The sequence below is a fragment of the Pinus tabuliformis genome, chromosome 4_1, assembly GCF_031772625.1.
Source record: "Pinus tabuliformis cultivar Carrire ecotype Pingquan chromosome 4_1, CPIR1, whole genome shotgun sequence".
In the NCBI taxonomy this organism is placed as follows: domain Eukaryota; kingdom Viridiplantae; phylum Streptophyta; class Pinopsida; order Pinales; family Pinaceae; genus Pinus; species Pinus tabuliformis.
Genome location: NC_142303.1, coordinates 440,587,414 through 440,875,771, shown reverse-complemented (window position 1 = coordinate 440,875,771; position 288,358 = coordinate 440,587,414). Strand labels below are relative to the sequence as shown.

Genomic DNA, 288,358 nt, shown 5'->3' with positions numbered 1-288,358 from the left:
AAACAAGTGAAAGAAAAAAAGTTGTATAAGCATCAAAAGAAGTGTTATGACAATAAAAATAAATATTCCGGTTTGATAATTGATGGTATGGACCAAAAGAAAACACTTCTGCCACCTTTTTCCCACACAACAAAAAATTTACATGAAGAAAATTTTATTTAGTTTCACTTGGTTGGCTGTATGGATTTTAATGGGAAGATGTTGGCAATGTTTTACTTCACAGCTCCAAATATTCATAATGATGTGAATATTAGCATAAACATAATCCACGATGTGATTTCTCCTTGGTCTAGTATTCTTCCTGAAGTTTTCTATCTATAATTAGACAACACAAGTTGTCAAAACAAAATAAAGTTCTTTTTGGATATATAAACGTGCTTGCTGAACTAGGAATTTTTGAAAAGGTAAAGTTTGGTTTCCTTCTTGTTTGGCACACTCATGACCATATTGATCATATGATTAGTCGTTTTCCAGTAACATTGATGATGAAGGATGTTGGGAGCCTACCATCATTAATTGAATGTATTAACAAATCATACATTCCAAAGCCTATTTTTCATGTGTTGGAAGAAACTATTGACATGCGAAGGTTTATCCTGGGATCGCATGGTGAGGAGAAATGCATTGAACAACTTAATGACATTAGCTTCCAGCATCAATTTAGTATCAAAAAAATTGATGGCAAAACACTTATATGGGGCAAGAAGTATTCAACTATTACAGAATTGGGGTTGTTATCAGGTTTAGCAATTTTGAAGTTCATTCCAGTTCATCAAATATTTGCATCACAGATAATATTATTAAAATCAGTTGTTGAACTCCATAATGCACGAAGGCATAAGAGAGAGATAAATTATTTTGAATGCTTGGAAGAAACAAAAAGATGTAGTAGAGACACATATGAGTACTTTTATGTTGTTGATTCAGTTTGGTGGGAATATTTTTTCAATGATCAAAGTGATATCATTTCAAGATCAGGAAATGAAGATACACTTTTGAAGACTGCATTTACTTGGCTACAAAATATGCCAAATGAACAGGAGGAAATACACATTGTTGAACACCAACAATCTCAAGGCATTATTAATTCTCAACAGGTAGAGGAAAGAGAAATATATATTGGTTCTAGAAGATCAAGTGTACAACATGAAGCCATGGAAGACCTTTACAAGGGTTATTTGTAGGATGTTAATGAGGGTTGCATGATAGCAGTAGTAGAATATGGATATCCACTTGGCTATCCATTTTGGGTTACGAAAGTTATAAAGGTCATTAAAGAAAATGAATATATTACAACCATTGAAGTACATTCATATGCGACAAATACCCACCCATTCAATGGTGTGCATAAGCCAAAGATGGTAGTTGATAAACAAATTGGCAGAAAGAGAAAAAGAAAGGGTACAAATATAAATCGTCACTACACATACCTCTTAAAATTGTTGGATGTTGACATACTTGTCTATGACTTTAATTTAACTAAGGGAGGAACTCTTTGCTTCAAGGCCATAGATATTTTCAAGAAGTTACTACCAGAAGAAACATTGTTGAGATGGGAGTCCATTGAACCTAGTCGTAGATCTAGAAGACTTTTCAAAGTTGAAATGGTAGGAATGCATGTTAACTCAGATGGGGATATAGTTGAAGAAAGAGAAGAATATGGGTCATCTTCATCTACATCCATACATTCATCTAAAGATGTAGATCAGGGAAAATTTTAAGAACCACCCTAAATTTATATGTATAATAAATGGGTGAATCCATATGATACATAGGAAAAATGGGAGGCGATTGTATCACTAATATAATACGTATATATATATATATATATATATATATATATATATATATATATATTTGGAGAAACTCTCACCAGATTATATTATCTTGTAAAGTCATGGCGAATCTTTCATTGAATTATAAAATCTTGTAAGATCTTGGAAAATCTTTCACTGAATAATAAAACATTGTGAAGTCTTGGCGAATGTTTTGTTAAAGTATGAAACCATATATGATAATAATAAAAAATATTCATTAAACTGTAATATATTAACATACATGTTTGGAAAAAAGAAACATAATTTTCACTTCCTACAAACAATGTTGCAAGTTTTAGTGGCCATGTTTGTCATGGTAGGAGAGATTAATGGAAGATTGTAACTCCTAATTTCAAAGGCTAAATTTACTTTTTTTACCTTCTCCCTTAAAATAAGGTCGGCTAACCTCCATACCTAATTTTTTTTTAAAATAAATTTGAGTAAATTTGTAACAATGTACTATGATACAAAATATTCACCCAATAAAAATATAAAACCCCTTAATTTAGCCCAAGGGCGAAAATTCGCCCCTAAAAGTTTCCATGAGTAGATTCTCATGGTGTGCAAGAACCTATGGATGATTTTGAATAAATGTCAAAGACGTTTTATGTAAATGATGTTTGAATGCTAACTTGAAATAAATTTTTTGACTTCCATAAGATCTTACATGAAGTTATGAGACATTTCTATGTTTGTTGGATTATATGCTTCAATTATGAAGAATTCATATATCTAGAAATGTTTGCATGGCAACTTGAAATAAATATTTTGACTTCCATATGATCTTACATGAAGTTATGAGCCATTTCTATGTTTGTTGGATTATATGTTTTAATTAAAAGGAATTCATATCTTTAGAGATGTTTGCATGGTAACTTAAAATAAATATTTTTACTTCCATATGGTCTTACATGAAGTTATAGGTCATTTCTATGTTTGTTGGATGATATGTTTTAATAGAATTCATCTCTTTAGAATATCCACAATGCAATCAAGGGGGCTTCACTAGGGGAGCAATATCATATGATGTGGGTTCATATTAGGGGATATATATTGAAGAAAAAATGACATAATATATTGGGGGATAAAGGGTTTTCGTATTGGTAAATATTAAAAATGGAGCTTAAAGTTAGTGACAAAATATAAAGGGGTATAAAAAACGTTAATGAAAGAATAGATACCTACAATATCTAGTGAATACGTGTTGAATGCAATAATGGATTACAAAACAAAATGTATTTGATATTCAATCTGCTAAAGTTGATATTTTGATTAAAAGAAAAGAAATATTAGAAATTAATGTTGATTTTTTAAATTATACAATGATATTGCCATGATATTATTTATTTTTATCATTTGGTATAACATAGTTTTAAAAATGTTGAAATTTTAATGCCTCATTAAAAGGGACACTTCGTTTTGATGGTTGATTTTTAGGTTTTTGTTGCAATAGGATAAGTTGTCTTAGGCTAAAATTTGAAAAGAGCTATAGTTTTAGCCTTTGAAATAAAAATTACTCTTGGAATAATGAATATTTCATTTACTTGTACATTTTTAAAAATTGTTTTATTCATATAATTTTTCCATAATTTCATGATTGAAATATGATAAAAGATTAAGGTTTTTAATTCCATTGCGAAAAATTTGTCAAAATCTTAAGGTTTTTCTAAGTTATGATATTTTATCTTTAATGCTATTGTTGAAAACAATTACAATTTCAGGGCTTTTTAGAGTCAAGATATATTATCTTTCAGCATGGATGGAAATTGTTGGAATTATCAAGTTTTGAGACATTATATTTTATCTTTAACATCATGTTTGAGTATTGTTGGAATTTTACATTTTTTCAAAGTCCTGATATTTTATATCTAATTCCATTCTTAAAAAGTGTCAAAATTGTAATCCGAATTTTCTTTTGTTCCAGCATCAACATTTATTTTTTTGAGGGTGTTTCTTTCATCCATTTTGCACAAAAAATTGTTTTTACTTTCATTTAAAAAAAAAAAAATGTTGAAAATTTACCCTAAAAAAAATCGTTGTCCCATAAACAATTTTTGTTTTTGGGTTGTTTTTTCATGTTTTTTTGGGGTTTTCGGGCTATAGTACCCATTTTGAGGTAATAGTTCCCATTTTATCGGCAACAATGTTTTAAATATTGGAAACCTAATATGTATTCACTTATATATAAAAGTTGGATGAGTTTTGTGACATGTGTATGCATATCTAAGATTCTAGGATAGTCATATTTGACCTCCAAGGCTCATTTTCGAATTTCCTCTTCAAAATCTTGAATATTTGAGGAAGATTTGAGATTATTGGTCAAGCATAATTCATGGAGAAGAATCATGGAAATTTCAATAAGCGTCTCCTATCAAATCTATGAGAGATTTGTGAAAGCATATGAAGCGATGTGAATTTCTAGATGTCAACACATGGTTGTAACCACATGAGATATTTGTGGATCTAGGAGATATTTAGGAATCTACAATTATGAGTTAGTTATCTTACTTTTTGTATAAATACGAGTGCCTAATCCTCTCAAAAGGTGTGAAAATTTTGGGAGCTATGCTCATGCTTCAATGTAGAGTTTTGGTTGTTAAGTATTGGCGGTATGCTTATGATTGATGTAATGAATAACATTGTTGTTCGATTTAATATGGTTGGTGCTTGATCAATAACTTTCTCAAGTTTCCACCTCTAATGCACTTTAGAATGACCGCCTAATGAGTATGAGATGCATTTAAATGCTTCATTTTTTTAAGACAGATTAGGTTCTTTTATTATTCATTTTAAGTATTTTAATTAAATGCATTGTTTACATTATTTTATGCTCATTCCATTTGTGTTCTTTTGCAAGTCAAACATTATTTCTTTCATGTCATAGATTCATTGTTTTTTCAATTTGTTTGATTTTAGATTCATAGATAGTCATCAATGATTCTAATTTGACAATGCATATATTAGTAATTCCAATTGATCTCTCACTACTTTCAAGATAAATTTCCTTTAAATTTCATAGATTAATAATTCAATGATTTCTTAGTATAGGATTTGCTACTTTCTAGATTAAATTTAGTTTCAAGTCTTTACTTTCGAGTAATTAGAATACATTTATTTTCATGTTGATAAAGATATATTTACTTTCATGTCATTAGAATAGATTTATTTTCATGTCAATAGAGTAAGTTTACTTTCATGTCAATTGTCATTTCAATTTCATATATTAAAATATTTCTTTCCAAGTTCTGAATTTTAGGCTTTTGAAAAAGAAAGTGTGTTCATCATCTTACACATTTTTCATGAATAGGTTTTATTTCAGTCTTGTAATATCTCTCAATAGAGTAGAATTTCCTTTTTGAAATTGAAAGTTGATTCCTAGCATATATTGTGTAAGTATACTTCGCAAGTTCACGAACCCCAGGTTTGACAAGTAATTTAACTAACAATTAAATTACCCAACATTTTTAGTGTCATTTCTCGAGAGGTGTACATAGGGGCTAACTTTCAATCTAGAATTCTTTTTTATATTCAATATCATTTTTTTTAGTTCCATTCATTTTTAAATGCATAGTTAAAATTCATGTTAAAAATAATTTAGATGCATAAATTTCATTCAATTTTGTACTATAAATATTCTGACACTAATCCATTTATGGAAAGGAGATCTAGAATGATGATCAAACATTTCTTGGAGAGAAAGGACTACATTGAAAACGGGTTTCAAACAGTTACTACGCCACAACATTTGTCCATTATTTAATAAATCCTCACACCAAATCCAAATGTGTGAATCGTCTCTCATATCCTAATGGGCATTGAGGTATATTTTTCAAATTTGGATGTGAGCATACCAGATATCTTGATCCGTAAATGGATTCATTGGAAATACTCATGTACTTGAAGAAAACGCCTTTCTTTTTCAAAACAGTGTAGGATAGGATAGGAAAATAAAACCAAACTCCGTAAAGTTTTTGAGTTTTTGAAATTTTCATTTGACATTTGATTTTATTTATTTTCTTGAATTTGTAATTTTTGGTGTAGTAAGAGCCATATCATTCACTAACCATTGGAAGGAATATCTACAATAAAATGGATTTTTTTGAAGAAGGAGAACGAGTGAAATTTAGAGACCTCAAATTTGAGGTCTAAGATCAATGGTTCTTACTTTAATTCCAAATTTCAATTGCATAAATATTTGACAAAATTTTTGAGGATGCTCTTTTCTTGCGCCTTATGTGATCTAGAAAATCAGAATGGAAAATTGGATAATTTATCTTTGAAATTTAACAATAAAAAATTGACTAGGAGATCTAAATTTACCATCGAATCTTAAAATAAAATAAAAATTGATCTCAAATGGTTAATATTTTTGAATTTAAATAAAGTTTTTATGGCTTTATTTCACAAATTGGAATTTTCGTCTATTGGTAAGTCTTTGGAATTTGTAAAATAGATGTCACGAGTTCGAATCCAATGAAGGCCAATAATTTGTTAAATATTTGAAAATCTTGACAACCCTTAACTAGGCAACAATTTCACTGCCACATGGCAACATTGGATTGGTCCACATGCCAAAAAAATATTGGTTAATTTTGCACAGTCATCGCCTGACTGTCTGTCACATTAGCATATCCAGTCAACAGTCCACATCACTCTTCCAAATCAGCCTACCAAGTGAACATCTGCATCAACATCATATTACGAGGTGGTACCTTCTAGAGCTACCACATGGCACCCATGCACCCCATTTTTATTGTTTTTCTAAAACTTAAAATAGCCATAACTTTCTCATACAAGGTTTGTTAGAGGAGATTCAATTATCGTTGGAAATATCTCTATGAGAACTACGCGATGAGATAGGTTTCATTAACATCCGAGACAATGAAAAAAAAAATCATTTTTTATGGATTTTTCAGCAACTAGACTTGTAAAACATCATCATATCATTAATAATGTTTATAATATGAATTTTATTTAACCTAGCTTTTGAATCACTAAAATTGGGAACCAAGCTAAGAAATTATCAACAAAATACTAACATGTAGTCTAAGATGCATTGCTTCCCAATAAGTAAAAGTGCATTTCATTTTATTTTATCTTCCTTGAATTTGTATTATTGGCACTATTTATGAATTTGTTGCATATATATTGTACGAAGAGAGATTGATCACCCCTCTCCTTCAATAATCTTACGTTTTATTGTAGATTAGTGCTAAGATTTTGTAGGTTCCAGGATTATCAAAGAATATTAATCTATGCACAAGTGGTTTCCAAAAACCCATTTCCTTTTTCAAGAGAACATGAAGAAGTTAAGTCCATGTTATAAGAACATTGATCATGTCATTTCTACTCATTCACTTTCCCCTTTCCCTAAACTTACAGTTCATCCATGAATTTTCATCTTCCTAGAGCATTACTTGAAAATCATTTTCCATTGCAAGTTGCACACTCTCCTGCCTCACTTACATTTCATCCCTAACCAATGAGTAAAATCATTCAACTCACTTATAATGATGAGTTACCTTGTTGTTGTTTTCTCTTTAAAAAATAAAACCTGCTTCATAAATGCAAATATTTCATATATGGTCCTAAAAATCATTAATTTATGCTCATGGTAGATGATGATCGATTCATTAAAGCCCTCCTTCTAGCAAGTCTTGACACATCGACTTCAACACATTATCTGGGTTTGAGACTAGAGTTATTTTTAGTACCTTGAGGCTTGTATGCCTTAATGGAAAGTTCTCTAACCAATGAACATTGGGAATAAATCAAGATCCCATGTTTTTCAGATCTTCTAGGTGACTCAACATTAATTCATTTATTCGTACCTAGTAAGATGCACTTTGGCATCTTGACTCTCTTTGATATTAATGGTGAGTAGTCTCATGTTAGTTGACGACATTCATTAATGGTCGATAATCCAACAATTTCATTCTATGTTCGACAATAGTAAAAATTATTCACATAGATAAGAAGTATGCCATGATGTAATGAAGACTATATGATTCCAATAGTTTCCAATAATGTTCCAATAAATCGAGACTCAATTTTAGAGTTCAGTATTAATTCAAGCAATAAGAAGACAAAAAGATTCCAATTTCATATTTCATCCACTATTCATACAACCAAGTGATGAAGAAGTAGATCTAATTCTTTTGCTTCACATTCCATGATGTAGCAGTAGCAACCAAGATCTCGCACATGCAAAGCTTTTTGACTTTTTAGGTAAGTGAAGGTATGTTGATTTCTAATCTTTAATCATTAATTCCATGAATGCTAAAAGACAAGTGTTTCGAAAATTTCCCATGTGACAGTTATTTCCCCATTTTCAAAAGACAAAAACACATTTAGTTGGAGGGGGGATATTCATTACCAGTTTTCATTTCCATATTCCATAACCTCATACATTCTTGACCAACATGCTTCTCCTAACTGAATGTTGTTGCTATTTTTCTTTCTCTAAATATAGATATGTTTTGTAAAAGGTTCAAATCATGAGCAAGGATTGATTAATATGTATATGAATAGGCCTTCATTTTGAATACATTCTTATGTATTCTTTGTTGCAACAAGAAGAAGAATAAAAGAAAAGTGTTGTCACAAAAGAACAAACACTTGAAATAGTTATGGTTTCCACACAAGAACCAATCATAAGAGTTGTCACTTAGATATCTTTTAGATAAAGAAGACTTTTCAAAAGATGCAAGTCTTGAAGAGTATCTCAAAGTCACAAAATGACTTAATCTTCTACCTCATAAAAGGCTACAATCCATGATAATCAATGCAAAGTTGCATGAGGACATGCAACACCTTTAGTTGGGGGGAATGTTGGGGCTCCAAAATGTCATGCATTTTACCCTCTTTTCTTCCACTTTACTTTAGAATTTGCAGCTCCATAACCATGCACTAAGACCATCTTCATAATTAATATGGGTTTGAACACATTACTTTCCAATACATTTATTTTGGTATTTTAAGTGAATTGATGGTTAAATATTAAAAACATAACATGTATTCACTTATATATAAAAGTTGGATGAGTTTCGTAACATGTGTAGGAATATTTAAAGATTCCAGGACAATCATATTTTTGCCTCCAAGACTCAAATACGAATTTCATCTTCAAACTCCTGAATATTTGAGGAAGATTTGAGAGCATTGGTCAAGCATAATTCATAGAGAATAATTACGGAAGTTTTCATAAGTGTCTCCGATCAAGGCTAGGAGAGATTTGTGAAAGGATATGAAAAGACGCGACGTTCTAGATGTCAACACATGGTTGTAACCACATGAGAGATTTGTGGATCTAGGAGAGATTTTTGGATCTACATTTATGAGTTAGTTATCTTACTTTTTGTATAAATAGGAGTGCCTACTCCTCTCAAGAGGTTTGAAAAGTTTGGAAGCTATGCTCATGCTTCAATGTAGAGTTTTGGATGTTAAGGGTTGGCACTATGCTTATGATTGATGTAATAAATGCCATTGTCATTAAATTTAATATAGTTGGTGTTTGATCAACAATTTTTTCAACTTTCCACCTCTTACACACTTTAGAATGTCCAACTAATGAGTATGAGATGCACTTAAATGTTTTATTCTTTTAAGATTGATTAGTTTCTTTCATTCTTCATTTTAAGTCTTTTAATTAGATGCATAATTTACATTCTTTTATGCTCATTCCATGTGTTGTTTTGCAGGTCAAGCATTATTGATTTCATGTCAAATATTCATTATTTTTTCATTTTTTTTTATTTCTAGATTCATATATAGTCATGAATGATTCTAATTTGACAATGCACACATTATTAATTTCAATTAATCTCTTACTGATTTCAGAATAGGTTCCCATTAAATTTCATAGATTAAGAATTCAATGCTTTCTTAGTATAGGATTTGTTGTTTTCTAGATTAAATTTACTTTCAAGTATCTAGTTTCTAGTCATTAGAATGGATTTACTTTCCTATTGATAAATATAGATTTACTTTCATGTCATTAGAATATATTTATTTTCATGTCAATAGAGTAAGTTTACTTTCATGTTAATTGTCATTTCAATTTCATATATTAAAAGATTTCTTTCCAAGTTCTAAATTTGAGGCTTTTGAAAAAGAAAGTGTGTGCATAGTGATCTTAGACATTTTTACTGAATATGTTTTATTTCGGTCTTTCTCTCAACATAGTAGAATTTCCTTTTTGAAATTGAAAGTTTATACCTATCATATATTGTGCAAGTATACTTCGCAAGTTCACGAACTTTGGGTTTGATAATTTAACTAACAATTAAATTACCCAACAAGCATTATACGACATTTTATTTGTGGCTCAAGCCTTTAAGCTTAGCTGTGAGTGGTCCCTTCTAGCCAAAAGTATAAAAAAATAAAAATTACTTCCCTTAGGGTTTATACTCTATCACACCTTTCTTTAGGTTATACTTTACTACATATCCATTACATTTATATTATGTATAATAGTTAAGGATTAGTTTACAGTGGTTAATTTTCTTTTTCTTTCTACTGTATAGTTGAACGTTAATAATTTATGTTGGTCTTTTTATTCCCGTAGGTGGTACTAGGATTTTCCCTTGGAGAACATATGTAGGTATCTCACCTTCCTTCATACCATGTTAATTTGGGTAAAGATATTAGAGTGTATAAAATTTATTTGGATATTTACTTTTTCTTTTACTGACAGGGCCTATATTGGCTTGTCATAGGTATGCTGTAACCCTAACTCAGCTTCTCATCATACCTAGTTTATTTCTCTCCTCGAAAGTAAGAGACCATAACTCCTACTTTGGCCTTCTCTACTACAGGTTGGATGCACTGAGTGTTTTGGTTGGGGCTAAGTATTTCCATCTTGAATATTCAGATTCCCTTTTCTGAGGTTTATGTGATTTATTTCTGAGCATTTAGGGGAATGCATAAACAATGATCTAATTTGTTTGTTTAGTCTATTTTATGAACCTCTGTATCTTTGATAGCTTGTGATCTAGTTGTTGAAACTTTCTCCAGAAATTGTATTCATACATTTTACTATTAATACAATGGATTTAGTCTATTTGGGACACATACTAGTTTCATATGCTGTATTTTCTTGTGTACCTCATCTTGTGACTAAATTACAATTTGTCCTTATATTACCAAGAGTATTGTAGCTCTTACAATTTTAAAATTTTCTTTTACATATTATGGTTTCCTTTTAGCTCATTAATTGTTGTTTTGGAGTTTATTATCCCAATGTAGTTTTCCTATTATCATGTATGAAAATTCCCATGTATGAACATAGTTTTTTTTTATTTGTTTTAAGTTGTGTATCTATATTTTTCAAAGGTGATTTATCCCTTTGGTTTTGGGATAAGTTGATCCATCACTCACTTAATTCAAATATTATTGTATGCTACATCAAAATATATCACTATAGCTCATTAAATGATGTAGGATATGATTATTGTATGATATTGGTCTTGGCATAAGCTTTCTTTCTCATTTCTATAAATTCCACCTAAAATGAAACATAGATATTTAACTCCTAGGGTTTTCCCTTAGTCACAATTGAAACTCCATATATATGTGTGTGGGTGTGTGTGTGTGGTATTTACCCTTAGTTAATTTTAAATGTGTGTTGATTTTCTCTATATATGTAATAAGATAGAATGATTCATTTCCTTCCCTAGTGAAGTTATGACCTTATAATTCTAGTATGCATAAGATGGTCTTCTAACAATAAAAACAAATTTGTGCATTTCACAATACCTTTACTTGGGAATAATCGTAATCTACATTTTTGTATTTATTACTTATGCTATAAGATTATGCCATAATGTAACAAGGTAACATAAATGTATGACCTTCCCTTATATGGAACCTTAAAATTATATCCTTAACAATGAGTTGCATTCCTAGATAGGCATGTTCCTGAATAGGTGTTAACAAGTATATAATACTAGGTCTACTTTCTAAGTTTTCATTCAATGTTTCCTTTAGCTCTTAAACTACTTGTATATCATATTCATTTAGTATAGAATTACACTACCATTTTATCATATTAATATAACATATTATATCAAAATATTTGTATATCATGTTGAATTAACATGTCCTGCTCGACACACAAGAATATTTATTGTCTAAGGTTTAATTTCATCTTTATTAATATACCATAGCAACATTATCACTAATTTTTCTCATCCACCTATTATTCTTGATGATTAAACTACATTCCTTTCATTGGCCTACTTCATGACTAACCTACATGGCATTCATTGATTAGTATATAAAATTTTATAATTAAATGACTACTTCTTGAGTTAAACATTCATAATAGATAGAGCATCAAATCCTCTTATTTCATAGCCATTACACTTATCTAGATATTTACTCACTCTCTCTTTTAAATATTAGAGTGCTCAATATCTGACCACTTTCACTATAATTTTTCCCATAAGTCAGTATAAACAACCATTGACATGATAGTCATTAACAATTAAGTTCCATCAATTGAACAATAAGTAGTTTTCATAGTCAACAATCTTTCACCGAAATCAACACAATTATCCACCGAGTAAGAGGGTCTGCGCCTCTCTTAAATGCATTTAATGACTTATATAACCAACAATAATTCTTTGGGAATGTTATAGGAAATAGAACATTCCTCCCAACCAATGAGTCACACTTCAAACAACTCCCCATGAGCTCAGATTTCTTGCTTCCTAATTCGTTTTTTCAAAGGAAAAACACTCCCAACCTATTATCACAGTTGTATATATTTTTTTCTTCCTAGCATATTTTTCCTTGTCGCATCATATTTTTAAGGTTTGCCCACCTTTTATACTATAACTAGTTACATTTTTTTTAAGTAGGAAAAACACTTTCCTTTTCCATCATAACAACGCCTTTCTCTCCCATTGTGCGTATCCTTAACTTTTTACCAAACTTAGCATTTTCTCTAGCTAATCTTATATTTCCACTCAACATAATTTCTCTGCACACTTATGATGTTTCCCTATTGAAAATATTTCTCTTGGGAATTTCGAGAGAATTTGAGAAGTTTAACATTTGTACTTGAACGCTAAACAATTCCTAGGATAACAAGAAGTCCATGTTACCATCGTTCTATTTCTCATAACATTTCAAAAATAAAAACATTTATTCATCATAAAATTTATTGACATAATTAGTCAACGTAAGTCATGGCCCCACATCCATCATTTCCAAACGATATTTACAAGTAGATATAAAATAACCATGTCTGCTACAATAGTTGCACCAGCGATATCCGATGGTCTTTGTAGGTTTTAACCGTGTAAAAAAATTACATGCAAACAAATTCTTAAAACATAATATATACAATGGCGAGAACATAAAACAAATACGCAGAAAATTTCCCCTATATCCCAAAATCGGGACTACCAAATTGATTTTCCATTATTTTCGTTTTAATATTATTACATATATATACACATCTTGGCATTTATAAACCCCAATCCATTAACCTTGGATTAAAACATAACCATAGTTCCCTTGACTAGATCGTCTACAAAATACCATTTGCAGAAAACCATCATGCCTTAAGCCATGTGCAGAACCCATGCACAAAACCATGGGTAGGTTCTGCCACCATCTTTGGGTCCACATTTATATAAAAAAAGGGCTACCGCCCCCCTGTTATGACTATTGCAACGAACAGGGGTGCTTCCCACCCCCCACACGTGTAACTAGGCATAGAAATAATGTAACACACACCCAACAGTCTTGATGATCCCCAATGATAAAATATTAGAAATACTCAAGGGTACAATCAACAAATTGACTACCCTTCTGGATGTCATTTTTTTTTGTTTCTCCTTTGTGGTTCAAGCTGGTAGAACATACATGGTTTTAACTTATATTATGTCAGTTTGGATTTGATGTCATTTTCCCCTAACAAGGAATTTGTGCCACATAAGAATAGATCTTCATGTCAAAAGGCAACATGTAACCCACCTCCCTTTTTTGGAGGGTAGTTATGTTTATTTGTTATTGATGATTTGTAATGTTTTTCTAATCGAGATTTGTTGAATGGTTGCAGGTATTCCAAGCAACATTCATGTAATTACCAGTTTGTCTTAGTTTTTTTTTCCAAATCTTATATTTTCTTTTGATTTTCTCCAAAGAATGATGTTCTGTCAAAATTTCCTCTGAGCCATAATTCTTGACCTCTACTGCTACATTTCTCTGTGTGGACCATAACCATTTCAAGGTTTACCACTCTTTTAAAATTTCCCCTTGAAACACCTCATGTAAAAAATTGATTTACTATTTATATTCATTTCCCTTGTTTTTGTAATACCCCTTCGTTCTTATGTTAATGTCTTTCTATTTTTAGAAAGGACTAATTTTATATTTGATGGTTGAAAATCCATTTTGGATGAGAAATGAATGTGAACAATAAATTTACTGTGATGTAATAAATAGTTTTTACTAATAATTAAAATTTGGTGATTACTTCGAAAAGAAATGTCAGAGTTAAGAGATTTTGCCAAGACTGGAAATCACTATTGGTGGATAAGCTCAAGATAATTTTTCCCTTAAATGCCTCCTAAAAATCCCTATGAGGCAAAAGAAATGATTTAATATGATGGGAAAGAACCATCTATTAAATCTCTTAGTTGGAGGAAGATACTAAATATGTGTGGAATAAGGCATCGCGGGAGAGAAAAGAAGGCTTTAAAGAAAGATAAAAAGCACATTAAAAAAAAAAAGCCTAGGCAAGTGGGTTGGTAGAGAGAAAATGGGTTGCCGCTAAAATATGCTAGGGAAGGAGATGTATAAAATACATTACGTAGTAATCAAAGAGGTTGTTGATTCCATTGGCAATCACATCTCATCTTGGGGGAACTGGTGGATTCAATTCATGGTCGGAAGGAAATTGTGTTTTCCCAAGTAAATTTCCAGTAGCAGGTATGGTTAGGAAATATGGTTACACTCAGTGTTTTGTTTTAGTTGATTGTGAAAATTAATTATTCGAACATATTCATGCAAGTGGCATAATGAATACACTGTAGTCATTGACCAGATTGAATTCTTAACTATACAATATGCCTTAGTTTTTGGCTTGGAGGAAGTTCATCTAGATAGTTTTTGTATATCTTACTTGTACTTATTATTAGAAAAACAAATATATAGTTGACTATGAATATCTATGTGTATGGAATTGCATCTAAATTTGTTCCAGATTCTTATGATGACTATGGTGATGGAAGATAGATACGCTGAATATATATATATATATATATGTTAACGGTTTCATTATATCCTCTTCTCCTTGCAAAGATGAGAAGGGGAAAATGGTGCACTTATTATTGGGAGAGGTTATTCTTCCTTCTGTTTTCTTTTTGTATACAGTACAATCGATTGCACCCTATTGTATAAATTAATTTAAAACAAGTTACTGCACATTAGTACAGGAAAGGTAATCATCAAAAACTAGATTCGAAAGGGTAAACATATGTTCAAGTAATTGACGGTAAACCTAATGATAGACCTCAACTACCATTTTGCACCAGAGCGGAGGTGGCTATACTCATAGAGGCCATCAGATTTTGAACAAAGGGAAACACAAATAAACTAGTACAATAATAAATTATCCGATTAATATGACTTCAAATAATGATGGAGAAAATTAATCGCAAAGAACAATTGCTTAGCAAATAAACCCATATTGTCAAAAATGGTATGTCAAATAAAATATTTTTATGGGAAAATCGTAAGAAAAAATCTTTAAAAAATAGCATTTTTTATGAATTTTATGTTAAAAAATAATAGTAATCAAAAGTTTTAAAAGGAAAAAATTAAAAATTTAACAATATTCTTAATGAAAATTCGATATTAAAATCAATCATAATTAATTAGAATTATTTTTATTTTATTGTAATCCTAAATCCAAAATATATTTAATAATTTGAAGAAACATTAATATTTACATTAACATTATTAAATTAAAATTTTCAATAATATTCCTAATATAATTATAATTTAATAAAATTATATTTAAATTAAAATGGATTAGAATTAATTAAATTTGAATTTAAATTTATATATTTTTAATCTTAAATTCTATCAATTCCATCCAAAAATTGGATTAAATACTTGTATTATAGAAATTTTAATAACATTCTTAATTAAATTCTAGAATAATAAAATTAAATTAAAATCAATCTAAAAAAAAAAATCAATTGTTCTAATAAAATTATTAATTATTAATTAACTAATGCTAAAATTATTGATAATATTCCTAATAAAAGTATAATTGAATCAAACCAATTATAATTAAAATTATTTTTCAATCTTTAATTCAACTATATATTTCTAAGAATTCTCATCCTATTATAAAATTAATTAGAAATAAAAAGAAAGATTCTTAGATTAAATATTAATATTATAAAAAATTTAATAAAATTCTATATTATAATTAAATAAAATTAATATCATTTATAATTGATATCATTTCAATCTTAAATTAAAATTCGATTATTCTTATAAAATTACTAACCATAATAATTATAAAGTTTTATTAATTATTAATTAATCTGACCTAAGGCATGTCAGCTACCATCATTCCCATTCTATCACCATCTTACACCTCTATTTATTCATTCCGTCGAGATTTAGCTTATATATTTTTTGATCCATCCTCATAATGAGACACGGTGGATGGCTCGAAACATCGATACAAATAATTATGGATGTGATAATCCCAAAAGAAAACTCTACACATAATACAATTTGCATAAGCCTCAAAACAATAATAGTATAATTGTCATTTAAAAAAATAAAAATATAAAAATAAATTAAATTATATGTAAATTTTAAAAATTGTTATATATATATATATATATATATAACTTTAAAATTATTAAAAATATGTTATTAAATACAAATTAAAAATATATATATTCAAATAGTTTTTATCAAATTTTTAAAAATTATTATTATATATAAAATTTTAAATTGTTATAATGTGTAAATTATATATATATGTTTATATATAGATTATAATATTTAAATTGTATAATTTTTATTAAATAAAAAAAGTATATAATAAATATAAATATATATATATATATATATATATATATATATTTTTTTTTTTTTTTTTTTACCCCTTGACCCACCTCGGTGATTGCCTAATTCGGTGAATCGACCTATGGCCCTTTGGCTGCTAGGCGAGGGCATGGACGGGCGGGGGAAGCAATGCGTGGAATTGGTTTGCGGCCCTTAGGTCACTAGTCAGGGCCTAGGTGGGATGTGGGGCGGGGGGGGCGCATGCAGCACCCGCCCGCTAACGACCAAAGGGATGTAGGCCGATTCCGGGAATCGGTCGATTTCGAGAATCAGCCTGCAGCCCTGTGGCTGCTCGCGAGTGGCCTGAGTGGGAAGGGGGATGCTACATGCATCAATTTATTAAAAAAAATCAATTTATAAAAAAAAATCAATTTATTAAAAATATATAATTAAATTAAAAATAAAAGAATCAATTTAGATTAAAAAACCTATTATTTTTAAATGCTAAATTATATATATATATATAGATATAGTAAATATATATTTTTTTTTAAATTTATTAATATAGTGTACACAAAAAAATCAATTTAAATTTTTCTTTTAAAATTTATTAATATAATGTTCAAAAAAAATCAATTTATATATATATATATATATTTTTTTTTTTTTTTTTTTTTCTAAACAAAAAGTAATATAAGCAATTTAAAAAAAAAAAAATCAATTTTATCTTTTGCTTGTTTGGAAATAAATAAATAAATAACAGTAAGTGGATTTCCTTTTTCTAATTAAATAGATTTTTTTTTCCATGGAAGAATTGCAATGCTCCCCGAATGAAAAATAAAATAAAAAATAAAAAAAATAAAAAAATAAAAAAAGAATAAAATAAAAATTAACGTCCGTTTTTCATTTGAAAGGCCTAAAAAAAAAATTCTCCTAAAAATACTACAAATTTGAGTTTTTTTTTTTTGTCTTCTTTGCTTTAAAAAAAAAAAAAAAAAAATGTCGTTTTTTTCCGTAAAACAACAAATTTTCCCCAAAATCCTCTTAAAATAGTCAAAATAGAAAGAAAACTAACCTTTCAAATGCAAAAAACTCTCATTGAATGTGTTATCAATGACAATACAGCTCCTCCGCAAAATTGTTCCAAACTTTTAACAAGACCCGAAAGACTTGACATGATGTGACGAATAGAAACAATGAATGTTATTTTATAGCGATGATTGTAGGATTTTTTTAGCATTTCTCGAATGTGGGATTAATCTTAAAATTAAAAAAAATAAATTTATATTTAATATTATAGGCTTAGTTTAGTTTTCATTCACTGTGGGATAAAAAATAATTTAGTTACATAGTAATGTTAAAAATTTTAAATAGAAAAAATATTTTCGTTTCAAAGAAATGCATTAAACAAAAAATTTTGTCGATGTTTTGAATAGAAGCTAGGGTAAAAATTTGCAAGACCAAAAATTTAGTACTATGTTTTGAAGTAAATTTTAGAGGAAAATATTCCAAAACGAAATTTTTGGAGGGAAAATTTTCGGCAAAAATTCTTGGGGGGAAACTTTGGAGGGAAAATTTTGGGGGGGGAGGAGGGGGCGACTTTAGAGGGAAATTTTCAATCTCTAAGCTATAAATTGTCATTGGGAGAGAGTGCATTTGTATCATTCGACATCTTCTAGTTGAAGGTCATGGATTCTTTTGATAGCGAAGTTTTTCTTTATTTAGCATTGACATCTTCATCATGCAACAACTCTATTCATTTTGTTGAATTTAATAAGAATTATTTTACTCTGAATAGAGAGAAAAAATTTCCACTTGGTCTTAATGCTAAGGATGATGAGAGAAACATTGATGAAGGGAAGTAAAAAGAAATTCCTGTAAATAGAGAGTCAATTTTTCCGTTTAGTCCTAATCCAAAGGATTATGAGAGCACCACTGGAGAAGGATAGGATGAAGAATTTTCAGTAAATAGAGAGTCAAATTTTTCACTTATTCTGAATCCTAAGGATTATGAGAGCACCACTGATCAAGGGGGCGTGAAGAATTTCCAAGGTCAAATTTTCCACATAGTCCTAATCGTAAGGATTGTGAGAGGACCACTGATGAAAGGTGGTTGAAGAATTCTGAGAGTCATAGTTTCCACATAGTCCTAATCCTAAGGATTATGAGAGCACCACTAATGAAGGGGGGGATGAAGAATTCCATAGTCAAATTTTCCATGTAGTCCTAATCCTAAGGAGTATGAGAGCACCACTGAGGAAGGGGAGGGCGAGGATGAACAATTTCCAATAAATAGAGATTCAAAGTTTCAGCATAGTCCTAATCCTAAGGATTATAATAGCACCATCGACGAAGGGGAGGATGAAGAATTTCCGTTGAATATAAATTCAAATTTTCCACTTCTTCCTAATCCCAATGATTATGAGAGCACCACTAATGAAGGGGGGATTAAGAATTTCTTGCAAATGATAATTTGACTATGAATAGAGAGTCATATTTTCCAATTAGTCATAATCCTAAGGATTATGCGAGCACTAGTTATGAAGGGGAGGATGAAGAGTTTCTTGCAAATGATAATTTTAGGGGCACTTATGTTAATTATGAATTTTCCCTAAGTGAGTGTTTCAAAGGCACTCATGGTGATGATGAATTAAATCCTCCAAAGGAGGATTTCAAAAGAAAGGATGAATATGGTGAAGAATTTTGTCTGAGTCGGGATTTCAAAAGCACAAATGTTGGTAGTGAATACTTTCCTTCAGGTGAGGATGGTACTGAATATTTTCCAAGAAATCATGGTGTTGAATTTTTTAACTATGTTCATAATGATCATAGTAATTATAATATTCCTCTCAATGATGATGAAAATGCTTCTACATAGAATAATGAAATTATGGAGACATTACAAGAAAATATTGTATCTAGGAGTACGAGTAGACCTTTTCATATCAATCCAAAATATTCAGTTATGCAATGTTTAGGAAAAAATATCTCACAAGTAGAAGTTCTATCGATGATCTGATTTCAAGTGAATGTTTTCGAAAGGATTGCTGGAAACATATGGATTTGAAGTTTGCTTTGGGGAAAAGGAAGAGATATTTTTCAATGAATAAAAGCATGCAAAAATATTTTTAGTGGGTTGCATGTAATCTACACTAACAAGTTATGATTATCATATTGGTAATGTATTGATTTGTAGAAAGGATTTCAAAATGTTGCATTCAATTGGTAATTTTAATTTGTCAAGAATCCAAGAAAGACAAGAAAAAGATCCTACATATTACTGAGAAGTATGTAATAAAATAAAGGTTGGACCATCAACAATTACTACAATGCCATGAATGAAAGAATTCTTTTCAAAGCATGGATAGTTTATGTAAAATAAATACACAATACATATTCAAGATAATTTCTTAAGAAGAGAAATCTACAACTTATACAGAGAATATGTGTTACGAAACCAGCGCACAAAAAGATAGAAAAGATATATCAACACCTTAGAAATAAGCCTCTTCGAGGGGGGAACCTCCTTTAAATTACACAAATGAACAATTCTTAGATGATACAAATGACAAGACCTCATTTCTATATATAGGGGTCTAAGGGGTCATAATATAATCAGAGCCGACATAACAATAATAATATAAGGGCACAATAATAACAATATGGGGACTAAATGGGCACAACAATATAATAAGGGGGTTGTACTAATAACAATAAGGGGTTACACTAGTAGTATAGGGACCTAACATGCCCCTCTCCTTCAAAAAGTGTTGTCCTCAACGCTTGAGTAGTTCTTGATGCTTCTGTATAAATTCTTGTCCTCCCATGTGGAATCTTCAGCGGGTAAGTTCTTCCACTTGATGAGATACTCTGAAATTGATCTATTTTGTAGCTTTCGATTTCTCGGTTCTGTGACTGCTTCAGGTTCCAGTATTATTTTTCCTCCCTTTTCAAGTTCTCACAATACTGTTTGAACTAGGATCTTCTGCAACTTTTGAATGAGTTCCCACTCCTTTGGGCATATGATATATGTAAGGCCCGATGTTTGGAGGAAAACTTCATGGAATCAAATGAATAGCATGATCATGATAACGAATAGGTGGGAGGCCTTTGGGAGTCTCAAATACCTTGGAAAGATTGTCCAAAATGTTTTGGATATTTGGAGAAATACATGATTTCAATGTGGGATCCTCTAGTGAACATAATTGTGCAATTACACCCCATTGTTCTTTATTTAGAAGCTTTGTCATGTTGTTAGAGTTGATTTTCATTCCAGGTTTTCGTTCGATACCCCTCAATTCAACTTCCTTTCCTTCCCAAAAAAATTTCAAGAAAAGTTCTTGAAAATTAAAAGCTATCATACCCAAAGATTATAGCCATTGGACTCCTAGTAAAACATTAGCACCATCCATTGGAATGGAAAGCATTGGGCTATTCAATACATATTATCCCATGGATAGCTTGATATTATGGCACTTTCTAGAGAAATTTATGGTTCCTCCACTTGCAACCATCACTTAACACTCCGGTGTTGGATATAGGAAGCAATTCAATTCCCTGGCTATCTTACAGTCAATAAAATTATGGGTACTACCCGAATCAATCAACACTCTTACCTTTTTTTTCTTGATATGTCCTTCTATCTTGATAGTTTGAGGAGTGGTAATTTCTTCCAATGCATTACAAGATAAGGTCAGATTGATTTCTTGAGACTCGATGTGATCTTTCAATTCTTGAACATTTTTCTTTTTGATATTTCCTTCTATATTCATAGTTTGAGGAGTGGTAATTTCGTCCAATGCATTACAAGATATGGTCGGATTCATTTTTTCTTTCTCAATGTGATCTTTCACTTCTTGAACCTTTTTCGCCTTGATATGTCCTTCTATCTTGAGAGTTAGGAGTGGTAATTCTTTCCAATGCTTTACAAGATATGGTCGGATTCATTTCTTCTTTCTCTGGGGTTGGTTCTTGGTGTATATACTCTTCTTTTGACATTTCTTGATCCTTTTCTTCCTCCTCTCCACAATCAATGTAAAATAATTTCTTCTCAGCACACTTACGACCTTTAATGTATTTGTTATCACAATTGTAACAAAGTCCTTTTTCTCTTTTTTCTTCCAATTGTTGTGATGTTTCTCTAAAGAAGGTGTTGCTCTTTGTATCCTCATAATGTACTATCGTTTCCTCCATGAAAATTGACCACGTAACAAGTTGTTTATGAGAGCAAAGCCCTTTATACCATAAAAATTGATCCAGTTCTAAATATGAAGCTGCAATACATACCTTTTGTAACAGTGGTACACCATGTAGATCAAAATATTGCTCCATCTGTAGTTTCCAATTTACTGGATCCTTTCCATCAAACTTCCTCATATCTCCTTTTCTTGATTTAAGGAGCTCGATCTTGAAATGACTGTAACTCTGTACTTTCAGATCTCAAAGTTCTGAAATTGTCTCTATAGCAGCCCTCTGATTCCTCTGTCTAACCCCGCAAGTCTAATCAGAATTTGACTCTCCAAGAAAGAGTTATGCCCAATCTCATACGATGACCTGATTATATAATGTTTCTGTAGAGCAAACTTGTACGATGTGCCACGTGTCACTATTTTGACTTTTCGCTTTGAAAAATATAAACAAGAAACTACAATCCATCCTCTTTTTGCAACTTCTTACGAAATTTGAATCTGATGCTCAGCGAGATAGTTATGACAATTTTCCCAAGGTCACTTGTTTAAGATGTAATTTGGGAGTCTGCAAAAACCCTAATTGCCTTAGATCATATATTCAATAATATAGCGAGACAAGACCTGAAATTCAGACCTGAGTTTTAGACTGGTTTCTTCTCAAATGTGTTTTTTTTAGCTTCTGAAACTTTGTAGCAAACAAGTTATAGCGAAACTTCCACGATGACCTATTTTAGATGAAATTCTGGAGCTTGCAAAAACCTTAACTTACTCAGATCATATCACCGAGAATATAGCGAGAGAAGATCTGAAATTTGGACCCGAGGTTCAGAAAGATTTTCTCTCAAATGGGTTTTTTTTTAATCTTTTGAAACGTCGCAGAAAAAATGTTAGAGCGCAAATTCCACGATGACCTGTTTGGAGTAGGGAAACCCTAGAATCCAAAGCTCTGATACCAAATGTTATGAAACCAGCTCACATAAGGATAGAGAGGATAGATCAATGCCTTAGAAATAAGACTGTTCGAGGGGGCAACCTCCTTTACATTACAGAAATGAATAATTCTTAGATGATACAAATGACAAGACCTCCTTTCTATATATAGGAATCTAAGGGGTCATAATATAATCAGAGCGAACATAACAATAATAATGTAAGGGCACAATAATAACAATAATGGGCTTCTATGGGGCACAATAATAACAATATGGGGACTACATGGGCACAAAAATATAATAAGGGGGTTGTACTAATAACAATAAGGGTTACACCAGTAGTATATGGACCTAACAATATGCAGAAGGTGCTGAAGGAGATGGTAATTTTATCACATATTCATATTTTACAAGGATATCGAAGAACGGATTCAACAATGTTCATATTCCTAAGAAGACAAGGATGGGGGTTTGCAGTACATGTGCTTCTCTTAAATAATAAATGGATAAATATCAAGGGGAAGAAAGAGGTATTCATTCATAACATTATTTTTAAAAGTTGGATAGTTATCAACTATGAAAATATATTTATTAATAGATTTCTTTTATTTTATGTGAAAATTCCATTGACAAAGCACTTCAAGAGCATCACAATCAGCAAACAAGTGAAAGAAAAAAAGTTGTATAAGCATCAAAAGAAGTGTTATGACAATAAAAATAAATATTCCGGTTTGATAATTGATGGTATGGACCAAAAGAAAACACTTCTGCCACCTTTTTCCCACACACCAAAAAATTTACATGAAGAAAATTTTATTTAGTTTCACTTGGTTGGCTGTATGGATTTTAATGGGAAGATGTTGGCAATGTTTTACTTCACAGCTCCAAATATTCATAATGATGTGAATATTAGCATAACCATAATCCACGATGTGATTTCTCATTGGTCTGGTATTCTTCCTGAAGTTTTCTATCTGTAATTAGACAACACAAGTTGTCAAAACAAAATAAAGTTCTTTTTGGATATATAAACATGCTTGTTGAATTAGGAAGTTTTGAAAAGGTAAAGTTTGGTTTCCTTCTTGTTCGGCACACTCATGACCATATTGATCATATGATTAGTCGTTTTCCAGTAACATTGATGATGAAGGATGTTGGGAGCCTACCATCATTAATTGAATGTATTAACAAATCATACATTCCAAAGCCTATTTTTCATGTGTTGGAAGAAACTATTGACATGCGAAAGTTTATCCTGGGATCGCATGGTGAGGAGAAATGCATTGAACAACTTAATGACATTAGCTTCCAGCATCAATTTAGTATCAAAAAAATTGATGGCAAAACACTTATATGGGGCAAGAAGTATTCAACTATTACAGAATTGGGGTTGTTATCAGGTTTAGCAATTTTGAAGTTCATTCCAGTTCATCAAATATTTGCATCAAAGATAATATTATTAAAATCAGTTGTTGAACTCCATAATGCACGAAGGCATAAGAGAGAGATAAATTATTTTGAATGCTTGGAAGAAACAAAAAGATGTAGTAGAGACACATATGAGTACTTTTATGTTGTTGATTCAGTTTGGTGGGAATATTTTTTCAATGATCAAAGTGATATCATTTCAAGATCAGGAAATGAAGATACACTTTTAAAGACTGCATTTATTTGGCTACAAAATATGCCAAATGAACAGGAGGAAATACACATTGTTGAACACCAACAATCTCAAGGCATTATTAATTCTCAACAGGTAGAGGAAAGAGAAATATATATTGGTTCTAGAAGATCAAGTGTACAACATGAAGCCATGGAAGACCTTTACAAGGGTTATTTGTAGGATGTTAATGAGGGTTGCATGATAGCAGTATTAGAATATGGATATCCACTTGGCTATCCATTTTGGGTTACGAAGGTTATAAAGGTCATTAAAGAAAATGAATATATTACAACCATTGAAGTACATTCATATGCGACAAATACCCACCCATTCAATGGTGTGTACAAGCCAAAGATGGTAGTTGATAAACAAATTGGCAGAAAGAGAAAAAGAAAGGGTACAAATATAAATCGTCACTGCACATACCTCTTAAAATTGTTGGATGTTGACATACTTGTCTATGACTTTAATTTAACAAAGGAAGGAACTCTTTGCTTCAAGGCCATAGATATTTTCAAGAAGTTACTACCAGAAGAAACATTGTTGAGATGGGAGTCCATTGAACCTAGTCGTAGATCTAGAAGACTTTTCAAAGCTGAAATGGTAGGAATGCATGTTAACTCAGATGGGGATATAGTTGAAGAAAGAGAAGAATATGGGTCATCTTCATCTACATCCATACATTCATCTAAAGATGTAGATCAGGGAAAATTTTAAGAACCACCCTAAATTTATATGTATAATAAATGGGTGAATCCTTATGATACATAGGAAAAATGGGAGGCGATTGTATCACTAATATAATACGTATATATCTATATATATATATATTTGGAGAATCTCTCACCAGATTATATTATCTTGTAAAGTCATGGCGAATCTTTCATTGAATTATAAAATCTTGTAAGATCTTGGAAAATCTTTCACTGAATAATAAAACATTGTGAAGTCTTGGTGAATGTTTTGTTAAAGTATGAAACCATATATGATAATAATAAAAAATATTCATTAAACTGTAATATACTAACATACATGTTTGGAAAAAAGAAACATAATTTTCACTTCCTACAAACAATGTTGCAAGTTTTAGTGGCCATGTTTGTCATGGTAGGAGAGATTAATGGAAGATTGTAACTCCTAATTTCAAGGGCTAAATTTACTTTTTTTACCCTCTCCCTTAAAATAAGGTCGGCTAACCTCCATACCTAATTTTTTTTTAAAATAAATTTGAGTAAATTTGTAACAATGTACTATGATACAAAATATTCACCCAATAAAAATATAAAACCCCTTAATTTAGCCCAAGGGCGAAAATTCGCCCCTAAAATTTTCCATGAGTAGATTCTCATGGTGTGCAAGAACCTATGGATGATTTTGAATAAATGTCAAAGACGTTTTATGTAAATGATGTTTGAATGCTAACTTGAAATAAATTTTTTGACTTCCATAAGATCTTACATGAAGTTATGAGCCATTTCTATGTTTGTTGGATTATATGCTTCAATTATGAAGAATTCATATATCTAGAGATGTTTGCATGGCAACTTGAAATAAATATTTTGACTTCCATATGATCTTACATGAAGTTATGAGCCATTTCTATGTTTGTTGGATTATATGTTTTAATTAAAAGGAATTCATATCTTTAGAGATGTTTGCATGGTAACTTAAAATAAATATTTTTACTTCCATATGGTCTTACATGAAGTTATAGGTCATTTCTATGTTTGTTGGATGATATGTTTTAATAGAATTCATCTCTTTAGAATATCCACAATGCAATCAAGGGGGCTTCACTAGGGGAGCAATATCATATGATGTGGGTTCATATTAGGGGATATATATTGAAAAAAAAATGACATAATATATTGGGGGATAAAGGGTTTTCGTATTGGTAAATATTAAAAATGGAGCTTAAAGTTAGTGAGAAAATATAAAGGGGTATAAAAAACGTTAATGAAAAAATAGATACCTACAATATCTAGTGAATCCCTGCTGAATGCAATAATGGATTACAAAAACAAAATGTATTTGATATTCAATCTGCTAAAGTTGATATTTTGATTAAAAGAAAAGAAATATTAGAAATTAATGTTGATTTTTTAAATTATACAATGATATTCCCATGATATTATTTATTTTTGTCATTTGGTATAACATAGTTTTAAAAATGTTGAAATTTTAATGCCTCATTAAAAGGGACACTTCGTTTTGATGGTTGATTTTTAGGTTTTTGTTGCAATAGGATAAGTTGTCTTAGGCTAAAATTTGAAAAGAGCTATAGTTTTAGCCTTTGAAATAAAAATTACTCTTGGAATAATGAATATTTCATTTACTTGTACATTTTTAAAAATTGTTTTATTCATATAATTTTTCCATAATTTCATGATTGAAATATGATAAAAGATTAAGGTTTTTAATTCCATTGCGAAAAATTTGTCAAAATCTTAAGGTTTTTCTAAGTTATGATATTTTATCTTTAATGCTATTGTTGAAAACAATTACAATTTCAGGGCTTTTTAGAGTCAAGATATATTATCTTTCAGCATGGATGGAAATTGTTGGAATTATCAAGTTTTGAGACATGATATTTTATCTTTAACATCATGTTTGAGAATTGTTGGAATTTTACATTTTTTCAAAGTCCTGATATTTTATATCTAATTCCATTCTTAAAAAGTGTCAAAATTGTAATCCGAATTTTCTTTTGTTCCAGCATCAACACTTATTTTTTTGAGGGTGTTTCTTTCATCCATTTTGCACAAAAAATGGTTTTTACTTCCATTTAAAAAAAAAAATGTTGAAAATTTACCCTAAAAAAAATCGTTCTCCCATAAACAATTTTTGTTTTTGGGTTGTTTTTTCATGTTTTTTTGGGGTTTTCGGGCTATAGTACCCATTTTGAGGTAATAGTTCCCATTTTATCGGCAACAATGTTTTAAATATTGGAAACCTAATATGTATTCACTTATATATAAAAGTTGGATGAGTTTTGTGACATGTGTATGCATATCTAAGATTCTAGGATAGTCATATTTGACCTCCAAGGCTCAAATTCGAATTTCCTCTTCAAAATCTTGAATATTTGAGGAAGATTTGAGATTATTGGTCAAGCATAATTCATGGAGAAGAATCATGGAAATTTCAATAAGCGTCTCCTATCAAATCTATGAGAGATTTGTGAAAGCATATGAAGGGATGTGAATTTCTAGATGTCAACACATGGTTGTAACCACATGAGATATTTGTGGATCTAGGGGATATTTGGGAATCTACAGTTATGAGTTAGTTATCTTACTTTTTTTATAAATAGGAGTGCCTAATCCTCTCAAAAGGTGTGAAAATTTTGGGAGCTACGCTCATGCTTCAATGTAGAGTTTTGGTTGTTAAGTATTGGCGGTATGCTTATGATTGATGTAATGAATAACATTGTTGTTCAATTTAATATGGTTGGTGTTTGATCAATAACTTTCTCAAGTTTCCACCTCTAATGCACTTTAGAATGACCGCCTAATGAGTATGAGATGCATTTAAATGCTTCATTTTTTTAAGACAGATTAGGTTCTTTTATTATTCATTTTAAGTATTTTAATTAGATGCATTGTTTACATTATTTTATGCTCATTCCATTTGTGTTCTTTTGCAGGTCAAACATTATTTCTTTCATGTCATAGATTCATTGTTTTTTCAATTTGTTTGATTTTAGATTCATAGATAGTCATCAATGATTCTAATTTGACAATGCATATATTAGTAATTCCAATTGATCTCTCACTACTTTCAAGATAAATTTCCTTTAAATTTCATAGATTAATAATTCAATGATTTCTTAGTATAGGATTTGCTACTTTCTAGATTAAATTTAGTTTCAAGTCTTTACTTTCGAGTAATTAGAATACATTTATTTTCATGTTGATAAAGATATATTTACTTTCATGTCATTAGAATAGATTTATTTTCATGTCAATAGAGTAAGTTTACTTTCATGTCAATTGTCATTTCAATTTCATATATTAAAATATTTATTTCCAAGTTCTGAATTTTAGGCTTTTGAAAAAGAAAGTGTGTTCATCATCTTAGACGTTTTTCATGAATAGGTTTTATTTCAGTCTTGTAATATCTCTCAATAGAGTAGAATTTCCTTTTTGAAATTGAAAGTTGATTCCTAGCATATATTTTGTTAGTATACTTCGCAAATTCACGAACCCCAGGTTTGACAATTTAATGACAAGTAATTTAACTAACAATTAAATTACCCAACATTTTTAGTGTCATTTCTCAAGAGGTGTACATAGGGGCTAACTTTCAATCTAGAATTCTTTTTTATATTCAATATCATTTTTTTTAGTTCCATTCATTTTTAAATGCATAGTTAAAATTCATGTTAAAAATAATTTAGATGCATAAATTTCATTCAATTTTGTACTATAAATATTCTGACACTAATCCATTTATGGAAAGGAGATCTAGAATGATGATCAAACATTTCTTGGAGAGAAAGGACTACATTGAAAACGGGTTTCAAACAGTTACTACGCCACAACATTTGTCCATTCTTTAACAAATCCTCACACCAAATCCAAATGTGTGAATCGTCTCTCATATCCTAATGGGCATTGAGGTATATTTTTCAAATTTGGATGTGAGCATACTAGATATCTTGATCCGTAAGTGGATTCATTGGAAATACTCATGTACTTGAAGAAAACGCCTTTCTTTTTCAAAATAGTGTAGGATAGGATAGGAAAATAAAACCAAACTCCGTAAAGTTTTTGAGTTTTTGAAATTTTCATTTGACATTTGATTTTATTTATTTTCTTGAATTTGTAATTTTTGGTGTAGTAAGAGCCATATCATTCACTAACCATTGGAAGGAATATCTACAATAAAATGGATTTTTTTGAAGAAGGAGAACGAGTGAAATTTAGAGACCTCAAATTTGAGGTCTAAGATCAATGGTTCTTACTTTAATTCCAAATTTCAATTGTATAAATATTTGACAAAAATTTTGAGGATGCTCTTTTCTTGCGCCTTATGTGATCTAGAAAATCAGAATGGAAAATTGGATAATTTATCTTTGAAATTTAACAATAAAAAATTGACTAGGAGATCTAAATTTACCATTGAATCTTAAAATAAAATAAAAATTGATCTCAAATGGTTAATATTTTTTAATTTAAATAAAGTTTTTATGGCTTTATTTCACAAATTGGAATTTTCGTCTATTGGTAAGTCTTTGGAATTTGTAAAATAGATGTCACGAGTTCGAATCCAATGAAGGCCAATAATTTGTTAAATATTTGAAAATCTTGACAACCCTTAACTAGGCAACAATTTCACTGCCACATGGCAACATTGGATTGGTCCACGTGCCAAAAAAATATTGGTTAATTTTGCACAGTCATCGCCTGACTGTCTGTCACATTAGCATATCCAGTCAACAGTCCACATCACTCTTCCACATCAGCCTACCAAGTGAACATCTGCATCAACATCATATTACGAGGTGGTACCTTCTAGAGCTACCACATGACACCCATGCACCCCATTTTTATTGTTTTGCTAAAACTTAAAATAGCCATAACTTTCTCATACAAGGTCTGTTAGAGGAGATTCAATTATCGTTGGAAATATCTCTATGGGAACTACGCGATGAGATAGGTTTCATTAACATCCAAGACAACAAAAAAAAAAAAAAATCATTTTTTATGGATTTTTCAGCAACTAGACTTGTAAAACATCATCATATCATTAAAAATGTTTATAATATGAATTTTCTTTAACCTAGCTTTTGAATCACTAAAATTGGGAACCAAGCTAAGAAATTATCAGCAAAATACTAACATGTAGTCTAAGATGCATTGCTTCCCAATAAGTAAAAGTGCATTTCATTTTATTTTATCTTCCTTGAATTTGTATTATTGGCACTATTTATGAATTTGTTGCATATAGATTGTACGAAGAGAGATTGATCACCCCTCTCCTTCAATAATCTTACGTTTTATTGTAGATTAGTGCTAAGATTTTGTAGGTTCCAGGATTATCAAAGAATATTAATCTATGCACAAGTGGTTTCCAAAAACCCATTTCCTTTTTCAAGAGAACATGAAGAAGTTAAGTCCATGTTATAAGAACATTGATCATGTCATTTCTACTCATTCACTTTCCCCTTTCCCTAAACTTACAGTTCATCCATGAATTTTCATCTTCCTAGAGCATTACTTGAAAATCATTTTCCATTGCAAGTTGCACACTCTCCTGCCTCACTTACATTTCATCCCTAACCAATGAGTAAAATCATTCAACTCACTTACAATGATGAGTTACCTTGTTGTTGTTTTCTCTTTAAAAAATAAAACCTGCTTCATAAATGCAAATATTTCATATATGGTCCTAAAAATCATTAATTTATGCTCATGGTAGATGATGATCGATTCATTAAGGCCCTCCTTCTAGCAAGTCTTGACACATCGACTTCAACACATTATCTGGGTTTGAGACTAGAGTTATTTTTAGTACCTTGAGGTTTGTATGCCTTAATGGAAAGTTCTCTAACCAATGAACATTGGGAATAAATCAAGATCCCATGTTTTTCAGATCTTCTAGGTGACTCAACATTAATTCATTTATTCGTACCTAGTAAGATGCACTTTGGCATCTTGACTCTCTTTGATATTAATGGTGAGTAGTCTCATGTTAGTTGACGACATTCATTAATGGTCGATAATCCAACAATTTCATTCTATGTTCGACAATAGTAAAAATTATTCACATAGATAAGAAGTATGCCATGATGTAATGAAGACTATATGATTCCAATAGTTTCCAATAATGTTCCAATAAATTGAGACTCAATTTTAGAGTTCAGTATTAATTCAAGCAATAAGAAGACACAAAGATTCCAATTTCATATTTCATCCACTATTCATACAACCAAGTGATGAAGAAGTAGATCTAATTCTTTTGCTTCACATTCCATGATGTAGCAGTAGCAACCAAGATCTCACACATGCAAAGCTTTTTGACTTTTTAGGTAAGTGAAGGTATGTTGATTTCTAATCTTTAATCATTAATTCCATGAATGCTAAAAGACATGTGTTTCGAAAATTTCCCATGTGACATTTATTTCCCCATTTTCAAAAGACAAAAACACATTTAGTTGGAGGGGGGATATTCATTACCAGTTTTCATTTCCATATTCCATAACCTCATACATTCTTGACCAACATGCTTCTCCTAACTGAATGTTGTTGCTATTTTTCTTTCTCTAAATATAGATATTTTTTGTAAAAGATTCAAATCATGAGCAAGGATTCATTAATATGTATATGAATAGGCCTTCATTTTGAATACATTCTTATGTATTCTTTGTTGCAGCAAGAAGAAGAATAAAAGAAAAGTGTTGTCACAAAAGAACAAACACTTGAAATAGTTATGGTTTCCACACAAGAACCAATAATAAGAGTTGTCACTTAGATACCTTTTAGATAAAGAAGACTTTTCAAAAGATGCAAGTCTTGAAGAGTATCTCAAAGTCACAAAATGACTTAATCTTCTACTTGATAAAAGGCTACAATCCATGATAATCAATGCAAAGTTGTATGAGGAAATGCAACACCTTTAGTTGGGGGGAATGTTGGGGCTCCAAAATGTCATTCATTTTACCCTCTTTTCTTCCACTTTACTTTAGAATTTGCAGCTCCATAACCATGCACTAAGACCATCTTCATAATTAATATGGGTTTGAACACATTACTTTCCAATACATCTTTTTTGGTATTTTAAGTGAATTGATGGATAAATATTAAAAACATAACATGTATTCACTTATATATAAAAGTTGGATGAGTTTCGTAACATGTGTAGGAATATTTAAAGATTCCAGGACAATCATATTTTTGCCTCCGAGACTCAAATACGAATTTCATCTTCAAACTCCTGAATATTTGAGGAAGATTTGAGAGCATTGGTCAAGCATAATTCATAGATAATAATTACGGAAGTTTTCATAAGTGTCTGCTATCAAGGCTAGGAGAGATTTGTGAAAGGATATGAAAAGACGCGACGCTGTAGATGTCAACACATGGTTGTAACCACATGAGAGATTTGTGGATCTAGGAGAGATTTTTGGATCTACATTTATGAGTTAGTTATCTTACTTTTTGTATAAATAGGAGTGCCTACTCCTCTCAAGAGGTTTGAAAAGTTTGGAAGCTATGCTCATGCTTCAATGTAGAGTTTTGGATGTTAAGGGTTGGCACTATGCTTATGATTGATGTAATAAATGCCATTGTCATTAAATTTAATATAGTTGGTGTTTGATCAACAATTTTTTCAACTTTCCACCTCTTACACACTTTAGAATGTCCAACTAATGAGTATGAGATGCACTTAAATGTTTCATTCTTTTAAGATTGATTAGTTTCTTTCATGCTTCATTTTAAGTCTTTTAATTAGATGCATAATTTACATTCTTTTATGCTCATTCCATGTGTTGTTTTGCAGGTCAAGCATTATTGATTTCATGTCAAATATTCATTATTTTTTCATTTTTTTTTTTTCTAGATTCATATATAGTCATGAATGATTCTAATTTGACAATGCACACATTATTAATTTCAATTAATCTCTTACTGCTTTCAGAATAGGTTCCCATTAAATTTCATAGATTAAGAATTCAATGCTTTCTTAGTATAGGATTTGTTGTTTTCTAGATTAAATTTACTTTCAAGTATCTAGTTTCTAGCCATTAGAATAGATTTACTTTCCTATTGATAGATATAGATTTACTTTCATGTCATTAGAATATATTTATTTTCATGTCAATAGAGTAAGTTTACTTTCATGTTAATTGTCATTTCAATTTCATATATTAAAAGATTTCTTTCCAAGTTCTGAATTTGAGGCTTTTGAAAAAGAAAGTGTGTGCATACTGATCTTAGACATTTTTAATGAATATGTTTTATTTCGGTCTTGTAATTTCTCTCAACATAGTAGAATTTCCTTTTTGAAATTGAAAGTTTATACCTAGCATATATTGTGCAAGTATACTTCGCAAGTTCACGAACTTTGGGTTTGATAATTTAACTAACAATTAAATTACCCAACAAGCATTATATGACATTTTATTTGTGGCTCAAGCCTTTAAGCTTAGCCGTGAGTGGTCCCTTCTAGCCAAAAGTAAAAAAAAAAAAATATTACTTCCCTTAGGGTTTATACTCTATCACACCTTTCTTTAGGTTATACTTTACTACATATCCATTACATTTATATTATGTATAATAGTTAAGGATTAGTTTACAGTGGTTAATTTTCTTTTTCTTTCTATTGTATAGTTGAACGTTAATAATTTATGTTGGTCTTTTTATTCCCGTAGGTGGTACTAGGATTTTCCCTTGGAGAACATATGTAGGTATCTCACCTTCCTTCATACCATGTTAATTTGGGTAAAGATATTAGAGTGTATAAAATTTATTTGGATATTTACTTTTTCTTTTACTGACAGGGCCTATATTGGCTTGTCATAGGTATGTTGTAACCCTAACTCAGCTTCTCATCATACCTAGTTTATTTCTCTCCTCGAAAGTAAGAGACCATAACTCCTACTTTGGCCTTCTCTACTACAGGTTGGATGCACTGAGTGTTTTGGTTGGGGCTAAGTATTTCCATCTTGAATATTCAGATTCCCTTTTCTGAGGTTTATGTGATTTAATTCCGAGCATTTAGGGGAATGCATAAACAATGATCTAATTTGTTTGTTTAGTCTATTTTATGAACCTCTGTATCTTTGATAGCTTGTGATCTAGTTGTTGAAACTTTCTCCAGAAATTGTATTCATACATTTTACTATTAATACAATGGATTTGGTGTATTTGGGACACATACTAGTTTCATATGCTGTATTTTCTTTTGTACCTCATCTTGTGACTAAATTACAATTTGTCCTTATATTACCAAGAGTATCGTAGCTCTTACAATTTTAAAATTTTCTTTTACATATTATGGTTTCCTTTTAGCTCATTAATTGTTGTTTTGGAGTTTATTATCCCAATGTAGTTTTCCTATTATCATGTATGAAAATTCCCATGTATGAACATAGTTTTTTTTTTTTGTTTCAAGTTGTGTATCTATATTTTTCAAAGGTGATTTATCCCTTTGGTTTTGGGATAAGTTGATCCATCACTCACTTAATTCAAATATTATTGTATGCTACATCAAAATATATCACTATAGCGCATTAAATGATGTAGGATATGATTATTGTATGATATTGGTCTTGGCATAAGCTTTCTACCTCATTTCTATAAATTCCACCTAAAATGAAACATAGATATTTAACTCCTAGGGTTTTCCCTTAGTCACAATTGAAACTCCATATATATGTGTGTGGGTGTGTGTGTGTGGTATTTACCCTTAGTTAATTTTAAATGTGTGTTGATTTTCTCTATATATGTAATAAGATAGAATGATTCATTTCCTTCCCTAGTGAAGTTATGACCTTATAATTCTAGTATGCATAAGATGGTCTTCTAACAATAAAAACAAATTTGTGCATTTCACAATACCTTTACTTGGGAATAATCGTAATCTACATTTTTGTATTTATTACTTACGCTATAAGATTATACCATAATGTAACAAGGTAACATAAATGTATGACCTTCCCTTATATGGAACCTTAAAATTATATCCTTAACAATGAGTTGCATTCCTAGATAGGCATGTTCCTGAATAGGTGTTAACAAGTATATAATACTAGGTCTACTTTCTAAGTTTTCATTCAATGTTTCCTTTAGCTCTTAAACTACTTGTATATCATATTCATTTAGTATAGAATTACACTACCATTTTATCATATTAATATAACATATTATATCAAAATATTTGTATATCATGTTGAATTAACATGTCCTGCTCGACACACAAGCATATTTATTGTCTAAGGTTTAATTTCATCTTTATTAATATACCATAGCAACATTATCACTAATTTTTCTCATCCACCTATTATTCTTGATGATTAAACTACATTCCTTTCATTGGCCTACTTCATGACTAACCTACATGGCATTCATTGATTAGTATATAAACTTTTATAATTAAATGACTACTTCTTGAGTTAAACATTCATAATAGATAGAGCATCAAATCCTCTTATTTCATAGCCATTACACTTATCTAGATATTTACTCACTCTCTCTTTTAAATATTAGAGCAATATCTGACCACTTTCACTATAATTTTTCCCATAAGTCAGTATAAACAACCATTGACATGATAGCCATTAACAATTAAGTTCCATCAATTGAACAATAAGTAGTTTTCATAGACAACAATCTTTCACCGAAATCAACACAATTATCCACCGAGTAAGAGGGTTTGTGCCTCTCTTAAATGCATTTAATGACTTATATAACCAACAATAATTCTTTGGGAATGTTATAGAAATAGAACATTCCTCCCAACCAATGAGTCACACTTCAAACAACTCCCCATGAGCTCAGATTTCTTGCTTCCTAATTCGTTTTTTTAAAGGAAAAACACTCCCAACCTATTATCACAGTTGTATATATTTTTTTCTTCCTAGCATATTTTTCCTTGTGGCATCATATTTTTAAGGTTTGCCCACCTTTTATACTATAACTAGTTACATTTTTTTTAAGTAGGAAAAACACTTTCCTTTTCCATCATAACAACGCCTTTCTCTCCCATTGTGCGTATCCTTAACTTTTTACCAAACGTAGCATTTTCTCTAGCTAATCTTATATTTCCACTCAACATAATGTCTCTGCACACTTATGATGTTTCCCTATTGAAAATATTTCTCTTGGGAATTTCGAGAGAATTTGAGAAGTTTAACATTTGTACTTGAACACTAAACAATTCCTAGGATAACAAGAAGTCCATGTTACCATCGTTCTATTTCTCATAACATTTCAAAATAAAAACATTGTTCATCATAAAATTTATTGACATAATTAGTCAACGTAAGTCATGGCCCCACATCCAGCATTTCCAAACGATATTTACAAGTAGATATAAAATAACCATGTCTGCTACAATAGTTGCACCAGCGATATCCGATGGTCTTTGTAGGTTTTAACCGTGTAAAAAAATTACATGCAAACAAATTCTTAAAACATAATATATACAATGGCGAGAACATAAAACAAATACACAAAAATTTCCCCTATATCCCAAAATCGGGACTACCAAATTGATTTTCCATTATTTCCGTTTTAATATTATTACATATATATACACATCTTGGCATTCATAAACCCCAATCCATTAACCTTGGATTAAAACATAACCATAGTTCCCTTGACTAGATCGTCTACAAAATACCATGGGCAGAAAACCATCATGCCTTAAACCATGTGCAGAACCCATGCACAAAACCATGGGTAGGTTTCGCCACCATCTTTGGGTCCACATTTATATAAAAAAAAGGGCTACCGCCCCCCTGTTATGACTATTGCAACGAACAGGGGTGCTTCCCACCCCCCACATGTGTAACTAGGCACGGAAATAATGTAACACACACCCAACAGTCTTGATGATCCCCAATGATAAAATATTAGAAATACTCAAGGGTACAATCAACAAATTGACTACCCTTCTGGATGTCATTTTTTTTTGTTTCTCCTTTGTGGTTCAAGCTGGTAGAACATACATGGTTTTAACTTATATTATGTCGGTTTGGATTTGATGTCATTTTCCCCTAACAAGGAATTTGTGCCACATAAGAATAGATCTTCATGTCAAAAGGCAACATGTAACCCACCTCCCTTTTTTGGAGGGTAGTTATGTTGATTTGTTATTGATGATTTGTAATGTTTTTCTAATCGAGATTTGTTGAATGGTTGCAGGTATTCCAAGCAACATTCATGTAATTACCAATTTGTCTTAGTTTTTTTTTTTCCAAATCTTATATTTTCTTTTGATTTTCTCCAAAGAATGATGTTCTGTCAAAATTTCCTCTGAGCCATAATTCTTGACCTCTACTGCTACATTTCTCTGTGTGGACCATAACCATTTCAAGGTTTACCACTCTTTTAAAATTTCCCCTTGAAACACCTCATGTAAAAAATTGATTTACTTTTTATATTCATTTCCCTTGTTTTTGTAATACCCCTTCGTTCTTATGTTAATGTCTTTCTATTTTTAGAAAGGACTAATTTTATATTTGATGGTTGAAAATCCATTTTGGATGAGAAATGAATGTGAACAATAAATTTACTGTGATGTAATAAATAGTTTTTACTAATAATTAAAATTTGGTGATTACTTCGAAAAGAAATGTCAGAGTTAAGAGATTTTGCCAAGACTGGAAATCACTATTGGTGGATAAGCTCAAGATAATTTTTCCCTTAAATGCCTCCTAAAAATCCCTATGAGGCAAAAAGAAATGATTTAATATGATGGGAAAGAACCATCTTTTAAATCTCTTAGTTGGAGGAAGATACTAAATATGTGTGGAATAAGGCGTCGCGGGAGAGAAAAGAAGGCTTTAAAGAAAGATAAAAAGTACATTAAAAAAAAAAAGCCTAGGCAAGTGGGTTGGTAGAGAGAAAATGGGTTGCCGCTAAAATATGCTAGGGAAGGAGATGTATAAAATACATTACGTAGTAATCAAAGAGGTTGTTGATTCCATTGGCAATCACATCTCATCTTGGGGGAACTGGTGGATTCAATTCATGGTCGGAAGGAAATTGTGTTTTCCCAAGTAAATTTCCAGTAGCATGTATGGTTAGGAAATATGGTTACACTCAGTGTTTTGTTTTAGTTGATTGTGCAAATTAATTATTCGAACATATTCATGCAAGTGGCATAATGAATACACTGTAGTCATTGACCAGTTTGAATTCTTAACTATACTATATGCCTTAGTTTTTGGCTTGGAGGAAGTTCATCTAGATAGTTTTTGTATATCTTACTTGTACTTATTATTAGAAAAACAAATATATAGTTGACTATGAATATCTATGTGTATGGAATTGCATCTAAATTTGTTCCAGATTCTTATGATGACTATGGTGATGGAAGATAGATACGCTGTATATATATATATATATATATATATATATATATGTTAACGGTTTCATTATATCCTCTTCTCCTTGCAAAGACGAGAAGGGGCAAATGGTGCACTTATTATTGGCAAAGGTTATTCTTCCTTCTGTTTTCTTTCTATATACAGTACAATCAATTGCACCCTATTGTATAAATTAATTTAAAACAAGTTACTGCACGTTAGTACAAGAAAGGTAATCATCAAAAACTAGATTCGAAAGGGTAAACATATGTTCAAGTAATTGACGGTAAACCTAATGATAGACTGATAATCAACTACCATTTTGCACCAGAGCGGAGGTGGCTATACTCATAGAGGCCATCAGATTTTGAACAAAGGGAAACACAAATAAACTAGTACAATAATAAATTATCTGATTAATATGACTTCAAATAATGATGGAGAAAATTAATCGCAAAGAACAATTGCTTAGCAAATAAACCCATATTATTAGTTGAGGAAAATTCTTATAATAGAAATTGGTATTGTACAAACTAAGCTGAAGCAGATAACCAAAAAGAATGGGAATCAAACATGGGTAAATAGGTGATAACTTATAACTCGAAAATGAACTCAGATAAGAACAAATATAGTGTGGACTTTAACTTTAAAAGAAAAGAAAGACCCTTTATTGTGTGAATTAATGAAGAAGAGACTTGGTGAACTCTTTTTTCCTTGACACAGAACACACATAGGTAAGCGAACACATGAACTGAAGTAACAGAAAATGCAACAAAAAGACAAAACCTGTCTCTCACATTAATATAATCACATACACAAAATGGAAAATAATATGCAACCATTCCTATAACAAACACCAATTCCAAAAAAGAATTATATCCCACTTATGAAGGGTTGAAATATAACAAAAACAAATACAATTTGAGGATAACTTACTAAATAGCAGGTTTTGGTAATCAAACACAATTGATACATATCAACTATAGTGGTACACCAGAGGCCGCACAGATAGGGTGCCCATCAAATTGGCGATCCCCTCTAAATTTTTTTGCTTTCCTTTTACTCTAAGAAAAAAAAGTATTTTACATCAAATAACCAACACAAAAAATTTGATTTTAGTTGACCCCTGAACCATAACCATATAACAAGGAATCCAGTAAGAATATGTGGAACACCAATCTGTAGGCACAGTGGAAAGATGTTAGGGGTCAAAGTTGTTTGATTTATGAAATAGTCAGTCATGACAATTATGTACCTGTAGCCATGAACTATAACAATTATGTGAGCCATGGAAACTATTGGAATATGGTAATAGGGAAAATAAAAGTGTTGCTTTAACGAAATAAATAGTCAAATAAAGAAATATATATATATATATATATATGTATGTATGTATGTATGTATGTATGTATGTATGTATGTATGTATGTATGTATGTATGTATGTATGCCTAGGATCGAAATAGGATCATACCTATAGTCCGAAGCACCTGGGCACCCTGTACCTGCATAATTCCTAAAGCATCAGAAGTATAGAGAAAACAATTACATATACATGTGCCATAAAAGAGGTACAAATCAACATTAAACCATATACTCAAAACTTGTAAGAAAGCACTTTCTCCAGAGGTTTGGAACCTTGAACCAAATATATAACTTGGGATCAAAATGGCGTTGATCTTATGGCCCTATTAGAAATGTTTTGGCCAACCCTCGACCTAATTACAATAATAAGAGTAGTTCATACCAATTTCTATGTCATCTAACATAAGTAGGAGGGACTCTGGAGGGTAAAGACTAGTTTAACCAACTAGAAGGGGTATAAAAATACCCTAAGGAGAATAAGTAGAAAAGGAGAATTTAAAAGGGTTACTCAGAGTGGAGGAAGGTTGTTACCTATAACGCGGAACCAAGGATTTGGCCATGGGAATTTTGGAGTGACACTGCACATAAAATTAACACATACTAAGAAAATTAGTTCAATGGAGTTAGGTGATTACCAAGCCAGTTAATGAACACATTAGTGAGAAAGTATCTATTAATAGAGGAAAAGGTGAAACTACTTGCTCGAAATTCATTTATGGTGACCCTAAAGAAGTTATAGAGGTACTGTCCAGACATGCCGAGGGTTTTTTATCATTGAACTTTGCAGAATGACCAAAGGTAGTAGAGGAATAACACAGTGCACAAACACATTAAGAGGGAGAGATTAACCGTAGGAAATTTAACCTCTTTACATGCATCCACGCCTGGGTAGCACCTCTCTCTAGAGTAGTGTAATCCACTTTGTATGATAGAATCTTGAATCCTTGGCCTTCAGGTAGCAAATATGGAAAATAGATCGAATTCCCACATCAATAAATTAACGCTAAAAGCAAACCACCAGCACATATAATGCATTGTGATAGGGAGCATAAGAACTAAGTTACCTTGAGGAAATTGTGAGTGTATTCTATGAGAAATTACTTTGTGGGAATAAACACAACCAACATCACTACGTAGAACATGAATACTGCCTGGCACAATGTATAATGGGATCTCAATCAATAAAACCAACCTATATTTGCAAAAACTCTAATCAATGAAAGAAAAAAACAATGTCCCTAACCTGCACCCACCCATTGCATTTGGGGCACACGCATGTAAATCTGGAAGAGCCACAAAATCTGACTAGAAAACATAATTGTTAGCATGCCATTTTATCCAATCACAATGCTTCATGGGCTCGAAATCACTAATCAGTGAAAAACCCATCCCACAACAAAGGTAAGCGACCTAAATGTTAGGTTAGGGTTTGGAGGAAAAATTTTCCAACATTGGATGAGAGAGGCCAAGTTGTCCATTTTTTGTGTGAACTATGTACTAGAGGTCATGTGAAGGGCACATGGTCTTGAAGGATGTGGCATTCCATGATTTTCTCATGAACTCTTAGAACTACCACCTACCCAACCTTCTTGGTTTCCAATTAAAGTTGTTACTAGTATCACAAGACAAGTAATAATAATTTGAAAGGAAAGTCGATTTCAAATCATGTATTGACTAGATCATAGTAAATATGGCCGTACATATCTTAGGAACCTCCCATGCGCACATGAGTTATTAATAATGTTATGAATTAGTATTGATCTTAAGTTCTCTAAGCTAAGTCCTTATAAGGATATAAATATAGCCATCAAACATCATAGACTTGGTGAAAGATCTCAGATGTGATTATTAGATTAGCAAGGCTTAAGCCTTGGAACTGATGTTGCCACTTAGGTACGTTAATTTGGAAAAAAAAAAAAAAAAGTCATAGGTAGAAAATAAGTAAATATATATTAAAAATATATATATATGAAAACCAAGTTTGTGACAGTTCTTAACAAGAGGGTTTCTCTTTTTCACTTAGAATTTTCTCAGAGTATTTGATATGGGTTAAGCTGAGGGTTTCGAAGTTATACCATTTTGGGATTTTTAGGTGCAAACCCTTCCCAAGGTCAAGAAAAAAACCTATCGACTCCATATCGTCTCTTATCATGGTCGTCGAAGCTTTCCTTGAACAATTTGTCCCGTTTTTCTCTAGTTTTCTCCATTATAAACGTATGTCGGTGTTATCAAGGATTATCACGCTCTATTCTTAGTTACTAGTGTGGTATTGTTATTATTTGGGTCTCAAAATATGAATTTTTTATTTCAAAGGGTTTTATAGGTTTATGGAATTACTTGCTTACAAGATTTCATAGGAAGAAGAATCTACTCAGGTTACCCTTGACGATTCAACGTCAAGATTTCCATGAGAAGAGATCATTTAACATTAGGTAATAGTAGCATTCCTTTTTGTTTACTCATAGCTTGCCTTACTCTTCATTTTGTTTATATAATTGGCGAGAAAGGGTTAGATTCTAGGGGTCTTCTCCTTGTCTTGATTTATGTTCTTATAATATTTATTGTAAAATTCATTCCAACTAGTATTTGTAGTCACTACGATTGAGGAAAGCGTTCAAGGTAAAATTTATAACCAAATACCTTAAAATGAATTACAAGTTTATTGTAGAAATTAAATGTGACATGCTAACAGAAAAATTATTCCTCTGTTTGTTTCAAGTTAGGACTTCAAACCCTATCTCTAGTTAACTCATCACTACCTAACCTTATATGTATAAAAAATACTTCCTAGGTACAATCCCCCCCCCCATTTTCCCTCTCTTTTGCATGGTTTACTTTTGACATAAATGTTGTGACTATTGCGTTACAACCATGGCTAATCTATTTATAGCCATTTCACTACAATTTTGCATACTCAACCTTGATTATGAAAGTATTATTTACCCTAAGTTTCTAATATTCAACTTTGGTGATGTAATTAGTATTTAGTCCAAGTTTTTGATACTTAGTATGGAAGACTATTTGTATTTAACCAATTTTTGAGTTTGCTCAAGCAATTATCTTCAAGATTTGCTTAATAGAAAACATTGTATTTTTTTTCTTTTAGGCTTTATAAACCCTGAGTTTTCATATATGGAGAATGTACATGGTTTCCCACAAGTAATCTAAATATAATTGTTTCTATTATATTTATCTTAGATTTTATAATTCGTTCATCATTGGCTTGTTCTCACATGACTACTTAGCCTTAAGTATGTATATTTGTTTCTAAAATTAATTACTTCTTTATCCTTATTAACACTCAATAATTTCCTTATGTTGATCGACTCAGTCAAAATTATTACCTTCATATCTTCTAGCTGAGATGTAAATAGGTAAGTGGATATAAGACATCTATGCATACAGGTTCTATAATTGATTGGTTAAGTGGGTAGCACAAGCATTAAAAGTATAATATAGGGCTATCCGTATAGACCAAATTATAGGCATGCTATTTCCATTCAATCCAAAAAATTCCATTCCTTCAATGTTTACAATATTCCAACAAACAAAAATACTTGACTAGAATACATACAGATTTAGAATTTGTTGATAACATGATATTACCATTAGGAATTTCTAACTTTCATTTAGCACATATTCATGATTATATTTTCTCCATTTACCATATCATAATAGTGAAACAATGGTATGTGAATATATACATTCTTCAGTTCTCATAAGAAGTCAAACCTAGGTTAGGTAGCAAGTTTAATTGGTCCAATCTATTAGGATAAGGATAAGCTTGTACTTTTAGGCTAGATTTAATGTTTCTCAGGATTTTAGGATATTGAACCTCTTCTAGTTCTTCATTCAAAACTTCCCCATTTAAGATCTTCTACTACTTGAGAAGTTATTTTATTTAGGGTATGTCGTTTCCTAATATGAATATCATGACAATCGATGGAATCGATAGAGTAAGTGGGGTAAGTAGAAAGCCCAACAAATTTTTCTAGTTAAGTTGTCTTACCATAATTAAGGTGAGGAGTTGGTTGTGTAGGAAGTTTAGGTAGAGGACGAGTGGATCTGGATGACTGCATTTTTGGAGAAGGGAGAAGTGGCATAGGCAGTTGAGGTGAGGCCTACTTAGGGCATCTAAAGGATGTACTCCTCCACCCATCCTACTAATGTTAACATGGAGGGGGATCCATCCATGGTTGAGTAGGGAAACACCACTAGAAATAATATTATTGTATTGAAGGGTTAGGGTAGCATAAATTATAATATTTCTATTGGTCTATAATGATAACTTAAGGTTTGGGCTACCATGGACATTTCTAGGTGATGAAACACAATTATTTTGGTTCATAATCCTCCTAGTACACAACTTTAATTATTGGAAGAGATGCACAACTGCTTGTTGCATGCTATTAATTTCATATTACGCAAGCCTCAATTTGATCCAATGGGTAATCTTATAATGGGTGCTTTCTCCTACCCTTTGGACAAATGATTACTAAAGATACCTCTATCCCTTCCTTCTTCTGATTCATTTGTAAGTTGTCCAACTAAGAAATAAAGTAGCTAAGTATATCAATTTGAAGTCTTTCAACATGATCCCATTTCTTTTTGGTGACTCCAATGCATGTAGTCTTGCTGACTGTTTCTAATATATGTTTCAGTCTTCTTCTAGTTGTTAATTTTCCTTCAGAATATCTTTGATGTAATAAAAATATATTAGCATAAGACTATATAGATACATCTCCTCAACCCATCAAGTTTAGTAGTTCAATACAATCATAATGGATCCCATGTAACAATAAGACACATAGTGTGCCTAGAAACAAATATCCTTCTCTTGCCCACTGTGTATTGTACTTAAAATGTTCAACATAATATTTTAGGATTTCGTTCGCGTTCTTAGTCATTTGGAATACCTCCTTTGTCAGTTCCTTGTCTTTGCAATAATATCATACTTATCCAATAAATGTTTATTCATTTGTGCCCAAGTGCTACTGCTATCTTCGACAAGGTCCATAAATTAGGATAATGAAACGTTTTTATGGGTGGAAAGAAAGAGTTTTCATTTCTAGGCAACTAATAAATAGTCATAACCTCTGCAAAGTACATAAAACTAAAAAACAAAGGTGTCTGGATCTTCCTTGGACAAGCCATGAAACTTGGACAAGGCTAAATCAGGAATTTTCTTCATCTTAGTTTCCTCATCTAACACTTAAACAATTCCTTAATAGTGACTTCACGTGCCATATTTTTGTAAAAAGTGTCTTTTTCCTTTGAAGTTGCCTTGGAAGAGCGAGGAAAGAACAATTCTCTAGAATGAAGTTGCTTGTTTTGCTAGTCTTCATACAATAAGTATTTTTTTGATGGAGGGGATGGTGTTGGCATAGTATTAGGCTCATGAGAAGAATGCTTTTGCTTCCTTTTGGCAAGAGGGCTAGCTATAGGAGTTATTAAGTGACGCTGAGTCTACCCTTTCTCCTATTGTGATTGTCTTGCACTAATAATTTTTTGGGGTGTTTTAGCTAAGCTAACAAATATAGATTACTAATATCTACTCCTGTACATGGGAAATTAAATATAAATAAATAACAACACAACCGACATACATATAACACAAAGTTTCTTGAGAAAAATATACAAAGTGAATGAAATTAGGAAACAAACAACTATTGTATTATTAGCAGTCCCTGATAATGACACCAAAAATGATGATCCTATAATTTAATTGCTAATTACTTAGTGGATAATTGAGAATCTATACATTTAATTATCAATCCAATGTTAATATGGAACCTGCAAAGTTTCGTGCATTATATATGGTAATACACTATGTTTAGTGACAATGTTATTGTAATACTATTTAATTATGAAATTTTTGAATGTTAACATTATTTTAAAAGGCACCAAACTAAACTTTGCAGCAACTGAAAGGCTCACACTACCAGGAAATTAAATAGCACACTCACACGTGTAGGAATTGAAAGACTAACTGTAATATTTTTGTTGAAAGGTAAACTAGTTATAATATTTTTGTTGAAAGGTGAATCAGTCCTCTCTATAAAGTAATTACATATACATAAAATAAATCACTATTCTAGAAAATAAACACAAAATAAAGAATTAGGAGACTTGATCATGTTGACTCATCATTCACAGACCCTACAATTGAAATGATCATGAATTTATAAAATACTACAATACAAGAGATCTACTCAACATCTTGAATCAAGAATCTAGAAAACAAAATGAATCTCTACTCGAATCAATCAACACATAACAATAGAAGGAAATGTGAATAACATAACAATTTAAAGAAATATATTAATTAGAAAATTGAGTAAATATTAGTGAGTTGCAGTCAAACAAAATAATTATTTAACTAGTTACATCAACATGAATAAACCGAAAACAACGTAGATATCCAAATGAACTAATTTGTAATTGAAATTCTAAACTATGGTAGCTAAAATATAAGAAGTACTTGAATAAGGAGGAGGGCCTAACTCCTTAGGTGAGGAATTGATCAGACTCGCAATAGCGTGCCTATTAACAATGCATATCGGACAAAGAACATGAATGGAATAAGAAAAATAGACCTTTTGTATTAATGGTAGTCAAAATACAAAGTCAATCATATCATCTCCCATGGCTTGAGTAGAATAAGTGTATTTATACAATATCTTGGCTTCTTAGTTTAATGAAGAAACCAAGGGACATCTATGGGAATCTTAGATTTTCACACTACAACTTCTTCATTACAATTGTATGATTAAAAGATGGAACTCTAACTCACTCAACCAATAAAACACGCAAGAAATTGAGTTGAAAATGGGTACAATCAATTATTCTTGCTGAATGGACTGAATTCCTTTATCCTTTCCTTCATTGGGTGGAAAGTGGTTGATTCTCTTGCTATGCAACCATGAGAGGTAGCAGTGCGTTTGGTTGTTGGCCTATGCTAAGCTATTACAATTGAAGAGTCGCAACATCGTGGATAAGGAGTTGGAGAATTCACATCCATTGGTCGGTGTGCCAAGGTAAATCATCATCGATACTCAATACATGTTACAACATGATGTATTATAATATAGTTACTCCAATTATGTTGGAATTTAATAGTAATACAATTTTATCTCTAAAAATTAACTTAATTCAAAATAATAAATTCAACAACTAATAGCTAAAATATTTAGTTAATTTACAAGATATATCAGAGTGGTGATGGAGGCAGGAGTTAGGGCTCCTAAGGAGCGGAGGCGATGAGGTTGAAACGACAGATGGAGACATTATGGATTTTGCATGGCAAGTTGAAGATGAATTGTACTCCAAGTTATAAGGGGTTGCAACTATAGGCAGAGAAATTTTGACTTCAAGGATGCAAATCCTGCTCAGATCCATTAGGGCTGAAAACATCACTCAAAGTTCAAAATTCCATGAATTATTTGCAAGGAGAAACATTGGAAACTTCAATTAGAGGCACATGATCTAAATTGAACATAAAATGACTGCAAAACGTATGTTCATATGTGGGGTTTACGTTGAGGAAGTACTCGTTGATGTCAAGAAGGGAGAGATCTTTTTTCTCATCAAGGATATGGAGGAGTAGTCACTTGCTATCCTACATGGCTCAAATTTACAAGGATATCTCCCTCAGTCACACCAATTTGAGTGTAATTTAAGAAAGGAAGAGTTGGAACCAGGGGATTTCCAGATCTTCATTAATCTAGATGAGAAGTTTTCCCTCTTTTGGATCATGGATTTAGACTCAGTGATAAAGATGAAGTAGTGTATACAAAATAGGTTTGGTATTCTTCCCAACAAACAAAGTTTTCATTTAAAAGAGAATTTTCTTTAGGATTTTCTTAGATGAATCATTACCACATTTGATGGAATTCTACTATAAGCTTAAACCTGAGGCTATGTGGAGGTGCTTGGGGATCCATAAATCCTAGTGGTTCTATTTCCTACAAGGATGTGGTGCAAGAGAAAGGCTCCAATCTAGTGGATTTTCCTTAGTACAACCACAAACCTTACATTATAAAACAAATGAAACAAGTTCCAACCATGGAGGTAAACTTATTAGAGGTAAACCACCTATTTCCTACTCTCCAATATGTTGAGAATTGGGTAGGGAAAATATTAATTCAAAATCTCTTACATGATAACTGCTTGTGTTATCTCTTTACATATTATCTTTGTTGATCATTATTACAGTGTTCAATACATCAAACAACTATAAAAACAATAACATCAATGACACAATAGTTAGGCTCCAAGCCAGGGCTAAAAACCCCTCCTCTTGTGTGGAAAGCCCGCAAACCTCTTCTTATAGATTCTTCACCAAATGAGTACAAAGACCATGAAAAAACTTTGATCTATATTGCCTCTCTCATACCAAGACACAATCATCCTTTTCATCATCACCATGCTATGTCATGTAGCACTAGACCGTGTCTTCATGACTTCAACCAGATTCATCATATAGTAATAAGCATCATCCTCTAGCATTGACATAGTATCTGAGTATCATCATAATTGCACCAATAAGTATGTCTGTCATATAATCATATGAAGAATGCAACACTATACTATGGTATAACCATGAGCTAATGTGACAATCATTTGTTGTGGAAACCATCAATTCTTGTGATCCGAGCTTCTTAGGAAGCCATTGAACTTCTGTGACAATACTTGAGCTCATGTTCCGAGATACAGCCTGAAATATTCGTGTAATATGATCTTAAACTACAGAGGAATGCAAGCTACTATGGTTCCATGGCAGTGAGGGTATATATGCCTATATATATAGTAGTTGATTCATATATTTGCGCTGACATGAGTTAGTGAAATGTTGTATCTCCAATTATGAGACGATGTGAGAAATATATATATATATATATATATATATATATATATATTGAGGCCAACATGTCACTTCTTTATGCATATTTTGAGGCTGAAATGAGGATGAATGCGCTTGTGTTCTGAGAGGACTTCTTCCATGTGTAACATGACTTTATAAATATGACAATGACTCTTATCTATTATGAAAAATCCTAAAGACATCAAGAAGAAGTATTTGACCTATGAATAACACTTCTTGCTCATGAAACCCATCATGCAAGGAATACAATAAATACATTTGTTTCTTCTGTACATAAAATCATAATTACAAGTTATTATGAAGACCGAACCTAGTTACACTTTTTACAACACTCCCTCTTAACTACAGAGGTATTCATAATGATACCAGGTCACACACAATCACTTTGAATAGATATCATAAGAAGATTCGGATTGGTAACTCATCTATTTCTAGAATCATATCAATCCATGATTTTTCACAATGCACGGCCTTGAATAACAACTCCGATCTCCCCGTGAGATCTTGAGCTACAATTTTGGTGAGAACAATGACTATAGACACCATCATCATTGTCACCAGGGTAGATACTCCACCCGAGTGTTCACATAGTATGACCTTCCAGGACTATTCTTATCTTGGGTTTCTAGCCCTCAAAGAATATCGGTCCTCGAGTACTCATTCCAGAATGTTCGATCACTTTCTCCAAGAGTATAGGATGCTAGATGGTTACCCCAATCCTCCATTATGTCTTCTCAGTTGAAGACCAAAATGACGCGTCTACCTCTCCCTCTCAATTAGGCAAGATACATCCATCATGTGTCTACATTTCTCTTCATGGCCTTCATCAAGACTTATGGTTGTTAGTCCTAGTCTAGTGCATGACACATGAAACATAAAAACACAATTGTCACTCCCTCTTAATTAGAAGTGACCCAATCTAAGCTCCCTCTTAAATATGGACTTGCAGTAGCTTCATGGAACATCCAGCTGCTCGGAGTATCTTTCTTCCTTTGATGTCATTCATTTCTTCTTTGTCGTGAATTATTCTTCTTTCAGGACTTCTTCATGAGGAACATACCATCCATCACTTTCATCATTATTTTGAAGAGTGATCCACCAGTCCTCTCATCTAGTCTAGCTTTATGTCATGCTACTATCTTCATACTATATTTCTTCAATGGTCTTTTGTCCTGTTATATGGTCATCAATGGTGGAAGACATATACTTAACTATGGTGGCCCTGCATAAGCTCATCCAGATATTATTCAAAATAAGAAATGAATACTTAAATAAAAATTACCTTTGCGATGGTATTTCATCATGACGTCTTCCAATTTGTATCAGCACCCTACATACATGTTTACACATATCCCAAAGATATTCATTATCAAGGGTCTCAATATTTTTCATATTTCTGTCAGAGTCTTCATATATTTCTGGGAGATTTCCTATTCAAATATTTCTTGTCCTTCTGGATGTTGATTGTGTTTACCATGGTTGCATGTCTCACGATCTCTTCCTTCGTTTCTTCACAAGTTTCTTTCCAAAGAGATTCCAATCAGAGTTCCTTAATTATAGTCAACCACCTCATACTTCATATGAGGACATGTTATGTTCATTTCATCTAGTGTGAACCATGTCTTCTGACATCCTTTCAAAAGAGGAGACACTTTTCCTTTTATCATGCTTCTTAGGATAGAGCATTGAATCCAGTTACATGCAACCATACAACATGACACTATAAAATAACATATAAGTATACATACCTCATTTACTTTTAGGTCATCTAGGCTTCTTTCAACAACTTTCTTGATTGACAAAATATTCAACCCCTTGATCTCCTTCATCTCTTATGTCATCATACCATCATCCCATGAATTCCACAAGTTGGAGTTCTTGATGAAACACTTGGTTCCACTCTAGATCTGGGAATCATCTGATGAGGATTACATCAGATAATCTTGAGGATCTCACATATCCTCATTCAATAGATGTTTCCCTTTTTACTAATGTATGATGAGACTTGTCCTAGGTGACTTCTTCATTTTATCTTTCAATGAGGTCACCAAGAGCTATATTCTTCAAAGTTGACTACCAGAGATTTTGTTCCATTCGTCCTTCATGTTTCCCTATGGTGATGTCATGAGCTCTTGCTTCTAATGTTTTGTCTTCCTTAGACTTCCTTCTTTTAGCTTCCTCCACTTCTTTGGTGAATGGACTTCTTCTCTATCCTTCTTGTTATTTTCCTTTTGAAGCTAATGACAATATTTCCTATAATTTTCATAGCATTGAGTCTTAACTATGTTCTTCTTTTCTTTTGACAAAGTGTCTGAATCCTTTCATTTGATCCTTCAACACTTTTTTCCTCAACTTGTCTACTTCTATCTTGCATAGAAACCATAAATTGTTGAATGAGGTAACCTATCCCGGGAATTTTGTTACCCTTGTGATGATGTCACGAGTTCTTGTTTCTAACCACATCTTATTGTAGACATACACTATGCAGGATCTAGGAGCCATAAAGAGACCTATAGTGAGACAGACTATCTTAGTGATTTCTTACTCTGTCTTACCATGGAATTCCTTTTGTCAGCTCGTACATCCTTTCCAATGATATGAACTTTATTTTCTTGTAATTTTCATAATTCTTCTTCTCACTTCTTTTATGTCTCCAATATTGTTTATGTGAGAGGATCTTAGGAGTTCCTTCCCATGAATTCAAAGGAGACCTTTTTCATTGTTATGTTCAGTGACTTCACTTATCTATGAGGACTATGACAATACTCCTTATTCCATGCAAGGACCTTCAATCACCCAACCATCTTATCGATTTCCTTGCAAAACGAAGTCATTTAACCAAAATTCATTATCAAAATGAAAGATACTTACTTGGAACGTGAAGATGAAATATTCACCTTGATAATGTTGAAAGTGGTTGAAGCAGATGCATTGATGTTTCCTTCGAATGAGATACTTATTAAACTGATAGGAAGTTTTTCTTCTTGCCTTCAAGATACTTTGACTTATACATTTGATCCTTATGATTAACAAATTGTTAACATACTTGAGGTGGCACTGTATTGTTATCACACAAGTGGACTACGAAACCTTGTTGCACTCTATTGAAGTTGCAGCATCGTGTAGAACCATAGAACATCGAGGTCACTTACTATTATCATCACCTCATAGTATCGAGACCTATCACTTAGTATTACTATGATTCTATCAACGGTCACCTTCATTCTAGATCGAGCATTATCCATACAAACTATGATGTTGGTATAGTGAGACCTATTTTTCAGCACTAACCTATTTTTGAGCACTATGTTGTAGATGTTTCGCTTCTATATGCCATCAAGTATGTATCATTAAGCTATGGGAATCTAAGTTGTCAATACTGTACTCTTCATAGAAAGAATTCAACCCAAGGTTGTCGCTATCACTGGTATGTTGAGATCATGCCATTGTGAGATTATTGAGACGACTAGGGTATGACATAGATCAACACTATAAGAGGCATTGAAACTTCTGCCATGTACCCGAGTTCTGAGCAATGTGATATAGCATTGAGATTTCATCTTTTGACTGAGATTACTTATGTGATCTTCTATTGTGGCACCGAGATCGTTTTTGACCCAACAACATAGCACCAAGAACTTCATATATGGATCCAAACCAGTCTCACTATAGTACTTATCCTAAATTGTATTGTTGTAATACCCAACCAAAATTATAGTCCCGTAGCCTTAATCCAAGTTGAGGTACTGTAGTCTAGGTCTGAGATTCTTCTCATAAGCCTATTCAAGACATTTCTTCATTAAAGACTGTGTACCATCAAACTGTGATTCATTTATATATATATATATGATTTTATCTCCATTCATGATTGTAAACCAATCATTGAGTGTCACTGTAACCATAACTTAGAAGCCCTTAGTTTGAATGTAACCATAGCTCTGATACCATGTTGAGAATTGGGTAGGGCAAAGATTAAATCAAATTCTCTTACATGATAACTGCTTGTATTATATATTTACTTATTATCTTTGTTCATCATTATTAGAGTGTTCAATACATCAAACAACTATCAAAACAATAACATTAGTGACACAATAGTTAGGCTCCAAGCTAGTGTTAAAAACTCCTCCTCTTGAGGGGAAAACCTGTAAACCTCTTCTTATAGATTCTTCACCAAATGAGTACAAAGACCATGACAAACCTTTGACCTATATTTCCTCTCTTAGACCAAGACACAATCATCCCTTTCATCGTCACCGTGTTGCATCATGTAGCACCATGTAGCACTAGACAATATCTTCATGACTCCACCGAGATTCATCATATAACACAATCCTTTAGCATTGACACTATATCTGAGTATCATCATAATTGCATGAATAATTATGACTGTCATATAATCATCCGAAGAATGCAACACTATACTATGGTATAACATTGAGTTGTTGTGACAATTATTTGTTGTGGAAACCATCGATTCCTATGATCCAAGCTTCCGAGGAAATCATTGAACTTCTGTGACAATACCCAACCTCATGTTTTGAGATACATTCTAAAATATTCATGTAATATGACCCGAAACTACAAAGGAATGCAAGCTACTGTGGTGTCCTCATAGTGAGGGTATATATGCCTATATATAATAGTTGATCCATATATTTGAGCCGACCTGAGTTAGTGAAATGTTGTATCTCCAATTATGAGACGATGTGCAATATATATATATATATATATATATATATATATATATATATATATATATATATATATATGATATTGAAGCTGACATGTCACTCTTTATGCATATGTTGAGGCCGACATGAGGATGACTGTGCTTGTCTTCGTAGAGGAATTCTTCCAAGTGTAACATGACTTTATAAATATGAAAATGACTCTTATCTATTATGAACAATCTTAAAGACATCAAGAAGTCTTTGACCTAAGAATAACACTTCTTGCTCATGAACTCCATGATGCAAGGAATACAATAAATACATTTGTTTCTTCTTTACATAAAATCATAATTACAAGTTATTATGAAGACCAAACCTAGTTACACTTTCTACAACACAATCTAGGCTTGTGGTCTCTAAATTCAACAAATTCTAGCCTAAAACTGATGCTTTACACCAGTGCAACTTTTCAACATGGACCCCCAACTGTGATATTTGCCTATGCTCCAACGGTTTCTTTATTGTTCAATTCACTTTTTAGGAAGATATGGAGAAAGTATTGAATGATGGGTCTTTGTTTTGGGGAAGATTTGGGCTCTTCATCACCCCTTGGGTCCCAGATTTTGATGCCACAAGAATGGTGGTCTCAACCATGCCGGTATGGGTGATGCTACCAAATCTCCCCCTTCCTTTCTTGCAATACAAGGTTCTAGAGGAAATTGGGAACACCCTAGGGTCATTCAAAAGGATGGACCTCAAAAGAATAGAGAAACACCTCTTTACCTTCCCCAAAGGTTTGCATGAATGCCTAAAGCTGAAATATAAAAACGTTCTGTTGACCCAAATTCTGGATTATCAAAAAACCCATTCAAATGTCGAATATGTGACGAAATATACAGTTATAGAACACATGCTCGTAGGCAAAAAAGATCCCAAAAATGAAAAAGGGGCAGACTTGCAAAACAAAAGGATGGCAACCTTATGATCCCTACCCCTCAAAAGAAAAAGAAGAAGAAACCATGCGGAACCCTCCAAACCAAGCATAAGGGATGCTTCGGTCCAAAATGGAAAGATAACCCATGTGCAAAACGACACAGAATTAAAAGACATTCATGCACTAGAACAAAAAAAAATTGAAGCACACAAAATAATCAACGCGTGGGTACAAAGAGGGTTCATGTTTATAAAAATTAACAATGGTTCCAATAGATCCCGACATAAGAGAATAATAACAAAAAGTCTAATATAAAAATGGCAAAAAACCAAAATGTAAATAATGCTTAAATTACAAATTCTTATCGATTTTTATAGTTTCTTCTTTTGCACATAAGCCCATAGAATTATCTTAATGCATTCAACATCTACGCCAATTGAATAAATTTGAATAAACATTCCCAAAAAAACTAAATGATATAATATATTATATTGTAAAAGATAATGTATTTCAACGTAAAAAAAATTCACTAGCCACACATTCGCTTCTCCTAATTGATATAGGATAAAATTCATAACCTCAAATCTTTATAGTAAGTAATTTTTGTAATAAAATTGAATAAACATTCCCAAAATTATTAAATGATATATAATATATTATATCGTAAAAGATAACGTATTTCAACATACAAAAATTCAATAGCCACTAGCCACACATTCGCTTCTCCTAAATGATATAAGATAAAATATAAAATAAGGGACTCATCATAACCTCAATTTTTTATAATAAATACTTTTTGTTAATATTATGGTAATGGGAAGAAATAAAGAACCATATGTTTTTTAAAAAATTGCCATGTAGAGGAGAACAAATTGTTTATGAATTCTTTTTAATTTGGAAAAGATAAATTGAATTTATGTCTTCTAAAATGATAAGTGAGAGGAAATATTTTATTTATTTATTGAGTCTAGAGGCTCATTTTACAATTTAATATGACTAGAATAAAAAATAATGTTCTGAATATAGAAAAATAAATTTAGTTATAATAAAAAAATAAATAAAAATAAAAAAATTGTGCGAATAAAATGTTTAAATCTTATACTTTTTTAAAATATTTTAACAAGAAATTTAAATAAATTATTTGAAGATCTCTATTGTCGATATCAACTTTAAATATAAAAAAAAATATTGAAATAAAACATTTTAATATTGTATATAAAAAAAATATTCAATGTAAATTATTAATAAAATATTTTAATAAGAATTAATATTGATATATATCTTAAAAAATTCTAGATTTAAAAAAATTTGATCCCCATATTAAGTCTATGTTAATTTTATTTAAAAAACATTTTATTTAAAAGGTAATCTCGTTACATAAACAACCTTGCAAGATATACTCCCAAGTTACATCATATCATAACTCGCAAAATAAGGAGGATGACAACAATCCTTTCCGCTTCTTGACCTACAAACACTAAACGAAAGAATCCTTTCAATTCAGTGATAATAATTGAATTTAGCAAAAAGTGCCAACTAATCCCTTGAATTTGCCAAAGAACAAATCGAAATGGCAATAATGAATGTGAGACACTTCAACTCGGCGAAGCAGTGCGGAAAATTAAAAGGATTTTCTCCTGGGCTTCGTTACAAAAACTCAAACGGCAAGTGCGATTGTTTCGAGTTATTCGAAGTCCCAGCGACAGCCATACGTCTTCGAAGTTCCACAGGCCTGCCGCATCAATCGAGATGTCGACCTCCTCCTCCTCCTGAGAAGTCGGAATTAGCCCGAAGGGCATCTCCTCGTCCACCGACGGGATTTTTTCCAAATTTAGGAACCCATCGGGGTCCGATCTCGCAAACAGAGATTGCCAAAAGGCAAACTCCTCCGATTTCTGCTGCTCGTCGCTCGACAACCCCATTTGGGTTACCATAGATGACTGCAGTCTGCGATGGCTCCACTTCACTATTATTGCCAATGATATGGTGGAGAGAGGACGAAGTCGAAGGGAGTTCGTTCAAGGCATATTTGGTGGCAACAACCCTAATTTGCTGAGGGGAAAGAGTGGCCGAGGATGGAATAGCGGGCACAGAATCAGGGAAGTTGAATTTGGCGTTCGGCCCTCTGAGGCAATACATTGCGGCGTCGAAGGCCCGGGCTGCCTGCTCGGGGGTATTATAGGAACCCAGATATATCTTCTCTCTCGATTTCGGCATCCGAATTTCAGAAGTCCACTTCCCCCATTCTCGTAGTCGGATTCCCTTGAACTGCCGAGATGTTTGTCTGACATCTTCGTTTGGTAGAGCATTCGCAGGGCCATGTTCCTGTGGGGAACCATACTCCATATTTTGCGACGCAGGAAGCGCACAGAGGTTGGGATTGATGAAGGAAACTGATGAAATACAGGGTTGTTGAGTGTGGGGATTGAAATATGTCTCTACATATATATACATCTCTATCTGAGGTCAGCAGTGTCTCAGTAGTTCAAGAAGCTGAAATGGTCTGTGTGTTTTTACGGGCTGAAATGGTCTGTGTTTTTATTCAATTGTGAACGATCTCTAGCATGGGCACTTTCTGGCCGGAAAGGCTTTGCATAATTTCTGGCCAGAAGGATCCGGGAAGCTCAATGGATATTATAGTTTACTCATTTTTAGGGACAAAATTATAGGGGATACAGATTAAATTTGAAGTGATTGACTCTTCCGTTGGGAACCCTTTTTCCGAGAAGAAAACCCTCGGTTCAATCATGCAGGTATGATCACTCGAACCATTTCATTTCAGGGTAAGGTTGCTGCGTTCCAGTAGAGGATGCAAGGATGACAGCTAGATCCATGTAGCCCATTATATGGGCTAACTCTGACGTAATCAATTTTCAAGATACCTTTGTAACCCAGTTATTGTCTGCTTATGCTACTAAATTAGCACGTGTGAGGCCTGTAATTTATCTTTTGCAGCCTTAAATTGGACCGGTGTAAATATTTAAGTTGACCTTCATAAAATTTAATGAGGTGTTTAAAGAGATTAACTTAGATAATTTGCTTGGTTGTAGCATTTATTTCTTGTCACCAGTTTATTTTTGTTCATCCGTTGGACATGACATTGTTATAGATACAAAAAGGAACACACAGAAAAATTGTAGCGGCTTTATTTGAATATGGTTGACATAATTTTTATAAACAAGATTTTCAGTGTGAGAGAGAGAGAGTACCGAATTAGTGTGATGAGTAAAATAATTTTTTTTTTTAAATAACTATTTATGAACTTATTTCTCTCTTATTCAAAAATCAATATAAAATTTAAATCATAAATCATAATCATAGAAAACAAATTACTATCATTAAAATGACTATCATCAAATTTTGACTGGTCACTAAATAATTTTGAAATTTCAAACATGATCCAACACTTTTGACAATACATATCACATGTGGGTGTATTGGATTTTTTCCCCTAACAATCTAATTGTCCCATGTCCTATATACAATGTCCTAAATTTCCAAAACAAAGAGATACCTTCAATGTTAGAGAGAGTAGTGAGTTATTGTGCTTAGTAGAAGATTTTTCGTCTAAAATTGAGTATCTACAAACCTAGCTCAAATTCACAAATCAATATAGAACTTAAGAATTTTGCCAAAAAAAAACATCATTTAGGGCCTTAAAACGGCTCCGGAAGTTCATGACCCGAAAAACTGCCAAAAATAGTAAACTATGCTACAATTAAGGAAACCGAAAAATTGAAAGAAACAATGGTGAGGGTCCAAGTGGAATTGGAGGGTGGCCACTAATATCCACTTCGATCAATCACCTAACTTGGGTTCTAGAGCTGAACAATAAGTAAGTGGAACCTTATACCAAAGAACTGATCCTTAAAGGTATAGTACTCGGCTGGATTCAGAATCCTGAGACCTTGGTACATGATACCTTCAGAGTAAAAAGGGACTATGGCCAAGGAAATGCTCGGGAGGAACAGGACGTGATACTTGTTTCACGGTTGGGAGGTGAAACTTTCTGAATGCACTAAGTACATAGAACATAAAAAAGATAAGCAAACGATGCAATTCTTGATTTACTTTATGTACAATTGTTGTTTTCTGTTTACAATTAGTAAGGAATGAATGTTGGTTCTAGTTAAATGTCTATATCAGAGAATTAATGTATAGACCTATAGCCCTAATAATTGAAGGAAAATGAACAAGAAATATATGCATTGTTTGTATTAAATGGGGAGAAATAAAGGCAGATGAATATGAGTACAATGATTTCTTTCAAAAAGATTATTTCTTGTTGTGTTTTATACAGGTGATTAAACTCGGAATGCAAACTAGAAAACCCACAAGAAAATACAAGTAAAAACTGTAATATTAAATACCAGAATATTTGCATAGAGAACCTAACTATTTACATTGAAACAAGCAAGTTTATGCTAACAGTTATTAGTAAACAAATTTTGGGTATATCCTCCACATCGTTTTAAGAAAGGGAAGGATGTGGTTACTTTCAAGAAAACCCAGCCCAGGTTTTTGAAAGAACATTAATAAGAAAAGAAAACTTGAAGTACACCACACAGGAATTCTCTTGGAGAAGAACCCGTGGAGTTATATTATAAGAAATCATGCTACTATTTTCTTGTCATGGAAGCCATCTTAAGACAATAACTTAATCAATTAGAAAATTCAGGTCTTGTAATTACATAAAAGCTCAAAATGTTGTAATATTTAAAATCTTCCCTAGATACTTAACAAGGAAATACAAGAGGTGGTGCCATCAGTGTTTAGATAAAAAAACACTGTAAACCACTCTAGACCCTTCATCCAACTCGTCTACTATCATGCACATGGTCTTCTTGGTTGCGGCTGAACTGGCAACACACTGATGCATAGTGTCTATGTTGATCTTCAAGTGTGTATTGGTGGTCATGCACATCAAGTCGCTGAAGTACATGTTCAGCTCCAGTTGGACCTGCTTCTTATCTTCGCCTTGGTCAGTGTGCTGAATGGGTTGGATTGCATGTGTGCCCACAATAGCATGTGTGCTGTTGAATCCCTTGCATGCGATCAACAACACTGCTCACCATGTCTACTCCTTGCCAACTGCAGAGATGGATCCTTACCTTGTATGGGCACAGTTTCGTCCATGAGTGCATGTTGCACCCACTAATGTTCTTGTTCCTGCTGCAACTCACTTGTTCGTCTGTGTAGGTTCATGTTCTTCCTTGAGTTGCTGCTTCAATACATGCAACTCCTTCCTTATTCCATTCCCTATCTTCGCGCGATCATCATGTAGCACCGTCACCTCATAGTGTGATTCTCCAAAGTTTCTTTCATCATCTTGATCTTGCAGCTTTGTTCCACCCCTGTGTTTTTAACAACTTTCCTCTTGCATTCATTGCATTTATTGTGTTCGCTGCATTCGGTACGCTGGCTGCAGTTGTTGTTCATGATGCTGCTCATTGTGATGCTTTTGCTTGATCTCCTTGTCTACGAACAACTTGATGTCTTCGTGAGTAGGCAAGCTCATAGACACTTGATTAACTGTATCTCCAGGTGTGCTTTAAATGGTGTCTTTGACTCTGCTCTCTTGGAAACCATTGTACCTACACTGCTAAGAGGCAGATGAGCACTTGCAATACTTGGGGACATGGAAACACTCATGGCAAGCAATTTGTCAGTTGAAAACCAAAATAAACTTTGAGAATTGATTTGCAACAAACATGTGTCACTGATCATGAAGGTTGCACAATTTTGACCGGGGGGGTCAGGAGACCGACTGCCAAGACTACACAAGGTAGAGTCTGGGCTGTTGGGAGAATGATTGAATGTTGGAACTACGCAATGCACATTCTACTCTTGCTGTTGACTGATGGGATCGCACAGTGTGCAATTCTAGATGGGAAGGACTGCTGACCTAGGGACAAATTCACGCAATTTCTTGGGCCAAGCAGCGATTTTTTGCCACAAATGTGCAAAACAGTCCTAAAGGCCAGTTCTGGGCAGGAATGCACAAATTTGGAGAGGAAGGTGAGCCTTCCTTCCCCAGATTGCGCAATGGAGCCTTGGTGAAGGAAGAGTCTGGCCAAGGTTGGCTCGACTCGCCAACGGGCAACTGAAAGCAACTAAGACAGTAAATTCATGGCGATACTAAGTGATAGTAGAAGTGATTGATAGTGCATGCAAAACATGAATGAAAGATTCAAAAAACATATCAATAGGCATGTATTTGAGGCAGTTCGTTGGGCGAATATTCGTGCAAAACCATTTCATGCATGGGACAACAGTGAGATAGCAATGAAAACTGAAACAGAGCTAGGAGAAGCTAGTGTATGTGTAAACGACAGCAAGCGTTCAAGGAAATCAAGCAAACAATACTACCACAAGCGAAAACACAAAAAGTGACAAAAATACAGCACAAGGCATGGGAAGCGGGCTTACCCCAAAACAGCTGAGCTAAATGTGCTAACTACTCCTAGATGTGATGTGGGATGTTAGAGCTACAAGGTTGATGTGAGGAATGAGTTTTTTAGCTTCTAGTTGATGAGTTTTGATAACATCGAGGTTGTGACACGCATGCCAAAAATCTAGGGGAAGCGACACTTGGTGGGAGGTTTCTCAATGGATCCTTACATGTAACCTCCAATTACTAAACATAGATCCTTGAGACAAGGGATTCCTTTGAATGTTGTCTCTTGCTATTTCGGTAAGAGCAAGTCATGTATGCATGCAAGTTAAGTTTCCTAAGTCCTGGGAGGAACTGGTCAACTGGACTGTTCATGCATGCAATTTCTCAATTGCATTGGAAAAATGCACATTCCTGGCTGGGAGCTAGGCTGAATACCCAAAAGGATTGCACAATTTCTAGGCAGAGCATCTGAGTGGTGTGCACATTTGAGCAAATCCTAGGTTGAGTAGCCCCGCTGGGGAAATTTGCGCAAAACCTATTGGGAGTGTTGGCTGGTAGGATTGCGCAATCCTGGAGCCTAGCGGGTTACCAGAGAGGATTGTGAAATTTATGGAGGGAAGGCTGGCTACCCTCCAGAAATGTGTAATTTTCAAGGGGAAGCGGCTCAGCTTGTAGCTAGACCAAGTCTGGGTGAACAACCTGTGAGATGAATGGATCGACTGTGATCGACAGGCTGCCTTTGTGCAAGGAAAACACTGAAGCTTGAGTATTTGATGAAGCAAGACAAAGTGTTGTGAAGGTTGGAAGGGAGGCTCCAAAATGAGGCTAAGGAAAAATTTTGGAGGGTGGTTGTAGCTGCTACAAGACAATGACAATTAGAGTTGTAAATATTCAGTGAGTGAATGTAGCCATCATTGTGAGTCGAAATTGTGTACAAATGCCTCGATTCTAAGTTATGGGTGACACTATGGAGTTATTTACACTGGATTCCATGACGAAGATCCTTGCGATGGGATGGACAACTGCTACAAAACTCATGACCATTGCATTGGGAAGATCAATTATCTCAACACCAATTCCATGCACTTGCCATAGTTCTGGAAAATCTCATTTCCCAGGTGCCACATGTAGTTTCATGTAATATTGTATGGAAGGAATTACATGTCTCTTTCATTTTAACATGGCATTGTAGTTTTTCTTTATTTAAATTCTGTTTTTGAATGCATAAATGGATTCAACAACTTGGGAATCCTCTTGGACACTTGGATTTTGTAGACTACATAGTTGTTGAAATTAACAGAGAATATGTATTATTGGAGAGAGTTTGTTCACTAGTTGTGCGTGTGTCCTAGTTTAGGATTAGTTCCTACTTTCTAGTAGATAGTTCTAACTCTCATATTCATATGTAAACTTATATATTCTTGATGTTAATTATTAATGAGTAGAGCATTTTGCGTGAGGTAGTCTCCAGGTGTAGCTTTCTCACCTGAGAGTTTCTAAGTTTCAGAATATATTTGTTTTCTTCCGTTTGGTAACATGGTACCAGAGTTTGTGAGATTTGGTGACTGTGTGAGTGCCTAAGTTGTAGAATTATGGCCCCTGGTAGCTCGTACGAAGGAGCCTGGCGAGGAGGCGACGTGCTGAGGAAAAGCATGAAAAATGATTTTTTCTCTAAGGTGAAGATGGAGCTATGTGCATCTGATCTATTTTTTACGCATTGCTCAACTGAGATTAATCTGAGGTACAACACATATCGCAACCTAGTTTACACATTGTTCGGCCTTTCCTTACACCAATTGTGGCTAATGCACCCAGAAAGTTCGACTTTGAGCTCTGATTGTGCATTGTAGTGGTGAGCTGGCGATCTGTCGTCTGATTGCACGCTGTAGTGGTGAGTTGGCAATCTACGTTCTGATTTCTTACTGCAGTGGTGATTTGGCGAACGCCCAGTGGGTATTTGAGATCGTGGCAGTGACATGCGTGAAATAGTTGGCAGATTACTATCTGAAGACATCATTACTTCTGCGGTGGCGCTGAGTTGAGCGAGGGTCGGAGGAAGATCGTGTAGGAGGCCGACATGATTTTTGGTAGGAGACAAAAATCGTGGCAAGGTATTGGATTTTGGATCGTGGAAAGGTATCTGAGATTGTGTGCCATCTGAAACTTGGTTACCCGCTTGGTAGGAGCAGAGGAGAGGCACGCCAACCTTATTGGAATCGCGGGATCGACTGTGGTGTGTGCAATGACTGTTGGTGGTGAGTCTGCCTGTTATGCTCTTAACCTGCAAAATGATACCCAAATACAGAATATGTGAAGAAAAGATACCCAGAACACAGAATAGCAATGATTTTATTATTCAGAGAGTAATGTTCACTTGCCTCTTCGAGGGGGCAACTTCCAATAGAGCTGAGCTCGATTACAAAATAAGACACGATGCTCCTCGCAGGGAGTCTCTATCCTTTATATATGACTCATACATGCAATACCACGGGCCAATACCGTGGGTTTTATTAATACCATCTATCTAATACTACGGCCCATTTGCAACTAACTGTGGTTCTGTCATTAATTGCGGATTAACCACTTACAATTATTAATATGGCTTTATTGACTCTTGACTATGACGTGATCCCATTACATAAATAAGGGGGTTAGGGTGGGACCCTAACATGCCCTCCCCCTTAAGACTAGCCTTGTCCTCAAGGCTGAAGCTGCGGAAACTGCTGAAGAATAGTGGCTAGTTCCCAAGTTGCATCTTTCGGAGAGGTGTCTTTCCATTTGACGAGGACTTCCTTAATCATGCGGCCGCGCAGTTGCTTGTCTCGTGTGTCTAGGACCTGTTCGGGTTGAAGCCAGATGGACCCTTCTTCGTCCAATTCAGGTAGACTGGTCTGAATTCTGCAATTGTTCCCAATCACTTTCTTGAGGCATGAGACATGGAAAACTGGATGGATTTTTGCAGTAGGTGGTAAGGCCAATTTGTACGCCACTTCTCCAATGCGCTGAAGTACTTGATATGGTCCGTAGAATTTGGGAGAGAGTTTCTGACACCCCTTGTCTTTGAGTGATGTTTGCTTATATGGTTGGAGCCGTAAGAATACCTGATCCCCTTCTTGAAATTGGCGCTCTGAGCGATGCTGGTCTACCTGTTGCTTCATGCGGTTTTGAGCTTGATGAAGATTCTCTCGAAGATGGGCGAGCATGGTTGCGCGGTGTTGTAGGAGTTGATCCACCGCTTGTACTTTTGAGCATCCCTTGAGATACGAAGTAGGTGAAGGCGGGAGTTGACCATATACTGCTTCATAGGGAGTCATTTTGGTGGTGGCATGATAGTTGGTGTTATGCCACCATTCAGCCAAAGGTAGCCACTGTACCCAAAGGTGTTGCTTTTCTGAAGTGAAACACCTAAGGTAGGTTTCTAGACATTTGTTGACGGCTTCGGTTTGACCATCTGTTTGCGGATGATAGGAAGTACTGAGTGTTAGTTGAGTGCCTTGTATTCTATGTTTTTAGTATGATATCTATGTTTTGTATATATGATCCAATATGATAATATATAATGTTTTTTTCGCACATGTAAAATAAATAAATAAATTATTGTAGAATAAGTTAACCAATAACTTGAATTATATAACAATTTATTAAATTAGTCTTTACCCATCTAGACTAAAGCATATATCTATATATAGTTTTTAGTTTGTATGCAGTCATTACGATTAATTAATACCTTTTTGTCAACTTCCTTTTTACACACAATTCCATACTAGAATTAAATGAAATCATATTTCCTACACACACAAATTTCCTAATCGTACGAGTCGATTGATATAATTTTGGAAGACAATGTTCTAGATGTTGGGGAATTTCCATTCCTTGGGTAATTCCTGTGTTTATCTTTTTTTAATTTAATTTTGTGTATGTTTTTCTTTCTTCTGAATCTTTTGGCCACATAGACATCATGTTGGTGATTGGATATAAAAGATATGGGTGGTAATATGGTACAACTTCGTCTATCCACATTGGCCATATTGCTAGATGAAATACTTCTTTTGATCCCCTTCTAATTCAGATTGGGAAGCATGCATGCTCTCCCTGATGGTACTATGTTAATTAGGATGGAAAATGTCTATGTTTTGTATATGATCCAATATGATAATATATAATGCTTTTTTTTGTACTTGGAAAATAAACAAATAAAAATCAATAAATCAATAAATAAATTATTATCGAATAACTTAACCAATAACTTGAATTATATAACAATTTATTAAATTAGTCTCTACTCAGATCTAGACAAAAGCATATATGTATATATAGTTTCTAGTTTGTATGCAATCATTACGATTAATTGATACCTTTTTGTCAACTTCCTTTTTACACACAATTCCATACCAAAATTAAATGAAATCATATTTCCTATACACACAAATTTCCTAATTGTATGAGTCGATGGAATACACTTGGGAATTCACACTTTCCACCTGACCATGAAATGCTTCCGTCAGTTCTCCCCTGTGTTGAGATGTGCTTGTTAGTGGAATCGACAACTCCTTTTGATTCCATAATAATGTATTTAATCAATTTACATAATAATAGCATATTTTTCTTAGCTGTGTTCCGCTCTCTGGTTTTGCCAACTCACTTGCCTAGTATTTTTTTCTTTTCTTTTTGAAAATGGTGTTTTTTCCTTTTTCTTTAAAGTCTATCTTTCTCACCCACCCACTTGCCTAGGATTTTTTCTTTTCTTTTTTTGAAAAATGTGTTTTTTTCCTTTTTCTTTAAAGTTTACCTTTCTCACCCGTGGTGCTATATTCCACCCATACTCAACGCTTTTCTTTAGTAAGTAATTTAATGTATCTTTCTCTCTCATCTTATTATCTTATTTATTGCCTCTTAGGTATTTTTAGGAGTCTATTTTTTGGGAATATTTATTTTTGGTCTTATCTGTTAGAGCTTAAATTTACCTCAGGCTGATAAAGGTAGGATCTAGCATAACATCAAACCATGCTTAACCTGGTAGCTAGCCCTACCAAGTCGGGAGAGGGCTCTATCCTGGTCAATCGCAGCAAAATATAGTCAATAGGGATGGAGATGGCTGATTTTAGGCTAGGTATGTATGCCAAAGAGTTTGATTGAATGTAATGATGTTTTGTTGGCTCAAATGGAAAGACAGATTTTGGGTTTGGGGAATGAGGCCCAGTTTTCCTACAAGGATGTGGTGCAAGAGAATTTTCTTTAGGATTTTCTTAGATGAATCATTACCACATTTGATGAAATTCTACTATAAGCTTAAACCTGAGGCTATGTGGATGTGCTTGGGGATCCATAAATCCTTGTGGTTCTATTTCCTACAAGGATGTGGTGTAAGAGAAAGGCTCCAATCTAGTGGATTTTCCTTAGTACAACCACAAACCTTACATTATAAAACAAATGAAACAATGTCCTACCATGGAGTTAAACTTATTAGAGGTAAACCACCTATTTCCTACTCTCCAATATGTTGAGAATTGGGTAGGGAAAATATTAATTCAAAATCTCTTACATGATAACTGCTTGTGTTATCTCTTTACATATTATCTTTGTTGATCATTATTACAGTGTTCAATACATCAAACAACTATAAAAACAATAACATCAATGACACAATAGTTAGGCTTCAAGCCAGGGCTAAAACCCCTCCTCTTGAGTGGAAAGCCCGCAAACCTCTTCTTATAGAATCTTCACCAAATGAGTACAAAGACCATGAAAAAACTTTGACCTATATTCCCTCTCTTATACCAAGATACAATCATCCTTTTCATCATCACCATGTTGTGTCATGTAGCACCATGTAGCACTAGACAGTGTCTTCATGACTTCACCCAGATTCATCATATAGTAATAAGCATCATCCTCTAGCATTGACATAGTATTCGAGTATCATCATAACTGCACCAATAAGTATGTCTGTCATATAATCATATGAAGAATGCAACACTATACTATGGTATAACCATGAGCTAATTTGACAATCATTTGTTGTGGAAAGCATCGATTCTTGTGATCCGAGCTTCTGAGGAAGCCATTGAACTTCTGTGACAATACTTGAGCTCATGTTCTGAGATACAGCCTGAAATATTCGTGTAATATGAGCTTAAACTACAGAGGAATGCAAGCTACTATGGTGCCATGGCAGTGAGGGTATATATGCCTATATATATAGTAGTTGACTCATATATTTGAGCTGACATGAGTTTGTGAAATGTTGTATCTCCAATTATGAGACGATGTGCGAAATATATATATATATATATAAGAATATATGAATATATATATATATATATATATATATATATTCTTATGCATTATCCCTCACATCAGAGAGTGTAAATCAACAAATGGTATTTGGACAACTCTCAAGGATTTGTATGAGATAAAGAATACAAATCTCTTATTATTCCTGAAGAGCGAGGTTCTCTCCATCAAAATGGAGGAGAGTGAATCACTCATTGCATTTATCTCTTGGATCAAGGAGATGAGAAATAAGATAGCCGATATAGCTGAGACAATATCAAACATTGATCTCGTCATGGTTACCATGAATTGTATGAATGATGATTATCATATGTTTATTACAGGACTGAATGCAAGGGAGAAAGCCCCCAATTTCGAAGAATTGACAAAGATCTTGATATAAGAGGAAGTGAGGTGGATGGCTCTGAAACCCCGGACTTTAGATCTTGCATTAATGGCGAAGGAAAATCCTTTCATAGGGATAGCAAGTGTAGGACAGAAAGGTAGAGGTACGCCATAGAGAAAGCCACCTCAAGGTATGTCTTCGACCAGAAATTATTCAAGAATCAATTGTTTTTATTACAGTAAAGATGGTCATATTCCTAGGAATTGTCATAAGAAGAAGGTTGATGAAACTTGACATAGACGAAAAAAGCATGAAAGGCACTTTGCTGATGAAGATCGGAATCGGGACCTCAGATTGTTTGTTTCTGATTCTTCTTTCTTTGCTGAAAATGATGAAGCAGAAACTTGGTTTGTGGATGGAGGAGATTTCACTCACATTACATGTAACAGGCGCTAGTTCGAAAGTTTTAAAGAAACCAACGGTGGTGCTAATATCTACCTTGGTGATGAAAGAGCCTACTAGATCAAAGGACATGGAGAGATTCCTGTGATTTTTCCCCATGGAAAGATCAGGAAAATCCAGAATGTGATGTATGTACCAAGAATTAAATAGAATTTAATATTTGTTTCAATGATTGTAGATCAAAACTTGAAGGTGGAGTTTTTTAAAACCTATTGTGTCATTAAGAATTTGTTGGATAAACAAAAATTGCTTGCATTTGGAATTCGAGTTGCAAGCCTGTACAAGTTGAATGTCACAAGTGTACAACACCACACTTTGACTTCAACAACAATGATAATAGAGAATATTTGACACCAAATATTTGGACACATCAATCTTCCTGATTTAGTGCTTCTACAAAAGCAAGGTATGGTGAATGGACTCCTTGTTTTAAAAAATGCACATATTGACTGTAAAGGATGTGCACTTGGGAAGATGCACAGGGATGAATTTCCCTCAAGTTTAAATAGAAGAAAGAGAGATATCCTAGAATTTGTGCACCCTGTTACATGTGGACCAATGCAGGCAAGATAATTAGGAGGAGCATATTATTTTTTATTATTTGTTGATGATTGCACAATATATACATGGGTATATTTTCTCAGAAAGAAAAGTCATACATTTGAATATTTTAAAGATTTTCGAAGTATGATTGAAAAACAAAAAGGGAAGGACATCAAAATTCTCTACTCAGATCAAGGGGGAGAATAAAAGATGGGAAACCTCGTCAAATATTGCAAGAGCCATGGAATAATTCAACAGTTTACAGTACCCCACACTCCATAGCAGAACGGGGTGGCAAAGATGAAGAACAACACTTTAGTGGAGTGTGTACGCAACATGTTGAAAGTTAAGAACCTATCTAATGGATTTTGGGCAGAGGTTATAAACACTGTAGCTTATTTAAAGAATAGGAGTCAAAACAATGTGTCTTGATCTTAAACTCCATTCGAGGCATTATATGGTTTTAAGCATGTAGTTAGTCATTTAAGAGTATTTGGTTCAAAAGCTTTTTCTCATGTTCCAAAAGGAGGATAGGAAGAAATTGGATTCTAAGGCCATCAAATGAATATTTGTAGGGTATTGTTCTGAGTTTAAAGCATACAAGCTATTTAATCCATCTACTCACAAGGTGTTTGCGAGTAGAGATGTGATATCTCATGAGCAGGTTGATGAAGGAAATAAAGACAAAGGCAATGAGGAGTGGCACATTGCTTTGTTGATGGAGGATAGCAGTGAGGAAATCAAAGACAACCATGTGCAACAGCTACAAAAAGAAGAATCAAGTTACACAGGTACAGTCAGCAAGCCAAGCCCATCAAGGAATGAGCAAGATAGATTCGAGGCAAGTCCACCACGAAGGAGATCCGGTAGGTAGACTCAATTACCAACAATATATAGAGATCATGATCTTATAACTAGTATGTTAAATGTTGTTGAGCCCTAAAATTATAAAGAAGCAATTCAATATGATGAATGGAGCGCATCCATGGAAGAAGAATACGAGTCAATACTTAAAAGCACAACCTTGGATGTAGTTGAATTGTCGGAAGGGAAAGAACGTATAGGTTGCAAGTGGATATATAAACCCAAATTTAAATTAGATGGTAGTGTAGAAAAATACAAAGCTAGGTTGGTAGCTAAAGGTTACTCACAAAGAGAAGGAATTTATTATGAGGAAACCTTTTCTCCAGTAGCCAAGTTGAACACTTTTAGAATGTTGATAGCTTTAGCTACAAAGTATCATTGGAGTCTACACCAACTAGATATCAAGTTTTCTTTTTTAAATGGAGAATTGAAAGAAGAGGCTTATTTAAAACAATCTGAAGGGTTTATCAAACAAGGGCAGGAGCATTTAGGATGGAAATTGAAAAAGGAATTACATGGTTTGAAACAGGCACCCAGGTCATGGTATGAAAACGCTGACTCATTTTTCTTGTAGAATAGTTTTAAGAGAAGCAAAAACACCCAAATCTGTATATTGTGTTTGATGAAAAGGGGAAATTGTTTTGATTTATTTATAGGTAGATGATTTAATGATTTAACACGGGCATTGAAATATTTTATTTATGGTACACAATTAAATTCTTTTTGTCACTAATATTTTTTAAATATTATATTATAATTTCATATTAAAAATTCAATAAATTACACTTTTAAAAAGTAATTATTATTATTATTTTTTTTAATTTCAATTACCTTTTCCTTAACTATGTATCACATTAATATAAAATTATTTTATTTAAAAAAACATTCATATATATATAATATTCTCTTTCCATGTATATATGAAATTGGAATACATTAGTGATATGGAGATTCAAATATCCTATTAAAACTTCACACTTAAATATTTTAAAAATAACACAATTATTAAATAATTTTTTTATTGTTTTCAATTACTTGGTCTCTTCACGTAAAGTTGCCATAAAATTTTATTATTTAATATAAATATCAAAATATAATAACTCTAAACCACATATAATATATATATAGATGATGCACCATATGCCAATTTAAAATTAAACACTAAAATATTAAAATAAAAAAGTAATTTTATACATAAAAATATAGTTATTTTAAGAAGAGACCTATGTAAGTCCATGTGTAAAATGAATGGAAACATGCATTTTCCGAATATGCCTCTGGATGCAATTAACATCATATTAATATTAACCATGGTAGATAATTATTATAAATGCTTTTACTCTGATTTAATGATTCTATTAAGATATAAGTATAGTTAAATATAGTTCTACTTGATTGTAATTAAATATTATTTAATATGCTGGATAATTTTTACTCTATTTAATGATTGTTCACCATATTTAATCATTATTAAATATGGGGGAGGAGATTAAATTATAACTTATGTATAATCGATATATTTTACATGCTTGAACTTTTAAGCTAAAGGTCGGAACCTCTAGAAGAGATCCTTTCCCACCTTTCATTTTATATGTTTTGTTTTGGCATGGCTCTTTGATTTAGCGCATCGTGGATTACTAGTTGTACCACTTCTTGAACATTGTGGCCATCCCAATTCTTCCAAGTTTCAATGGTCACGTGATATTCACATGGTAATTAGTACTATGGCAAGGTGGACGCATCAGAATGTTTCCCTAAGATCCAACGATGGAGCTTTACTTACATAACCCTAACCTATCGTTTTGCCTCCCTCCCTGCCTCATTTGGTCTCTGAATGGTTTTGAAGAGTGCCATGTCAATACTATCTCTCCTTGTTGCAGCTGGACCTTGCACCAGAGTTCCATGGCAGGCAAAAAATCCCCTGACTGTGAAGTTTCCACTAACGCCTGGTAAGGGATTAAATCAAACTTGAAGCCCTTACACACTCCGCCTTTGCGTTTTCTTAGTTATACACCTCCTTTTTCTTCTTACCATTCCAGGTAAAGGGGTATGAAGCTAACGCTGGAATCCGATACCCATAAACCTCCTCTGGACGAAATGTGAGTACACTTTTGGTAATAATCGCTAAGAGAAGGGTTTGGATTCTTTGATTCCAGGTCTTACGGTGCCTCCTGGTGTCATCCTTTACCAGTGCGGAATAGGAGTGAGATTGTCGGGAACGCACTCCTCCCTACAGGCATCAAGGGAAGTAATTTGAGCTGGAAACCCCCTTTTTTTTCTGAATGTTGAGTTGTCTCTCAGTTCGGCCGACAGTTGTGTCTATTTCAGAGATGACCCCTTCTGGAGCGTTTTATTACTTACCCATTGTATCTTTGTGGATTTTTCTTACCACCTTTGATGCACTACTGACCGAAATTGCATAGCCAGGTCACAGGAGTAGGGAAATCGGTTCCACTCCCATACACAGGTATAAGTCCCCATTCCATGTACTATGTCTTTCCTCTTTAAATATAACGTGTTCTATATTTATTTATTTTTCAGTATATCTAAGACGCACGTCTTTTTTTTAATTTTTGTTCTTCGGCTTTTATTCTCCTAGCCTGTCGTCACTCTACTCGGTCTAGTTAATTTATTCACGATTGCTACCCTATCCGGTTAATTTGTTACGAGCACTCGTTTTTATCCCGTCATTTCAAGTTATATTTCTACTGGTAGACTAATCTTTTGTATTTTCTGGTTTTTGCGGGAGAATCTTATCAGCCTTGCTCCTGACAGGTAAACTTCGCCATTCTGATGGTTGTAAATATCCTTACGTTTTTAAGGTTTTATAAGAATATAATGGTTTTTGTTTTGTTTTTTTCTATTTCTACCCTGTAATAGGTAAACCCCTTCTTTCTCTCGCTCAGATTCCCTCGTGGAGAGTTTGGAAAGGAGTCTTTTTCCCTTGTCCCTAACGACCATCATTCTGCAACAGGTAGATGGTTTCTACTTTCCTTGACTATTTGTCATTACAGTTACAATTTGAACCCAAATACTCTATATTTTTTTAGTACGATTAGGTTCCAGGGCTTATCATGCAATGGCGTAACCCTTATTTTCTTAGGCCTCTGGCCTGTCAGTTGTTCAACATATATGAATTGAAATGCATATATTTGGAATGCAATTTTCGAATTGGGTCCTCCAGTAATTTTCTAGAAACCTCTGAAAAGAGCTCCGTTTTTCATTTTATTGAATCCTCTCTTTATTACTTATTTCCATGGATTATATACTTAGTGTATTTTCGTTTTAACAATTTGGCTATGGAAACTATGTTTTTCTTCCTACAATTCACGCTTGGTAATTTAACCTTTGCATACTTCCTAGCGTAGAAACAAAGTTGATAATCATTCTCTTTGTTTTTGTGGTTAAATCGGCTATGTATTTTTATTTAATTGAATAACTATCGTTTTTTTCTTCTAAAATTTGTTGAGACACCATAGCACATAACTGTTATAGAAATTAGAAATCAAATCTTCTTAAGTCAATGCGATATTATATATACATGTATATATGGATTGACTTCCATTTGCAACCGTAGTCTGTAAATTTGATTTTATTTTCTCATATTGTGGTCACAATGTCCCTGGGACATTTCTGTAACCTTCGGTTAGATTGACGATTTGCTGACGCAAATTAATTCTACAGTTTCATTTATTGTCTATTTCTGTTCAACGGTTTATTTCTCAGGCTTCCTTTTTTCTTTTTTACGTTTATTTTTGTAAAATAAACTTTAACATGGTACAATTTTCAAGTAATCCTTGAAAGCTATATGGAGTTTGGTATAGTTTGCGGTTTATACATCAATCTAATAGTGAGCCCAATTAATTATAAGTAAAATTCTCACTATCAACAATCTTAATTGTTGGAATCGTATGTCATACGATATTGGCCCTGTGGCTACTCTAGCTCGAATCAATGATTCCAAAGGCCTTTGTTCAATTTCTTAATTTACTCTGGCTCAATTTAGTAACTAGGAGTCACGCCTGCCTAACTCTGGTTTCTAATTATTTGCTGAATAATGTTTGTCGGATTTATAGATAAAATAATTAATTTACCTGTCAGTTCTTAATTTGCTACCCATTTTTTTCCTTGCACCTGCTACCACAATTAGGACATAGGATCTTCACAAATTTAGTTAAAATTATTTACCCGCTTAGCCGCCATCTTATATTGCAGAATTTATTTATCAGGAAACTAAGACGTTACTGCACGATTTGGAAATCCAAATCTGATAATCACCTCCAATTTTCTACTTAGTACATGGCCACTTGGTTAATTTTCGACATATAACATAATCATAAACGAATAACTTAACCAATAATTGAATCATTATGGAGGAGTATATTTGGGTCTGGTTTTTGGAGTAATGTGTTTAAATACAAATAACTAAAGGATCATGACATTCTATATTGGTATGAGAATGTATTGGTATGAGAAAGAATGTATAGTTACCTTGATGAGCTTCGCAATATGGCTTAGTTTCCAAAAGATTGCTATTTTTTTTCACATCATCTAGCTTGGTTTAGGGGTCGGGTCATAGGATCCTCATAGACGTTGATCATAATCTGGGTTCTGGCATGGAATGCAACATATCCGAGGCATTCATTCGGTGTTTAAATGGGTGTAGTATTTATTCCTGGAATCAAGTTATATCCTCTTGGCGGGGTCTTTATCCTCTCTGGAAAGCTGCTCAAGGGATGAAATTTGATGGGCCAACGGTGCTCGAATGGAAAAGGATTTCTGCCGGCATGAAACCACTGGGTATATGCAGTGGGAAACATCATGGTTGCTAATATATATTATACCTTCTGTGATAGGGAGGCTCAGCATGAGGAAAATCTTGTATTACACGCTTACTGGAAGACCAATATTCCTATCAAAATAATCCTATTTTCCTTGCTAGCCTATCATAACAAAAATCTCACTTGGGAAAACCTGCAAAAGCGACAGTGGCGTGGGCCTAGTATCTGCTCAATTTGCAAAATGGAGAAAGAAAACAACTGTCATATGTTTCTCAAATGCCACCTAACGATCTAGGTATGGGATAAACTAGCCCTTCACTTTGGTTTTCCTCATAAATATTTTGACAATATTGTGGATTGCATGGAATGGTGGACTAAGCATAAGATTTCATGGAGGATCATTCCCTCTCTTTTATTTTGGGCTATATGGAAATGGTAGAGCAAGCATATTTTTGAGAATTCCACTAAAGATTTCATGCTGGCTTTTTAGAGCATTATATTGTGTCACTCCATGTTTCCTTTACATGATATTAATAATAATAAAAAACAATTCAAACGTCTTAATCCTCAGCTGGAGTATCCATTTGGTTTCTTCGATGGTGTGACGCAAATAAACAATTGTGGTTGTGGCTTTTGGATAGCCATATCAAAAGAGTTGGAATACAGGATTCAGAAGAATGCGGGAAGCGGTACAAATACTAGGGTACAAATATGGGGTCTATTATGGTTCACAAACTTCCTCAATATAACTGATATTCATATATTTGGGGATTCTAAGATTATCACTTATCATGTAAATGGATGTGCAAATATCAATCAACCATCACTCCTTGGTTGGTTATGGATAATTGATAATCTTTGGACTCATTTCAATGACTCTACAATTAAGCATATAGGTAGAGAACATAATCAATTAGTTGATGAACTTTCAAAGAAGGGACTTGAAGGAAATCTGGGTGATATGCGCATTGATATAATTTTAGAAGACAATGTTCTAGATGTTGGGGAATTTCCATTCCCTGTGTAATTCTTGTGTTTATCTTTTTTTGATTTAATTTTGTGTATCTTTGTCTTTCTTCTGAATCTGCTGGCCACATAGACATCATGTTGGTGATAGGATATAAAAGATATGGGTGGTAATATGGCACAGCTTTGTCTATACACATTGGCCATATTGTTGGATGAAATACTTCTTTTGATCCCCTTCTAGTTCAGATTGGGAAGCATGCATGCTCTCCCAGATGGTACTATGTTAATTAGGATGGATGATATCTATGTTTTGTATATGATCCAATATGATAATATATAATGTTTTTTTCGCACTTGGAAAATAAATAAATAAATAAATAAATAAATTATTGTAGAATAAGTTAACCAATAACTTGAATTATATAACAATTTATTAAATTAGTCTTTACCCATCTATACTAAAGCATATATGTATATTATGTTTTTAGTTTGTATGCAATCATTACGATTAATTAATACCTTTTTGTCAACTTCCTTTTTACACACAATTCCATACTAGAATTAAATGAAATCATATTTCCTATACACACAAATTTCCTAATCGTACAAGTCGATTGATATAATTTTGGAAGACAATGTTCTAGATGTTGGGGAATTTCCATTCCTTGGGTAATTCCTGTGTTTATCTTTTTTTAATTTAATTTTGTTTATCTTTTTCTTTCTTCTGAATCTGTTGGCCACATAGACATCATGTTGGTGATTGGATATAAAAGATATGGGTGGTAATATGTTATAACTTCGTCTATCCACATTGGCCATATTGCTAGATGAAATACTTCTTTTGATCCCCTTCTAATTCAGATTGGGAAGCATGCATGCTCTCCCTGATGGTACTATGTTAATTAGGATGTAAGATGTCTATGTTTTGTATATGATCCAATATGATAATATATAATGCTTTTTCGTACTTGGAAAATAAACAAATAAAAATCAATAAATCAATAAATAAATTATTGTCGAATAACTTAACCAATAACTTGAATTATATAACAATTTATTAAATTAGTCTCTACTCAGATCTAGACAAAAGCATATATGTATATATAGTTTCTAGTTTGTATGCAATCATTACGATTAATTGATACCTTTTTGTCAACTTCCTTTTTACACAAAATTCCATACCAAAATTAAATGAAATCATATTTCATATACACACAATTTTCCTAATTGTATGAGTCGATGGAATACACTTGGGAATTCACACTTTCCACCTGACCATGAAATGCTTCCGTCAATTCTCCCCTGTGTTGAGATGTGCTTGTTAGTGGAATCGACAACTCCTTTTGATTCCATAATAATGTATTTAATCAATTTACATAATAATAGCAGATTTTTCTTAGCGGTGTTCCGCTCTCTAGTTTTGCCAACTCACTTGCCTAGTATTTTTTTCTTTTCTTTTTGAAAATGGTGTTTCTTCCTTTTTCTTTAAAGTCTATCTTTCTCACCCACCCACTTGCCTAGGATTTTTTCTTTTCTTTTTTGGAAAAATGTGTTTTTTTCCTTTTTCTTTAAAGTTTACCTTTCTCACCCGTGGTGCTATACTCCACCCATACTCAATGCTTTTCTTTAGTAAGTAATTTAATGTATCTTTCTCTCTCATCTTATTATCTTAGTTATTGCCTCTTAGGTATTTTTAGGAGTCTATTTTTGGGAATATTTATTTTGGTCTTATCTGTTAGAGCTTAAATTTACCTCAGGCTGAGAAAGGTAGGATCTAGCGTAACATCAAACCATGATTAACCTGGTAGCTAGCCCTAACAAGTCGGGAGAGGGCTCTATCCTGGTCAATCGCATAAAAATATAGTCAATAGGGTTGGAGATGGTTGATTTTAGGCTAGGTATGTATGCAAAAGAGTTTGATTGAATGTAATGATGTTTTGTTGGCTCAAATGGAAAGACAGATTTTGGGTTTGGGGAATGAGGCTCAGTTTTCCTACAAGGATGTGGTGCACGAGAATTTTCTTAGATGAATCATTACCACATTTGATGAAATTCTACTATAAGCTTAAACTTGAGGCTATGTGGAGGTGCTTGGGGATGCATAAATCCTAGTGGTTCAATTTCCTACAAGGATGTGGTGCAAGAGAAAGGCTCCAATCTAGTGGATTTTCCTTAGTACAACCACAAACCTTACATTATAAAACAAATGAAACAAGTTCCTACCATGGGGGTAAACTTATTAGAGGTAAACCACCTATTTCCTACTCTCCAATATGTTGAGAATTGGGTAGGGAAAACATTAATTCAAAATCTCTTACATGATAACTGCTTGTGTTATCTCTTTACATGTTATCTTTGTTGATCATTATTACAGTGTTCAATACATCAAACAACTATAAAAACAATAACATCAATGACACAATAGTTAGGCTCCAAGCCAGGGCTAAAAACCCCTCCTCTTGAGTGGAAAGCCCGCAAACCTCTTCTAATAGATTCTTCACCAAATGAGTACAAAGACCATGAAAAAACTTTGACCTATATTGCCTCTCTTATACCAAGACACAATCATCCTTTTCATCATCACCATGCTGTGTCATGTAGCACCATGTAGCACTAGACAGTGTCTTCATGACTTCAACCAGATTCATCATATAGTAATAAGCATCATCCTCTAGCATTGACATAGTATCTGAGTATCATCATAACTGCACCAATAAGTATGTCTGTCATATAGTCATATGAAGAATGCAACACTATACTATGGTATAACCATGAGCTAATGTGACAATCATTTGTTGTGGAAACCATCGATTCTTGTGATCTGAGCTTCTGAGGAAGCCATTGAACTTCTGTGACAATACTTGAGCACATGTTCTGAGATATAGCCTGAAATATTCGTGTAATATGACCTTAAACTACAGAGGAATGCAAGCTACTATGGTGCCATGGCAGTGAGGGTATATGCCTATTTCTATAGTAGTTGACTCATATATTTGAGCTGACATGAGTTTGTGAAATGTTGCATCTCCAATTATGAGACGATGTGCGAAATATATATATATATATATATATTGAGGCCAACATGTCACTTCTTTATGCATATTTTGAGGCTGACATGAGGATGAGTGCGCTTGTGCTCTGAGAGGACTTCTTCGACGTGTAACATGACTTTATAAATATGACAATGACTCTTATCTATTATGAAAAATCCTAAAGACATCAAGAAGAAGTATTTGACCTATGAATAGCACTTCTTGCTCATGAAACCCATCATGCAAGGAATACAATAAATACATTTGTTTCTTCTGTACATAAAATCATAATTACAAGTTATTATGAAGATCGAACCTAGTTACACTTTTTACAACGCTCCCTCTTAACTATAGAGGTATTCATAATGATACCAGGTCACACACAATCACTTTGAATAGATATCATAAGAAGATTCGGATTGGTAACTCATCTATTTCTAGCATCATATCAATCCATCATTGTTCATAATGCACAGCCTTGAATAACAACTGTGATCTCCCCGTGAGATCTTGAGCTACAATTTTGGTGAGAACAATGACTATAGACACCATCATCATTGTCACCATGGTACATACTCCACCCGAGTGTTCACATAGTATGACCTTCCAGGACTATTCTTGTCTTGGGTTCCTAGCCCTCAAAGAATATCGGTCCTCTAGTACTGTTTCCAGAATGTTTGATCACATTCTCCAAGAGTATAGGAGAACCATGTCTTCTGACATCCTTTCGAAAGAGGAGACACCTTTCCTTTTATCATGCTTCTTAGGATAGAGCATTGATTCTAGTTACATGCCAACCATACAACATGACACTATAAAATAACATATAAGTATACATACCTCATTTACTTTTAGGTCATCTAGGCTTCTTTCAACAGCTTCCTTGATTGACAAAATATTCAACCCCTTGATCTCCTTCATCTCTTATGTCATCAAACCATCATCCCATGAATTCCACAAGTTGGAGTTCTTGATGAAACACTTGGTTCCACTTTAAATCTGGGAATCATCTGATGTGGATTACATTAGATAATCTTGAGGATCTCACATATCCTCATTCAATAGATGTTTTCCTTTTACTAATGTATGATGAGACTTGTCCTAGGTGACTTCTTCATTTTATCTTTCAATGAGGTCACCAAGAGCTATATTCTTGAAAGTTGACTACCAGAGATTTTGTTCCATTCGTCCTTCATGTTTCCCTATGGTGATGTCATGAGCTCTTGCTTCTAATGTTTTGTCTTCCTTAGACTTCCTTCTTTTAGCTTCCTCCAGTTCTTTGGTGAAATGGACTTCTTCTCTATCCTTCTTGTTATTTTCCTTTCGAAGCTAATGACAATGTTTCCTATAATGTTCATAGCATTGAGTCTTAACTATGTTCTTCTTTTCTTTCGAAAAATTGTTTGAATCCTTTCATTTGATCCTTCAACACTTTTTTCCACAACTTGTCTACTTCTATCTTGCATAGAAACCACAAATTGTTGAATGAGGTAACCTATCCCAAGAATTTTGTTACCCTTGTGATGATGTCACGAGTTCTTGTTTCTAACCACATCTTATTGTAGACATAAACTATGCAGGATCTAGGAGCCATAAAGAGACCTATAGTGAGAGAGACTATCTTAGTGATTTCTTACTCTGTCTTACCATGGAATTACTTTTGTCAGCTCGTCTATCCTTTCCAATGATATGAACTTTCTTTTCTTGTAATTTTCATAATTCTTCTTCTCACTTATTTTATGTCTCCAATATTGTTTATGTGAGAGGATATTAGGAGTTCCTTCCCGTGAATTCAAAGGAGACCTTTTTCATTGTTATGTTCAATGTTATGCTCTTAACCTGCAAAACGATACCCAAATACAGAATATGCGAAGAGAAGATACCCAGAACACAGAACAGCAATGATTTTATTATTCAGAGAGTAATGTTTACTTGCCTCTTCGAGGGGGCAACCTCCGATAGAGCAGAGCTCGATTACAAAATAAGACATGATGCTCCTCGCAGGGAGTCTCTATTCTTTATATATGACTCATACATGCAATACCACGGATCAATACCGTGGGTTTTATTAATACCATCTATCTAATACTATGGCCCATTTGCAACTAACTGTGGTCCCATCATTAATTGCGGGTTAACCACTTACAATTATTAATATGGGCTTTATTGACTCTTGACTATGACGTGATCCCATTACATAAATAAGGGGGTTAGGGTGGGACCCTAACATTCCCTCCCCCTTAAGACTAGCCTTGTCCTCAAGGCTGAAGCTGCGGAAACTGCTGAAGAATAGTGGCTGGTTCCCAAGTTGCATCTTTCGGAGAGGTGTCTTTCCATTTGACGAGGACTTCCTTAATCATGCGGCCGCGCAGTTGCTTATCTCGTGTGTCTAGGACTTGTTCGGGTTGAAGCCAGATGGATCCTTCTTCGTCCAATTCAGGTAGACTGGTCTGAATTCTGCACTTGTTCCCTATCACTTTCTTGAGGCATGAGACATGGAAAACTGGATGGATTTTTGCAGTAGGTGGCAAGGCCAACCTGTAAGCCACTTCTCCAATGCGCTGAAGTACTTGATATGGTCCGTAGAATTTGGGAGATAGTTTCTGACACCCCTTGTCTTTGAGTGATGTTTGCTTATATTGTTGTAGCCGTAAAAAGCCCTGATCTCCTTCTTGAAATTGGCGCTCTGAGCGATGCTGGTCTACCTGTTGCTTCATGCAGTTTTGAGCTTGATGAAGATTCTCTCTAAGATGGGCGAGCATGGTTGCGCGGTGTTGTAGGAGTTGATCCACTGCTTGTACTTTTGAGCACCCCTTGAGATACGAAGTAGGTGAAGGCGGGAGTTGACCATATACTGCTTCATCGGGAGTCATTTTGGTGGTGGCATGATAGTTGGTGTTATACCACCATTCAGCGAAAGGTAACCACTGTACCCAAAGGTGTTGCTTTTCTGAAGTGAAACACCTAAGGTAGGTTTCTAGACATTTGTTGACGGCTTCGGTTTGACCATCCGTTTGCGGATGATATGGAGTACTGAGTTTTAGTTGAGTGCCTTGTATCCTGAAGAGTTCCTGCCAAAAATTACTGGTGAAGATCGGGTCGCGGTCGGACACAATAGAAGTGGGCATGCCATGCAATTTGAAGATCTGATCCATGAAAGATTGAGCGACCAAAGTTGGTGTAAACGGGTGGGGTAGGGCGCAGAAATGAGCATACTTCGACAGTCGGTCCACAACCACCATGATGACTGACTTGTTCCCTGACTTTGGAAGACCTGTAATGAAATCCATAGAAACCTCCGTCCAAATTGATGCCGGAATGGGCAATGGTTGTAATGTGCATGGTGTGTTGACGGTTTCCCCTTTGTGGCGTTGACAGATATCGCATTCTGCTACGAAAATAAGGATGTCCTTTTTCATGCCTGTCCAAAAAAATGGTCTTCTGGTGCGAGCATATGTCCTCTGAAAGCCCGAATGTCCTGCAATGGGAGATGAGTGCAATTCTGCCAAAATGCGACTTTTGAGGGTGGATCTTGGTGATATTATGACTCTGTCCCTGTAGCGAAGAATATCATCCTGCCACGAGTAGCCCTTGGTGGGATTTGGATCTACCTGCAATTGAGAAATGAGTTGGGAGAGCCCGGGGTGTGAAAACCATTCCCTGCGAGCTTCTTCAATCCATTCTGGAATGGGGAGGGAAATCGCTAGCAGAGTACTTTTCTCCTCAAATTGGCGAGATAATGCATCTGCTACACTATTGTCTTTCCCTTTCTTGTAAATGATCTCATAATCATATCCCAGCATTTTGGTGAGCCATTTATTTTGTTGTGGGGAGGATAGGCGTTGCTCCAAAAAATATTTAAGACTGTGATGATCTGTGCGGATTTGGAAATGTCGCCCCAATAAGTAAGGTCGCCAGGTCTCCACTGCATGTAAGATGGCCATCATTTCCTTCTCGTAGGTAGATTGGCCCAGATTCCTCCCACTTAGTTGTTGGCTTGTGAAGGCCAAAGGTCGCCCTTCCTGCATTAAGACCGCCCCAATACCTGTACACGAAGCATCACATTCAATGACAAAAGATTTGGTGAAGTCAGGTAGTGCTAAGACTGGAGTGGAACACATGGCATTTTTAAGAGCTGTAAAGGCCTGTTGTGCTTCCTCATTCCAGAAGAATGAATTTTTCTTTAGGAGTTGGGTGAGGGGCTTCGCTATGCGACCATAGTTGTGGACAAATTTACGATAATACCCTGTGAGACCCAAAAATCCTCTCAAGCTCTTCAAGGTCTTAGGTTGAGGCCATTCCTGCATTGCCTGGATCTTTTTGGGGTCCACCTTGACACCTTCACGCCCCACAATGTGGCCCAAATACTCTTCTGCCATGCCAAACGAACACTTGGACATCTTGACAAATAATTTATGCTTGCGAAGTAGTTGCAAGAGTAGATCTACATGCTGAAGATGTGCGGCCCAAGTGCAACTATAGATGAGGATGTCATCGAAGAAGACAAGGACAAATTTCTTGAGATATGGTTTGAGAATGTGGTTCATAAGGCTCTGAAAAGTAGAGGGGGCATTACAAAGACCAAATGGCATGACCCGGAACTCATAATGGCCTTCATGAGTTCTGAAAGCAGTCTTGGGAATGTCGACTTCCTTCATGCGAATTTGGTGGTAGCCTGAGCGAAGATCCAGATTAGTGAAGAATTGAGCCACATTGAGTTCATCCAGCAAATCGTCAACCACCGGGCTGGGAAATTTATCTTTGACTGTCAACTTATTGAGGGCCCTGAAGTCAGGACATATCCGCCACTCCCCATTTTTCTTGAGCACCATGACCACTGGGGATGAATAAGGACTAACGCTGGGACGAATGACACCTGCTTCCAAAAGTTCCTTGATTATTTTTTCTATTTCATTCTTTTGGGTGAACGGATATTTGTATGGGCGCACATTTGGGGGTTGGGCCCCTGGAACCAAGGTGATGCTATGATCATGTTCCCCTCGCGAGGGTGGAAGCTCATGAGGCTTGTCAAAGACCGGCAGATGGTTATTTAAAATCTGTTGCATCTCAGGATGAATTGGCAGAGGCTTGGTTTCGACTGCCTGGATGGAATTAAATTGAGCTACAACTCCATGATTGCCCTTTTTTAACAATTTTTCCATCCTATGCGAGCTGATGATAGAGGGGGCTCCCGCCTGGAGTCCACGGAGGGTATGTGTGTAGTTGTTCTGCTTAAAACTCATATATAACTCCTGGAAATCCATTGTGATTGGCCCAAGAGTGCGGAGCCATTCAGCGCCGAGGACAATGTCGCAACCCCCCATGTGTATGGCAAACATGTGGGTTTTCAACTGATAATCCCCCATTTGAAGTTTGACATTTTCACAGTGGTCTTCACATTTCATTGTGCCTCCATCTGCAATTTGGACTTGGAAGTTAGACACTGCGCGTACAAAACAATGCACTGCTTCTGCGACTTTTTGATGGATGAGATTATGTGTACTTCCACTATCAATCAAGACTACTACTGGGCGATGTTTAATAAAACCTCTGATTTTGAGAGTTTGAGGGGAAGAAATCCCTGCCAAAGCATGCAACGAAATAACTGGTTCGTTAGAGACATTGTCCTTTTCGTTGTCTTCTTATAGCGGCTCATGTTTCTCAAGTGGTGGATCTTCCTCTGTTGAGCTGTAGTCAGTGGCATCAATTTGAAAAAATTTGGGCTCCTTGCATTTATGACCTGGGGAGTATTTTTCATCATAGTAGTAACATAGGCCTTGCTTTCTTCTTTCGGCCATTTCCGCAGGTGACACCTTTTGGACCTTAAGTGTTTGAGTCGTGTTGTGAGCCTGTGGGGGGCGACCTTTAGCGGAGAAATCTGGGCCACTGTATTGGGCTGCTAATGCACGTTCCACGTTACGAGCTACCTTGCAAGCCTCCGTCCATGTGGGAGGGTGGTGCAGTAGGAATTGGGCTTTGATAGCTTCTTTAAGACCGTTGATAAAACATTCCGTGTAGAACACATCTGAGAGACCCCAAGTGCGGAAGGCTAAGGCTTCAAAAGCTATAATATATTCATCCATTGTACCAGTCTGTCAGAGCTTAGTAAGACGACCCAAAAAAGAAGATTCCTGGTCAAAGCGGTCTTGAAGAGCTTTTGTGAATTTGGTCCAAGTCCTAAAAGGTCCATTGCAACGTTGATGCCATTCCCACCATTGCCACCTTTCATTGTCCAAGTAAATGCTCCCCACCGTAAGCTGAGTCTCATCATCTAAGATGTGATTCAGATTGAAATACTGCTCCATTTGTGCCATCCATGCCGACGGGTGAGAACCGTCAAATTTATGCATATCCAACTTGGGAGGTCGCTGACGGGGTTGTTGGTGGGTGTGCGAGACGTGAGGAGAGTGGCTAAACTCACCCTCATTGTGTCGATTGCCATTATACACCTCCTCGTGGGCTTGCTCCTTGCCCTTCTGGATCATGCCCTCGACCAGGCTACTTAGTCGGTTAAGCTGAACGTGGACGGTTTGCATGGATTCTTCAAGTTTGTCCATCCTTTCATTGGCCATCGCTTGAGCTCTAGTTTCTACCATACACCAACCTGGTATTTTTGAAAGTTGGGACCGCCTAAAAAAATTTTCACTAAGAATTGAATGGTACCACTGTGCTCAGCTCGTCGTCCTGATTCTGATGGGCTAGATCACCAATAAGCGCCCTAGAAGATCTCAAACTCTTTTTTTTTTTTTAAACTCCTAACGGAGTTTTACTCCTTCCTTATCAATATTGCAGTTGCCAATTCCTCAAAATGTCAATGCGGCCAAAAGTCCTGCGAAAATTATACCCCGGTATAGGAACCCTTCACAACGATTCCGATCTAGTGGATCTGAGATATCTGAATGGCGGATCGGATAGCTCTGGGCGGCGGAACAGACTGCTGTTGCTGATTTGATGGATCAGAATGGTTGATTTGCGAACTCGAGACTGCGGGACTGATGTCTGCTGCTGCTGCACCCCTTTGCACAAGCGGATCTGGAAGAGATGATGTGTGATCCCCTGATAGAAAAGGGAACTATGGTCTTGAGGAGTGTCAGGTGCTACAGATCGCAATATACATAAGGGTCTGGCAGTAGTACTCGACCCAATGTTTTAGGGCTCTAACTAAGGAGGATCGACCGTACCCTTAGCCGTACAACCCGACTACCCTGTCGTACGGGCGAGTAATCTCTCTGAGTGTTGTTTTCGGCGTACTGTAGCCGCAAGACGGTTGACGGTTTATCTATGGCGAGGTTTCAAGGGAGCCTAGGGGGCTTCCAATATACCCAGAGGGTACGTGGAAGACAGTCCGTGCGCGGTTCTGTCTAATGCGCTACTACTCGAAGGGGTACCCACAGGGGTTACAAGGGAGTCTAACAGACGTGACCACCTCTTGTATTTCCTGCGTGCATGCCTCCCCAAATCCGCAGGTTTATGCGCTCAACGACAGATCCCGTGGTTTAAAGACGCCGGAACACGTCTCTAGCCAAATTTTTTTTTGCTAAGAAATGGAGATCCCACCGGCCCTGGAAAGTGCTCTGATACCACTTGTTATGCTCTTAACCTGCAAAACGATACCCAAATACAGAATATGCGAAGAGAAGATACCCAGAACACAGAACATCAATGATTTTATTATTTAGAGAGTAATGTTCACTTGCCTCTTCGAGGGGGCAACCTCCGATAGAGCAGAGCTCGATTACAAAATAAGACACGATGCTCCTCGCAGGGAGTCTCTATCCTTTATATATGACTCATACATGCAATACCACAGATCAATACCGTGGGTTTTATTAATACCATCTATCTAATACTACGACCCATTTGCAACTAACTGTGGTCCCGTCATTAATTGCGGGTTAACCACTTACAATTATTAATATGGGCTTTATTGACTCTTGACTATGACGTGATCCCATTACATAAATAAGGGGGTTAGGGTGGGACCCTAACATCCAATGACTTCACTTATCTATGAGGACTATGACAATACTCCTTATTCCATGCAAGGACCTTCAATCACCCAACCATCTTATCGATTTCCTTGCAAAACGAAGTCATTTAACCAAAATTCATTATCAAAATGAAAGATACTTACTTGGAACGTGAAGATGAAATATTCACCTTGATAATGTTGAAAGTGGTTAAAGCAGAGGCATTGATGTTTCCTTCGAATGAGATACTTATTGAAATGATAGGAATTTTTTCTTCTTGCCTTCAAGATACTTTGACTTATACATTTGATCCTTATGACTAACAAATTGTTGAAATACTTGAGGTGGCACTGTATTGTTATCACACAAGTGGACTATGAAACCTTCTTGCACCCTATTGAAGTTGCAGCATCATGTAGAACCATAGAACATCAAGGTCACTTACTATTATCATCACCTCATAGTATCGAGACCTATCACTTAGTATTACTATGATTGTATCAACGGTCACCTTCATTCTGGATCGAGCATTATCCATAAAAACTATGATGTTGGTATAGTGAGACCTATTTTTGAGCACTATGTTGTAGATGTTCCGCTTCTATATGCCATCAAGTATGTATCATTAAGCTATGGGAATCTAAGTTGTCAAGACTGTACTCTTCATAGAAAGGATTCAACCCAAGGTTGTGGCTATCACTGGTATGTTGAGATCATGCCATTGTGAGATTATTGATACGACTATGGTATGACATAGATCGACACTATAAGAGGCACTGAAACTTCTGCCATGTACCCTAGTTCTGAGCAATGTGAGCTAGCATTGAGATTTCATCTTTTGACTGAGATTACTTATGTGATCTTCTATTGTGGCACCGAGATCGTTTTTGACCCAACAACATAGCACCGAGAACTTCATATATGGATCCAAACCAGTCTCATTATAGTACTTATCCTAAATTGTATTGTTGTAATACCCAACCAAAATTATATTCCCGTAGCCTTAATCTTAGTTGAGGTACTGTAGCCTAGGTCTGAGATTCTTCTCGTAAGCCTATACAAGACATTTCTTCATTAATGATTGTGTAGCATCTAACTGTGATTCATTTATATATATATATGATTTTATCTCCATTCATCATTGTAAACCAATCATTGAGTGTCACTGTAACCATAACTTAGAAGCCCTTAGTTTGAATGTAACCATAGCTCTGATACCATGTTGAGAATTGGGTAGGGCAAAGATTAAATCAAATTCTCTTTCATGATAACTGCTTGTATTATATATTTACTTATTATCTTTGTTCATCATTATTAGAGTGTTCAATACATCAAACAACTATCAAAACAATAACATCAGTGACACAATAGTTAGGCTCCAAGCTAGTGTAAAAAACTCCTCTTGAGGGGAAAACCTGCAAACCTCTTCTTATAGATTCTTCACCAAATGAGTACAAAGACCATGACAAACCTTTGACCTATATTTCCTCTCTTAGACCAAGACACAATCATCCCTTTCATCGTCACCGTGTTGCATCATGTAGCACCATGTAGCACTAGACAATATCTTCATGACTCCACCGAGATTCATCATATAGCACAATCCTTTAGCATTGACACTATATCTGAGTATCATCATAATTGCATGAATAAGTATGACTATCATATAATCATCCGAAGAATGCAACACTATACTATGGTATAACATTGAGTTGTCGTGACAATTATTTGTTGTAGAAACCATCGATTCCTATGATCCAAGCTTCTGAGGAAATCATTGAACTTCTGTGACAACACCCGATCTCATGTTTTTAGATACATTCTAAAATATTCATGTAATATGACCCGAAACTACAGAGGAATGAAAGCTACTGTGGTGTCCTCATAGTGAGGGTATCTATGTCTATATATAGTAGTTGATCCATATATTTGAGCCGACATGAGTTAGTGAAATGTTGTATCTCCAATTATGAGACGACATGCAATATATATATATATATATATATATGATATTGACGCTGACATGTCACTCTTTATGCATATGTTGAGGCCGACATGAGGATGACTGTGCTTGTCTTCTTAGAGGAATTCTTCCAAGTGTAACATGACTTTATAAATATGAAAATGACTCTTATCTATTATGAACAATCTTAAAGACATCAAGAAGCCTTTGACCTAGGAATAACACTTCTTTTTCATGAAACCCATGATGCAAGGAATATAATAAATACATTTGTTTCTTCTTTACATAAAATCATAATAACAAGTTATTATGAAGACCAAACCTAGTTACACTTTCTACAACACAATTTAGGGTTGTGATCTCTAGATTCAACAAATTCTAGCCTAAAACTGATGCTTTACACCAGTGCAAGTTTTCAACATGGACCCCCAATTGTGATATTTGCCTATGCTCCAACGGTTTCTTTATTATTCAATTCACTAGTCAGGAAGATATAGAGAAAGTATTGAATGATGGTTCTTGGTTTTGGGGAAGATTTGCGCTCTTCATCACCCTTGGGTCCCAGATTTTGATGCCACAAGAATGGTGGTCTCAACCATCCCTGTATGGGTGATGCTGCGAAATATCCCCCTTCTTTTCTTGCAATACAAGGTTCTAGAGGAAATTGGGAACACCCTAGGGTCATTCAAAAGGATGGACCTCAAAAGAATAGAGAAACACCTCTTTACCTTCCCCAAAGGTTTAAATGAATGCCTAAAGCTGAAACATAAAAATGTTCTGTTGACCCAAATTCTGGATTATCAAAAAACCCATTCAAATGTCGAATATGTGACGAAATAGACACTTATAGAACACATGCTCGTAGGCAAAAAAGATCCCAAAAATGAAAAAGGGGCAGACTTGCAAAACAAAAGGATGGCATCCTTCTGATCCCTACCCCTCAAAAGAAAAAGAAGAAGAAACCATGCTGAACTCTCCAAACCAAGCATAAGGGATGCTTCGGTCCAAAATGGAAAGATAACCCATGTGCAAAACGACACAGAATTAAAAGACATTCATGCACTAGAACAAAAAAAAATTGAGGCACACAAAAGAATCAACGCATGGGTACAAAGAGGGTTCATGTTTATAAAAATTAACAATGGTTCCAATAGATCCCAACAGAAGAGAATAATAACAAAAAGTCTAATATAAAAATGGCAAAAAAACAAAATGTAAATAATGCTTAAATTACAAATTCTTATCCAATTTTTATAGTTTCTTCTTCTGCACATAAGCCCATAGAATTATCTTACTTAATAGCCAATTGAATAAATTTGAATAAACATTCCCCAAAAAAAAACTAAATGATATAATATATTATATTGTAAAAGATAATGTATTTCAACGTAAAAAAATTCACTGGCCACACATTCGCTTCTCCTAATTGATATAGGATAAAATTCATAACCTCAAATTTTTATAGTAAGTAATTTTTGTAATAAAATTGAATAAACATTCCCAAAAACAATTAAATGCTATATAATATATTATATCGTAAAAGATAATGTATTTCAACATAGAAAAATTCAGTGGCTAGTGATGTATTTCAACATAGAAAAATTCAATAGCCACTAGCCACACATTCGCTTCTCCTAAATGATATAGGATAAAATATAAAATAAAGGACTCGATTCATAACCTCAATTTTTTATAATAAATACTTTTTTTTAATATTATGGTAATGGGAAGAAATAAAGAACCATATGTTTTTTAAAAAATTGCCATGTAGAGGAGAAAAAATTGTTTATGAATGTTTTTTAATTTGGAAAAGATAAATTGAATTGATGCCTTCTAACATGATAAGTGAGAGGAAATATTTTATTTATTTATGGAGTCTAGAGGCTCATTTTACAATTTAATATGACTAGAATAAAAAATAATGTTCCGAATAGAAAAATTAATTTGGCTATAATAAAAAAATAAATAGAAATAAAAAAATTGTGCCAATAAAATGTTTAAATCTTATACTTTTTAAAAATATTTTAACAAGAAATTTAAATAAATTATTGGAAGATCTCTATGGTCGATATCAAGTTTATATATAAAAGAAAATATTAAAATAAAACATTTTAATATTGTATATAAAAAATATTCAATGTAAATTATTAATAAAATATTTTAATAAGAATTAATATTAATATATATCTAAAAAAAATTAGATTTAAAAAAAAAACCATCTTAAATCTATGTTAATTTTATTTAAAAAAAAACATTTTATTTAAAAAGTAATCTCGTTACCTAAACAACCTTGCAAGATATACTCCCAAGTTACACAATATCATAACTCGCAAGATAAGGAGGTTGACAACAATCCTTTCTGCCTCTTGACCTACAAACACTAAGACCTATAAACACTAAACGAAAGAATCCTTTCAATTCAGTGATAATAAATTGAATTTAGCAAAAAGTGCGAGAATTTAAGATCATAAGACAGTTGAAAAGAAAAACAGGTTTACTCCGACCAAATAATCCCCTTGAATTTGCCAAAGAACAAATCGAAATGGCAATAATGAATGTGAGACACTTCAACTCGGCGAAGCAGTGCGGAAAATTAAAAGGATTTTCTCCTGGTCTTCGTTACAAAAACTCAAACGGCAAGCGCGATTGTTTCGAGTTATCCGATGTCCCAGCGACAGTCATACGTCTTCGAAGTTCCACAGGCCTGCCGCATCAATCGAGATGTCGACCTCCTCCTCCTCCTGAGAAGTCGGAATTAGTCCCAAGGCCATCTCCTCGTCCATCGACGGGATTTTTTCCAAATTTAGGAACCCATCGGAGTCCGATCTCGCAAACAGAGATTGCCAAAAGGCAAACTCCTCCGATTTCTGCTGCTTGTCGCTCGACAACCCCATTTCGGTTACCATAGATGACTGCGATGGCTCCACTTCACTATTATTGCCGATGCTATGGTGGAGAGAGGACGAAGTCGAAGGGAGTTCGTTCAAGGCATATTTGGCGGCAACAACCCTAATTTGCTGCGGGGAAAGAGTGGCCGTGGACGGAATGGCGGGCACAGAATCAGGGAAGTTGAATTTGGCGTTCGGCCCTCTGAGGCAATACATTGCGGCGTCGAAGGCCCGGGCTGCCTGCTCGGGGGTATTATAGGAACCCAGATATATCTTCTCTCTCGATTTCGGCATCCGAATTTCAGAAATCCACTTCCCCATTCTCGTAGTCGGATTCCTTTAAACTGCCGAGATGTTTGTCTGACATCTTCGTTTGGTAGAGCATTCGCAGGGCCATGTTCCTGTGGGGAACCATACTCCATATTTTTCGACGCAGGAAGCGCACAGAGGTTGGGATTGATGAAGGAAACTGATGAAATACAGGGCTGTTGAGTGTGGGGATTGAAATATGTCAATACATATATATACATCTCTATCTGAGGTCAGCAGTGTCTCAGTAGTGCAAGAAGTTGAAATGGTCGGGCTGAAATGGTTTGTGTTTTTACGCGCTGAAATGGTCTGTGTTTTTATTCAATTGTGAACGATCTCTAGCATGGGCACTTTCTGGCAGGAAAGGCTTTGCAGAATTTCTGGCCAGAAGGATCCAGGTAGCTCAATGGAGATTATAGTTTACTCATTTCGAGGGTCAAAATTATAGGGGATACAGATTAAATTTGAAGTGATGGACTGTTCCGTTGGGATCCCTTTTTCCCAGAAGAAAGCCCTCGGTTCAATCATGCAGGTATGATCACTCGAACCATTTCATTTCAGGGTAAGGTTGCTGCGTTCCAGTAGAGGATGCAAGGATGACAGCTAGATCCATGTAGCCCATTATATGGGCTAAGTCTGACGTAATCAATCTACTTTCAAGATACCTTTGTAACCCTGTTATTGTTTGGCTTATGGTACCAATATTAGCACGTGTCAGACCTGTAATTTAACTTTTGCAGCCTTATATTGGAACGGTGTAAATATTTAAGTTGACATTCATAAAATTTAATGACGTTTTTAAACAGAATTAACTTATATAATTTGTTTAGTTGTAGCATTTATTTCTTGTCACCAGTTTATTTTTGTTGATCCGTTGGACATGACATTGTTAATAGACACAAAAAGGAACACACAGAAAAATTGTAGCGGCTTTATTTGAAAATGGTTGACATATTTTTATAAACAAGTTTTTCAGTGTTATAGGGAGAGAGTACTGAATTAGTGTGATTAACAATTAAGGAAACTAAAAAACTGAAAGAAACAGTGAAGGTCCAAGTGGAATTGGGTGGTGGCCACCAATGTCCACCTAGATCAATCCCTAACTTGGGTGAGCTGAACAAGAAGTCAGTGGAACCTTATACCAAATAACAGATCCTCAAAAGTATAGTACTGGGTTGGATTGAGAATCCTGAGACCCAGGTACATGATACCTTCAGAGTAAAAAGGGACTATGGCCAAGGAAAGGCTTGGGGAGAACAGAACATGATAGCTTGTTTCACAGTTGGAAGGTGAAACTTTCTGAATGCACTAAGTACACAGAACATCAAAAAGATAAGCAAACGGTGCAATTCTTGATTAACTTTATGTACAATTCTTGTTTTTTTGTTTACAATTAGTAAGGAATGAATGTTGGTTTTGGTTAAATGCCTATATCATAGAATTGATATATAGACCTGTAGTCCTAATACTTAAGGAAAACGAACCAGAAATATATACGCATTGTTTGTATTAAATGGGGACAAATAAAGACAAATGAGTATGAGTACAATGTTTTCTTTCAAAAAGATTATTTCTTGTTGTGTTTTATACAGGAGATTAAACTCGGAATGCAAACTAGAAAACTCACAAGAAAATAAAAGTAAAAACTGTAATATTAAATTCTAGAATATTTGCATAGAGAACCTAACTATTTACATTGAAACAAGCGGATTTATTTACTAACAATTATTAGTAAAGAAATGTTGGGTATATCCTCCACATCGTTTTAAGAAAGGGAAGGATGTGGTTACTGCTCAAGAAAATTGAACCTAGTTTTTTGAAAGAACATTAATAACAAAAGAAAACTTGAAGTACACCACACAAGAATTCTCTTGGAGAAGAACCCATGGGGTTATATTATAAGAAATCATGCTACCATCTTAAGACTAACTTAACCAATTAGGAAATTTAGGTCTTGTAATTACATAAAAGCTCAAAATGTTGTAATATTTAAAATCTTCTTTAGATATTTAACATAGAAATACAGGAGGTTGTGCCATCAGCGTTTAGATAAAAAATGACTGTAAACCACTCTAGACCTGAGCCACATATGAAAGTAGGCCAACAGAGGACTGTAATTCGCTCGCTTTTCTCTAGTACATGTATTTCCCTACAGATTTATAATAAATTCATTCTCTATAGATGTATCTTATAGGAAATAAAAGTAGGTTGATAAATTGTGATGGCTACAATGTAAGGGACTGATATGCCTTGTTAAAATTGTTCTATCTAATGCAAATAACCCCTAGAAAAAAGTTTAGCAATAACCAAGTCATATGTCTACACCATAAGTCTACACTTCGACAAATATTCAAGGGTAAATCCAACCTCTGCCATGGTAGAATTTTCAAGGTACGAGATTGTCCTGAAAATTTTGGTTGAGAAGAACCCTGGGAAAATCAGGGCGAGATGTGTTAATATTAATGGAGGCAAAAATATTGTTTTTTTCAAAAAAAAAAAACCAGAATTACGTAGGAAACTAGGTAACTCAACTTACCTACAGGCAAGTGCAATAACAATGTAGAGTTCAAATTTTGTAAGCCATAGCGTTCTAAAAAAGGAACCTGCAAGGACTCAAAAGCAAGCAGTGTTACCTGAAATATTTAGTGGAGCAACCAGAGGAAATAGATTTAGGGTTTTATCGTTAATAAAAAAACCAAAACAACCTGCTTACCTCAAGAAACCCAGAAAAAACAACAATTGGGATAACCATAATGTTTAAGTAACGTCGGCCATGAAACGAATAAAGGTGAGTGCAGCTTAAAGGCTTGCCCCAAAATGGGGGAAAGGAATTCACCTGCACATACAACTAAAAATCCTTACTTCGAATATTTGTCGAAGAAGGAAAAAGAAAACAAAGGCATATAACAGGTGCTAGTAAGACAAACTTTATCGGCATACCTGTAGGAAATAAACTAACAGAGAAATTCAAGGATAGATTCGAACACAATCGCCTTGGTTGTAGAGCTCTCTCTCGCGTAATTGACCCAGCAAATGACTAGGTTGGAGTGGGAATGAAGTTGAGGGTAGTGAGCCTGTCAAGAGTTTGGGGAAAAATGGATCGTTGATAATTCATGTTTGATCACACAGTCGACATAAAACCACCTTCCAGGCATTCCACTGATAGCTGTCGGTGGCGCTCATCATTAGGAGAGCCGCTTTGGTGGAGTCATTGCGTATTGAATTATACTTCACACATTGTGAATTAGACCCACCTTAGACCTCGTTGATCCGCAAATAATTTGTACTGTGAAGAGCCGCTTTGGTGGAGTCATTGCGTATTGAATTATACTTCACACATTGTGAATTAGACCCACCTTAGACCTCGTTGATCCGCAAATAATTTGTACTGTGATGTTAGCGATCATCAAGCCATGACACTTTTTCGACTACCTGGGGGGAAAGGGGTAGGGTCATAGTTAGTCGTATGTTTATCAGTTAATACGATATTGAAATTTTCAGTACAAGTGTATAGTGGAGTTTACATTTTATTAATATAAATTATTGTAAGGGTTTATGAACACCTAATGCAAAAAAAAAAGTTATTCCACTCTAGTAAAGTCTTGTTTTTGATGATGTACATGTTACAAGTGGTATCAGAGCCACGACTATCAACACTATGCCCTAGAAGGGACAACAGTGGTGACAGTGAATCGTGTTGATATGCACATGGGAGAGAAGAAAAGTAAATAAATTGGGATGAGGAGAGGAGTAGAAGATCCATTTCATCCAAGACCAACAGTGGACTCTGGTTTCATGCCCAATCATGAGACAACCTCTCGAAAGTGGGTGCAATTAGGAACATAGAAACAAAATCAGACCAATGCCTTGTTGGAAACTATGCAACAAATGCAAACTGAGATGGTTTGATTGCGAGCCGATAATGAAAGGTTAATGCAAGAAAACGAGTGAATTCTGAAAAGCCTTTCTGATAGACAGAATCATCGAACCGCTAGACCCATCCTAGACCTAAAAACCACCACTGAGGGAGAACAACATCACAGGGAGGAGGAAATTCCTTAAGGGAGACAAACTCGGGGGAATGATGGTAGTAGGGATCATCATGAAGAGGAGTCAGGTAATGTTTTTGACCAAATAAAATGGAAAAAGAAGAAATTAGAACTGCAAGGGGAATTTAGGAAGATAAAACCCCCAATGTTTGATGGAGAGGCTAAGGAAGTCACAGAAGCTTGGATTGTTAATATGCATAAATATTTTCAAGTTTATGAGTATGACAGTAACCTCAAAGCAAGTCTAGCTATTTATTAACTCCAAGGAAAAGTTGCCTTGTGGTGGGAAGAGGTCAAAGTAGTATGGGGAATTGATGAGCAGGTTGTAACTTGGGATGAATTTCAAAAGGAGTTTAAGGATAAATTTTTAACAGATCAATTCTATGATGAAAAGGCGAAAGAATTCCATGATTTAAGATTGGTACAATTAACTATGGACGAGTACATGGTGAAATTCACCTCATTATTGCGTTATGTACCGTACATTCGAGAGGAGAAAGCTAAAGTGCAACACTTCTTGAGTAGCTTGCGAGTCTTTATGAAAGAAATAATAGAGTTTGAGAATCCTAAAATGATCGATGAGGCAATTTGAAAGTCTCGAATGTGCTATCAAAGGGTTAAACAAAAAGGGGACAACCATAAAGTTTGGCCTCAAAAGAAGAGTCGGAAGAATTATCAGAACTCTAAGGGCCCCAATTCGCTCATCTTTGAAATGGTTAGAGAAGCCAAGAAAATAAAATGTGGGGAAGGAGTAAAAAAAAACCAAAGTGGCAAGTAGAAGCCAAAACCACAAAAGCATCTAGCAAACCAGAACTCAGTTAAGGACAGAAGCCTCCCTTGTAGTGTTGGGGATTGCGGGAAACCTCACTATTATAAGAATTGTCCCTAACGTGTCACGACTGAACCAATTAATAATGTAAAAGAAGCATCTACAGTCAAAGAAGTGGCAAGAAGCACGCTAAGAATTAATGCAGCATTGGAGTATCGTCAAGCCGATTATCATCCTACAATGGTGGAGGTGGAAGCTAAAATATCTAATCAAATTGTATCTATTTGTTAGATCCGGGTACAAGTTTAATTTATATCAATCCCAGAATAGTGGAAAAATGTTGTTTGCAAACTTCAAAATTTAAAAATACTTGGTTAGTACATCTAGCCACAAGAACCAAAAGGAGGGTAAATGCTAAAGTACCCAATTGTTCCATTCATATAGGAAACCAACATTTAGTTGTAGAAATGAATGTTTTACCTTTAGGATCATATGATCTTTTGCTTAGGATGGATTGGTTGGAAGGAAATTGGTCTATAGTAAACTGTAAGGAAAAATCTATCATCTATTTGGTTGCAAATGGATCTCGACAAGAAATCCAAGGGATTAGAAAACCCATGAAGTTACGACCCATTACTGCGTCTCAACTGGGAAAATGTATGAGGAAAATCTACATGATTTACTCAGTACAAGTCGGGTATTCTGCTTCTCTGAAAAATACCCTTACCATGGAAAGTATACCCATAGTTCAAGATTATGGTGATGCATTTCCGGAAAATTTACCTTGACTACCCCCAAAACGTGATATTGATTTCACTATCGAATTAATCCATGGAGCATCACGAGTTTCTAGAGCTCCTTATCGAATGTGTGTGCTGGAATTAGCCGAACTTAAGATGAAACTACAGGAATTACTTGATAAAGTTTATATTCGACCTAGTCTGTGGCTGTGGGGAGCACCAATGTTATTTGTAACGAAGAAATATGGTACATTGTGATTGTGCATTGACTATAGACAACTTAATAAACTGACTATTAAGAACAAGTATCCCTTACCTTGAATCGACGATATTTTCGATCAAGTGAAGGGTGCATCTGTATTCTCTAAAATTGACCTATGGTCCGGGTATCATCAAATTCAGGGGAAGGATGAAGACATTTGTAAAACAACCTTTAGAACTTGTTATGGTCATTATGAGTTTGTAGTGTTACCGTTTGGATTAAATAACACACCAACTACATTCATGAGTTTGATGCATGGCATTTTTCATCCTTTCCTCGATAAATTTGTGCTGATTTTCATACATGATATTCTAGTCTATTGAAAAACTCTAGAAGAGCACAAGGAACACCTCTGTATAGTATAGGAGACCTTACGTGATCATCAATTATATACCAAATTTAGTAAATGCAATTTCTATAAGTATTATATTCAATACTTAGGGCACATTATTTCAGTAGAGGGAATAGTCGTGGATCCTGAAAAGATCAAGTCCATTATGGAATGGTTGGTGCCCAAAAACATAGCTGATATATGGTCATTTATGGGACTAGCCGGGTATTATCGCCGGTTTATAGAAGGATTCTCCCGGATTGCATATCCTATCACCTCTCTACATAAAAAGAGAAAAATATTTAAATGGAATAATGCTTGTTAGTAAGGATTTGATCAATTAAAACATTTATTGACCATATCCCCTGTGTTAAAAATTGTTGATCCAAATAAAGAATTTGTGGTTTGTACAAATGCCAGTAAGGAAGGAGTTGGGGTTGTGATGCTTACGAATCATGGAAATTGAAGGGTCGTGAGAAGAGGTACTATGCCTATGATTTGGAATTAACTGCGGTAATCCATGCATTAAAAGTATGGAGACATTACCTTCTCGATACCAAATTTCTATTGTTAACAGATCATAGTAGTTTGACCATCTATTTCAATAAGCCAAATTTAAATGCGTGCTAAGGCAGATGGAGTGCTTTCCTTAGTGAATATGAATTCGAGATTAAACATCTAAAAGGAAAGGAAAATCGAGTATCGGATGCAGTTAGGAGAATAATGCATTGTATTTAAGAAGTGGGATTTAATCATGTAGAGTTTAAATTCTTGGCGCAGATTAAGGAAGATGCTCAGTGTGATACGAAGTATGAATTCCTATGGCAGCACGCTTGTTAAGCAAACAGTTAAGGCAAATTTTTAGATTATAAGATAAATAGAGGCCATATGCTCGTTTTTAGGAATAAAATATATGTCCCCAATCATATTTCTGTTAAGCAGTTGATATTGGATGAATATCACAGAAGCCCATATAATGCTCATCTTGGGTATTAGAAAATGTTTTTTTGTTATCAATAAAGATTTTTTTTGGCCCAGGATGCGTAGAGATATTTTAGAGTATTTCCTGAAATGTATAGAGTGACAACAAGTTAAGGTCGAGCATCAACATCATGTGAGACTTCTTCAACCAATACCCATAACCAAATCAAAGTGGGAGTTATCACCCTCGCTTTTATTACTAGGCTACCCAAGTCGAAGAAGCACAATGATTTGATCACGGTGGTTGTGGACACGCTGAGTAAAACAACTCATTTTATTCCAATACAATCAAATTTTAAGACAGTGAAAATCACATATATTTTTATGAAGGAATTGTTTTGACTTCATGGAATCCCTAAGGTTGTTTTATCGGATAGAGATGTGAAGTTTACATTGACGTTTTGGAAAGCGTTATTCACCATTTTGGGAACTCAAACTCAGTTCAGTACTGCATACCATCCACAATCAGATGGACAAGTTGAACGTGTGAATCAAGTGTTGGAGGATATGCTACGTATGTATGTTATGTAGCATCCGAGAAAATGGGACGAATACTTGTACTTGGTAGAATTTGCGTATAACAAAGGGTATCACGAGTATTTTAAGATGAGCCCCTTTGAAGTCCTTTATGGACGGAAGTGTAGGACACCTACAAACTAGAATAGCTCAGAGAATCGATTTATACTAGGGCTCGATATGTTATAGGAAATGGAGAAAGTTGTAAGAAACGTTAGATAGAATATAAAACCTACACAAGCTAGTCAGAAATCATTCGCAGATTGGAACAGAACATACCGCGACTTTCAAGTGGGAGATCATGTTTATGTGTGGATAAAACCCAAGAGAAGCACCTTGAGATGGACTAGTTGTCCCAAGCTCGCTTATCATTTTTGTGGTCCCTTTCAGATACTGGAAGGAATCGGACCCATGGCATATAGATTAGCCCTACCAGCTCATATAGAAGTTAATAATGTATTTCATGTTTCTTTATCGAAACAATATGTATATGTTAAATAATGAATTCATACAGGTGAGGAATTTTTTCTTTTATGGAGGAGCAATGACCTGTTATAGAGTTTTGTGAACCCAACATTTCGGACTACTAAGTGAGTCCATCATCATGGGATGCGTCAATAGATTTTAAGATATTAGTGATGTATTTAGGCGCTGTATTTCAGAATATAAATATGAGGTATGGAGCTGTATTTCAGAGTATAAATATGAGGTCATTGGCATGATGTGCCGGTGACGTAAAGTGCCTTTCATTTGTTGAAAAATAAGAATGACATTTTTAGTTAAAAAAATTAATTGTCTTTCTCACCTGAATTAACTTTTAATTGAATAATGATTAGGGTGAACCATATCCAGAGTTCCTAGTCGAGCCTCGACATATTGTCGATCATAGAGAAACAATATTGTAGAGACGAGCCATCATCCAAGTTAAAGTGCAATGGAATCACTTCATCCTGAAGGAAGTCACGTGGGAAGATAAGGAATTCATGAGGACAACATATCCAAAGCTATTCTGGGAAGGGTACGAAACACCGAGGATTATGTTTCATTCAAGAGAGAGAAAATGTAACACCCGACACGTGGATAAGTTTTATTATTTATGAACAATTATTTTAATTTTTACATGCTTGGTTAGTAACCTGAATTGTTTTTAAAAATACTTTATATTAGAAATGTAATAAGAGACCATGGGAAGGACCTAAGAATGATAATAATAAAGAAAAATTAAATTAAATTATATTTTATGTCTGACAAATAAAAATCAGTTATGTCCTAATCTTCCTTCTTCTTTCCTAGAGGGGAGGAAAACTCTCAGAGTCAATGGAAAAAGAAAACAAAAAAACCTCTAAAGTGAGGAGGGTGTATTGGAGAAAGAAGGGAAGAAAGAAAAAACCAGTATGGTTCGGGAGATGGGTTGAATCGCCTAACTTGGCTTCTAGAGCTGAACACGAAGTGAGTGGAACCCTATACCAAAGAAATGATCATGAAAGGTATAGTACTCGATTGGATTGGGAATCCCGAGACCAAGGTACAAGATACCTTCAGAGTAAAAAGGGATTGTGGCCAAGGAAAGGCTCAGGGGGAGAGCATAACGTGATAACCTGTTTCACGGTTGGGAGGTGAAACTTTTTGAATGCACTAAGTACACATAACATGAAAAAGATAAGTAAATGTTGCAGTTATTGATTTGGTTTATGTACAATTCTTGTTTTTCGTTTACAATTAGTAAGGAATGAATGTTGGTTTTGGTTAAATGTCTATATCACAGAATTAAATGTTTAAACTTGTGGTCCTGATACTTGAAGGAAAACGAACAAGAAATATATGTATTGCTTGTATTAAATGGGGGCAGTAAATAAAGACATATGAATATGAGTACAATGTTTTCTTTCAAAAATATTATTTCCTACTATGTTTGATATAGGAGATTAAACTCATAATTCAAACCAGAAAACCCACAAGAAAAGAAAAGGAAAAACTGTAATATTAAATTCCAGAATATCTGCATAGAGAACCTAACTATTTACATTGAAACAAGCAGGTGTATGCTAACATTTATTAGTAAAGAAATGTTGGATATATCCTCCACATCATTTAGGAAAGGGAAGGATGTTGTTACTGCTCAAGAAATCCCAGCCCTATTTTTTGAAAGAATATTAATAACAAAAGAAAACTTGAAGTACACCGCACAGGAATTCTATTGGAGGAGAACCCGTGGGGTTATATTATAAGAAATCATGCTACTATTATCTTCTCACGAAAGCCATCTTAAGGCAATATCTTAACCAATTAGGAAATTCAGGTCTTGTAATTACAGAAAAGCTCGAGATGTTGTAATATTTAAAATCTTCTCTAGATATTTAACAGATAAATACAGGAGGTGGTGCCATCAATGTTTACATAAAAAAGGCTGTAAACCACTCTAGACCTGAGCCACATATGAAAGTAGGCCAATGGAAGACCGTAGTTCTCTCCCTTTTCTCTAATAAACTTATTTCCCTACATATGTATAATAAACTTATTCTCTATAGATGTATCTTACAGGAAAACAAAGTAAATTGATAAACTATGGTAGCTATGGCATAAGGGACTGGTATGCCCTGTTAGAATTTTTTTATCTAATGTAAATAACCCCTAGAAAAAATTTGAGCAATAACCAAGTTGAATGTATACACTATAAATCTACACTTTGGAAAAAATTCAAGGGTAAATCCAACCTCTGTCGTGGTATAATTTTCCAAGGTTCCAGACTGTCCTGAGAAATTCACCTAAGAAGAACCTTGGGAAAAGCAGGGCGAGCTGCATTAATATTAATGGAGGCAACAACATCGTTTTTTGTAAAAAAAATAACTAGAATTACGTAGGACACTGGGTAACTCAACTTACCTACAGGAAAGTGCAATGACAGTGTAGAGTTTGAATTTTGTAAGTGATAGCGTTCTCGAAGAGGAACCTGCAAGGAATCCAAAGTAAGCAACGTTACCTTAAATATTTAGTGGAGCAACCGGAGGAAATAGATTTAGGGTTTTATCATTAATTAAAAAAACAAAACGACCTGCTTACATCGAGAAACCCATAAAAACAAAAATCGGGATAGCTGTATTGTTCAAGTAACCTTGGCCATGAAACAAATCAAGGTGAGTGCAGGTTAAAGGTTTTCTCCAAAATGATAGAAAGGAATTCCCCTGCACAGACAACTAGCACTCCCTACTTCAGATATCTTTCGAAGAAGGAAAAAGAAAAGAGGGCCATATAACGGGTGATAGTAAGACAAAATTTATCAGCATACTTGTAGGCAATAAACTGATGGAGAAATTCAAGTATAGAGCTGAACACAGTCGCCCTAGCTACAAAGCTCTGTCTCGCGCAATTGACCCAACAAGTGACTTGGTTGGAGTAGGAACGGAGTTGAGGGTAGTGAGCCTAACAAGAGTTGGGGAAATCTGGATCATTGATTCATGACTGATCGCATGGTAGACATAAAACCACCTGCCAGGCATTCCACTCAAAGCTTGCGGTGGCACTAGTCCATAGGAGAGCCATTGTGGTGGAGTCATTGCATATTAAATTATACTGCACACATTGTGAATTGGACCCACCCTAGACCTCATTAATCCCCAAACAATTTGTACTGTGATGTTAGCGATCATCAAAGCCTTGACACTTGTTTGCCTACCTAGGAGGAAAGAGGTAGGGTCATAGTTAGTCATATACTTACCAATTAATGCGATATTGAAATTGTCAGTACAAGTGTATAGTGGAGTTTACATTTTATTAATATAAATTACTGTAAGACTTTATGAACACCTAATGTCAAAATATGTTTTTATTCCGGGGTAGTAAAGTCTTATTTTTATTGATTTTCATGTTACATTGAGGGAGAGTAGTGAACTATTGTGTTTAGCAGAAGATTATTCGTCAAAATTTAATCACCTATGTCAAATTCACAAATTAATAAAACTTAAAATGACAGTTACAAAAAAAACAACTAACCATCATCAAATCAAATTTTGATGTGAGAGAAAGGATAATTTTGAAATTCTAGGCATGATTGAGCACTTTGCCAAAATCAATATTACATGTGGATGTATTGGATTTTGTCTTCATCAGAAAAAACTTCGTGAGCGATTTAATTGTCCCATATACCATGAACACTCTAAATTTCCAAAAGCCAACTTCACTATTATAGAGGGAGAGTAGTGAGCTATTCTAATTTGTGGAATATTTGTTGGTAACGCAGAGAGAAGGAAACCCAAAATATAACACAAAACATAATATGAGTTGCAGGTCGTCTATTTATCAAACAAACATGATTTTACAATGAATCTGGTAAGGGTACTTATAATTTTTGGACTAGCTACTTGCCTAAAACAACTCAAAATGCACACACATTCTAAATTCAACTTTTCCAAATATAGAGTGAACTCACACTGCTAATATTGGACTTGAATTAACTCACCCGACTCAACTCAACTCGGACTCTAAATATGGACTGCACTCCATGTAGGAGTAATTATTATTTCCAACAATCCCCCTTAATTATGACTCTATGAATCAATAGAACTCAACTACGTCTGTTAGGCTTACAATAAAAAATGGATTAATTATCACTCAAACATGTTTGTTGGTCTATGTCTCAATTAGGCTTACAATGACTGAAAAATTTGACAATTTTGCATCTTCTTTTTCTTTACTTCCATATTCTATATCCTTGAAGTCTTTTCTTGTAATGTTCATAATTCTTCTTCTCACTTCTTTTATGTCTCCAATATTTTTTATATGAGAGGATATTAGGAGTTCCTTCCCATGAATTCAAAGCAGACCTTTTTCATTGATATGTTTAATGACTTCACTTATTTATGAGGACTATGAAAATCCTCCTTATTCCATGCAATGACCTTCAGTCACCCAACCATCTTATCGATTTCCTGGCAAAACGAATTCATTTAACCAAAATTCATTATAAGAATGAAAGATACTTACTTGGAATGTGAATATGAAATATTCACCTTGATAATGTTGAAAGTGGTTGAAGCAAATGCATTGATGTTTCCTTTGAATGAGATACTTTTTGAAATGATAGGAATTTTGTCTTCTTGCCTTCAAGATACTTTGACTTATACATTTGATCCTTATGATTAACAAATTGTTGACATACATGAGGTGGCACTGTAATGTTATCACACAAGTGGACTATGAAACCTTGTAGCATTCTATTGAAGTTGTAGCATCGTGTCGAACCATAGAACATCGAGGTCACTTACTATGATCATCACCTTGTAGTATCGAGACCTATCACTTAGTATTACTATGATTGTATCAACGGTCAACTTCATTCTGGATCGAGCATTATCCATACAAACTATGACGTTGGTATAGTGAGACCTATTTCTGAGCACTATGTTGTAGATGATTCGCTTCTATATGCCATCAAGTATGTGTCATTAAGCTATGGGAATCTAAGTTATCAAGACTGTACTCTTCATAGAAAGGATTCAACCCAAGGTTGTGGCGATCACTGGTATGTTGAGATCATGCCATTGTGAGATTATTGAGATGACTGTGGTATGACATAGACCGACACTATGAGAGGCACTGAAACTTCTGCCACGTACCCGAGTTCTGAGCAATGTGATCTAGCATTGAAATTTCATCTTTTTACTAAGATTACTTATGTGATCTTCTATTGTGGCACTGAGATCATTTTTGACCCAACAACATAGCACCGAGAACTTCATATATGGATCCAAACCAGTCTCACTATAATACTTACCCTAAATTGTATTGTTGTAATACCCAACCGAAATTATAGTCCCGTAGCCTTAATCTGAGTTGAGGTACTGTAGTCTAGGTCTGAGATTCTTCTCGTAAGCATATTCAAGACATTTCTTCATTAGAGATTGTGTACCATCGAACTGCGATATATATATATATATATATATATATATATATATATATATATATATATATATATAGGTGATTTTATCTCCATTCATGATTGTAAACCAATCCTTGAGTGTCACTGTAACCATAACTTAGAAGCCCTTAGTTTGACTGTAACCATAGCTCTGATACCATGTTGAGAATTGGGTAGGGCAAAGATTAATTCAAATTCTCTTACATGATAACTGCTTGTGTTATATATTTACTTATTATCTTTGTTCATCATTATTACAGTGTTCAATACATCAAACAACTATCAAAACAATAACATCAGTGACACAATAGTTAGGCTCCAAGCTAGGGCTAAAAACCCCTCCTCTTGAGGGGAAAACCTGCAAACCTCTTCTTATAGATTCTTCACCAAATGAGTACAAAGACCATGACAAACCTTTGACCTATATTGCCTCTCTTAGACCAAGACACAATCATCCTTTTCATCATCACCATGTTGCATCATGTAGCACCATGTAGCACTAGACAATATCTTCATGACTTCACCGAGATTCATCATATAGCACCATCCTTTAGCATTGACACTATATCTGAGTATCATCATAACTGCACGGATAAGTATGACTATCATATAATCATCCGAAGAATGCAACATTATACTATGGTCTAACATTGAGTTGCTTGACAGCTATTTGTTGTGGAAACCATCGATTCCTATGATCCAAGCTTTTAATGAAATCATTGAACTTCTGTGACAATTCCCAATCTCATGTTCTGAGATACATTCTAAAATATTCATGTAATATGACCTGAAACTACAGAGGAATGCGAGCTACTGTGGTTTCCTCATAGTGAGGGTATATATGCCTATATATAGTAGTTGATCCATATATTTGAGCCGACATGAGTTAGTGAAATGTTGTATCTCCAATTATGAGACGATGTGCAATATATATATATATGATATTGACGCTGACATGTCACTCTTTATGCATATGTTGAGGCTGACATGAGGATCACTGTGCTTGTATTCTTAGAGGAATTCTTCCAAGTGTAACATGACTTTATAAATATGAAAATGACTCTTATCTATTATGAACAATCCTAAAGACATCAAGAAGAAGTCATTGACCTAGGAATAACACTTCTTGCTCATGAAACCCATGATGCAAGGAATACAATAAATACATTTGTTTCTTCTTTACATAAAATCATAATTACAAGTTATTATGAAGACCAAACCTAGTTACACTTTCTACGACACAATCTAGGGTTGTGATCTCTAGATTCAACAAATTCTAACCTAACACTGATGCTTTACACCAGTGAAAATTTTCAACATGGACTCCCAACTGTGATATTTTCCTATGCTCCAACGGTTTCTTTATTGTTCAATTCACTATTCAGGGAGATATGGAGAAAGTATTGAATGATGGGTCTTGGTTTTGGGGAAGATTTGGGCTCTTCATCACCCCTTGGGTCCTAGATTTTGATCCCAGAAGAATGGTGGTCTCAAACTGCTGGTATGGGTGACGCTGCCAAATCTCCCACTTCCTTTCTTGCAATAGAAGGTTCTAGAGGAAATTGGGAACACCCTAGGGTCATTCAAAAGGATGGATCTTGAAAGAATAGAGAAACACCTCTTTACCTTCCCCAAAGTTCTGCATGATTGCCTAAAGCTGAAACATAAAAACGTTCTGTTGACCCATATTCTGGACTATCAAAAAACCCATTCAAATGTCGAATATCTGACCAAATAGACACTTATAGAACACATGCTCGTAGGCAAAAAAGATCCCAAAAATGAAAAAGGGGCAGCCTTGCAAAACAAAAGGATGGCATCCTTCTGATCCCTACCTCTCAAAAGAAAAAGAAGAAGAAACCATGCTGAACCCTCCAAACCAAGCATAAGGGATGCTTCGGTCCAAAATGGAAAGACAACCCATGTGCAAAACGACACAGAATTAAAAGACATTCATGCACTAGAACAACAAAAAATTGAAGCACACAAAAGAATCAACGCGTGGGTACAAAAAGGATTCATGATTATAAAAATTAACAATGATTCCAACAGATCCCAATTGAAGAGAATAATAACAAAAAGTCTAGTATAAAAACGACAAAAAAAAAAAAATGTAAATAGTGCTTAAATTACAAACTCTTATCCAATTTTTATAGTTTCTTCTTTTGCACATAAGCCCACAGAATTATCTTACTTAATGCATTGAACATCTACGCCAATTGATTAAAATTGAATAAGAATTAAAACAAAAAACAAAATGATATAATATATTATATCGTAAAAGATAATGTATTTCAACGTAAAAAATTCAATAGCCACCAACCACATGTTCGCTTCTCCTAAATGATATGGGATAAAATATAAAATAAAGGACTCGATTCATAACCTCAAATTTTTATAATAAGTAATTTTTGTAATAAAATTGAATAAACATTCCCAAAAAAATTAAATGATATATAATATATTATATTGTAAAAGATAATGTATTTCAACATAAAAGGAATTCAATAGCCACTAGCCACACATTCGCTTCTCCTAAATGATATAGGATAAAATATAAAATAAAGGACTCGATTCATAACCTCAATTTTTTATAATAAATTTTTTTGTTAATATTATGGTAATAGGGAGAAATAAAGAACCATATGTTTTTTAAAAAATTGCTACATAGAGGAAAAAAAAATGTTTGTGAATTCTTTTTAATTTGAAAGGTAAATTGAATTTATGTCTTCTAAAATGATAAGTAAGAGGAAATATTTTATTTATTTATTGAGTCGAGAGGCTTATTTTACAAATGAGTATGATTAGAATAAAAAATAATGTTCTAAATAGAAAAAAAAATTGGCTATAGTAAAAAAATGAATAGAAACAAAAAAATTGTGCGAATAAAATGTTTAAATCTTATACTCTTTTAAAATATTTTGACAAGAAATTTTAATAAATTATTTGAAGATTTTTATTGTCGATATCAACTTTATATATAAAAAAAATATTAAAATAAAACATTTTAATATTGTATATAAAAAATATTCAAAATAAATTAATAATAAAATATTTTAATAAGAATTAATATTAATATATATCTTAAAAAAAATTAGATTTAAAAAAAATGATACCCATCTTAAATCTATGTTAATTTTATTTAAAAAGTAATCTCGTTACATAAACAACCTTGCAAGATACACTCCCAAGTTACACAATATCATAACTCGCAAGATAAGGAGGATGACAACAATCCTTTCTGCCTCTTGACCTACAAACACTAAACGAAAGAATCCTTTCAATTCAGTGATAATAAATTGAATTTAGCAAAAAGTGCGAGAATTTAAGATCATAAGACAGTTGAAAAGAAAAACAGGTTTACTCCGACGAAATAATCCCTTGAATTTGCCAAAGAACAAATCGAAATGGCAATAATGAATGTGAGACACTTCAACTCGGCGAAGCAGTGCAGAAAATTAAAAGGATTTATTCGAGTTATTTCGAGTTATTCGAGGTCCCAGCGACAGTCATACGTCTTCGAAGTTCCACAGGCCTGCCGCATCAATCGAGATGTCGACCTCCTCCTCCTCCTGAGGAGTCGGAATTAGTGCCAAGGCCATCTCCTCGTCCATCGACGGGATTTTTTCCAAATTTAGGAACCCATCGGGGTCCGATCTCGCAAACAGAGATTGCCAAAAGGCAAACTCCTCCGATTTCTGCTGCTCGTCGCTCGACAACCCCATTTGGGTTACCATAGATGACTGCGATGGCTCCACTTCACTATTATTGCCGATGCTATGGTGGAGAGAGGACGAAGTCGAAGGGAGTTCGTTCAAGGCATATTTGGCGGCAACAACCTTAATTTGCTGAGGGGAAAGAGTGGCCGAGGACGGAATGGCGGGCACAGAATCAGGGAAGTTGAATTTGGCGTTCGGCCCTCTGAGGCAATACATTGCGGCGTCGAAGGCCCGGGCTGCCTGCTCGGGAGTATTATAGGAACCCAGATATATCTTCTCTCTCGATTTCGGCATCCGAATTTCAGAAACCCACTTCCCCCATTCTCGTAGTCGGATTCCCTTAAACTGCCGAGATGTTTGTCTGACATCTTCGTTTGGTAGAGCATTCGCAGGGCCATGTTCCTGTGGGGAACCATACTCCATATTTTTCGACGCAGGAAGCGCACAGAGGTTGGGATTGATGAAGGAAACTGATGAAATACAGGGCTGTTGAGTGTGGGGATTGAAATATGTCTCTACATATATATACATCTCTATCTGAGATCAGCAGTGTCTCAGTGGTCCAAGAAGCTGAAACGGTCTGTGTTTGACGGGCTGAAATGGTCTGTGTTTTTATTCAATTGTGAACGATCGCTAGCATGGGCACTTTCTGGCCGGAAAGGCTTTGCATAATTTCTGGCCAGAAGGATCCGGGAATCTCAATGGATATTATAGTTTACTCATTTTTAGGGACAAAATTATAGGGGATACAGATTAAATTTGAAGTGATTGACTCTTCCGTTGGGAACCCTTTTTCCGAGAAGAAAACCCTCGGTTCACTCATGCAGGTACGATCACTCGAACCATTTCATTTCAGGGTAAGGTTGCTGCGTTCCAGTAGAGGATGCTCTGACGTAATTAATTTTCAAGATACCTTTGTAACCCAGTTATTGTCTGCTCATGGTACTAATATTAGCACGTGTGATAATATTAGCATGTGTGAGGCCTGTAATTTATCTTTTGCAGCCTTAAATTGGACCGGTGTAAATATTTTAAGTTGACCTTCATAAAATTTAATGAGGTGTTTAAAGAGAATTAACTTAGATAATTTGTTTTGTTGTAGCATTTATCTCTTGTGACCAGTTTATTTTTGTTCATCCGTTGGACATGACATTGTTATAGACACAAAAAGGAACACACAGAAAAATTGTAGCGGCTTTATTTGAATATGGTTGACATATTTTTTATAAACAAGTTTTTCAGTGTTAGAGAGAGAGAGAGTACCGAATTAGTGTGATTAGTAAAATATATATATATTTTTAAATAACTATTTATGAACTTATTTCGCTCTTATTCAAAAATCAATATAAAATTTAAATCATAATCACAGAAAACAAATGACTATCATCAAATTTTGACTTGACACTAAATAATTTTGAAATTTCAAACATGATCCAACACTTTTGACAATACATATCACATGTGGGTGTATTGGATTTTTTCCCCTAACAATTTAACTGTCCCATGTCCCATATACAATGACCTAAATTTCCAAAACAAAGAGATACCTTCAATGTTAGAGAGAGTAGGGAGTTATTGTGCTTAGTAGAAGATTTTTCGTCTAAAAATGAGTATCTACAAACCTATCTCAAATTCACAAATCAATATAGAACTTCAAAATTTTGCCAAAAAAACATCGTTTAGGGCCTCAAAACGGCTCCGGAAGTTACCCGAAAAACTTCCAAAAATAGTAAACTATGCTACAATTAAGGAAACCGAAAAATTGAAAGAAACAATGGTGAGGGTCGAAGTGGAATTGGAGAGTGGCCACCAATATCCACCTCGATCAATCCTCTAACTTGGGTTCTAGAGCTAAACAATAAGTCAGTGGAACCTTATAGCAAAGAACTGATCCTCAAAGGTATAGTACTCGGTTGGATTCAGAATCCTGAGACCTAGGTACATGATACCGTCATAGTAAAAAGGGACTATGGCCAAAGAAATGGTCGGGAGGAACAGGACGTGATACCTGTTTCACTGTTGGGAGGTGAAACTTTTTGAATGCACTAAGTACACAGAACATAAAAAAAAATAAGCAAACGGTGTAATTCTTGATTTACTTTATGTATAATTGTTGTTTTCTGTTTACAATTAGTAAGGAATGAATGTTGGTTCTGGTTAAATGTCTATATCAGAGAATTAATGTATATACCTATAGCCCTAATACTTGAAGGAAAATGAACAAGAAATATATGCATTGTTTGTATTAATTGGGGACAAATAAAGGCAGATGAATATGAGTACAATGATTTCTTTCAAAAAGATTATTTCTTGTTGTGTTTTATACAGGAGATTAAACTCGGAATGCAAACTAGAAAACCCACAAGAAAATACAAGTAAAAACGGTAATATTAAATTCCAGAATATTTGCATAGAGAACCTAACTATTTACATTGAAACAAGCAAGTTTATGCTAACAGTTATTAGTAAAGAGATGTTGGGTATATCCTCCACATCGTTTTAAGAAAGGGAAGGATGTGGTTATTTTCAAGAAAACCCAGCCCAGTTTTTTGAAAGAACATTAATAAGAAAAGAAAACTTGAAGTACACCACATAGGAATTCTCTTGGAGAAGAACTCGTGGAGTTATATTATAAGAAATCATGCTACTATTATCTTGTCATGGAAGCCATCTTAAGACAATAACTTAATCAATTAGAAAATTCAGGGCTTGTAATTACATAAAAGCTCAAAATGTTGTAATATTTAAAATCTTCCCTAGATACTTAACAAAGAAATACAAGAGGTGGTGCCATTAGTGTTTAGATAAAAAAACACTGTAAACCACTCTAGACCTGAGCCACATATGAAATTAGGCCAAGAGAGGACTTTAATTCGTTCCCTTTGCTCTAATAAATGTATTTCCCTACAGATTTATAATAATCTCATTCTCTATAGATGTATCTTACAGGAAATAAAAGTAAGTTTATAAATTGTGATGGCTACAATGTAAGGGACCGGTATAACCTGTTAAAACTGTTCTATCTAATGCAAATAACCCCTAGAAAAAAACTGAGCAATAACCAAGTCGAATGTCTAGACCATAAATCTACACTTCGGCAAATATTCAAGGGCAAATCCAACCTCTGCCATGGTAGAATTTTCCAAGGTATCAAATTGTCCTGAGAAATTCGCTTGAGAAGAACCTTGGGAAAAGAAGGGCGAGCTGTGTTAATATTAATGGAGGCAAAAATACCATTTTTTGTAAAAAGAATAACCAGAATTACGTAGGAAATTGGCTAACTCAACTTACCTACAGGCAACTACAATGACAATGTAGAGTTCAAATTTTGTAAGTCATAGCGTTCTGGAAGAGGAACATACAAGGAATCCAAAGCAAACAGTGTTACCTTAAATATTTAGTGGAGAAACCATAGGAAATAGATTTAGGGTTTTACCATTAATAAAAAAACAAAACAACATGCTTACCTCAAGAAACCCAGGAAAACAACAATTGGTGTTAGGCGCGAGATCCCCTAAGGACAGTTTTGGGGCTAGGAGCCCAGATTTTGGTCCAATTTTGTAATTCCAATGTAAATACTACGCATTTTGTGGGCGTGGAGTGTGTAGTTGTTAAAAGAGTCATAGGGTTGTCTGCCCTTATTTCGATAATGTAATGTCGGATGTAGAAGATCTACCCATCGTCCGCTGACCATGGGATTGTATAAATAGAGCGAAGCTCTAAGTAGTTAAAACAATAAATTGATCAATGGAATCGATGACGAAGAATTGAGTCATATCTGTGGAGTAGAAGTCTAGGTTTGGGTCATACCGTAGGTAGAGGCTCTACAACTGAGTGCGAAGAGGCCTAGTAGTCCAAAACTGAGTGTGCGAACCCCTGCAGTTGAGTGCGCAGGGCAAGTCGAGTCTGTAATCATCTGGAAGTATTAATAAGGAGAAGCTTCTATAATTTATGTGTCTTTATTTCCTGTTTGTCCATTTGTTATATTGAGTATGAATTTCACTTATAATGCTTACGTGATTCGCAAATGTGTATCATTGTCTTGGTTAAGTAAACGCAAGTTAGAATATCTATCTACGCGAAGATAATTAAGATCTGTCAATGAGATAAGTAAGATACTTAGTCCAGTTTTGGAAATAGCGTAGTTCACTGCCCTAGCAGCACGAAAGGACTTCAACCTCTAGTTAGGGCTGCACGAAAGCCGATTGTAACACTTCGCGAAGGTACTGAAGGGTGGAACAGAGCAAGAAGCAACCTGCGCGAAGGCAGGTATAGTTGGAATAAACCGACATCACAACCATATCAATGGTGCGAAACATGGTTCCAACATCCCCCTATACTGCTTCGGGTGAGACTTTAATCCCGCTCCGCCGGCTGATGCTGAAAGGGCCAGTAGTGTATGGATTTGTTTGGCTAACTAACGCTGAACCTGGGTTAGGCCCCCATAAGCCAACAAATGGTTCTGTTGCCGGGACCGGAATCTACATGAGAGATGTGTGATGTCGTATTACTGGAATCCAACTAAGAAGGAAATCGAAGGCTAGTTGGACAGAAGAATTCATGAGTTCGCCGCGCAGGAGAACAAAAGCTCGCAACTGTCAAAAGACCAGTGGTTAGATAGATACCTGTATATGGAGATTCATGAAATATTTTTCACCTCCTTTCCTATTGAGCTATACGAGTGGATCACGAAGCTAGTAGACAGCTAAGGGAGGTGGAAACTTGACGGTACTATTGTGTGGACCTTGGAGCTAGTGTGAAGGTTGGAAGAATCAGAAGATAATATCGCGCGTGCCGTCAATCATTGGCTCGATCGCATTATAGGAGGATTTGTTATTGAGTTCGTGGTCGACACTTCAGTGAGCTATAACGAGGAAGAGCAATGCTTTCTCAAAGGACCACGAGGTAAGTACGTAAAATCTTTGAATACTTGGATTAAAATTTTGTTGTGCGAAAAATGGGTTATGCAGTTACCTTGATGTTCGGGACTATGCGAAATGGAAAGGTTTACAGGAACGAAGGAAATAAGGGTCCAGAAAATAGCCCCTTGATTTCACCTCCACGAGGGGACGAGGAAGAGATCGCGAAGTTATATTCATCTGATAAGGCAAATAATTCCACGAATACCACTTCCTCCCACACCACCACCGGCTTCACCACCATCACCTCCAACTTCACCCATACCAACTCCAAAACCACCGCGATTCAGTATGGAAAACACAGTGAAGTTGCCTATGTTCAAAGGTCTGGGAAATGAGGATCTAGACCAATTCTGGTTCGTTGTAAGGGCTGTATGGGAAGCACAAGGTGTTACAGATGACCATATAAAGAAAGCGACACTGGGTCACGGATATCCAAACAACGCTAAATAGAGAACTTAGCAGGCCTAAATCTGAAGTGCAGTCGATTGTGGGATTCAAAGAGATTACAATACTGCCAGGAGAGACTCCTTGGGAGCTAGATCAGAGGCTGAAATGTACGATTCGCGAAGCCAATATGAATCTGACAGATGGACAGCATCGCGAGTAGTTTGTAGCTTCGCTACTACCACACTTAAGGAATGTGCTATCGCAATAGAAGATAACGACATAGGCAGAGGCCCTGGAGATTTCCATGAGACTACATGAGACCCCGATGCAAGATCCTAACCTAGGGGTTTAGTAGATCCACGTGCAACTGAAGAATCTCTGCCTTGAGATGTGGAGTCTAAAATAGGACAGGACAGTTTGACTAGAAGTGCGCAAAAAAGTGTGGTGCGTGAAATGCAAGAGTCAGGGTCATGACAAAGACCACTGCTCGGTCTTTACAAATTACCTTGCAGGAGGAGGATCAATGCCTTTAAGGCTGAAAGCTCAAGAAGGACCTAGCGTGATGCCTACTTTTTGGTGCGCTATCTGTCAAATAGCCGAAAAACATGCCACGGATAACTGCCACTTGTTATAGAAGTATATGCAAACTTCGCAACAATTGTTCTGCAACTTTTGTAGGTAAGTGGGACATGACGAGCGTGGTTGCAGAAGCTATGAATTGATTATGGATAGAACGCCCACCTACAGGGTATAGGCTGAAATGCGGCCCCTTGACCAGAATGCAAGGATGGTGCGAATAGGATTTTAGGAGCCTGGACGAGGTCGAGGCGGAGGAGCACCTGGTAGAGGTCACAAACAGTTGATTTGCTACAATTGCGAAGGGCCAGGACACTATGCAATGCTCAGCGAAGTGATTGGGACCTACGCATACCAGCAGTTTTATGGGCTTATCAGACGACATGCAAGAAGATGACGGGACAGACACCTTTTAGGCTTGTCTATGGAGTGGAAGCCGTAATGCCTATGGAATACATCATGCCTAGTTTGTGCATAACAATGCTCATAGGTATGACGGATCGCGGAGCCCTGGAGGAGAGGCTTGCGCAGTTGGATGAGCTCGAAGAAGAACGATATTTGGCTAGATTTCACCAGCAGATCCAAAAGCAGCTTTAAAAGGCATGACACGATTGACATATTGAGTTGCACACCTTTAAGGTGAATGACTTGGTGTTGTTGTATGACAGTGATTTTGATAAATTTCTAGGGAAACTCAGAGTGCATTGGCTGGGGCCGTATGTTATTAAGGAGATTATCGATGGTGGCGCGGTATAACTGGTTAAGCTGAATGGAGATCCCTTCCCAAGAAAAGTGAATGGTAGTCGTATGAAGCCACATATAGGTGGCCCAACCATCTGACTAGCTGACAAAAGCACAGTCTTAGCACTCCAGGCTGCTGAAAGGAGGCACGGGACTATAAACTACTCTACCCAGGAACTGCGTGATGTTAGGACTACGCACAGTAGTGAGGTGTCACAGGGTCTGTGACAATGCGAAGATAGTTGCGCTTGCACGCAGGTTGGCCGAAAAGTAATCATTAAAGTCACTATTTATGATTTGATGGTTGGTTTCAGGCCAAATGGAGCGGGCGGCAGGCATTTAAGGTGAACTTTATGGGCTAGATTCTTGAAAATCTGTTGCCAATCTAGCATTAATGGACCGAATGTGGGGGAAACAGTCGAATTCAAATTCAAAAGGCCCTATAAATTACAAGTGGTTGTCTAGTGAACAAAACTTGCCATTTTGAGAACTGAGTTGTTGCGTTATCAACTGTGTATGGACCTTTCGAACTTTGAGGCTTTGAGAGCAAGTTCAGTTTTTGAAACATTACCGAAGGAGATGCAGGACCTCTTGACTAGAATCATGGCAGCGCCCGAAGAAGCCATGGACACGAGAGTAGTGACAGCTGAGGAAGTCACACAGGAAATTGCAGAAGTTCCCAGAGAGCGTTAGAATAATTATTGAGGTCCCTAAATCACCGCGGGCACCGAGACCTAAGAAGGATAAGCAGGCCAAGATACTGGTGCACGTCTTGCGCCGAAATCCACTGAGGACCAAGATCACATTGCAGGAAAAGGGGAAGGCCATTAATATGGAGGCTGATGAGGAGGAATAATTTGAAGAAATCCTAGTGGAGGATGAGGATGAAGATATGGAAGTCGAAACCCAGGGCACAGACCCTATTACCCGATTACCTGAATATGTTCCTCGGCGAAAGGGTAAAGCTAACTTGCCGAAGGATATAGATGAGAGGAAGAGCTCTCTGCAAACTTTGCTGCTCCTAGACGATATTATTTTTGAGGGAGCGCACTTGGGATGGGTTCCTGTGTTGAAATTTGAAGATTTGGACATCACAGATCACGAGAAGTTCCCACATTTAGCGGATGCGCCAAAAGATAGGCACATTGTCTAAAATGATTGAATTAGAGCTGCGCAAATAGCTTAGAGGTGTAGAGAAAATAGGGTTGCTAAACCTGCTCTGGGTGTCGCATTACCACCATGCCCCAGTAACTGTTTTCGTCATCAAGCAGCTGCTCTGCTTGGTGTATGATGGGTTCTTGTGGCTGGAGGAGCCCATCCCCATCACAGACGATCTGGTTCACCTGATTACATGGATACCTTGCTCAGGGGAGGATCTAGCAAACATTTCAGAGGGAAAAGTGGCGAGTTGGCCCTTACGGAGGCCATGAAAAAGAAGTTTAAGTTGGAGAAGAAGAAGCGAGGGTATGCCATCTCTAGCATCAACAACCTTGTAGTCAAGGTCCTGACACAGATATTGTCAGGGAAGATGATGCAAAAGTGTTGTGTGGATGAGGTGCCCGTGCCAGTGGTTGCACTAGCAGCGCAATGTGCAGAAGGGGTCCAGTTCAACTGGGCGAACTATTTATGCAGTGAGTTCCTTGGGAACTGTCGCAAGGCACATGAGTAGGGAAAAACGTTTCATTATGCATGGCTCCTGTTGTCGATAGTACTGGTGGCATGGGAGCTTCCCGAAGATAGCCAGTTCCCTTCGGTCGCGCCGGACCTTCCAGAGGGAGCAAAGTACGCTTCGCTGTGGGTGACCAAGGATGCACAATGGATAAGAGAAAGCAAGATATTTTGGGTGCTAATGGAAAGGAACATCCGGATCGGGATCAATGGTGAGTTGTGGTTATCGCCTACCATCTACAATAGTTTGCAAAGCTTTGTGGAGTTCAAAGCAGACTTCCACCATGTCTTCATGAGGGTGTAGAAGGACCTACGAAGACATGGCATGATTTATCGTATTTGGCGATTGTCGATGTCATATTCACAGTGCTTGAGTCTTGGCCGCCGGAGTGGCGCGCTCCAGCTGACTCCGCGGTGGAAGCAGAGAAGTCCACCGCACAACGGAATAAGGAAGAGACAAAATTTCGGATGGCACAGTTGGCGAAAAAGTGCAGGAAAGAAGAAGCAACGGCTAATGCCTAGGTCGTGCGCTATGTTGCGACGCTGACGAAGCAACAGAAAACAACAGATGAGGAGCACGAAGGACAGAAGTCACCTTTGTTCGAACCAGAGATAGACATAGAACAAGGTGGCACATACCCGTAGATGACATCCACCTAGCTCAAGCATCCGGGACCACGAGAGCAGGTAGGGATGCGAAATAAAACAAGGGCCTCGAAGAGATATTTCGACCCTATCACCCTCACTGAAGGGGATTTTCATGATATTGCCGAAACGGTGAGGGATTTCACAGTGGAGGCCCTCCAACAGTTTCAGGAACAACATCAATTGGTATTGGGGGCTCTCCAGACAAAAATACAGGAGTTGCGGGTGTGCACTTCACAGGCTGGCACAATGTCCACCAGCGTCGCAGTCGGCACTTCAACTGTCGAGGAAATGTTGCGCGTCAGGGTGACCAACATAATAGTGCTACTAGATGGAGAACTCATTACAAAGAATGAGGTCGATAGGCCTATTGTTAGCAGTTTGAAAGGGGTTGGATTAAACATGGTTGCGCTCCCTCGGGAGACGCTCTATATTTTGCAGGATGGAGTCACCACAAAACTTCAGGCCAGAGAGAGGCGCACTCTACAGGTAATGAGCGAGGAGTGCATCAACATTGAGCAGTTGAGCCTATAGCGCAACGAGGTAGTGGAGCAAAACAAATAGATAATGCAGGTTGTGGAGGAAGCCTGCCAAATGGTCCCGAAGTTGGCCATTCAAGCAAAGGAACCAGTGGACGCGTGCGTTTGTAAGTTAGCCACAGGGGTGCGCAATGCAAGAGCAAAAATGGCTAGGGTTCAACTGGAGCTAAACTTTCAGATAACAGAACTACATTTGAAGGCTCAGATTTTAACTCTGCCGAAGGTCAGAGAACAACGTACCACCGTGCTCACAATAACCATGGCGGTAGTTAACAGTGTAGTGACAGACTACATGAAGCTATTCGAATAGTCATTCGAGGTCCTCACCACCCTAGAGGAGGAACCAAATGTGGAACACCTAGAGACAAAGGTGCACAAGCTGCAACAAAAATACGATGAGGTAAAAGGGACTGCGCAGATGGTTTCCCTTACAGAGGCTTGTAAGGATGCAGTAGGAAAAGGCGCTCAAAGAACAGGTGGATGTCTCTCGGCATAAAGAGGCAGTCTTGAAAGCGCACCTATAGCCATGGACTGATGAGGCATATATAATTACAACCTCCACTGAAGCAAATCTCGTGCAACTGCAAGCAACTCAGGAGAGGATTCAAGGCAGCAGTTCAATAGTAGCAGTCACTGAACAACACGTGGAGGAAGTCCAACAAGTAGCCACTTAGTGTGCTGTCAAAGTTGCAGTGATCCAAACAGAGTTGGGAGGTCTTCGCGCTAAGATCTTTGCCCCTGTAGAGTGACTCGAGGGCGAGTCACGATGTTTGTTTTCGGGGCCTGTTGGGTGCGGAATCCCCCAAGGGAAATTTTGGGGATTAGAGCCCACATTTTGGTCCAATTTTGTAATTCCAATGTAAAGACTCCGCATTTTTTGGGCGCGGAGTGCGTAGTTGTTAAAATAGTCATAGGGTTGTCTGCCCTTATTTTGATAATGCAATGTCGGATGTAGAAGATCTACCCATGGTCTGTGGACCATGGGATCATATAAATAGAGGGAAGCTCTAAGTAGTTAAAAAAATAAATCGATCAATGGAATCGATGACGAAGAATTGAGTCATATATGTGGAGTAGAAGTCTGAGTTTGGGTCGTAGCATAGGTAGAGGCTTTGCATCTGAGTGCGCAAAGGCCTAGTAGTCCGCAGTTGACTGCGCAGGCCCCTGCAGCTGAGTCCGTAGGACGAGTAGAGACTGTAACCATCTGGAAGTATTAATAAGGAGAAGTTTCTATCATTTTTGCATCTTTATTTCTTGTTTGTGCATTTGTTATATTGGGTATGAATTTCACTTCTAATGGTTTTGTGATGCGCGAATGTGTATAACTGTATTGTTTAAGTAAATGCAAGTTAGAATATCTATCTACGTGAAGATAATTAAGGTTATTAAATAAGATAAATAAGATACCTAGTCAAGTTTGGGAAATAGCACAGTTGACTACCCGAGCAGCGAGAAAGGACTTCAGCCCCTGGTTAGGGCTGCGCGAAAGTCGATTGTAATACTTCGTGAAGGTACTGAAGGGTGGAACAGAGCGTGAAGCAACCTACGCGGAGGTAGGTATAGTTGGAATAAACCGAGATCAAAACCATCTGAAGGGTGCAAAAACTTGGTTCTAGCATCCACCCATACTGCTTCGGGTGAGACTTCAGTTTGCGCTCTGCGGGTTGATGCTGAAAGGGCCAGTAGTGTAGGGATTTGTTTGGCTAACTAACGTTGAACCTGGGTCAGGCCCCCATAAGCCAACAATTGTGATAATCGTATTGTTCAAGTACCCTCGACCATGAAACAAATAAAGGTGAGTGCAGCTTAAAGGCTTTCCCCAAATGGTGGAAAGGAATTCACCTGCACATACAACTAAAAATCCTTACTTCAAATATTTGTCGAAGAAGGAAGAAGAAAATAGAGGCATATAACAAGTGCTAGTAAGACAAAATTTATCGGCATACTTGTAGGCAATAGACTAATGGAGAAAGTCAAGGATAGATCTGAACACAATCGCCATGGTTGTAGAGCTCTGTCTCGTGCAATTGACCCAAAAAATGACTAGGTTGGAGCGGGAACGAAGTTGAGGGTAGTGAGCCTAACAAGAGTTGGGGAAAAATGGATCATTGATAATTCAGGATTGATCACACAGTAGGCATAAAACCACCTTCCATGCATTGCACTGATAGCTGCCGGTGGCATTCATCAGTAGGAGAGCCATCGCCACTGTGGTGGAGTCATTGCATATTAAATTATACTGCACACATTGTGAATTAGACCCAACCTAGACCTCGTTAATCCCCAAACAATTTGTACTGTGATGTTAGCAATCATCAAGCCATGACACTTGTCTGACTACTTGGGGGGAAAGGGGTAGGGTCATAGTTAGTCGTATACTTATCAATTAATGCGATATTGAAATTGTCAGTAAAAGTGTATAGTGGAGTTTACATTTTGTTAATATAAATTAATGTAAGGGTTTATGAACACCTAATGTCAAAAAAAAATTATTCCACTGTAGTAAAGTCTTGTTTTTTATAATGTACATGTTACAAGTGGTATCAAAGCCATGATTATCAACACTGCGGCCTAGAAGGGACAACAGTAGTGATAGTGGACCATGCTGATATGCACAGGGGAGAGAAGAAAAGCAAACAAATTGGGATGAGGAGAGGAGCAGGAGATCCATTTCATCCAAGACCAATAATAGAATTTGGTTTATGCCTAATCCTGAGACAACCTTTGGAAAGTGGGTGCAATTGGGAGCAGAGCAACAAAATCAGACCAATTCCTTGTTGGAAACTCTACAATAGATGCAAACTAAGATGGTTTGATTGCAAGCCGATAATGAAAGGTTAATGCATGAATAAGAGTGAATTCTGAAAAGCCTTTTTGACATACATAATCATTGAACCGCTAGACCCATCCCAGACCCAAAAACCACAACTGATGGAGAACAAAATCACAGGGAGGAGGAAATTCCTTAAGGGAGTCGAACTCAGGGGAATGATGGTAGTAGGGATCATTATGAAGAGGAGTTAGGTAATGTTTCTGACCAAATAAGACGGAAAAAGAAGAAATTAGAATTGCAAGGGGAATTTAGGATGATAAAACCCCCAATGTTTGATGGAGAGGATAAGGAAGTCACAAAAGCTTGGATTATTAATATGCATAAATATTTTCAAGTTTATGAGTATGAAAATATCATCAAAGAAAGACTAGTTATTTATTAACTCCAGGGAAAAGCCGCCTTGTGGTGGGAAGAGGTCAAAGTACTATGGGGAATTGATGAGCAGGTTGTAACTTGGGATGAATTTCAAAAGCAGTTTAAGGATAAATATTTAATAGAGTGATTCTATGATGACAAGGCAAAAGAATTCCATGATTTAAGATTGCGATAATTAACTATGGATGAGTACGTGGAGAAATTCACATCATTATTACATTATGTATTGTACATTCGAGAGGAGAAAGCTAAAGTGCAGGGCTTTCTGAGTAGCTTGTGAGTCTTTATGAAAGAAAGAATGGAGTTTGAAAATCCTAAAACGATGGATGAGGCAATTCGTAAGCCTTGAATGTGCTATCAATGAGTGAAACAAAAAGGGGACAACCATAAAGTTTGGCCTCAAAATAAGAGTTAGAAGAATTATCAGAGCTCTAAGGGCCCCAAATCTGGTCATCTTTGAAATGGTTAGAGAAGCCAAGAAAATAAAATGTGGGGAAGGAGCCAGGAAAAACCCAGGTGGCAAGCAGAAGCCAAAACCACAGAAGGATCTAGCAAACCAGAACTCAGTTAAGGACAAAAGCCTCTGTTGCAGTGTTGGGGCTGCGGGAAACCCCACTATTATAAGAATAGTCCCCAATGTGTGAGGACTAAACCAATTAATAATGTACAAGAAGCATCTACAGTCAAAGAAGTGGCAAGAAGCATGCCCAGAACTAATGCAGCATTGGAGGATCGTCAGGCCAATTATCATTCTACAATGGTGGAGGTGGAAGCTAAAATATCTAATCAGACTGTATCTATTTTGGTAGATTCGGGTACAAGTTTAATTTATATCTCTCCCTAAATAGTGGAAAAATGTTGTTTGCAAACTTCAAAATTTAAAAATCCTTGTCTAGTGGAGTTAGCCACAAGAACCAAAAGGAGGGTAAATGCTAAAGTACCCAATTGTTCCATTCATATAGGAAACCAACACTTAATTGCATAAATGAATGTTTTACCTTTAGGATCATATGATCTTTTGCATAGGATGGATTGGTTGTAAGGACACTGGTCTATACTAAACTGTAAGGAAAAATCTATCAAGTATCTCATTGAGAATGGATCTCGACAAGAAATCCAAGGGATTAGAAAACCCATGAAGTTACGACCCATTACTGCCTCTCAACTGGGCAAATGTATGACGAAAATTCTACATGATTTACTCAGTACAAGTCGGGTATTCTACTTCTCCGAAAAAGACCCTTACCATGGAAAGTATACCCATAGTTCAAGATTATGCTGATGTATTTCCAGAAAATATACCCAGACTACCCCCAAAAAATGATATTGATTTCACTATCGAATTAATCCCTAGAGTAGCATGAGTTTTTAGAGCTCCTTACCGAATGTGTGTGCCGTAATTAACCGAACTTAAGATGAAACTACAGGAATTACTTGATAAAGGTTATATTTGACCTAGTGTCCTTGTGGAGAGGACGAGTGTTATTTGTAACAAAGAAAGATGGTACACTGTGATTGTGCATTAACTATAGACAACTTAATAAACTGACTATTAAGAAAAAGTATCCCTTAGCTCAAATCGACGATCTTTTCGATCAAGTGAAGGGTGTATCTGTATTTTCCAAAATTGACCTATGGTCCTGGTATCATCAAATTCAGGTGAATGATGAATACATTTGTAAAACAACCTTTAGAACTTGTTATGGTCATTATGAGTTTGTAATGTTACCGTTTGGCTTAAATAACACACCAGCTACATTCTTGAGCTTGGTGCATGGCATTTTTCATCCTTTCTTGGATAAATTTGTGCTGATATTCATACATGATATTCTAGTCTATCCAAAATCTCTAGAAGAGCACAAGGAGCACCTCTGTATAATATTACAGACCTTACGTGATCATGAGTTATATGCCAAACTTAGTAAATACAATTTCTATAAGGATCACATTCAATACTTAGGGCACACTATTTCAGCAGAGGGAATAGTCGTGGATCCTGAAAAGATCAAGTCCATTATGGAATGGTCGGTGCCCAAAAACGTTGCTGATATACGATCATTTATGGGACTAGTAAGGTATTATTGCCGGTTTATAGAAGGATTCTCCCCGATTGCATATCCTATCACCTCTCTACATAAAAGGGGAAAAATATTTAAATGGAATAATGCTTGTCAGTAAGGATTGGATCAATTAAAATATTTGTTGATCATAGCCCCTGTGTTAAAAATTGCTGATCCAAACAAATAATTTGTGGTTTGTACAGATGCCAGTAAGGAAGGAGTTGGGGTTGTGTTAACTCAATATGGTAAAGTAATACTGTATGAATCATGGAAATTGAAGGGTCATGAGTAGAGGTACTCTGCCTATGATCTGGAATTAACTGCGATAATCCATGCATTAAAAGTATGGAGACATTCCCTTCTCGATACCAATTTTCTATTGTTAATAGATCATAGTAGTTTGACCATCTATTTCAATCAACAAAATTTAAATGCATGCTAAGGAAGATGGAGCGCTTTCCTTAGTGAATATGAATTCAAGATTAAACATCTAAAAGGAAAGGAAAATCGAGTAGCGGATGCATTTAGCAGAATTATGCATTTTATTTAAGAAGTGGGATTTAATCAAATAGAGTTTAAATTCTTGGAGCAGATTAAGGAAGATGCTCAGTCTGATACGGAGTATGAATTCCTATGGTAGCATGTTTGTCAAGCCAACAGTTAAGGCAAATTTTTAGATAATAAGATAAATTGAGACCATATGCTCGTTTTTAGGAATAAAATATATGTCCCCAATCAGATTTCTGTTAAGCAGTTGATATTGGATGAATATCACAAAAGCCCATATAATGCTCATCCAGGATATCAGAAAATGTTTTTTGTTATCAATCAAGATTATTTTTGGCCCGGGATGCGTAGAGATATTGCAGAGTATTTCCTGAATTGTATAGAGTGCCAGCAAGTTAAGGTTGAGCATCAACATCATGCGAGACTTCTTCAACCAATACCCATACGCTAATGGAAGTGGGAGGTTATCACCCTCTCTTTTATTACCGGGCTACCCAAGTCGAAGAAGCACAATGATTTGATCATGGTGGTTGTGGATAAGCTGAGTAAAACAACTCATTTGATTCCAATACAATCTACTTTTAAGGCAGTGCAAATCACAGATATTTTTATGAAGGAAGTGTTTCGACTTCATCGAATCCCTAAGGTTGTTATATCATATAGAGATGTGAAGTTTACATCGACGTTTTCGAAAGCGTTATTCACTGGTTTGGGAACTCAAATTCAGTTTAGTGCTGCATACCATCCACAATTGGACGGACAAATTGAACGTGTGAATCAAGTGTTGGAGGATATGCTACGTATGTATGTTATGCAACAGCTGAGAAAATGGGAGGAATACCTACACTTGGTAGAATTTATGTATAACAATGGGTATCACGAGTCTTTTAAGATGAGCTCCTTCGAAGTCCTTTATGGACGTAAGTGTAGGACACCTACAAACTGGAATAGCCCAGAGAATCGATTTATACCAGGGCACGATATGTTAGAGGAAATGGAGAAAATTGTAAGAAACGTTAGACAGAATCTAAAACCTGCACAAGATAGTCAGAAATCATTCGCAGATCTGAAGAGGACATACCGTGAATTTCAAGTGGGAGATCATGTTTATGTGCGGATAAGACCCAAGAGAAGCACCTTGAGATGGACTAGTTGTCCCAAGCTCGCTCCTCGTTTTTGTGGTCCCTTTCAGATACTGGAAAGAATTGGACCCATGGCTTATAGATTAGCCCTACGAGCTCATATATAAGTTCATAATGTATTTCATGTTTCTTTATTGAAACAATATGTATATGACTCTAGGAATGTAATTCATTGGCAGGATGTGCAGGTGACATAAAGTGTCTTTCATTTGTTGAAAAGTAAGAATGTTGTTTTCAGTTAAAAAATTTAATTGTCCCTCTCACCTGAATTAACTTTTAATTGAATAATGATCAGGTTGAACCATATCGAGAGTTCCTGGTCGAGCCTCAACGTATTCTCGATCAGAGAGAAACAATATTGCAGAAACGAGCCAACATCTAGGGTAAAGTGCAATGGAATCACTTCAGCCTGGAGGAAGCCACCTCGGAAGATAAGGAATTCACAAGGACAACATATCCAAAACTATTCCGAGAAGGGTGTGAAACACCAAGGATGATGTTTCATTCAATATGGGGCAAATGTAACACCCCAATACATGGATAAGTTTTATTATTTATGAACAGTTATTTTGATTTTTACTTACTTAGTAACCTGAACTATGTTTAAAAATACATTATATTAGAAATGTAATAAGAGGTCATGGGAAGGACCCAAGAATGATAATAATAATGAAAAAGTAAATTAAATTATATTTTACATCTGACAAATAAAAATCAGTTATGTCCTAGTCTTCCTTCTTCTTTCCTAAAGAGGGGAGGAAAACTCTCAGAGTCAATGGAAAAGAAAACGAAAAACCTCTAAAGTGAGGAGGGTGTATTGGAGAAAGAAGGGAAGAAAGAACAAAACCAGTGTGGTTCAGGACATGGGTAGAATTGCCTAACTTGGGTTCTAGAGATGGACAGGAAGTCAGTGGAACCTTATACCAATGAACTGATCTTGAAAGGTACAATACTGGGTTGGATTGGGAATCCTGAGACCAAGGTACAGGATACCTTCAGAGTAAAAAGGGATTGTGGCCAAGGAAAGGCTCGGGGGAAAACATGACGTGATAGCCTGTTTCACGGTTGGGCGGTGAAACTTTTCAAATGCACTAACTACACATTACATAAAAAAGATAAGTAAAAGTTGCAGTTCTTGATTTGGTTTATGTACAATTCTTGTTTTCCGTTTACAATTAGTAAGGAATGAATGTTGGTTTCGGTTAAATGTCTATATCATAGAATTAAATGTATAGACTTGTGATCCTGATACTTGAAGGAAAGCGAAATATATGTATTGCTTGTATTAAATGGGGGCAGTAAATAAAGACATATGAATATGAGTACAATGTTTTCTGCATAGGGAACCTAGCTATTTACATTGAAACAAGCGTGTCTATGCTAATATTTATTAGTAAAAAAATGTTGGATATATCCTCCACATCATTTTAAGAAAGGGAAGGATGTGGTTACTGCGCAAGAAAACCCAACCCAGTTTTTGAAAGAATATTAATAAGAAAAGAAAACTTGAAGTAAACCGCACATGAATTCTCTTGGAGAAGAACCCGTGGGGTTATATTATAAGAAATAATGCTACTATTATCTTGTCACGGAAGCCATGTTAAGACAATAACTTAACCAATTAAGAAATTCAGGTCTTGTAATTACATAAAAGCTAGAGATGTTGTAAAATTTAAAATCTTCTCAAGATATTTAACAGAGAAACACAGGAGACGGTGCCATGAATGTTTAGATAAAAAAGGTTGTAAACCACTCTATACCTAAGCCACATATGAAAGTAGTCCAATGGAATACTGTAGTTCTCTCCCTTTGCTCTAATAAACTTATTTCCCTACATATGTATAATAAACTCATTCTCTATAGATGTATCTTACATGAAAACAAATTAAGTTGATAAACTATGGTAGCTATAGCATAAGTTACTCATATTACCTATTAGAATTGTTTTATCTAATGCAAATAACCCCTAGAAAAAAATTGGGCAATAACCAAGTCGAATGTCTACACCATAAATCTACACTTCAGCAAAAATTCAAGGGTAAATCCAACCTCTGTTGTGGTAGAATTTTCCAAGGTACCAGACCATCCTGAGAAATTCACCTAAGAAGAACCTTGGGAAAAGCAGGGCGAGCTGCATTAATATTAATGGAGGCAACGATATCATTTTTTGTAAAAAAATAGCCAGAATTACGTAGGACACTGGCTAACTCAACTTACCTACTGAAAAGTGCAATGACAGTGTAGAGTTCGAATTTTGTAAGTGATAGCATTCTGGCATAGGAACCTGCAAGGAATCCAAAGTAAGCAACGTTACCTTAAAGATTTAGTGGAGCAACTAGAGATAATAGATTTAGGGTTTTATCATTAATAAAAAAAACAAAACAACCTGCTTACCTCGAGAAACCCATAAAAGCAACAATTGGGATAACCGTATTGTTCAAGTAACCTCGGCCATGAAACAAATGAAGGTGAGTGAAGCTTAAAGGTTTTCCCCAAAATGATAGAAAGGAATTCACCTACATAGACAACTACCACTCCTTACTTCGGATATTTGTCGAAGAAGGAAAAAGCAAACAGAGCCATATAATGGGTGATAGTAAGACAAAATTTATTGGCATGCCTGTAGGCAATAAACTGATGGAGAAATTCAAAGATAGAGCCGAACACAGCTGCCCTAGCTACAGAGCTTTGTCTCGCGCAATTGTCCCAGCAAATGACTTGGTTGGAGTGGGAACATAGATGAGGGTAGTGAGCCTAACAAGAGTTCGGGAAATATGGATCATTGCTAATTCATCATTGATCACACGGTAGGCATAAAACCACCTGCCAGGCATTCCACTCATAGCTTCCGGTGGCACTCATCCTTAGGAGAGCCACTGTGGTGGAGTCATTGCGTATAAAATTATACTGCACACATAGTGAATTAGACCCACCCTAGACCTCATTAATACCCAAACAATTTGTACCGCGATGTTAGCGATCATCAAGCCCTAAAACTTGTCTGCCTACCTGGTGGGAAGGGGTAGGGTCATAGTTAGTCGTATACTTATCAATTAATGCGATATTGAAATTGTCAGTACAATTGTATAGTGGAGTTTACATTTTATTAATATAAATTATTGAAAGAGTTTATGAACACCTAATGTCAAAATATGTTTTTATTCTGGGGTAGTAAAGTCTTGTTTTTAATGATGTACATGTTACACTGAGGGAGAGTGGTGAGCTATTGTGTTTAGTAGAAGATTATTTGTCAAAAATTAATCACCTATGCCAAATTCACAAATCAATATAAAACTTGAAAAGAAAGTTACAAAAAAAAACAACTAACCATCATCAAATCAAATTTTGATGTGAGAGAAAAGATAATTTTGAAATTCTAGGCATGATTGAGAACTTTGGAAAATCCATAATAGATATGGATGTATTGGATTTTGTCTTCATCAGAAAACAATTCATGAACGATTTAATTGTCCCATATACCATGAACACTGTAAATTTCCAAAAGGCAACTTCACTATTATAGAGGGAGACTTCACTATTATAGAGGGAGAGTAGTGAGCTATTCTCATTTTGGAATATTTGTTGGTAAGGCAGAGAGGAGGAAACCCAAAATATCACACAAAACACAATATGTGTTGCAGGTCTTATATTTATCAAACAAACTTGATTTTACAATGAATATGGTAAGGGGTATTTATATGTTTTGGACTAGCTACTTGCCTAAAATAACTCAGAATGTACACACATTCTAAAATCAACTTTTCCAAATATAGAGTGAACTCAAACTGTTAATATTGGACTTGAATTAACTTACACTGACTCAACTCAACTCAGACTCTAAATATGGACTGCACTCCATGTAGGAGTAATTATTATTTCCAACACTCTCCCTTAATTACGACTTTATGACTCAACAAAACTCAACTACGTCTGTTAGGCTTACAATAAAAAAAGGATTAATTTTCACTCAAACATGTTTGTTAGTGTATGTCTTAGTTAGGCTTACAATGACTCAAAACTTTGACAATTTTGCATCTTCTTTTTCTCTACTTCCAAATTCTATATCCTCAAAGCCGCTTCATTCTTAGTTATGCTTTCTTGTTGCATGTTCCATATTTCTTTACTTGCGGCTGCTGCAATTTTTCTTTGACTTTTCTTGAATTTGTGCTGAAACACAATCTGATATTGTCTTCTGCACCTTTCTCTTCAAATATTCGTTCAACCATGGACTGCTTCTACAACATTGCATCTTCAAATTGTATTCTTTTCTTTGTTTCTTGTGCTTCATATCCCTGACTTTTTTTTTTCCATATTTCTTGATAGCAAAATCTTATCTCTTCTTGAATCCATTCTTGAAAAATTGTTTCAATGCATTCATCTTTGTCTTCGGAAACATCCATATCATTCTTTTCACTTTCATCATCAGGTATTGTTTCTTTTTACCTATACTTAGTGCACACTAATTATCATCATTTACCATTTCATTCAATTCTTTTATTCTAGTTGTTGCTTTAAGACTCGCATCAATTTGTTCAATTGTTTTGTGAATCCATTCTTCAATGAGCTTCAAATATAGATCAAACTTATTAACAACATTGCTTTCAACTTCTGCGCTCGTGCTATTTTGAACACTTTCATATTAAAAAACAATGTTAAAATCATTTTTATTATGCTCTTCATGAAAAAACTTCTACCTCTCCCTTCTTTGATTTTTCACAAACATACGCTGTTGCAAACATGTTGCCTTCCACTTGCCTTATTGAAACAAGTGGGCTTCTCTCACCAAATAACAACATATCAATAAGACATTTATGTTGCATCATGTGCAACATGTCATCACTAGTTATATTATCTTCATCAAAGTTAAGATCAAAATAGTTTTCATCGACTCTATTGTGGGATATCCGAGCATGCTTGTGCTCATTAAAAATTTCAACCTCACCAAATTCATGAGGTGCAGCTGGATGCACCAATGCACATCTCACTTTGTAGCCATCATTCACATGTGTTTCGCCGGAGTGGGATTCTCCATCATCTGCTCCATCCACGTTATAGTGGAGTCCTTGAGCATAATGCTCTTGCTCTACGTCACATAAAAACACTTCAACTTCTCTCTTTGCAATCTTTGTTGCATCTTCTTCATCCATATGCATGCTTGCATAATGTGTTTCAATTTTAGGGTCTTGATGACCATCATCCACTTTTGAGCGGGATTTTCCAAGCTTTGTTATCCTCTCAGAGTCTTACTGATCTATTATCATATTTGCGATTGACTTCTTTGTTTGTGACATAACTTGTTGTTGCATATCACTCCCCCTTGCTACCTTACACATAATCGTTTCATCCATTACTTGTTGAATGAAACTCTTACTTGTTAAATGAAACTCAAAGCTACGACATCAATAAACATAGGAGGTGGTAGTAGATCAAGGTTACACCAATCAAGCGTGATTTCTTCTTTGTCGTATGCTAGACTTCTCAATTCCGTGGCTATATGAACCTCTCTAAACATGCAATAATCTTTGCATCTTCTTTCTTATTCCTTTTCTTAATCTTCTTCAGTGCCTCTTTACGATCCATGCTTGTTGTCTTTCTTCTGTCTTATAGCTATTTTCCTAAATACACGAGGCTATCTTCCATATCGCCCAAAAAAATAAATATGATTTTCAATATGCACCTCTTTAAACAATTTTTTAAAGTGATAGAAAATCCTTTATATTTTTTAATATAAAAAAAATTCCTTCCCAGAAAGAAATCACTTTAAAGATTTCTTAACCTTTTTAAAACTGCAAACCTTCTCCTGCGCCTTACAAACCTTTCTCAAAATATCTTCTGAAAACCTTGATCATGTTATTGTTGACAATATGTAGTTGCCTTCCCATGCGTCTTGGACCTAAACTCTTTTCGTGCTCCAAACAAAAATTGCTTCGAAACACTTCAATTTGTCGAGCTAGCTTGTCTAGACGACGTGTTCTTACTTCTTAATCTACGGTAGTCAACTTGTCCTCGCTTCGATACCAATTTGTTGGTAAGACAGAGAGGAGGAAACCCAAAGTATCACACAAAACACACAACTTTTCCTCACTTCGATACCTATTGATTGATAAGGCAGAAAAAAAAAAAACCCAAAATATCACACAAAACACAATATGAGTCTATTGATCACACAAACTTGATTTTACAATCAACATGGTGAGGCGTATATGGGCATTTATACCTTTTCGACTCGCTAATAGCTTAAAATAACTCTACACACTCTAAATTCTAGTTTTCGAAATATAAAATGAAATCAAAGTGGTTAAATTAGAAGTAATTATTATTTCCAACAAGATTCTGTCTAAAAACTACCTACAAACCAACCTTAGATTCACAAATCAATATAAAATTTAAAATCTCAGCAAAAAATATTACATCTTCGTGTAATCAAATACTTATACCATCATCGTACCTCTCCTACTTACTAGCAGACCATGTCCTCTGTAAAATACAAAAGAACACATTCGTAAAAGCATATACTACTGCCATGGTCCACTCCTACCAGCAGACCATGCGCTCCCTGAAATGAATTTGAGCGGTATTGATGTATCAAACTTCAGACTCATTGAGAAGCGACACCACTGCCCCACGTACAATGCCTGACGTAAAATTCCAAAAAAATCACATTCGTACGATCATATATGGCCATCATCGTACCACTCCTGCCAGGAGACCATGTGCAGCTCGCTCCCTGAAATAAAAGACCCTCTTTCCCGGTTCCCTCACGGCTCACGAACATCACGCAGCCCAAAATAATGGGTGAAGTTCAAATTACAATATGTCCCTTTTCTCTCACGCTCACGAAGATCACACAGCCCAAAATAATAGGTGAAGTTACGCAGCCCAAAATAATGGGTGAAGTTCAAATTACAATATGTCCCTTTTCTCACGCTCACGAAGATCACACAGCCCAAAATAATAGGTGAAGTTAGAGTGGGCTAAATCTAGGAGAGTCAGTTAACTGTTAAGTGGTTGAGTTTGAGATAAGTTATATTTGGTGAAAAGTTAAATTTAGAGTGTATGCGAAACTATTTTAAGCCAGTAAAGCTAGTTAAATTTAGAGAGTATACATGTAAAATTATTTTAGGTTAGTTAAATTTAGAGAGTATACATGTAAAATTATTTTAGGTGAGTTTTTAGTCAGAAAAGATTTAAATACCCTTCACTGTTTCGAAATTCATTCTAATCAAATAGAATAAAATTTGTGTAATCAATAGAAAAAAATATAATTTTTGTATTTTTGTCAAATTTAATTATTGCTTCAGATTTGAAATTCTGACGATGCTCCGACGGTTGGAAATTCAAATTATAATTAAAGAAAATAGATAATGCATGCGTGTTTCTTTGCAATTTATGTAGGACAAGTTGCAAGGGCAAGTGCTATTTCCACGACTATTGATCTATTAATGCCCTCCTTAAGAACCGTGACAGTGACGACAGTCTTGGGAGACGATTTCTGACATTGGGTAATGTCCATCACTCACATTTCAACGGGATGTTTGGGTCTGTTTTCCGGTATAGTCATGATACATATCATGATAGATAGGCATACCATGCATGACGCTGTTAATCCACACCATAGCACGCCATGTTTCAAATCAAGCCATTCATCCACGCAACGCCTAACGAGCCATCTATAGAGTATTTAATGCCCGGGGATATGTACGCAGCTTAACGCGATAACACCGGAGCGGGGAGTTTTGGCATTAAATAATATTTGGGCTTTCGCGTGTTATCGGGCTAAGCTGCGTACATATCCCCGGGCATTAAATGCTCTATAGATGGCTGGTTAGGCGTTGCCATTCATCCACGCCATAGCACACCGTGTTTTCAAGTTAAGCGCGAGACAGTGAAATTTTGAAATATAGCGCCCTGTTCGATCCACCAATTACGCAGAATCTGTATCGTGCCTCAGTGAAGTCTCTCTTAACGCACGCAATGTACAGGAAAAGGAGAAGAAGCGGTCGGCCATAGTCGTCGCTCTGTTTTACAATGTCAGTCCTCCTCAAGTTGCACACCCAGCGGATCAATCTCACGTGGTCCATTTGCTGAAGCATTCCAGGGGCATGAGAGCCGTGGGGAATACGACCCACAAGAAATCGATGAGTGGAAGGTTGCTCTCTTCACGCTGTCCAATCTCTCTAGGTGGTCTAAACACGCAGACCACTGGCCAGCAGTTATTGGTATCATGAGATTCTACTTTGCTGCTGCTGTTTATCAGAGTTCTGGTGCTTTGCTAGGGCTTTCTTAGCATTGGTTAGGAGCAAACTATGAATAGGGATACTAGAGAACAAACTAGCTAGAGATTCTTACAGCGTGCTAATGGCAGAGTCTGGCACTGGCACTGGCAAAGCCCGAAGAAGGATGTCTAAGCTTCCCCCAAAACGCGGAAACATCAAAAGGGAGATATTTTCTTCCATTGGCGCAACAATTCACGCGTCGCTCAAAAAGGTGGTAACAATTTTGGCCAAAAGCGTTCATTATGCTTGCAATTTCGGCTGCTGCACTGAAAAGATCTATCCAAGGAATTAATACTGGGGCGGTGAGGATATGAATTACAGTGAACATTTCAAAAATTTTGTAAATATATACAGGTTATCAATTGTTTTTTAATGTTCTTCTTATCTGTTGTGTTGCTATTAAGTTCTTCAGACAGGGCATTGCCATGGAAACAACTCAGGTTCAAGAGATTCAAATCAGTGTAGAGTTTTTGTTTGAGTGAAGTTGTTTGTCTTCCCAAAAACGGTTGCCCTTTGTTACCAAAGAGCTGTAATAATATCAGTGGTATTAAAGTAAGCTAATCTGGTAGCAAATAGTTTTGATTTTCAGATAATTGGTTGGAATTCAACTTAATTTTTAGGCATGGTTAGAATTGAATCTTCATGATTCAAGTCTCAGGTTGGAACTTTACCCAGAATGCCGCACTCTGAGCTGACCCAGATTCTCAAAAAATTGATCAAAGTTCAACTTTATTGGATCGCAGCATTCTGGCAGAGGACGGAAGATTGCTACCTGGTACTTTATCTCTTTAATGTTTTTTCAACTTTCTCGGATCGCAGAATTATGGCAGGGGACGGAAGATTGCTACCTGATACTTTACCTCTTTAAAGATTATGTTGATGTTTTCCCTCCAAAAATTTGTGGGAGGTGCTAAAAAGTGCCATTGTTTTCAAGGTGACTGTGTTACAGCCATGCTTGATTTCTTTTCAAAGAAAATGAAAAATGGTTACTGTTTGTCATACATAAATTTCTGTATAAGTGGATTGATTATTTTTAATATTTGATTCACGGTAATCACTATGTAATGTGAATATTCATGAGGGTAGTCCAAGTGTCAAAGGGGAATGTCAAGGGTCACTCCACCCTTTTCTATATATATAACCTCATAACTCATAGTACAAGCTTTTGGGAGCCAATATTTTGGCTAGGCATTGCTTAGAGGAGGCTTGGAGAGTATTGTGACAAGCCTTAGCTTCTCTACATCGTAGAGCGAGTACATATCTATGGAGGAGCAGACGGTATTGACTGTAATGTTCCACTATTGGGTCTAGTGGCTTTCAATGGTGTATGTATGGATGGAACTTTCACTTAATACATGTAGCAAAGGCAACACGTTTTCATGCATATGCTGTTATTGTAGTTCAACTATTCTGGTTACTTTAGCAATGTATGTTATTTACCTTACGCATTTGTGTATGAACTATTTTTTATGCAATTGTATGAATCTTGTTTGTTTGGATCACCTTCTCTCCTAGTTGCATAAGATGGACTCTACTCTTGTTCCAATCCACTAGATTAGGGGTGACAGAGGATTGTTATCCAATAAAACGATTCTCTAGTAATAGAAAAAAATTGCATAGGTCTAAAAATTCTTTTATAGCTATGCTAACCTTTATTCAAACATATGCACCTTCTCCTTCAAGTGTCGATTCTCCTCTTTAATCTCTGCATTGATGGCCAGTGTATCTTCCAATCCCTCTCTCTTCCACATTGACTTTGCTTTCTCCTTGAGTACTAACAGCTTTATCAAGGTTAAAGATTCAAATAATTTCATTGGTATGACTTGTGAATGTGGTACTTATGGCCCTCACACCTCACCAACTTGGATCTTCTACAAAAATTAAATTTTGTGCCTATTTAAGGGGTTAGGTAGAAATTTTTGCATGAATTCCAAGGCTCCTATTCTCTTTGCATGAATGACATGGCATAGCATATATAGAAACTTGTATTCTAGTTTTTCTTCGAGCTCTTAGTTTTGTGACTATAATATTAATATGGACTCCCAACCAAATCAACATTGGTGCTAGATGCATGATGTACAAACCAATAGACAAATTCTATCATCAATGAAAATAAATAGTGCAACTCATCAAAATTCAGTTGGATTGTTTGCAATTTTATTTACTAACTAAGATTAGTTTCTTCTAACATCTATTCTTTGATTTGGTTTCAATTATGTGTTCATTCCTAATACCTCAAGGTTGAGTTCATCAACTACATAACTCTAAATAAATTCACCACAAGCATAGTAATACTACCATGCATATAAAGTCAACTAACATGATACTACTATGATTTTTGTTCCCACAACAATATGGTTATCATTAACTAGATGATAAATAGTAATGATTAACATGGCTCAATATAGTACTGTTGATTTAAAGGTTAAAACATGGCTCAATCTAACATTTTTAATGTCAATGATCAAATGAATGAACCACCATGGCTATTGTGAAATTAGACAACAAAATTCAAATTAAGTTCTCTTCCAATTGAAACTCATAACTATATTTAATTTAAGTACATAAAGACGGTGAAAACCATTCCCATTGCCACTCTATCAAAAACATAAAGATAACTAGGCATTTATTTAGAAGTGGAAAATAAGTCTCAAAACATATTTTTGAAAGTATAAAATAATCATAAAATCAATGTTTACCTTAAAGAAGAAGTGTAGTTTGATGATTAAAAACATATATTCTAAAAGCATACATATAGATATAATTATGTGAATTTTAATTGGCTTAATGTTACTAACAGATATTTTAGTTTTTTTGTGTGTGGTAGAAATCAAGTGATACAATTTTAGACAAAATTTTAATTTGTTGTTGATTAAAATAAGTTTCCAAATACATAAATAATTTTGTGTGGTAGAAATCAAGTGATACAATTTTAGACAAGATTTTAATTTGTTGTTGATTAAAATAAGATTCCAAATACATAAATAAATTCAAACCGATGGAAAAATCTTTAAGCCATTCCTATTATACAAATAAAAAAATATCAAATTACTAAATCTCTATCAAATTTTATACATATTACAATACTCAAATATTCTAAAAAAATTCTCTATCAATTTTCATGCTAAATTGGTAAAAAATTGCTAAACTGATAAAATAAACACAATCATACCAAACCTGTAGAAAAATACCAGACTCATAAAAAAACACAATCATACCAAATCTGTAGAAAAATACCAAACTGATAAAAAAAACACAATCATAAATTAAAATACACTGTGACAATCTGCAACCATTTGTATGTCTTGGATTTAAATATATAACTATATGTAACTATGGCTGTGATAAAAAAACCACAATCATAGATTAAAATATACCGTGACAATTTGCAACCATTGGTATGTCTTGGACTTAAATATATAAGTATATGCAACTATTACTCTGATGTCATTTTTTGTATGGTATTTTTTTCCCAATACTAAAAAAGATATATTATATTATATAATTAAATTTCAGAATATACACCATATTTTCTAAGTATTCCATCATACAAATCATCTTATATTATATAATTAAATTTCAGCATATACACAACATTTGCCAAATATTCCATCATACAAATCATCTGGGTATGCATATCCAACATCCCATCCAAATAATGTCACATCAAACATATTACAGAAATAATGTCACAGTCCATAAACCCAGACCTGTTCTAGAATAAACATGAAAATTTGTTTTAGAATAAAGATAAAAAGACAGATAATTACAACAAAATTAAACAGATGCCTATTAAACAAATTTGGGCTCATAACATAGATCGTGACAACAGTAGAACCAGAAATCTCAATGGCACTAAATGAACCACTCAAACAGATTTCTCAGTCGACACTCAAACAGATTGCTCAATTGAGATGAGAAGACTTGAGGGAAATCTTCGACGAGATTTGTTTTTGCTCATATCAACAAAAATAAGTTGCTCAACAAAAATGGACTTATAGTCCTCTGAATATTTGTATAGTGCATCTAACAGAGTATATTATTCTAAAGTACACGAGTTCTAACAATATGTTACAAAATTATCTCAATCACCTAAATTGAAATCATGAATCGTTCCTTGGGATCACAAATTTGGAAAAATGATGTTCTCAGTCCAACGATTCTTCTCTGTTTTCTACCATCTGGCTTGATCGATTGTCTGATGAGCATTATCTCTAGGCAGGCAGGCGTTTTGGTTTGTTTCTGTTAGATCGATTGTTTGATGATCATTATCTCTACGCAGGCAGGTGTTTTGGGCTGCAATGTTGGGAATTTCTGATAATTCCAGAACAAAATGAACAGAGAATAATGCTCTGTTTTTTTTTTTTTAACACAGGAAACAGAGTTTTTCACACACACAAAAGGAAACTTGTATTCATTAACAAGACTGCTGTTACAAAATTCTTCCTCTAACAGAGGGATTACCACAAGACAAAAAACTTCACTCTGTCTCTCCTGAAAAATTAACACTGTTGTGTGTAAATTTTTCTTACTCTTTACTTTTGCGCTGTTGCGTATTACATTGCATCACTTGAACAAAAAATGAGCCAAGATATCCTCTACAAAAAAAACACATACTACAACCACATAAACCCCAAATATTTATAAATACAAGTCCCACTTTAATTGCGACAAATTCAAGAAGCGTGCATTAACTTTGACGAAGAGAATCCCATCTACATTTTTTTCGATATGCTACTTCGAAACTTTTCGACCAAATCCCTATCCATATCTTACACGCAATTACTATTAAGGCGATGACAGAAGACAGCCCATAAGCTTGTTGTACCACGGCTCCGTTATTCTGGAGATGCTCTGAATCTCTCTTCCATATGAAGATAACGATGAACGGGCTGTGACTGCGGTATCTTTGCCATGGATGCTCTTATTTGCTGCCTCCTTCGAACAGAGGAAGAATGTGCGGGAACCCAAGTCCTCGACCTTATCACCTGGATTTAAACATTTACCAACCGCAGTAAAAATTTATTAAATTACTTCACCAATATCGCACGACCTCTTTTACTGAAATTTATGCGTTGGGGAAAGGTAGTTTTGGAAAACCTCTCGGGGCACATGTCAGCTGATGAGTGTGATCGCTGCCCCCCCGAGAATTACCACTGTTCCGTAAAAGCGGTGCGGGGAACGCTATGACGGTTTTCCGGAAAAAAAGAACTGTTTGCAGTCGTTTGATGGCAGATTTCAGCAAGCGCTGCAGTTGAAAATAACATTTCAACACTCCCCTTTAATTTCAACTGCTGGGTTATCAGTCATACCTAGACATTTCCTCAAAAACTCAAAACTTTTCTGCCCCAATGGTTTGGTCAGAATATCTGCAACCTGCTCCTGAGTTCTGCAGTGTTCTAAAACAATTTCTCCATTGTTTACCAATTCCCTGATGTAATGAAACTTTGTGTCAATGTGTTTCGTTCTCTTATGAAACACAGAATTCTTGGATAATGCAATAGCTGAGCTATTGTCACAAAAAATCACAGTTCCTTTTGCTTGCTCTTGGCATAAACTCCTTAACATCCTTCTCATCCAAATTGCTTGACACGCTGTTGCTGTAGCTGCCACATATTCTACCTCTGTTGTAGACAATGCTACAATAGGCTGTTTTTTAGAAGCCCATGAAATGGCTCTTGAACCCATGTGAAAAACATAACCGAATGTGCTTTTCCGATCATCTACACTTCCAGCCCAATCACTATCAGTGTATCCAATTAAATCTGAACATTCTGAAGCAGTATATAAAATGCCAAACCTTTTAGTACCTTTAACATACCTCAAAATCTTTTTTGCTGCCTGCCAATGTGCTTCTTTTGGCCTCTCCATGAATCTGGAAATTAAACTAATAGCATGCATTATATCCGGCCTAGTTGCAGTCAAATACATGAGGCTGCCAACTATGCTCTTGTACAAACTAGGATCAAAATCCTTGCTGTTGTCCTCTTTGCTGAGTTTTAATCCCATCACTGTGGGAGTGATTGCTGCTTTGCTCTCCTGCATATTAAATCTTTCCAACACTTCAGTAACATATTTCTCTTGTGAGATAAAAATCCCATTTCCATTTTGTTCTACTTATATTCCTAAGAAGTATCTCAGCAAACCCATGTCAGTCATTTCAAATTCTTCTTTCATGACTGTTTTGAAATTTTCAATAAGGTAATCATCATTACCTGTGAAAATAACATCATCAACATATAACACAACAATTAGTATTCTACCATCATTTTCTTTGATGTAGAGGGTGGGTTCTCCCTCACACTTTTCAAATCTATTTTCCAGTATATAGGAATTTATCCTACTGTACCACGCTCTTGGTGCTTGCTTCAGCTCATAAAGAGCTTTCTTCAATCTGCACACTTTGTGCTCTTGGCCTTTCTTTTCATAGCCTAGAGGTTGTTCAATGTAAACCTCTTCCATTAACACTCCATTTAGGAATGCTGACTTCACGTCCATTTGGTAAACTTTCAACTTGTTTTGTGCTGCTATGGATAGCACTGCTCTCACGGTTTCCATTCTAGCAACCGATGCGAAAGTTTCCTCATAGTCTCACCCATGTTGTTGCTTATATCCTTTGACAACAAGTCTCGCCTTGTGTCTTTCTATTTTGCCTTCAACATTACTCTTGGTCTTGTAGACCCATTTAACTCAAATGACTTCTTTTCCTTTTGGTAGTTCAACTAAATCCCATGTTTTGTTTCTTTCTATGGCATTGATCTCCTCATCCATAGCTTCTATCTATTTCCTATCCTTAATTGCTTCTTCGAAATGAACAGGGTCATCAACATGACAATATAAAACAAACAAAGAGTTCATACCTTCATTTGCTGCCTCTTGTTCATAAATGTCACTTAAATTTCTAAACTTCTTACCTCTTTCATTTTGTGTACAAGTGCTTGAAGAAGCATTTGAATTTCCTCCTTGTGGTGTGCTTGGAGAAGCACTTTCATTTCTCCTCAAGGGTTCCTCTTGCTGCCTTTGTGTTGGTGCTGCTGTCTGGGGATGTATTTCAGCCATCTCCTCATCATCTTCATCATGTGACAGAGTTTTTAACATTCACTGTTTTCTCTATGCTTCCATCCCAAGCTTCCTCCTCAATGAACTGAACATCTCTACGCACAATAAGCTCTTGGTGGATGGGTTATACAACCTATAAGCTTTGGATTCTTCACTGTATCCAATGGAAATACATTTCTCCCCTTTGCTGTCCAACTTCTTCCTTAGTTGATCTGGAATGTGTGCATAAGCCACACATCCAAAACTTTCATGTGGGTGACTCCTCGCTTTGTCCCACTCCATGCTTCTTCCGACACTCTGTTCATGACTGCTTTTGTAGGGCATCTATTCAAAATGTACGCTACACAATGTACATCTTCAGCCCAATAATCATTTGGCAAATGCTTTGCCTTTAACATACTCCTCGCCATATCCATGATTTTTCTATTCTTCCTTTCGACAATTCCATTTTGCTGCGGAGTGTACCTAGTGGTAAACTACTTATGAATTCCATTTTCTCTACAAAAACGTAGAAATTCTTTGGAGATATACTCACCTCCTCTATCAGTTCTTAAAACTTTGATATGCAGCCCACTTTGGTTTTCTACAAGTGCTTTGAAATTACAAAATCTTTCAAACGCTTCACTTTTGTTCTTCAGGAAATAAACCCAAGTTTTTCTAGTAAAATCATCAATAAATGTTAGTATATAGTGGTTGCTTGCAAGTGATGGAGTTTGCATTGGTCCACATAAATCTGAGTGGACAATCTCTAAGGGTGCTTTTGCCCTTATGCTTTTCGCAAGATGGAAAACTTTCTCTGTGTTGTTTCCCCAATATACAACCTTCACAAAGGCTGTCTGGTTTCTCTATCAATGGTAATCCTCTTACCATTCTTTTTCTATTCAACAAGTTAATACCTCCAAAGTTGAGATGTTCAAATCTCACGTGCCACAACTAATTTTCATATTTTGGTTCACTTTGGAAAGCCTCTTGTGTCACTGCTGCTATTTCATCTCCATTTTTTAAATCTGCTTTCATTCTGAGAGGGAACATCATGTTCCTTGTCATCTTCACTTCAACAATACATTGTTTGCTAGGTGTTTTATCCATGATGGTGCATATATCATTCACAAAGAAAACATTGTACCCCTTTTGAATAAGTTGTCCAATAATTATGAGGTTACATTTCATTCCAGGAACATAATAAATATCTGATATGGTTTTGCTTTTCACCTTTCCTTGTTAAGACATTTACTTCTCATTTTCCCATAACAGAAACTTTACTATCAGTCCCTAGTGTGACTTGTGACTTCACACTCTGATCTAACATAGAAAATAGGGCTATGTTTCCTGTCATATGGTTACTGCAATCGGAGTCTAGAAACTATACATCTTCACTCTTTGTTTCAGCCATATTACAGGCTAAAAACAAATTATCTTGGCTGATATTTTCTCTAGTGAAATTTGCACTAGTTCGATTATTCCTATCATGCTGCTTCTTCCTACATTCATTTGCATAATGCCCATATTTTTTACAATAGTGACATTGGACATTGGGTTTATCATACCTTTGTCCTTGAGCATGATGTTGTCCACTTTGTTGGCTGCTAAATTGGCCTTAGTTCTGATTTGGATTGCTGCCTCTTCCTTGAGCATTTGCTGGACTGTTTCTTCCACCTCTGTTTTGGCTTTTGTTTCTTCCTCTCTTGTTTCCTCTGCCTTGACCTCTTCCTCTTCCAAAGAACATCTGGGTCTTAAAAGCATGCTCTAGAGATGAGTTTTCATTTCTACTCAATCTCTGCTCATGTGTTATCAGTGATGCATGTAGTTCATCAACTGAGAAGTTTGTGAGATCCTTTGTTTCTTCTATAGTGGTGACAATCACATCAAACCTTGAGGGTAGGATCCTCAATAGTTTCTCCACAATCCTCATTTCTTCAAGAATCTCTCCATGAGACCTTATCTGTGTGACCAGACCAATCACATGTGTGAAGAATGAGTCAATATTATTTGACTCATTCATGCAGAGAGTCTCAAAGTCTCTCCTCAGCAACTATAGTTGTGCTGTCTTCACTTTTTCCATGCCTTAATAGACTATTTTGAGAGTTTGTCATGCTTCTTTGGATCTCTTCGCTGCTGCTATCCTTGGAAACACACACTCATGCACTGCTTGATACAAAAAGTAGAGGGCTTTAGAATCCTTTTTCTTATTGCTCTTCAAACAGATCTTTCTCTGCCTGAGTTAAATTATTAAACTCATTTTCATTTGCTGGTTCTTCAAAACCATCCTCAACAAATTCCCATAAGTCTTGGGAAGTAAGTAAAGCTTTCATAGTTATTGCCCAATAGTCATAGTCTTTCCCATTAAATTGTGGAAGTTGAGTATTACAAATACCCATGCTAGTGCTGGCTCCATCCATTCTTGCACTCTTAACTATGCTTCAAAATACTTGACTGCGTATTTAAATAACTGATTGTCCTCAACAGTAACACAAAAACTGACTTGAGAAATACCTTGGATTCTTTCTTGACTGAGTCTTCACTTTGCTGGAGAAACTTCTACAACAAGAAATCCTTCCTTCAGCTTCTTTGACACCTTCAAAGAGCCTGGACAAGCTTTGATACCATGTTGGGAATTTCTGATAATTCCAGAACAAAATGAACAGAGAATAATGCTCTGTTTTTTTTTAGTTTTAACACAGGAAACAGAATTTTTCACACACACAAAAGGAAACTTGTATTCATTAACAAGACTGTTGTTACAAAATTCTTCCTCTAACAGAGGGATTACCACAAGACAAAAAATTTCACTCTGTCTCTCCTGAAAAATTAACACTGCTGTGTGTAAATTTTTCTTACTCTTTACTTTTGCGCTGCTGCGTATTACATTGCATCACTTGAACAAAAAATGAGCCAAGATATCCTCTACAAAAAAAACACATATTACAACCACATAAACCCCAAATATTTATAAATACAAGTCCCACTTTAATTGCGACAAATTCAAGAAGCGTGCATTAACTTTGACAAAGAGAATCCCATCTACATTTTTTTCAATATGCTACTTCGAAACTTTTCGACCAAATCCCTATCCATATCTTACACGCAATTACTATTAAGGCGATGACAGAAGACAACCCATAAGCTTGTTGTACCACGGCTCCGTTATTCTGGAGATGCTCTGAATCTCTCTTCCATATGAAGATAACGATGAACGGGCTGTGACTGCGGTATCTCCGCCATGGACGCTCTTATTCACTGCCTCCTTGGAACATAGGAAGAATGTGCGGGAACCCATGTCTTCGACCTTATCACCTGGATTTAAACATTTACCAACCGCAGTAAATATTCATTAATTACTTCACCAATATCGCACGGCCTCTTTTACTGAAATTTACGTGCCGGGGAAAGGTAGTTTTGGCAAACCGCTCAGGGCACGTGTCAGCTGATGAGTGTGATCGCTGCCCCCTCGAGAATTACAACTGTTCCATAAAAGCGGTGCGGGGAATGCCATGATGGTTTTCCGGGAAAAAAAGAACTGTTTGCAGTCGCTGTTTGATGGCGGATTCCGGTAAGCGCTGCAGTTGAAAATAACATTTCAACATGCAATGCTTTGCCTGTAATTACAAAGAAGCGCAGTCATGGTTTTGATAGGACTGTGTTCTGGCATAGACAACAGTATGCAGTCCTTTCATGGCCGTTTTATCTAAGCCATTACTGTGAGGCACTTCCTCTGCAACGTCCCCTGAAGTCCTTGCTGCAATCATCTGACCGCAGCGAAGTGCCATTTAACAATAAAATTTATACAGAGTGCGAATACCTTTAGATAAATCAACAGGTACTGACGCTATGTTAAGCTCCAGAATTCTTCTGCCAAGGGTTGTGTCCGCGCTCCTATTAGAATTGGGTTTGGAGAATCCCAAACTGAGCACCAAAAGCCTGAAAACTCCCCCCATTTGCTTTTGTCTCTTACCTAAACTCTCATAATCTCTGAGGATCCAAGGCTGCAAAGAAAAATTTACGAGTCATGCAGTGGAAACTAACGTAAAACCCATTAATGTCAGCAAGAAGATTGCAGAGTAAAGGGAAAAAATAGAAGAAGAAGTTGAAGGGATTACAAATTCCATAAGAGTATAGGATGCTGAAAGACTGAAATTTCAAAATTCAAGCGCGCCTAATTACAAATTCAAAATGAATGATGCATGGATGGCGCCAATGGTTTGACATGGACACAGGATGATGGCAACGCATATCTCCATATGATCACATCATGCATATCTCTGTCACTATTAACCAGAAAGTGTTTGCCTGAAATTAAATAGATGTCAGAGTGTGGTCCGGGTATTAATGTATCAATAATCGTGGAAATATCTCTTGCCGAATTTCATGCGCTTAAGAAAATAGTTGGCGATGTCAGTATGACCATTGGTATAACTTGTGATTCGATACATTGCCAATAATTGTGTAGTGGAAATGGATAACCCATGGGATATCTAACGTAAGAGAACATGGATCTTATTATCATCGTAGCATCCTGTACTGAAACGAGGAAAACTTAGCCCATGCCCCAAAATGCATGGATGCATGGATTTAGTAGTAGTTGTCATCCCTGCACCCATGGATGCACTTTGAAGTGTCAAATATTGTTCAAAATTCCCCATAACCACCATCGATTTTCCTCCTACCAAACTGTTGTCAGAATCATCAAACTCGTTTTCAAATTTCGACCCTGCGCGCATCCTCTACTGAAACGCGGCGAACCTTTTCCATAACTTGAATATAAATAGATCTAGTTGTCATCCATGCACCCTCTACTCGAATGCGGCAAATTCCCATGCAAAACTTCTTGACTAAAGCTTCAACTGAGGAGTTTTCTTAAGGAAAAGGAGTTCTTGACGGAAAAGCCTACGACTTCAGGTTTAATCTGTATGGCCTATAGTTGTTGCCCTCAAAACAAGCAATTAACAACCTCCATTTTGTTTCCTGTATCCTTAAGCTCAGAAATTGCGCAAGCTGCTTCCACACAGAAAGTACGTATGCCCCATATCATTAACACACCGAAAAAAACACATGGACTCTTTCAGTTGCTCACCTTACAGTCGTAGTCGTGTATATATGGGGGTATATTTCATTCCTCCACACTCAATTCAAGAGCTTCCCATTGTATAACATCACTTCAACAATCCCCAAACTCTCTGACGGCCTTCACTATCACCAAACATGGAGAAACCTTGCGGGGAACACATGATAAAATTGAAAATCCATATTATTTTTAGCATAAGTCAATAATATAAAATTAACTTGTATTTCTTTTATTTTTCATATATATAAACATAACTTTAAAGTGAATTTAAATGTATGTTTTTTACTATTTTTATGTTTTTTATTTAGAAAAACAAATTGAAAACATTATTAATTTTACTATATTAAAAAAATTACTATAAATATTTATTTTCAAAAAAATTATAAGTTGATTTTATGTTATTGACTTGAAGTAAAAGTAAAATGGATTTTCAATTTTACTCGGCACACATATATGTATTGAAAGACTTAGAGGGGATAATAATCATTATTATTAGTATTATAGTAATTTAAACCATTATTGGAAATGTGCGTTTTCAACTACCTCCAACATTCAATTACATCAATATTCAATTACATAGTGAACTCATAAATATCATATATATGGACACAAATATTTTACTTAAAAATCTATAAATGGAGAAAATAGCCATCCTTCAAATCATCCTTATCTTTAATCTTTGGTTACATAAATTCACTGACACCAACTAGTGGGAATCACCCACTCTCTTACAAAGCTTTGCACGCACCCACTAGCCAAAAGCACCCACTTTGTTGCATTGTTTTGTTGGCACCTGCTGACCTGTAATGTTTTCCGACACCTAACGATAGGAAGCACCCACTGCCTCACAATGTTTTGTTGGCACTTACTAGTACGAAGCACCCACTCCCTTTGTAATTTTTTGTTCATACCTACCAACAAAAAGCACCCACTCCCTTAACAATGTTTGTTAGCAACCACCAGCTCAAAAGCATCTACTCCCTCAAATCAATTTTGTTAGCACCAACAAGTTGGAGGAACCAACCCCAAAATTAGTGTGGAGCTTCCTTTCATCTTGTTTTCAAACTAGATATGCTCCCTTTAATCAAATCAATTTTAAATAGATTTTACCTTGTTTTGATCTTTGCAACTTTCTCTTTGTTCAACAACGCTCTAATTATGACATCAACAACACATCATCAATATCAAACTCAACACCAAAGCTAGAAAATAGAGAGTTCAACAATTCAAACCCTAATTGCCAACCAATAGCTCTAATCTTCAACAAACAATTTCATTAGTCTCATCCTTGCAACATGAACCTTTATGAACATTTTTTATCAATGTAGAGTTTGACATCAGCGACATAACAATTTTCTAAATCATCATACTTAGTAGATAATCAAACGTCACTAGCTTACTCAACAAGCAACAAATTTAGAAATCATCAATACCAATATATTCGTTAGTGGGTATTTATGACATATCCCTATAACAGAAAACCTTAAACTATTGTGAAACATGAAAACAATCAATTTTTGATAGCAAAATACATTGATCACTGCACTATACATTAGTACACAATCTCAAACCTTGCATTACCTTAACTCTTAGTAGTAGACTTGAATGAACATTATACAACTTAGCTCATATAACCTTGTCGCAAATGTAGGATTTTGAGTACAATGATTAGACCCGTTCCAGTGCCTATTATCATCATACATTTGCAACAATAGTAAACCATTTTTTGATTTCAAGCAAGAGTTCTTTATACTTTGTTAACAACCACGCACTCATTTTTTCATCAGTAACAACAACACATTATCACCATCAAGCTCAAAAACAAATTATATGATCATGAAAATCGTCAATATTAGAAATGATACCTTAGGCTCATAAGTATCATGTAGCACAAACCCTAGATGGTTATGCTATAGGACAAGCCTAGAAGTAATGACATGAGACTTCGATCGATTAGAAAATTTAACAATTTTGGCCTAAACACAGGTGTAACCTTAGTATTTATCGTGTGAGAGGATAATTAATGAACAACACAATAATTTAAACTCTATATGAATTCAAGCAAACTCAACCAATCTTCAATGGTGTTTGAACTCTTCACAAATCTATTCTCAGAATACACTCCACAACACTACTTAACTTTAAATTTATGTTATCAACAGGGTATAGTTACACTATTACTTCCAAAACAAATATTCTAACAGGACGAACAACTAGGGTTTTTAAATAACTATAAATCCCTTGTTATCTTCCTAATGGAATAATTTCGGCAACACATGGTCCTAAGCAATGATTCAGAATGAGAAATGATTCAAAATGGAAAAATGTAGATCGAGCAACAGTATTTATTTTCATTCATTTACAAAGACAAGGACCACATGTATCCAAATCAAATGACAAAAATAATGCATTTCAACACCAGAAACAAAGACCCCTACAATTTCACATTTCATAAAAGTGTTACACATCATTTTGACGCATTAGGAAAATGATCGTCTGTTTGGACCTTTCTCTATCCATCAAAGTTTTTCAAAGTAGCCCCCTGCAAGGCTAGAACCCAAAGAATCCCAAAAAGAATGAAATTCTGGGTTCTCAAGGCTCAAAAACCTATTTTTGGATTCTTGCATAGTTCCTTAGTCCATTTTCTCACATACGCAAAATAAACCATTAGAATATGCACAAAAGTGTGCTCTGTCTTACACTATGGCCTACACACATGACTCAAGTAAGTAAAAAATAAAAAGTAAAGTATAGAAGCTTTGCTAGTCAAATCTTTCCCAACTAACAGCCTCAAATGGATGCCTAGTCAAGCCTCATCCCTTCCATCATGGAGCTACTTCCCTCTCTTTGTGGATCCCCTATCCCACCATTTTTGGATCTCATCCCTTAGGGAGATGATTTGAAAAATTCTCCTCTTGACCTATAAATCAAAACAGGATAGAGGATTGAGGAGAATCATTGAAGGCAGGCTTATGCTACATAAATAAGGCTAGAAGGATTTTCATCCAAGGATAAGGTTGGAGATTGTAGGAAGAGGTGTGTAACATGAAGGCTTTGAGATTGTAAGTTTGTTCTCCCTTTTATTTAATAAAAAGAAATTTTTCTTTCCTAATGATGTCTATTATGATATCATTTGTAATATTATTTGATCAAGTTATGGTTGGTTATTGATTCAATTTATGGTACATGCTGATTTAAGTATTTCATTTATCTTTCATTCTATATACTATATGATTTGATCATTTGTGTGTTTTTTCTCTATGCAAATCTCCTTCAAAACATCATGGAGAAGCTATGGAAAGTGCTGGAACGATCTCTAAAGCATTGAGGAGAAGCCAACTATGGAAGGAATTAAAGGACTTAGATATTCATTTTGTTAAACTTGTACGTGGTCCCTAGCATATTACTTGTTTCAATCAATCATAATCTAAGGAAAGGTCGTAGTTATTTTCTTGTTTGTTAATATATTTCATTTTAGAATTAGGGAGATTTGTCTTGTCTACAAGAGGGATTAGTATTCCTAGGGTTCGTTAAAAATACTCTGAAGGACTCATCTAAAGGATGAGCTGACATGAAAAGCACATGTTATCCTCCTCAATATTTCCGAAAATAAAGAGGTATTGTCCAGTAATGGTGGAGGGAATTGGGAAAGAGAATTTGTTTATATTGCAAAGGGCGGTATGTCGCTCTTGAACATGATACTTCATCACTCTTGTGTCTGGGTTGGGAAATCCATTTTCCTCTCAATTGACCACACCTTATTGAAAGTCTTTAGATCGGTTTTGGATTTTATGTTTGAGTCGAATGATGGCAAGTCAAAATGTCATCTCACTAATATGTTTAAGAGAATTCCAACCTAAATCAAAATTACTTTGGTATTCATAGCCTTTAATCATGTCGACCATCCTAGAGTCAGTCCTAGATTACTCCAAAACGGTTGTTCTTCAACACTTGACATGAGTTTTGTGTCATAGGGCCTCCTACGATCGATCGCTTCCTATCGACTTCAACTTACTATCCAGAATGTTCATCTAGAAACCTTCAGTACCTTAGAGCCTACATGCCTTAATGGCAGGTTTCTCACCTTCGAAGATATGTTCTCAACATTGACCTTCGATTGAATGATTCTATGAGTGTTCGACTTCAGGACATATTTTCACACTTCATAGATTGTACTGGAAGTAACTTGAGAGAAATTATCATTATTGGTGGTTTCTCTCGCGCCTATTAACAATTCACATCATTGATTAGTAATCATTTCTACCATGTTCGACTATGAGACATTCACTCACATGGCTAGATTCGTACTACGCATCGAAAGATGGAGATAAAGACCCTGGATCTAGTTTCATCAATCCACGCTGTGTGGAGTCATTAAATATTCATGATTGTAAACATAGATCTATTGATGGCTGTGTCCATACTATGTCATTTATTGACATGGATCTTTAGATGTACTTTCATACTAGTTATTTGAGACATTTATGCTCTCAGTATGGGAATGTCTACCTTAGCGATGATTTTATATTGCATTGTAACATTTGATTGATTGTTTAAGGTCTTTGATTGCAATTTCTAACCTGAACCTTGCCATGATAATGTGCTTCTGTCATCAAACATTTTTTCTGACTTTTCAATTTAGGGGGCAATTTGTTACATGTCATTATGTCACAGTAGGAAAATGAGCACCAGCTTGGATCTTTTTCTATCCATAAAAGTGTTCCAAAGCATACCCCTACAAGGCTAGAACCCAAACAATCCCAAAGAGAATGAAATACCTGGATCTCAAGGCTCAAAAACCTATTTTTGGCTTCCTGTGTAGTTCTCTAGTCCATTTATGCGCATACACAGAATATACCATTAGAATCTATGCAAAAAATTGCTCTATCTTACACTATGTCCTATGCACATCACTAAACGTAAGTAAAAAACAAAAAGTAAAGTCTAGAAGTTTTGTTAGTCGAATCTTTCCCAACTAATAGTTGTGAATGGATGCCTACTCAATCTTGATCCCTCCCATCATGCAGCTACTTCCCTCTCTTTGTGGAACCATTGTCCCACCATTTGTGGATCTCATCCCTTAAGAAGATGATCCCAAACCTCCTCCTCTTGACCTATAAATCAAATACATGCTAGAGGATTGAGGAGGACCATTGAAGGTAGGCTTATGTTGTAGAAATAAGGCTAGAAGTCTTTTCATCCAAGGAGAAGGTTGGATATTGTGGGAAGAGGCTTGTAACATCAAGGCTTTGAGGTTATAAGTTTGTTCTCTCTTTTATTTAATAAAAAGAAACTATTCTTTCCTATTCATGTCTATTCTGATATCATTTTTGAGATTCTTTTATCATTGACATAGGTTATGATTGGTTATTGATTCAATTTATGATATATGTCGAGTTAAGTATTTCATTTATCTTTCATTCTATATACTAGATGCTTTGATCCTTTGTGTGTTTCTATATATGCAGATCTCCTTCGAAACATCATGGAGAAGTTGTGGAAAATGTTGGAACAGTCTCTAAAGAATTGAGGAGAAGCCAATAGTGGAAGGCACTAAAGGACTTCGAAGGGAATTTCGTTAAATAGTAAGTGATCCCTCCCATATTACTTGTTTCAATAAATCATAAGCTAAGGAAATGTAGCAGTTATTTTCTTGTTTGTTACTAATTTTCATTTGAGATTTAGGGAGATCTGTCTTGTCCACAAGAGGGATTAGTCCGCCTAACAAGAAGACACCAAATGATTCACTACGATATGATATTCGTCAATGTACACACATACCATACAATTGCTTCACAATTTATGGTTAAAACATTATGCTAGACGTCATACCACATACATTAATCAAAAAATGTAGATAAGAGATCTACCAATACACCAATTGAATTCTCATACACATATTTGGGCAGAAAATCATACATTATGTAACAAATCCAATGCTTAGCAATCACTACAACTAGAGGATAAATGTTTGTTTGATTCAAGCAAAGATAATATACATACTGTTACTTTGAACAATATATATTCGTTGATCCGGAGAACTCATTTGATCCACCGTTTCATGACATGGGGGACTACATATAATTCCATAGATATTTCATAATATGCCATGATCTAAGCTTGCTATATATTCAACCATGAAACCAAGTTTTCGATCCCTAAATATAAAAAAATAACCTCATCTTGGCCCTGCATTTTATCTTTTGGATTTTTCATTACTACGCCAAAATCACACATCATATCACAAAATACTTGTTCAATACATGATTCCTCACTTTTATCGATTCACGCCAAGCACACTATACCATTAAACCAATTATGTAATTACTTACAGATGCTAGATCATATCATATCACACCATAGCTTTTAGAAATCACACTTGCTCACCACATGCCCAACTTCCATGCTCCATCGCCTTGAATACTGATCACCAGATTGATACACATTAGATGGATAAAACTACACAACCCTGATTGATGCTTTAATTGTGATTTTGATATATTAATTATAGGATTTAAGATGTTGACTTAATCAAGACTGATGAGAGTTAACGTGGAGTTTCACCATGGGAAATTCGATGGTAATTAAGCTGACATGAAACCAAGGGGGAATACCATAGAAAAAGCCATGCTTTTTAAGGCATTAGATGAGGAAAAACGTTTTCAATGCTTGCTAGCATTTAGGCATACTATAAACAGGCAGATTGTGTAACTTATGCAATGTGTAAAAGACTACTTAGTGTAATTACACGGACTAGACAAAAATAGCTAGCATAAATGTTAGTATCAACAAAATATTCAAAATCATCATTAGTAACATCTCTTTGATATCTTCCATGTATCTTAAACTGTCAAACAACGTTGGAAACATATCATATCCATCATTCTTGATGCCAATCACTTTCATAGATGATCCACCAGAAAAGCATCAATAAATAACTACCAATACACTGCATCAAAGCACAATATCAAGTCCTAACCAAAACCATGAACCATGCCACAATTGACATCAATTGCAACACAACAATGCCAACAATCTCTCATTTGGCATTGATGGCGACTCATCACCAGACTTGTGGTTGATGTCTCTCTCCCCTTTGACATCAATGGAAAAGGGAAACATGTTTCTCTATATACCAAACTCATCATAAATGAAACACGTGATTGTTTCTATCAGCTACAATACACCTATAAACCAATAATTATAAATGATAGTTCTTGTAGCTAACTCTTGCGGTTCCTGCAAATCAATGTGATATCAATGCCAAACAATGCCAAACAATTGTCCTTGTATTTGTTGATCCATTATTTTTCTATAGACATATAATATACTCCCCCTAAATATATACCTAGTTCTTGACATCAAGTGGTTGTCCATGCTAGTTGTCATTTGTTGTTTTGGATCCTTCTCAAAATGGCTTACTGGTCTTCCCCTTTTGTCAGGACTCCTTTTAAGAAGAGTTATGCAATATACAAGAGGCTTTTATTTCCTTCTTTATTGATAAATCAACTCTTCCTAAAGCATATTTATGATGCCTTATTTTGTTGATTGTGTGGCTCCTCCTGAGCTTATGCACTATCCTTTCATGTTGATCTCCTTACTTCTACCTTTTTTTCTTTTCATGAGAGCCTTTTCTGTGGACGTGTCTTCGATTTTAGGCCTTTGCACACATACCACCTTTCTATTGCAATTTCATCTTCAATAATTAGTACCTTGATATGTAGTTTTATGCTCCCCCCAAGACCATGTTGACTTTGTTATTTCTTCTACATGTCTCCTTGTGAATATAACAATTAATAATCAACTACAATTAGGTTTCATTACTTCTATTCAAAATATGAAGATGAGATTACTTCCAATCTCTTATTTCTTCATGTCCTTCCCTTCAATACATATACATATTCCGACATTATAATTCCTCTTTCTATTACTTTACTTGTTGCTTCTTTTCTTATGTTGCTTCATTTTTAATTAAATGTGACTTCATTTCATCTATCAACCATTTGAATCACACTCAAAATGTTGTGCTTTAACCTTTCAACTAGTAAGACATTGACAACATTTGTATTTCTATCATTAAGGTTGTCATTACATTTTCCTATCACCTTGGTTGGTGCATTATTTCAAAGAATAACGGTGCCACCTTTGGTTTTCTTTAAAGATATAAATATGTTCTTCTCTCCTATTATATGATGGTAACACCCATTGTTCATGTACTAATAATAATCTTTCTCTAGTGTACATAATAATAGGTCACACTTCACTTTTTTCTCTCCCTTTTACTTCCATACTTTGGTATGTTGACTCCTTATATAGGCATCTTGTTCTATATTTTTGTTCAACCTTCTCTATATAGGTTATTTCTTTTGTTTTGATTTCCTTAAGGAACTGAATAACTTGTACAATATTTGGCCATATGTCCAAGATGATTGGATATCTAACATCCTATCTGACCAAAGAAGGGGGGGAATCAATAATCTTGTCAAGAACCATTACACACATATGATTTATGACTTATGTTCCTTTCACTTCCATATGATTTAAAGTCTATTTCCTTGTGGCCAAATATATCACATGAAAAATAATAGTCATGAAAGAAGCTTGTATACCTAGGAACATATGGTTTATTTAAAGGATTTTCCTTTCCTTATCTACTTGTTTGGGTGATATTTATCTTATGATGCTCATTCTGATTTGCATTCAAATCTTCCTGCTTCTACAATCAACTACATTATTATAGTAACACAACATAATTCATTAATGGAGAAAAGGAATTATTATTCCTCCTTTGGATGCTTGCATTTTTTCCACACTCATCTCTGAAAACAAATGGTCTTCTAGACAAAGTCACATTCTTTGGTTGTTGGTTCTACTGCTTGCTTCCTTTATTACTTCCTTTTTGTATATTTATGTTGCTTTCTTCTTTAACAAGTTCTTTAGATGCTACTTTATTGTCTTCTAGATTGCGTGAACAAGAATTTCAGCTAGATTCTCCTTTAACTATTTCATGAAAGCCAAGACCTGATTTAATGGAAGGGGGCCTTTGGCTACCATGAAGATTATCAAATCTCTTAACCTTTTCTTTCACTCTTAGGTTCAACTGATAGGGACAATGATTTATTATTCTAGCATTAGTGTTCGAAACAATTTTCATCTCCCCCAAGGCTTTGTTAATGCCTTTTATTTCTAATACTAATTCAGGAAATAGGTCCTCATACTCTCTAAGTAAATCAAAAATTTATTTCGTAGTCTACTCATCCCAATAGTCACTAATAGTTTCTAGCTTGGGCTTATCCTTAGAGCCAATATTATACTTCCACAACTTTGAAGACTTCATATATGGGGCATCTTTCAAAGGATCATCTTTAATGATTCCTTCCCTGATATTCTTTAAAATATAAGTTCCTTAATTATTCTAAATCATCATATTTAGGTTACCTATTTATTTTGATGTAAGAAACCACTTGAAATCCCAACTCATATATGATCCCGTAATTAGCAAGCAGCTTCCTAGTAAGGAAAAAAAATGAGCTTAGTTTCCTTCAGGACTTCAAAATTTTGTACATCTTCATCTAAGAAATTGAAATCACTATAAAATTGAGACACCAATACATCCCAGTCTATTGTCTGTCCCTTTTTTTCTTCCTTCAAGTACCATGCTTGAGGGAGTTTTCCAAAAGTGTGGATGAATTAATGTACCCATAGCTCAACAAGAAATTTGGATTTCTTCCAAACAATAATATAAGTTTGAAAATTCCTCTGCAAACTGGTATGACCTTCAAAAATAGGAATTGTATTCATTCCCTTCTCAAGTGCAGTGAATCAACATAACATAACAAGTTTACCTAAATCCCAATATTGGAACCAATTGCAGTGAACTCCCCACCATTGAGTGAGAGTATCTTATAAGGCAGCATTCATTAAAAGAATTTTTTGACTTTCTTCAATATTTAGTTCAACTTCTTTGATAAAATCAACTACAAAACCAAAAAAATTACAAACAGGGTAGTATCTTACCTCGTTACCTATCCATCGAGTATGGTGGATAGTTATGCGTTGCCTAGAATATAACTTATGATCTCCCTACTACCACTCCTCCAACGCAACATCATATATTACTTTTGAATTTTGAACACTTCTCCAACTAACATGTCCATCAATTGTGGCATTAATATAATCATCCTTTTTTCCTACAGCTAATGTATATAACTGAACAACAAGATTTGAATCCTCTACATCATCATTAGAATCACTAAATTTAAAACCTTGATTTGGATCTAAGGTTTGAATTACTCTAGTCACATTAACTTCAAAATTCATGGTTTCTCTTTTTAGATAAATTATATCGTAATTTTTAAATGCCCAGTTAACTCCCAATAATGTAGGATAGGTATCTGTATCTCCAATAATATATATCACTTCAAAATCTCCATATGTCTTCACATTAGCCACATATACTTCTGCATATTCTAATCGGCCAATAGGTGAGATACAAAAATATTTAGCCATGTGAAAATATAGAGGAGAGAAAATCAAGTTGGTCTTCCACATAGCCTCCTGTGTTTTCTTTGGAAAAATGTTAACATCAAACCCTAAATCTAACATAGTACCTTTGATATGGTATCTATCAATCTAGGAATCAATCAAGGAATCAATCATGAAATCCATACCAGTCCTTCTTTTGTTTCACCTACCTCTCTTATTGTGGCATTCTGGTAAACTAACAAAAACTAGGCATTCAAACAACTCCTCATCCTTGAGAAAGCCTCTTAATTTATTTCATAGTCGACTAGATAATTTTTCATAATTTACCATGCCATAATAGGATGCACCACATCCTAAAAGGATTGGGGATATCTTGTTGTCTCTTGTCCTGAACTATGGTTTTGGGACTGCAAGAAGAAATTGATTGTTTAAAAATTTCCGCAATATCACTCTAATACCCCTTCTGTTGATAAGGGATATATTTCTGTTTAGGAGATATAGCTTTAATGATAGTATGTTTTTTAGGTATATATTTATTAGTGTCAATCCTCTTACCTCATCTATTGATAACATTAGTATTTGGCTACCAAATTAGATCTGGTTCTCTAGGTTTTGCATCGATTAAATTGGTTCCCATTTTCCTGTTACGCTCCTTCCATTGAGTAATCAACTCTCGGTAGTCTTGCATTGCATGGGATTTCACCTAGAAATGTGAGCACCAAGGCATTCTTCACAATGGATAGCCTCGAGATACATGGAATTCTTCATCAAAGTTATAACACCTCACTAGAACTCTTCTCTTAATCCTTCCTCCTCTATATCCTCCACCTCCTTTTCCATGAGTAGCCTCTTCCACATGTAAGGTCGTGTGTTCCAACCGATAAGCTAGAGAATCCAAGTCTCTATATTGATCTGTGTAATACGCGGGGGACCAAGAAAAATTAGAAAAGTTAGAATTTGGCACATTGGAGTACTTTTGTAAAATATGACACAATTGATGAGAGTATTCACAAGGGCGAAAAAATTCACTAAATTCATTAGAAGGTATACTTTCTAGTTAGGGAACATGTGATACTGAGTATGTCCTAGATGATGATCGACTGATCAAAATTGCACAACACTTCTTTTAGTCCCTATCTATGGTAGAGGGGGACCAAATGGAGTATTTGAGGTACCTTCACCTTCCAACCACAAACATTGAGTAACATTATGCCCCCAGTATGAAAAACTCTACATTAGACTTGCGATCGACTAGGGATGGTAGTGTTCATTTCCTTGAGCCTTTCTGTTAGATCAAAAATCTGATGTTGCAAAACAAGTATAGAAGGGTCACTAGAAGTAGTACCTACTCTAAAGTTGTTAGGATATCCCACCATTGCTTCAATCTTCATAGCTTGTTGCAATGCATCCGGTATAGTATCAAATTTATGTTGTGTTAGAGGGATCCTTGTCAATGGAAACAATGCTTTGATAAAAAATTCCTCTTGATGGTATGGATGAATCAAATAAGTTAGCTGCCCAACGGTTGTGGTTGGAATTGGCCTCCTAGAGACAACCCCCAGGTTAGACAAAACTAGTTCCTAGGACATCCTAGATGACTGCTTGCAGATTTGTAAGACTTGACACACACACTCAATATTTAATATGTCACAGAAAAACAATGATTCAGAACCCTCCTCCAGAAGAAGCATATAACCATCAAATGAAAAATTAACTCGCAAAAAAATCAACGCAACTATACGACGACCTTCATCACCTGGGTTTGTAGCTTAATAAACCATTGTAGTATATGGAATAGAAGAATTAAACTTAGAAGGAAATTCAATACACAAGGCTTATCTTTAAGAATCCTATGCAGTAAAAATCAGAATGAAATGGATGAAGCAAAGATGAAGAATGGGGTGAAAAGATACATAGTATGCACTTTAAGGATTTGATTTCCATGTCCATACAGGCGTTATACATCAATATTTGACTTCAACAAATCCATACATTCATGAGAAAAACATCCAACACTACTTACGATATAATCTGAGAAGAAAATGAAACACATATGAAGGAAACATAGCCATAACACATACTATAAACTCAGGTGAGCCAAAATCGCCAAAATCTTGTATTAATTTTCAATAAAGCAATGATACAGCAACATTGGACAACACTTCTCTATTGGAAAGAAAAAATTTCACAAATTTATGAACCCCCTTAGAATATCTTCTCATTGTCTTTATAGGGCCTCTTGAAGAGAATCCATTACAAAAAATATTCCTTCTTGATTTTGTTACAGAGATTGATCATGTCAAAATTAAGCATTCTTCGTAGCATAGTTGTTTGGAACAAAAAAATAACTGACTCGGAAATTAAATATTTACATAGAATTAAAAGTAAAAGTGTCATGATTTGAACACTCTACAATATCTTCATTCTTGTTGAGAAGGAGGTGGAGGAGCTGCATCATGGGGTCGATGATCTGGAGTGTGGGTGGATTAATGAATTGATGACACCTCTGCCACAATACCGGATTTGAGAGAGGATACTAGAAGAAAAACTGATGTGAGTTCTTCAAATTGGTTAGGTATGAATAGTCCAACATAGCCCTTAGTAGAATTTTTATCAATCCAAGCAATTGGAAGTCTTTCTTGAGATAATTGACCATTTTTCTACCCTTTAGAGTGGAAGTCTTCTCATGGGAGGAGTCTACTCTACTTTTGGCCTCTACTAGTCATTGTTTGTATTGATCCCAAGGGCTTAGCTCACTGAGTTCCCAATAGTTAGGCAACCCTGCTCTTATCAGCGCTTCAAACTTCTAATTGAAAGCATCTACCTTCCTTGCCACTACCCCCAAGCATTCTTTAGCTTTGACTCTAGCTTCCTCCTTTCAGATCACCTTAGTGATCTCCATGATGACCCCCACCTTGTCTACCACCTCAATAGGCCTCAACTCACTAAGTGGCCTCTCATTCACGAACCTGATGAACTTTTGGGCAATCTGGGAATCCTTTACCCCATCCTCCTTGGCTGATATGATGGGGTATTCAAAGTATTTAACTCTTATTTTATGCTTATGCATCATATTTATGAATTCCCCTTTCTTCTCAATTTCCTTAATGATATCATCCCACACTAGTTGCTTAGCCTGTAGTAGTGACATGTGCCCTTTCAAATTACCCTTCAACTCTGAAATTTGTTGTTTATCTTCCTGTAGCTCCTTGCTAAGGATCTCAGAATTAGTCTTGTTGACCTCTACTTGTTTCTCCTCTTGGGCTAAGTTTCTTGGGGCAGCTTCTAGATCTCTATGTACCTTTTTTAGTTCCCCTTCTAAAATTTGAGGTTTAGTAAGGGTCTTGGTTAGTTGTTTAGTAGTGTTTTTGGGATCCTTAGGGATGATGACTGTGCATATGTGTGAGTCAATATTCTGTTGTAGCTCATCTATCTGTTACTTGAGGGATTCGACCTCATTTTTCCTATCAATGATCTCATTGGCCAAGATATTCTTTATGCATCTATCTGTGCTAGCTCCTTGGACTGGACATGTTCACTACCTGGCAATTTTATCTTATGCCTTAGTTCTTGAATCTCTGCTTGAGAACCCTTGAGCAGAGTCTCGATAACTTATTTGTCCTTAGGATTTACCCCAAGATTCACCACTAGCTCCTTGAACTTTTCATTCTATATGTGAAGAGCACGAGAGTTGGATTTTTCTTGCTTCATCCTGTGTGTAGCTTTCTATAGTAGTGTTTTTTCCTTGCTAATGGTCAAGGCATTCATATTCAGCTCGTTGTATAGCATTTCCCCAACCTGCCTATGGAAATTGATTTTATGTTGGATTGAAATAATTTCCATATCCAAAGACACATCCATAGTTTTTAATTTTGAACCTGAGGTAAAGGACTAAGCTCAAGGATGCGGCAAGGAGGATCTCATTTGGTTCCTCCCCAAATCCATTGCAACTAGCAACCTTGCGTGATAGGGGGTTGAATGAGATTCCACCTGTTGTTGCATATCCTGTCTCACTTTCTTATTGCTTTCATGGCCTTGAATGTAGACCATTTTGATCATGTGAATGATGTGCTAGATATTTCACCTAAAACAACTACCTGTGAAGAAGATGAGGAAGTGGAATGTGATAGATCTTCCAATGAGATATGAAAGCACGGTTGGTCTAGACCTTTCTGTATTAGGCTTGTTTCAAACTCTTCTTCTTCTGCCTCATAAGTTATATCCTTTTTAGATGAGGAGGCCCCTAGCATTTCGGTATCTACAATCTGACCCACGAGCCTCTTTTGTGCTTTGCCTTTATCAGTTAAAGTGTCAATCTCCATCTCTGTGTCAAGAGGCCATGATTCAGTGTTAGCTTTCCATTCTACCTCAGGTTTAGACTCATGCAAATAAGTCGAAGCCTTTATCTTTTCTCTCCTTTGAGCAATGACACAATGAGTGTCATAGTGCCGGATCTCTCTTAGGTCAAATGTCATCTCCTTGAGCAAGGCCTCAACGGTCCTGAAGGCCTTCCTCACGTTAACAACAAAAGGTACCACAGACATTCCCAATTTGAATAGATGCCCCTTCTTTACAGGGACAAAGTGAAGTTGGTATGTATCTAGACTATGCCTAATAAATTATAAAGCAAATATTCTCATGGTTATGATAATAGGTAGGTGGTAAGGGGGAGTACACACCCATAGATTCTAGTCTCTATGTTCTTTTCAAAAAAATAATAGTTCCTTAACTTAGTGTCCTTGTTGAGATAATGGAGTTCTTTCTATTAGGGGAGAAATTTTGGAGGAGGTACACCATGAATGATCCTATAGGCAATGGCCATATAGGTGGAGATGAATTTTGAATAGTTATGAGAATTTGGCCCTTTCCTAACAACCACATCCCAATCAAAAATTGTGTTCTTCTTCTTGTCCCTAGATACCAAGTTTAGGCCCAGACATTCTAATTCTTCAACATGAGAGTATAGAAAAAGATAAAACAACAAGGATTAGTATATGAAGTATTAAGTGGTGGAGAAGTGATGCATCTGGAACCTGATGGCTTCAACCAAGTGAGCTAGGATGTGAATCACACGGCTAGGCTACAACATTTTCTTTAGGAAGCCCAAGGTGGATTTATTGGCTATGGTGGCATCTTCTTTTCCCAGAAGATGATTAATAATGGACAAGATAGGTTGAACGAGCTCTACATAGAGGGTGAGGGGGAAACTCTCAGCAACAGCCAAGGTATCTAGCCTAGGGGCTAGGATCATTTGCAAAAAGGGTTAGTGCTTAGTGGTTGGGAGAGTATAGTAATAATACATCAAGGTGGTGACAGTGAACTGCATTAATTCCGAGGGAGGAGGGTACATCAGTGCTCTCTGAATCAGTGTTGGGGTGATTTCTAGGATTTTGACCCCTTGGGAGGAAATGAAGTAATATTTTTTGTCAAAATAGGCCACTGCTAGCCTGGAGACGAAGTCTAGGAAGTATTGCACAAAGGGTGAAATTTGGTAGTACAAACCCGAGTCCACCACTCGGAAAGGGTCTTCCCCCCTGACATACTGGTCAAATATGTCAGCTCGGAGGATGGCCAGGTCATAGGAGGAGGTCGAGTCAACGATTTTCACTTCCATGTCCATTACGATGTCAAGGCTCCATAAGGGCTTAGGCTTGCCGATTTATGGAGCCTTTGGGGCTTTGGAGGACCTCGAGGCTATCATTTCCTTTATTTTTAAATTATTATATTGTGAAAAACATGGAGTACAAGTGAGCAGGTTACCTGGTCACCATAGAGGAGAACAAAAATGACATTGGGACAAGCTGTCAGGATGATGTGGTGTGAAAATGACATTCTGATCAGGTTACAGGTGAAAGCAGCACTGGGAAGCAACAAGGAAAATTTAGGGTGACATCATGATGATGTAACAAAGGGTGGACACACGCCTTGATAGGATTCAATGATGGTGGTTGAGGTGGAGAAAAGGAGAGGGGAGGACATAGGTTACCATTACAAACTTTAAATTTCACTTTTCTTGTGAATTATAGTGTCATCAGGTGAAAACCCGCCAGCAAGCTTGGTCCTCACCTTGTTCAGGAGGTTGAACAGTGGTAGGACGGGCATCTATTCAACCCTCCTGAAATTAATCTTGTCTTTGGATCATAAGTTGACTATTCAAGTCTGAATGGGAGAGGAGGTTTATTTTCCAAGCATACTGCCCCTCCAAATTGCCTCTGGAAAGCAACAAAGCAGAGATGAGTGACAATATGCACAGAAGTTATGCACTCCTTAACGTGAATTTATTCCAAGGTCTCGAGGTTTGAGAAGAGCTTTAAGAGGCTAACCCTCGCCACCACGTGTCACTGGGGGGAGTGAGGGAGAAGGATGACTTTTGGGCTTCTGAGAACTTGTCTTTTACCTTTGATTTGTAGTCTGTTCCCTTTCGTTCTTATATTTGAGCTCTTCTTAGGTCGCCCCCTTCTTCGAAATGAAAAATGATTCCTTGCCTTGTAAAATTAGGGCCTCTTAAGGATTAATGCAAGGAGGTGTAGAGTAGGTTACAACACCAACAACATCTTTAAACATTTTCATACATTCCCATGAATCTCTCCTTCTCATTGGTTAATATCGCACAAGTCATCCATTTCTCGGACAAATGAAATGTTAATTTCTTAACGAATTCCTCCCTAACTATATCCAAAGTGGGATTTTGTACTATCTCCTACCATTTGACAAACCATCGAAGGGCTCTATTTCTCAATGTGTTCAAGGATTCATTCACCAAAAAATCTTCAAGAGTCTTCCTAGATCTCCAAGTGGCTTCACACAGATACCAATGTTGTTTTGTGTTGTCATTTCCTCAACCTGAAAACTCAAGATACTAAGTGAATGATCCAACTATGTTCCTAGCCATTGTAGTATGACTAGTAATAACTAAAATAAATCCCCTCGGACAAGGTTGCTAACAATTTGTGAAATGATATTGACTACTTCTATCGAAAATTCCATCTGAATACACCTTATGAGATATGGATTTTTAAATTCTTAATTAACTTGGAGAAGAAACTCACAAGGTTTTGATAGAGCACAAGGGGAAGTGCAGGGAGAGAGCCTTCCATGTTGCAACATTGTAGATTACTATTTGGAGGGGAAAATTCATCCTCAAAAAGTCATCCGCATAAAGCAATCTCCTCATATGCGGGAGTACTTGGATCATACATCATAATCCTCATATTTGTTGTCTCTAGCTTCCAGACCTCATCTGATGGCTGAATGCATGAAGATGGGCTACACTTTTGGGCCAAATATGGCAATGAAATTTCAAAATTTTACTCTTATTGATTTGAATCCCTAGAAATTCAATAAGCATTATGAATTTTGATTCAGAGTAAAAATAAATTTTGTGGAGAGTTATGTTGTTCTCATAATGATATTTTTCACAAAAAAATTTAGTGTCATATAATTTGTCAATTATCCATTAAATGAAATGCTTGTCCCTGCAAATTTTCGCGCATCTTAAGACATATGCATGTTTCACGTAGTATAACTTAGTCTAAAATGTATAATTTTTAAAATACACATATATATGAGTATGATCTACAAAGGGAGAACTAAGTTTTTCATATTTTTTTTTCTTTTATGTAAAATTATATATAGATATATATTTTTCAAAGTTGGCGAAGTAATATTTGAATTACATTTCGTAGACACATGTTTGCGTAACACTTTTTTTAAATATTTAAATCAATTAAAGAACCATGAGTACCGTTTTGAAGAGCACTTGAAAATGAAGATAGTGGTATTTAAAAAAAAAATCGTTGTTTATATTTTATGCTATTGATTTTTCATTCAGCCACCTTCGAATTGTCCAAAAAAAAAATTCAAGCGCAATGTTTAAAAGAAAATAGATGAAAAATATCATATGAATTCATAAATTTCAAAATCATATCCCACTTGATAGAGGATTCCCTCATGAATCCAACATGTTCAACTCTTCCACCTAAGGATAAGTACTTCCTTAAGTTTGTTATGCTACAAAATGGTGTTGTGGAGAAATCTGTGGAGGGGAGATAAAACACTATTTTTTAGGCTCTTAGTAGCTCGACCGAACACTTAAAATAACCGATCAAGTGTTTAAGGTAAAAATCCAAATAGATTGATCGAGGGTTTAAGAAACCCTTGGTCGATCCCTTAACACACTTGAATAGTGGCTTGATCGAGCCACCTTTTTTAATTCCGTGCACAAGATGTATTAGAGGGAAATTTAAAAAAAATGGTTCGATAGAGCCCCTAACCTCAAGTTACATTGGAGCTTCATTGAGGTTTTCTTAATGCGCAATCGAGCAATATTTAAGCCCTTAAATATCTCACTCCAATGCTTAAATATTGCTCGATCGAGCACTTAAAAAGAATCGATCAAGCTACTTTTTATCAGCAACAATGCACCCTCACTCGCCAAAAAGTGCAACCTAGCTCCATGCATAGACCCTAATTCCTAACGGGACTGGTTATTCCTACTCTAATTTCCTAACTCATCTCTTCCATCTCCCTCTCTTGTACTATAACTCAATTCTTCTCCCACTTCCTCATTCCACAACTTTGTGCTACATATCTTGATGCAGGAGCATCTAGCACCCTTAGTCAAAGGGAAGAATCCAAAGCGGAGCGGAAGAGGAGAACGTGGACCAGGGGAGTAAAACAAGGAAAAATCTATTTTAAAATAGATTTAAAGATGGAAAAAATTGGATAAAAGTCTCGAGGAGACTTATCAATATGCATTCTTCCACATATGCATGCATTATGGAGCTTTAGGGCTTTTTAGGAGAAAATTAAGGAGGGGATGTGATCGGATCCTTCATAGTGATCCGATCTAACACTTACTATATATATGAACCTACGCGTTCAACAGAGGGAGGTAGAGAGTGATATAGATAGAGATAGTGAATTAGAGTGTTTACAGTGTAGCCAGAGGAAATCCCGTTCTAAGGCTGTGACACCATAGTTCTGTAATCTTATGCATATAATAAATAGATTGTGTATTCTGTGGGGTTTCGCATATCTGTGTAATATGTCTCTTTTAACTCTGTTTGTATATGCATGAAGGGTTTAAATCCCAATTTGTGAATGCATGCATGTGATCGACCATCAACCACTGTAGGGTCGACGACGATCTATTGATTGTGAGATATTGTTTGTACGAGTGTTTGCAGACTGTGGTAGAATTGCGTTTAACACAGAAATCCCCAAACAAGCAATCGAGACTAAGTTAAAGAGGAAACGGGCAAGAATACCCAGGGTCATTTGATCTTAAAGATCAATGGTCTAGATCCTTTATCGCATTGGCAGAGGCCTTAGGGTGTTATCAAAACCCAACCATCATTGTAGAGTGATCAACAATAAGCGATAGATCCTGGACCGTTAGATCGGAAACCAGATCGATGGCCTAGATGCGATCGACGATCGCATGTCGGAGAGGGTTAAGAGCAGGGCAGAGCGATGGCTGATACGCTGATGGTGATATCACCGATAACCTAAACGACGATTAGAGATATGTTGATCAGAGGTGTTGACTTTGGAACAGCACTGCGGTGCATAAGAAGACGGACGTGCCGATTTTATAATTGTCGATTTATGATATTTGAAATCTGGCATATATTTGCGGGGCAGGGTTTTCATGGTTTTTCCCATGTATTGCATGTATTTCCGATAGATGTGAAAAGGCCGATAGTGTGGTGGATCCAATTTTAATGTAAGTCCATGGTTTTAAGGCTTAAAAGCCTAAAGAACAATTCTGATAGGCTTTGTGGGCCATAACCCAGAGGCCTCAGAATTGATTATTTAAAGGAAAGGGCTTTTGGGTTACCCCCAAAATTTCATTCCATCATTTGGTATCAGAGCCGAAGAAGATTCTGCGTGCAAAGAAAGGATTCCAAAGAGAAATAAGAAGGAGAAGGAGGTACAGTTGATAAAGCTGGAGAGTTTGTGGTCTTACTGTCGTGCAGAGAATGGCAGCGGAAGGTGAGACGACTTGCAGCAAACCTAGAGCATGGAGTGCTCATATGGTTCTAAAGGAGAGAACCTGAAGGATGCCAAAAGACTAAGCTCAGGAGAAAGCATGGTGAGGTATCATGTAGCAGAAGGAGACTATTACTGGAGAGGTTTGGTTGCAGCTCATAGAAGACCATGAAGGCAGTTCCACTGAAGAATGCAGTGGGTAGAATTGCTAAAGAGAAGGAGAAGCATATGACCAAGAGGTCATAAACCTTTGTGCCTCGGGAGTCTGATGCAGGAGCATCCAGTACCCTTAGTCAAAGGGAGGAATCCAAGGCGGAGTGAAAGAGGAGAATGTGGACCAGGGGAGTAAAATAGGGAAAAATTTGTTTTAAAATAGATTTAAAGATGGAAAAAGTTGGATAAAAGTCTCGAGGAGGCTTATCAATATGTATTCTGCCACATATGCATGCATTATTGAGCTTTAGGGATTTTTAGGAGCAAATCAAGGAGGGGATGTGATCAGATCCTTCATAGTGATCCGATCTAACACTTATTATATATATGAACCTACACGTTCAACAGAGGGAGGTAGAGAGTGATATAGATAGAGATTGTGAATTAGAGTGTTTATAATGTAGCTAGAGGAGAACCCGTTATAAGGTTGCGATGCCTTAGTTCTGTAATCTTATGCATATAATAAATAGATTGTGTATTCTGTGGGGTTTCGCATATCTGTGTAATATGTCTCTTTTAACTTTGTTTGTATATGTGTGAAGGGTTTAAATCCAAATTTGTGAATACATACATGTGATCAACCATCGACCATTGTAGGGTCGATGGCGATCTATTGATTGTGAGATATTGTTTGTACGAGTGTTTCCAGACTATGGCAGAATTGCATTTAACGCAGAAATCCCCCAAACAGGAAATCGGGACTAAGTTAAAGAGGAAACAAGCAAGAATACCCAGGGTCGTTAGATCTTAAAGATCAACAGTCCAGATCCTTTATCGCATTGGCGAAGGCCTTAGGGTGTTATCGAAACCCAACCATCATCGTAGAGCGATCAGCGATAAGCCATTGATCCTGGACCATCGGATTGAAAACTAGATCAACGGCCCAGATGCCATCGGAGATCGCATGTCGGAGAGGGTTAAGAGCAGGGAAGGGCGATGGCCAATACGCCAATGGTGATATTTCCAATAACCTAATCGACGATCGGAGATTTGTTGATCAGAGGTGTGTTATCGGGAAAACTAGTGTCTATGCAGAGCTACTAGTCCCACTAAGGCTGGTAGCTACCTTAGAAACAAACAAACTAAAAACTACTTTTATTTTCCTTTATGAGAAATAGATAAGAGGGGAATAAGGAGACCAACCTTTGTCTTGTGTTTGGCTCCCTGCTTGATTCCTCTCCCTTCTGATAGGTCTTCGCCACTCGCTTCCTCGTCTACCCAGCTTAAAAGAGCACCTATAGAATCAAAGCAGCATAACACTATCCAAGAACATAGATCTATTATCATAAACAATATAAGACCAGATATATATTGACCACACAAATTCATATAACATTAATCATACAAGAATGTGGAGGAAAACTTGAATAGCTTTATTGATAATCAAGAAAGAGCAAAGAGGATTACAACCAATTGTTCTGACCCAGCATCATCCTCTCAGCAAGAAAGCCCTTCTTCACCTCATGAAAAGCTTAGATCACCCAACACTATGATATTGCACCAAGAAACCAACAACACTTCCTTACAAGATACAAAATTCCAGCCTCTGGATCTCTGGGATGAGGGATCCATATATAGATGTTTGAAAGGGGGGTGAGTCAGCTTCTGAGATTTGATTAGTGTCCTCTCTCTGATAGTTCTTGATTCCACTTGGAGATTGACGATCTCTTACTCATCCCTGGGCGAATGCAGAGAGGCAAGTGTCACAGGAGAAGTTTCTGGAAGATTCCATGCTCCTCCACCTTGCGGATTGACCCCGCCATTTGTCCACTCTTGCCCATCGCACCCCATAGAAGGGCTTTTCAACATGCATCGCACCTAATGTGTGTATTCAGGTGGGATGCAATGCACTTTGACCACGGAGCAAGTGAAATGGTCCAGTTTTGACCAGTTCTGAGTAGTTTTTCATGGAGAAATTCTGGGAGATGCTGTAATCAGTTGACCTTGTTCTTCTAGGGGTTGGAACAACACCTTTAGGGACTTAGGAGCCCTTGGTTTATGGACATTTATGATTGGGGTTGCAGTGCCCAAAAATGTCTATAGCACAATTCACGTGGTGTGAATAAGGGACTTGGCGTCGAACACCAAGCAAAATCTTTCGGTCGAAGGCCATTGATGTAAACCTGTCGCCGGAAGTGAGAAACTTGCCATTGAGGCATGCAAGCTTCAAAGTACTGAAAGGGTTGTTCCTAGATCGACCTCTTGGATAATGAGCTGATGTCGACAAGAAGCGATCCGTCATAGGAGGGCCTTAGTGAATCCCACATCAATGACACGGAACGGAGCAAATGATTTTAATGGAGGTGAAAACGATCTGGTGATATAATGTTCAGGGTGGCGGTCATGAAAGAATGGAGTGTAAATGTATTGCAGTGGGTGAGACACAGGTGAATTCTCTGAGCGACTTCTCTTGAACATATCGGTGACACTGACATGATGGAGCGGTAGCATTAACCCCAAGTATGGATGGTGTGACGGAACCATGGTGATGTGACCAGTGAATGGAACAACCCAACCCGACTCGGATGCGGAGTGAAAGTGTCATGTTCAAGAGCGACTTGCTACCAACAAAGTTTCTTCAAGTTTTCTTCCCAATTTTTCCCCAGTCATTGCTAACCAGTACCTCTTTATTTTTGTCAAGCTTGAGGAGGATAACATATGCTTGTTCTATAATTTTCCCTTCGAGCAAACCCATCGCTATGTTTTAACGAGCCTAGCGATAGTGAAACTTGTTCTTGTCTGTTATGGACAAGTTTGTCGCTATTCGGTTTTAACGAGTTTAACGACAAAGATAACTTGGTCCTTTTCAATTTTAGAGAGTCTGAAAAGGGACGTAAAGGAAACTCCAAAAATCCTTTTTCGTCATCTAATCCCTTAAGTCTGCAAAAGTATAAAATAATACAAAAGGGATGAATTTTCGGTAATTTTAACGAGCCGAACAAAACAAGCGCTCGATCTTTTTGTGTAATAATCCCTTAGGTCCAAAAAGATTAAAATCTAAAAGAGGGATAGCACTTCCGGTCACTTTAACGAGCTGGAGAGGCCAATGGCTCGGAAATCTTTTCATATTTTACGAGTCAGTTGAAAAGAGCTTAAAGGAGACTCATTTTTTGAGGAACGAGTGATAGATTCAGGTAGCAGATGATTCTGGGTAAGGTTTGGAATTTTCCAATCACGACAGTGTCACAAGGATGGCTAATAGGATCACTCTTCACAGCTGTTCCTCAAAAGGGGTAAACAATCAAGTGGAGGTGAATGATCGGCCAATACAGAGTGGAGGTGATGATGAGAACACGACCAAGGCTTCAAAGGCTGATGATAATACATTCACGATGGTTATTTACTGGAAATGGTTCATTTTTTAATGAGCTTAAATGCTGGGGGAACATTTGCTCATTGCTTATGTTTATTTATTAACGAGCTTGAATTCCGCGTTAAAACTGCTCGATCCAGTCATATAATAAGGATGTCTCATCTAAGATGCCAATTTTATGGAGCTTGCGCCTTACAAAGCTTTGCTCCGCATCCTTTCTTTATGCAAGTTAGGAAACGATCAATCCTACGAGTTTAAAGGGTTAGAGGACCTACAAATTTAAAAAAATAAATGGTCGCTCTTCGATTGCATGCCAAAAGGTTTGCATGCCCCCAGGTATAGCGAAAAATTTCCAGGTTACCAAAGATTGTTCTATCTGCGCTACAGGCAAAACACTTCCTCGGCAATGTCTACCGAAATAGACAAAGGTGAGTGGCGCAGACGCCTCCACCCACATAACTTTGACGAGGGAATCTTATTCCAGCCTAATCCCATTTTCCTAGACGGACGGGTGTGTCAGACTAGTCATATATCCTCCGCGGAAACCTACTCTATACCCAAGGTTTTCCTGCCGAAACAGACCAGGGTGCATGCCCCCTGGGTTTCAGTCATATCCTCCGAATCACTCGCGCTCATCAGGAGGACGGACTAGAGATTGATGAGACATTCCTTGCGTGAAAAGACCATTCATGGTTGGTATATGACTATTTGCTATGTGTGAGCCGGGAATGAAAGCTGGTCTACGACCTTGACCACTCTTCCTTTGTGCGGAAAACACATTACTCTAAAGAGTGAGGAGACGACGGCTCCCATGCAATAAATATAGTCTCGTCCAAGGAGTAGATTATAATCCATGGGTCCTTGGACTACCATTACGTTCATGTGAACGGTTTTCCTTCTCAACGTTATTGGCACATTGGGAAGGATCCGTAACGGTCGACTGGTTCCTTTGTCAAAGCCTGTTAGATTTCTCATCTCAAGCAAAAGCGATGGCGAACCAAGCACTTTCCAAGCAGTTGAGGAAAGGATACTCACAGAAGCCCCTTCATCTATGATGGTACCGGCCATGACCATTCTATATATTTGAGCAATGATTCGAAATGGTACACTAGCCGGTAAACGGGGTCTGCCTAGTAGATTCCAGTCAAAGGAAACAACCAGGTTGCTTGGAGGTGGGACCGAATAGACGGCCGGGTATGACTCTGATGAACTTCCTTCCTGCGGTAAAGGAACAGGTAGACTGCCCCCATGTTCATCGGAGTCTGTGCTTACGAAGAGAATTTGAACGGTGTCGTTCTTGTTCTCTTTGGTGACTGTATCATCTGAAGATTGATCCTCTGAAGGCAAGATCGGGTCAACTGCCGCCTCGACCTTTTGACTTTCGTCTGGTGTGGATTCAGATGGTTTATCTTCAATGATAGACGCTTCAGCCGACCACAAGGGCGTGTCAGCCGAATTTTCAACTAGTGACGGACTCGGCAAGAGTTTCTTATATCCAAGAGGAAGTCGTAGCGGTGAAACCAGACGGTCGTCCAAAACTCTTTTAGCTTTGTCTAAGAAGGGACAACGGTGGACGACGTGATCGCCTTCACACAATTTACAAGGAAATTTATATTTTCCTTTTTGTCCAGGGGCTTCACTTTCACTAGTTGACGGTGTACTTCCAACATGATCATCAGAGGTTGATGACACCGGATTGTGCAAACAAGGAGACCAGTCCCTTAAGATCCGAGGGATGCAAGGACAATCTCGATGATAGTGGTCTCCTTTGCAAATGACACATGGTGATTTAGGCCTGGATGGTGCAGTGTGTGGATTTTCGCTAGACGATGCCTGGTCGCCCCTTTTCGCCTTTGGCTCCTTCTTCTTCTTCTCTTTCTTCTTTTTCTCCTTCTTCTTCTCGGTTACTTGATTTTGGGCTTTACTAACTTCATCAAGCGAAGAGGAAGGAGGAGAGGAAGAATTGAACGTAGTAGAGGGTTGGGGGGTGACTCTGGTATCGTTTAGTTGCTGACTTGATTGTTCAGGAATCACGGTGTTCTGAACGACAACAGTTGAGAAGAGCCATACGGGCAAGCCGATTGTCAATCTTGGAAGAGACAATGTGGCCATATGGGGTGCACCAACATCTCTCCAAGAGGAGAAGGGACTAGGATTTCCTCCAAGGGGATCTCCTTGGTTGGTGGACTCCATTTTTCTCAACCTAAGACCAACGTAGGAAAGGTGATGTTTATTCCGTTTACAATAAATTTTAGATGATTTGACACAACTTGTTTTTTCAATTTTTAAGAGTCGAGAAAAAACACAAGATGACTCTAGTCGCCTTCGATTTTTAATGAGCCTGAAGTGACAAGTGCTGAGATGGACCTTTTCCGTTGAGTCTGAAAAGGAACGAAAGGGACTGCTCTGGAAATCTAGACAGAGGGATCACCAAACCAATCGCAAAACTGCAGAATACTTTTTACGGTACGGCAGTCAATCTTCCCGAATGCTGTGTTCAATGCATTGCGATCGATAGGGTGGCAGACACGGCTTCCTATGGATAAAGGATAAAGCCTATTGTGGTCTCCCAAAATAGTGGGAGCATAAGTACGTACTGGCACTTGTCGTCTCAAAGTGGAGGAATCACCCAACCAATAGTGAAAACAACAGTTACCAAGCTTTACGACGTCGGAATACGTCTCTAGCCTGGACTTCTAGATGTTGTGCGTTAGGTTCCAAAGCGTTTTTATATTCATTAAATTTATTTTATACTTGATCTTGCTTAAGAAATTTACCTTTCACGTTCACCGCGTGATGTAGATGTACAATTCCTAACATGCAATCTAAGATGATAAACAGTCGTTTAATCTTCTTTTTGCAATGAAAATCCTAGCTACTAAGGAAAGAGAGATGATTTTCTTTCAACATAGAGTAGAGAGCACACACTATATGCACTGTCCTAAATCAAACCAACAAATAGTCTAAATGCAAATGCACATGCATGTATTTGTTTTCAGCCTTCTTAATGTGTGAATGATAAAAAGAAAGCGAAGCGCAAATCTGAATTATTTTTCAAAGCGACAATTACTAACAAGCTTCTTTTCAAAACAAAATGAGGACAATGACGACACTTTGTTATTTGGAATTGAAAAATTGCTTTCGAAACTTGAAAAACTACCAATCCAAATCAAATACAAGAGTAATAATGTAATCGACTATCAAGAATAATCAGATTCTCTCCTATGACTGAAAACGACACTTGCGACACTTTCAAATCAAGAAACGACAGTTCAATTGCGCTACTTCTTTGTAAAGGAGAACTGAAAATGACTCAAAAATACATAAAAACATGTACAGTTCTTTGCATAATGGAGGCAGAAAAACGGCAAGGAAGGGGGTTTCAAGAGAGGTGTACTGACTACAGGCAGAAAAACTCCTGAATAGAGCTGAAAGGAGTGAACACAGAAGCTAAAATCTAAGAGCAAAAGAGGTCTGATCAGCGCACCTGTAGCACAAGGAAACTAAAATGCAATGCACCTACTACACTCGGGAAGTGCGATGCATTCAGGTTTCAAAGAAGACACAGTGAGATGGACCAGGGATGAGACTTTAGCTAGGTTCTGGGCCACAGTTTGCAGCTCAGTTCAGGGATTTAGGCCGAGCAAGTGGTAATCAGTAAATGAATCACATGGGTAGATCTAAAAAGGTTACTAGAGCCACCACAAGGGCAATTAGAGATCTTGTAAATCAACTGTTTAATTCATAAACAAAACTCGGAGATAGACTAAAGCAACATTGATCTACTTTGCACTTGCATAGAAAATGTAGTTCGAAGGCTAGCTGGCTTGACTTCAGGCTCCGTCTGTAATTTTATAAAGTAAACAAATGTAAATAAACAAACAATCTATTCGATCCCTAGCGGAGTCGCCATTTTGTTATTGGGAAAACTAGTGTCTATGCAGAGCTGCTAGTCCCACTAAGGCTGGTAGCTACCTTAGAGACAAACAAACTAAAAAATACTTTTATTTTCCTTTATGAGAAATAGATAAGAGGGGAATAAGGAGACCAACCTTTGTCTTGCGCTTGGCTCCCTGCTTGATTCCTCTCCCTTCTGATGGGTTTTCGCCACTCGCTTCCTCGTCTACCCAGCTTCAAAGAGCACCTGTAGAATCAAAGTAGCATAACACTATCCAAGAACATAGATCTATTCTCATAAACAATATAGGACCAGATATATATTGACCACACAAATGCATATAACATCAATCATACAAGAATGTGGAGGAAAACTTGAATAACTTTATTGATAATCAGGAAAGAGCAAAGAGGATTACAACCAATTGTTCTGACCCAGTATCATCCTCTCAGCAAGAAAGCCCTTCTTCACCTCATGAAAAGCTTAGATCACCCAACACTATGATATTGCACCAAGAAACCAACAACACTTCCTTACAAGATACAAAATTCCAGCCTTTGGATCTCTGGGATGAGGGATCCATATATAGATGTTTGAAAAGGGGGTGAGTCAGCTTCTGAGATTTGATTAGTGTCCTCTCTCTGATAGTTCTTGATTCCACTTGGAGATTGATGATCTCTTACTCATCCCTGGGCGAATGCAGAGAGGCAAGTGTCACAGGAGAAGTTTCTGGAAGATTCCATGCTCCTCCACCTTGCGGATTGACCCTGCCATTTTTCCACTCTCTCCCATCGCACCCCATAGAATGGCTTTTCAACGTGCATCGCACCTAATGTGTGTATTCAGGTGGGATGCAACGCACTTTGACCATGGAGCAAGTGAAATGGTCCAGTTTTGACCAGTTCTGAGTAGTTTTTCATGGAGAACTTCTAGGGGTTGGAACAACACCTTTAGGGAATTAGGAGCCCTTGGTTTATGGACATTTATGATTGGGGTTGCAGTGTCCAAAAATGTCTATAACAAGGTGTCGCCATCAGAATAACGCTACGACGCAGACGAAGATGGACCTGCCGATTTTATAATTGTCAATTTATGATATTTGAAATCTGGCATATATGTGGGGGCGGGGTTTTCATGGTTTTTCCCATCTATTGAGTGTGTTTCCTATAGATGTGAAAAGGCCAATAGTGTGGTGGCTCTGATTTTAATGTAAGTCCATGGTTTTAAGGCTTAAAAGCCTAAAGAATGCTACTGATAGGCTTTGTGGGCAATAATGCACAGGCCTCAGAATTGATTATTTAAAGGAAAGGGATTTTGGGTTACCCCCGAAATCTCATTCCCATCACATCTCTCCTTCTCAATGCTTCTCCTATTTGTTTTGATTCTCTTCATATTCTCCTAAGATCTATCATATTTCACTCCATCCATTCATTAGATAATTGTGCCCTTCTAATTGCTCTAAGACCCCTAACACTTCGACTATCTCCCCTTTCCATTGTAACCTAGTCTTTTATTCTGTAAAATGTCATTCTCTGCTCCCAAATCCCCCCTAATTTAAGGGCTTATGCCACCATGTTGGTTTAAGGGAAGGGAAATAATTTTTCCTCCACCATCAAAACTTTAATCCACGAAGGGATCTCCTTCATTGACCTTCCCTGCAACTCTTATATGAAAACTTCCTTCACCTTTGGGATTGATTGGTGTTTGTATACAACATAATTTATAATATATCCCTCCAAAGTGGTATCGACCCAAAAATCAATAGCTCTAGTTAATTCAGTATCTAATCAAAGCAAAGAAACTATATTTGATTAGGTCCAATTCTAGTAGATAGGCCCAGACTTATGATCTTCTAGAGAGTCCTAGAATTTCCTTAACCAATGATACAATTTTTTAGGAAACTCAACCCAAAAGATTTTATATTGATCACTTGTAGGTTCAACAAAAAGGATCTCGTCATGAACCCAATCAAGGTTCTTTTTCCTTAGTTACGCTTGTTGGAGGATAAGCATGTCACACTTTTCATTCCACCAATATTGGATACTACTCTTTAGTATCCTAGTCCCCATTATCTGGAAACCTTAATCAAAATCGAAGTCCCGACAATGGAACTATTTGTTGGCGAAAATTTATTATAGAGACCCAAGGTTTTACTGCAATGTGCCAAGAAAGGAGTTCATCATAGTTTAGCATGATGTCGACACATTCGATCTTCCGCATGGGAAGAAAGTTTCACCCATGGCATGCCAATACTTTAGCAAGTGTTGGGGTTTTTAGAAAAAACTGAATAAAATTAATATTTACATGTCCCATCATTCATCTACATCATAAACAAAGCTTTCATATATGTATGCAACATTAAACAATTAACATAAAATAAACTTTTAAAATGGGCCCATTTGCATGCATAACATAGGAACTTCCTTGTAAGATATCTCTTTATTATACAAGATGAGAATGAAAGCTCACATTACAATCTCCAATAAATATTTATTTAATATATACAACCATTACATTTAATATTAGCTAATCAATACAATCAAACTCAACAAAGAGAGAATTGTAGGGTGAGACTAAATTTTGGCAGCATCTCGCCCCCTTTTATCTTTTATCTCTCTTTCTCGATTGTCTCATTTTTCCTTTATAGCTTCAACCTATTTATCTGGTCCAACTTAGCTCCTTCTCTTGCTTAATAGATTCAACTTTGATCCCATTGACGAAATCAAAACCACCTTGTGCTTGCTTGATGAATTTTGAGGATCCAACTAACTTCGTTGGTAGTCATTTTTCCCTTTTCACTACTATATTTTGACCAAAATTATCCATTTGACATTCCAAGCTTCTTCTTCTTTCTGTCTCTGCCACCAATTTCTAAACAAAATTTACCAATTCAAAAATGAAGGACCCAACAACCCCTTCCTCCTTTGTTTTATGTTTTTCGCCTTTGGTATTTAGTTTGTTTCCTCTTTTCTCATTCTTGACCCTTACCCTTCTCCTTTTTCCCTCATGTCTAAGCCCTTAATAATTACATCTGATTATCTATTACTAGTTATTAACTACTATTATTAATTGATTTTTGTTCCTAAAAATGTTTGTTCATTTCTTCTTTAACTTTGGTATATTTATTTACTCCTATAATTTATTATATTTACCACTCGTTAATAATATTATTAATTTCATATATATTTATATTAATATTTCCGTGGACATATTATATATCTATTTACTCCTAGTTTTATTACATTGACCAACCCATGAATATTATTATTAACCTTACTATGAAAATAATTATATTAAATTTGATTTTGTTTTCTTTTAATAATGTAGAATTTTTATTTTTAATACTAGTATAAAAAATACTCTATTTAATCCATTGTTTTGATTTTATATTATTTCTCTCCTAACAATTATTTCCTTTGACTTTTGACCTAACCATTTACTTTTCACGATTCCTCCCTATTTATAGGGTAACTATCAAATTCAAATTCAAATTAGATTGCAGGGAAAATTTGACATATAAAATCCAATATTATTTTTTTTAATAAGAGTTATCCATTCCAAAATAAAATTTTGGAATATAGAAATTACCTTTTTTAATTTTTTTATATAGCAATTATTTACACCTAGTTTACTATTTTATAATTTTTGTTAATGTAGGAAATATATATATATATATATATATATATATATATTTTATAAATTTTTCTAATATAGAAATTATTGATTTTTTATTTTAATAAAAATTACCATCTTTTTATTTTTTTTCCTTATAAAAATTACCAATTTTTGCAACTGCAATTTTTTCAAATATAAAATTTTGTTTAATTATTGTTTCATATAAATAAAAAATTTATACAAGTAATTTATCCTCACAATAGCTTTTCCTTTCCACTGGGGCTGAGTAGGTCCAAATTTGTATTCTTTCAAACAATGGACCAGCAATGTTACATAGTTCATTGCTTCGAAAATTACGTCTATGAAAAAGATTCCTCCTAATACAGTATGTCATGTGTAGCCACGAAGATTGTGCACAGTGAACGTTGGAGGTGACAATGCACTTGAACCACCAATCATATCACTGTGATGATTTAAATAATGGTTAAGTTAGACTACTATTAAAATTAGATTTTAAATGTTTTAATTTATTTATAGAAAGTATTTAATTTTGCTGCTATTTTATGAGGAGAAATTATGGCCTTGGTGATGGATCCCCAAACTCTAAAGTTTAGTTGTGTTTATGTTGAATTTAGACAAGTTCAAATTATATGCTACTTATTTGTTGGAAAAATATTGAAATGATGTTAGAATTTAAAAAAAAACATAAACAACCCATTTTTGTGATGTTAATAGTAATCATTTATATGCTTATGTTAAGGTTTACTTGTAGAGTTTAAAGTCCCTTCAGTCAGAAATAGTTGAGAAAGTTACTTAATACCCGAGGAAAGAGAATAAAAAAAAAAAAAATTGCTAAATTGGGCCACCAGCTCGCAAAAATGAAAAAAAGAGAAGAAAAGAGGAGAGGATTCCAGAAAGTGGCCAAAGAGAAATGGCAATAATCTTGAAGAGGAGGAAATTAGGCTGATAGAGAGACCAGAAATAAAAATACAGTTGGAGATAAATGTTGTTAATATGGTATTCTTGAAAGAAGTTATTGTGAGAGGGAGAAAGACAGTAACTTCGTGTTACCAGTGGGAGATAAAGACTGGTGAAAACCCTAAAAGGAGTAGAAGGGATAGCATCTCGGGGTAGCTAAAGACGATATTTGGATTAAGGTCGGGAGGACAATGTAAGCCTTGCATATATTTTTTCTGGAATTTGAGATAAGTTTTGTTCATTTTTCTGATTGTAGATAAAAGAAAATATATAGTTAATTTGGGTGAAATAGTAAACAGATAGGAAGAAGAATTTTCCCTCTTTAGGATCGAAGTGTACACACATTTAATTTATTTCTTTCATTGAAATAATTTTTGGAATAAATCTTTAATTTCTTTTTTTCATTGAAATAAATTGTGAAATAAATCTTTATAAGGATGATGTTACATTTTTTTATTTGATGATGATGATGATGGTTAACGTCCACTGAGACCAAATTGGTCTATCGGACCTATAACTTTCTTAGTTTCTAATTGTATGGCTCCTCGTCTTTCTTGGCGAGATTGATGCTGTAGCTTTCTTTTTTTTCTCTACGGTCTTCCAACTTTCTCTATCTTGCATCTCTTTCATCTCTTCTGGTTCTTGGGACATTGGTGTCTTAGCTTCGCGATCCACTGTGTTCGTCCTTTTGAAGATAGTTGGAGAAGAAGTTTGGTCTAGGAGATCTGCTTCGCTATTAAATGAAGATTTAGTTTGTGCGGTATTCGAGTCCTCATAACTTTTGATGCTTGAGGGGCTGTCGAGTTCACTCTTTTGTTGTTTGGCGGGGCTTTCCCGCTACTTCTCTTGAGAGTTGTTTCTTTCTTGCCCGATTTCTTGTAATTCAGAGTTTTCTTGAGAGTATTTCTCTTTGATGACAGTGTAGTGTTCTTTTTGTGCTCCTTCCCACCATGTAGATCTGTTGTGATTTTTTCTAACAGAATTTTTCTGGGAGGCTTTTTTCGCAATTTTTGGCCAGGTGGCCTGTCTCAAAGCAGGATCGACATCTGAAGAGGACACTTTCATAATCGAGTTTCTGGTTCCACATATAGTCTTTACTTGTTAGGTGTATTTCTGTTGGGAATCCGGCGATGAAGCCCATTTCCACACAGATGCGTGCATAGGTGGTTCTGGCATATTCCTCTATTTCTAGGCACCTGCAGTAAAATTTTCCAATTGCATTTCCAATGGCTTTTAGCGAAGAGAAATTCCAGAGATGCAAGGGTAGGTTTGGCAATCTCACCCAAACTGGTGCTGAGGTTATGACTATTGTTGAGGGATCGAATGATGGGTTCCATGGCCTCATGAATAGCCCTGATTTTTCCCAAAACCAAGGGCCGAAATCTATAATACATTGTCTGCTTTCAGGATTTTCAAAATCTACTATAAAGAAACCCCTAGCACAAGGGTATATATTAATTGCATCAGGAATTAGAGGCTTCCATACCTCCGAGATCCAACTGTGTAGAGCTGTAAGCCGTGGCCAAAAACCATTGAATTGACGGATTAGGGCACTTTTCGAGAACTTCAAAGCCTCATCGAGTGAGGCCTGGACCACCTGGACAGTGGGAGCTAGGGCTTCACTGACGATAGGGGTCGGAGCTTGCCCCCCAGAGGCGAACGGAACTGAGCCAACAGCTATTTTCGCGAAGCTGGGAGCCATCTGGAGAATGCTCTCCTGCTGAGTATAAAAGATTGTTGAAGAGAAGGCCACAGGAGATTGCCGAAGAGAAGTGAAAAGCCGCAGATCTATAAAGAAGAGGCATAGATCTATAAACTGCAAAAGGCCCAATCAATGAGAATAGAAGTGAAGAGCCGCAGATCTATATCACGACTTGGTTACACATTACCATTTATATTATATTTCATAAGAGCTTCAGATCTGGAATTTGGAAAATCTGCAGATCAAAAGCCACAGATCTTCTCATGCAGAGACGACACAAAAGACCGTAGTGCAGATCTGCTCATGCAGAGACGGAAGATCTGCTCTGCAAATGCTTTTTGGAGATCAAAAGCCGCAGATCTGGAGACTATTTATATAAATAAAATTTGTGGCGTGACCTCTAGCTCCTTACTCGAGTCTTCTTATTCTATGAGATTTGATACCTCGTCATTTGAATTTATAGATTGATCGATCACATGCGTTCAAAGCTCTATCTGCCACTGCATCAATTAGTCAACTGCCTTTTCCTGCCCCAAATCTAACCAGATCCGGTTTCTTCACATGTAAATATGTCTGTAATAAAACTCTTCACTGTAGATCTGGGTTCTTCACATGCATATCTAACCAAATCTACGGTGATCTGACATATACATGTAGATTTGTCCAATAGCTAAATTGTACACAATAGCAAGAGCCGTAGATCTGCTTATGCAGAGACGGAAAAAACAGTAAAAATAAAAAATAAAAACACCTCCAATAGCTAATAGCTCACATATCTGGGTTATTCATATGCATATCTAACCAAATCTACGTCGATATACATGCAGATCTATCCAATAACTAAATTTTAAATAGCAGCAAGAGCCGTAGATCTAGAACCGCAGATCTGGAGCCGTAGAGATGGAAGGAACCGCAGATCTGGAGCCACAGAGATGGTAATATCTGGAGCCACAGAGACGGTAATAGCCGCAGAGACAAGCCACAGAGAAACTTTAACAACCGCAAAGATGGTAATAGCTGCAGAGACGGTAATATCTGGAGCCACAAAGACGGTAAATTCCGAGATATAGTCGTAGAGCCGCAGAGAGTTACCAAAAGAAAAGAGTTTCTAGAATAAGTGTAAATGCATGGTTGTAAAATAAGTGTAAAATTATGATATGCAGTTTAATCAAGTGAGGAACTATGACCAGGAAAAGTAAGACCAATGTTTTTCATGGAGGAAAGAAAAAAAAAACTTTAATGAGAGGATAACTTCTTCACGAAAAGGAAAATGTCACAAGAATAAATTAAGGGAAATGTTAGAAATGGATTTGCTTTATAAAGGAATATTTTGTTATCAAATATCCAAATATTCTTAGGTAGAGTAGTCTGTGAAAAAGGAAAAAAGAGATTTCTTAAATTGGTGAGGGTTAGCACCAAATTTTCAAGCAAAACTTATAACCAAGCCATCTAACAAAGTCCCTTGGGTAAAGGGTGAGGAAAACTTGGTAGTCTCTATACAAATTTAGGAATGAAAAAAAATATAATTGTGAGAAATATTTAATCCTCACTTCTTAAATGTATAAATATATGGTTAAAAACATAGAACATATGATATTAATGATATTATACTTTGGGTAGAAGAAAGAACAAAATAATCAATCAAAAAGATTAACTCATTACAATTCAATACATATGCTAGATATGAAACATTATTAACATCTGGATTCATATTGGAACAGTAGCAACCTTAAATATTAAAGAAGTGTATACTTAAAAAAAAGGTTACACATCGATTTTTGTTCTCGGTGTCACAATTTTACTTGGTAGAACATAACCATTAACCTGTACAAATCTCAACCTAATATAGTTTCAATATAAGTTCAAAATAGGTGAACTCGTAACCTTAAAACTTCGTATGAGTGAAATAAAAACCCTAATAGTTTCCTCCTCTACACCAACCTTAAATTTAATGATCTACATTGTAACAATTCATGGTCATGGTGTTTGGCTCGAACACCATTAGCAGAGCTGTAGGGTAAATCATGAAGGAATAGTGAGAATATTTTGGGACCTAGAAATTTGAATTGAAGAGCAAGCATTGGAAGGAGACCCTTTTGTTATTTTCATACCAAAGTAACAATGAATGTTACACACACAGTCCCTAATTCATTAGCAACTATGTTATCGAAATTTGTAAAACGAAGGTAAACCTTTGTAAAGAAGAAAGAAATGAGAGTATCCTAACTTGTAAGGAATTTACCTATGACGATGCTCCAAACTTCTCCACATAATGAGAAAATGAAAACTACCCCATGCATAATACAATGGTCCAATTAGAATAAGGGCCTTGAAATACTATATTGTGGATTAGGAAAATACTGTTGGAAGTAAGTCTATTGAGAAAAAATATGCTCACCGAGACGAAACCCTAGAAAGGTAGCCACGACAGAAACCGGATAACTCCATCATACCCTCTTCTTCTACACCATAACCCTACAATATCGAGGAGAGGGACAATATTAGGAGTTAGAAACCATAAACAAAACAATATAGTTTGGGAGGAAATAAAAACCTTTGTCAAGGAAGCAAACTCTAGAAGAGGAAAAACTACCTGGTAATGATTATGCACTCAAGAAAATGCCTAGACAAGAAGTTCTGCTAAATTGAAACGTTGGGAAGTAACCTCAAGATGGTTTAGAAATTCATAATAGGTGGAATGCAAAAGAGAAGAGCCTCCTCTCCTTCCCTGTGGCATAACAATGAATTTGAAAACCAAGGCTATTCCTCGAATACAGTTACACATGACTTAGGGAAAGTGATGTACACCTGTTGGATAATCTTCCCCAAAGATATAGAGCCAAGATCATTGGTTATATTTCCTTACAATTAATTATTCACCAAATTAATCTATCTTCTTGGCAAAGAAATAATAAACCTGGTTCTAGATAATTCGATTCCTCGAGTTAAAGCATGGAGTTAAAGCATGAGTCGCAAAGATTATCAAGTGACCAATGCATGACTAAGGTATAGTTAGCAAGGTTATGTATGGTGGTTAAGAAAAAACATTGAGAATCTCCAATGTTATCTCACATACACTATAATTGTAATGATAGAGAAACTAAGTATAATCAAAGTGAATTACCCACGACAATATCATTAATGAACTGGACCAACGTGACAACTTGGATATGAACATACCACCGAGAGGGATTTACAAACATAGGTTAAGAGTTTTCATGGAATGTCTCAATTAAAAAAAAAGGTTTAATCGACGATAGTCAGTTATAATCTCATCAAACTTTATTTTATAAGTGAAAACGTATGAGTCAACAAGGGTGAGAGAAGCCGCTATCAACTTCCATAATAAGTGGTGATAACGTTGATAATCCATATACTATAGAAGTAGCAATAAAGAAAACACGAGAACACCTCACGTCACACCAAACATAGGAATATGATAACAATTTCGTACATCAAGGCGACCCACTTCTTTAGTAGTAAGATAGTATGTTGATGTTTTTGTGTTCATGGTATAGTTTTCACGAAAATCATTATTATAGTTACCATCATAATTTTAATTATCTTTTAAAACAAATTATGGTGGTTAGTAGAAAAACTTGGTGATGTAACAAAGATAGTTTAATATTCCACATTCTACATATGTGGAAAATAAGATCAATAGCACCTTATAGTACATTGACGTTCAATATAGAGGACCAATTCCTTTCATGTATTTTATATTTATATATATATATGAAAAGAATGTATATGTGAATCTTTTTTTCATGGCATAGTTTTTTTGAGAACCATTATCATAGTTTTAATCATGATGTTTTATTTAATGATGAAAAAAAATTTGGAAGTGTTAAAGAAGAATTGGTGATGTGACAGTTGGTATCAGCACTATAGCTTTAACTTTGAGGCTTAAGGGTCATTCCTGAGATGAAAGTTTAACACAATTATTGTTGATAATACATTGAATTAAGAGGTAAAAAGAATAGTAAGGGGAAGAGCCCCTGCTAGACCGTTTAGGGAAGGAGAGTAGACCAAGGTATACTTCGGAGAAGAGGTGTCACCTGTTATATCATAATTTCTAGAATTTGTAAAAGATTAAAAAAAAAAAGGTCAGTTGTCAGAGCATCCAGTAACCCCTTCCGAGAAACAAGTTCATAAGTGGAACATGAATAATAAGTAATGATTGTATGAATGTATATATATTTATGATATATATAGTAATCAGAGAGCCAATCCTCTAGGAGGGGGAGAAAAATTTCCTAAGGGAAGTAGTCCCTTAGAGGTTTGGTTTAAATCCTGTATATGGAATGATAATTATCAATGAAGTAATGATAAGTAGATATAGTGGTCCAAAAATAAGTTGTGTGTTAACAAAAGAGAAACTACTAGTAAAAAATACTATGAAAATCTTTTGGTAGTGGTACTGAAGATGGATTATGTAATTATATTCAGCAAGTTCAATAAAATGTCATCAAAACAATAGAGTGTGGATAAATTTATATTATAAATGATTAATTGAGTAAACTACCATGGCCATCATGAGCATGTTTGGTCTTCAAAACTAATAATATTGTGGGAAGGTTAATAATATATTTGCCTAGAAAAGAGATAAAATCTTCGGAGAATTAAAAAATGACTCTTTTGTGACCTCCTTAATTGATAAATGTTAGGAAGTGACTCACTTACATTCTAAACTTTCAGTTCCATAAAATCGGAACAACCTAAAGAGTGATGGCACAAACATGGCCAATAATAGTTTTATTTTTCAGGGGAAGAAGAAGTGTGTGGAAGCAGGTATTTGCATGGTATAGAAGAAATCTCAGCTTAAAGACAACGATAAAATTGTAGAAGTGTTGGTAAGATGGGATAGAATATCATGATAATTTATTGAGATAAAAAACTATATATATATATATATATATATATATATATATATATATATATATATATAGATAGATATTTTGAGTCTCTGCAATCAAAGGTGAGTAATAATATTATGTTGACTATGCTTAGAGAGTGAAAATAAAAGAGGCATATGGAAGTAGTGCTAAATATAAGTAGAGGCGATGCTAGTGGGAATCAACTCAGATATTAACCTAACGAGAACCACATAATGATATATGTAGTAGACTACTTTTAACATGAGATTCATGATACATGTTAATAACCACATTAAAGACTAATAAGTGGTAATGTCTACTTAATAATTTGTTAATGACATTTGAAGCTTTATCTGGAAATTTTAAAATGAAAATCACCTATATAGGAGATGTTAGTTATGAAATTTTTGTCAAATTTACTTTTACAGATTATGGGACCCACATTGAGGGTCATGTGTGAACGTATTATGTACAAAAAAATTCCTTTTTCTTTAATGGTAAGGTGCATATAGCTAGTTGTGTAAATTACAGTGCGAAGAGGGTATTAAAGAGAATTTCACATACCAAACAATTATGGGTAGTTGTGAAGGCCAAGAGGCCCAAAGAGTGAGTTGTTGAGCTTTAAATTCCTTACAGGCTAGAGATAAATGGTTAGAGATAAATGTCATGAGTTTAGATTTGGTTGGAATTACTATGGGAGAGAATTACATTAATTTCCAAACAACAAAAGTGCGAGATAAACACTGGTGGAACCCTCAAATAAAACATAGGACGTTGGGGGAATAGGCAAGACCTTGTTAAGAGGAGTTTTCTATTAGACCAAATGTAATCACTCTCATAGAACTATCCTCAATGTGAAAATAGCTCAATCTGGTTGTAGAAAATAGTTCCCAATGGTTGGAAGGAGCATTCTTCTTCCCGTTGTGGTTCTCATAGAAAAAAAAAATTAACTAATTAGATAAATGATGTGCTAAAGATGAATTTTCTATGTGTTTGTGTAATAAGTTCATGTACATCTTGACAAGAAAAGAGCCTAGTGTTTAAAAAGGAATTACTGGAAGTATATTTCCTTTATTATCTTACCAATCTTGTGAATGTCTCAGCAGAGGCTAAGACAATATGCATTTGATGCGGTTTTTTATCATTTTGAATATTGAAGAGCTAGGTGCTCTCTAAGTACTTGTATAAGTACTATTATAAAAAATATCACTGGACATTACATGAATGATTGATATTTATGACTATTTCATTTGATTGTGAATGATGTGAATAAAAGAAATGTGGTTGTGGTTCTTGTGGTTATATGAAAATTTTGTATCACACATTACAGAGTGCTTGCCATGGAGGTTGATAAACCACCCTAGGAGCTTGTTGTTGGGTTGTTTAACCACTCTTACAGTGTTTTCCACATATGAGAAAACACTTATAGTTAAAAAAAATCAACATAAAGTGACCATGATATCATTAAGCCGATATAGAGATTTGGTTTTTTTTTTTGAATAATAGCTAATTGATGAAAAGTAGAAATTGCATGAAAGAAAAACTATTGAGCTAGATTTATTTAAAAGAATACATGATTCTTTTTATTATTTTATTGAAAGAATAACATGAACTTATATACACAAATTTATGTTGCTATGTTGTTAGGATATAATATGTGTGAGACGTACCAAAACAATAGTCACCATGTTAATGTTTCAAGGGATTCCTTGTCGGTCTACTACATAATCAATCAGGCCCAAATTATTTTCCCAAACAACATTTATTGTACATGTGTGTATGAGTAATATTATATTTTTCTTTGTGTGCATGGCGTTGTGAATTAGACAGTTTAAATAAAAAATGTGTTAACCTAGGATGGAATTAAGTTGATGCCACAGGATGGAGTGTTAGATGGTACATCCACAACTATGAAGAGGAATGTCTAAACCTAGTTTTTGTTAGTTAAAGTTTTCAGTTTGTTGACTATTATAAATCACGAAAAAGTGTCCAAAAATGACAAGGACCACAATAATATATTAACACAATATATGTGAGACAACCATTGTGTATTTGAGTGCGAAAACGGAAAAATCCCATAGTTGGACACAAAAGTACAATAGTGTATAACCTTCATCAACAATATGCAATGCAAGGGGTATAAAGAAAAAAAAAACATGGGGGGTGCAAAATTGAAAAAAATGTTACAATGCAGACTCTCAGTTTTGCGCTAAAAGAGAATAGCAAGGAAACTAAGATGAATATAGCTAAGTCCACTTGGAAAAAATAAGTGGCAATACGATAATCATGAGAATGACAAAAAAGGATATAATGCTAAACTTTACTAATGCATAACTAAGGCATACACAACATCTTAAAATTAAGATAAAAGTATAAATAATGTTATCTATGAGTTAAGACACTAGATGTTATTTTCATAAAAGGAAAGAAAAATAAATGATTCTTAGAATGTTATTATCACTATGTATATGGTGCAAATAGGAATGGTATTTCTATACCTTGAAAACTTATAGTGGAACCACACGGTGGGGCCCATATCAGTTGGGATATCCATTGGACAAGTACACTAAAAAAGGAGAAAAAAAATTGCCATGGTTATTATGTTTACACTAATGTTGCTAACCCTTATTAAAGGTAAACTACCAACCATTGTTGGGTTATATGCATGTGGGTGACCCTATGGATGCACATTGTTGACCCTTGTTGGGTACATACATAACATCTAATCGTTCTCGTCCAACATGGATGAAGGCATACTATAAATGGAAGGTGGAATAAAAAATGAGTCAGTTTTACTCCGGAAATTAAGTCATTCCTAGAAAAATAGAGCGTTATGAAAGCACATTTGGCCTGAAGTGGATACTGAGGAACGAGAAGAAGAAATAAAAAAGATTTCCCAAAATTATTCCAAAGAAGAAAGGAATGTCAAAACACCAAGGACGGTGTTCTTTCATAGGGGGGAAGATGTAACATCCTCAATCATATTACTCTACTGATTTAAATAATTGTTAAATTTGATTGCAATTAAAATTAGAATTAGAATTTTTTAATTTATTTATAGCAAGTATTTAAATTTGTTGCTATTTTATGATGAGAAATGATGACTGGGGTGATGGATCACGAAACTGTAAAGTTTAGTTGTGTTTATGTTGAATTTAGACAAATTTAAATTATATACTACTTATTTGTTCAGAAAATAATTAAATGATATTCATATATAGTATTTTATAATATATATGTTTGTGTGTGTGTGTGTGTGTGATGTCAACAACAATAATTTATATGATTACGATAAGGCATACTTGGAGAGTTCAAAGTACCTTCTGTCACAAACAATTGAGAAAGTTAGTTAAGTCCCAAGGAAAGGGAATAACAAAAGAAAAATAATTTCCTCATTTCGGCCACCAACTCGTAAAAAGGAAAAAAAAAAAGAGGAAAAGAGGACATGATTCTAGAAGATGGTAGGAGAGAAATGACAGTATTCTGGAAGAGGAAGAAATTAGACTACCAAGAGACAAAAAATAAGAATACAACTGGAGATAAATGATGATAATTTGGTACTCTTGAATGAAGTTACTATGAGAGGGAGAAAGACAGTGACTGCTTGGCACCAGTGGGAGATAATGACTAGTGAGGCCCTAGAAAGAGAAGTTTATGCTCTAGAGAAAGAAGAAAAACCCTTGGTCTAGTTAATATTGTTATTATGACTAAAGGGACAACATCTCGGGGGTAGCCAAACAAGATATTTGGATTAAGATCAAGAGGACTGAATAGGCCTTGCATATATTTTTTTTGGAATTTGAGATCAGCTTTGCTAATTTTTGTGGTTTTGGATAAAAGAAATATATAGTTAATTTGACTAAAATAGTAAACAAATCAGAATAAAAATCTACCCTATTTAGGAAAGAAGTGTGGAGACATTTACTTTCTGCCTTTCATTGAAAGAATTTGTGGAATAAATATGGATGATGTTACCTTCTTTTATTTATATAGTTACCAAAGGAAAAGGTTTTATGGAATAAGTGTAAATACATGGTTGTAAAACAAGTGTAAAATTATGATATGCATGTTAACCAAATGAGAACCTATGACCATGAAAGGTAGGAACAATGTTCTTCATGGAGTAATGAAAGACAAAAATTGGGAACGGGAGGAGAACTTCTTCAAGAAAATTTGACTATGTAATCATCCGTTAATAGTGTTATACATATAGGAAAAGGTGAAAAGCATAAATTAGGAGAAAAGTAGGAAATGAAAGTTGTTTTATAAAGGAATATTTTGTCATCAAATATCCAGATCTTCATAGGTAGAGTAGTAACAAGATCTATGAAAAGAGAAAATAAGAAAATTTCTTAAATTGGTTAGGGTTAACACCAAACAATCAGGTAAAACTGAAAACCTTACCATCTAGCACTGTCCCTTAGGTAAAGGGTGAGGAAAACTAGGTAGTCTTTATAGAAATTTAGGAATGAAAAATAAAGATAATTATATGAAATATTTACATTATCTAGGTTCATTGTCATCAATTTCTATAGGAGGAGGGATCAAAGAACCCTTAGTTCTTGAATTTATAGATATATGGTTAAAAACTTAGAACATAGAAGATTAAGCATTATACTTCGAGTAGCAGAAATAACAAGATAATCAATCGAAAAATTTAACTCATTACAAGTCAATACATATGGCATATTTTTCTTTGCATACAATAAGAAGTAAGTATGATATGCTATTAACATTTAGAACCATCTTGGAAAAGTACCAACCTTAAATATTAAAGAAGTGCATACTTAAAAAAAAGTTTAGATATCAAGTTTTTTTTCTTGGTGTCACAGTTTTACTTGATATAAAAAAACCATTAACCTGTACAAATCTCAATCTAATACAATTTGTATACAAATTTGGCCAACTCATAACCTTAACCCTCCATATTAGTGAAATTTAAAACCCTTTAAAGGGTTTTTCTTTGCTAAATCAACCTTAATTTTAATGATCTACATTCTAACCGTTTATGGTCACAATGTTTGGCTTCAACATCATTAGCAGACCTGTAAGGTAAAAAATGAAGGAATAGTGAGAAGATTTTGGCACCTAAAAATTTGAATTGAAGAGCAAACGTTGGAAGGAATCCCTTCTATTATTTGCATACCAGAGTGACTAGGAATCCTTCATATACAGTCTCCAATTTTTTAGCAACTTCACTAGCCAAATTTATAAAGAGGAAGATAAATCTTTGTAAAGAAGAAAGAAATGAGAGTATCCTAACTCATAAGGAATTTACCAATGACAATGCTCCAAATTTCTCCACGATATGTGAAAATGAAAACTAGCTAGTGCATAATACAACAATCAACTTAGAAATAAGGGCCTTGAAAGACTATATGGTGGTTTAGGGAAATATTGTTGGAAGTAAGTAGATTGAGAAAAAATATGCTCATCGAGTCGAAACCCTAGAAAGGTAGTGTTATGAAACCAGCTCATAAAAAGATAGAAAAGATAGATCAACAACTTAAAAATCAGTCTCTTCAAGGGGCTAGATCTTTACATTACACAAATGAACAATTTGTGGATGATACAAATGACAATACCTCCTTTCTATATATAGGAGTCTAAGTGGTCCTAATATAATCAGAGCTTACATAACAATAATATTGTAGGGGCACAACAGTAAAAATAGTGGACTTCTATGGGGCACAAAAATAACAACATGGGGACTACATGGACACAACAATACCATAAGGGGGTTGCACTAATAACAATAAGGGGCTACACTAGTAGTATAGGGACCTAACATGTCCCTCTCCTTAAAAAAGTGTTGTCCTCAATGTTTGAGTAGTTCTGGATGCTTTTGTATAAAATTCTTGTCCTCCCATGTGGAATATTCAACGGGTAAGTTCTTCCACTTGATGAGATAATATGAAATTTATTGATTTCGTAACTGTCGGGTTCTTGTTTCTGTAACTACTTCAGGTTCAAATATGATTTTTCCTTCCTCTTGAATTTCCAACGATATTGTTTGAACTGGGACCTTGTCACCTATAATGTTCTTTAAGCATGAAACATGGAAAACTGGGGGCACTCGGGAAGATACAAGAAGCTCCAATTTGTACACCATAGTACCAATATTTTGCAGCACTTTATAAGGACCATAGTACTTTGGTGATAATTTATTATCCTTCTTAGCTTGCTTGAGTGGCATTTGTTTGTACGGTTGTAGTCGTAAAACTACCCGGTCACCTATGTCAAAACTTCTTTCGCTGTGATGTTCATATGCCTATTGTTTCATTCGATTCTGTGTGAAAGTGAGGTTATCCTTTTTCTTCTTGATATGTCCTTCTATCTTGAGATTTTTAGGAGTGGTAATTCCTGCCAATGCATTACAATAAATGGTTGGATTCATTTCTTCTTTCTCTGGGGTTGGTTCCTAGTGTATATCCTCTTCTTTTGATGTTTCTTGATCCTTTTCTTCCTCCTCTTCACAATTAATGTAAAATAATTTATTCTTAGCACACTTACGACCTTTAGTGTATTTTCTATCACAATTGTAACAAACGTGATTTTCTCCTTTTTCTTCCAATTGTTGTGGTGTCAACCTTGTAGGTTGTGGAAGGCTAGGAGCAACAACACTTCCATCTTTATAATTGTGAGTGGTAGGATTTCTTGTTGCCATAATTTTTTTTTTCATTTTTTCTTTCCAACCTGAATGCCCTCTCCTATCCTTTAAAGTCCCTATGAAGACATCAATCCTCTATTTCTTTGGAATATCATTTACCATTATATTTAATTTTTGGAATTTCTCAATGTGCTCTGCCATTGAACCCTTTTGTTTCAGATTTATCAATTAGCTAAAGAAGGTGTTTCTCTTTGTATCCTCATAATGTGTTATCATTTCCTTCGTTAAAATTGACTAGGTGACAAGTGGTTCATGAGAACAAATCCCTTTATACCATAAAAATTGATTCGGTTATAAATATAAAGATGCAATACGTACCTTTTGTAACAGTTGCACATCATGTAGATCAAAATATTTCTCCATCTATAGTATCCATGTTATGGGATCCTTGCCATCAAACTTCCTCATATCGATCTTTGGAATGTGGTGGGTCTTCAATCCAATGTTAGATTCTATGAAATCATGATTAACATTTATTTTTTTCTCATAATGAATTTCTTCTACTACCTTTTCGTCATTAGGAGGTCTTTCTTGTAGCAGCTTTGTCCCACCTTCCTTCAAACCTCCCATGTTTTTCTTCAAATATTCCATGCCTTTCTTCAAATATGCTTCCATACGATTAATATTAGCTTCCATGGCACATATAAAACTATTTATCTTAGCTTCGATTGCATTCTTCAAATCATCCATCCAATTTTTCATACAAGGTGTTTATATTTTCTTTTTTTAGCAGCTCGATCTTGGATCTTTTGTATCTTCGAAATTTCAAATCTCTAAGGTCTAAAATTTTGACTTGAAGTATCCCTCTGGGTCCTCTTTCCAATGGCACTGGTCTAATCGAAATTGGATTATCCAAGGAAGAGTTATGCCCAATTTCCAAAGATGACCTGATTATATACGTTTTCAGTAGAGTGAAATTGTATGAAGTGACACATGTCACAATTTCAACCTTTGGACTTGAAAACAATACACAACAAAGTACAGTCCGTCCTCTTTTGGTAAATTCTTACGAAATTTCAATCTGGTGATCAAAGAGAAATTTATGATGATTTTACAAAGGTCACCTTTTTGGGATGTAATTCGGCAGCCTGCAGAAACCTTTAATGTCTTGGACCATATCTCCGAAAATATATGGAAACAAGATCTGAAATTCGGGTCCGGGCTTCATCGTGATTTTGGCTCAAATGGGTTTTAATTTTTGAGTCTCAACCTTTGTAGAAACAAAATTAGAGAGAAAATTCCATGATGACATGTTTGGGATGGAATTATAGAGCTTGCAAAAGCTCTAACTTCCACAGATCATATCTCCAAAAATATAGCAAGACAAGATCTGAAATTCCGACCAATGGTTCAGAACGATTTCGGCTCAAATGGGTTTTGTGTTTGAGCTTTTGAAAATTCACATAGAAAAAATTATATTGAAAAATCCACGATGACTTGTTCGGAGCAACGAAACCCTAGAATCCAAAGCTCTAATACCAAGTGTTATGAAACCAGTGCACAAAAAGATAGAAAAGATAGATCAACGACTTAAAAATCAACCTCTTCAAGGGGGAAACCTCCTTTAAATTACACAAATTAACAATTTGTGGATGATACAAATGACAATACCTCCTTTCTATATATAGGAGTCTAAGTGGTCCCCATATAGTAAGAGCCTACATACCAATAATATTATAAGGGCACAAAATAACAATAGTGGGCTATTAAGGGGCACAATAATAACAACATGGGGACTACATGAGCACAACAATACCATAAGGGGGTTGCACTAATAACAATAAGGGGCTAAACTAGTAGTATAGGAGCACAACAGGTAGTCACGTTAGAAACTCGATAGCTCCATCATACCCTCTTCTTCTACATTATAACTTTGCAATACCGAGGAGAGGGACAATATATGGAGTTAGATGCCATAAGCAAACCAATAGAGTTCGGGAGAAAAGGAAAACCTTTCTCAAGAGAACAAACTCTCGAAGAGGAAAAATTACTTGGTGATGATTGTGCGCCCAAGAAAATGCCTCTAGAAGAATACATGAGGCAGCATAGGGTAGCAATAAAGAGAGTAACTATAGGAGGCCGAGTTTAAATACTTGAAGGGCCACGTTCTGTTACCCCCAGTAGACTGAATTCATTATCGTTTCTGGAGGACAAGTCAAACAATTGTTGGCAGGCCGAGATCCACTGAGAAATTATTCTATTCCTAAGAGGGGGCCGAGCTCAGAAGCATAACTCCAAGTTGAAGAGGATGAGTTTCTTGTGCCAAATAGTCATTCCCGAGTCACAGAAATTGCTATAGTCAGATCGTAGGGCTGAGTTGCCTTATCTTCACACAAGGCTGAATTTTATGAAGAAAAAGGGTTGAATCATTAGCTCAGAAGGAGGCCGAAACTGTCAATACAAGGAGAGGCCGAATTGGAATCATCATAAGTATTTGTTATTTATAGAGGCCGAATTGTGGATTCCAAGTTCAATTTGGAGAGGGGGTCATATCATCTCGTTTGCCAAAATGAGATTCTATTTGAACCGAGTTTGGAATATTTGGTAGTTGAATTATTGAGCTACGCCGAGAACTCTTGGAGGACAAATTTGCTGAAGAACATATTCATTGGTTGGACCGAGATTATTTCTTCCTTCAGACCGAGTTATTCTATTTGCTGCCAGTGTTGTGACGTGATCATAATTTTGTTGGCACATAATTGTTGCCATTGTTGCCATATCAGGTGTGTGTGGATTCTCTCACAGGAATTCATAGTGAAATAAATGGTGTTATCAATAGGAAAGTCTTTCCCCCTAATGGAAGTCGATATGAGAATTCCCGCAAAACATTTATATGCTTTTGCTCTGATCCAATCAGGGTCCCATAAAACTGCCAGGCCCCCTGAAAGACCATTTGCCTCCGAAGCAGCCATATGCCAAGTGGGGAACATTTTCCTGAAATAAGAAATAGATACAGGTGTGCTGTGCATGGTTTCTTGGATTAAGATGATTTTGGGCTATTTTGAAATGAAAAGATTCTTAAGGGATAAATTTTTTTGATCATCCCCCAGCCCTCTTATGTTCATAGATATAATGAAAGTCATTGAGAAGGCTTTTCGGCCATACTTGCTCTAAGAGGCCCTTCTTCTGACATATCAATGATAGGTACATCTACTAAGGAAAGATTTCAAACTCCTCTGCCTGGACCATCAATCCTTCCTCTGAAATGTCTGCTACCCCTATTATTTTTCCTTCTCGCCATAATATTTTTTGTAGAGTTTGGGCTTATTTGAGGAGGGGACGGCATTCCCAGTTTATGAATGGTTAGGGGTCTGAGTTCAAGCGATTTCTTGCTAAGGAGTTAGTCCAGGTCGCTACCAATCGAATTTGAAGGGGAAGAAATGGGGGAGTTAAGAGGGGTAGCCGAAACCATATGTTCTTTTCCTTTCTGAGATTGAGTCATTCCCTTTTTTGGTGATGGAGAGGAAGATGAAATAAAAGTGATATGTGAATCCACTTTAAAGTTTTTGTATGGCTGGGGAACCGGGAGAGGATGAGGGATTTCTTTATCAGCAGTAGGTTCCGGGGGGGTGTGCAAAAGTGATTGAAAGTCCTTTTATCAGATGGGGTGATTGATCTTCTCGAACTTTCAGGCAGGACGCATTGACTCTGGGGATATGTTGATGGAGAAAAATTATACTGAGGATTTGATTTCTGACCGAGAGGTGAGAATTTATGATAATCATCTTCAAGATTAAAAACCCCTTGCAATTTGCCAGATTCTGATGGAGATGAGCTAATAGTAGAGGATACCTTCTCCATTCCAGAGTATTGAGATTTTATCCTCTATTTATTTTTTGTTGACTGATATTTTCCCTGATATATTCGGTTCTTTAAAATAGGGCATCGAGGGCAGTTTTTAATAAGGTGTCCTATCTTGTGGCATACTGAACACCTGAAGGGGACTCCCCAGAAATCCAGTCTTTGATTTATTTTTAAGTCCCTCCAGGATATCTCGATGTGGTCAGGGAAACCTCCCCTATAAGCTTTCTCTATGAGAACCCATGCTACTCGTTTGTCTTTTCCCCCAGACATCTTGGATCTACATATACACATCTTCCTATGGCATTTCCGATCTCAGTTAAGGTTTCCTTCGGCCAAAACTCCAGGGAAAGGTCGGGGAGCTTGACCCAAATCAAATTATTTGTAGGAGTATTCTTCAACAGATTATAACCAATATACCATTTGTATAGCACCAGGAAACTCCTTTCGTGTACCCATGGACGAGTATTAATGGCTTCCAGATCGCTAGCACTCAGAAAATGAAAACAATACCATTCCTTCATCAATTTAACTACAATGGGGATGTATCCGATCAGAGGTTTCCATTGAAGCTCTAGCCACTTTCACATCCTAGCATCATCCATCTCTAGAAAGTTCCATCGGCCTACTAGGGCGTATTCCTGTAAACTTTCAATGCGGTCGGTTAGATAAATACTATCTAACTTAATCGTCGCCGGTGGCAGGATGGTTTTGCCAGGTTTTACGTTCTTTTTGTAACAGTTTGAAGGCTCACAGTCTACATATTCTCTCTGAAGGTGTTCACTTCGGTTGCCTTCCCGAGTTGTTTGAGTTTTTTTATGGCCATTGTCGTCCAAGTCATGAGATTGCAGCAAAGGCTGGACAGTCACGTCAGCCAGCGTGGACTGCCAGTCATTTGACAACATGGTGGCACCCTTGCAAGTTTCGGCCTGAATAGCTGCTCAGATCATGGCCTCCGTGGCCGATGCGTTTGACACAAAGTCCATAAAAGTCCACCCCCTGTGTACTGAGAAATCCTAAAAAAGGATTTTCTGGATCGGATAGTAAATCATGCAATAAATATGACTTGACCGCTTCTGAATATATTACCCAGAGCAAATATGACTCAAAGAGGAAAAGTAGGTCTTGCCTGACATGAGTACTGACAGAAAGAAGCCTTGAGAATAAGCAGCTCCCCATCCAAAGAGGGGATCAGATTCCAAAGAAGCCAACTGTCTTCAGGAGTTATGAGGGGGTGACGTATACATGAGGCAGCATAGGGTAGCAATAAAGAGAGTTTCAAAAAATGGCGACTTCTATTGTCCCACAAGGTCTGATTTCATGCCGTCAAGTACCATTTCCTGTACCCTATAAGCTTTGAAACTCAAATCTCTGCAGTACCCGACCCAAAGAATTGGAAAAACGTGAATTGGGAAATGGTTTCCGATCCCGGGGAGGGGAGTATCTATCCCGGAAAACCCAGGAAACAGAAGGCTCGGAAAGATGTTGCAAGTCTCAGGTCTAAAAAAAAAAACAGAGACTAAATTGGCTTTTTGAGATTGTTTCAGGATGAAACATCGGGGCATACAATACAACAGTAGCAAAACTCATACACACACCACCAGGAACCTATCTTGAAGCGTATATCTGAACAAGGTTTGGATATAACAAAGTAATTCTTCAATTTGAAGAAAGATACCCACGACCAACTAGGATTAAATGACCCTGACATATGGTATTGAGGGACAATACTAATGCAAAACCTCAGGGAAAGTGTTTAGACTTTTAACTGAATGCCAATATTCAGACTACAACCTAAAGACAAAAGCCAAAAGTTCCGACTTTTAAATAAAAACGCTAATATTTTCACCTTTGAAATGGCTAAACAAAAAACATATTCCATATCACAACTTAATCTTTAAATTTTTTCCAGATTCCATGAAGAAGAAAACTATCCTTTGATGAGATGTTAAAGTATTCAGAGACTAAGAACTGACCTGTTTAAACGAGCGTTTCTCCGAGCAGAGAGCACCGAGAAGCCGAAACCCACGAAGCCGAAGAGCTAAAAACATCCCCTCGAAGACAGTTCACCTCAAAAGTGGAGTACAAAGGGAACGCGGAGATAACTACAGAGTCCTCACATAGAAAATTGACACAAAAGAAGAATCCCCAATGATGGATGAAAGAGGTAACACTGGACAAGCAGTGTGAAACTGTGGAGGAGGTAGCCGCAGAGACAGAAACACAGTGTTCAAATGAAACCTCCAACCCCAGAGGTCAACATTCTTCCTGTTAATGGAACGCTGGCGAGGGCTGGCATGAGCCAAAACCGGAAAAACTCGCAGGGTCAAAGTAAAAGGGAAGTGATGGCGTTTATGGAGATGACACATTCAAGTATACTAAAAGCGTCACCCTGCTGATAAAGGCATGTATCCCTCATGCACCCGTCCACTCTCGAGAAGATTTTTAGGTTCTTGTGGTGGCTCCAAGCTGTGTTATTGGTTAGATGCAGACAATCGCATACCTGATTCGTTGGTCGTCGATGCTCTCCACTCGGCACTCTGTTGCTTTCTTGGTATTTCCTCATCTAGTGTTGACTAGTTAAAGGTTAAAGAGATATTTCAGAGCTGAAATGTAGTCATTAGGCCAAGTTGAAGACTTTCCTTACCCTAAAACTTGAATAGACTTACTAGAAATTGATAACTCCTTTGTATCCATTTATTTAATTTCTTGATTAGTAATGTGTGTAGGGAAAATATTCAATGCTCTCAACATTTGTGAAAAAGAGGTATTTCTCTTAACTGAGCAGAGGTTGTAGTTTTTAGTTGGTAGAGACTTCAGTTTTTAGTTGGCATTCTGCACTCTATGAAATAGTTTGGAAATTGGTTATCTAATTAGGGAAGTTGACATTCCCAAATTTACTTAAATCGTAAAATGAAGGGCATATAAAATGCAAACATGTTATAAAATTTTTGTTTGGCAGGCGAGAGGGATTTGAAATTCCAGGCCTGCTCCCCACATTACTATTATTCTGTTGTACACACGATATTTCCTCGCAACAAGCTGTCCACACCGGACTTGTACGGTGCAAAGACGTCAAGACACTTTCCAGCAGCATTTGTTATTTTGCTATGAAGTACTTGCAGGCTGGAGCTCGCCTCGATCGCAGTTCAAATTAGCAACGCGGTTTGTCAGATATTATTTTGGCTGTGTGATGTTCGTGAGATTCGTCAGAATAAAAATTCGTATGGGTGGTGCCATGGTCTGTGTTATGGTCTGCCAGTAACAATGGTACGCTGACGGCAGTCTAAGAATTTCGTACGCTGAGGGTTCCTTTCTTCCCGGAAAAAACATAATCCTTACACCAAAACATTTATAATCTCTATTCACTGTTTTAATGACCGCGTCCATGTCCGTTCGATTCCGAATATTAGAGGAATTTGCAATAGAAATGACCGCGTCCATGTCAGTTCGATTCCGAATATTAGAGGAATTTGCAATCGAAATGACCGCGTCCCGTTCGATTCCGAATATTAGAGAAATTTGCAATAGACTTAAGGATACCCCTTCGCCTGACAACTTATGCAAACTTCCTCCCCGCAGAAAATGCACATGCTACATATCGTTCACCGACCGAAAACACATGGCCACTTTCAGATTCTCCGCTTACAGTCCTATCTATATATAGGATTATGTTTCAATCCTTCCGCCCCGTCGCCCCCCCCCCTCCAACTGCCTTCAGCGTCTCCAAATATGGAGAAACCTTCCCCGCGAAAACGTGACGATGAACATGCTCTACCAAACAAAGATGTGGGGCAGACATCTCGGCAGTTTAAGGGAATCCGACTCCGAGAATGGGGGAAGTGGGTATCCGAAATTCGGATGCCGAAATCCAGAGACAAGATATATCTGGGTTCCTACCATACAGCCGAACAGGCCGCGCGGGCCTTCGACGCTGCAATGTATTGCCTGAGAGGGCCCAAAGCTAAATTCAACTTCCCCGAGTCCGTGCCCTCGATTCCTTCGTCGTCTTCTCTTTCTCGTCAGCAAATCCGTGTTGCCGCGGCCAAATATGCCTTGAACGAACTCCCTTCAAGTAAAGACGAGCCCTCCCTCCACCATAAAATCGACAATAACGGAAACCAGGAGCCCTCGCGGTTATGTTCTGCTTCGGAAATGAAGCTGTCGAGCGACGAGCAGCAGAAATCGGAGGAGTTGGCATTTTGGCAATCTCTGTTTGCGAGATCAGATCCCGATGGGTACCTTAATTTGGAAAAAATCCCGTCGGTAGACGAGGCGCTGGGTTTGGAGTTCGTACCAACTTCGCAGGATGATGACGTCGACATCTCTGTTGATACAGAGCTCTGGAACTTCGAAGACGAATAGGATTTCTAGGACGGGGACCGCCACCAAATCCAAAAGCAAACTGTCCTTCTTGCCTTAGGATTTGTGGGGACCAACTTCAACACATAGACATTGTACCACAACCTCCTTACTCTGTAAACCTATCATTATTACCAACAACATGACCCTTGAATTGAGTGGGAAGGATCATTTTAATAAAGATGTAGTTTTTGTTAATGTACAATCATTTCAATAAAAACGTACTTTTTTGGTAACTATTCAGGTTAACTCTGGCTGAAATTTGGCAAATTTTTGGAATGTCAGTGATGCAATTTGTAAAAACCGAGTGTCACATTACTATTTTAAACAATTTAAGTTCACATTTTAACCAAAAAAAAATAAAAATAAAAATATATGACTGGATTCTAGTGAGAAAGTAAGAAACATCTAATATTTCCTTTTACTAAAAATGTTTTACTACAAAAAAAACTTGTAAGTTTTCTCTATTTATATTATATCCGATTTAGGGTGAGTCAATAGGTTGCTATTTTAATTTCTTATTATTGTAGAGGATGTTTTTGCATAAGAGGCCCTTTACACTATTTATATAGGAAAATGGTGTAGTTAGAAGTTCAAATATAATGTTGATTTTTATTTTTTTTTCTAATAAAAAATTAGATTAGATTTATTGTAATTTCCCATTGATATTTTTAAGAAGCAAATTGTTTTTTGAGTATAAAAGTTAAAAAAAAAGTTGGACTTCAAAAAATCTGATTCTTTATGTTTCTTCTAAATATTTATTAGATGTCCAATTAAAATAAATAAATATTAATTTTAATAATATTATTTACATTTATATAAATTTATTACCTTTTTTTTCCCAAAAAAAAATCGTAATCTTTTATTAATTGAAAAATTACATATAGTAGATGTCAATGGCATATGCATAATTGTTTGGCCTTGGCCAGTCAAAGTAACTGTAAAAAATATATAAGTTATGGCCGAAGCCATTCCCAAAAATGTTGTACATATTCACCTCACAGGGTGTTCATCATGTCTAGTATGTAGAATAAAAACATAAATATATACATATAATGATACAGTGTAACTTAAATATATACATATAATGATACTGTGTATCAACTGAAAACTAAACCAAAAATTTAGGGCCTGTCCGCCTTAGGATATGCTCTATCTATGTAGGGCCGGTGATAACACTGATACTGTTCTGCACCATACTGTTCATGAATCATCGAGAGGCTTTGGGGGTGTGTCGTGACCTCCTTGGATAATTTGTCAACAGCCTCGTTACGCTCCCTGTAAATGTGTTGACAGGTGATAGTGTAAAATTGAGTCTTGAATTCCATGATTTCATCCAAAATGTTCCTAAGAGTATGAGCATGACAGTTATTGATGTTATTGAACCAATAAATGATGATTTTGGAGTCTCCGAAAATCTGTAGATTAATGCATGAGTGTGCTAGTGCAAAGTGCAAGAGATGCCTGAGCGTGATCAATTCTGCATAGTTATTGGTTCCCTCTCCCAATCCCAGCTGTATTTTGTAATGGTGTTGTTCAGATAGGAATAGTATGATACCCCCCCCCCCCCCACATCCTTGTGCTTGGGCTGCTCCATCAAAGTATGCCCACGGTATGGAGCGATCAATCGTCTGAGAGGTGTGTGAGCGAATTGTAGTAGAGTGGGGTTCATATGGGATTTCATGGTAGGCTGCGATTACCTTTGTTGTTGTAAGTGGCCAATGTGCCTCTGCTCCTTTGAAGATTATACCATTCCTTGTCATCCAGATGGACCAACAGATAAGGAGAGGCAGACATAGAGTTTTTGTATCTTGATTTGCAGTAGTCCAGTTGTTCCATGCTTCAAGAATCGAAGGACCGTTCCAACTGCCATGATTGGAAAGGAGATGTAATACTTGTTGCCACAACTGTGCACACATTGGGCAGTGGAGAAATAAGTGATCATTTGTCTCCTCCACCTGTTTATAGAGAACGCACCAATGCGGTCCATAGTGAGATCTGCGCATAAGGTTTGCTTTGGTTGGTGTCTTGTTGTTGAGCACATTCCACATAAAGAGTCTAGTTTGAGGAGGCACTTTGAGCTTCCAAATCTTTCGCCACCAGTCCAGAAGAACAAGTGGTTTGCGTTCATTGAGAAGGTTTGGATAGCCAACTTTTGGGGAGTACTTACCATGTTTGGCCGGGGTCCAGATGAGCTCATCGGGGCCCTCCTTAATGCACACATGTGCTTCGTTCAGGGCATTTATATACCCATCCCAGATCTGCTTCCAGTGTTCGGGGATACAGATTTTGAGCAGAAGACCATGCCTGTTCAAAGATGGAGTTGTTCTCCATGTCTGTTATCTGGGCAATCACCTTGATGTTCCTCTGATTTAGAAAGTGGATGAGATCTGGAGGTAACTAATGCATGTTCCCCCCACCAGTCCATGCATCCATGCCTATACGGGCTAGATTGCCATCATTTATTCTCCATGCGAGGCCCGCTCTAATGAAAGGCATAGTGTGTAGTATAGCTTTCCAAACCATAGAAACCCTAGTACGAGGCCAGTCTGGTATACGAATCCATTCCATAAGATGATGTGGCTAGATATATTTGTGGTATGTGACTTCAGTCCATAGGTTCTGTTTAGTGAGAAGGATACATCCCATCTTGGCTGCTAATGCATGAGTGAAGACACAAAGGTCTTTAAGTCTCCAACCTCCCCATTTCTTAGGGAGAGCGATGTGCTTCCATCCTACCCAAGCAAAAGGTTTTCCCTCTTTATAACCATTCCAAAGGAATCTGCAGCAGATCTTCTGAATGTGAGCAAGAATTCCTTTAGGAATCCAGGCTAGCGACATCCAGTAGACAGGGGTAGCCTCCAAGACAGATTTTATGAGGACAAGGTGACCAACTCTTGATAGGAATCTATGGTTCCAATTTGTCAGTCGCTTCTCAATTTTGATCACAAGCCAAATCCAATCCGCTATCCTGTAGCAGTGGGGCTTGATCCAGAACCCCAGGTACTTGAGGCCATCCTCCAGATGATGATGTTGGAAGGGGAAATATTGATGTGCAATTCTGGCTTCTAGGGGGGATGTATTGGAGAGGGTGATGGTAGATTTGGAGTGATTTGCTTCCATGCCGGTAGCCAGGGAAAAAAGGGTGAGGATGTCATGGAAGGTAGATGAGTCCCGATGGCTGCCATTAAGGAATATAAGGACATCATCAACAAAAAGTAGATGTGTGAGATAACATTGTTCACTCATTTTCAGCCCTTGTAGGCGCCCATCCCTCTTGGCTGATGCAATGAGTCTGCTGAGGCCTTCCATTACAATCAGAAAAAGAAGTGGGGAAAGTGGACAGCCTTGCCGAAGGCCTCGCTCAACATGGAAAAAATGAGATGCAGAGCCATTAATGAGGACACTGAAAGATGCCGAGGTAATGCAGCACATGACCCAGTCAGTGAAAGGAGGGGGGAAGCCCAGATGGGTGAGGATCATTTTGATATATAGCCAGCTGACCCTATCAAAAGCTTTAGCTAAGTCAATTTTGAGGATTGCCCCTTTTAGCTTTTTAATTTTGATAGAATGGAGGGCTTCTTGGGCAGTACCAATTGCTTCATGGATTTGTCTGTTCTGAAGGAAAGCAAATTGCTCAGGGGAGATGTGACGAGATAGGATGGGTCTGAGCCTATTTGCAAGAATCTTGGCAATGATTTTGTATAGGCAGTTACAAAGGGAGATGGGATGAAAATCATTGAAGGATGCGGGGGAGTCGGATTTGGGGATCAGGGCAATGAAAGTGGAGTTGATGGCCTCATACATACGCCCGGAAGTCCTACATTCTTCCACCACCCTAAGCAGGTCATGTCCAATGAGTTCAAAAAATGCAAGGTAGAATTCGATTGTCCAGCCATTTGGCCCTGGACTTCTATCTTTTTTGAACCATTTCAATGTTCCTTCTAGCTCTGCCTGAGTGACGGGGGATGTGAGCTTCTCAACCGTATCCATGTCCATAAATCTGGGGAAGTGTCCCGCAATTATGACAATTTTAGCAAGAGTTGCACCAGGGGGTGCCTTGAAGAGGTGTCTGAAATGTGAATTCCCCAGGTGGGAGAGCTGGTTAAAGGTAGATGTCATGCTTCCATCTTCCATGGGCATATTCCAGATAGTATTGGTGACTTTCCTTCCCTTGGCATAGTTTTGGAAGAACTTGGTGTTCTCATCTCCAGCTTGTAACCAAACCGCTCGACTTCGAAGTCGCCAGGTTTCTTCCCATTCCTTCAGAATTTTTGATCTCTGATTTTCCAGATCTATTAGATGAGACTTTGCATCAGCAGATATGAATCCCCTATTCTGGTCATCCAGAAGAGTAGTCAGTGATAGTTCAACTTCAGCAAGGGTATTGTCATCCCTCTTGGATTTTTCCTTGGCCCAGTTAATGGAGAGTCTCTTGAGCACAGAGAGGTTGGAGCAGAATCCTTCTGCCAGAGATCTACCACTAGATGGCAGATTTGTAAGCCAGAAGTCAGTTACCAATTGGATGTAGGATGGGTCCTCAAGCCAGGTGGAGTTGAATTTATACGGTGCCCTTGGTTTTTTAGGGGGACTAGAAATCTCCATATAAATGGGAGAGTGGTCCAATATACCACCAGATCCAACCCATTGTCTGTAATGGGAGAGATTTTATATCAGAGAGTCTTTAATTAGAAATATGTCAGTTTCCTAGCCAATGCAACCTCACCCACTCTCCGGTTCCGCCAGGTGGGGAGAGATTTTATCATAGGAATGTTCGTTAGATGACGTTGTTCAAGTAGCAGCTCCATAGTTTCAGTAAGCAAATCCACCTGTGCATTTGTCCCCCAAGATTCTCTGAAACCTATGGAGAATTTTAGGTCACCACCAATGATGAGGTTATCCGGGGAAGTGATTGATAGGTTAAGGAAGCGGTTCCAAAAGGCCTCTCTGCTATGACATGGCCCATATACATTGATCATGTGAAGATCCATCCCCAGTTCAGATGAAAAAATGTCCATACCTATGAAACCAACACCCCCCCAGGAGGCCTTCAGGTTTATGGTGCGGGGGTTATATCCTAGGGCCAATCCTCCTGATTGCCCTATTACATCAAAGAATTTAAAGATCCAACCAGGCTTCATAGAGCCGAGAGTGAGGGAGGTAAATTCAGTCGCTCCCAAAGTTTCTTGTAAGAAAATGATATCTATAGACTCAGATTCAAAGAGTCTTCTGAGGGCTAGCTTTTTGGGCAAGCTAGCCAGGCCCCTACAATTAAAGGATAGCCACTTCATGGGGGTGGATGAGAATGGGTGTTCATATCTCTAAGAACTCAGTCGAGTGATGATTGTTTGCCCGAGGCCACTTCCACCCCAGCAATTTGGATAGCTTTGGATAAATGTGATTTGTGGCCTCTGCTGGATTTGAGCTGGAGGGGAGAGGGGATCGGGCCTAATCCAGAGTGGGTACGGCAATCCTCAGATAAGGGGAGGCGAGGCCTGAGATTGTAGGGATGGGGCGGATCAGAGGGGAGAGAAGGTGTGAAGGAGGGAGCGGGAGGGGGATCAGGAGGGAAGGATGGGGGAGTGGTCGAGAGGACCGACATGTGAGAGGCAAGGGGGCAGGGGATGGTGGAGTGGGAGAAATCCTGGTCCAATGTAAATGAAGAGTGCACAGTCAATGCAAAACATGTAGGAGAAGAAATAAAAAAAAGAGTTCGGGAAACGAGGAGTAACCGAGGAGCGAGCAGCCTCAGCAACAGCCCGCGATTTGCTCATCAATAGGGAGGGAGGATGAGGAGCATTGGAAGTAGCCTGGTGAGATGGAGATTCATTCTTGTTCATTGTCGCAATAACTAGAGGATTCGACCTAGGGATGGATGTTGTAGTCTTTTCCGCCTCACCTTATGCTTCCATAGGAGAGTCTGAAACCTTGCACACCAATGGGCATTCCTTGTATAAGTGTCCCACTTTGTGACACCTGCGACATCTGAAGGGGACTCCCTCATAATCCAGGATTTGTATCCTGGTGAAATTCCTCCATTGTAGGGTGATTTTCTCCTCCAGTCCTTCTCTCGTATCTAGGTGTACCAGGATGCGGGCTAGAGATCTATTCCTGGTTTGAATGTAGGACTTATCGTAATCCAAGTATGTGCCCAATGCGTTCCCAATGCAGACAAACACATCTTCAGACCAATATTGTAGGGGGAGTCTAGGTAGCCTAACCCATAATGGTCCAGCCCCAATCTGTTCTCTTTCAGGATCGAAGAGCGGGCTCCAACGCTTCAGCATGACCAGGGCCATTTTGATGTGCCAGTATCGAGCAAGGGCCCAGTTGGTGTATTCCTCTTGAAGGAAGTGGAGCACAAACCAGCCGCGGGGTAGAGTCTGTACTTCAGGAAGGTCTTTGAAGATATTGCCCCAGATTTCCTAGACCCAAATGGTGAGACATTCCGCGGGGTAGGCACGGCCTCTAACCCTACCCACTAGAACCTTGCCAGTCATGGTTATAACCTCACCCATGTTTAGGCCTTCTCCAAATTTGAGGGTGAAATATTTACCCAAGGCCTTCACACACTTGACCTTTCTTTTACCAGATCTGGGCACGGTTGGATGGTCCTGCAGAGGGTCTATCGTGCCCTGGTGCTCTTGCTGTAGACTCTATGTAGAGTGTCTTACATTGATGACGGGGTTTCGAAACACCCATATCGTAAAGTCATAGATGTCTCTGCTGCAGAGGAGGAAGGGATGTCGAGCTAAGGGGTATGTTGCACGGGCACGACAGGATGATCTAGCCCAGATGGGGGAGCGATGTGAGGCGAGCGAATAAGGTTACCGGGAGGCGAGGGTTCGAAGGGTGGGGAAGAGGGAGAACATGCTATGAGAAGGTGTAGGGTCACCGGAGAGAGTGAAGGACAGTCTAGATTTGGAGAGTCGATGGAGAGGGTCGCAAAGGGGAGGTTGGATGTGGACGACCCAGGTACGGTAACCACGGGAGGGGAGACGATGCGAAAAGGAGCAGACGGGGCTCGATGAGAGGTTAGGTCCGGCGTACGGTTAGGTCACCTAAAGATAGGTTGGTCGAGGTTAGGGTCACCGGAGTAATCAATATCCTCGAAGTCCATTTCCTCCATGCTACAACAGATTTGGGGTAACCATAATCGGTGAGGACAACAGAGGTTGCAAAGGGTATCCAATGGGTAGGAGGGGGTGACAGCGAAACCTAGGAATGAAGCCTGTGGTTACAGAGGGTAAAAACTGTGATTAACCGTATCCGCAGATCAAAACGGTCGCCATCGCGAAATTTAGTACCTATATATATAAAACATTTTTATTTTTAATTTTGATAAAACTTTTATTATTATTATGATGGTATGTCTTTGTCTTTTTCTGAGATCATGTTTTATAATTTTTTTTATTTTTTTCATATGATATGTATAGCATTAATTATATATATGTTTATTAAATTCTAATTTACAAAATATAATGATTATAAATATGAATTTATATTTTAACTTATATTTTTTCCACAGGAAAAAAAATTAGAATTTTATTAATAATTAAGAAAATTTATATTCTATAAATTGACTAATAAATCCAGCATATTCTTCAAAGTTAACTATTTTTCTAGAAACATTTTCCTAAATTCGTCATATCATCTGTACATATTCATACTCTTCAAACACTAGAAAATAAAATAAAAATTATTAATGAGACTGTCATTCCTTCAGTCCTACTTAAAACTTTAAGAGACAAAAAAATAAAAATAAAACTGTATTCCGCAGAGAGAATGATCCAATCTCCTAGCGGCTAGGAGCGGATGGCCCGGAGCCATTGATCACCTTTGAGACATGCCAAAAACATTTTTTCAAAGTGAGCACCACTTCAAAAGGTTTTTTTTTTTATATATATATATATGGTTTGAAATACTATAGTTATAAATATTAATTTTAATTTATTCTAATATGATATTAATATAATAATTTTATTAATGAAAACAAAGATTTAATAAATTGAATTAATTTATTATTAATTTTCATTGATTAAATATTATACTTAATTATTTTTTTTAATTTAATATTTCATTTGTTAGAAATTGAGAGACGATAGAGATTGCACACACAAAACATACATTTCTATATTTTATGCACCATATTAGTTACAAATATATAGGACATAACAAACTGACTTCGACACATCTAGATCATGATTCCAACTCATAACATAGGAATCAACAACTTCTAGATTGACGCTTAAGAATTCATAGTGACAACTCACAACACATGGAAGAAACGAAACCATTACTTCCAATACACTCCCTTAATGCTTACATGACAAATATAGAAAATAGACATTACAACAATAAATCAATCGTTGTCAAATTTGTCTGATATGGTCATCACTAGCACTCATGTCCACTCTGAAATTTGATGGTCTTTGCTCTTTCCTTCTCCACACTTTCGAGCTTCCCACTTGATCCATTTAAGACATAATCGCTTCATACCATCATTGAAGTGCTTTAAGGAAGTGATGCTTCTCAACCTCCAAGAGCACAACGGGTCAGTATCGATAATGAAGCATCCTATGGAACTACCATCATCTGTTGAATATATGGTCTTCCGCTATATTCACCATTTATCTAGCATACCATTCTAGGAACAAATGTCTTCAGCAGAAAATTCTACAACTTGACCTTGTATAAAATAACTTGTACTCACGCTCCCGGAGCACGACGAGCCACACCAACTTGACCTTATCAAGAACTACCTGTGACTAATGCTCTCAGAGCATGACAGACCACATTAGTCTATTCAATGGTTGGCATGTTCTTTGTGGTTCTACATCATTTTATTTTTTCACAATATAATAGCATACTATAGCTTTAATAAAAATACAAACCACACCACACAATACATATGAAACCCTAAAGAAAGACCTAAAATTCAATGCTAGAAGCTTGTTGAAGGCTCGAAATTCTTTGCCTCGACATTATAAGGGAGACCACCCGATTGGGACATTAGAGTAGCTCCTTTTCCATTTGGAATGGTGGTTCCAACTGGTTAAAATAGGTCTCGTTGCCTTCTCTCTAACTCTACTGGCTTAAAGTATGACTTTCACGTACCAATAGAGAAGAGACATCAAATTAGCTCTCTTGTTGATCAAGCAAGAAAGTGATCTTTAAGCTTATCTAGGGCTCAGCCAAGCCACAACTAAATTTTGCCTCTTTGAGAAGAGGGCTTCTAAGAATTGAATGATTAATCTAAATGCAAACTAATCCTAGAATGCAAGCAATAGGAAAAAAATCATAAACCTATCTCGATTAGGAAGATGTAGATCTAACCCAACCGAGAGCAAAGTAATTAAATGATTGAGATTTCAACACGTCTAGTTTATGATGAATATCTATCGAATGAGATAGTTCAATTAACTGATATTATAACTACCAAACTTGTTGTTTAGAGATCTATTAAAATTTAATGATGAACCAATAACATTAGGAAGTAGTTCTCATAATTCCAATGGAAATTAAATCAGAATTAGATGACATATTTCAGAGTAAATAGTTACTCAGAAATCTAGTTTAAGCATAAGATAAAAAGAGGTAATTAACAACACATCTATGAAACTAATGAACTAGATAGCTAATTCAAAAATATCTTCATTTTCACATTAAACAATATTGCTCAACATGAAAAATTTACGCAGAGATGTCATTAAAAACATGAAATTTGCATTAAAAATAATAGTATTTAAAATACAAACTCATTTAAACATTGTCTCTTGCTCTATTCCTTGAATTGATTTCCAACAATCCTTCTCAAAACATAAACTTTGTTGCTAAAAGTAAGAGCTACATTAGTGAAAACTTTTCCTCTCATACATAGTTCAGAATGGAAAAAGATGAATCCAAATAATTCCCATATCTGAGGTTGATCCTCTCTATCGACAGCCTGAAACTCTCATTACAATAATGATTTAAGAATTTACAAGTTGCAGAAGAGAGAAGTTTGTTGTACATTCTACAAACCACTATTTATACTTTACAAAATGAATTCCAAATAGGAGAGTTGTTGAAGAGTAATTCTACTCCAACAATTTTCATTAGTCCAAATTATTTTTCTTCTATTGTTGAGCAATTCCATTGATTGAAATCTTCTTTTCCTCGTCTCTTCAACTGTTTTCCTACCAAAACCATTTAAAATTCATTTAAAATACAAATTAAAATCAGCATACCAAATATGGAACACAAAATATCTTCAATCAAAACTTAATTAAATAAATAGATAAAAGGAAATATGAGTTTTTCATTGATCCCTGTAAAGTTGTAATTGGTCAAGGAGAACATAGTCGAATGGATATGTATTTAACAGAGGTTATGGACAAATGAAAATGCAGAAAATTAAACTCAGAAAATTAATTTTGTTTAAGAATTCAGAGCTTGATCTTCTGCCAAATTTTAGTCTCGTCAATTGATAAAATCTAGTTATGAAACCACTTTAGAAATATTTTCCATGATTTTATCTATCCAACGAGCAGTCCTGAGTCTCATTTGGCCGAGTAAAACTCAACTTATGAGCTTCCAAAGTTGAAGTGTCAAAATTGCCAGAATTCTCGAAAATTCGCTACCCAAGCTAAAATTAGGAAATTTTAATTAAAATTTAATTTTAAATTAAATTGCAATAACTTCTTAATTAATATTAGTTTAATTGTAATTACAAAATTAAATTAATTACTTACCAATTAATTATGTACCATTGAAATTAATTTTAATTAAAAATTAAAATGAATTTTAAAAAATAATTAAAATTAAAATTATATTATATTATAATTAAATTATATTAAAATTATAATTAAAGTATAGCATCTTATAATATATATTGTAATATAAAATTATATAACAAAAGTCAAACCAAAAAAACATACGTGGACCTGAAATAAGAGGACGAGGGATTTAATGGAAGCGCAGGAGTTATAAGGTGAAGAACTTTATATTAAAAATAAATAGTCATGACATAAAACCAAATATTGGAGGTCGGAGGTGAATACTAATACCGCAAGTTTTAAATGTGCACAAATAAAAGACCTCGATATTTGATATTTTGATATCAAAATATCGAAAAAATTTCATATCGAATTTATTTTAAATATCGGTACTTTTCGAAAATATCGATACTTTTGAAAAGGAAGAGAGGAGGTGAGGTGAAGTGGGGTCCACTTGGAGTGGAACCAAAAATTCTACAAAATGAACTACAACCACTTTGTGATTTTGAGAATTCGGGTTTCATAATTTCTTTTAAAATTAGCAATTGGAATAAACTACCAAGATCTCGAAAGCACATTATTTTAACTTTTCTACAATTTCGCTGGGCGATTTTGTAGGACCATTAGTGAAAAATGAAGAAATTAGTGAACATTGACTAGGAACTAATATTTACAATCAATTACTAATTTATTTACAAAAAATTAAAATAATATTCATTTTGTACATTTTTTAACCTAAGCGTTAAAAATTATCGAACTTTGGATGAGCACTATTTGCAAACCATGAAACCAAATGAGATGAAACAAGTACCAATGGAAAGCTAGAGAAAATTAGAACTTAATGAAGAAATCAAAATAGAAATCCGGCGAGAATGAAAAAATGACAAAATTGTAGGACACTTAACCAAAAGAAAATATAAAAAGGGATTTTAGCAAAAAATTTATGGAAAGGGTCCCCATTATTTGAACTAAATAAGTAAAAAATGGGGGGTGTTGGGTTTTCCCTAAAACAAAGCCCTACATAAAATCATAGCATCAAATTTATCCATTGACTTCGCCCACGCTATCACTTCATGCATCCCGTAGATTCCTATTTGATGCTTAATCGTTTGCGTATACAAATGACTGAATCATCTCCCTGTCTCTGCTCACCATCCCTAGTAATGAAAGATCTAAAAGATGAGTGCCAACCATTTGTGGAAGAATAAAATTGATGGCCTTCCTAGATCATCAAGAACGATGTTATTGGTGTCCATCGATTCCATTTCCCTACAAGTTCTCCAACAGAAAGGACTATGTTTCCGTTCTTCAAATGAAGAAATTCAGACAATTCTCTTAATGTGATCAACAATTCAATTTTGCAAACCTCTCTGTCTTCGAAGATCAAGCACCATTCTTCATTGAACATTTAGATCATGCAGTGGGAAATTAAGCAAGACCTTAGAACCTCGCATCTTATGGAAAGCATCCCCATTATTTTAAGTAAATAAGTGAAAAATGGGGGTTGTTGGGTTTTCCCTACATCAAAGCCCTACACAAAATCATAACATCAAATTTATCCATTGAATTCGCCCATGCTATCACTTCATGCACCTCGTAGATTCCTTTCTGATGCTTAATCCTTTGCGTATACAAATGACTGAATCATCTCCCTATCTCTGCTCACCATCCCTAGTAAGGCAAGATATCAAAGATGAGTGCCAATCATTTGTGGACGAACAAAACTGATGGCCTTCCTAGATTGTCAAGAACGCTACTATTGTTGTCCATCGATTCCATTGCCCTACAAGTTCTCCAATAGAAAGGACTATATTTCTGTTGTTCAAATGAAGCAATCCAGATAATTCTCTCAGTGTGGTCAACACCTCAATTCTGTGAACCTCTTTGTCTTCGAAGATCAAGATCCATTCTTTGTTGAACATTCAGATCGTGGAGTGGGAAATTAAGCAAGGCCTTAGAACCCCGCATATTATAATGACATGGTCATAGGCATACGCCACCTCCTCCATGGTATTGAAGGAATTGAGCCTAATTATAGACTCCTGCAGTGCACGGTCCCTTATCTCCACTGCGATTTTCAAATAAAATTGAGAGTGAAATAGATGGGAGTGCCAATCTATATTTATTTATGGAACTTCAAACACAAATAAAAACATGAGGCTGAAACATTGGGTTCGCGCGCCAATATATACTTATATGATAGTTTATGGGTCAGAATATAATATCATTACATCATCAAACTACTCCACCAGATCTTGAAAGAAATACTGTGGAATTTTTCTTGTTGTTGTGAATGAGGTGAATTAGATGGTTATTTCTTTGGATGTGGAACATAACAAAGAGACATTAATTGCAATGATGATATACTAATTTTATTTTATTTTATTTATTTATTTATTTATTTTTTCTGTAGATCAATATGACTTGAGCAACTAACTCATTACTGCATTTATTCACACTTTGGCTATGTGTCTTTCTATGCTTGAATAAATCTAGATGATGGGTCTTGTTGGCACTGAGGTGAATATTCATGAGAAAGATGGATCAAGTTGATCGAAAATAACATCCATTTATTTTGACAAGAACGAGATTAGATCCACTATGAGAAAATATAGTGATAGATGCACAACGTTCGACTTGATAAAATAGGTATAGGGAAAGTTTTGACAGAATGCCGGAGGGAAGCCAAATAGTAGTTAAACATACCTTCTAGATTTCAATAACCACAGATCTCATAATGAAGGACGAGGCTAAAAAAAAAATTTCTACCCTTAACTTTGCCTCCAAACAAGAAGATCCTGACAACTCACAAAATCGTTGAAAGTTGTAGTTGCACCTCCTCAAGCAATGTATCCCACAGTAAACAAAACACCAATATGAATCTCGCAAGTTTAGCAATCTTACATGCAGATCTATAGATCTTAGAAATCGCCACAATAGAACTCTTAAGTAAAGCATCATACTCCATGAAACAATTTAGATCTACACACTTGCTCACAAAAAAACAAAAAAAAAATTGCACACGAAAAATAAACTCTCACATACCTATACTAATATGTACATCAACATTAAAACTTAGGCTTCTTCACATCTTCTTGGCCCTCCCTTGAGGGATTCAAGCGAATAGCAGCTCAGATACCATGTTAGAAATTGAGAGATGAGAGAGATTGCACACACAAAACACACATTTCAATATTTTGTTGGTCATATTAGTTACAAATATATAGGGCATAACACACCGACTTCAACACATCTAGATCTTGATTCCAACTCATAACATATGAATCAACAACTTCTAGACTAATGCTTGGGAACTCACAATGACAACTCACAACACATAGAAGACATGGAAAAATTACTTGCAATACCATTTTACTAATATTACAAAATTTCATCCATATTATCACTAACAAGAACAATCAAACACTAATAGGTTTATTGCTTGAAGCACCAGAACCTACAGGTGCAGGTGAAGATGTTAAACATGGGATTTGCTACTTGATCTTAGCCACTCAGGTGTCCATTCTCTCCATGTGAAAACACATGTTGTAAAGAAGGAAATATGACATATTGATCAACCTCTCCTTCCATTAAAATTATGCCCATTAAAGTCTTAATTTTATAATATAGGAATAACTGAAAATATTTCTTATGTCAATCCCTAGTATGACTTGGATCTGTAATTAACTACCCAAATTCCTCTAGTAGCTCAGAATATGAAAATACATGCTGATCATTGGAGTTAATTGTCTCTAAGTGTTGCATCTCATCTCTAATTTCTATAAGAATTATTGACTGGAAAGAATTTTCCACCCTCTAACATACTCTTGATCTTGGTTCTGGCATTTAGGGCCTTGTCCACCACCCACTTTCTCTTCTACAAATCTTCAATTGTTTCCTTTGCATCTTAACTGGCCAACGAAAGTATAGTATGATACTAGAAAAGTCACTCACGTGGGTCAATGAATAGATATTAACTCCCAACTAAGAAACATCCTTGGCCTGTCAGCTCATACACTCGCCACCACAAGGTCACATTTTCCCCCTGGCACTTGCTGAAGGAAACTTCCAACCAAAAAAAAAATCAAACCAATATTCCACTGTATACTTGTTGAATTTTATCCATGAGTCAACTAAGAGAGAGAAAAACTCTCTCCAAAACCCACTTGTAAATACACAAAGTTTGTGAAGATTCCTATTGTGAGAAGGGTCACAAACTAGAGGTTAATATGTCTTTATGCTATAAACAATTACAAGAAAACAAATCCTACAAAAGGTGGACCTGAACCTCTTAGTGAAGTATTACCAAATAACTTGGGCTGAGATAGTGACATCATGAGCCCTCTTTGAGACACCACACACGGAACCCTAGACTAAGAGTCAACTAATAGATATAGTAATAGGATTTAAATGCTGAAAAATAAAATTATACTGAGGCCTTTCTACTGTCAACTTTTTCCAACAGTGTTTGCATTCAAACTCCACACAAACACCAAAATAGTAAATGGGATATTGAAATACCCTCCCCCAGGTCTTCAACCTAACTCGCATACAATCCAGTTGTTTCTTTTACAACTAAATAATGAGTCACAAGACAATTTTGCTGAACCAAGTGCAACATATAGCATTCGATGATTCTGAATACTACTAACCCGTAGTGAAATTAATAGCCAAGAAAGAAATAGAGTTACCTTGAGTAGATGTAGATACCCCTTCTAGTGACACATCCTTGCACTTTTCTTCTAGACAATTGCTACAAGAGCCAACTGCAATCTTCTTGCAGTGGAAGGGTGTTGATGAACTAAGGGAGCTCAATAACTGAAGATGCAATTTCAACGAACACCTCCATTTCTCTAGGCACAGTAACCCTACTAAATAGCACATACTCTTCCCTTCTAGTCATTCCTAAATGCCATAAGAAATCCATTGATTTCCTTGAGAGGCAAAGGAACTGGTGTGCCCCCAATTGAGTTGAGCATATAAATTTTCCCCTTAAACATCTGTGACAAGCATAAACTTCACGTCGATGTTTTCGGAACAAGTCCGATTACAATGAAAAATATGTTATCCTCGATACTAAGATTATTAGATATGGTTAAGAAAATATTCTATATGTCTTTTTGAAATATTTTAAAAACAATAAAAATTCCAATTCTTTCTATCATATCACACTTAAGTATATATTTAAATATTTGTATAATAAATAATGAAAATGATAAAATTGATTAATTACTAAGGTACTTATATAAATAAAATGGTTAGTGAATTCCAAATTATTTTATGATACATCTTACATTGTTAAAAAAGAACACATAAAAAATAATTAGATTATAAATTTATAATTATTAGCAATAAAAATAATTAATATATAAATTAAAAATAACTCATTTCATATGAATTTTTTTCATTTCCTATTTTTTCTAATTAATAAAATTAAGTCAAAGGGAATAAAAGACATAACTATTTTGAAGATACATCTCAACCTTTAATTTGTGAATACTACCAAGAATATTCTACAATATATTATGGAGGTTAAATCCCTACCATCCACCTAATAATTATCAATAATTAGAGAAAAATTTTGGAAGTCCTATTCCAAAATAGACATGTCTATCAACATAATAACTATATATAATATACTGTTAGAGTTAATGGAAGGAATATATTGTTCCAATGCATTCTTCCAGAGTATCATAGTTCTGATTTAGTCTTCTAAAAAGTTGTTTGTTTCCAATGTAAGAGTGAATTTTAGCTACATAAGCATCATCATCTTCTAGGTTGTTAAATTTCCATAAAGGAAATCTTTATTCCATTAATCGAATATGATATTACATATATACAGGAAGTGTTGTCTCAAGATAGGGAAACTATCTTGGACACACAGTCAGTTGGTTGAGAGAATATCTCAAGCACACACCAAACTAGGGAAACCACTCCTATAGAATAGGAACAAACTCTTTACATAGAAAGTCACAACTCAGACAAGTGGAATTACATTTTCCAACACTCCCCCTTAATGACTACTTGTCTCGACATCAATCTACAAGATCTACATCTGGTTCAGTCTCGTAATTACACCTTGTACCTTGTTCATGCAATTGTCGATGTCCATATAAAGGAACAACCAACTACCGAAATGCATGGGTTTCCAACCGCTGCAACCACCAATATACTAGGAAGTCCTTCACATACATGGTTCATCCAACCTCTTGATGAACTCCCCCTAAATCTAAAATTTCACCTCAGGGAGTCTAAAACCAATATGACCCACCCTGCAAGTGTATCCATCCCGCATGACACACTCTTCTGGGGTGTTAAAACTCTCTTACAGAGGGAACACATAACAAAGGGTATGCATGCCTCTCTAGGTCTTATAGCAGGTGCATAAAACATTTCAAGAACACAAATAGCCATTACAAAAGAGTATATGACATGTGGATTTGTTCTAATTACAAAATGTGACTCATACAACACCATGAATATGTTCCACAAACTCACACTAATTCATACAAACTCGATTGTCCATCATCCTCCAATTTCTCATGCAGCTCCTCTAATGCCATCTTCACTATCATGTCTTCATTATATCTCATGGGTAATCATTCCTAAAGTTAAATTTGTCTATTGTTGCAATTCCAACAAAGACACAAACTTGTGACAATAGTTGGGCATACTAAATGTCACAACAATACAACATCCAATTCCTTTAATGAAATTTACATGAATGACATTTTTACCTGAAATACATGCATCTTGACAAAATAGAGCTTGGAGTCAAGGCACCATGTGATTTCTCTCGGACTTCATCTTAAATCTCTAATAAATCATTTGATATGCCATCTAGAATATGATCTAGTTCTTCGGTCAAAGCATGGAACCTGTTGGAAATAACACTGAGAGGGGGGGGGGGGGGGTGAATTAGTATTAATAAGTCAATAATATTTCTTTTCACAATCAGATTTGTATATGCTACTTCAGTTAATTAAACTTGCGTATATATGCAATTGTAGTTAAAGAAACTCACATATATCCTACAGACTTATAATTTAGTTAATTCATCAGATGTTGATCTTTAATCTGTGCATCAGAACCATATAATAGTAACCAGGTATAGTAAAACCAGAGCAAACAATCACACACAAGAACACAAGATATAAGGTGGAAACTCAATGTGGGTGAAAACCACCTGCTGCAATTTGTCTCTATCTTCTTTTAATAAGAAACTTCTTTTTACAATATTTATGTATTGGTGCAGTCTTATACCAGTACGCAAGCTTCTACCTGTAGAAGGCTACAACCTTCTCTCATTCTCTAGCTTCTCCTGGAAGGGAGCTACAACCCCCTAGCTCTTGTACTAGCTGATGTGTTTACTAGTACGTAGGTGCTGACCTACAGAAGGCTACAACCTTCTCTTTTCTTCTAGGGACCACGTTTCATAAATTTTCAGACTGGATCCATCAATAACTTCAATCAACCATCAAATATATCTGCATCAACCAATCTCCTTTGCACCAACCAAAACTGAATCAACCAATCACTTTTCTGAATGTTGTAACCAGAACACAGTAACAGTAACCAGAACCCAAACTAGAACCCAGAACACTGCAATAGCAAACAGAAGTAGCTAAAACATATTTTATGAGATGTACGCTACTTCAATGTGTAGAACCTGCGGGTATACACACTTTCCTCAAGACAAACCTGCGTATACGTTGTTTTGAAATGTCGAACCATCATGTATATGCACCCTCGCTGTAATGAACCTGCGTACAGATATGTAAAAGATGATTTAACCTTTACAACTAGTCAAACATTAGTTATACCCAGATCATCAGATTTACAGATGATGACATGCGCCAATTATTCAGATAAAAGATCAAAACCACATAAAGATACTTCTCTTCAAGCTTTAAGATCTTGACCCATCAATAGAACTTATCCTTCTTCAAGTGCTCAGGTTCTTCCTTGATTTAGATCCAGCTATGCACCATAACCCAATGACCAGTATTCTAGATCTTGCTCTTCATTAGATATTCAATACTTGAGTGTCTTTCCCTAAAGATATCCTCCTCCTTTTATAGTCTTAGGCCTTGCTCAATACCATGGTCCAAAACTACTTAGAATCAATACCTTCGACCAAATACTTGGGGTCAACACTTCGAATAAGATACCTTGGACCAACACCATGGGTCAAAATACCATGGTCCAAATACCACAGACCAAAACCAAATTCTCCAACATGTACGCGCCTTTCCTTGCGTGAAAGTGTGTGTATACGCATATGCGCCTTTTGGTTGGCGAATCCGCGTGTATACGCAGCGTGGTCAAGTGGAACCTGCGTATATCACTTTTTCCTTCATTCTGAGAGCCTGAACTGTGATCTGTCATCTGAGTGAGTTGCCATCAAGGACAACACCTGTGTCATAGCACCAAACCTGTGTCATAATGCCAACAATCCCCCCCTTTCAACTTGATGGCAACCCCAAGTCATTCTCCCACTTTGTCATCAAAGGGCAAAGGGTTATGCTCCCCCTGAGTACATGCTGAATTCTTTGATATACTGAAGTGAGTTGTTCATGCTCCCCCTGACTGTAGGAAAGGTCTGCAAAATATGTTCTACAAGAAGAACATGACTCTATACATCACAAATGACCTTCCTATCACCAAAGATTCATACATACATCCATCTCCCAACCAAGTGGGGATATACCAAGATTGACTCATCCACCCAACCAAGTGGGTATATACCAAAAGTTTATACATGATAAAACAATAACATTACATTATCCATCCCAGACATAGTGGGGAAACAAAATAGGTCGTTACATGACCTTGATAATAAAAGATATACATGACATAGAGACAAAGTATCTAAAACAATACTATGATAGTCATCACCAACTATCATCAGCAGCATCTGTCAATCACCATCCAGACCAGCAACCACGATCTCCCTCTGCACATGTTCCACCTGAAACAAAAACAATTGTGAAATTGTACCAAGATCTTCTAAGATAATGCCAACAATGCATTGTTAGAAGTATATGCTCCCCCTGAACCTGTGCCAGATGGTCTTTGTCAGACCCATATCAGACTGTTTTCATCCTGAGTCTGGCTCACTTTTTTTCTTCAAACCAACATATACGTGACTGTATCCACAGAAACCGGCGTATGTACACAGATATGCTTCATGAAACTCGCTTACAACCATTTTCCTCTGAACCAGATAGGTTTCAACAGCAAGATGATGCATCAACTACTCCCAGCTTTTGTCTGAGATATTCAAATGTTTCTCTGGGCAGCGGTTTGGTGAATATATCAGCAACCTTTTCTTTGTAGGGAACATACTCCAATTTGACCTTTTGTTCAAGCACTTGTTCGCAGAGAAAATGATATTTGATAGGTATGTGCTTGGTCTTTGAATGCATGACTGGATTCTTTGAAATACTCATTGCAATTGTATTATCACATAGAATGGATATAGGTGGACTGCATGTGATATGAATGTCTTGCAATGTTTGCATCATTGAAAGGATTTGTGTGCAGCAAGATGCAGTAGCCACATATTCTGCTTCAGCTATAGATAATGCAATTGAACTTTGTTTCTTGCTAAACCAAGATACTAATCTGGAACCCATATAAAATGCACCACCACTAGTGCTTTTTCTGTCATCCACGCTTCCTACCAAATCTGCATCTATATATGCATGAAGTGTAAGATCTGTATCCCTAGGATACCATAAACCAAAATTTTGAGTTCCTCGAAGATATTTGAAGATCCTTTTGACTGCCTGAAGGTGTGCTTCCTTTGGATTTGCTTGAAATCTTCCAACTATTCCTGCTGCGTGCATGATGTCTGGTCGGGTACCTGTTAGATAGAGCAGACTACCAATCATGGATCTGTAGGTTGGTTGATGTACAACGGCTGATTCATCATTTGCGCTGAGGCTGCATCCTGTTACTGTAGGGGTACATACTGGTTTAGACTCTTCCATGCCATATTTCTTCAAGATCTGCTTGAGGTACTTGGTTTGTGACAAAAAAATACCATCTTTATTTTGTTGAACTTGTAAACCAAGAAAATATGTGAGCTCACCAAGTGGGGACATTTGAATTTCTTTCTACATTACCAAAGCAAAGTTTTGACTCATGACTTCTTCATTGCTACCAAAAATGATATCATCAACATACACAACAAGTATTAGCAATTTTATCATTGTCAATTTTTATATATAGATTGCTATTAGCTGAGCCTTTTGAAAAACCTTGTTGATGAAGGTATTTGTCAAGATGATAATACCAGGCCCTTGGAGCTTGTTTTAGACCATAGAGAGCCTTTCTGAGTCTGCATACAAGTTTTGGATCATTTCCAAGGATGAATCCATCTAGTTGCTCAATATATACTTCTTCTTCTAGGTCTCCATTAAGAAAAGTAGATTTCACATCCATTTGATATACTTTGAACTTCTGAAAGCTAGAAAGAGCAAGGAACATTCTTATGGCTTCAAGTCTAGCAACAGGTGCAAAATTTTCTTCAAAGTCTATACCTTCTTGTTGAGCATACCCTTTACAAACAAGTCTGGCCTTGTTTCTAATAACATCTCCATTTTCATTCAGCTTGCTTTTGAAAATCCATTTGGTTCCTATGACATTTTTATCATTAGGTCTGGGAACCAATTCCCAAGTATTATTCTTTTCAATCTGCTCAAGTTCTTCATTCATGGACTTGACCCAACATTCATCTTTGCATGCTTCATTGACATTTTGCGGTTCAACGGTAGAAAGCAAAGCTAGATAGCTTGAAGCTTCTATAATAGTTGTTCTTGTCTACACACCTGCCTCTTTCTGCCTCAAAATTTGAGTCTCTGGATGATTCTTCTGAACATACCTGGATGGAGTATTTTCTTCTACCCTTATCTGTTCTTCTGGTGCCTCAATGGTTTCTTCTTTAGAATTAGTTTGATTTGATGTGGAAGGATAGTCCTCATCTTCTTCATAATCTTCGGTTTTTACCTGCTTTGGATTTTTGCCTACTTCATCAACCACAACATCAATAATTTCAACAATTTTCCCAAGTATTTTATTATAACACTTATATCCTTTACTTCAGGAAGAGTAACCAAGGAGAATGCCTTCATCTGCTCTAGGTTCAAACTTGCCAAGTTTCTCATCAATCCTTTTGATGTAACATTTTCTTCCAAAAACTTTGAAGTATTTTACAGTAGGATTCTTACCATACCAAAGTTCATGTGAAGTTTGAGTGTTGTTTACCTGGACATTTGTTTGTTTAGAATAGTGACGACAACAAATGCAGCTTCACCCCAGAAGGTTGCAGGAGTTCCAGACTCATCTAGCATAGCACAAGCCATTTGTTGAATAGTTCTGTTCATCCTTTCTACCACTCCATTTTGCTGAGGAGCTCTTGTAGTAGAGAATTCCCTTCTTATTCCATGTTCTTCATAGAAGTCGAAGAATTCATCCGAGGTAAATTCCCCTCCATAATCAGACCTGAGGCATTTGATTTTGCGATCTGATTCATTTTCAACCAAGGCTTTGAAGGCTTTGAACTTTTCGAAAGCTTCATCTTTATGCTTTAGAAGTCCTATCCAACACATTCTGGAAAAGTCGTCAATGAACAATATAAAGTATTATTCTCCACGAGGTGACGTTTTCCTAGATGGACCACATAAATTAGTGTGAACAAGTTCAAGAGGCTTACTAGCTGATCCTTCCTTCTCAGGGAAATGTGCTCCGGCTTTCTTACCAAATTGACATGATTTGCATATTGTATTTTCTGGAATGCTGATATCTGGAAGATCACAAATAGCCTTGTATCTGAATTCTTTTCTTATTTGAGGGAAGCTTAGATGCCCCAATCTTCTGTGCCATAGCCAGTGTTCATTGTTTTTGCTTAGGTAGCACTGTTGTTGTCCTCCCTTGAGTATGTACAGGTTGTTTGGAGTTCTTACACCTTTGATCACTGTTTTTCTTGTATCAAGCTCACAAACAATACATCCATTTGATTGAAATACTTCCTTATTTCCTTGATCACACATTTGACTGACACTCAAGATTATCCTTTAGACCATCTACATACATAACATTTCCAGCTTTAACTTTTTCTTTTAAGATAACGAAGCCTTTACCTTTTATGACTGCATGAGTGTCATTACCAAATGAGACCTTCTTTTCCTTTTCTAAGGCATTATATGACTGAAGTTTTTCTTTATCACCTGTCATGTGTTTCGAGCATTCACTATCGATGTACCACTGATTTTCTTGTCCTTCTACATACAAGGCTATACCACATCTTTCTGTTTGTGATTCTTTCTTTCTCCATGTTTTGGGACCCAATGAAGCTTGCTCTTTCTGAGATGTTTGCCGAAAATTACTCATGCATTCAGAATCTTCATGGCCAAAGTTGTTACAGATAGAGCATTCTATTTCATTTTCAAGAACAGAAAAGTTATTGTAGGTCCTTTTCACGATCCCAGTCACATTCCTTTGATTTTGCGCTTCTCTAGTCATGATGGTCTTGTAAGCAACACATTGAGCAGCTTTATGTCCAAAGTTATGACATGAAAAACATTGGCCATTAAAGAAATTCCTTCTATTATCGAATCTACTGACCTGATGATTTCCATTTATATTCATTCTTGAAGCAGATTGAGAATGATTTACTCGAGGTAGGTTGTAGCTTCTGTTCATCCCTGAAGTAGATTGAACCCGATTTACCTGGTGACCTACTTTATGCCTTTGTTGACGATTGTCAACTTGTTCACTTCTCCTTGACGCATCAAGATAGCTTTTGCAGGTTGATGGCTTCTGTGCTTGAGATGATTCTTCTGTATATCCAAGACCTGTCTTTATCAGAGGAGAACGCTGTACTTTGATAATTTCATCTAAAGTTTCTGATCCTTTAGCAAATCTAAGATTGAGAGCTTTTGTTCTCTCAATGTCTTTTCTTAGACCCACAATTTCACATTCTAACTTTTCATTGTGTTTTTCCCTTTCAACAAGTTCGAATGTCAGAGTATCTATAATCATACTCTTTTCTCATAAATAGATTTTAAGTTTAGAAATTTCTTCATAGAGACCATCTTCATCTAAAGCATCCAAGAAATCATCATCTTCAAAAGCCATCAAAAGTATATAATCATTACCATGTTCATCTTCATCACTATTTGATAAACCATCGCTATCTTCATGCATATAGTAGCTCTTCTTACTTACAGTCTATTTTCTATTCCGTTTTGCCAGTTCCTTACCTTTATCTAGCTTATCTTTATGAGTACATTTGGCTGCATAATGACCGACTCTTCCACAAGCAAAGCATTTGAAAGGAAGTTTACCTCTGAATCTTCTAGAACCCCGTTGAAGGTTCTTGACAAAGTTTGATTCTTCCTCTCCTTCTAAAATGTGTCCTGATTCATTGAGCTCTTCTCTTCCCAAAGCCTTGAATGTGGCTTCTCTCATATCTAATGGACCCCCTTTCCTCATTTCAAAATCAATTAGGATTCCGTGCAGCTGTGTCATAGTAATACTCTGAAGATTCTGCTTTTCTTGTGTGGTAGAAACTTTTGATTCAAACTTAGAAGACAGGGATCTCAAAACTTTTTCAACTACAGTAACTTCTTTTATCTCTTCACCCAAGTTTTTCATGCGATTAACAATCTCATCTATACGTAAGAAGTAATTAGCTATACTTTCATCATTGTGCATTTTGAGAGTTTCATATTGAATTATGAGAGATTGTAGTTTTGCACGTTTTACCTGATCGTCTCCTTCATAGCTTAGAACAATCTTGTCCCATATTTCTTTGGTGGTTTTGAGTTGCATAACCTTGACAAATTCTGATTGTGATAGACTCCCCAATAATGTATTGACAGCCTTGGAATTTGTTTCATATTGCTTTTTACCTGCAGTATCTGTAGGAATTGCTGATGGAAATGTGTATCCTCCTTCCACGATTTCCCAAACATCTGTTCCAAGAGATTGAAGATAGGTTGTGGTTCTTACCTTCCAATAGATGAAGTTGCTCCCATCAAAGATTGGTGGTCTAATGGATCCTTCTCTTTCGTAGGTACTCATGATGATAGATCTTCCTTCAAGCGATCAAGCTTCTTCTGAAGGACCTTGCTCTGATACCAATTGTTGGAAATAATACTAAGAGGGGGGGTGTGAATCAATATTAGTAAGTCAATAATATTTCTTTTCACAATCAGATTTGTATACTCTACTTCAGTTAATTAAACTTGCGTATATATGCAACTGTAGTTAAAGAAACTCGTGTATATCCTGCAGACTTACAATTTAGTTAATTCATCAAATGTTGATCTTTAATTAGTGCATCATAACCATATAACAGTAACCAGGTACAATAAAAATAGAGCAGACAATCACACACAAGAACACAAGATATAAGGTGGAAACCCAATGTGGGTGAAAACTACCTGCTGCAATTTGTCTCTATCTTCTTTTAATAAGAAACTTATTTTTACAATATTTCTGTACTAGTGCAGTCTTATACCAGTACACAGGCTTCTACCTGCAGAAGGCTACAACCTTCTCTCGTTCTCCAGCTTCTCCTGGAAGGGAGTTACAACCCCCTAGCTCTTGTACTCGCTGATGTGTTTACTAGTACATAGGTGATGACCTACAGAAGGCTAACACCTTCTCTTTTCTTCCAGGGACCACGTTTCATAAATTTTCAGACTAGATCCATCAATAACTTCAATCAACCATCAAATATATCTGCATCAACCAATCTCCTTTGCACCAACCAAAACTGAATCAACCAATCAGTTTTTTGGATGTTGTAACCAGAACACAATAACAGTAACCAGAACCAAGAACACTACAACAACAAACAGAGGTAGCTAAAACATATTTTATGAGATGTACGCTACTTCAATGTGTAGAACCTGCGGGCATACGCAATTTCCTCGAGACAAATCTGCATATACATTGTTTTGAAATTCCTAACCAGCATGTATATGTGCCCTGGCTGTAATAAACCTGCGTACAGATTTGTAAAAGATGACTTAACCTTTGCAACTATTCAGACATTAGTTATACCCAGATCATCAGATTTACAGATTATGACATGCGCCAATTATTCAGATAAAAGATCAAAACCACATAAAGATACTTCTCTTCAAGCTTTAAGATCTTGACCCATCAATAGAACTTATCCTTCTTCAAGCGCTCAGGTTCTTCCTTGATTTAGATCCAGCTATGCACCATAACCCAATGACTAGTATTCTAGATCTTGCTCTTAATTAGATATTCAATACTTGAGTGTCTTTGCCTAAAGATCTCCTCCTCCTTTTATAGTCTTAGGCCTTGCTCAATACCATGGTCCAACACTACTTAGAATCAATACCTTCGACCAAATACCTAGGGTCAACACTTTGGATAAGATACCTTGGACCAATACCATGGGTCAAAATACCATGGTCCAAATACCACGGACCAAAAGCAAATTCTCCAACATGTACACGGATTTCCTTGCTTGAAAGTGCATGTATACGCATACGCGCCTTTTGGTCGGCGAATCCGCATGTATACGCGGCTTGGTCAAGTGGAACCTGCGTATATCACTTTTTCCTTCATTCTGAAAGCCTAAACTGTGATCTGTCATCTGAGTGATTTTCCATCAAGGACAACACCTGTGTCATAACACCAAGCCTGTGTCATAATGCCAACAAAACCTACAGGAAATTTCTTCACCGTTTGTTGACGGTTTTGGATCCGCCAACAACAGGGGATCACCCCGGTATGAAGTCCCAAATTGACCTCACACCGTTTAGTGTGGGAGTCCCATTCAATACGATGGCTCTGTTGTAATTATCTTAAGGATTTGCCTCAACTCTTGCTTGTCATCAGAAGAGAGTGGTCTGTTTTGCCTTGGAGAAGTGAGGTTCCCGTGCCTGGTGAGTGCTAGTGTACTCGTGTCAATGGTTCTTTCACAGTAAAGGGAGAGGGTGAAAGTGAGTCCCAAGTTGGTTGGGATGCAGTCCCAACTCGGCTAGGAACACACAACACAATAAGACGTGCACAGCTTCCGGAGGATAAGTCCACACGGATGCAGAAATCACAACATACAAGGTAAGATAACACATACAACACTCAACGAATGAGTCTAAAAAAGTACAAAGGTTGTCACAGAAAGCTTCATATGAAAGGTCTGTCTGATCTCCGGGAGAGTAGTCTACACAGACGAGACAACGTTAACAACATATACAACACATTTCCATTAATAGATTATGTATTACAACATGTGAAATAGTTCAGAGGTAGAACATAGGTTAAAGCAACATGCATTAAAAGTGTTAAAGATTAGTCTTACAATAGATACAATACATGTGTGAAAACATGTTGGTCTGTTAATAGGCTTTTGAATTAAGTGAAAGTTCCAAGACACATTGTTACACCATACATCACTAACCCCGAGTGCGGGGCGTTGGGGCCACTACTTACTTCTCAAAGAAAAGATTACAGACTCTCTTGGCTATGTGGGAGGAGCTGAGGTGAAAAGTATTTTGCATATACAAATGAGGTGGTATTTATAGCCAAGGGTGAAAACTGACCCTTGTGGCTGCTCGACTACCCTCATGACTATTTGAATTCCATGAATTTTCGACTTTACATGACTCTTTGTACAACAAGTCGGCCTCTTGGACTTCCACATTACATTACATTGATTGACAACCTAACCCATAGTGGAGATGTGGGCGACATGACTCATGACATGAAAATGCTGGTACATTCATGCTACTACTGGAGTGCATGTCGAGCTACAGTGCTGCTGGGTGATGGATGTCTTCATCGTTTATCACAGTTTCAACTCCGCATGGCAAAGTGCACGAAGTCCTTGATGGTCTTTGGTTCGCTTGATGATGCTCAGGCATGTTGCTCCTTGCTTGCATGTTGGAAGGCTTGATAGGCTCATATTTTCATGAAAGGTGCATGTTCATCCTTTCATCCGTTCACGAGCACATCTTGTATGTTTGCTCATCCTCTGTCCGCAAACATATCTTTGCATGATCATCCATTCACGAGCACATCTCTTCACATGTATCATTCGTTCATTTGTTGGTGAAACTATCCTTCTACATGTGCTCCCTTTGTTCATCCCATTCGTCATCTTGCCATGTTTTTTGGTGTACCTATACCTGCAGTCACTCATGACGAGACGACATCAAATCCAAAACCTCCTAGTCTACCATGACACATGACCATTTCGGATGCAGGTGACCGGAAGAGGTAGCAAGGTTGTGAAGCGGGATTATGGCTCTGGGCACTACTGATGAAAATTGTGTAAGAGTCACTGAGTTATGGAGATGGGCAATCCAAGTCGATAGTGACTGTCTGCGAGGTCTGGCTCGGCTAGAAGGCAAAATTGGGCAAATTTTGGAACGGACGGTCCGAGTTGCAAGAAGGAAAGGTTGGTAGAATGTGTGTGTTTCTAGAACGAGTGGGAAGCAGGGGCTAGAAGGCCAATTTTTCACAATTTATTGGAGGAACAAGTTGGGCTGCAAGGAGGGTCAGCAGGCAGAGATTGTGTAGTTTTTGGGAGGAATTGCCCGGGAGCCTAGCAGCCAAAACCGCACAATTCCCAAAGGGAACTAGCAGTTCGTTGCTGGGGTCACTAGCATCAAAACTATGCAATTCCCAGATGGAACTGGAAGTTGGCTGCTGGGGTCACTAGCAACTGAAACTGCGTAATTCCTGGAGGGAACTGGCAATCTGCTGCTAGGAGCTGCTGGTAGATGAAAATACACTAAAGCTAGGAGGTTGGCCTACTGATAATCCTTGCACAATTTCTGAGCAGAGCGGTCTAGTGGGCAGCAAAATGCCTGCTCATGAAAACTACAAAACTTCTAGGATGAGCAGCTAGTCGACTGATGGGATGACTGACTGGGAAAACTGCGTAATTTCCTGAGGGAGATAAGGATGGGCACTTGGTGTTTATCTAGCCTGTCTACACAATTTCCTCAGTTAGCTGAGCGAGTAAGGTCAATGGCCTCTGCGCAATTTTTGAGGGGAGTCATTCCTGGGGTGACTTCCGGGTCCGACTGTCTGGGTGGTCAATATGAAAGTGGATTGAATTGCTTGAAGGCATCGCAGCTTGAAAGGACTTTCTTTATGCTTATGCGCTGTTTTGGTTGACAGTTGATCGATTCGAAAGCTTCATCTTTATGCTTTAGAAGTCTTATCCAACACATTCGGGAAAAGTCGTCAATGAACAATATAAAGTATTATTCTCCACGAGGTGACGTTTTCCTAGATGGACCACATAAATCAGTGTGAACAAGTTCAAGAGGCTTACTAGCTGATCCTTCCTTCTCAGGGAAATGTGCTCCGGCTTTCTTATCAAATTGACATGATTTGCATATTGTATTTTCTGGAATGCTGATATCTGGAAGATCACAAATAGCCTTGTATCTGAATTCTTTTCTTATTTGAGGGAAGCTTAGATGCCCCAATCTTCTGTGCCATAGCCAGTGTTCATTGTTTTTGCTTAGGTAGCACTGTTGTTGTCCCCCCTTGAGTATGTACAGGTTGTTTGGAGTTCTTACACCTTTGATCACTGTTTTTCTTATATCAAGCTCACAAACAATACATCCATTTGATTGAAATACTTCCTTATTTCCTTGATCACACATTTGACTGACACTCAATAGATTATCCTTTAGACCATCTACATACATAACATTTCCAGCTTTAACTTTTTCTTTTAAGAGAACGAAGCCTTTACCTTTTATAACTGCAGGAGTGTCATTACCAAATGAGACCTTATTTTCCTTTTCTAAGGCATTATATGACTAAAGTTTTTCTTTATCACCTGTCATGTGTTTTGAGCATTCACTATCGATGTACCACTGATTTTCTTGTCCTTCTACATACAAGGCTATACCACATCTTTCTGTTTGTGATTCTTTCTTTCTCCATGTTTTGGGACCCAATGAAGCTTGCTCTTTCTGAGATGTTTGCCGAAAATTACTCATGCATTCAGAATCTTCATGGCCAAAGTTGTTACAGATAGAGCATTCTATTTCATTTTCAAGAACAAAAAAGTTATTGTAGGTCCTTTTCACGATCCCAGTCACATTCCTTTGATTTCGCGCTTCTCTAGTCATGATGGTCTTGTAAGCAACACATTGAGCAGCTTTATGTCCAAAGTTATGACATGAAAAACATTGGCCATTAAAGAAATTCCTTCTATTCTCGAATCTACTGACCTGATGATTTCCATTTATATTCATTCTTGATTTACCCGAGGTAGGTTGTAGCTTCTGTTCATCCCTGAAGTAGATTGAACCCGATTTACCTGGTGACCTGCTTTATGCCTTTGTTGACGATTGTCAACCTGTTCACTTCTCCTTGACGCATCAAGATAGATTTTGGAGGTTGATGGCTTTTGTGCTTGAGATGATTCTTCTGTATATCCAAGACCTGTCTTTATCAGAGGAGAACACTGTACTTTGATAATTTCATCTAAAGTTTCTGATCCTTTAGCAAATCTAAGATTGAGAGCTTTTGTTCTCTCAATGTCTTTTCTTAGACCCACAATTTCACATTCTAACTTTTCATTGTGTTTTTCCCTTTCAGCAAGTTCGAATGTTAGAGTATCTATAATCATACTCTTTTCGCATAAATAGATTTTAAGTTTAGAAATTTCTTCATAGAGACCATCTTCATCTAAAGCATCCAAGAAATCATCATCTTCAAAAGCCATCAAAAGTCTATAATCATTACCATGTTCATCTTCATCACTATTTGATAAACCCTCGCTATCTTCATGCATATAGTAGCTCTTCTTACTTATAGTCTATTTTCTATTCCATTTTGCCAGTTCCTTACCTTTATCTAGCTTATCTTTATGAGTACATTTGGCTGCATAATGACCGACTCTTCCACAAGCAAAGCATTTGAAAGGAAGTTTACCTCTGAATCTTCTAGAACCCGTTGAAGGTTCTTGACAAATTTTGATTCTTCCTCTCCTTCTAAAATGTGTCCTCATTCATTGAGCTCTTCTCTTCCCGAAGCCTTGAATGCGGCTTCTCTCATATCTAATGGACCCCCTTTCCTCATTTCAAAAGCAATTAGGATTCCGTGCAGCTGTGTCATAGTAATACTCTGAAGATTCTGCTTTTCTTCTATGGTAGAAACTTTTGATTCAAACTTAGAAGACAGGGATCTCAAAACTTTTTCAACTACAGTAACTTCTTTTATCTCTTCACCCAAGTTTTTCATGCGATTAACAATCTCATCTATACGTAAGAAGTAATTAGCTATACTTTCATCATTGTGCATTTTGAGAGTTTCATATTGAATTCTGAGAGATTGTAGTTTTGCACGTTTTACCTGATCGTCTCCTTCATAGCTTAGAACAATCTTGTCCCATATTTCTTTTGGCGGTTTTGAGTTGCATAACCTTGACAAATTTTGATTTGATAGACTCCCCAATAATGTATTGACAACCTTGGAATTTGTTTCATATTGCTTTTTACTTGCAGTATCTGTAGGAATTACTGATGGAAATGTGTATCCTCCTTCCACGATTTTCCAAAGATCTGTTCCAAGAGACTGAAGATAGGTTGTGGTTCTTACCTTCCAATAGATGAAGTTGCTCCCATCGAAGATTGGTGGTCTAATGTATCCTTCTCTTTCGTAGGTACTCATGATGATAGATCTTCCTTCAAGCGATCAAGCTTCTTCTGAAGGACCTCGCTCTGATACCAATTGTTGGAAATAATACTAAGAGGGGGGGTGTGAATCAATATTAGTAAGTCAATAATATTTCTTTTCACAATCAAATTTGTATACTCTACTTTAGTTAATTAAACTTGCGTATATATGCAACTGTAGTTAAAGAAACTCGTGTATATCCTGCAGACTTATAATTTAGTTAATTCATCAGATGTTGATCTTTAATATGTGCATCATAACCATATAACAGTAACCAAGTACAGTAAAAATAGAGCAGACAATCACACACAAGAACACAAGATATAAGGTGGAAACCCAATGTGGGTGAAAACCACCTGCTGCAATTTGTCTCTATCTTCTTTTAATAAGAAACTTATTTTTACAATATTTCTGTACTAGTGCAGTCTTATACCAGTACACAGGCTTCTACCTGCAGAAGGCTACAACCTTCTCTCATTCTCCAGCTTCTCCTGGAAGGGAGCTACAACCCCCTAGCTCTTGTACTAGCTGATGTGTTTACTAGTACATAGGAGATGACCTACAGAAGGCTAAAACCTTCTCTTTTCTTCCAGGGACCATGTTCCATAAATTTTCAGACTAGATCCATCAATAACTTCAATCAACCATCAAATATATCTGCATCAACCAATCTCCTTTGCACCAACCAAAACTGAATCAACCAATCACTTTTCTGGATGTTGTAACCAGAACACAATAACAGTAACCAGAACCCAAAACACTGCAACAACAAACAGAGGTAGCTAAAACATATTTTATGAGATGTACTCTACTTCAATGTGTAGAACCTGCGGGCATACGCAATTTCCTCGAGACAAATCTGCATATACGCTGTTTTGAAATGCCTAACCAGTATGTATATGTGCCCTGGTTGTAATAAACCTGCGTACAGATCTGTAAAAGATGACTTAACCTTTACAACTATTCAGACATTAGTTATACCCAAATCATCAGATTTACAGATTATGACATGCGCCAATTATTCAGATAAAAGATCAAAACCACATAAAGATACTTCTCTTCAAGCTTTAAGATCTTGACCCATCAATAGAACTTATCCTTCTTCAAGCGCTCAGGTTCTTCCTTGATTTAGATCCAGCTATGCACCATAACCCAATGACTAGTATTCTAGATATTGCTCTTAATTAGATATTCAATACTTGAGTGTCTTTGCCTAAAGATCTCCTCCTCCTTTTATAGTCTTAGGCCCTGCCAAATACCATGGTCCAAAACTACTTAGAATCAATACCTTCGACCAAATACCTGGGGTCAACACTTTGGATAAGATACCTTGGACCAATACCATGGGTCAAAATACCATGGTCCAAATACCACGGACCAAAACCAAATTCTCCAACATGTACATGGATTTCCTTGCTTGAAAGTTCATGTATACGCATATGCGCCTTTTGGTCGGTGAATCCGCATGTATACGTGGCTTGGTCAAGTGGAACCTGCGTATATCACTTTTTCCTTCATTCTGAAAGCCTAAACTGTGATGTGTCATCTGAGTGAGTTTCCATCAAGGACAACACCTGTGTCATAGCACCAAGCCTGTGTCATAATGCCAACAGAACCTACAGGAAATTTCTTCAACGTCTGTTGACGGTTTTGGATCCGCCAACATCAGGGGATCACCCCGTATGAAGTCCCAAATTGACCTCACACCGTTTAGTGTGGGAGTCCCATTCAATACGATGGCTTTGTTGTAATTATCTTAAGGATTTGCCTCAACTCTTGCTTGTCATCAGAAGAGAGTGGTCTGTTTTGCCTTCGAGAAGTGAGGTTCCCGTGCCTGGTGAGTGCTAGTGTACTCGTGTCAATGGTTCTTTCACAGTAAAGGGAGAGGGTGAAAGTGAGTCCCAAGTTGGTTGGGATGCAGTCCCAACTCGGCTAGGAACACACAACACAATAAGACGTGCACAACTTCCGGAGGATAAGTCCACACGGATGCAGAAATCACAACATACAAGGTAAGATAACACATACAACACTCAACGAATGAGTCTAAAAAAGTACAAAGGTTGTCACAGAAAGCTTCATATGAAAGGTCTGTCTGATCTCCGGGAGAGTAGTCTACACAGACGAGACAACGTTAACAACATATACAACACATTTCCATTAATAGATTATGTATTACAACATGTGAAATAGTTCAGAGGTAGAACATAGGTTAAAGCAACATGCATTAAAAGTGTTAAAGATTAGTCTTACAATAGATACAATACATGTGTGAAAACATGTTGGTCTGTTAGTAGGCTTTTGAATTAAGTGAAAGTTCCAAGACACATTGTTACACCATACATCACTAACCCCGAGTGCGGGGCGTTGGGGCCACTACTTACTTCTCAAAGAAAAGATTACAGACTCTCTTGGCTATGTGGGAGGAGCTGAGGTGAAAAGTATTTTGCATATACAAATGAGGGGGTATTTATAGCCAAGGGTGAAAACTAACCCTTGTGGCTGCTCGACTACCCTCATGACTATTTGAATTCCATGAATTTTCGACTTTACATGACTCTTTGTACAACAAGTGGCCTCTTGGACTTCCAAATTACATTACATTGATTGACAACATAACCCATAGTGGAGATGTGGGCGACATGGCTCATGACATGACAATGCTGGTACATTCGTTCTACTACTGGAGTGCATGTCGAGCTACAGTGTTGTTGGGTAATGGATGTCTTCATCGTGTATCACAGTTTCAACTCCGCATGGCAAAGTGCACAAAGTCCTTGATGGTCTTTGGTTCGCTTGATGATGCTCAGGCATGTTGCTCCTTGCTTGCATGTTGGAAGGCTTGATAGGCTCATATTTTCACGAAAGGTGCATGTTCATCCTTTCATTCGTTCATGAGGACATCTTGTATGTTTGCTCATCCTCTATCCACAAACATATCTTTGCATGATCATCCATTCGCGAGCACATCTCTTCACATGTATCATTCGTTCATTTGTTGGTGAAACTATCCTTATGCATGTGCTCCCTTTGTTCATCCCATTCGTCATCTTGCCATGTTTGTTGGTGTACATATACCTGTAATCACTCATGACGAGACGACATCAAATCCAAAACCTCCTAGTCTACCATGACACATGACCATTTCGGATGTAGGTGACTGGAAGAGGTAGCAAGGTTGTGAAGCAGGATGATGGCTTTGGGCACTACTGATGAAAATTGTGTAAGAGTCACTGAGTTATGGAGATGGGCAATCCAAGTCGACAGTGACTGTCTGCGAGGTCTGGCTCGGCGAGAAGGAAAAATTTCGCAAATTTTGGAATGGACAGTCCGAGTTGGAGGAAGGAAAGGTTGGTAGGATGTATGTGTTTCCAGAACGAGTGGGAAGCAGGGGCTAGAAGGCCAAATTTGCACAATTTATTGGAGGAACAAGTTGAGCTGCAAGGAGGGTCAGCAAGCAGAGATTGTGTAGTTTTTGGGAGGAATTGTCCGAGAGCCTAGCAGCCAAAACCGCACAATTCCCAAAGGGAACTAGCAGTTCATTGCTGGGGTAACTAGCAACCAAAACTATGCAATTCCCAGATGGAACTGGAAGTTGGCTGCTGGGGTCACTAGCAGCTGAAACTGCGTAATTCCTGGAGGGAACTGGCAATCTGCTGCTAGATGAAACAACACTAAAGCTAGGAGGTTGGCCTACTGATCATCCTTGCACAATTTCTGAGCTGAGCGATCTGCTGGGCAGCAAAAGGCCTGCTCATGAAAACTACAAAACTTCTAGTATGAGAAGCTGGTCGACTGATGGGATGACTGACTGGGAAAACTGCATAATTTCCTGAGGGAGATAAGGATGGGCACTTGGTGTTTATCTAGCCTGTCTACACAATTTCCTCAGTTAGCTGAGCGAGTAAGGTCAATGGCCTTTGCGCAATTTTTCAGGGGACTCAGTCCTGGGGTGACTTCCGGGTCCAACTGTCTGGGTGGTCAATATGAAAGTGGATTGAATTACTTGAAGGCATCGCAGCTTGAAAGGACTTTCTTTATGCTTATGCGCTGTTTTGGTTGACAGTTGATCGATTCGATGGCGGGGTGATGGTCTAACTATCATAGGGGAGTCTAGTCGTCAGAACTTCATAAAAAATGACTAAATGTGTGAACGATCGAAAGATGCATAGGTTATCATGTAAACACACACTCACATGACTCAACGACAAAACGACTCAAACCATCAAGACACACATGTTGAACATTACTGAACGACAGTGCAAGTGACAAGCGCGACACTCGCGATTGACCATTCATTGATCGAGACGATGCTTGCTCGACAGTGAATGTGACTCCGTGTGTGAGTGCAATAGATGCCTTCATAATTAACACAACAAGAACATACAAAGCGAAGAATTTGAGCATAACCATAACATAAACGCAAGCATGACTTAGACACCAGCATGTAGATACTTGAATGAAATGAACAAGTAAGGCAGATGCAAGGAGTCACACGAGCTCAGTCATCAAGTGAAACTCTCAAGGGAGGCTCCGAAATTGGGTGCAGGCAAAAATTTTGGGTGGTTGTATCTGCTACAACACTTGGAGACATACTTGTAGAACTCCATCTTCTCTGTTTCAGTGCATTGCTAGCACAGGGCCTTGGTCTTTTGAGGAGTATTGAATTGTTGTGCGGGTTACTTCGGCTTCCCCACTTACCCCATGGACATACATGGTCCACCCTTTGACAAATCAGTCAAACACAATCAAAAGTTCAGCTTGATCTCAGTGTTTCGAATTCTGGAAGGGTAGTTTAGCTCGCGAGTTGAAGATTATCAAAGTATAAGTTTTCATCTCTATTGTCGCTCTGTTGATTGCAGGCCTGGATAGTACCTTGGCGGAGTTACACAGGAACACACACATTGCTCCACTGCCAATGAGCCTGGACAGTACACCAGTGGAGTTGCATGCTTCACCTCTCTGTGTAGGAAACCTTTCTCTTCTTTCACCTTTGTATTTTGTAAGAGGCATGTGCATAGGCACTTATTTATTTTTGGGGAGGAAGAGGGATCCCGACTTATTAAGAGCAAAAATAGGTTGTTCCTTCAGAGTGTTAGGATATTCCAACACATAGGAAATAGTTAAGTATAACTCGGTATAGTGTAGAGTTAGGTAAAGTGTGTTTCTTTACTATGTACATTTGTAACTTACAATCCAACGGTCACAATATGTTCTAGACATGAAGTGATCTGACGGTTCATTCTCTCCTCGGTATTACTGATACTTGATCCGGGGCTTAACACCCGATTTGTCCATGATATCTATTTAAAGAGCATGGGGAGTCGTTTGTAGGGTAACCATTCATGAGAGAATCTTATGCAAATTTTCTTTCTTTTATCAATAAATTGCCTAAAGTGGTCGCATTGGCTCAGGCCGTGGACTGTTTCCCTCTTTGAGGGTTTTGACCACATCAAGAATACTGGTGTATTGATCTATGATCTATTTGTGAGCAGTGTCCATTGGTGTTTTGTCTGAGGAAATTACCCTATAAATTCCTACATGGTATCAAAGCTAATTGAGGGCCGCATCCATTGGTGATCCAAATCGGAAGCTGGTACAACTGCATCTGATTATTGTTTCCTAGATATATTGTTTCTGACTGCTTTCAGGCCGAGAGGACTGCGCTATTGTGTTAGGAGCATATGTTCCAGTGAGGAACCTCTTTTGCTTCACGCGAAAAGGTCTCTAATAGCCCTAGCAATGTCATTTTTAAGATCTGGAGGTATACAGTCTTTATTTGTAGTTTTAGTTATTTATCTCTCTATTTATTTCGGTTTATTTATCTCTCTGTTTTTTATTACCAGATCTATACCTTTCATTTCTGCATATGCTCTTTGTCCTACAAATCTGTGTGATCTGGGCAAATCAGAAACAAAAAGGAAGTATTTTTCTCATACCTAAGCTCTTTTCCGCCGCGCCTTAGTGTGATCTTGGAAAATCAGAAACATTGAGGAAAATATTTAGTTTCCAGCAAATGCTAACTTCAAGCCATAAAGTTTGGTTTTTTTTGTATATCCGTTTTGGGTTTTGTGGTTTTTGTTTTGTAGGCAAAAAGCATTTTTTCAAGTAAGCATGCATCCCAAAGCTTCAATGACTAAAAAAAAAAAAATCCTTTCCTCTTTTCCAAAAATTACTAACCTTTTAAACTAGCTCTCTTGGTCCAAAGTTACTTTATGAAAATAGAGGTCTTGAGTTCAAGTATTTCTTTTTGTTGAGTTACTTTTTCAAAAAACACATGTAACTTATGTTTTAAAGTTACTTTATGTAAAAGTGTTATCACCCATTATAAAAAGTGAGTCACTTATAATTCTAAAGTCTATTTATCTTTTATTTAAGTCACAATTTAGTGGGTAGCTCATAAAGTACCATCATAAAATTGACTTTCACTTATTTATAAAAGTGGGTCACATAAAATCTTTTTTTTTAAGTGAGCTTATTAGATTAAGTTTGGAAAGGGAGGGGATTTTTTTTAAATATAAAATTATCATTCACTTCCACACATTCAGGCATTTTGTCAGCTTCTTCAACAACTTTTCTTCAAAAAACCATAACTTCTTCATCTGGAAGTCGTTTTCAGAGCCGTTTTTTTTTTTAATCGGTCTAATTTTTCGACATCTTTCCATTGGAACACTTAGCTTCAGCATCTTTAGTTTCATTTTCTGTTAACATTGAAAGTTCATGCCAAGTTATTCTTGATAGCATCAACTACTTCCAATGGTGGTCCTACATTTTTGATTTACTTAGAAGTAAAGGTCTTTACAGAATAGCCTCAAGCCAAGAAACTAAACCTAAAGATTAAGATAAGGGAGCCAAATGGGAAAATAGGTAAGATCAAGCACATGGGTTGATAGGGATGTCTATTTCTCCAGACCTTAGATTCCATATCGCAAAACTTGATACCCCTAATGAAGCAATGAACCAACTCACCAAAGTTTTTGAAATTGAAAATGAAATTAGAGCCCATCAACTCGAAAATGAGTTGCTTACGTTGGACCCCAATAATTTTTCTTCCATTGAATATTTTTTGTCCAAGTTCAAGACCCTTAGAATTCTCTTGGAAAGTGTTAGGGTTAAGAAAGAAGATCATAGCCTTATCTATTCCATTCTTACTAAGTTGTGACGAACCTACTCTATGTTTGTTTCCACCTTTCATTCTATTAGAGAAGCATTTATTTCTCAAGGAAAAGACTACAAGTCCCCCTCTTTTGATTCCTTTCGTGATTCTTTAATAAGAGAACAAGAAAAACTCTTCCATCTTGGTCTTCTTAATCTTGGAAACTCTTCTAAGAAAGCCTTAGCCACCTAGCAGCAACCAAATTCAAAGAATCCTAAGAAGCAATATCCTAAAAAGAATGGTCCTAAACCAAACAAGGCTCCTAAGAAATTTCTATCTCAAAATGAAAAATCATTTCAACAAAATGATAAGGCAAATAAAAACAAAGGGAAGAAGATGGATAGACATTGCCACTTTTGTAATCGAGATGGCCATTTAGAATCCAAATGCTTTAAGAAGATGGAAGCCTTGGAAGCAGGAATGAAGAAGCATAACATCCATTTGGAGCACTCTTCAAATTCCACTTCATCTTCAGGAATAACACTTTCTGCATGTGGTTATCACGAATCTTGGTCTAGTTATGCACTAAATGTGTCTTCTTCTTCTCATTATCATGAGTGACTCATTGATTCTGGAGCTTCTTATCACATGGCCAAAAACAAAGCCATGTTTTATTCTTTAAATGATTGTAACACCAAAAATATATATGTTGATGATGATAGATATCTTAGTGTTATAGAGATTGGAACTATTCATCTAGACAATGGCAAAGTGCACGAAGTGTTCGATGCTTTTTGGTTCGCTTGATGATGCTTAGGCATGTTTCTCCTTGCTTGCATGTTGGAAGGCTTGACAGGCTCATTTGTTCACGAAAGGTGCATGTTCATCCGTTCATCCATTTGTGAGCACATCTTGTATGTTTGCTCGTCTGTCTGTCCATGAACATATCTTTGCATGATCATCCATTCGCGAGGACATCTCTTCACATGCATCATTCGTTCATCTATTGGTGAACTTTTTCTTCTGCATGTTCTCCCTTCGTTCATCCCATTTGTAATCTTTCCGTGTTTGTTGGTGTACCTATACATGTAGTCACTCATGACGAGACGACATCAAATCCAAAACCTCCTAGTCTACCATGACACATGATCATTTCAGATGTAGGTGACTAGGAGAGGAAGTAAGGTTATGAAGCGGGATGATGGCTCCGAGCACTGTTGATGAAAACTGTGCAAGAGTCACTGAGTGATGAAGATGGGCAATCCAAGTTGACAGTGACTGTCTACGAGGTCAGGCTTGGCTCAAAGGAAAAATTGCGCAAATTTTGGGAGGGACAATCCAGGCTATAGGAAGGAAAGGTGGGTAGGATCTACACAGTTCCTGGAACGAGTGGGCAGCAGGGGCTGGAAGGCCAAATTTGTGCAATTTTTTGGAGGAATAGGCTGGGCTACAAGGAGGGTCAGCAGGCAGAGATTGCATACTTTTTGGGAGGAACTGCCTAAGAGCCTAGAAGTCAAAACTGCGCAATTCCCAAAGGGAACTAGCAGTTGGCTGCTAGGGTCACTAGCAGCCAAAACTGCGCAATTCCCAAACGAAACTAGCATTTGGCTGTTGGGGTCACTAGCAATAGAAACTGTGCATTTCCTGGAAGGAACAGGCAATCTACTGGTAGGATCTGTTGGCAAAGGAAGCTACACTGAGGTTGGGAGGTTGACCTACTAATCATCTCTGTGCAATTTCTGAGCTGAGCGGACTGCTGAGGCAACAGAAGGTCTAGTCATGACAACTACACAATTTTTGGGATGAGCAGTCGGTCGACTGCTGGGATGACTGACTGAGAAAACTGCAGAATTTTCTGAGGGAGGCAGGGACAGCCACTCAGTGTCTGTCTGAACTGTCTGTGCAATTTCCTCACTCAGCTAAGCGAGTAAGGTCAGTGGCCCCTGCACAATTTTTTAGGGGAGTCAGTCTTGGGGTGACTTTCAAGTCCAACTGTCTGGGTGGTCAATATGAAAGTGGATTGAACTTCTTGCGGGCACCACAACTTGAAAATACTTAGTTGATGGTTTTGTGCTATTTTGGTTGACATTTGGTCGAGTCAATGGTGGGGTGATGGTCTAACTATCAGAGGGGAGTCTCGTCGTCAGAACTTCAGAAAAAATGACTAAGTGTGTGAACGATTGAAAGATGCATAGATGATCATGCAAACACACACTCACATGACTCAATGACGAAACGAATCAAACCATCTAGACATACATGTTCAACATCATCGACCAATGGTGCAAGTGACAAGCACGACACTCGTGATTGACCATTCATTGATCAAGACGACGCTTGCATGACAGTGAATGTGATTTTGTGTGTGAGTGCAATAGATGCCTTCATAGCTAACAGAACAAGCACATATGAAGAGAAGACTGAGCATAACTAGAACATGGTCACAAACATGGCATAGACACTAGCATGCAGAAACTTGAATGAAATGAACAAGCAAGGCGGATGCAAGGACTCACACGAGCTCATGGAGTGAACCCAAGTGTGTGCAATCATCAAGTGAAACTCTTAAGGGAGGCTCCAAAATTGGGTGCAAGCCAAAATTTTGTAGGGTGGTTGTAGCAACTACAACACTATCCAAAACCATGTATAGTTTGTTGCCATCATGGCATAGTTCAAGAAGTATTCTTGCAGAATGGAATGTTTTTTGCAACAAATAAAAGCACTCTACTACGACCCAAGGAAGGGGTCCCACATTCTAACATCCGCGCTCTGCTTCTGCTTCAGAAATACTACATATAATCACACAGATCCATTCACGGCTTCGTAGAACTCCATCTCAGCACTGGTCCCCACACCAATTGACGATCCACTGGTTCTTTTTAACATAACTTGTATCTCTTGGCTGATCACAACAGAAACTAATCCCTCTGTAATGGAACCACACTCACTAATAGTGATGCCCTCAATCTTAAAAAACGCACCACATCAACGAACTCTTGAGTGTGCTCAATAACCCAAAATGTGAAATGAATAGTTGCACCAATAACCCTTCCACTAGGCTGATCCCAAACACTAGAAGCTGGAAGCCTCCTAACAGCTCCACAAGCTCCTGCACATCCTCTGATACCACCGTTCAACCAGTGATCTGCTATAATTTTGGTTAGCCACTGTGATTCACAGGCTTCCACACTAGTTGATGTATTTGCCTCGGCCTCTAAGCCTGTTCGCTTTTTATCATTAAAAGCAGTAAATGACAAAGATAGTGGTAGAGGAAAGTTCATGTCATGTACAAGATGCTCTTTCAAATTCTTGGTGTCCTTTGTGGGAACGATGCAATTATGGAAATAAAATTCTCCTGACTTCATGTCAAGACGCTTCTCCCATCTAGATGGCTGAGGCATTTGAACAACCACGACTGGTGGAGTAGATACATCCACGAATTGTGCAAAAAAAAAAACCTACCGCTCCTCCACGCTAATCAAATCAACGCTAATACTGCAGCCACATGGCAGTTAATGCAAAACATAATCACCTTGAATTCACAGTCGGGATACCTCAGTAAAAACAAATACACTTCACGCCAACAATAGCCACACAGTTCAGACCTGCAGCCACGAAAGGCTGCCTCTACAGAGATGGGAACTCGACCTCGACATCAACCTCCCACGCTTGTTGTTGCAACCTTTCATGCTTCCACTATAAAATGACAGGAACATCACATCTGGGTATTCGGAAGTCTCAAAAGTTGAGTTGTATTCAAAATCAAATTTAGATGCATCCCTATTCACAACATCATAAATTTATGTGCCCAAAATAGTGTTTCCAAATTGTTGATTTCTCCAAATGGAAGGGAAGTGAAACAGTTAACCATCAAACGAATCGGTTAACTATGAGATCAGCATATCATTGCTCTAACGACATGAGGGCGACATGCTGCACACAACAATTCTCTAGCAAGTCACGATCCACTGCACGGCTTCTGCTGCAGTTGACAGATTGGACCCCTACCTCAGATCAGGTCGATCCACCTACATCAACTCGGCCCTCCTCATGTTGCTTTGCAAACTGAGGATCTTCTGGATCTTAGTCATAGTTCCAAAACGCCGTAACTCCACCTCAATCTAATGGTTACCAACGCCACCTTCACATTACTGCTACAATCCACAAGCAACATATCTGAACGTTCCTCCTCTTGATGTAGCTCTTTTGTAAATAGTGATCAGCAAAACAATTGAATAATGGACAAAAATTCACACCCTTTCACTCTACTTATTTCCCTCAGCCCAGGAGGGGCCAGGCCCTCAAGGGCACTGATACCATGTTAAATTTCCATAAACGAAATCTATATTCCATTAATCAAATATGATATTACATATATACGGGAAGTGTTGTCTCAAGATAGGGAAACTATCTTGGGCACACAATCAGTTGGTTGAGAGAATATCTCAACCAGACACCAAACTAGGGAAAGCACTCCTATAGAATAGGAGCACACTCTTTACATAGAAAGTCACAACTGAGACAAGTGGAATTACATTTTCCAACATAGGTTGTTGTTATTATGTAGTCCATTGATCCCATAACTATAAAATGGGACTCTATTAATAAAATATATTAGTGAGATAGTTCAATCATTTATGTGTTTCCTTTGCTTTTCTAATTTGGTACTAGAAAAGGTTCTTCAATTGTAGTTGGCTTCATCATTCTGGAAACAAGAGTAAGAGATTTAGAAAAGGGAGTGCATCAAATTCAGTTTGAATAGCTAGCACATGAAGAGTTAAATTGGGTGATGTTGCATGAGAAGTACCAATGTGTTAGATTCAATGCTCCATGTCCTTCTCGAACAATATGATTTCTATAAATATTAGTTTGGATCATGAGTAGTGCTTCTATAAGTGGCCTCTTTCGATCGTAACATCATATAGATTGCTATTGATAATTGGCGTGGAGTTGAACGCACTTCATGTTGTCATCTCATGGTATCTTCAGACGATGTAGCTCTATGATCACTTGCAGCATCTATGAACATGTTTGGATCATAGGATGTCCACTGGACTTCAATTTTTGGCGCTTTCGATGCTTCTGAGTCCATGGATAGCTAAGCGTAATTTAACAAAGTTCAAGTAGAAAATGCATTAAACCCATACAATACAGTCAATGCTATGACATGATATGTAGTATTTTAATAAGGCAAAATATCAGTGTCACTATATAGTTGAGATCCAAAATCATTTTAGCATCATGGTAGTTTTTTATTTAGATTGTAAATAGTTTTTCTCATGGTTAATTCTTAGGATGTTACAAACTATTTAGATACCATGCAACAAATTTGTAAAAGAATTTTGAGAATTTTCATGATATTCGTGGAGACTCACATGATTCAAATGACTATAGGTTATTTTGATGTTCATATGGTGTTACATTGAGATATACAATGATTTTTCTTCTCATTGGAATAGTTGAGCGTAGGTTGGAAATGATAAGTCGAGGAAGGGACATGTTGTTCAATGTGAGGCTTGGGCTAGCATAAACCTATAACACTGTGAGATTTATTATTATTCCATCAACTAAGTAGATGATGAGCATGCAAAACTATGGACTCAATATTCAATGTTATAAATTTCTTTCTTGCACGACGTGATAAATAAATTCTTCAAGGTCAATTTAGCAAGGGGAAAACATCAAACATTTAGGCACGAGATATTCACCTTAATAGCTAAAATAAGAAGAAGAGTGTGGAATTTGTAATTTGTGGGAACACATAATACCTAATATATCAACATTTTAAAAAATTGTGCTTAATATTTTGGCCACTTGAATTAGATACACTACACAACTCAAACTTTCATTATTGGATTTCCTAAAAAATTGATCTGAAAAATATATGTGAAAAAGAGTCAAAATATAGAATAGTGAGACTACTTGAAATATTTTATCTATAAGCTATTATTATTTTTAATTACTTTATATATATATATATATATATGTGTGTGTGTGGATATATATTCCATTGTAATATTTTATGTATGATCCACATTGAATTTTTTAATCATTACTTATATTTTTTAAATGTTACATTTTGATTTTTATATTAATATTTAAATGCATTACACATAGAGCTTTTGTTCAGAGATTCTTGGATAAATAGTGATCGATTGCTTTAAGTTATTGTAGCCTCACCAATGCTAATCTTACAAAAAAAGATACACAAGTAGCTTTTATTAGTTTTATACATAAATAATTGAGATTTTTCCCTTTAATTGTCTTTTCTTTGAAATATTTTATTTTGGTTCACACACACACACACACACACATATATGCTTTTTGTCTTTAAATACATTTACATTACATTGAGATATTTTATTTATAGCTAGAGTGACAATGAAATATTTTTACCACATTTTTTTATACCAACCAGCATAGATCCATCTTAAATATGGATCTAACATGAGCTGAGAGGGATCCAATTTCTTCACTTGCAATTTTTTTATTTATGAGTATACATTATTAAAATGTTTTGTATAGTTATTTATTTATTTTTATTTAATTTTGGCCTACTTGAGAAAAATTTCAACTTTAATGATGGACTGACAATGTTACCAAATCACACATTGCCTCATGCTAAGATGTTGAATGTGTTTCTAAGCTTAAAAATGGTCATAAAACTAAATTAAAATAAAATATATTAAAATATTTTGACCATAAAATAAATTATGATATATTTAGGCATATGATATTCATAAGCCAGTGTTAAGCCCGTGATATTCTAATAAAACCTCTTTACCAGTTAATAATCTCTATAGAAAAAATATTGTTTCATACTTAATGTACACATATTTAAATAATATATTATTTATTTTTTAAATAATAATCATTTAAAACAAAATTATAACAAAATTATTTTTTATGATTTTAGAATCTTGAAAATATAAATATATAACCAAACAAATGTTTTGACTAGATATACGATGAACCATGTGTTTTTATGGCTATTACTATTTTTAATTTATATAACTTTTCAATTAATAAATAATTACTTATGTGCATATTTACATATTCAAAAAAATAATTAAACAACTATATATATAAAAACAAAGTGGCATAAAGACATCTTAAAACTTAATTTTGTTATTTTGCTATGAAGTACTTGCAGGCTGGAGCTCCCCTCAATCGCAGTTCAAATTGCCAACCCGGTTTGTCAGATATTATCGTTTCAATTGTAGTTGTTTTTAGTGTGATTTTTGGGAAATTTTTATAGTAAGTTTTTCTGTCAAATTTCTCTAAAATCCGTAAGAATTTATTGAAATTACAAGTTTAATGGATTTTCCATGGCGCTGAATGTTGAGATTTTTCTGTTTTAGTCAAAATAGACAAAATCCCAGTGTGTGACAACAATAGAAAATCTGTTGCTGGATTATCTCCAGGTTGTTGGGAGAGATTTAATGCATCCTGAATTTGATGTGAGAAGCAGTTAGATTCTCCTTGCTATAAAATAGGTAGTCATACGGATAGCTGGGTGTGTGTGAGAGAATTTATGTAATCTCCTGTTTTTTGATTAATAAGATTGCCGATGCCTTAGTTGTGTGGACGTAGCCCAGATTGGTTGGGTGAACCATGTTAATTCCTGTGTTTTATGTGCTTGTTGTTTTTGCTGTGTATATGTTTTATGTATTGCTGTGCATCTGATCTCCAACAAGTGGTATCAGAGCATGTTGGAGGCGTCATGTGAGCCTGAGGAAGCTGCGTGAAGCATTGATTTTGTGATGCGTTGCTGGAGCGCACTGTTGTTGGTGCGTGGTGGGAAGCGCTGCTGAGGATTCCTGCGTGGAGTTGGTTGCTGTTGCGTGGAGGCAGTGCGGGTATCATGTAACTATTCTGTCTTTTCTACTCAATGGTATTGTAACCAGAATAAATATAACAGCTGGCAAATAAAATTGCTGTTATATTTGGTCGGATGACATACAAATTGTTTGTTGCATCGTCGGTGATATTCGCCTTTGAGCAAAACAGCGTGGATAGATATTAACACCCGCGTGGAGAAAACGGCGCGGATATACGTTGTCAAACAGCGTGGATTTGTGTATTGGCAAACTGCGGTGGATTAAAACGAACCTGCCGTGGGGTTAACCATGCCATGAACGGACCTGCGTATAAGTCACAGCAGCTTCATATTGCTGGTGCATATGAGATGTATGTTGTAAACAGCGTGGAGTTATCCCTAAACTGAGCAGCGTTGAATTACCTGCACATGCAGAACAACCTTTTGTAACAGCGTTTTCTATCACATGGTGATTCCACCTTACCGGCGTGGATTTGTGTGTTTTTTAAAAAACAAAACTGCGATATATATTTGAAAGCCTGCGCATTCAGTGTTATGTGATCGCTGGTGCGTGGAGACTTTTATGACAGCGCTGGTGTTTTTTTGCTGCGGATCGGAGTTTGTAAACATTGCTGCGTGGACCTGCAGCAAGTTTGAGCTGGTATGTTTGGCGTATTACGCTGACATTTTTTTTTGAAGCGTGTAGGTGGAGTTCGCTGCGTTATTTGTTTTGTTTGGCGCGGGATTTAAGAATACAGTCGCGCCAACCCACTCAAATAGCGTGGAAACGCATTATTTAAGGGCTCCAATGCACCAATTCTCGGGTTAGCGCGAATTTTAAAGGTATAAACGCGCCAATTTGTCATCACTTAAAGCGTTTTTTAATTGGCGCGGTTCAGGTGCTGATTAGCCAGCGCTATTTGTTTTTTACATGGAAATCTGAGCTTGAATGCATAGGGGGTCGTTTTTTTTCAAAAAGGCGGAAATAATCTGAGGCATAGGTATTTATTCAGATTCAAATTTTTTGTTTTTTATTAAATTGAAATTGGAGATTCTTTGTTTTTAGACGTGATGGCCAAAACTCAGAGTGCCCGTTTTGAAATAGAAAAATTTAATGGGAAAAATAATTTCGAGATCTGGAAGGTAAAGATGCACGATCTGCTGGTTCAACAAGGTGTGGCGAAAGCACTGTTGGGGAAAAACAAAAGGCCTCCTTCCATGACGGAGGATGAATGGGATGAGATGGACGATAGAGCTCTGAGCGCAATTCGGTTATGTCTGGCGGACGATGTTCTGTTCAACATTGTGTCAGAGAAAACCGCCGCAGGCCTGTGGTCGAAGCTTGAGAAGCTCTATATGACGAAATCTTTGACAAATCGGATTCTCCTGAAACGACAGCTTTATGGTTTGCGGATGAAAGAAGGTACCTCGATTACTGATCACCTGAATGTTTTTAATACCTTACTGGTGCAATTAGACAGTCTAGATGTGAAATTTGATTCAGAGGATAAGGCAATAACTCTATTGTGTTCATTGCCCGAATCCTGGGATCACTTTGTTACTTCCATAAGCTTTAGTACAACAGACATTCTTGAGTTTGACGATGTTGTTGGAGCCTTATTGGCTGAGGAAACGAGGAAAAGGTCGAATGCAGACACCTCTACATCAGAGGTAATGATGGCCAGAGGTCGCTCAAGAGAGAGACACTCCAGGGGCAAGCATAGCGACTCTCGTTCAAAGTCCAAAGGAAAGAAGACAAAGGTAAAGTGCTGGCATTGTGGCAAGGCTGGACATCTGAAAAAGGATTGCTGGAAGCGAAAGCAGGCTGCTAAAGAAGGCTCTTCGACAGAAAAGAAGGAGGCCAACACCACAGATACGGGTTCAGTATCTGGTTCAGGTATGAGTGATGAGGTATTGTCTGTTAATATGTCAAATCATGATCAACATTGGTTGCTAGATTCCGGTGCATCAAACCACATGTGTATACATAGAGACTGGTTTAAGACATATAGATCAGTGAATGATGGAGTCGTGTACATGGGTAATGATGTCACATCTAATATTGTGGGGATAGGAAGTATACAACTGCAAATGTTTGATGGCACAACCAAATTGTTAACTGATGTGAGACATGTACCAGATCTAAGAAAAAATTTAATTTCATTAGGAGCACTGGATACGAATGGATATAAAACTGTAATTCAAGGTGGAGTTATGAAAATCTATAAAGGTATCTTACTAGTGATGAAGGCTAAGAAGGTAGGAAATCTTTTTCAATTAGAAGGTAGAACTGGGTCAGATCATGTGTCGGTGTCTGAACAGGACAGTAGTTCCATTCGCCTATGGCATCAAAGGTTGGGCCATATGAGCGAACGAGGGTTGAAAATTTTGGCTGACCGCAAGTTACTTCCTAATCTAAGATCTGGAAAGTTAGATTTCTGTAAACATTGCTTGTTTGGAAAACAAAGTAAACAAAAGTTTAAAACAGGCAAACATACTAGTAAAGGGATACTTGATTATATTCATTCAGATGTTTGGGGTCCAGCCCCTACAACGTCGTATGGTGGCTCGTCGTATTTTGTGTCGTTTATTGATGACTTTTCTCGGAAAGTATGGGTCTACATGTTGAAAAAGAAGTCTGATGTTTTTACAGTTTTCAAGCAGTTTAGAGCATTGGTAGAAAACAACACTGGTAGAACTATAAAATGTTTAAGAACTGACAATGGTGGTGAGTTTACTTCCAAGGAGTTTGACAGCTATTGCAAGGATGCAGGGATCGAGAGACATAAGACCACGGTTTATACTCCTCAGCAAAATGGAGTTGCTGAACGCATGAACAGGACTCTTCTAGAGAGAGCAAGGTGTATGCTGAGTAACGCCGGGTTGCAGAAGGAGTTGTGGACGGAAGCGGTGGCAACAACTTGTTATGTGATAAACCGATCTCCATCAACGGCGATAGGCTGCAAGATTCCGCAAGAGGTATGGAAAGGACACCCTTGTGACTATTCTAAACTCAGAGTGTTTGGTTGTGATGCATATGCTCTAGTGCCTAAACATCAGCGAACTAAATTAGATCCGAAATCGAAAAGGTATGTCTTTGTTGGGTATGGTGATGGAACAAAGGGATTTAGATTGTGGGATCCTACTACCCGCAAAATCATCATCAACAGAGATGTAAAGTTTAATGAATCCTCTCTTGTACAGTTAGATGTAGATAATAAATTGAAACAGGATGATGTATCTGATTTTCAGCACATTCAGTTTGACAGCACTTCTGATGATAGTCGTGATGACCATAGTTCAGATTCTAGTCATGAACAGGTTTCAGAGTCAGATTATGAACAGGGTTCAGATGGAGGTCATGAACAGGTCTCAGATGGCGATCATGAAGAAGTTCCTACAGAGGGTAGACAGCCAATTATGGAAGCACCAGAAACATCCTTAAGGAGGTCTACAAGGATCAAACGTCCTCCGAGAAGGTATGATGATTATGTTACTTCAGTTGCTTTGACCGCTAATGATGATGAACCTTTGTGTTATCAGGAAGTTGTGGAAGGTTCAAAGTGTGACAAATGGAAAGCAGCCATGAAGGAAGAAATGATGGCCTTAGGTAAGAATGGCACATGGGATCTGGTTGAACTTCCCAAAGGCAGGAAAACTGTGGGATGTAAGTGGGTGTTCAAGGTGAAACGGGGTGTGAATGATACGGAAGACAGGTACAAAGCGAGGCTGGTTGCAAAAGGGTTTTCTCAGAAAGCTGGCATAGACTTTCATGAGATATTTTCGCCAGTGGTTAAAATTGTTTCAATTAGAATTGTGTTAGCATTAGTGGCTTTGCTTGATTTAGAATTACAGCAACTAGATGTTAAGACTGCTTTTTTACATGGTGATTTAGATGAGGAAATTTATATGGAACAACCGGAAGGGTTTGTTCATCGCAATGAGAAATTTGTCTGCAGGCTCAAGAAGTCATTATATGGCCTGAAGCAGTCGCCTCGGCAGTGGTATAAGAAGTTTGATTCTTTCATGTTGAGTCAGAAATATGTAAGAAGTGAATATGATCATTGTGTTTACTTTAAGTAGTTAAATAATGGCATGTTCATTATCTTAGTGTTGTATGTTGATGATATGCTTTTAGCAAACAAAAGCATTGAAGAAATCAACAGGTTGAAGACTCAGATGGCAAGGACGTTTGATATGAAAGATCTAGGAGCAGCAAGGCAGATTTTGGGCATGGAGATTTTCAGAAACAGGAGTAATGGTAAGCTGTGGCTATCACAACAGAAGTACGTTGAGAAAATACTTTTGAGGTTTGGTATGAATAATGTGAAGCCTGTGTCAGTCCCTTTAGCTTCCCATTTCAAGCTTTCTTCCAGTTTATGTCCTAATACAGATGAAGAAAAGGATTATATGTCTCGAATTCCATATGCCAATATAGTAGGATGTTTGATGTATGCGATGGTGTGTACGCGACCAGATATTTCACATGCAGTTGGGGTTGTCAGCAGGTACATGGCAAATCCGGGTAAAGAGCACTGGTCAGCAGTAAAATGGGTGCTTCGGTATATGAGAGGCACAAGTAGTTATTGTATTACTTACAATAAGAGTAGTGAATCTGTTTGCGGATATGTTGATTCTGATTTTGCAGGTGATTTGGATAAGAGAAGGTCAACTTCAGGGTATGTCTTTACTCTTGCAGGTGGAGCTATTAGTTGGATGTCAAAGCTACAAAATATTGTTGCTTTATCCACTACTGAAGCAGAATACATTGCTGCTTCGCATGCTTGCAAAGAGGCGGTTTGGTTGAAAGGATTGCTTGGTGAGTTTGGTAGGTTACAGGACAACATCAGGTTACTTTGTGATAGTCAAAGTGCAATACATTTGGCTAAGAATCCGGCCTATCATAGTAAATCAAAGCATATTCCAATTAAGTACCATTTTGTAAGATAGGTTATCACTGAAAGGGGCGTTTCTCTTGAAAAGGTGCATACAAAGGAAAACTGTGCAGACATGTTCACGAAACTAGTTTTGTTAGAGAAGCTACGTTGGTGTTTGGCTTCTCTTGGCTTGCAGAAAAGATGAAAATAATAAACAAACAGGGCATCAGGCTAATTGTTGTCAAGGTGGAGATTGTTGAGATTTTTCTGTTTTAGTCAAAATAGGCAAAATCCCAGTGTGTGACAACAATAGAAAATCTGTTGCTGGATTATCTCCAGGTTGTTGGGAGAGATTTAATGCATCCTAAATTTGATGTGAGAAGCAGTTAGATTCTCCTTGCTATAAAATAGGTAGTCATACGGATAGCTGGGTGTGTGTGAGAGAATTGATGTAATCTCCTATTTTTTGATTAATAAGATTGTCGATGCCTTAGTTGTGTGGACGTAGCCCAGATTGGTTGGGTGAACCACATTAATTCCTATGTTTTATGTGCTTGTTGTTTTTGTTGTGTATATGTTTTATGTATTGCTGTGCATCTGATCTCCAACACTGAATCTATATATACAGTCAAAAAATTAGTTTAAATAACACAAATTAAGATTTCACCTCAAATATTTTTACGAAATTCCAACACTGAAAAGTCCAAAAAATTATAAAAAACAACTCCATATTATTTTAACTAAGTTATGTTGGTAAATATCCTCAGAATAAAAATTCATTTGAATGGGGACATGGTATGTGTTATGGTCTGCCAGTAACACTGGTACGATGATGAAGTGCTTACAGGCTGGAGCTCGCCTCGATCGCAGTTCAAATTGGCAACCGGGTTTGTCAGATATTATTTTGGCTGTGTGATGTTCGTGAGATTCGTCGGAACAAAAATTCATTGAATGTCGCCATGGTCTGTGTTATGGTCTGCCCGTAACACTGGTACATTGACGGCAGTCTAAGAATTTCATACCTTGAGGATCAGGGGTTAAATTTGATGGGTTCTTACTCATCATGGAATTTTTTAATGACGGTTTTAGTTTTAAACTGCTTTCGCAGGACTTTTAACATTTACTTTTACCCATCAATAAAAATTTATCCAATTTTATTTTAGAAATGTATCAAAATCATGTTTAACACTTTATCTAACTTTTGATAAATTACCATACTATTTTTATTTTATTTTTTCTAATACTAACCTGATACAAATAATTACATTAAAACAAATCATCATAAATTTATATTCTATTAAAAACTTATAAACAAAAAAATCCACTCACTTTGCCTTAACTCTATATTCCCCTTTTTTTTATCTCTCAAAATTGTTTAGTCCATCTAAAAAAAATTAGTCCATATTATATAGCTTTCCTTCCATTAAACATAAAAAATGAACCAATATAAAAATACAATTTTGAGGAAATTTTAATATGCCATAAAATAATTGTATTTCTTGAGGTTGTTAAACTGTGAGTCTTATCATAATTAGTTTGAATGGCATATCAATAGCAGGAATTAAAAATCAGTAAAAAAAACACTATTTTCCTGGAATTATAAATTTGTTTAAATGCAATTTAAAATCCATGGAATTATAGAAAAAATCTACAAGCTATGAAAATATATTTGTTATTACATTCCCAAAGGTTAGTTTAGTTGGTCGAATTTTTGTTGCTAAATATTTCGCCAATTGAAATGTCAGCCACCCAATACTCGTGAACCACCCTTAAAAAAATATCACTAGTTATTACATTACAGTTACCACATAATAATGTTACCACATAACTGTAGTTATGAAAAACAAAGAGAATTGAAGGCAAACTCTGGACAGGAAGCAAGGTGAGAAATTGTAGCATTATGATGTCCACATGAATATATTAATAGAAATATATGCCCATGGGAATTATAGCAAAATTTCAAGATTCTAAAAACTCTTTTGAAAACACACGCACATTGAAATTTCATGACAAGAAGAAATACTAACAAGATTGGATTGTCATGCATTTATTCGGATTAGCAATGAGACCTGGATTTGACTCTCCTCGAACACGGAACTCAAGCTCCAACATTATTCGGACGTCAAGCTCCAGCAATTTTATAGCACTATTCAGACCTCAAGCTCCAGCAAATTTCCAGCACTATTTGAATTTCGGACCTCAAGCTCCAACAAATTTCCACGGACCGCACTAAATACCAAATCTTGATCAAGGCTCAAGAGTTGTTGAATTTTAATGTTGGTGTTACATCAACATGGATGATGCTAAAGGTAGTTCCACTGCGAGGCTGGTGTAATTTACCAAATGCGGTTGCAAGTTGCAGGTACTAAATCTATATGTCACATAACCAAATGAACGTCCACGCAATGATTCCAAATTCCAATTTCATGGATATGGTTGTGGCGTTGCGGATTCTACTGCCATTCCTAATTTCTTATTGTTCCTCCAAATTGGCGGTGAAGGTCCAGTTATAAGTTAGGACACCTCAAACCATGTATTTGAAGCAAATTCAATGTTGTCAAAAAGTACAAAGGACGCTAAAGTTAGCCTGTGCAGACGAGATTATAGTGGTAATAGTATGATGAGAAAATTTGATTCAATGCTTATTTAAGTTTGATGGTGCAGTGCAACGTCAATTCATTACAAACTTAGTTTTACACACGTCACCATCAATCAACCATGGAAAAAATACAAGATTAATTGGTTGTAACTTGTTAACATCATGCTAAACTAACCCAGCAAATTTGATGGGAAAATAATTTGAAAATAATTTTATCATATTCTATTTAATAAATAGATATAATTAAAATTATTTCAATTCTGAATTTTTATTTAAAAATAAAATTTAATATTAAAATTTTAATAAAAATATGTTATATTGGATTAAAATTTAAAAACCTTTGTATTCTAATTATTCTAACATTTATCGCTGCAACAAAATATAATGCCGCTGATCATTATTCTAACATTTATCGCTGCAACAAAATATAATGCAGCTGATCATAACTAAATTGAAGCATAAACCAAACATTTTATATTAATCCAACGTAGGCTAGTAGCGGGTACGTTTAATAGATGGTGGAAGTTGGGTTGACATCGAGAGTGGAGCAGACTCTATTTAATTTCAAAATTTTTAAAAGCGGAAAAATCCTGTGTGTGCGGTAAGTGAAGGCATGGCATGCCACTATGATCATGATTTTTAAGGGATATTTTTAGTTTTCACGATTTTAAAGTAATTTGATTAAAATTCAATAAATTTTTGTGAATCTTTAAATTAATTCAAATATTCAAGTAGATAATGTCAAATTTAATTAATACGCCACTTAAAATCAAGTACCATCTTAAATATTTTAATTTTAATTTTAAATATCACTCAACTTTTTCCTATGCTTCATATCCCTTCCCAAAATCATGTATATATATATTAATTGAAACTTGTGTTTTTTGTGAGTACCCGTCATTATGACACTTGACACTTTTCTGTGTGGTCGTGTGAATATGCAAATCAATGATCCACTCCGTTTTTCTGTGGTCGTGTGAATATGCAAATCAATGATCCATTTCATATTTGTTTTTTTAATGAGAATAAAGTGATAATTAATACATGGAATAAAAATAAATAAAAAAATAATAATTGATTTTGCGTATAGTGATTAATATGTGTTGAATTGAGGCTCTGTGATCCATATCAAATTTTTGAGAGATTCTTCAGCGTAAATCACATGAAATTTTATTTGTCGATGTGTTTCGAACTAACCAGTGTGGTTCATCGTCAGAACAAGTTGAAGAATCAGATCTAGCTTAAATAGTTAGAACAGAACATCCAACGGCTATATTCCTTGACCAAGCAACAGCGAAATTTGGTTAGTTGGACAGGATTAAGGGCAAGACCTATATTTTAATAATTAAGTTAATTCAAATAAATATCAAATTGTTAGTTAATTATATTCTTATTAAAATCGAGGTTAAATGGACTATAAACGAATATATCATAAAATAAATTAATTAATTTAAATTAATAGTTAGTTAAAAAATTATTAAATAGAGTAATGAACATACATAGTTAGTTATATATATTCTAAAGATAAAGTGACTTATTTTATATATTAAAATAAATTAATTTTAAAATAAAATATCATAAAATAAATTAATTAATTTAAGTTGATAGTTAGTTAAAAAGTTATTAAATAGAGTAATGAATATACATAGTTAGTTATATATATTAAAGAGGAAGAAACTTATTTTATATATTAAAATAAATTAATTATAAAATAAAATCATTTTTAAATTAATAGTTATTGATAGTTATTATAGAAAATTTTAGGGGTTAGAAAGAATATTAATTTTTTATTTTTTATTTATTTTATTTTATTCTTTTAATTTAATTAAAATTTTAATTAAGGGTTAAACTATCATATTATCCTAGATTGATTTCAAGGTATAGAAATTATTAGAGTTTTGAAAGGATTAATATAATAGTGTTATCATAATAATATTTGATAAATTTATTAATAAAGATGTATACTTATAACCTAAATATCCTATATAAAAATCTTACAATAAATAACATAACTTTGAAGAGCGACTAAGAGGAGAGGAGAGGGACCCATAACTAATATAAAATCTCATCAAAGACTAAAGGCCCATGAGAGAAGGAAACGGGATAACAAGCTAAAAAAAGGAGGGAGGGGAGGAAGGGAAAAAGACGACTAGGAAGAGAGCGCTGGGATCCAGGAACTACTGAGATTGTTCAGTGTTTTCTCAATCTCAAAGGCTTCCCTAAAGGGCTTGGTCAAAAAATATACCCGTTGGATGTTCTGCTCTAACTATTTAAGCTAGATCTGATTCTTCAACTTGTCTTGACGATGAACCACACTAGTTGGTTCGAAGCGCGACAAATGAAATTTCATGTTGTCTAAATAAATCACTAAAAAACTATAGCACCAAATATTAATATTAAAATATTAAAGATTGAAGTGAAATAATTATTAGTTTATTATATTTTCTTTATGCCCTATAAATGTCACTCTCCAAACAATTTATAGAATTGGAAGAATTGGAAGTGCCAAAAGTGACTGGAATTTAGGTAAAAAAAATTCAATTTTTTTACCAACAACATTTAAATCATATTTTTAATGATAAAAATAGCACGAAATTTCCATTGCTTCAATACGAAAGAATTATCATTAGACTACAGCAGTTATAAGCTCGGTTCAATGTCCTGTATCCTTCCGACTAATTGTGCAAGCTTCCTCCCCGCAGAAAGTGCACATGCCACATATCGTTCACCCACAAAAAACACATGGCCAATTTCAGTTTCTCCGCTTACGACTAATTGTGCAAGCTTCCTCCCCGCAGAAAGTGCACATGCCACATATCGTTCACCCACAAAAAACACATGGCCAATTTCAGTTTCTCCGCTTACACGCCTGTATATATAGGATTATGTTTCACTCCTCCCCCCACAACTGCCTTCAGCGTCTCCAAATATGGAGAGACCTTCCCCGCGAAAACGTGACAATGAACATGCTCTACCAAACGAAGATGTCGGGCAAACATCTCGGCAGTTTAAAGGAATCCGACTCCGAGAATGGGGGAAGTGGGTATCCGAAATTCGGATGCCGAAATCGAGGGAGAAGATATATCTGGGTTCCTACCATACAGCCGAACAGGCGGCCCGGGCCTTCGACGCCGCAATGTATTGCCTGTGAGGGCCCAAAGCTAAATTCAACTTCCCGGAGTCCGTGCCCTCGATTCCTTGATCGTCTTCTCTTTCTCGTCAGCAAATTCGTGTTGCCGCGGCCAAATATGCCTTCAACGAACTCCCTTCAAGTAAAGACGAGCCCTCCCTCCACCATAAAATCGACAATAATGGAAACGAGGAGCCCTCGCGGTTATGTTCTGCTTCGGAAATGAAGCTGTGGAGCGACGAGCAGGAGAAATCGGAGTTGGCATTTTGGCAATCTCTGTTTGCGAGATCAGATCCCGTTTGGTACCTTAATTTGGAAAAAATCCCGTCCATAGACGAAGCGCTGGGTATCGAGCTCGTACCAACTTCGCAGGATGATGAGGTCGACATCTCTGTTGACACAGAGCTCTGGAACTTCGAAGACGAATAGGGTTTCTAGGACTGGACCGCCACAAAATCCAAATTCAAACTGTCCTTCTTCTTGCCTGGGATTGGGCCACTGGGATTTGTGGGGACCAACTTCAACGCATAGACATTGTACCACAACCTCCTTACTCTGTAAACTTATCATCATTACCAACAATAATATGTAGGATCATTTTAATAAAGATGTAGTTTTCGTTAATGTACAATCATTTCAAGTAAAATGTATTTTTTCGGTTTTTAGTAACTATTCAGGTTAATTTTGGCTGAAATTTGGCAAGAGAATTTTTGGAATGTCAGTGATGCAATTTGTAACACTTTGTAACAACAGTGTCCCATACTTTTTTAAACAATTTAAATACACCTTTTAACCCAAAAAAATATATATGAAGTAAGAAACATCTGATATATTTATAAAAAAAAAAAGACTTGAAGTTATAAAAAAAAATATATGAAGTAAGAAACATCTGATATATTTATACAAAAAAAACTTGAAGTTATAAATTTTCTATATTTATAGTATATGCGATTTAGGGTAAGTCAATATATTGCTATTTTAATTTTTTTATTTTATATATATATATATATATATATATATATATATATATGATGTTTTTGCATCAGAGGCCTTTGGCAGTTTTTATAAAGGAAAATCCTGTAGGTAAAAGTTAAAATATAATGTTGATTTTTTTATTATTAAAATTAGATGAGACTTAATGTAATTTCTTATTGATATTTTTAAGAAATAAATTATTTTTGTCTTTTTAATATAAAGATTAAAAAAATTTCAGACTTCAAAAAGTCTAATTTGCTATTATTCCTATAAATATTTATTAGATTTCGAATTAAAATAAATAAATATTAATTTTTAATAATATTATTTACATTTATATAAATTTAGTACCTACATATAAATGAAAATATTTTTTAATTTTTAATTTTAATAAAATATTTATTATTATTATGGTGGTATGTCTTTGTCTATTTCAGAGATCTTGTTTTATGATTTTTATAATTTATTTTTCTCATTTGATATGTATAACATTAATTATATATATGTTTATTAAATTTTAATTTACAAAATATAGTGATTATAAATAAAAATTTATATTTTTTTCCACACTAAATATAATAAAATTTTATTAATAGTTAACAAAAATTATATTCTATAATCATATTCTTCAAAGTTAACTAATTTTCTAGAAGCTTTTTCATAAATTCTTCCTACATATTCATACCCTTCAAAACATACAAAATAAAACAAAAATTATTAATGAGACTGTCTGTCCTTCAGTCCTACTTAAAACTTTAAAAGATGGAAAATAAAAATAAAACTGTATTCGAGGGGAGAGAATGATCAAATCTCCCTCCCACTTTAAAAGACGGAAAATAAAAATAAAACTATAGTCGGGGGAGAGAATGATCAAATCTCCCTTCGAGGGGCCAGGAGAGGATGGCCCGGAGCGTGGCTATATGATTTAGTCATCGTAATACCATTGATCACCTGGGAGATGTGCCAAAAATATTTTTCCAAAGAAAGCACCACTTTAAAATATTATAGTTATAAATATTAATTTTAATTTATTCTAATATGATAGGAATATAATATTTTATTAATGAAAATAAAAATTTAATAAATTGAATTGATTTATTATCGATTTTTATTGAATAAATATTATATTTTATCATTATTTTTTGTATAATATTTTATTGGTTAGAAATTAAGAGACTATAGAAACTCACTTCAACACATCTAGATTATGATTCCAACTCATAACACAAGGAATCAACAACTTCCAGACTGACACTTGAGAACTCATAGTGACAACTCACAATACATGGAAGACACGGAACCATTACTTCGAATACCCTCCCTTAATGCTTATATGACAAATATAGAAAATAGGCATTACAACAATAAATGAATCGTTGTCAAATTTGTCTGATATGGCCATCACTAGCATTCGTATCCACTCTGAAATCTAACAGTGTTCGCTCTTTTCTTCACCACACTTTCGAGCTTCCCACTTGATCCATTTAAGACATAATCGCTTCATACCATCATTGATGTGCTTTGAGGAATTGGCGCTTCCCAACCTCTAGGAGCGCAACGTGTGAGTCTCGACAATGAAGCATCCTATGGAATTACCATCATTTGTTGAATATATGGTCTTCCGCTATATTCACCGTTTATCTAAGATAACATTATGAGTAAAAAATGTCTTCAGCACACAATTCTACAACTTGACCTTGTATAAGAGAACTTGTACTGACGCTCCGGAGCACGACGGGCCACACCCGCTTACCCTTATTAAGAACTACCTATGCCTAATGCTCCGAGAGCATGACATGTCACATTAGTCTATTCAATGGTTGGCATGTTTTTTGTGGTTCTGCATCATTTGATTTTTTTCACAATATAATAACATACTACAACTTTAATAAAAATTCAAACCACACCACATAATATGTATGAAACCCTAAAAAAGGCCCAAAATTCAATGCTAGAAGCTTGATGAAGGCTTGAAATTCTTTTCATCAACATTATAATGGAGACCACCTAATCAAGACTTTAGAGTAGCTATTTTTCCATTTGGAATGGTGGTTCCAAGTGGTTAAACTAGATCCTATATTACCTTTTCTCTAACTCTGCAGGCTTAAAGTATGACTTTCACTTATCAATAGAGAAGAGACATCATATCAACTTTCTTGCTGATCAAGCAAGAAAGTGATCCTTAAGCTTATCTGGGGCTCAGCCAAGCCAGAACTAAAGTTTGCCTCTTTGATAAGAGGACTTCTAGGAATTGATTGATTAATCTAAATGCAAAATAATCCTAGAATGCAAGCAACAGGAAGGAAATCCTAAACCTATCTCGATTAGGAAGATGTAGATCTAACCCAACCGAGAGCAAAGTAATTAAATGATTGAGATTTCAACATGTCTGGTTTATGATGAATATTTGTCTAATGAAATAGTTCAATTAAGTGATATTATAATTACCAAACATGTTGTTTAGAGATCTGTTAAAATTTAATGATGAACCAATAACATTAGGAAGTAGTTCTCATAATGCCAAAGGAAATTAAATCAGAATTAGATGACATATTTATGAGTAAATAGTTACTCAGAAATCTAGTTTAAGCAAAGAGAAAATGAGGTAATTAACAACAGATCTATAAAGCTAATGAACTAGATAGCTAATTCAAAAATATCTTCATTTTCACATTAAACAATAGTGCTCAACATGAAAAACATTTTTAAAAATAATAGTATTTAAAATACAAACTGATTTAAACATGGTCTCTTGCTCTATTCCTTAATTGATTTCCAACAATCCTTCTCAAAACATAAACTCTGCGGCTAAAAGTAAGAGCTACAGTAGTGTAAACTTTTCCTCTCATACATAGTTCAGAATGGAAAAAGACAAATCCAAATAATTCCCATATCTGAGGTTGATCCTCTCTACCGACAGCCTGAAACTCTTATTACAACAATGATTTAAGAATTTACAAAGTTGCAAAAGAGAGAAGTCCGTTTTACATTCTACAAACCACTATTTATAATTTACAAAATGAATTCCAAATAGGACAGTGGCTGAAAGGTAATTATGCTCCAACAATTTTTATTGGTCCAAATTATTTTTTCTTCTATTGTTGTAGCAATTCCATTGATTTAAATCTTCTTTTCCTCACCTCTTCAACTATTTTCCTACCAAGACCATTTTAAATTCAATTAAAATACAAATTAAAATTAACATACCAAATATGGAACACAAAATATCTTCAATCAAAACTTAAATAAATAAATGGAAATCTAAGTGTTTCAATGATCTCTGTAAAGTTCTAATTGGTCAAGGAGAACATAGTCAAATGGATATGTATTCAACAGAGGTTATGAACAAATGAAAATGCAGAAAATTAAACTCAAAAAATTAATTTTGTTTAAAAATTTAGAGCTTGATCTTCTGCTAAATTTTAGGCTCATTAACTGATAAAATCTGGTTATGAAACCATTTCAAAAATGTTTTCCATGATTTAATCTATCCAACGAGCCGTCCTGGGTAGAATTTTTGGCCAAGTAAAACTCAACTTATGAGCTTTCAAAGATGAAATGTTAAAATTGCCAAAATTCTCGAAAATTCGCTTTCTAAACTAAAATTAGGAAATTTTAATTAAAATTAAATTTTAAATTAAATTAAAATTAATTCTTAATTAATATAAATTTAATTGTAATTACAAATTAAATTAATTACTTACAAATTAATTATACACTATTGAAATTATTTTTAATTAAAAATAAAAATTAATTTAAACAGTTAATTAAAATTAAATTTATATTATATTATCATTAAATTATATTAAAATTATAATTAAAATATAATATCTTATAATATATATTATAATATAAAATTTATATAACAAAAGTTAAACCAAAAAAACATACGTGCACATGAAATAAGAGGAGGAGGGATTTAATGGAAGAGTGGGAGTTATAAGGTGAAGAACTTTATAATAAAATTAAATAGTCATGATATAACATCAAATATAGGAGGTTGGAGGCAAATACTAATACCACAAGTTTTAGAATGCGCACAAACAAAAGACTCTGATATTTTGATATCAAAATATTGGAAAAATTTCATATTGTATTTTTTTAAAATATCAGGACTTTTTAAAAAGATTGAGACTTTTGAAAAGAAAGGGAGGAGGTGAGGTGAAGTGGGGTCCATTTGGAGTGGAACAAAAAATTCTACAAAATGAACTACAACCACTTTGCGATTTTGATAATTTGGGTTTCATAATTTCACTTTAAATTAGGAATTAGAATAAATTACCAAGATCCCGAAAGCACATTATTTTAACTTTTCTACAATTTGGCTTGGCAATTTTGTAGGACCTTTAGTGAAAAATGAAGAAATTAGTGAACATTGACTAGGAATTAATATTTACAATCAATTACTAATTTATTTACAAAAAATTAAAATAATATGCATTTTGTACATTTTTTAACGTAGGTGGCAAAAATTATCAAACTTCAGATGAGCACTATTTGCAAACTATGTAACCAGATGAGATGAAACAAGTACCAATGGAAAGCTAGAGAAAATTAGAACTCAATGAAGAAATCAAAATAGAAATCCGACGAGAATGAAAAAATGACAAAATTGTAGGACACTTAACCAAAAGAAAATATAGAAAGGTGATTTAGCCAAAAATTTATGGAAAGAGTCCCCATTATTTGAAGTAAATAAGTAAAAAATGGGGGCTGTTGTGTTTTCCCTATAACAAATCTCTACATAAAATCATAGCATCAAATTTATCCATCGACTTCACCCACACTATCACTTCATGCATCCCATAGATTCCTATCTGATGCTTAATCTTTTTCGTATACAAATGACTGAATCATCTCCCTGTCTCTACTCACCATCCTTAGTAATGCAAGATCTCAAAGATGAGTGCCAACCATTTGTGGACGAACAAAACTAATGGCCTTCGTAGATCATCAAGAACGATGCTATTGGTGTCCATCGATTCCATTTCCCTACAAGTTCTCCAACAGAAAGGACTATATTTTCACTTTTCAGACAAAGAAATTTAGACAATTTTCTCAATGTGGTCAACAACTCAATTTTGTGAACCTCTCTGTCTTCGAAGATCAAGCTCCATTCTTTGTTGAACATTCAGATTGTGGAGTGGGAAATTAAGCAAGGCCTTAAAACCCCGCCTCTTATGAAAAGGGTCCCCATTATTTTAAGTAAATAAGTCAAAACTGGGGAGTGTTGGGTTTTCTTTACAACAAAGCTCTACATAAAATCATAACATCAAATTTATCCATTGACTTCTCCCACGCTATCACTTCATGCATCCCATATATTCCTATCTGATGCTTAATCCTTTCCGTATACAAATGACTGAATAATCTCCCTGTCTCTGCTCACCATCCCTAGTAATGCATGATCTCAAAGATGAGTGCCAACCATTTGTGAACGAACAAAACTGATGGCCTTCCTAGATCATCAAGGATGCTGCTATTGGTGTCCATCGATTCCATTGCCCTACAAGTTCTCCAACAGAAAGGACTATATTTCTGTTGTTCAGACGATGCAATTTACACAATTTCCTCAATGTGGTCAGCACCTCAATTCTCTGAACCTCTTTGTCTTCGAAGATTAAGCTCCATTCTTTGTTGAACATTCAGATTATGGAGTGGGAAATTAAGCAAGGCCTTAGAACCCTACATATTATAATGACATGGTCATAGGCATGAGCCACCTCCTCCATGGTATTGAAGGCATTGAGCCTAATTCTAGCCTCTTGCAATGCACGGTCCCTTATCCCCACTGCCATTTTCAAATAAAATTGAGACTGAAATAGATAGGAGTTCCAATCTATATTTATTTATGGAACTTCAAACACAAATAAGAACATATGAGGTTGAACAATAGGATTCAAGCGCCAATATATACTTATCTGATAATTTATGGGTCAGAATATAATATCATTACATCATCAAACTGCTCCACCAGATCTTGAAAGAAATACTGTGAGATTTTTCATGTTGTGGTGAATGAGGTGAATTAGATGGTTAGATCTTTGGATGCAGAACATAACAAAGAGACCTTAATTGCAATGATGATATACTAATTTTTTTTCATAGATCAATATGACTTGAGCAACTAACTCGTGTCTGCATTTCTTCACACTTTGGCTCTGTGTCTTTCTATGCTTGAATAAATCTGGATGACAGATCTTGTTGGCACTGAGGTGAATATTCATCAGAAAGATGGATCAAGTCCATATAAATAACATCCATTTATTTTGACAAGAACAAGCATAGATCCACTATGCAAAAATATAGAAATAGATGCACGACGTTCGACTCGATAGAACAGGTGGAGGGAAAGTTTTTACAGAATGCCCGAAGGGAAGCCAAACAGTTGTTAAACATACCTTCTAGATCTCACTAGCTGCAAATCTCCTAATGAAGGATGAAGCTAAGAAAAAAATAAACTCCCCTTAACTTTGCCTCCAAACAAGAAGATCCCGACATCTCACACAGTCTTCGCAGGTTGCAGTTGCACCTCCTCAAGCAACGTATCCCACATTAAACAAAACACCAATATGAATCTCACAAGTTTAGTGATCTTACACGCAGATCTATAGATCTCAGAAACCGCCACAATAGAACTCTTAAGTAAATCATCATACTCCATGAAACAATTTAGATCTACACACTCGCTCACAAAAAAAAAATATCACACACTAAAATTAAACTCTCACATACCTATACTAATATAGACATAAACATTGAAACATAGGATCCTTCACATCTTCTTGGCCCTCCCTTGAGGGAGTCAAGCTGGTAGCAGCACTGATACCATGTTAGAAATTGAGAGACGAGAGAGATTGCACACACAAAACACAGGTTTCAATATTTTGTTGATAATATTAGTTACAAATATATAGGACATAACACACTGACTTCGACACATCTAGATCATGATTCCAACTCATAACATAAGAATCAACAACTTCTAAACTGATTCTTGGGAACTCACAATGACAACTCACAACACATCAAATACATGGAAGAATTACATGCAATACCATTTTAATAATATTACAAAATTTCATCCATATTATCACTAAGAAGAACAATCAAACACTAATAGGTTCAGCGCCTGGAGCACTAGAACCTAGAGGTGCAGGTGAAGATGTTAAACATGGGATGTGCTACTTGATCTTAGCCACTCAGGTGTCCATTCTCTCCATGTGAAAACACATGTTGTAAAGAAGGAAATATGAAATTTTGATCAACCTCTCCTTCCATTAAAATTCTGCCCATTAAAGTCTTAATTGTATAATACAAGAATAACTGAAAATATTTCTTGCGTCAACCCCTAGTATGACTTGGATCTGTAATTAACTTCCCAAATTCCTCTAGTAGCTCAGAATATGAAAATGCATGTTGATAATTGGAGTTAATTGTCTCTAAGTGTTGCATCTCATCTCTAATTTCTATAAGAATTATTGAGTGGAAAGAATTTTCCACCTCTCTAACATGCTCTTGATCCTGGTTTTGGCCTTCAGGGCCTCGTCCACTACCCCCCTTCCCTTCTACAAATCTTCAATTGTTTCCTTGGCATGTTAACTAGCCAACGAAAGTATAGTATGATACTAGAAAAATCATTGATGTGGGTCAATGAATAGATATTAACTGCCAACTAAAAAACATCCTTGGCCTGTCAGCTCATACAATCGGCACCACAAGGTCATGTTTTCCACCTAGCACTCGCTGAAGGAAACTTCCAACCAAAAAAATCAAACCAATATTCCATTGTATACTTGTTGAATTTTATCCATGAGTCAACTAAGAGAGAGAAAAACTCTCTGCAAAACCCACTTGTAAATACACAAAGTTTGTGAAGATTCCTATTGTGAGAAGGGCCACAAGCTAGAGGTCAATCTGTCTTTACGCTATAGACAATTACAAGAAAACAAATCCTACAAATGTTGGGCCTGAACCTATTAGTAAAGCATTACCAAATAACTTGGGCTGAGACAGTGACAGGATGAGCCCTCTTTGAGACACCATGCATGAAACCCTAGACTAAGAGTCAACTAATAGATATAGAAATAGGATTTAAATTTTGAAAAATAAAATTATACATAGGCCTTCCGACTGCCAACTTTTTCCAACAGAATCTTGCATTCAAACTCCACACAAACACCAAATAGTAAATAGGATAGTGAAAGACTCTCCCCTAGGTCTTCAACCTAACTCGGATACAATCCAATTGTTTCTTTTACAACTAAATAATGAGTCACAAGACAATTTTGCTGAACCAAGTGCGACATATAGCATTCGATGATTCTGAATACTACTAACCCGCAGTGAAATTGATAGCCAAGAAAGAATTAGAGTTACCTTGAGTAGATGTAGATACCCCTTCCAGTGACACATCCTTGCACTTTTCTTCTAGTCAATTGCTACAAGAGCCAACTGTAATCTTCTTGCAGCGGAAGGGTGTTGATTAACCAGGGGAGCTCAATAACTGAAGATCCAATTTCAACGAACACTTCCATTTCTCTATGCATAGTAACCCTACTAAATAGCACATACTCTTCATATGATTTTTTTTCATTTCCTATTTTTTCTAATTAATAAAATTAAGTCAAAGGGAAGAAAAGACATAACTATTTTGAAGATACATCTCAAACTTTAATTTGTGAATACTACTAAGAATATTCTAGAATATAATATGGAGATTAAATCCCTACCATCCACCTAATAATTATCAATAATCAGAGTAAAATTTTGGAAGCCCGATTCCAAAATAGACATGTCAAAGGTTTGTGAATACTACTAAGAATATTCTAGAATATAATATAGAAATCTCTACCATCCACCTAATAATTATCAATAATCAGAATAAAATTTTGGAAGCCCAATTCCAAAAGAGACATGTCTATCAACATAATAACTATATATAATATACTATTAGAGTTGATGGGAGGAATATATTGTTCCAATGCATTCTTCCATATTATGATAGTTCTAATCTAGTCTTCTAAATAGTAGTTTGTTTCTAATGTAAGAGTGAATTTTAGCTACATAAGCATCATCATCTTCTAGGTTGTTAAATTTCCATAAAGGAAATCTATATTCCATTAATCAAATATGATATTACATATATACAGGAAGTGTTGTCTCAAGATAGGGAAACTATCTTGGACACACAATCAGTTGGTTGAGAGAATATCTCAACCACACACCAAACTAGGGAAACCACTCCTATAAAATAGGAAAAAACTCTTTACATAGAAAGTCACAACTCAGAAAAGTGGAATTACATTTTCCAACACTCCCCCTTAATGACTACTTGTCTTGATATCAATCTGCAAGATCTACATCTGCTCCAGTCTCATAATTACACCTTGTACCTTGTTCATGCAATTGTCGATGTCCATATAAAGGAACAACCATCTACCACAATGCATGGATTCCCAACCGCTGCAACTGCCAGTCTACTAGGAAGGGCTTCACATGCATGGTTCATCCAACCTCTCGATGAACTCCCCCTAAATCTAAAATTTCACCTCAGGGAGTCTAAAACCAATATGGCTCACCCAAGTGTATCCATCCTGCATGACACACTCTTCTAGGGTGTTTAAACTCTCAACAGAGGGAACACAGAACAAAGGGTATGCATGCCTCTTTGGGTCTTACAGCAGGTGCATAAAACATTTCAAGAACACAAATAACCATTACAAACGAGTATATGACATGTATATTTGTCCTAATTACAATATGTGACTCATACTACACCATGAATCTGTTCCACAAACTCACACTAACTCACACAAACTCGATTGTCCATCATCCTCTAATTTCTCATTCAGCTCCTCTAATGCCATCTTCACTGTCATGTCTTCATTATATCTCATGGTTAATCATTCCTGAAGTTAAATTTGTCTAATGCCATCTTCACTGTCATGTCTTCATTATATCTCATGGTTAATCATTCCTGAAGTTAAAGACACAAAACTCGTGACAATAGTTGGCTAGACTAAATGTCACAACAATACAACATCCAATTCTTTAAACTAGATTTACATGAATGACATTTTTACCTGAAATATATGCATCTTGACAAAATAGAGGTGGGAGTCTAGGCACCATGTGATTTCTCTCAGACTTCATCTTAAATCTATAATAAATCATAGAGTATGCCATCTAGAATATGATCTAGTTCTTTGGTCAAAGCATGGAATCTACAAGAAATTGCTTCACCATCTGTTGACGGTGCTAGATCCACCAACATCAGGGGATCACCCCGGTATGAAGTCCCAAATAGACCTCACACCAGTTGGTGTGGAAGTCCCATTCAGTACGATGATCCAGTTGCCATTATCTTAAGGATTTGCCTCAACTCTTGCTTGTCAGCACATGAGAGTGGTCTACTTTCCCTTCGAGAAGTGAGGTTCGCGTGCCTGGTGAGTGCTAGTGTACTCGTGTCAATGGTTCTTTCACTGTAAAGGGAGAGGGTGAAAGTGAGTCCCAAGTTGGTTGGGATGCAGTACCAACTCGACTAGGAACAAACAACACAACAGGCCATTCACAGCTTCCAGAGGAGCAGTCCACACGAATGCGGTAGTCACAACATACAAGGTAAGATAACACGTACAACACTCAACGAATGAGTTCGAATGAGTTCAACATTTGTCACAGAAAGCTTCATGTGAAAGGTCTATCCGATGTCCAGGAGAGTAGTCTACACGGGTGAGACAACGTTAATAGGATATACAACACATTTCCATTAATAGATTATGTATTATAACAAGTGAAATAGTTCAGATGTAGAACACTAGTTAAAGAAACATGCATTACAAGTGTTAAAGATTAGTCTTACAATAGATACAATACATGTGTGAGAACGTGCTGGCATGTTAGCAGGCTTCTGAATTAAGTGAAAGTTCCAAGACATATTGTTACACCATACATCACTAACCCCGAGTGCGAAGCATTGGAGCCACTACTTACTCCTCAAAGAAAATATTACAGACTCTCTTGGCTATGTAGGAGGAGCTAAGGTGAAAGTCTTTTGCAGGTACAAATGAGGGGGTATTTATAGCCAAGAGTGAAAACTAACCATTGTCGCTGCTCGACTATCCTCATGACTGTTTGACTTCCATGACTTTTTGAATTTACATGACTCTTTGAACAACAAGTGGGTCTCTTGGACTTCCACATTAAATTACAGTGATTGAAAACATAACCCATAATGGAGATGTGGGTGACATGACTCACGACATGATTCGACATGATAGTGTTAGTACATTCGTGCTACTGTTGGAGTGCATGTCGAGCTACAGTGCTGCTGGGTGATGGATGTCTTCATGGTGTTTCACAGCTTCACCTCTGCATGGCAAAGTGCGTGAAGTATTCGATGGTCTTTGGTTCGCTTGATGATGCTTAGGCATGTTTCTCCTTGCTTGCATGTTGGTAGGCTTGACAGGCTCATCGGTTCGTGAAAGTTCCATGTTCGTCCATTTGTGAGCACATCTTGTATGTTTGCTCGTTCGTCCATCTGCGAATATATCTTTGCATGATCATCTGTTCGTGAGAACATCTCTTCGCATGCATCATTCGTTCGTCTGTTGGTGAACCTGTCCTTTTGCATGTGCTCCCTTCGTTCATCCCATTCGCCATCTTTCCATGTTTGTTGGTGTAAATATACCTGCATTCACTCATGACGAGACAATATGAAATCCAAAACCTCCTAGTTTACCACGACACATGATCATTTCAGATGCAGGTGACCGGTAGAGGTAGCAAGGTTGTGAAGCATGATGATGGCTCGAGGCACTGTTGATGAAAACTACACAAGAGTCACTGAGTGATGAATATGGGCAATCTAAGTCGACAGTGACTGTTTACGAGGTCGGCTCGGCTGGAAGAAGAAATTGCGCAAATTTTGGGAGGGACAATCTGAGCTACAGGAAGGCAAGGTAGGCAAGATCTCCATAGTTTCCAGAACGAGCGGTCAACATGGGATGGAAGGAAAACTTTGCACAATTTTCTGAAGGAACAAGTCGGGCTGCAAGGAAGGTTAGCAGGCAGAGACTGTGTAGTTTTTCGGAGGAATTTCCCGGGAGCCTGGTAGCGCAAACTGCGCAATTCCCAAAGGGAACTGGTAATTGACTGTTGGGGTCACTGGTAGCCAAAACTGTGCAATTCCCATAGGGAATTGGTAGTTGTCTGCTGGGGTCACTAGCAGCTGAAATTGCGTAATTCCTGGGGGGAACTGGCAGTCTGCTGCTAGGAGCTACTGGCAGACGGAACTGCACTGAGGCTGGGAGGCCAGATTGCTGGGTCGCAGAAGGCCTACTCATGAAAAGTATGCAATTGCTAGGATTAGCTGTTAGTCGACTGCTGCGATGACTAACTGGGAAAACTGCGCATTTTTCTAAGGGAGACAGGGATTGGCACTTGGTGTCTGTCCGGCTTGTCTGCGCAATTTCCTCAGTCAGCTGAGCGAGTAAGTTCAGTGGTCTCTGCACAATTTTGGAGGGGATTTAGTCCCGGGGTGACTTCCAGGTCTGATTATCCGGGTGGTCAGTATGAAAGTGGATTGAATTGCTTGCGAGCAGCGCAACTTAAAAGGACTTGCCTGATGCTTCTATGTTGTTCTGGTTGACATTCGATCGAGTCGATGGTGGGGTGACGATTTGGCTGTCATAGGGGAGTTTGGTCATCAGAACTTTAGCAATAATGACTAAGTGTGTGAATGATCAAAAGATGCATAGGTGATCATGCAAACACACACTCACATGACTCGACAACGTAATGACTGAAACCATCCAGACACACATGTTCAACATGATTGACTGACGGTGCAAGTGACAAGTGCAACACTTGGGATTGATCGTCCATTGATCGAGATGACACTTGCGCAACATTGAATGTGACTCCATGTGTGAGTGTGCCAGATGCCTTCATAGCGAACACAACAAGCACATACGAAGTGAAGACTTTGAGCATAACCAAAACATGGTTGCAAGCATGACTTAGATACCAGCATGTAGAAAGTTGAATGAAATGAATAAGCAAGGTGGATGTAAGGACTCACATGAGATCACGGTGTGAACTCGAGTGTGTGCAGTCATCAAATGAAACTCTCAAGGGAGGCTCTAAAATTCAGTGCAAGCCAAAATTTTGGAGGGTGGTTGTATCTGCTACAACACTTGGTGACATACTCGAAGAACTCCAACTTCTCTGGTTCAGTTCATTACTAGCACAAGGCCTTGGTCTTTCGGGGAGTATTGAATCGATGTTTGGGTTACCTCGGCTTCCCCATTTACCCCATGGACATACATGGTCCACCCTTTGAAAACTCAGTCAAACACAATCAAAAGTTTAGCTTGATCTCAGTGTTTTGAATTCAGGAAGGGTAGTTTAGCTCGCGAGTTGAAGATTTCAGAGTATAAGTTTTCATCTCTGGTGTTGCTCCACTGTGAGTAGGCCTGGACAGTACCCCGACGGAGTCACGCAAGAATACACACATTTCTCCACTGCTAGCGAGCTTGGACAGTACACCGATGGAGTTGCATGCTTCACCTCTTCGTCTAGGAAGCCTTTCTCTTCTTTCACCTTTGTTTTTTTCAAGAGGAGTGTGTGTAGGCACTTATTTATTTTTGGGGTGGAAGAGGGATCTCGACTTATTTAGAGAATAAGAGGTTGTTCCTTCAGAGAAGCCTGTAAGACCTCTAACATAGGTTTGTTCATTTAGATTTCCCCTTCTCCATTTCTACTAGTTTGATGAGCTTGAACACATAGAGCAGAAGTTTGAGTATAGGCATGGGGCTTCCCAGTGTGGACACAGGTTCATGGTTGCACCAAAACTTCCCTTGCAGATAGTTTGTGTTTTCCATTAAGACTTCATTGGCCGAAGGTTATAACTAAGCGCATAGAAGATGGACACAAGACTGGCCAAGTGCTGTAGTGTCACAAGTCTCTTCAAATTTCAGCCACATACTCTATTCAAAAGCCAAAACGTGGTAGTTGGCAGCACTTATTTTCAGAAACAAAAATAGTAATATACCAAGCAAACAAAACAAATGTAAACAAAAATAGTAAGCAAAGCAAACAAAGCGAAAATAACAACAAGCAAGCAAAGCAACCAAGTTAGCAAGCAAACAATCATGCAAACCAAAAAGCAAAGACAAGAAAAAAAGAAAACACTACTCCAACTCCTACGTTAAATGGTAGGGGTTACGTGAAATGAAATTTCCAATGAAGCCACCGTAGGCGTACCCAACCTGTAATCACAAAGATAAGAGCGATTAAACAGATAAAAAATAGTGTGCAACAGAAAATGAAAAAACTTGAAAAACTTGCACACAAGAGAGAAGGTCTCGCCTGTGGGCAGAAGAATGTGTCACAACCACCCAACACACATGCTTACCTCTTCCGTGACTACCATATTTCAACAAACCTCTGAGGCCTCTTGCAAGTGTGTGCTGTTCTACACCAAGTTTCTCAGCGAATGCGAGGAAGGACTGAAGCTTGTTACCTGCAACATGACTCGCCAAGTAAGATTGTTCCAGCCATTAAGCGATTGGATCATAAAATCCATGATGGATGTTCTTAAAGATTCGTGATCTTGGAGAAAACAAATTCCTGATTCAAGAGAGGGGATCACGATGGGAATCTGATACGGATAGATATATCTGGTCATTCTCATCAGTCATGTCAAGACAGTGAGGGCCTACCATAGCCATCAGTGTAGACCAAAGTGCCTCACTTTCTTGACAAAAGTCTAAGAAGAAAGATGTTACATGGTGAATATCATAGTGCATGAAGCGACTTTCATTGGATGAATGATAAAATACATGACAACTGCCCAAGATAGAAGAGAAATTAGACCAGTCGGTCGAGACGCCAAATTCCCAGTTTGACATGAACAAGGAAACTTTTTGAACAATTGTACGAACTCTCTGAATGAGGGAACCAAGTTTGTTGTGCGCTAGGCATGATAGAACACCCACCTGCAACTGGCGAAAAAGTTCGCAGGCATCATGGTCATCACATAAATGTAGAAAGGATGCCAGCACTGTGAATGTGTGAAACCGGTTGGGGTGTGGCGAAATGAGAGTGACTTGATTCACGCGATAGGTTGTTATGAAACTAGCTCACAAAAAGATAGAAAAGATATATCAATGCCTTAGAATTCAGCCTCTTCGAGGGGGAAACCTCCTTTACATTACACAAATGAACAATTCTTCGATGATTCAAATGACAAAACCTCCTTTCTATATATAGGAGTCTAAGGGTTCACAATATAACCAAGCCAACCTAACAATAATAAGATAAAGACACAAAAATAACAATAGAGGGATTCTATGGGGCACAGTAATAACAATATGGGGACAATAGGGGCACAACAATATTAATAAGGGATACAACTACAATAGTAATGGGGGAATCACTAGTACTATAGGGACCCAACATGCCCCTCTCCTTCAAAAAAGTGTTGTCCTTAATGCTTGAGTAGTTCTAGATGCTTTTGTATAAAATTCTCATCCTCCTATGTGGAATCTTCAGCGGATAAGTTCTTCCACTTGATGAGATACTCCGAAATTGATCGATTTCGTAGCTGTCGAGTTCTTGTTTCTATAAATTCTTCTGGTTCCAATATAATTTTTCCTTCCTCGTCAAGTTCTAGCAATATTGTTTGAACTGGGAGCTTGTCACTTATAACCTTATTTAAACATGAAACATGGAAAATTGGGTGTACTCGAGAAGCTACAGGAAGATCCAATTTGTATGCCATAGTACCAATCTTTTGCAACACCTTGTACGGACCATAATACTTTGGTGATAATTTATTATCCTTTTTAGCTTGCTTGAGGGACATTTGTTTATATGGTTGTAGCCATAGGAATACCCAGTCACCTACATCAAAACTTCTTTCATTGCAATGTTGATCTGCCTGTTGTTTCATTCTATTCTGTGCCAACACGAGGTTATCCTTTATGAGTTGGAGAACTTGTTGTTGATGCTCAATGTGATGTTCCACTGCTTGAACCTTCGAATTTTCTCTTAAATATGATGTGATGGATGGTGGCTGATATCCATAAAGTTCCATAAATGGGGTCATTTTTGTTGCCGCATGGAAGGAAGTGTTATACCACCATTCAGCCAGAGGCAACCATTTGACCCATTGTATCTATTTATCAGATACAAAGGAATGAATATATCCTTCCAAACATTTGTTTACTATCCTAGTTTGCCCATCAGAATCTTGTTGTAACTTTCGAATAAGTGCCCCCACTTCTTCATCATTCTTCAATTCATCCCTTGCTTCATTTATCCAATCTGGTTGGATAATAGAAATGGCGCACAACAATGCTTTCACATCCTCATCCTTTCTTGAGAGTGCATCTGCCACAACATTTTGCTTCCCTTTTTTGCAGATGATTTCAAAGTCATAACCCAACATCTTTGTGACCCATTTTTGTTGCTCTTCAGAGGATAATCTTTGTTCTAAAAAGTATTTAAGGCTATCATGATCCGTTTTTACCTTGAAGTGTCTTCCCATTAGGTAGGGTCACTATTTCTTAAGTGCATGTAGTATTGCCAACATTTCCTTCTCATAAATAGCTTTGTGTAAATACTTTCCCTTGATTGGACGACTTTCGAAAGCAATGGGTATTTCATCTTGCATTAAAACAACAACAATTCCATTTCCTAAAGCATCACATTCCACAATAAAGGTTTTTCTAAAGTTCGGTGTAGCTAAGACCAGTGATTGGCACATTGCCTCTTTAAGATGTTCGAAGGCCTTTGTTGCTTCTGGAGTCCATGAAAATGCATCTTTCTTCAATAATGTTGTTAGAGGTGCTGCTATTCTCCCATAATTCTTAACAAACTTGCGATAATACCCTGTCAACTTGAGAAATCCTAGCAGATGCTTTATGGATGTTGGGATTTTCCATTCCTTAATGGCTTTAATTTTGCTAGGGTCTACCTTAACACCTTCATGAGATACAATATGACCCATATATTCCACCTCTTGTACTCCAAAGAAATAGTTGGAGCTTTTTGCATATAATTGTTTCTCCTCCAATAGTTGTAGCACCCTGTCAACATGTTCAACATGATCCTTCCAAGACTTGTTGTAGATTAGTATATCATCAAAAAATACTAACACAAATTTTCTAAGGAAGGGTTTGAAAATGGAATTCATCAAACCTTGAAATGTAGAAGGTGCATTGGTCAGGCCAAAAGGCATGACCAAAAATTCATAATGACCCTCGTGAGTTCTAAATTCTGTTTTCGGAATGTCTTCAATCTTCAATTTGATTTGATGATATCCTGAATGAAGATCCAACTTGGTGAAGTAAATTGATCCATGCAATTCATCCAGTAATTCATCAATGATAGGAATGGGAAATCTATCATTAATAGTGAGCTTGTTGAGCTCCCTATAATCTGGACACATGCGCCATGATCCATCCTTCTTGTGCACCAATACTGCTGGAGCAAAGAAAGAACTTTGACTAGGTTGAATTATACTAGCCTCTAGCATTTCTGCAACCATACGTTCAATTTCACTCTTTTGGGTATAAGGATATCTGTACGGCCTGATGTTTGGAGGAACACTTCTTGGAGTTAAATGAATAGCATGATCTTGATCATGAATAGGTGGGAGACCTTTGGGAGTCTCAAATACCTTGGAATGATTGTCCAAGACTTTTTGGAGATCTGGAGAAATAGATGATTTTGATGTGGGAACCTCTAGCGAACATAATTGTGCAATTACACCTCGTTGTTCCTTTTTTAGAAGCTTTTTCATACCGTTAGAGCTGATTATCTTTCCCAGTTTCCCTATAATACCCCTTAATTCAACTTCCTTTCCATCTGTAGAAAATTTCATGAAAAGTTCTTGAAAATTAAAAGCTACTGTACCCAAGGATTGTAGCCATTGGACTCCTAGTACAACATCAGCACCTCCCATTGGAATGGAAAGCATTGGGCTATTCAACACATATTCTCCCATGGATAGCTTGATATTATGGCACTTTCTAGAGCAATTTATGGTTCCTCCACTTGCAACCATTACTTGACACTCTGGTGCTGGATATAGGAAGCAATTCAATTCTTTGGCTATCTTACAATGAATAAAATTGTGGGTACTACTTGAATCAATCAACACTATTACCTTTTTCTTCTTGATATGTCCTTCTATCTTGATAGTTTTAGGAGTGGTGATTCGAGCCAATGCATTACAAGATATGGTCAGATTCATTTCTTCTTTATCTAGGGTTTGTTTTTGGAGTATATCCTCTTTTTTTGACATTTCTTGTTCCTTTTATTCCTCCTCTTCCCAATATATGTAGAATAATTTCTTCTCGGCACACTTATGACCTTTAGTGTATTTGCTATCACAACTGTAACATAGCCCTTTTGCTCTTTTATCCTCCAATTTTTGTGGTGTTAACCTTATAGGTTGTGGAAGGCTAGGGGAAACAACACTTCCATCTTTATACTTGTGAGTGGTAGGCTTCCTGGTTGCCATAATTTTTCTTTCCATTTTTCTTGCTAACCTGAATGCCTTCTCCAATGAATCAGGTTCCCAAAGGTGAACGTCATGTTGGATGTTATCCTTTAAAGTCCTTATGAACATATCAATCCTATTCTCCTCTGGAATATTTTTTACCCTTATATTCAATTTTTGGAAGTTCTCAATGTGCTCCATCATTGAACCCTTTTGTTTGAGGTTTATCAATTGGCTAAAAAAAGTGTTGTTTTTCGTATCCTCATAATGTGCTATCATTTCTTCCGTAAAAATTGCCCAAGTCACAATTTGTTTATGAGAGCAAAGCCATTGATACCATACAAACTGGTTTGGTTCCAAATATAAAGTTGCAATGCGTACCTTTTGTGTGTTTTGCACATTATGGAGATCGAAAAATTGCTCCATCTGTAGTATCCATGTTACGAGATCCTTGCCATCAAACTTCCTCATATCGACCTTTGGAACATGGTGGGTCTTTGTTCCAATGTTAGAGTCTATGAAATCATGATTAACATTTCTTTTGTTCTCATCATGAGTTTCCTCTACAACATTTTCACCATTAAGAAGCCTTTCTTGTAGAAACTTTGTCAAACCTTCCTTCAATCCTTCAATGTCTTTCTTCAAATATTCCATGTTGTCATTCTTCAAATCATGATTAACATTCCTTTTGTTCTCATTATGAGTTTCCTGTCCTACATTTCTTCCATTAGGAAGCCCTTCTAGTAACAATGTTTTCATACCATCCATCTTTGCTTCCGTCTTAGCTTCCATGCCGTCCATCTTAGCTTCCATGCCATCCATCTTAGTTTCCATGCCATTCTATTAGCTTCCATGCAATTCATCTTAGCTTCCACACCATTTATCTTAGATTCCAAACCATTTATCTTGGATTCCACACCATTTATCTTAGCTTCTGTTAGCTTTTGTGAGAGTGACATTTGTTACAGTTGGTCTCGTAATTTTGATATATCATGTAGCATTTCTTCCTCTTCTTCATGAGTCATGCTAGAGCTTTTAGGTTGTTTACTAGGTGTTTCCATTTTCTTTCTTCAGGGCATTAATTACTGATAATAATACTTCACTATGCCCTTTGACTTCCTTCAAACTAATTTTTCAAACCAAGCTTATGCAAATATTTAAAAAATACACACCTTTTTTAACTTTGTAGGAGCTCGATATTGAATCTAATGTATCTCTGTAATTTTGGATCATCCAGTTTTGAAATTTCGACCTGCAGTAGCCCTTTGCGTCCTCTTTCCAATGCCACTAGTCTGATCGAATGTAGATTCTCCAAGAAGAAGTTATGCACAATCTCCCAAGATAACTTGATTATATACCTTTTCAGAAGAGCAAACTTGTATGAAGTGCCACGTGTCACTGTTTTGACCTTCGAATCTAAAAAATATACACAGGAAACTAAAGTCTATCCTCTTTCTGTAACTTTTACGAAATTTCAATCTGATGCTCAAAACAAATGTTATGACAATTTTCCCCAGGTCACTTGTTTGGAATGTAATTAGGGAGTCTGCAAAAAGGCCAAATTCCTCAGATCATATCTCCGCAAATATAGCGAGAAAAACTCTGAATTTTGCACTCGAGGTTTAGTGCGATTTCCTCTCAAATGGGTTTTTTTTTCGCTTCTGAAACGTCGTAGAAAAAAATTTATAGTGAAAATTCCACAATGACCTATTTGGAGCAGTGAAACCCTAGAATCCAAAGCTCTGATACCAAATGTTATGAAACCAGCTCACAAAAAGATAGAAAAGATAGATCAACGCCTTAGAATTCAGCCTCTTCAAGGGGGCAACCTCATTTACATTACACAAATGAACAATTCTTCGATGATTCAAATGACAAAACCTCCTTTCTATATATAGGAGTCTAAGTGTTCACAAATAACCAAGCCGACCTAAGAATAATAATACAAAGGCACAAAAGTAACAATAGAGGGATTCTATGGGGCACAGTGATAACAATATGGGGACAATAGGGGCACAACAATATTAATAAGGGATACAACTACAATAGTAATGGGGGAATCACTAGTATTATAGGGACCCAACATAGGTTGTGCGCTCGTCATCACACAGGGAGATTGGTGCTGTGATGAGTGGGCAGATTTGACTTGAAAATTTTCCAAAAAGACCAAGGAGTTAATTATGAGAGAGAACATCAGATAAGTGTGATTCCGGATAGACATGATCAACTTCACTATCCCATGATTGGATGAGGGATGGACACTCCCAACCCGAACTGGATGTAAGAGAGTTGCATGAAGACATACATGTTGTAACAGACTCATGGATTCAATCATTAGTGAAAATTTGAAATTTTGAAATATCATACCCCAAACAGTAAATATTCTTTACACAGGGATCCACGCCGAGTGCAACCATGCAGATAGGAAGATTGTGCATGAGAAATGAGATCTAAGTTGGTTTGTCGGGCTTACTGGAGCTGCAAGGTCCTGACATAACCATCAACGGACGTTGAAGTGCCTCGAATCCCTACATGTCCTGAAACTTTCTAGAATTGAAAATTTTCATTTTGGGATGTGAACCAGATCATGCATGGCTTGAGGATGGCTGTTGTTACAGATTTCAAAACTTCTCTTAAGATGACAGCCATCTCTGTCACAAGCTTCATCAAAATTTTCAGCACACTGACTTGACGATATGTTTTCATGCAACACACATGATGATGATGAGTGGGAAGAGTCTTGTGTGTTGAAACTATTTTCATCATGGACAACCTCATTGCCTTATGTTGATTGAGGAGATAACTCAGAAGATGAAGAAGCAAGAGGATGCAGAGTGTCTTCGATGCATGTTGATATGTTGTGAATGATAGGACACACAGGTAAGTGAGGTGCAGAGGAAGATTCGATATGGATGTCTGCTTTGACTGGTGCACATTCCATATCTGTGTTAGAGTGTACATGAGATGACAACAGATCATATGATGTGCTTGGGTGTTCATCACAACATACAAAAGTGTGGGAGTGATGACATCGCAATACTAGAGGTTGATCGAAGAATTGATTGTGCATGATGCTTCACCAAGATTCATGGATCGAGGATCGATCAAGAATGGAAGCTCAATGTTTTGAGAGGAATTGATTGTGTCTTCACCATCCTGCTCCTTCGCTTGTATGATGAGACTGCCTTGCACATGACTGCAACTTGAGCCAGCAGCTCGAGAATCAAGAGAGTGCGTGCAACTAGCTTGTGAAGTAGATTGCTCAAGAAAGTCATGGTGTGAGGAGTCATGGCATGTAGATGATGGAGGATGGCATAGATGCATATTAGACTTAAGACTAGGGTTAGGAATGGTGATGTCCTCTTGCAAAATGGAGGGATGAGTTTTCACCATAGACTTTCCTAACCATTCTAGAATTTCCTTCGTTGGGGCGAGAGACAGCTGAGCAGATGGATTGGGAACATGCTGCACATATTTCTCATCTTTGCAACCGCTGCGAGGGGGCACCCTCTTCGAGACATGAGGTGTCTCATGATCCAAAAGAGTTGAGGAAGAAGGGAAATCGAGAAGTTCACCATTACGAGAGACATGAACCAAGCATTTAAGCTCTTGACTCACGAAGTCAAGGTCCACAAACTGCTCAGGAATTTCACGACATAGGTGAAGGAAGTGGGTAGAAAAGTCCGTAACTAATTCACCAGGCTTCATTCTTAAATGAGAGATTATTTCATAGATATCTTGGTGGTCACACTCATCGAAGGCTTGATGGAGCTCCATGACGAAAGTGAGAAGGGAATGGATGGAAGCAGGTGGCAAGGTCTGACACCACCGACTAGCACGACCTTCAAGGGTGAGGAATCAGAGTACGTAAACAAGCTCATCACTATCGATTTCATGAGATTCACAGAAATGAAGAAAATCAGAAATGTGCTCGGTTACAGACGTTTTGTCCTCACCGTCAAACTTTAACAAGGACAAGTGATTGAGAAGCTCATCGGGGATTGATAATTGATTAAGGGAGAAATGAGAGAAACACTCGAGGAGCATGAATTGGGTATTATTCATTGGGTAAGAGATTCAACCCATAGGTATGGGCTCAACTTGTCATCTGGCCCTCCTTCTAGTGTCAAAACGTTGACGGTGCTAGATCCGTCAACATCAAGGGATCACCCCAGTATGAAGTCCCAAATAGACTTCACACCATTTAGTGTGGGAGTCCCATCTGGTATGATGGCTTGGTTGCCATTATCTTAAGGGTTTGCCTCAATTCTTGCTTGTCAGCACAGGAGAGTGGCCTGCTTTGCCTTCGAGAAGTGAGGTTTGTGTGCCTAGTGAGTGCTAGTGTACTCGTGTCAATGGTTATTTCACTGTGTAGGGGGAGGTCGAAAGTGAGTCCCAAGTTGGTTAGGAGGTAGTACCAACTCCTCTAGGAACACACAACACAACAGGACGTGCACAACTTCCGTAGGAGCAGTCCACACGGATGCAGCAGTCACAACATACAAGACAAGATAACACGTATAACACTCAATGGATGAGTCCAAACGAGTGCAATGGTTGTCACAAAAAGCTTCATGTGAAAGGTCTGTCTGATGTCTGGGAGAGTAGTCTACATGGGCGAGACAACGCTAACATCATATACAACACATTTCCATTAATCTATTATGTATTACAACAAGTGAAATAGTTCAGAGGTAGAACACATGTTAAAGCAACATGCATTACAAGTGTTAAAGATTAGTCTTACAACAGATATAATACATGTGTGAAAATGTGCTGGCGTGTTAGCAGGCTTCTGAATTAAGTGAAAGTTCCAAGAAACATTGTTACACCATACATCACTAACCCCGAGTGCGGGGCGTTGGAGCCACTACTTACTCCTCAAAGAAAAGATTACAAACTCTCTTAGCTATGTGGGAGGAGATGAGGTGAAAAGTATTTTTCATGTACAAATGAGGGGGTATTTATAGCCAAGGGTGAAAACTAACCCTTATGGTTGCTCGACTACCCTCATGACTGTTTTACTTCGACGACTTTTTGACTTTACATGACTCTCTGTACAACAAGTGGGTCTCTTAGACTTCCACGTTACATTACATTGATTGACAACATAGCCCATAGTGGAGATGTGGGTGACATGACTTGACATGACAGTGCTGGTACATTCGTGTTGTTGTTGGAGTGCATGTCGAGCTACAATGCTGCTGGGTGATGGATGTCTTCATGGTGTATCACAGCTTCAACTCCGCATGGCAAAGTGCGCGAAGTCTTTGATGGTCTTTGGTTTTCTTAATGATGCTTAGGCATGTTTCTCCTTGCTTACATGTTGGAAGGCTGGACAGGCTCATATGTTCACGAAAGGTGCATGTTCGCCCATTTGTCCGTTCGTGAGCACATCTTGTATGTTTGCTCATCTGTTTGTCCATGAACATATCTTTGCATGATCATCCGTTCACAAGCACATCTCTTCGCATGCATCATTCATTCATCCATTGGTGAACCTCTGCTTTTGCATGTGCTCCTTTCGTTCATACCATTCGTCGTTTAGCCATGTTTGTTGGTGTACCTATACATGCAGTCACTCATGAAGAGATGACATCAAATCCAAAACCTCGTAGTCTACCACGACACATGATCATTTCGGATGCAGGTGACCGGGAGAGGTAGCAATGTTATGAAGCGGGATGATGGCTCCAGGAACTGCTGATGAAAACTGTGCAAGAGTCACTGAGTGATCAAGATAGTGGTAGAGGAAAGTTCAATTCATGTACAAGATGCTCTTTCGAATTCTTGGCATCCTTTGCAAGACTGAGGAAATTATGGAAATAAAATTCTCCTGACTTCATGTCAAGGCGCTTCTCCCATCCAAACGGCAGAGGCATCTTAACAACCACGACTAGTGGAGCAAATACAACCATGAATTGTGAAAAAAAACTCTCGCTACTCCACACTAATCAAATCAATGCTGCTACTGCAGCCATGGGGCAGTCAATGCAAAACAACATCACCTTGGATCCACAGCAGGGATACCTCAATAAAAATAAATACACTCCACACCAACAACAACCACATAGTTTAGACCTACAACCACGAAAGGTTGCATGTACAGAGACTAAAACTCGACCTCGACCTCGACCTCTCGTGCTTTTTGTTGCGAACTTTCATGCTTCCACTATAAAATGAGAGGAACATCACATCTAGGTATTCGGAAGTCTCAAAAGTTGAGTTCTATTTGAAACTGAATCTAGATGCTTCCCTATTCACAACCTCATAAATTTCAATGCCCAAAATAGTGTTTCCAAATCGTTTACTTCTCCAAATGAAAGGGAAGCAAAACAGTTAACCAGCAAACCAATCGGTTAACTATGAGATTAGCATATCACCGCTCCAATGGCACGAGGGCGATATGCTACACACCACAATTCTGCAGCAATTCACGATCCACTACTCGGCTTTCGCTACAGTTGACAGATTGGACCCTTACCTCAGATCAGGTTGATCCACCTACGTCAACTCAACCCTCCTGATTCTTCTTTGCCAACTTAGGATTTGTTGGATCTCAGTCACAGAGCCAAAACGCTGCAGCTCCACCTCAATCCACTGGTTACCAATGCTACCTTCACGTTACTGCTACAATCCACGAGCAATAGATCCGAACAATCCTCCTCCTGATGGAGCTCTTGTGTAAACAGTAATCATCAAAACAATTGAATAATGGACAAAAATTCACACCCTTTCACTCTACGTATTTCCCTCGGCGCAGAAAGAACCAAGCCCAGGAAGGGCTAGTCCCTCAGGGGCTCTGATACCATGTTAAATGTCCATAAAGGAAATCTATATTCCATTAATCAAATATGATATTACATATATACAAGAAGTTTTGTCTCAAGATAGGGAAACTATATTGGACACACAATGAGTTGGTTGAGAGAATATCTCAACCACACACCAAACTAACGAAACCACTCCTATAGAATAGGAACATACTCTTTACATAGAAAGTCGGAACTGAGACAAGTGGAATTACATTTTCCAACATAGGTTCTTGTTATTATGTGGTCCATTAATCCCATAACTATAAAATGGGACTCTATTATGACATGTTAAGTGGATGGGATTCTATTAATAAAATATATTAGTGAGATATTTCAATCATTTATGTGTTTCCTTTGTTTTTCTAATTTGGTACTAGAAAAGGTTCTTCAATTGTAGTTGGCTTCATCATTCTCGTAACAAGAGTAAGAGATTTGGAAAAGGGAGTGCATCAAATTCAGTTTGAATAGCTAGCACATGAAGAGTTAAATTGGGTGATGTTGCATGAGAAGTACCAATGTGTTGGATTCAATGCTCCATGTCCTTCTCGAACCATATGAGTTCTGCAAATATTAGTTTGCATCACGAGTAGTGCGTCTATACGTGGCCTCTTTCGATCATAACATCATATAGATTCCTATTGATAACTGACATGGTGTTGAAGGCACTTCATGTTGTCATCTCATGGTATCTTCAGGCGATGTAACTCTATGATCACTTGCAGTACCTGCGAATATGTTTGGATCATAGGATGTCCATTGGACTTCATTTTTTGGCACTTTCGATGCTTCTGAGTCCATGGATAGCTAAGTGTAATTTAACAAAGTTCAAGTAGAAAATGCATTAAACCCATACAATACAGTCGATGCTATGAGATGTTGTGTGGTATTTTAAAAAGACAAAATATCAATGTCACTATATATTTGAGATCCAAAATCATTTTAGCATCATGGTAGTTTTCTTTAGATTGTAAATAGTTTTTCTCATGGTTAATTCTTAGGATGTTAGAACCTATTTAGATACCATGCAACAAATTTGTACAAGCATTTTGAGAATTGAAATGATATTCATGGAGACTCACATGATTCAAATGACTATAGGTTATTCTGATGTTCATATGGTCTTACATTGAGATATACAATGATTTTTCTTCTCATTGGAATAGGTGAGTGCAGGTTGGAAATGATAGGCCATGGAAGAGACATGTTGTTCATTGTGAGGCATGGGCTAGCATAAACTTGTAACACTGTGAGATTTATTATTATTCCATGAATAAAGTAGATGATGAGCATGCAAAACTATGGACTTAATATTCACTATTATAAATTTCTTTCTTGCACGACGTGATAAATAAATTCTTCAAGGTCAATTTAGGAAGGGGAAAACATCAAACATTTAGGCACCGGATATTCACCTTAATGGTTAAAATAAGAAGAAGAGTGTGGAATGTGTAATTTGTGGGAACACATAATACTTAATATATCGACATTTTTAAAACAATGTGCTTAATATTTTGACCACTTGAATTAGATACACTACACAACTTAACTTTCATTATTGGATTTCCTAAAAAAATGATCTGAACAAATATATGTGAAAAGCAATCAAAATATAGAATAGTGCGACTACTTGAAATATTTTATCCTTAAGGTATTATTTTTTTTAATTACTATATATATATTCCATTGTGATTTTTTTAATCATTACTTATATTTTTAAAATGCTACATATTGATTTTTATATTAATATTTAAATGAATTACACATAGAGATTTTGTTCACATAGTCTTGGATAAATAGTGATGGGTTGCGTTAAGTTATTGTAGCCTCACCAATGCTGATCTTACAAAAGAAAGATAGACATCTAGCTTTGATTAGTTTTATACATAAATAATTGAGATTTTTTCCCTATTATCTTTTCTTTGAAATATTTTATTTTGGTGCACATATATACTTTTTTTCTTTATATACATTTACATTACATTGAAATATTTTATTTATAGCTTAGAGTGACCATGAAATATTTTTTTCACATTTTTTTATGCCAACCACCATAGATCCATCTTAAATATGGATCTAACATGAGCTAAGAAGCATCCAATTTCTTACTTGCAAAATTTTTTATGAGCGTAAATTATTTAAATGTTTTGTATAGTTATTTAATTTTTTTTATTTAATTTTGGTCGAATGAGCAAAATTTCAACTTTGATGACAGACTGAATGTTACACATCATACAGACTAACAACTTTACCAAATCACACATTGCCTCATACTAAGATGTTGAATGTGCACACATTGTCTGACACTAAGATGTTGAACGTGTCTCTTAACTTAAAAAAATGTCATAAAACTAAATTACAATAAAATATATTAAAATATTTTGACCATAAAATATGTTGTGGTATTTTTGGGCATCTGTTATTTATAAGTCATAATGTTAGGCCCATGATATTGTAATAAAACTTCTTTACAAGTTAATAATCTCTATAGAAAGAATATTATTGCATACTTAATGTACACATGTTTAAATAATATATTATTTATTTTTAAATAATAATAATTTAAAATAAAATTATAACTAAATTATTTTTTATGATTTTAAAATCTGGAAAATATAAATGTATAACCAAACAAGCGTTTTGACCAAATATATGATGCACCATGTGTTTTTATAGCTATTAATATTTTTAATTTATATGACTTTTCAATTAATAAATAATCACTTATATGCATATTTACATAATTCAAAAAAATAATTAAGCAACTATATATATAAAAACAAAATGGCATAAAGTCATCTTAAAACTTAAATCAAGTTTTTTTTAAAAGTTCTTTTTATCATTTAATAAAAACTTGACGTATCAAATAAGATTCAATAATTAAAAAATTTACACCTAAAAAAAATTGATTCTTTTAATACGAATCTAGTTTTCTTGACAAACAACAAACGTTTATCTAAAAAATCAGTGACATATAGTTTAATAAAACCAATTTAAAACTCTTTGATTTTATTGTTGCCTGCCGGTATGGGCAGCCTGACGCTAGGTATGGTCGCTCTGCAGACTTTTCTGACACTGCAACGCTATCGAACATTCTGGAGAGTTGTTTTGATCTTTAAAAAAAAATTTAGAATGCAATTGTCTATAATGCGATTTTTGGAAGTTTTTCCGATAGGTTTTTCTGGTCAAAATCCGGCAGCAATTTATTGGAATCGCGAGTTTGATAGCTAGTTTCTGCACAATCAAAGCATCCCAGGGGTTTTTCAGAGTGCTGAATCTAAATATGCAGTTAAAAAACCATTTTAATTGCAACAAATCAAAATTTAACCTCAATTTCTTCTCTCTCCATATTACTGTGTTGTACACACGGTATTTACACGCCACAAGCTGTCCACAATAGACTTGTACGGTGTAATGACGTCAACACACTTGTGAGTGTGATCAGAATAAAAATTCATTGAATGGGGCCATGGTCTGTGTTATGGCCTGGCAGTAACACTGGTACGATGACGGCAGTCTAAGAATTTCATAAGCTGAGGAGGCAAGGGCTAACGAGCCTGCCATAGGGCATTAAATGCCTGCTCAGCTGCAAGCTCGTTAGCCATATCTAACACGCGCCTGCGGTGACTTTCCGAACACTCCATCCCCACCTCGTGTTATATGGCTAACGAGCTTGCAGCTGAGCGGGCATTTAATGCCCTATGGCAGGCTCGTTAGTCGTTCCCTGCTGAGGATTCCTTTCTCCCAGAAATTCTGTACGATGACGGCAGTCTAAGAAATTCATACGCTGAGGATTTCCTTTCTCCCAGAAATTCTGTACGATGACGGCAGTCTAAGAATTTCATACGCTGAGGATTCCTTTCACCCAGAAATTATGTGTTGATGTGAATGGTAGTTCCTATTTCCACCCCTATTGAAATATAAATGCGGTCTGACATGCGAGGGGAATAGGAGTTGCCTTGCATTTATATTTCCTTCAAAGTTGACTTTGGCATGTTAGCAGCAAGGCACCTCCTATTCTCCTCACATGTCAGACGCATATATATTTCAATAGGGGTGGAAATAGGAACTGCCGATGTGAATACGCAAAGCCATAGTCTACCAGGGAAGTTATGGAAATTTGGGCTATATTTTAAGAAATTTGACATAGATTTTTGTAAATCCAAGTTATATAATTAAATTTTAAAATTTTAGGTATCTTACACGTTTTTGATGGTGTTGAATCTATTTCCACCATAAAAACATTATTCAAACATTGCTTCTATAAAAAAAATTAAATTTTTTTACTCTAACTTTTAACCATCCAAACAATTCTTCACCCTGCATAGACAACTCAATATAGAAATCAATGATCCCGTGACTATCTTGTTCTTTCGAAGAGAATAAAGTGATAATCAATAATAGAATTAAGAAAACAATAAACTAATAATGGACTTTGTTGGAATAAATCACTAAAAAAACTACCACAACAAATATTAAAATATTAAAGCCCGTGAAGTGAAACAATTATTGGTTTACTATATTTTCCTGATGACCCACAAAAAGCACATGACCAATTACCGTTTCTCCCCTCCCCACTGAATTCAAGGGTTATGTGTCACTCCTCGCCACTTCAACGATCCCCCTCAACTGCCTTCAGCGTCTCCAAATATGGAGAAACCTTCGTCACGAAAACGTGACGATGAGCATGCTCTACCAAACGAAGATGTCGGGAAAACATCTCGGCAGTTTAAAGCAATCCGACCTCTGTTGAATTTCGCAGGCTGATGAGGTCGACATCTCTGTTGATACAGAGCTCTGGAACTTCGAAGACGAATAGGGTTTCTAGGGCAGGTGGTCCGCCACAAAATCCAAATTCAAACTGTCCTTCTTCTTGCCTGGGATTGGGCCACTGGGATTTGTGGGGACCAACTTCAACACAGACATTGTACCACAACTTCTTTACTATGTAAACTTTCTTTTTAACAACAGCAGGACAATATACTCAACTAATTTAAACTTTGATTTTGCGGGTTTCATCCAACGCTCTGCCTCACCACACATTTATCATCATTACTAACAATAATATGTAGGATCATTTTAATAAAGATGTAGATTTTATTAATGCACAATCATTTTAAAAAAAATTGTATATTTTGGTCTTTTATAACTATTCAAGTTAATTTTCAGATAAAATTTGGCAAGGGAATTTTTAGAATGTCAGTGGTGCAATTGGTAAAAACCTCATGTCCCATACTTTTTTAAACCATTTAAATTCACCTTTTAACCCAAAAAAACTATATGGCTGGATTCTAGTCAGAAAGTAAGAAGCATCTAATATTTCAATTGTTCCTTTTACTAAAAATGTTTCCCTACCCAAAAAAACAAAAAAGACTTGAATTTATAAATTTTCTATATTTATATTATATGCGATTTAGGCTAAGTCAATATGTTGCTAAATATGTAATTTCCCAAATTTTCTATATTTATATTATATGCGATTTAGGCTAAGTCAATATGTTGCTAAATATGTAATTTCCCATTGATATTTTTAAGAAGCAAACTCTTTTTTGAGTATAAAGGTAAAGAAAAAGATGGACTTTAAAAAATCGGATTCCTTATTCCTCCTGCAAGCAAATATTTATTAAATGTTGAATTAAAATAAATAAATATTAATTTTAATAATATTATTTACATTTATATAGATTTAATATTTATATATACATGAAAGAATTTATATTTTTAATTTTAATAAAACTTTTATTATTAATATGGTGTTATGTCTTT

General features: G+C 36.2%; 2 protein-coding genes, 1 long non-coding RNA gene and 1 pseudogene across 15 annotated transcripts; 1 reads left to right on the top strand and 3 right to left on the bottom strand.

Annotated features, from left to right (window-relative positions):
* The first annotated feature begins 71,229 nt into the window (after positions 1-71,229).
* LOC149176219 (uncharacterized) lies at positions 71,230-283,984 on the top strand. Of its 10 annotated transcripts, XM_089423064.1 has the most exons (6): positions 71,230-71,373; positions 71,581-71,672; positions 71,852-71,891; positions 72,185-72,199; positions 72,331-72,398; positions 283,759-283,984. In XM_089423064.1, the coding sequence occupies exons 1-6, from the start codon at positions 71,259-71,261 to the stop codon at positions 283,777-283,779; spliced, it is 351 nt and encodes a 116-aa protein (XP_089279190.1). In that variant the 5' UTR covers positions 71,230-71,258; the 3' UTR covers positions 283,780-283,984. The 10 variants fall into 10 exon arrangements, 7 of the variants coding, with proteins under 7 accessions (XP_089279190.1, XP_089279192.1, XP_089279195.1 ...); XM_089423066.1 differs by lacking the exon at positions 72,185-72,199; XM_089423069.1 differs by lacking the exons at positions 72,331-72,398; positions 283,759-283,984 and adding an exon at positions 72,399-72,675.
* Positions 90,475-92,106, bottom strand: LOC149176222 (uncharacterized; annotated as a pseudogene).
* LOC149176221 (uncharacterized) lies at positions 93,315-102,384 on the bottom strand. 4 transcript variants are annotated; one of them, XR_016258624.1, is made up of 6 exons: positions 102,045-102,384; positions 101,868-101,934; positions 101,699-101,760; positions 94,050-94,172; positions 93,873-93,939; positions 93,315-93,765 (listed from the first exon to the last, which is right to left on the bottom strand). It is a non-coding gene; the product is annotated as an uncharacterized LOC149176221 (long non-coding RNA). The 4 variants fall into 4 exon arrangements; XR_016258622.1 differs by having other exon boundaries at positions 101,872-101,934; XR_016258623.1 differs by lacking the exon at positions 101,699-101,760.
* LOC149176220 (dehydration-responsive element-binding protein 3-like) lies at positions 108,193-109,681 on the bottom strand. Its single transcript, XM_089423061.1, has one exon. It carries the CDS (start codon positions 109,146-109,148, stop codon positions 108,408-108,410), a length of 741 nt encoding a protein of 246 aa, XP_089279187.1. The 5' UTR covers positions 109,149-109,681; the 3' UTR covers positions 108,193-108,407.
* Positions 283,985-288,358: the final 4,374 nt, after the last annotated feature.

Coding starts and splice junctions, on each gene's coding strand:
- LOC149176219 (XM_089423063.1), top strand. CDS start 71,259: ATGGTTTTGAAGAGTGCCATGTCAATACTATCTCTCCTTGTTGCAGCT. Junction 71,374..71,580: donor GAAGTTTCCACTAACGCCTG/GTAAGGGATTAA, acceptor CTTTGATTCCAG/GTCTTACGGTGCCTCCTGGT. Junction 71,673..71,851: donor CCCTACAGGCATCAAGGGAA/GTAATTTGAGCT, acceptor TTGCATAGCCAG/GTCACAGGAGTAGGGAAATC.
- LOC149176220 (XM_089423061.1), bottom strand. CDS start 109,148: ATGTATATATATGTAGAGACATATTTCAATCCCCACACTCAACAGCCC.